Source organism: Rhinolophus hipposideros (genome assembly GCF_964194185.1).
Source record: "Rhinolophus hipposideros genome assembly, chromosome: 8".
In the NCBI taxonomy this organism is placed as follows: Eukaryota; Metazoa; Chordata; class Mammalia; order Chiroptera; family Rhinolophidae; genus Rhinolophus; species Rhinolophus hipposideros.
In genome coordinates this window covers 25,873,819-26,117,611 of record NC_138054.1, presented here as the reverse complement: position 1 = coordinate 26,117,611, position 243,793 = coordinate 25,873,819, and the positions used below count along the sequence as shown (strand labels likewise).

General features: G+C 35.2%; 2 protein-coding genes and 1 pseudogene across 5 annotated transcripts; 1 reads left to right on the top strand and 2 right to left on the bottom strand.

Moving 5' to 3' along the window:
* Window positions 1-3,723: 3,723 nt before the first annotated feature.
* Window positions 3,724-227,459, bottom strand: EVI5 (ecotropic viral integration site 5). Of its 3 annotated transcripts, XM_081056253.1 has the most exons (20): window positions 226,782-227,459; window positions 172,329-172,558; window positions 153,528-153,717; window positions 152,656-152,880; window positions 151,791-151,865; window positions 143,889-144,014; window positions 142,272-142,415; window positions 141,240-141,329; window positions 141,041-141,138; window positions 119,846-119,906; window positions 110,193-110,246; window positions 108,274-108,306; window positions 107,582-107,728; window positions 85,324-85,458; window positions 82,729-82,869; window positions 81,423-81,581; window positions 74,291-74,437; window positions 67,000-67,095; window positions 41,172-41,267; window positions 3,724-5,008 (listed from the first exon to the last, which is right to left on the bottom strand). In XM_081056253.1, the coding sequence occupies exons 2-20, from the start codon at window positions 172,475-172,477 to the stop codon at window positions 4,694-4,696; spliced, it is 2,481 nt and encodes an 826-aa protein (XP_080912379.1). In that variant the 5' UTR covers window positions 172,478-172,558; window positions 226,782-227,459; the 3' UTR covers window positions 3,724-4,693. The 3 variants fall into 3 exon arrangements, with proteins under 3 accessions (XP_080912379.1, XP_080912380.1, XP_080912381.1); XM_081056254.1 differs by lacking the exon at window positions 107,582-107,728; XM_081056255.1 differs by lacking the exons at window positions 107,582-107,728; window positions 108,274-108,306.
* Window positions 131,078-131,438, top strand: LOC308501067 (small ribosomal subunit protein uS10-like; annotated as a pseudogene). Its single transcript has one exon. The product of its transcript is annotated as a small ribosomal subunit protein uS10-like (transcript).
* On the bottom strand, window positions 160,968-166,529 carry LOC308500287 (lupus La protein homolog). Its single transcript, XM_081054661.1, is given in 2 exon segments — window positions 160,968-161,593; window positions 161,596-166,529. Coding segments are annotated over 2 exon segments (792 nt in total). The 5' UTR covers window positions 162,044-166,529; the 3' UTR covers window positions 160,968-161,249.
* Window positions 227,460-243,793: the final 16,334 nt, after the last annotated feature.

Here is a 243,793-nt window from a genome sequence, read left to right as displayed (position 1 = left end):
TTTTAGTTTTGGTCCTAGTGACTCTTTGTTTTTTGACCCACTTCTAAATTTACACCAGAGTCTCAACCAGCGGCGATTTTCATTCTCAGTCCCTCTTTACCAAGGACATTTGGCAATGACTGGAGGGAGACGTTTTGGGTTGTGCTCCTGCCATCGAGTGGCTAGAGGCCAGGGACGCTACGAGCATCCTACAATGCTCAGGACAGCCACCTGCAATACTTTGGCCCCAAATGTCAATAGTGCCAAGATAGAGAAACCTTTGATTATAACTATCTTGTCATATTTCATGTACCTTTCTAAAGTGCCTTCGATTCTTTTGGGAATAAAGCAGAACATGTAGTGAACTGCTCTGAACTAAATGAAATGAACATTGTGACAAAGTTGCAGAAGGCATAATTTTCTTTTTATAATAGCCTCTATATGTATATCCAGATTATATATATTCAAATATATCTATTGAATTAGTTACTAGTTAATTTAATAACCTAAAATACAATGTGAGATGAAAATACTGTCATTAGTATTTTCAAAAAATTAGCATGTTCCTAAGGGGAATAACAAATCTAGATGTGTGGCTTTTCATTAAGTTGAAAAATATCACGTGCCAGGCTCTCTGTCTGGCACTTATTATATGTGGGGGTAGATATGGTCTCTGTACCCACGAAACCTCACTAATGAATATCTGATGTTAGGCCAAGCATTTTTTACAGTGTTTTGGTGCATCTCCCCTTTAAAGTTGAATGTTTTAAGGAAACAAAAATTCTTATAAAATGGAAAATTTTAATTGTTTAAAGCAAAGGCACAAGTAAACATTTCAGATTATCATACAATGTTACAATAAGAAATTCCAACAGTAAAATGAAATACATTGTAATTTCGTATCTCTATAGCATGTCTAATGTATTAGTCTATCATCTCTTCTTTGGAGTGAAAGGAAGGGATAGGTAGCTCAATGGATGTGATGTAAAAAACTTGGATTATAAATAGCATCCACTCCACTTTTAATCAGAAATTTTAATTTCAGTAAATGAATTAAAATTAACTTAAAAAAACTTACTGTTTTGTGAATGATAGAGCAGCAGTAACTTTCTCGCTAAAGCTCATTATTTTAATAAAGTAAACCACTGATTTCTGAAAGGTTAGCTCTCGACGTGTGGTACTACAATTAAGCTGGCCATGAAAGGGCTTTACCAAAACACAATTCCTATATTTACTTTATTTTAAATCTGAAAATTACAGTGCATTATGTAAAAGATGAAAGAGAATGAGGAGCCAAATAATTTCTTATGATATCAGAAATATAATACTTAAAAAGGTCTAGACTTTGTTTTCAATCAAAGGCACTATCTGGAGGGTATGTTCAGAGCCAAGAAAGAGTTGGATTTTTTTCTTCCAAAATAGCCAGCTAGTTAGTTGGGACTTGGTGTTCAATTAGTCGTCAAACATTGAGTGCCTAATATTTATCAATAAAAAGGGTAGAAATTATGTAAGTTACATATTTGACTTCTTTTTCCAGGCAGATGAAAATTATCACTAACTTTTTAAAAGGCTATTGAAATATTTTCTTGATTTAAAGGTCTCTGTTTCATCACTACAATGCAATTTCCATTTTATTCAGGTCACTTGTAAGGCTCGATTCTCAGCATTTCAACCCATGATGGCAATAATGCCAGGAAGGTAACTATCCCAAGAGAGTAAGTTCTTTTTTTTTTATTGTGAATTAAAAAAAATTATTTCATTCACTTCTGTCCCACTCCTCAGTATTCCTCAATTCTGTTTATTCCTCAACTTTGTATTTTGTGAATGACACAAAATACCAGAGACTAATTAAAATCTATCAAGAAAATATTATCCAATGCCTCAAAGTCTTAATTTGAAGGTAATGGAATCAAATCAGAGCATAGTATCCAGGAAGGTTTTAAACCCTTCTAAGGAGTATTTGAATTAAAGATCTTGAATAAGAAGATTGTTTCTTGTTTTTCATTGTCCAAAAAAATTACAGGAGTATCAACGGATTAAGTTTTACTTACCATGATTCTTTTAACACCTAAGTCCTAACCAGAAACAGTACTTAGGAAATTCTCTAAGAATACCTTTCCAAGTTTAGAATTCAAACACAATTTAGAAAGATGTTCTGACTTGTAAAATCAAATTGTAACAATGACTCGATGAAGCATGCCCTAACAGTCAGCAATGCATAAACAACACTGATAGGATTCTGGAATTCTTTCTCCATTTCCGAAGATACATCTATCCTTCCAAATTTGTCCATGGTGTGTGAAAGAAGTCATGATATAAAGTAGCTTGCACACTTCCCATTTTAAACAGTTCTAAGATCCATTAGAAAATTTTAGGTTTATAAACCATTAGCTCAACAGCAAAAGCAAATAGTTCAATCTTCTATTAAGGCCAATTGAAGTAAACCTAGTTTTTAGAGTATCTAAATCAAGGGTCAGCAAACTTTTGCCTTAAAGAGCCCAATAGTAGATATTTTAGGCTACTCAACTCTGCCACTGTAGCACAAAAGCAGCCACAGACACTATGTAAACGGATAAACATGGGTATCCAATAAAATTTTATTTATCGACACTGACATTTGAATTTTATATGATTTCCATGTGATACCAAGTATTATTCTTTTGATTCTTTTCCATCAAGTATCTGAAAACATAAAAACCACTCTTATCTTGTGGGTCACATGAAGACGGGCAGCTGGCTGGAATTGGCTGACCCATGGTCTGGATCACTCAGATTTCTTGATGCGGAGGCGAAGCAATCATGTGGCCATGCATGAATCATCTCATTTCACTTGGGCATCAAAAGCCTCTGGGCTGACAGTAGTAGACCCCGGGAAAAAAGAGTATCCCAAAAGCAGCAGTCAGACAATTCTAGGAGTATCTAATTCATAAACTTTGTAGAGTTTATGAGTGTTGATAGTTATATATCTATACACAGATATAGATATATGTATCTTTATATATATAGGAAACACATTTAAATCAAATTTATTAAATCATATTCATTGTCCGCAAAGCAGGGATTTGAGAAATTCATTAGCTGAACCTTTTCAAATGCTTTGGTGTCAGAGAGATCTGAATTAAAATCTTGGCTCTGCTACTTACTAACTTGTGACCACAGGTTACTTAACCAGTAGAATTTAGCCTGGTGCTAGGGACACAGCAGGCATGTTTTCAATTTTGTTTCTCAAGCAAATAACTACAAAGGGCTTTCTGGAAAAGCCTCGTCCATGGTTTAACTCCTGGTTTTAGACGGTAAACTGTTTTTATCTCTTACACTCCATTCATTCATATCATTTTTTTCTGCATGCTATATATATTGTGCAAAATTGTATCTCCATATATACAGAATTCTACTTTCCCCTCTTGTCCTTGAAGGCTATTTTTTTCCATAGGCTGCTGATGAAAACGAGAGTGGGAAGCATCCAGTCAACGCATTCTTGCTGTTTTTCCCATAGTGCAAGTGTAATTTGAGTGTTTCCTCCAATTTATCAATGATAGGCATTCAGTTTTCTAAGAAAAATAGTCTAGATGATAAAAAAGGAAGAACTGGTAGGATAGAATTTTTATGGCTTTATCTATAAATTAGTTAATAGAGAATCTGAAGATAATGTTCATAGATTATTTGCACATACAACCGTTGTATATCTTGGACTTCAGTCCACTGCTTAAATTATACTAAGTAGAATATTAGCATTAAGTAATGTGTGCTATAACCTCTTTAATTATGGAAAACTTATTAGTTACATACACACGAAGTAAAAGATTTCACCAATAGTGTTTCTGAACAAGTATCATTTAAGTTATGAACTCGCTAGTGTTGAATGCTAATCAAAATACTAAAGCTATTAAAATATTAGTGTTTGTTTTTATTTTCAATTTTAACCTATATTTACAGAAGTCCTGTTAGAACTGCCAAAGGCAGTCATTTTGCAACACGTACAGTCTCCATATAAAATGATGTTCAATGTTGGGTGATGGAGATTTATAAATTATGTACAAAAAGACAACATATTTGCAGTTAACCTACTGTTCTGACTGGTAAGCAATATATTGGAAGTGTCATATGCACATAAAAATTAGAAATTCAAACAAAACTTAAAACTCTCAAGCTAGATAACCATTAATTTGTATTTATAAAAGTAAATGGAAAAAAGACACTGTGTTTGGGAACTTTCAGTGGCCCACTAATAAAGCAGTTATTTTAAATGAAAAAAAAAATCCCTAATTCAAAAACACAAGATAAATCAGATGTTTGATTTGGTCAAATGTCTGTAGACAGCTGCCCTGAAAACAAACTGATAAACATAAATATACAATTTGTTTACTGAGCATAAAATATTGCACAAGAGCAGTTTTGTCTGAAGACAATTCAATTTTCCATAGTGCTGAACTTCAAAATGGTTCCCATATATAGATATAATTGCATTTTCTAAACAAGAAACACTAACATTCAGTAATACTGTTAGAACCTTATTTTTCCCATTAACCATATTCCAGTATACTTTATGGCAATGGTAAGTCAGTGGTGAAGATTTGGCAAAGATAAAAAGGCAGATAAGATTGAAAAAAATATATATATGTACATATGAAACAGATATGTTCCAAAAACCCTTAATAATCATATGATAACTGATCCCTTAAAAAAAAATCCACAGTCTAGTTCACAGTGATGGTCAGACAGTGGTTGAGTATGACTCTTTCCTTCTTGGGTGCCGCTCCTTTTGAGCCACTCGATCGCTTTCTCTGGTCTCCAGCACACTGTCTTCTGTTTCGCTTTCACTACCATTTGCCACAGGGGGGTCCAAAGACATCGGGCCGGATTTTCTGTGCAAAGGAAAACCAACGCCACTCTCCTGCAGGGAATTATCTAGAAAGTCTTCATCAGAGGAATGGAATGATTCATCATCTCCTATTAAATGGTTGACAATGTGGATTCCATCAAAAGGGGGTTGGCCTGAGAAGCCCCTCTGGCCTTTTAGGCACCTGAGCTGTCAAAACAAAATCCAAGTTAATATACTCAACTGGGGAAACAATATACCTCCCCGCTGCAAGAAAGCAAACATTTCATGTTTAAGGAAGACAACACCCTAATGTTTTTCCATTTATAGATATAATAGTAGCTATCAGTTTTTGAGTGACTCCTGTGTATTATGTAATGGGCACATAACTTGTTATTTTAATTGAATCATCACAACAGTTTTATATGGGAGACTTTCTGATCTTCATTGCAGAGATCAGGAAATAGAGACTCAGGCAGAGGAACATTGCTGAGGACACGTAACTAACAGTAAAGTTCAGATTCAAACTGAACCTTCATTTTACTAGAGATAATATAATGAACGCCGGCGGGTATACTCACTGCCTAATTTCAACAACTAACACAGCAGGGATAAGAATGTTACATTATGTCTTTCCAGCTCCTGCATTATTTTGAGGTAAATCTCAGACATCCTGTCAGTGCACCTATAAACACGAGGTGTAATTAAACAATACGGTGAATGTTTAAATTAAAAAAAAATTATTACAGTAAAAGACACATTGCTATTAATCCCCCTCAAAATACTCCCCCTTGTTTTGAACACACTTATCCCAACATTCTTGCCGCTTTCTGAAGCAGTTCTGGAAGTCCTCTTTCGTGAGCATCTTTAGTTGCACTGTTGTGGCTGCCTTGGTGTCCTGAATTCATTCAAAGCATTTATCTTTCATGGTCATTTTGACTTTGGGGAAGAGCTACAAGTCTCACGGTGCCAGATCCGGTGAATAAGGTGGATGAGGACACACCGTGATGTTTTTATTTGACAGAAATTGCTGCACCAGAAGCGATATGTGACATGGAATGTTGTCATGATGTTGGATGAAATTGTTTGCCCATTTCATGTTAATGCATTGTTCGTGATCCATGATTTATGACACATTTTAAAACACACCTTCTCTCAATTGTAGCTCACACCCGACTGAAGGCACTGAAAAAGTTGAAACTTGTCACACACTGTTACTAAGGTTTGATATGTTTCTTCCCATATTGAAGATCCCTGCCTTTCTGTTGGATGGCATTCGGCAGCAGAATTCACCGTATTTGTTGATCATTACAAAAAGGCTCTGTGTCACACATCGCTTCTGGTACAATTTATGTCAAATAAAAACATAGTGTATACTCATCCACCTTACTCGCCACATCTGGCACCAAGAGACCTCTGGCTCTTCCCCAAAGTCAAAATGACCAAGAAAGGTCAACATTTTGAACCGATTCAGGATGTGAGGCAGCCATGACAGCACAACTAAACTCACAAAAGAGGACTTCCAGAACCGCTTCAGAAAGTGGTGAGAATGATGGGGTAAGTGTGTTTTAAGTGAGAGGAAGTATTTTGAGGAACATTAATGATAAAATGTCTTTTACTATAGTACATATTTTTTTATATAAACATTCACCATATTTTTTGATCACACCTCATATTTCAGTGTGCATCTCTGGAAGATACAGACTTCAAGACCATGCTCTGAATTACCACACACACTGTCTTGAGAGCATGTCTCCATAATTCAGTGAATGATTTACAAATCATTAAAATTTGCTGAGCCTGCATCCTTTTATAATATCCTAAAAACTACCACACCACTATAACTCAGGGAGGAATGCTTCCCACTAATGATATTTCCTTCTGCGTGGGCGAATGCCAGTATTGTGTAACACTTTTGCCTTCTCTCTCCCCTATTGCTCCCCAGGGAGAAGGAGCGACTTCTCTCACGATGGAGCAGGGGAGAGGAATGGCATGTATTGTTCAGCTCTTTTCCCTTTCCATCTTCAGGAACCAGGCTCTGTTTGTCTATTCCAGGAGTTTTACAAGGCCAGATCCTCATGTGGGAAGGGCTGTGGAGACCAAATGCTCCTATTACTGGGTGGGTAAGTCTGCCTAATTCTAGAGTTCAGTACTGAGAAACCCAGTGTTGTCACATATCTACACCACATTCTCCAAAATGATTTTGATCAGAATTTAAGGTGATTTCTTTATTATCTGTCACTTCTTCGCCTAAGTGCCTTCAAAATCCACCTGCATGGTGACAACTACTCCCACCAGCATGTAATTAAAACACCAGCCCTGTCCTCAAGAGTTTATGTTTTAAATATAAAAATTGATTTTGATATTGTCACTTGTTTCATTTCTCCAATACACGATGAATTTTATCTTAGAATAAAGCAGAAGAGTTTTTAAAAAAATCCAAAACCACAATAAAAAACAATTAATCTACCCAAATCTACCTTGACTATCAAGAATTTTGCTGAACTGTACTCCATATCTCCTAGTCTTATCGTTATTATCAACCTTCAATGTTGTGTCTCGGACAAATTCCTGGTCTCTGACTATCTTTCAAATCTTGATAAAGGCAATGTGAAATATTCAGGAAATATTACATGCACTTTCAAAACTAACGGTTTTGAGAGTAAAGATATTACAGCTTTGCCATACACCTCCTAGCTTTCCCTACAGACTTCCAGGAAGATGTGAAGAAACCTTAGGACTTCCCTGCTGGTATGTGACCACAGCAAATAAGAGGAATGCCGAGACCCAGTACAGTGATGTCTGCCTCCGGCAAACTTTCAACCATAAAGAAATTCCTGTGCCCCAGGCCAAGAGAAGCAGATTATAGGAAGGTACAATGAGTGAAATAACACCTTTCTCCTCAGCAGAGCAGAAGGGATACCAACTTGGAGTTGAACCTTTAGGGAAAGGGTGCCGAGCACCATACAGACCTCCCATGGTTGTGATACCCACTGCGCTACAACTGTCACATTCTGATGCAACATCCTAGCACCGCATTGCAACACATGATTTACAGCTCTGAGTGTTAAATTATGTCAGTTAATCTCTTCCTTTCTCTCTTTTCCCCAGACCCTTTTGAAGAAATAACATGGAACACGTGTCTTCCTCCTTCCTGGCTGTTATAAAGGAGGAGTACGGCAGAGGAACCACAACTTCCCAGTTTGGAAAGCTGTAGCTTTCCTCTGCTCTAACAACATTTATCGCAGTTAAAACATATCAGATGTTAATGAGTGACCTCAAATATATAAAACTAACTATATTTCCTCAATGTCAAAGGAGAAACAATTAACGCTTCTTTATTTGAGAACTGCTAATACAGAAGAAACAGTGAAGGGGCTGTTTGGTAAAACTGAAGCTATCCCTTGGTTCTCCCCTGGACCTAGGGGTGTGCACATGGTTCTGAGAGGGAGGAGGCCTGTCCAGGCCCCAAAAGTGGACACTGGGCAAGGAATCCAGGGTACTGAGTACCCAGAGTATGGTCCAAGAGGGGCTGGACTTCAGGTAGGGATGTCCTCTGGGACTCCAAGTCCTGAGAAGAGGGTTTTGGCTGGAAGACACTTTGCTCTCTAACGTGCAAAGTCTTGGTTACGTGGATCTAAGAGCTATACTGCTTATCCCTATGACTAGACTTTTAGCAGCTAATTATACTTAAAAAGTAACAAAAAGCAGAAAATCAACCTTCTCAACCTAACCCCCTCACAAAAACTCTCAAGGATATTATCAGTAGCAAACTTAGATTAGGGTATCTCAAAATATGGGCCACTAATCACCTACAGCTGGATAACAGAAGATGCCTATTAAAAGTATAGACTTGCTCCCCAGATCTAAGGAGTCAAAAAGAGTGAAACCCCAGAATCTACTTTTTTTTTTTACAAGGATTTCAGGAAATTTTGACATACTCAGTTTGATAATCACTGTGGTATATCCTGTGTTCCAACCAAATGGGGCTGAGTCAGAAAGGAGTTGATTTGCCTGAAATGGAACTCTTTAATTATTCAGGACAAAAGTGCTCCTGAACTATGAACATCTGCCTTTGTGTGTCTGGTACATACAAATGGATGCCATCTTTCAGCACTACAACCAAGCTGTCTGCGCCAACTCCACCATCCTATAAAGAGCAGTCGGTTTCAATGTCTTCTCCTGAAATTTTCTCCAGTAGGGTCTCTGTTTAACAAAGCTGAATCACTTTGATACAGACCCCTTGGAAAGGACCACTGCTCTGGGAAATGTTTTGTTTGTTTTTGACATCTCTTTTGGGTCAAGCGCAGGATCAGGAATCTGACAAAAGCTCCTAACTCTCTGTCTTGAAAGTATACACACATACCTCAGCATACATACCCTTTTGAGCCCCACTGTCTTTTCTAATTTTTGGCTAAAGACTATATGAATAATAGCGTCATGACACAACAAAAATTACTTTGTGAAATGAGTTATACATGCAGGTCATGGAAAAGGAAAAAAGAAAGTACTATTTTTCCAGGTGCAATCAGACACAGGTTTTAAAGTCACTGAATATGCCCGGAAGTGTTTTTGAGATTCACCAAGGAAACAAGAGGCACCAGGACTCTCTGGAATTGTAAGTAGAGGGATTCTTCTTTGGTGAATCTTGATGCCCCACAGAATGGTCTCAGTGAGGTCATCCTACAACGATGTCAGAGCGAACCTACCCAGCCAGTCAGAACTGTCACCTTTCTAAGCTCTCCAGTCTTAAAGTCTGATTAGAGTCAAATATTACCAGACATTTGAGGAAAGTTCTAAGAGAAGCCAGAAAAAAGGCAACTCGGGAGAAGAAACAAAAATTATTCTCTCTGAAGATACTGCATCCATGTAAAAAGAACAGGATACTCTAAAGAAAGATCTTAGATATAAAACTTTTTTTATCTGAAAGACATGAGCTTTGAGACTGAAAAAGCCTTTGAAGTATCCAGGACAATGCATTAAAAATAGACCTATACCATGGTATATCACAATGAAATTTTAGGACCCTGGGAACAAAGAAAAGAATAAAGCATCCAGCTCAAAACAAAAACGTGCTTTATATAAAACATTACGAATCAAAATGGCATCAGACTTCTCACCTTATAGAGCAATGCCATCACAATTCTGAGAAAAAATAATTTTTAACCTACATTTTTAAAAACTGTAATTATCTTAAAATGTTTTTATTCTCAAACAATCAATTAATTGTGAGGCTAAAATATGAGTTAAAAGCTTCAAAACAAAACAAAACAACCCTCTTTTGGGTCAATCACAGGAACTAAAATCAGATAAAACCTTTTCACAGTTTATCTCCCCTGAATCATTTTTCCTTTTTCTTTTTTCTTTCAGAAAGTGGTGTGTTCCACAAAACTGAAGTACTTGAAGAAAGAAAAAGACATCTTTTTGTTTTGGATACAGGAAAAAGGAAGTCCAATGCAAAAGTGAGGCAAAGGAATCCCTGAAATGATAAAAACAGTTCCTTGAGATAATAGCTGAGCTAGAGACTTAGAGGCATCCAGTCCTCAATGAAGAAGTGGAGCAGGTCATAGGAAAGGTTTCTTCAAGAAGGTGAAATTAATAGGTGAATAAATTGTTTGAACAGAACAGATTAACATGTAACAAGGGATTTACATGGAACTAGAGGAAAGTTACACAGAAGAAAACACACCTAAGAGAAAATGAAAAAACTAAGAATCATTTGAATAAGTGTATCAGGTAAAATAATCCTATTAAGACATTGTTCCTTACAACTGAATGCAACAGAAAGGAATGAAGTATTACTGACTGACACTGGATGAACCTCAGAAACATTAAGGTCAGTCACAGAAGCCGGATACAAACGATGACAATGTTGCATGATTCCATTTAGAGGAAATGTCCAGAATAGACCAGTCTATAGAGACAGAAAGTAGATTAGTGGCTGTATAGGACTGGGGGAGAAGGGAGGAAAAAAAGAGTGATTAAAAATGGACATGAGGTTTCTTGTTGGGGTGACAGAAATATTCCAAAAATTAGATTGTGGTTATGGTTGCACAACGCTGTAAATATACTAAAAGCCACTGAATTTTACACTTAAAATGGAAAAACTTTATGATATGTAAATTATATCTCAATAAAGGTGTTTAAAATAAACGACTCAGAAAAATAAATTACCCTTCCCCCCAAAAAAAACACTTCCCTGATGAGACCATCTTGGAAAGTTGTGAAAAACAAGACCTCGCAGGCCTGTCTTCGGTTTCCACTCCAGAGGAGAGGCCTGAGAAGTTGCGTACTTAAGAACCTGTATGCTTGATGTTGCACTGTGAATTTATAGAGACCTTATGATGGAAATGTAAACTAATGATGAGGATCCCCAATAGTAATATACCCAAAATCATTATAAAGGCATAATTCGTTTTATTGTGCTTTGCTTTGTTGCACTCCACAAATACTGCATGTTTTACAAATGGAAGCTTTGTGGCAACTGCACTGAGCAAGTCTTTTGGCACCATTTTTCCAACAGCATTTGCTCACTTGTGTCTTTCACATTTTGGTAATTCTTGCAATATTTCAAACTTTTTCATTACAGTCCTGTACTGTAGCGATAGACTGCATATGTTCCCGTAAGAGAATGGAGCTGAAAAATTCCTATCACCTAGTGGTATTATAGCCATTGTAACATAGTAGTGCAATGTATTACTCATGTATTTGTGGTAATGCTGGTGGTGTATAGTTTGTAAAGTCTACAACAGTGTGCAGTCATGTCCTAGCCTTCATATTCACTCACACCCACTCACTGACTCACTCCTCACTCCTGTCCTGTAAGCTCCATTTATGGTAAATGCCCTATATAGGTGTACCAATTTTTAACTTTTATGTTGTATCTTTACTGTAACTTTTGTTTAGATATACTTAGAGACACAGATACTTACCATTACGTTACAATTGCCTACAGTATTCAGTACAGTAACATGCTGTACAGCCGTGTGTAGCCTAGGAACAATACATTACACCATATCGCCTGGGTGTGCAGTAGGCTATACCATCTAGGTTTGTGTAAGCGCGCTCTATGATGTTCGCACAGTGACGAAACTGCCTAACGACACATTTCTCAGGAGGTTGTTAAGCGATGCATGACTATATTATTATATTCATTATGTGTGATCAGTGATCTTTGATGTTACTATTGTAATTGTTTGGGGGCACCATGAATCATGCTCATATAAGTCAGTGAACGTAACTGATAAGTGTTGTGTGTGTTCTGACGGTCCACCGACTGGTTGTCCCCGGCCCCCCTCCTTGGGCCTCCCTATTCCCTGAGACACAACAATATTGAACTTAGGCCAATTAATAACCCTACAATGGCCTCTAAGTATTCAAGTGAAAGGAAGAGCTGCATGGCTCTCACTTTAAATCAAAAGCTAGAAATGATTAAGCTTAGTGAGGAAGGTGTGTTGAAAGCTGACACAGGCCTAAAGCTAGGCCTCTTGTGACAAAGAGTTAGCCAAGCTGGGAATGCAAAGCAAATGTTCTTGAAGGAAATTAAAAGTGCTATACTCCAGTGAACACATGGATAAGAAAGCAAAACAGCCTTATTGCTGATATAGAGAAAGTTTTAGTGGTCTGGATAGAAGATCAAACCAGCCACAACATTTCCTTAAGCCAAAGCCTAATCCAGAGCAAGGCCCTAACTCTTCAATTCAATGAAGGCTGAGCGAGGTGAGGAAGCTACAGAAGAAAAGTTTGAAGCTATCAGAGGTTGGTTCCATCTCTATAACATGAAAGTGCAAGGTAAAGCTGCAAGTGCTGAAGGAGAAGCTGCAGCAAGTTATCCAGAAGATCTGGCTAAGATAATTAATGAAGGTGGCTACACTAAACAACGGTTTTCCATGTAGACAATACAGCCTTATGTTGGAAGAAGATGCCATGTAGGAAGGACTTTTATAGCCAGAGAGAGAAGCCAAAGTGTGGCTTCAAAGCTTCAAAGGACAGGCTGACTCTCTTGTTAGGGGATAATGCAGCTGGTGACTTTAAGTTGAAACCAGCGCTCATGTACCATTCTGAAAATCCTAGGGCATTTAAGTATTATGCTAAATCTACTCTGCCTGTGCTCAGGAAAAAAAATTCCTTTCAAAATATTCCTGCTCATTGACAGTACACCTAGTCACCCAAGAGCTCTGATGGAGATGTACAATGAGATTGCTGTTGTTTTCATGCCTGCTAACACAACATCCACATGCGGCCCCTGGATCAGGAGGAATTTTGACTTTCAAGTCTTATTGAAGAAATACATTTCATAAGGCTATGGCTATCACAAATAGTGATTCCTCTGATGGATCTGGGCAAAGTAAATTGAAAACCTTCTGGAAAGGATTCACCACTCTAGATGCCATTAAGAACATTCATGATTTATGGGAAGAGGTCAAAACATCAACATTAACAAGAGCTTGGAAGAGTTGATTCCAACCCTCATGGATGACTTTGAGGGGTTTAAGACTTCAGTGGAGGAAGTAACTGCAGATGTGGTGGAAATAGCAAGAGAACTAGAATTGAAAGTGGAGCCTGAAGATGTGCCCGAATTATTGCAATTTATCATAGAACTTCAGTGAACAAGGAGTTGCTTCTTATGGATGAGCAAAGAAAGTGGTTTGTTGAGCTAGAATATACTCCTGAAGATGCTGTGAAGATTAATGAAATGACAGCAAAGGATTTAGAATATTATATAAACTTACCGTGTTTCCCTGAAAATAAGACCTAGCTGGACAATCAGCTCTAATGCGTCTTTTGGAGCAAAAATTAATATAAGACCCGGTCTTATTTTACTATAAGTATAATATAATACTGGGTCTTATATTCATTTTTGCTCCAAATGATGCATTAGAGCTGACTGTCTGGCTATGCCTTATTTTTGGTTCATAAAGCAGTGGCAGGGTTTGAGAGGACTGATTCCAATTCTGCAAGAAGTTCTAGTGTGGGTAAAATGCTATCAGCATCGCATGCTACAGAGAGATCGTTCATGAAACGAAGAGTTAATTGATGTGGCAAACCTATTGTCTCATTTTAAGAAATTGTCATAGCCACTCCAACCTTTAGCAACCACCACCCTACCCTGCTCAGTCAGCAGCCATGAACATCAAGGGAAGACCCTCCACCAGCAAAAGGATTATGACTTGCTGAAGGCTCAGATGATGGTTAGCAATTTTTAGCACTCAAGCATTTTTAAATTAAGGTATGCACATTTTTTTAGACATAATGTTATTGCACACTCAGTAGACTACAGTATAGTGTAAACATAACTTTTATATACAGTGGGAAACAAAAAAGTCATGTGACGCGCTATATTGTGGTGGTCTGGAATCGAAGCAGCAATATGTCCAAGGTATGCCTATATTATATTAGTAGGATGGAGGGACAGAAAGTTTGTGTGTTCATGGTGAGGATGAGCAGAGTGAAAAAGAGAAAAATCATTCCCCATGTAAAGATGCCAATAGATTATGCCTAGAATGGAAAAATCAAGAATTAACAGTTAAAAGTTGAAAACAGATGCCTCCAAGAAACTGCAAAAGCCACGTCTAAGATAGGCTTTTTGCAAGACCCTTTTAACTACTCTTTGACTCTTCAAATTATGTGCATAACTAAAAACTTTTTAAAATTAAAAACACTTCAAAACAATGTTTCAACTAAAATTCAGTAATAAAAAAGGTATAAAGTTAAAAATGGGAAGTCCTTCCTTGCTTCCTCAGTTGCATTCCTTATAGGTAGCCAGTACTAAGAATTTACTATTACCAGCTCTAAATTTTAACTTAACTGTGTTAAGTCAAAGTTGTACGAACAAGCCAGTCTCCCAATTTCTTTTTGTTTTAGAAGCAGCCTGTCCAACTACGGAACAATATCAAAGACTGATGCAAAATCATAAACAAATATTGTCACAAAATTGTCAATGATTTCTTGTACTTCTTTTTGTATGGGTATTTTCACGGAGAACTTAAAGGCATAAAAAGCTACTATATGTCAAAAAATTGTCTTTAGTACAATTCTAGTTTTGTCATTTACTTATTATATATGCAACATGTGAAATACGGCAATTTAGAAAATAAATTCCACAATACTAGATAATTCAATTAATTTTAATATATCTTTCAAGATGATTTTTCTAATCTTTTATACTTTTCAAAAATGGGTTCGCCACTACACATATTGTTTTATATGCTGCTTTTTCATTTAACAATATCATACACTCTGTTTCCCCGAAAATAAGACCTCGCCAGACAATCAGCTCTAATGCATCTTTTGGAGCAAAAAGATTCATTAGAGCTGATTGTCTGGCGAGGTCTTATTTTCGGGGAAACATGGTTATTCTCGGTGTAATAATTCTTTAATGGCTACATGGTATGTCATTTAGAAATGTACTATAATCTGTTTAACCAATCCTCTTGTTGGGAAGTTTAGGTTTCCTTTGCCTTACTGTTATAAATAGCACTGCCACAAACATTTTTGAACGCACAGTTCTGCAGATTGGCCTGATTATTTCTTATAGCTGGGAGTACAAAAGATAGTGCAAAGTTTCAACATTCTTAAGAGCCTTGATATCTATATTTTAGATGTCCTCCAGAAAGGTGGTAGGAATTTACATCCTCAGAATACTGCCTGAAAAGTTTGGGTTTCTCTACACATTTCCCCCCCATTTTTGTTAATTGAAACTTTTTATTATGGAATATTTTTTAAAATACAGAGAATAATTCAGTAGATGCCTATGTTGTCATCACTCAGCTGTAAAAAAAATCAAATTATGGCCACTTTTGTTTCAACAGAGCACCCTGTCCCTCCAACCCTGGAACATTTGGAAGCAAATTAAAAAAGGATTATATTAGATTGGTGCAAAAGCACTGCGGTTTTTGCAGTTATTTTTAACCTTTTAAACCACAATTACTTTTGCACCAGCCTAATAAAATAACTTTGACCTGTTGAACTAGATCTTTTAGAAAAATATAATACATAATCTAATACTGTCCTTCAAATTATTTTATCCTCTGACAGGAATGTGTAATGAAGTAACAAACCTGTTGTGTTATAAAATCTTTCCTTCTAATGAATGTCTTCTAGTTTCTATAACATTTAAAAGTAACTTATTTTAAGTATTAATTAGATTTGGCACTTTCCAAACATCAGCTACAAGAGCTGTAACTACCAGAGAGATGATCTCCCTGGCTATTCCACTAAGTAATTGCTCTGAAGTCTGTACTTCTTTGAGAATGTTGGTGAGGGTAAGAGTACCCTTCTGATTTCCTAATTCTCTAGATTAATAACTAATAAATTTTGTTATGTGTTAGAATCACGCTGGGGTTACTATTTTCAAAAAATATATATTTCTGAACTCTACTCTTTGGATTCAGTAGGTGGGGCTCAGGAATCCGTATTTTAAACAAGTATCCTAGGTGATTCTGAAGAGGGTGATCAACAGATCTCATTTTGAGAAACACTCTCTAAATAGATCATATTTAGGATTCACTCCTTTAGGATCATGTTAAGAAAATCTGGCAAGGGCAAATAAATTTGGACTTAAGGATTTCTTGTTAATTTATCACTGCCATCCTCACACTGGCCATTATCACACTTTAAAAATACAATGGCCTAAACATGGACACACAAACCAACTAGGGAAAAAAAGAAAATCAAAGTGTAAAGAACCACATGAGGTTAGTAAACATTTTTAAATATGACCTTTTCTTTGGAGTTTACAGACACCTTCACTACCTAGTTTAATGTCCAGGTGCCACGCGGTGAGTGTTTTCAGGGGCTTCATCACTGAGGAACACCGTCCAATTTTAGACATCTCAACGTTTCGGTCTATGTCCAAGTGAAAGAACGTGTGTGTATAAAACGGAGCCAGAGCCTTCTCTTGTCTTCCTTTTATCAAATGTCAACCTTGAAGTTCAAACTTTATTCCGAGGATTAGCTTTATATCCAGGTGATAGATTAGTATCTTTTAAGAAATAACATGTCTACCCTTAGGGCTATAGTTCTGGCTTACCGGCCTTGATAGAAAAACTACTTAATACAACAACTCAACGTCATATGAGAGAAACACACATGGATGAGTGTGTGTGTTTGTGGGGGAGCGTGAGGAGGTTTTCTGTTACAGTAAGACACGATTCAATTTAGAATCAGTGCTGATGACAGTGAGATGCTGATAAAATGCCTCTAATATGTCTTGATGTTTCTTGTCTAGATTAGTAATTTTAGGCTGAATATTTGCTTATAAAATAAAATAATTTAATATTAAATTTAAAAATTTTATGTTTGGAATTTCAAGTATTAAAAATGATTAGATACCACTGCCAATATTTCAAAAGACACTCCCCATGATTAGCTCATCAGAGAGTGGTACTATTACAATCAGTCTACTGCCTCTGTCAGATTTAGGCTTTCTCAGTAGAAAAATTTAAAACAGTAGAAAAGTTTTACTGTAATTGTGCTCCAGTTTCAGACAGGTCTCAAAGACCATCTCTAGGGAAACTTAGGAGCTTTAAAACACACACACACACACACACACACACACACACACACACACACACACACACACCCCTAATGTACCTTTACTATACCTTTCCTAAGAGTGGAGCAAATGACTGAATCTGTATCAATTATTCCTTCTGGTTAGAAAGTATCACATGGTGTCACACATTTGAAAAACCCCATTAGAAATGAAGTGTGTGCTCAAAGAGAGCATAGGAGGTATGGGGAATTGTTAAGCAGTTTAATATTAGGTTGCTAAGGGGATTGGGGGTGGGAGTGGGAGTGATATGGAAGAATTTTAAATGCACATCACTAAGTCAAAGTAGTCAACCTGCAAAGGCTACATATTGCATGATTCCAACTATATGACATTTGGAAAAGGCAAAATTATGGAGACAATAAGTATACCAGTGGTTACCAGAGGTTCAAAGGGAGAGGAGGAATGAATAGATGGAACACGGGATTGTTAGGCAGTACAACTATTTTGTATGACACTGTAATAGTAGATACATGTCACTGTACATTTGTAAAAACCTACAGAATGTACAACACAAAGAGTGAAACCTAATGTCAATATGGACTTGTTAATATCAATATCGGCTCATTAGTTGTAACTTATGTACAACACTAACAGAAGATGCTAGTAACGGGGAACTGGGGGAAGGCACTGAGAATACGTATGTATCTCTGCACTTTCTGTTCAATTTTTCTGTAAACCTAAGGCTATTCCTCAAAATGAAGTCTATCAGTGAAGAAAAATGAGATGTTCTATGGTTTTTTTCTATGACCATAATGCTATAGTGTCAAAACTGCTTCAGACAATTTCAAGAGTATATCTGTTACAAGAAAATGTACAGGTTCATGTTTTTTAAAAAGACAAAACAAAGTAAAGCTCACAGATTAACAGGCTGATAAATGTTTACTTATGTATTTGCCACGTAACCACCACCTAGATGAAGATACAGAGTATTTCCACTCCCCAGAGGGCTCCCTTGTGTCTTCTCTTCTTCCAGTAATTACCTTACGTTCCCTCCATGGTAGCCACTCTTCTGATTCGCATCACCACAGAACAGTTGGTTTTTTTGCCTGTATTTGGACTTCATGGCATAAAAAACAATTTGATATGTATTCATTTGTCTTCTGTTCCTCAACATTACGTCTGTGACATTCACCCATGTTGACATGTATGGCAGTAGTTCACTCTTTTTTCTGTGTGGTGTAATATATCATTATGTGAATATATCATAATTCATCCATTCTACTGTTAATGGTCATTTGGGTTGTCTCTAGCCTACTATACATAATGCTGCTATGAACATTCTTAAATATGTTTTTTCTGTGTGTATGAATGTAAGTACTAATTTCTCTAGAGTAAATACTCAGGAGTGTAATTGTTAGGTCATAGAAAATGTGGGTGTTAAGCTCTAGCAGATATTACCAAAGTGTTATATTGTCAATTCCTTAATTTTTGCAAGAGAACTTTTGCCTTACCTTCTTCCAGGTTGGTTGTCAAAACAAATTAATAGTCCCTTAACTGACTGTACCGGATAACTTCATTCCAGGTTCTTATTAGAAAATACAACATTGAATTTTCAGCTATCCAATCATGTTAGTGAAGATGTGGAATAGTACACTGGTGGTAGGAGTGTAAACTGGTAAAAGCACTTTTGAAAATGGTTTGGGAGTTATTTACTAAAGTTGAACATCTACATACCCTATACCTAGTATAACCATACATAACAGTTTGCTTGGGACAGTCTGGCTTATACCAGTTATCACAGTGGTTTTTTTCAATTTTATTTTATTCTGTATATTCTTAATAGTGTCCTATTTTCATTCTCAAAAGTGTCCTAGTATGAACAATAAATTGTAATAATCACCTAGCAGTGCACTAAAAACATTTATAACAGGGTTTATAGCAATTTTATTCATAATAAACTCAAATGGAAATAACCCAAATGTTTATGAACAGTAGAATGAATAAACTAGTATATTCATGCAATGAGGTATTATACAGTGACAAAAGTGAATGTCTAGAATACTGCTACATGGAAAAACATGGACAAATCTCTCAGAGTTGCGCAAAAAAAGCCAAACACAAAATAATTCATTCTGTAGGATTTCATTAGTGTAAAGTTAAAAACCAGGAAGACCTAATTTGTGATGCTAGAACTCAGGACAGTGATGAGATGAGAGCAGATAGCAAGTGGGAGGAATGAAGAATAGACTTCTGAAAAGCTGGCAATGCTCTAGTTCTTGACCTGGGTGGTAGTTAAATAGACATGTTCATTTTTGTGATAATTAATCAAGCTGGACACTCACGATTTGTCTGTTAAATAAATAGCCTAAGAAATAATATCTATGGAAGTTGGCTGAAAAGACATGCAATTGACATTCATTATTCCACTAGTATTTCTAAATTTTACTTTTGGATCTAACCAGACAATCACTAAGTTATATATTTGGACTCCACTGTTTTAGTCCTTTATACAATTGCTCTTACAATTGCTATACAATGTTAGGCCATTAGCCTAACACTTTCCTGTTCAATATATTTTCTTGTTCCATATGTAGACCAATAAAATAAATTTATTTCAAAGTTAAGAAACAGGAAAAGAATAACTGGTTTGGTTTTGCCTCATTAGATATTAGATGTCATGAATCTTCAATATATTATACTACCTGCTTTGTGCGAGCTACCAAATATGTGGCCCACTTTGATACTATACACATTTTTGTGATAAAACTAACTCTGATTTTACTAAATTTTGCCTTAGAACTAATTTTTTTAACTGTTAGATTGAATTGTATGATAGTGCCATTTTTGTAAGTCAAAGTCAAGTATTAGCAATTTCATTTGGTGTAATTAACCTAATATTAAGTTATTTTTGCACTATATACATTCATGCAAAGTCCCTCACAATATATGGGGAACAAGGCAGGGTATAAATGTAAAAATATACATTTCCCACTGTGCATATTCAGTTTCATAGTTTCAGTTATTTGTTTAGCTGTATTCCAAGAATAAAGTCATCAATAAAATCTCTCAAATGTGCTTCCAAATTTATTTGCAGGTTGGCCATTTTGATAATAAAGTAGTTATCACCAGAACAAAATCTTCAAAAAATCCAATAACAACATAAAAATAAAAACAAATTAAAACTGCTTCCTTTACTTTTAAAAGCATTTTTTATTTTCTAGTATTATTTTGATATTTATAGTTTAAAATATTAGCATTTTAATAAACCTTTTAAATAATTTTTATAACATTTCAATAAATCAATAGGCATAAGTATCTTCATAAATACTTTAATATACATATTTTATTGATTGACACACACATATTTATATTTGAGTGTCTTATTTATATATAATGTAAGTTCTTTCCAAATTATATGATTTAACACTGGAATTAAATATTTAAAATCAACCCTTTCTGGAAAAACATGGACTGACTGGTTGCTGTACATATATGTACCTCTTCTGTTAGCCTCTGATGGTGGGGACTGGTCCTTAATCATTTTTGTATCCTAGAACTTAGCATTCTGACTTAACAAGATTTGGAACATAAAAAATGTTGATAAATTACACTGAAAAGATGGCAGGATTCTTGAAAAAAGCCCTTAGGTACTGATTATTCCATCCTTGCAAATACTGAATGAGAATATTAATAAGTAGACAGATGGGAGCACTAATATACATATATGTCATTATATATATAATTATAATTATGACTTATGAATATATTCTTGTACATATAAATATTTAGCCATTTGGTACTATTTTGAATTTTTCACTGTATATTTCTATTCAGCCATGGTAAAAGCAGTTAATCAATTTTGGGGGGGGAAAAAAGAAAAAACTTAGCATCTAAGAAAAGTTCCAAGAGAGAACAGTATATAAAATTAGTATTTTAGTAAAAGCTAGTAGAGCATACTTAATACGGATTCAGAATCAAAGAGGAATAAAGCACATCCTTTAAAATAATTTTTGAGGGGTAGAAAACAGATTTAGAGTATAATAGAACTGACCTTTAAAAGTTCCTCTGATGTAGGGCGATCTTGTATATATATATACACACACATATATATACATATATATATATATATGTATATATATATACATATATACACACACAAGATCCAAATAATGTACTGTTTCTTACCTGATGTGGACTGCTTCATCATGTTATGCATTAAGAGACAGAGTGAAAAAAGTAAAAACATGTAGAATGTATTTAAGTAATACTTAAGACATTCTGACATACTCATTACAACTTAAAAGTTAACAAAATCATAACCTCTCACTACCAACAGACGAGATTTTAGGATTTCTCTGCACATATTAAACAATGCTGACTTAAGAAAGCATTAAGTAATTAGAAAAGGAAAGTGATAAGCTAAGATATTATACAACTTTAAAGAATACAGCACAAAATGCAGTATAGTTAATAAGAAAACAGGAAACTGTCATGTTCATAGTCTGATGAACGTAGGTTTTGACAGGAAACAGCAGAGTTTCTAACTGCATTATAGTAAAAATTCAAACACTAAGAGAGAGTATTAAAAACTATTACAGCTATTTCACATAAAATTATCATCAAAATTTTAAAGTAGGGAGAGCCTGCAGGGATGAATATTCTAAAGCTCCGAAAGACTTCATAATCATTAAAGATACGTAAGTATTTAAATTTTTTTTGTTAGCTTAGCTAAACCACTAAAGGTTAAGATAGAATTTTCTTTTGTAAAACAAAGAAGTGTCATAGTTTTAGAGATTTATAGACTTTAAAATCTGACTTCTTAATAAATCATAGAGAAATCTGTGCTAAGAAAAGTTGGTCACCTGAGCAGTGTTCATGTGGACAGAGGCCCTGTGTTTGCTTCCTTTCAGCACATGAGAGAACAGTGCTGAAAAAGTTAGTGTGCTTGAAAAAGTTAGGGTTGATTTTTACAGCTGGTTTTAAAGAGACACAAGCTATTCTTCCTCACTTTTAACATGATGGGGTAACAGAATTAATAACAAACCCTTATATTTACGCGATGCTTTACAGTTAAAAGTACTTCCATGCATATTGTATCAAGTGAAAAATTTTTACCCCGTGTGTGATTGGAGGTTGAATTGTGCAGGCAACTACCACTTTCTGAGATTCAAAAGAGTAAGAAGACTGCATTGAGTATTATGAAAGACAATCAATCCACAACAAAGTGGAAAAAAATCATCCACATACCAAAAAAACCCCCTAACCAAATGAACTTTGATCACTACTAGACAGGGTTTAAACCATTGAAGTGAGTCATGTGATACCAAGTGAAGTGCAAAACAGTTGCAGTAAGTTTCCAAGACTGAGTCATATCAGATTATAAAAGCTCCTATTTGTACATGGGGGTTTGTATAATCAATCTGTAAAATATAGAGCTATATAGCTTTTAAAGCTAAATGTAACATTTCTGTAAGTGATGTACAACATGAAATTTTAAATAACTATACATTATACTTTATATGGGAAGATGTGCATCAAGTCCAATAATGGCATAGATTTGTATTTCTAAGTTCTAGAGGCTTTATTTCCGCCCCCTCCCCCACCAAAGTTTAATCAGTAATGTTATTGGCTTCCTATGAACAGTTTTCTCAGTTTTCAAATTTTAAAATAAATGTGAATAGGAAATGATATGGTAAATTTATTCTCACTTACAAGCTTCTTTAAAAACTGAATTGTGCACATGACAAAGATTAAAACTAACCCAACCCAAAAGATTTCCAGTGAATCAGAACAGGAAACCAATAAAAGTGATCAATTGGAGGTCATGACTTTTTGATCATTACATTACATATACAAGAGCCAAAATTTAGACCTACAGTACTTAAAAGACTATTTAAAAGTTTAAGAATAGACAATGCTGAAAATGTTTTTAGCTTTAAGCTAAGTAAATCATTTTTAAAAAAAAACATAAAACACTTGAAATTAAAAAAAATATAGATTCTATGTTAAATTAAAACTCACATTTTTACAAGCAAAGAAAAAATATGTACCCATATTGAAAAGTGAAGAAGGGGAAAGGAAAGTTATACTATGAAGAAATTTATACTATGCATTTGTTACCAGTGAAGGAGAGAGGGGGAAGAAATGAAAGTAATTTACAAAGAACTCTTAGTGTTTCTGTAGTGAATACTTAGATTTATCCAGTATACTGGGTCAAACAAAATGAAACTGCCATTGTCCTCTTCCTGGCAGCTGACACATCTCGGTAACATTGAAACCATTAACATTATTTAGAAGGTACTCTAATGTCAATGGTGATGAGGTTAGGAATAGGAGGTTCTATGTAAATTTATGACCAATTACAGGAAATAAATCACTTCATACTTGTTTCACTCTGAACTTTTAAAGCTACATCAAAGTGCCACATACATTTCATTTGATTTAACTTTTAGCTGAAGCCCTGAAAAAATTCAAACTTTCAGCAAAGTATCCTCATGAAAATGAAATACTTCTTTTCTATCTGGATTGAATTCTGGTAAGAGGAATTATTCTTCTTTAAAGCTAAAACATAGGTTTTATCAGTCCATCTAATCACTTAACCAAACTTTAAATCATTTACCTGATAAGGGACTTGTATCTAAAATACATAAAGAACACTTACAGCTCAATTATAAAAAGACAAATAACCCATTATGAAATGGGTAAAAGATTTGAATAGATATTTCTCTAAAGACCCAAGTAGCCAAAAAGCATGTGAAAAGATGCCCAATATCATTAGCCATCAGGAGAATACAAATCAAAACCAAAATGAGATCACATTCACACTTCCTAGGATAGCTAAATCAAAATGAGACATAACAACAAGTATTGGCTAGGATGTGGAGAAACTGGAAGCCTCATTCACTGCTGGTAGGAATGTACAATGATACAGCTGCTTCGGAAAACAATCTGGCAAGTCCTCAAATGGTTCAACACAGAGTTACCATACGACACAGCAATTCCACTACTAAGTATATATTCAAAAACAAATGAAAATGTGCGCTCACAAAGAAACCTGTACACCAATGCTTCCAGCAGCATTATTTATAACAGCCAAAACACAGAAACAACTCAAAAGTCCATCAACTGATGCATGGATAAATAAAATGTAGTATATCCATTCGATGGGATATTACTAGGCAATAAAAAGGAATGAAGTACTGATGCCCCGGTACATACTACAACATGGATGGGCTTTGAAAACATTATGCCAAGAAAGAAACCAATCACAGATGATGACATATCATATAATTTCATTTAAATGAAATGTCCAAACGAGGGAAATCTATATATAGAGAAAGTAGATTAGTTGCCTAGGGCTGGGGGTAAATGAGGAATGACTGCTAACGGAAACGGAATTAATTTTTATAGTGATAAAAACATTCAAAAATTGACTGTGATGACGATTGCACAACTCTGAATATACTAAAAACCACTGAATTGTACATTTTAAATGGGTGAATTGTGTTGTATGTGAACTGTATCTATCTATCTATCTATCTATCTATCTATCTATCTATCTATCTATCTATCTATCTATATCACATCACTATTTTTGTGGGTATGTTTCCAACAAAGATATTGTCAAATTGAAAATAAATAATTTTCTATTTAGGAAATGTAGAAATTTTAATTGAATTAAAAAAAACCCAAAACCCACCAACAAAGTGAATTTTCAACATCTAGTTTTTTCCTCAACAGAAAAAGAAATGGTGGCTACTGTTGACAGTTTCATTTTAAACAGGCAGAAAATACTTGCAATAAAAATTTTAATGCTTTAGATTGAAGTATTAACTAAAAGGAGATGAATGCATTTGTAGTATTCACTTTTTTCAGACACTAAAACTAATTCCTGATGAGAAAAATCATTTAAAAATACATAATATGCACATATAATCACACACCCACACTATTTTGTCACTGAACACAAAATCAGCTTTCAAACAGACAGGGTTAGGATCCCTCTCTTCCTCATTCCGAGTGTTCACAGGCTGCTACGTTAAGATTGGGCACTTGCAAACCACATGACCCAATGAATACTATCTTATCATATCACAGGTTCCTCAGACTGACCACAACAACTTAAATCAGACAGACAGCAAAGTAGCACTAAGTCTCTGACACGTATTACTGGTATGACATTTCAGCTGTCTAGCTTGTGGGGAGTAAAAATCTGATTATCTTATGTCCAACTGCATTTGTGAGATATGGTCCATAAAAAGCACATGATTTACTGCACTCCAGACTTCCAACCACTATGTAAAATTTTAGTATTTGTAAATTTGAGAGAGTTAGCTATTCGTCTTTAATCAATTCTCCTTTAATTCACACTTAGTAAATTTGTAGAGCACATTTTCAAATGTTCCTAGTTTAAATACTATGTTACTGTTTCTTAAAAACACTGGCATTTAAAATTGAATTACTTGGTTAAAAAAAGTTTTTTTCAAATGATTGAGTATATTTCAAAGCCCTGGCATAATTGAAGAAACTGGATTTCTATATTTAAGAATATATAGCACTAAAAAATAAATGTGAAGTATTGGATAGCTTGGTGGATAATAGCAAAAGAATACCTAAAATAAACTGAAAAGATTCAAATTGTCTCTGAGATGCATCATTTAGACCGAAGGCTTAAAAGGAATATAATTTAAAACATAATCAAGGAAGAAGATTGTATTTTATGTATTTCCTCTTGTTTAAGAAAGCTTTATTTTCAGCCATCAGATCAATCTCTATGAATGCTATTTTCATTACCATACACCAAAAAACAAACTGATCAGAGAAAATCTCTCTCTCTGGTTTCCGAAATGCTCCTCTCTGCTGATTTCTCTCTTACTTTTATAGCTGCTCCTTCTCAGTCTCCTTTGTGAGCTCTATACTTGCTGCCAAACTTTTGCATATGATGGCCTCTCTGCCCAAAATACCCTTCTAATCTCCTTTTCCTGGAGTAGAATATCTTTTCTACTCTTCCGAAACACACTAAAAGACTTTTTGTCACGTGTCTAGGCCGTGGCACAAGGTGGTTCTACCACAGCACTGCTCACACCGACTGCCTATCCCTACCAGCGGAATTCCTTAACAGCTGGGACTATGGATTTTATTTACCTAGCATAGGACTGGGATGGAAAGGACTTTAAAGATCATTTAGCGTAACTGTTTTAAGATACAGAAACTGAGGCAAAGCTTGAGTATGCCTGGGGGCTAAGAGATGCTCAAATGTTCACTGACTGAATGAATATGTGAAGTAAACTGGCATCCTAAGGTCACAGTTAATCAGCGGCAGAATTAGACCTCGAATCCAGGTCTCCTGACTCTGAGTCTTACTGTTCCAAAGATGGTAGTTTCTCAACCACCTGTAGAAAGATGGAGAACAAAAGACACAAAATCCAGAAACAAAACTAATCAAATAAAAATAATCATAACTGCTATTAAGAACCTGATAAGTTACATGGGTATCTATCTATTTTTTCCCCTCCTCCATTTTATGAATGTGTTTAGAAGTTCATACTGGCATGACAATGAAAGAAAAAAGTAAGAGTTAGATGCAGTAAGGGATAATCAGCTTTTGAGTAAATAAAATACATTTAAAAAATAAATACCCAAGTCTTGAAACCTGAGTACATGAGTAAGTTCAATGAATTTTAAAACTGTAGCTTATTTTGGTTGCCCATGTCAGGTTGAATGAAATCCTCAAGCACGTTCTGTTAGTACCATTCTAAATGTCGGCAAATATACCTATTTAGTACTGCAGTCAAGCTTATTGGTATTGTACATATTATTAAATGGTTTGAAGCACTGATAGCTTATTTTCCTCATGTCTAAGATCTAAGACTATGTTATTGGATGATTTATTCGCGGGAATGCTGAAAAGAAGAAAAAGCCTTTTCTACCCTTACTGAATTAAATCTGCTTAAGAACTTCTGTAAGAAACTATAAAACCTGTTGCTACAGGCTTCGTGGTTAGCTCCATTGCCTTTTTAAAATGCTTATTATCATCTGCCTTTATTTCTCATAATCCAAGTGGTATCTGACACCCAGTTTCCCTCGAAGTGGTTTCTTACGTCTTATGTTTCCAACCAACTGTCATAGAGTAATTACTGGGACAATTATTTTTTATTTTTTAATTATATTAGTTTCAGGTATACAAAACAACATAACGATTAGACATTTACAACCCTCACAAAGTGATAACCCTCCCCCGCCAAGTCAATGGCATTGTAACAACTATATATGATGTCAGAGGGGTAGTAGTAAACTTGGGGGCACCGTTTATTAGGTTGCTGCAAAAGTAACTGTGGTTTAAAAAAGGTTAAAAAAAGTAGCAAAAACCGCAATGACTTTTGCACCAACCTAATATTAAGCAATTTACAGATCAGTACTAAAATTGTTTCACTACTAGACATGTGAAAATCTAGCAATACTTATTTGATGTAAAGTACTATTTAAAAACTTGCCACCTATGTCAGAAAACACAAAAGTGCGCAAAGACTAATGGGGTTATAGAAAAAAACGTACTGGAGCTAGGTTGAAAGAGTTCCCACTGGTCAAATTCAGGACAATTTGAACATCAAGAGAACTGATTGAATCTGCGAGTTCACAGTACTGCATCAGGGCTTTTGAAAGACTCTAAGGAATATAAGGCTGAATAAGACACAATTTAGCTTGTTTGTGAGCATCAAGGAGAGTATAACAACTATTAATTAAATGAAATTAAGTGCTATGTTATATCCCATTTCTGAATTATTAAGGATTCACTATCAGTACCAACTATATACTCTTCATCAAATTAACTGTACACTTTCCCCCATTAGATTGTAAATTCCTTCTCCAGGTAGTAAGACTGTACTGTACTTCCAATAGTGTCTGGCACAATATTAGAAAAAAATCCCATCTTGTGCAGCTTACTATCCAAGCCTGACTTACAATTCTGACTAGTTCTGTTCCTTGGCCATTGTGAAGATATTATCTTTTGATAATTATTTGTTCCTTTAATTCTGAGTACCAGATCCAAATCCCTAGTCTCAGATTGATTCTTGTTGATTCAACTTTTCTAAGTTGGCATTTCTAAGTTGATTCAACTTTTCTCAGTTGGCTGCTCACTCAGATTTATCCTAGACATCCCTTAACAAACCTTCTCCTACCTTAGTCAATATTCCTAAGGGGCTTCTTTCCTTGGTATCTCATCTTTTTTAGGTTGTAATTCTATTCCTCACTTTTTTTTGTTTTTAATTTTTCTTTTCTAAGTGACTTCATTATCTCACCTTAACCTCTCCTACCAGACCTATCTTTTTTTGTCACACTCTCATCATGGTTTAACTCCAGTTCCATAATAAAACTGCCATCATTAATTAGAAACACATATTTTCATCAACAAATTTAAAAATCTTTTTTGTAACCTATAGAATGAATAGGATACACAGACGCATACAATGGGCAGAACACCCTCTTTTTATGAATATAACATAAAACAGAAAAGTGGTGTAAAAGTCTTGAATAAAAGTAACGTTATCCTGTGTGGGATTATTATGGTTTTTCTTTGAATGTGGTATGTTATACATGATTTTTGGAGGGAAAGAGTGAACAGAAAGATATACAGCCCTGGAGATTAAAAAAATTAATCTAGAAACAATTGGTGGAAGTTTGGTCACCAGTTAAATAACAAACTTTTGAAACAGAATGTATTGAATAGTTGAGCTTATTTATGTCATTGGGTAAAGTTGTATTTCTTAAATAACAGGTATATATGAAGCTGGGTTGACTATTTTTATCTAGTATTATGTTTCTAGACATGCCAAACTTGGCTAGAAAATCTCAGTTGCCTCTATATTCAGAATATCATCTAATATTTAAAAGCCAAGATTTTAGTAGCACCCAACGAAAACTGAAGCAGAATTTGAGGGACAAGTTAGAACAAATCCCCAGTCTCAGATGGAACAGAAGTCTAGAACCTGCTGCTGAAAGAAAAGTAAGGAATACTAGGTGAGAGGAGATGTCTACTAACTAGATATTGGGTTCTCATCTGAGAGAAGTAATCAATTTTAGTTCAATTAAACACTTAATGGAACTCCTACTATATTTAATATGTGACAGTTAACTGGGTTGGCAGGATTGTGGTAGGGCAGTGGAATGTAGCAGACCAGAAGTTAGAATGCCTGGGCAGTAGTTCCGTCTGCCACTAACTAGCTGCGTAATGCTGGGTAAGTCCCTTAACTCTTGGGCCCGCAGCTTCCTCATTTATTGAATGAAAAACTAGATAAACTTTAAGAACAGGTCTGGCTTAAAAAACATGTATGAATTTGAAATCTCAGCTTTCAGTCTTTTACATAGTGATACTATTCCAGATATAAAATATTATCCATTGAATAACTGTTATCTTACAACTTCAAATAAGATAACTGCTTATCCAAGATAAAATGAACATATAAGAGGAAGAGGAATAATAAAACCCATTTAAAGAAGTCATTAAGAATGAATTTTTTATCCATAAATGGAGGTTGTAAGATTAAAACATAGTGCTGAACATTTAATTCAAGGGCCATACAGCAATTTTCATAGTTGTACAAGTCTGATTCTCATTATCCACATGAGACCTTTTGGGCAGGAAAGCAAAACACTATTTTTGTACTGAGGCTTGTGTGAACTCCTGCAGAGTACTTCACATTTCTCTAACTAGAGAAAGAACAAATTTAAGGGATTAATTTCTTTTATTAAATAGAAACTGCCACACTGGGAAACCTAGCACTTTTTACTGTTGTAAAAACATACATGAAAACATAATTTCACATAGTGAAATTTTTCTTAAATAATGATTCTAAAATTAAAATTCAATTAGCAGCCATCAGTACAATTAGAAAACCCTGTTTCTGATTCTTATTTCAGCCTCCAGACATAGACTGTTGCTATTAATTCAGTTTGAGAGTAAAAATGTCAATCCTATTCTAGATTACCACTCTGTAAGCTAGGTAACATACTTGGAGTATTGCAAGATTTAAAAGAAAATAAAGATGAGGGTAAAGGGGATCAAATACATGGTGATGGAAATAGAATTGACTCTGGGTGGTGAACACGCAATGTGATATATAGATGATGTATTGAAGAATTGTACACCTGAAATCTATGTAACTACTAACAATTGTCACCCCAATAAACGTTAAAAAACAAAACAAAAACAAGACTGGTAAAAACAGTCAGTATAGAATAAATATCCAGTTAAAAAACAAAAACAAAAGCAGTATCACTCAGTTTGGAAATAGAAAAAATTAGCTGTCAATAACTATAGAGCTTTCTTTTCTATCTTTAACATCCTGGTTTTAATGCATAGATGAAGAACAGTGTTGAACGAGTCTTTTAAAACTTCCTTAAAAAAAAATTTCATGTTCAAATGATTTTATTATTACTTTTACACTGAAGAATATAAGGGCAAGCAGTACAAAAGGGTAGTCTGTCATTTGATAAAGTTCCTTATTTCAAAAATTCTCGTTTAATAACAAAATAAGAAAAAGAGTATACATATTAAACATAATAATGTTTAGGACAGTAAAAATACTTTTTTGGTAGATATTTAAATTCATAGCTCAGGTATAAACAGAGTTATCAGAATTTTAAAACTCAGAGTACATGTATAAACATTTTCTAAGCCAAACTTCAATATGGGCTTTGTTTAGATTTCCTTTTCATTACTCAAACTCCTAATTTCACACTTGGCTGGTAGAAATAAAAGAAGATTCTTGTAACATATGATGACTTAACTTAAAAAAAAAAAAAAAAAACAAAACACCTGCCTCCCCAACAAAGGAGAAAAGGATACAGAAGACCATCTGAGTACTGGAAACCAGCACAACAGCTATCCTTAGAAAGAAAGTGGGTTTCACCTACCTGGGTTGTATGTTGTATACAGCATCTTATAATAGGGTTTTTCGGTGTGTGTGTGTTTGTTTGCCAGCCTTGTTCTGAACTAGCTTACATTTCTGTAATTTCATCAGGAAGGGAGTCTCAGTAATTGTTCAGCAACAGACCATACCTCCTCTCAAGTTCTTTCACAAATCATCCATCATTCTATGATAAATGGTGAAAATGCTGAAGAAGTCTTTTTTAATAAATTCATTCTTCAGAAGGATCAGGGAAGTTTCAAGTCTAATTAAAATAAGTATGTTGAACACTGTGACCAAAGATTGAAGTTCTCCGTAATAGTCACTCACCAGTGCTATGCTTTCCTGAGGAGATACATAAGGTCAATGAATGATGATATGGGAAAGTAAATAAATGTCTCCCAAGTTTAAAACAATAAAAAATAAAAATGACTGTGTTGAAATGTTCCCTTCTTGCAAGTCTCCCTTCTGGGTGCTCCTGTGTCTCTACACTCACCGGTTTCCCTCCTATCCCACTGCTGAGTTTAATCTCCTTTGCTGGCTCTCTCGATCTTCAAGGTCAGAAGTGCCACAAACTTGTCCTGGACCCCCTTCTCTTTATCTATGAATGCCATCTGTATGCCAAAGACGACTAAACTTATTTTTAGCCCTGACCTCTTTTCAGGACCTTATACTCACTTATCCATTGCCTACCTGACCTTTTCATTTTACTGTTTAACTGGAATCTCAGCCTTAACATCAACAAAACACAGCTCTTGATCTTCTGCCCTTCCCCAACCTCAGTAAATGGCACCCACCATTCACTCAATTGTCAAGCCCCAAGTCTCTGGAGTCACTGACTGCTTTCTCTTATGTCCCTCAGACAATCCACCAGCAAGTTCTCTACCTAACACATACCTATAATACATCCACGTTGCTTACATTTTCACTTCTCTGATCCTTCTAAGCCACCTTGGCTCTTACCTGGACTATTTTAACAGCCTCCTAATGAATTTGTTTCCATTCTTGCTCTCCTACAATCAATTCACCATACAGCAGTCAGGGCAAATCAGATCACATCACTCTTTGCTTAAAACCATCCAAAGGCTTCCTACTCAAGCAAGAGTAAAACCCAAACAATCTACCCTGGCTTACAAAGCACTACAGAGAATTTGACCCCATCTTCCTCTCTGTTACCTCAGACCATTTTTTCCCCACCCTGTACTATGCTCCAGCCACATTAGTATGGTTTCTTCACAAGGTCACTTCATTTTCTTTGAGGTCTTTGTGCTAGTTGTTTCTTCTGCCTGAAATGTTCTTTCCACGGATTTTCATACTCCAGCAAGCTTCTCAGCATTTCTATCACAGCTTATATGCTACCTTATCAGGAAAGCCTTTCACAATTATTTACTCATTAAAAACATTTCCACGGAGTACCTACTACATGCCAACATTTTTCTAGATGCTGGGGGAAGGTACTCAATCTTGTTAGCAATCCAGGAAATATACATTAAGACCATAATGAAAAACTGCATCACAGCCAAAGAATAACCGAAATTTAGATAAGGAATGCCATTCCCACATGTCGGTGAGTATGGAGTAGGATAAGAACTGTCTACCGTGCTCACGAAAGTGTAAATTGGCATTAACTACTGGCAGCAATGTTCTTAACAGACCAAACTGGATATAATCCAAATATTCATCAACAGAATAAATAATAAATTGTGGTATATTTATACAAAGGAAAATTATACAGCAATGAGAATGAATAACCTACAGCTACATTTAAAAATAACATGGTTAAATCTCACACAAAAATTTGAGAAAAAGCAGTAAGCCACAAAAGAATAGATACGCATAAAAAAGAACATATACTATAAGAAGCCATTTATATAAAATTTATATAAAATTCAAAAACTTAAATTACTGTATTAGAAGTCAAGATCACAGTTATCTTTGAGGAGGAGGGAGTGAGTAGAGGTTGGGAGAGAGGATAAACGGGGTTCTGGGACCTATTTCATGGCTGTGATGATTTTGTGATAATTTACTGAGTTGTAAACTTGTCACCTGGGCTCTTTTCTGTATGTTATACTTCTATAGAAAAGTTTTTAAAAGCATTTCTGTTCTTTGGCTCCATATTATATTCCTATACTGTCCTTTTTCTCACAAAATAGTAGTTTGCTATTTTTACATTATTTGTAAACTTCCTTCATCCTATTTGGAACAAGGCAGGGTATTAAAGAATAAAAACGCTTTAAAAGTTTTTTCTCTTTTTTTCTTTTTAAAAATATATAGTTTGTTTTGGTTTTACTTCATTCTAGTTTAATGCATTGTAGTGTCACTGAAAGTCCTGATCCTGAATTCCAGCTTCTGCCACTTACGAGTTGTGTGACTTTGGACAAATTACTTAGCCTCTCTGAGCCTAAACTGAAAATAAGATTTTTCACAGCATTAATTGTGAATATTAAAATAATTATCCAAAACCTCTATACCTGATTTAGCACCTGCTGCATAAAAAGCTTAATAAAAGCTTAATAAAAACACACTGAGATATCACCTCACACCTGTTAGAATGGCTAGCATCAAAAAGACGAGACAACAAGTGCTGTGAGGCTATGTAGAAAAGATTGCACTGTTGGTAGGAATGTAAATTGGTGCAGACACTATAGAAAACAGTATGAAAGTTACTTAAAAAGTTAAAAATAGAACTTCTATATGATCCAGCAATTTCACTTCTGGGTATATATCCAAAGGAAATTAAATCATTATCTTGAAGAGATCTGCTCCCTCATATCCATTGCAGCATTATTTACAATGACCAATACATGGCAAGAAACTAAGTGTCCATCGATGGATGAATGAATAAAGAAATAGTTGTTTCTTCATTTGTTTGTCTTATTCTTTTGCTATGTACCAAGATGGTGCAGTAGGTAAATGCTGTGCTTACTTTTTCTCATAACCACTTCAAAATTACAACTAATTTACAAAACAACCATTATGGAGAATTGTCTACAATCAAACTGAACTGAAGCCTTTCAAATAAGGCTATGCAGAAGAAGCCACCTCCAGACTGGTAGGAAGGTCAGAGATGTGGTACGGGCTGGGCCCACATCCGCATGTGACCATTAAAGATCGGGAGGGCTATTTTGGCTGTGGGGGTCCCTCCCCATCCCCTAGAAGGGCGAGAAATAACAGCCCCACTCCAGCCCAGGGTTCAAGTGCGGGGCAGAGAAGTCCCCATAATTTCTGGTTGTGAAAACCAGCAGACATTGTGACTGCATGAGACTGAGTGCAGCTGCACTCACAGGCGCTCCTCTTAAAGAGATGGCTTGCAGACTTACCCATCAGTGGAATCACTTGCTCTGAGCTCCAGCGCTGGGGCAGCAGCAGCTGGAAAGGTGGCAGAGATATATGGTGGGGAACTGAATTGTCTGGCTTGGGAAAAGGACTGGAGAGGTGGCTTTCTCCTGGACGGGGAGCTGGTGGAGGTCACTGTTTCTTTGTTGAGCCCTCACCCTTCCCAGCATCCGAACACAGGCGGCCGCCATTTCTGAGTCTTCACTGTTCAGTCTCCCGGCCCTGGCGATTTGAAATTTCAGTGTTTTGTGTGTGTGTGTGTGTGTGTGTGTGTGTGTGTGTGTGTGTGTGTGTGTGTAGACTGCCTGCCTTGGCTCAAGGTGCATACTTTCCTAGACTTTCAAAGGTTTGTGGAACCCAGACAAGCAGTATCTGTCTTGAGCTTGTCTTGTGCCTCTGCCTGAGCAGCCCTACATCAGCACTAGTGGCAGCCAGCTTTGGTTCACGGCTTGGCCTCTCAAAGGCATTTCCAAGCACAGCACAGATGGCAGCCATCTGTGGATTTCTTTGTGGCTCCCACTGGGTGGCCCCGGGTGAGGCATGGGCTATGGCTGAAGTAGACCTACAGCAGATCCCCTCCAAGGTGGTCCTGGGGCTGGTGCCCCCAGTGGCCAGCCTCAAAATGAGCTGGAGCATCACCTGGCTGCCTCCAAGTACGACACACCCAAGGGGAGGATTGGGCAGGCACCAGAGTCCTGCTGAGGCAGATCCTGCTTTATAGGATCAGCCCCTGCACAGCAACCCTTCCACTGTAGTCAAGGCCAGTCCTCACAACCAGTGAGCCTAAGGGTCAGTCTCTCCCAATGATGTGCAATTATCAACCAAGGCTCAACTACAAGAGGAGGACACACACAACCCACACAAGGGACACACCTGGATTGTATGGCTCAGGTGACCAGGCAGACTGTGCCACTGAACCCCACAGCACACCTACTACATAAGCCACTCTCCTATGACCGGAAGACATAGCAGCACTACCCAATACATAGAAACAAACACAGGGAAGCAGCCAAAATGGGGAGACAAAGAAACATGTCCCAAATAAAAGAAAAGAACAAAGCTCCAGAAAAAGAACTAAGCAAAATGAGAGATAAACAATCTATCAGGCGCAGAATTTCAAACACTGATTATAAGAATGCTCAATGATCTCAGGGTGCACTTCAATAGAGAGATAGGTAGCATAAAAATGGAGACGAAAAATGTAGACAAAAAAAGAACGAGTCAGAAATAAAGGCTACAATAACAGAAATGAAGAATATATTACAGGGAATCAACAGTAGATTAGATGAAGCAAAGGATCCAACCAGCGATGTAGAAGATAAGGTAGTAGAAAACACCCAACCAAAACAGCAAAAAGAAAACAGAATCCAAGTTTGAGGAGAGTTTAAGGGGACTTCAGGACAATATCAAGCATACCAACATTCGCATCATAGGGGTACCAGGAGGAGAAGAGACAGAGCAAGGAACTGAAAACCTATTTGAAGAAATAATGACAGAAAATTTCCCTAACCTGGTGAAGGAAATGGACATTCAAGCCCAGGAAGCACATAAGAGTCCCAAACAAGAAGAACCCAAAGAGACCCACCACAAGGCACATCATAATTAAAATGCCAAAGGTTAAATACAAAGAGAGGATCTTAAAAATAAAAGCAGCAAGAGAAAAGCAGTTAGTTACCTACAAGGGAGCCCCCATAACATTGTCAGCTGATTTCTCAACAGAAACTTTGCAGGCAACAAGGGAGTGGCAGAAAATATTCCAAGTGATGAAAAGCAATGACATACAACCAAGATTGCTCTACCCAGCAAGTCTGTCATTTAAAATTGAAGGATAGATAAGGAGCTTTCCAGACATGAAATAGCTGAATGAGTTCATCACCACCAAACCAGTATTACAAGGAATCTTAGAGGGACCTCTTTAAGATAGGCAGGGGGTTAAGAGTGGGTGAAAGGGAAAGAGATTAAGAAGAGAGGGTGGGTTATCACTTGATGAGGGGTTTAAATGTCTATTACATTGCTTTGTTTACCTGAAACCAATAAAAAAAAATCTTCATGGAAATAAAAAAAAAAACTGGAAAAAATGCTCTATATAGAAAAGCTACTAAGCAAATAGAACTAGAATTACTTTTGTAAAATTTTAAGGATATAAAGCACATTAAACCCATTTTATTAAGACATCATAAAAATTCACCAAAGCTGCTCAATGGGAAAATATTTAATTTTTAATATACGTGAACTATCTTTTATCTGGAATAAATTTACTGATTCTTAGAATATCTAACAGAACATATCACCATCAAGCACAAGTGCAAACATACAATCTGTATTCCCCAAACATTTCCAAATCAGCTGATTAGTACGCATTTTCCCATGAAATAATACTGTAAGTGGTAGCAATGTTTCAAAGGACCCAGAGAAGCCTAGTCAACTGGTAATTTGGCTGAACTGTAGGATTACACTTCTCAATGTGCCTCACACCTGAGTCCTGAGTACATTTCCTTTGGCTTATAAATGAAAACAGCCTCTTTCTGTCTCCCTTTCCTGGCATTTAGAAAATAGCTTTTGTCTTTAGTGGTCAGCAGCTGTAAGGAGACAGACCTATGTTGCAAAAGTAGATGGCATATTCATTCCTGGTAATTACAATTTTGTTTTTTGTCTGTGACTTAAATGGTCCTGATGTCTAATCTGCCTGAAAATTTTCTTTTCGTTTTTCAAAACCCAGCCCAGATGCTGTTACCGTCCATGTATGTTTCAAAGAAGGCTATGCAGCATATGGTGCTTAAGTGAGTGGATGGGCTTGGAGTCACAGAGTCTGAACTATCATTCTAGCTCTGTCACTGACTGGTGTATGACCGTGGGGAGTTCTTTAATACCCAAGAACCTCACTTTTAGTATATGTAAAACATGAATAATAATGATGCTAATCCACCTCATAGGACTGTTGTGAAGATTAAAAGAAATAATGAAAGTATACCACTTAGTACAGTGTCTGGTACAGAGTGACTGTTAAATGAATGGTAGCTACTATAACGCTGTACTTTTCATATGTATTAGTTTGTTTATTTGTATGCCTATTGCCATTGTTAGACTGTGAGCCCCTTGAGGCTATGGATTGTGCTTCAATCTTCTTTATGTTCAGTTCTAATTCTGTGGCTAGTATACAGTGGGTGCTGTGGTAACAGATGGGTGGGAGGGTAGGATGTAGAAGATAGCATAAAGCCCTTGAATTGCGATCCAGGTTCTTTTCTATGTATTGCCGAGAACAGGAAGTAGGGACAGGGGAGGATTGAACCACAGCTCTTGCCAGGCCTGGGGCAGCAGGGGTTTCCACAGTGGCTTCTGTGAAGGTCTTGGCAAGATATAAGAGGCTCCAAATTAAAAAATTTCTACGGAAAGTAAAATGAGGAGCAAAATTAGTTAGGTGGTGAGGATAGGAACTTCAGGTTGGGGGTCAGAGAAGGCACTTGGATGAATCATAGGAAACTGCAACAAGTGAAGATAAATCTCCACTTGCAATGCGAACAGGGAGAGATAGGGGCTTTTGTGGCTAGTTCAACTGCAGAATTCACTTACTGGGTGTATGCAGATTGATGGGTCAAGGAGGAAAAACATGGTTAAAATATTGTCATTAATTGCCATTCTTAAGATTTTAAATATTGATGACATTTCCTAATCTAATGTCTCTGTAAGCAGCACAGAAAAGAATAGGCCAAACTGAATGCCACCCTGGTTCAGCCATTTACTACTTGTATAACCCTGGGCATGTTACTTGATCATTGTGAGTCTGTTTCCATAGTCATTCAAATGAAAATACCATTATCATGTGGGATTATTATGAGGATTAGTAAAAATAAAAATCAAGTGTTTGACATAAATTTGGCCGATAGGGCGTACTCAATAATTTAAACAGTAATTATTATTATTTTACAGATCAACATTACAGTCAGTCATAAAAAATAAGAAATAACCTGCTTAATCCTCTTTACTATTTCATACAGCTGACTATGCTAAGTGGTCACAGTTATTATAACATGTCCAACATTTCTGTATCTTTAGGAAGATGAATCTGTAAAGTTTGTCTCAACATTTCCTTCAAAATTTAGAGAAGAACAAAAATCAGCTAACAAAGTGACTATTAAGTCACATGCTCATTTTATTAATATTTGAAAGTTACATTTTATGTTGAAAGCCAAAGATTTCGGCAAATGGTAGCATACAGGCAAAATTAAGTTGGACATTTTAGGCTGATTTCGGTTATCTTTATCTTCACTGTGAAGTTCTATTTCACAAGAATGGAGTGATCACTTTGTAAGTTACATAAATGTCTAATCACTATATTGTACACCTGAAACTAGTATAATATTGCATGCCAACTGTAATTGAAAAGAGAATAAATGAAAAATCACTAGAGTAAAAAGTGACCTTATTTAATTAACCCTCTTAAGAAGCTGGTCCAACAAATAGTAATTTTCATAATAAGTCTACTTCGACTAGTACCTTAGTTTAAACTGTCACTTGTTTTTATTTATCCTTTCTTTAGTTCTAAAACTTTAAAACAGGTAAATGTATTAAAATCTACTCAGAAAACATAATGAAAAGGAATCTCCAACTGAAAACCTATAATGGTTTCATATTATTTAATAAATTGAATCTCTTCTAACTTTGAAGATTCACCATAAACTGGTTCTACTCAACCTACCCTTATTTCCCACAACTTAGTCATTTAATTTTTTTTTTTGCATTCTAATCCTGTTTATTCAACACAATCCTTTTACTCTACACAACAAAGTACAAACATAAATTATCTAAAATGCTACTGTTATAAAAAAACTCAAAACAGGAAATTTATAGTACTGACTGTACACTAAAAGCCAAAAAGCAATGTACAAGTTGTCAAGGTAACCTGAAAGACCACCATGGATAACAGCCACAGTGCCGTCCCGTCATGATCCTGGAGAGCTGGAGGCACGTTAATTCTTAATCAAATCTGGCCTCCTCTAAACTCCAATCCTCTGCACTTTTGTGGTCTCCAGCTATACTCTAATCACTCTCTTCTCTGCCATGTTTTCTGACTGGGAGGGTGTAAGCCCAGGACTCTGGCCTGCTCTAATCGCACTTAATACAGTGCTCTGATTGCACAATTAGCATCTCATCACAAACTGTTTTAACTTTTAATTTGCACAATCTAGCTCTTCATTTTAACAGCAGAAAATTCTACCCTGTTGATTAATTTTCTTTGCATAAGATAAAAGATTGCTTTCACAGGCCATACATAAAAAATTGACATTAGCGTTGAATCTCATCTTAACTATTTTTTGCCAGTCTTGATGAGGAGAAAATCATTATTTTTAGTTAAGGTATATAACAGGTAAAATTAATATTTGATGACTGATTTTTAGACTAGTCTTAGAAATAAAGTCAATCTACAAATGATTTTTTAAAATTCAGTAACATTAAAGCTTCCTTATTACTAGATGTCAAAATTATAAATGGGAGACTGTTTTAATTTAGTCATAATTTTCTTGAGAAAAACCTTTTGAACATGGGGAATAATTCCTAGGGTTCTCAAAACAATAAGAACTTCTAGGACCTGCTTATTTGCAAGTTGTTCTTTCATGTACGGCTATTAGATCAGAAGACATTACAATGCACACAAATAAGTAAAGATTATATGTTATCATGGCTGAAAATCACTATTTATAGGAATGACCCCCAAAATTTCAGGACAAATTAAATTAAATCACATCTAAGACTTATCATTTTCATTAATGTTTTGTTTCTTCATTCAGAATTTACCTACATTGACTATCTCCAGGAGGTATTACCTAAAACACTCAGTCTTTAACTGAAGATACCAGGAAAGTGTAATGTCCAAACTTTTTCCTTTGAGGTTTAAATTAATTTAGTTGCCAGTTTTTTCCTTAACAAATGACGTTTATATTACCCATTCAAATCCTATCGCTGTGAATAAACATTATTGTACAAATAATTCAAGATAAGAAACATGTTTTTCCATTCATGTCTAGCAAGATTAAGGAAATAAAGGACAAGGAAATTTACCTAGAGCCACATTAACAAAAAGTATCTCTCTAACAAAAACACATTAGTTTAAATAATTTAAATTACCTAATATAGTACCCTTAGTAGTTGTGAGTTGAATTTCCCAGATTCAAGGCAGTATTCAGTTTAAAAAGTGTTCAGATACTAAGAAATGTGTTAAATGACATTAGACAAATATCCTTTTTTTGCAATCTCAGTAATACCACCATGAAGGGAAAATGAAGACAAGAGTAAAAACACTTCCCTCTATCTACAACAGTAAATACCACAAATCTATTCTATAGGTATAAAGAAAATTTCAGTCTAACTGAAATAGCTTTGACACCTAAACCAACTAGCAAGGGTTTTTACTGATCATTTTAGATCATGATTAAAGAGGTTTAAGGGAAACAAATCCTCAATATTGGAACAGAACAATTCTTATTAAAAAAAAGACAATCTTCTAAAATATAATTATAATCAATCATTCACAGAAAACATTCATCATGAAAGAGTCAGTCATAACGGGTAATAAAGTGTTGCTACAATACAGAGGAACGAAGAAAGAAATATGTGAAGATCAAAATTTATCACTTACCTCATGATTCAGCTCTGCTATCTGATCTTTCAGTTCCCTAATATACTGGTTAGAATCAGACTTGTTAAGCTGTCCTTGAAGCTTTCCTTCTTCTTTCTGTTTTGTGACAATACAACAAAACAAAAACAAGAGACAATTTTTATAGCATGTACTCAAATATTTGAAACTATAGGACAGCATAAGGACATATCCTTTAATTGGCTAAATTCTGAACAAATATGTTCTCAAACTATCTCTGAAAAGTAATTCATAGTAAACTATAGAGAATATTTCTAAATAATGCTTAACGGAATTTGTTTACAATAAATACAACTTACAAAACGTACCTTTAGAGTCTCTTAGAAATCAACAGTTAAATGGATCTACTAGTGAAAAAAATTACTCTAGAACTTCAAAGCCATTATCTAGTATTTGGAGGGCAAATGATTCTTCTCCCCGTAAGACAGAGATGCAAAGCTTAGACAAGAAGGTAGTGAGACTCCTACAGCTTCACTGTGAATCTACTTTTGCTTGGGTAACAGAGACGAGGAGATAAAGAAGGTTCTCCAAGTCACTCTAAAGAGGGGAGGACAGCTCTGAATCTTCTGTTTAATTAGCTGAGGAATGTGTATTGAGAGTCCTAGATGTAGCTGATTAAAAGCGTTCCACTCCTAAGAGATAGTTCCAGAACCATATAGGGACCATTTTCCAGGGATATAGATTGGAAAACGGGAGGAGTTGTCTTTTTCTTATACCACCTGAAAACAAATGGGAACTTTTAAGATAAAGGGCTTACTAGAACGAGAAAACAGAATTGTTTTTGGTATCTGCAGATTACATATAATTAGGAAGCCACAGTGTGATGCTTAAAATGTTAAGAAGTTCTGATCCAGAGATATCTACTGAAACTACTGAGTAACTCCTGATACCAGAAAAGTACCGGGTTAATTTAATAGTCACCAGCCACTCAGTTTCCTTCCATAGAGTAAACCACTGTTAACAGTTTGTTAGTGTAGTCTTCCCGTGAGATTTTGTACATATGTAATCAAACACACATGTATACACACTTATTTTTACTTGTACTATGGATACAATACACACGCTTCTATATTTGCTATTATCTGTCAAGGATACAACTGGAAGATCATTCAGTATCAGTACCTCTAAAGCAGAAAGATAAACATTTTTATCTGTGAGAGCTTTGAAGGTCCTGTAAAAGTTATCTTTTTTTTTTTTTTAATTACTGCTAGCTGAATAGTTATAGGTTTTTTAAAAGTAGATTTTAAAATGTGCCTTAGGGGTGGCCAGTTAGCTCAGTTGGTTAGAGCATGGTGCTGGTAGCACCAAGGTTGCCAGTTCGATCCCCACATGGGCCACTGTGAGCTGCGCCCTCCTTAAAAAAAAAAAAAAATTGTGCCTTAGGCCCCATAAGAGCAATAGATTACAGTGAAGAACATTTTCCAGTGAGGAGAACCCTACTGCTATCTTTCCACTCACAGTAAGAATGGACTTAGGACATCACCTGGTTTTTTGGTCCTTTGACTGCAGCTAAGATAACCCTCTTCTTTCCTTCTCCACACTCTCCCCTAACATCCTTGGCAGAAAGAGGAACTGGAACTGCCCCAGTCACAGAACGGGGAGCTACTCTGCAGAGCCAGGGCAATTAAATCACCTCTGAAGCCTTCACTACCTGTTTTTTAAATTTATATGAACCAATAAATTCCCTTTATTATTTGAACCAGTTTGCATATGGGTTTCTGTCACTTGCAACCATAATAGCTAAAACGTTGTGGGCATTTATCAGACCTTCTTCATGGAGGTTCCCCAAAGGAATTAAGCCCTAATTCTTACAGATCATTTTATGTAATGACTTAATTTACCTCCTATGCATCTAAAACGGTACTACGTACCATCCTTAGGAGAAATGAGAAAAGAGGTACTTATCTTATTTTCTGTATGACTTAATTCTCTTGTGGAGCTCTGGTGGAGAAAAACGGGGGCTTACACTGTACCAGGAATTGTTCTAAACCCTTTACAGGTCATCATCACAACAACCCTTTGTCATAGATAACTTTTATTTCTACTTCACCGATAAGGAAAAATTTAAATGAAAGATGGAGTGACCTGGTTGCCTAAGAGTCACAGAAAGGTTGATACAGTTTTCGCCTTACAGCACTCTGAATATGATAAACAATGAAGCAGACAAAAATATATGAAGATTTAGGCAAAAGACCATGCAAATTAGCTTTCTTGAATTTGTTACAAAAATCTTATGTCTTTACTTGAATATTTATTTTAGTACTCTCTGATTTAAATGTGAATTGCAATATAAAAAGAATTAAAGATGAAATGCTACAGCTACTTGCATTTATGGCCTTAAACGAATAATCCATATTATCGATTTACAGTTGTCCTGTACCACTTACATGTACTTATACCTGCATCTTATTTTTAATCACTCTAGCTTTTTAAATATTTCACAGGCACAGAACAAGAACAAAAGAGTAATACAATAAAGACTAATGAACCCATTACCCAAATTCAGTCTGTTTCATTACTATCTGATCCTAAGATTTTCCTTGGTTATAGACTTACTTCATTTCAGTCCTGTAGATCCCAAAGTGGGAAAGGATGATGTGAAGGAGAAGGGAATAAGTAGTGAGTGAGTGAAGTGAGAAGGAAGAAGGTAGGAAAGAAAAAATATATGGCGGGAGAAAATATTCATTGATGTAAAATAAAAGAAGCCATTATTCTTATAGAATGTATTTTCCAAGTACTATATATGATATGAGAAATTGCAGCAGCAACTGAGTAAGTAGCTAATACTAGTATTTCCAAAGGGGACAAATTTGATGAGAATTACTCACTTGGATAGATGTGTTCAGCTGTCCTTTTTGATGGCTTTTAATTTTAGTATCACATTATATTGATTCCCTTGAAGTGGTTGATTAAATAGAAAGTGCAATCCACTAGTAGGAAGAAATCTTTCAGGATGAGATGTAAAACCTAGATATTAGTAATTTGGAATCAGACGTGAAGAAAGGTACATTTAAATCTGGTCCTCAGTGAAGGCAAAGTTCTCGAGGATTTTGGACATCCCATAACAATAATATAATGTGGGATACAATAAAAATTTCAGGGCACATGACAAAGCCCAAGGTAAGATCTAATGTAAGAAAGTTCAAGAATGCAGAAATACTTTATTTGCGGGCTGCAGAATGCCCGGTAACAATAATTAATACCAATTCTTTCCAATAGGGATATGTGTATAAAAAAACGTTTGTCAAGATAGGAATCATTAAATCTATTTTACAAAAAGTGACCAAGTGTACTCCAAAGAGCTGTTTCCTCCAAAGGTGGATCTTGGTAGAGTTTAGCTAAAATGTTTGTTATAGCACCTTTATTTCTTTGGAGGAAAGGCAGTATTTAATATTTAATAAACAATGGGGCAGTTAAAAAATTTTACAATAAAAAATGGAATGTTTTAACTTAAAAAAAAAATGACTCCTGAACGATACTTGTGGATTTCAAAGGAGCCCTCTTATATTTTATGACTAAAAAACCCCAGATGTTCCTTGAATTTCCATTAATTGTAGAGAAAAGGCAGCATTTCAGAGAAAAACTTTATATATTTGATTAAAACCAATTGCATATAGAATTCTTTTCAGATTTAAATATAACTTTATAAAGCTTAATATTAGGTTACTTCTGCAAAAGTTTTATATGCAAAAAGTCAGACAGACTATAATGCCCATTAAACCACTGTTTTCTTGGATACACACACACACACACACACACATTAAAAACTTGTAAGGCACACTGGCTAAACTGAGGCAAGAGGAAGAGCCCCAGGTTCTAGCAGTGATCTGATCCCAGGACAAGAGTCGCCATCCCAGCATACTTGTCACACATTAGCAGCACACCCTTGTGACAGACAGACACCAGTTGAAAAGCTCTGCATGGGGTTTTCAGATTCAACAGTCTGCTTTAAGGGAATATAGCTGATATTTCAAAAACAGAAGTGAAAAGTGTGAGATGTCCTAAATGCTATTTAATAAATTAAAATGTATAAATGATCTCTTATCTAAAAGTCTGGCATTTTGTTTGACAAATGGGCTCTCATTTAAATATATTAATTCAAAGGATCCTCTTTAAATGTAAAAACTGAATAACTATATATTTACAATACCCCCTAAAATCCAATTACCTATTATATTCTAAGAAGTGGATATCAATTTAATTTCACTTGTGAGATAGTTCATTCAATTATCTAATATTTAAAATTGTTTTGCAAGTATTTTTAAGCTTTCTATTTTCAACCAATGGCCACATGGTTCTTTCTGATAAGCAGGTGGGAAAATGTCAGCTACACTAATAAATTTAGCAGGAACCTGCATTTTCTTGAGGTTTTCTTTTGGTGTAGCTGATAACAACAGATTGCCAGTTAACTGGTTTCCTAAGCAAAACTAATTAGGTAAGCAGTAAACTTAAAGAGATCCAACACATCAATAATTTTGGTATTCTATAATTTCACTGAACAAACCTTAGATACATACCCTTTTGTCACATAATAAAAGAAACTTTATATTAAGAGGGCATAAAGTAACATTTGTAAAAGGTTTAAAAACTTTTGCTGGAAACTATGGGGTACATTTCACTCTTGGAACAATCTTTGAATAATTATTTTAGCAATTACCATTATATCTATAATAATCTAATTCATATTTAAGGCCTTAAACCATAAAGCTTTGCATACAAGTCTCTTAATCAAAAGGTTATCAGTAACTCTAGTTATGCATGTTAAATGACATGCACGTTTAACTATCTGAGAATGGGGCTTAAAAATCAGTGTATTTTGAAAGCTACACAAGTGGTGATTCTGATATAGCCAGTGTGTAAAGTATAACAACTTTAACTTTGAAATACATCGAAAAATAAGGCAGACTGGTGGATAGGTGAGTACCTCATAAAGCAATAGAACAAATATATCAAAATATTAATTTTATAATGGAGTTGGTGGGTTTATAGTATTTACCATACAATTCTTTCAACTTCTGTTATGTTTGAAATTTTTCATAAATACTGGGAGGAAAAAGTCTTCAATAAAAACAATTCATTGTCTCTTCCTCTTGTCTGCTAAAACGTAAGCACTTGGTCCACACTATACTTCATTTACATATGTGAAAAGAGATGTATCTTCCAAAGGTTACTTAGTGATTCTTCGTTTAAAATCTACCTTTTGTTCTAGGAATGGATACTACTTTCTTCATATTTTACTGGAAACTTAAGAAACTAAAAAGTAGTATGATTAAATCATAAATTAGTACTTCATTGAAATAGAATACAATTTTAGAGAGGGTTGAGTTACAGTTCATCTCTAACATTTTATAGTAGATTTTATGGTTCTTACCTCAAGATACATTCTCTCCCCCCCACTGTGTAGAGGTGGGATTGGAATTATCCCCTTCCTTTACTCCACTTTAGGCCCTGATTGGTAAGGTTGAAACCAAATAGGACAATCACATCTGTGACACACACAGTGATTGATACAGTGAGATTCTCAAAAACTTTTGCTGGAAATTAAGGGTATGGTTACTTATTATGACTATTATAATGTGGATATAAAGTTCACCTGTTAACCATTTTAACAATATGGAAAACCTGAGAATAAAAATGATAAGGGCAGAGCCTTGAGAATCATGGTTAAATGTAACAAGTTGGAGCCCAAATGAAACTTTTCCTGAAGCATGTCCTACTTCTGAACTTTTCAGGTAAGTGACCCTTCATTTTCAGCCATGTTATTTAAGCCATAAATAAATTCAGAATTGGGTTTTCTGTTATCTGCGATAAAAACATCCTACCTAATATTTTGAAAATATGGCTAAGTAAATAAATACAAAAGTACAAACAACATAATCTAGGAAATGCTTAAAATAGTGATTCCCAAAGATTATGAAGAAAAATCACTTTGGGAATTTTGTAAACATATAGATTAAAAGAACCCATTTCTGACCTACTGAGTCCTAAATATCTGAGAATGGGGCTTGAAAATCAGTGTATTTTGAAAGTGGTGATTCTGATGTAGCCAGTGTGTAGACAAATCTACACTTCAAACGCCCTGGTTTGAACCACCTCTGAAAGGAACTATTTCTTAACACAAATTCAAAATTCTATTTATGTGCCAATTATAAAATACTTTTAATTCTACTTCCTAAGGATCTCAAATATTTTATGAGTTTACATTCATTACAGAATTTACTTAGTATAATTTTACATATATAAGTGAGAAATGTTTCTTTCAACTACCACCACAATGGTAAATGTGGTAAATGACCAGGACTCATAAACATATTTACAAATAGGCTCTACATTTCCAGAGAGAATATATTTAAAACAAAAATAGAGGAAAACTGTCAAGGGTTCTTTAATTAATTTCTTTCAATTCTGCTATCAGTTTCACTTCACATTATTTCTATGTGAGTTTGAGCTGGTCAGTTCCCTGTCTACAGAGGTTGGTTCAATTTTGAACTCAAATCCCTTTCTTGGTTAACCTAGCTCTCAAGCAGAAAATATTACTTTACAGTTTAGTAATGTATGATGAGGAACTAAATAAAATGTTTAGGATCTGAGAAAATTCCACAAATATGACCCCTATGACTGAAAACTAAGATAACGGTTCTAAATAATAAAGAAAAACCAAATATTTGGAGACCAGCAAAATAATTCTTTAAAAACTAAAAAGCATTAGTATCTATGAGGAGATATGGCAATGAATAATGAATAAAGGAAATAATTCAGGAAATTCTCTAAACTTTTTATTAGGTAACAGGTTGATATAGTCAAAAGTTATGTTCTTTAATGCAACACATAAATGTATGGAGAGGAATATTTTACTAAGAACTATGATTCAGGTGTTCAGCTATCTAGACTGTTTATTGATGACTTTAAGCATACATGTTCACCTGTTCTATCCCTGCAACTATGGGAGCTGTAATCAGAGAAAGATGAGATAGAGATGAAATGAGCCCAGTGTGTGCCACATATTGTCACGGTTGACTGAAAAATCAATAAATGCTATAGTCATCAGGAAAAAAAACTGAATAGGTATTTGTGCAGTATATATATGGTCACAGCAGAAAGTGGACATTTTAATCTGAGCTATCTTCAACTACATCTACTGTACTCCAACATACTATTTAAAAAATTGAACAATTACATGTGGTGGTGTCCCAAGCTAGAAAATTGAAGAGAAAATGTGAAATGTTTCTCTATAGCTCTAAGCAGCATGTTTCTGCATGTTACATCGTAGCAACACTGAGAGGCATACCTAGTAAGTTGCTTTGAACAAGTGTTTGGGAGAAAAGTGGGGTGTAGTAGTGTATAATCTTAAAAAACATTGTGGAGGTGAGAGAAGAGGCAGAGGCCCAAGTTTGTCTACACTCACAAATTTGAGTCAGCCTCATTTTTTTAAAGAGAAGTTGTAATAGGCATGCCTAAGAATCCATTCTTGTTTGTTTCTGTATCTATGTTTTTAATGCTGGTTATAACTTACCCTATCTTGTCACAGGAAGGACACTTCCTTAGACAGGAAAATAGCAGATTTTAAAAGCTGCGTTACAAGCCATCATCTTTTTAATACTTTCCATGACCAGATAATTTGCTTAGAAGTTTTGGGTTCATTTTCAGAGAATTTAACCAGTTAACCCTTAGTCAATATAATAAGATTTGGGAGTACAAAGCTCCCTAAATCAGCAGGCAAATATAAAAGCATCTTGTCTAATATTTACGTCTTGCATAATTTTTCTCTAGCTTTTTACTTTTCAAAAATTTCAAACCTACAGAAGAGCTAAAATAATATAACAATACCCATATACCCGTCAGCTATACTCACCAATTACTATTTGCCACATTTGCTTTTGTTCTATTTATGTATATCTTCTGAACGATTTGAATGTAAATTACAGATAAGACATTTCACTACTCTATATTTCAGCATATTATCTCCTAAGAATAAGGAACTGTCTTACATAACCAAATGCCGTTGTAACACCTAAATGAATAATAAAGCCATAGTAACATTCCTTGAACACATGGTTCCTATTCAAATGTCCTTAAAAGGGTCCAAAATGTTTATTACTGTCCAGAATCAACAGTTCATGGTTACATTTGGTTATATCTCTTTAGCCTCTTGTAATCTACAATAATATCTCTGCCTTGTTTTTCATGACATTGTTAATATTTTTAAAGAGTCCAAGTCTGTAATTGAGTATTATCCAGTTGAAATAAAAAAATTTCCTATTCCAGCAAAACGCCAGGTAAAGCGCTATTTTTACTCCTTTTTTTCGAACTAAATAGGCAGTGGAGTAAAACTAATGATATGTATTTAATGGTTGGTTGGATTAAGGGAGTAAGTATAGAACACATCGGCAAAGAAACTTAACTATCTGAAGCCAAGACTCAGATAATTTATAGGAATAGCCTTAGAAGACAGCATTTTAAATATTATACTGGTAAATATTTATTTTATTATTTAGATATTCTTGGTAAAAGATAAGCATCATAAACATCAGTTGTGTTTAACTTTTCAATCCTATGAGGTCCAAAGAACTCTCCCATGTTTGATATCACTTTAAACACACAAAAGAAAGAGCCTTACAGCCTGTCATCTGTCTCTTTGCAAAAATATTCTATAAAGTAGGCATATGACGTCAAATTCTGGGAAAAGCACAGGGTTAGTCACAAAGAAATCTCTAAGAAAGAAAAGACGTGTCATAAAAGAAGGCATGAAACAGCCACGCATTAAGCTTCGTCTTGCTCACTGAGACAGTGCTCACGGAGGGAAACTGTAGTTGATAAAAATGTGATTCATCATCTGGATAACTGGACTTGACCTACTTTAATATCCTCATATTCCATGTCATGGGGGTTATCATCTCACTGAAAGAGTCATCTGCACTTTTGTTTCTTGGCTTTTTTTGTTTTTGATACCACAAAGTTAAAACTCCAAATAGGTGCCCTTGTGGAGCATAAAGGAGCTTTTGCCTCACTTTTTCCCTACACAAGGAAAGAATATATGGCAATATATTATTCCGTTTACTAATAATAAACACTGTCATGCTGGGCTGAGTTAAGAGCTTTCTGGAGTGCTGCCTTGGGAATACGTAGATTTTTGAAGAATTAGTTTCTAAAAGCCTTTCTAGGTTTACATAAACATAGCTTCATCTTTTTGTCATTTTACTACCTATCACTGTTATTTACCTTGTTTCCCCGAAAATAAGACCTAGCCGGACCATCAGCTCTAGTGTGTCTTTTGGAGGAAAAATTAATATAAGACCCGGTCTTCTTTTAATATAAGACTTGGTAATAATATAATATAACATAACATAACATAACGTGATTATGTGAATAATACAGTTATTATAACACCAGGTCTTATATAAGACTGGGTATAATATATAATATAATATAATATAATATAATATAATATAATATAATATAATACCAGGTATAATATAATACCAGGTATAATATAATATAATGTAACATAATACCCGGTCTTATATAAGTCCAGGTCTTATATTAATTTTTGCTCCAAAAGACGAATTATAGATGATGGTCCAGCTCGGTCTTATTTTCGGGGAAACACAGTATCTAGATCTTCTCCCAGCTTGATGACTATTATGGTCTAGACCTATTATTCCCATACTCTGGATTCTTATCACGACTTCTTTCTCTTAGCAAGATTTTCTCTAGATTGATAAACTAATAATAAGTCCTCTTTTTTGGCAAGGCCTCTTTATCTGTATATTGTCCTCATAGGTGCCTTGACCTAAGCACAGCCTGGCTCCAACAGCATTAGAAGATAAACAGACTCAGACGCTGGCTAACTTATCAGAGATCATCACATGGGCTAGCTAGGAAAAAGCCAGGGGTAGAAATCAGGTTTCACTCCTAGTCCCGTATTTGTGAGATAAATCACAGCAGGATAACGTGCTAGCATTGTTTTTCTAAACACTGGTTGCTTATTTTATGTTATTTATGTATCTTTTTCTAGACCCTCTGTAAAGAGTGATAGTAAGCCAAAGTTTGGGAATACAGTCATTAGCTGCCAAAGTTTCCCGTGTACCTTCCTTAGCATCAGATGACCAGATGGCTCTTATATATTCGTATCACTGATAAAACATGCTCTTCTCTTGACTGTTTAAAGGACCCATGTTTAACTGATTTTGTCAACAGGAATTTTTATCAACTTATTAGACTATTAGAGTATTAAAACTTGATAGGGAGCCAACCATTTGTATCTAAGTATAAAAGGTCGGTTTGAAAAACCAAATAATAATTACTTATAAATTCAGTAATCCTTTCCCATATGAAGCCAAGGGAGATCAACGTACAAAAAAAATAAAGCAAAAACAAATCAAAGAGAGCCTATATAAATATCAATAACATTTTATGTACTTCAGATTAATAATTCATACTATAAATTTCCTTTCTCAACAATTTCAATGAGATGGTTTGGCTAGGCTGTGAATAATACAGTTATTATAAGTCATATTTCTTCTGCATACGTTCTTCGATCAAATATTTATCACCTTTAGCTTATAACGTGGAGTTCACCTTTTTATAGAAGAATTTAAATGCTTGGGGAAAAATGTAGGAAAAAATTTTTAATTAAAAAATTACACAAAGAGAATAATATTTCTATTCATACTTCGTAGGATTAATCAATGCTACCATCTTTGAGTATGTGCAGCCAGCTTGTTTTGTTTTTAAGAAAAACAATTGTTTTTGTAAAATTATGTATGTTCATCTTAAACAATTTAGGCAAAGCAAAAAAATACAAAGCTGAAAATTAAATGTTAAATTTTAGCTAAAATTGATACAAATAAGAAAGTATAGTGAATGCAAAGTTTTCAATAGAAGAGACATAATTTCCTTAAAAAAAAAACTCCTAACTTTAAGAAAAGTGATTATGTAAAGCATTGATGTCAGTGTCCATTTTTTAATTATATGCTTTAAATTTGTGTGGTATTTGATTGACTATCTTGCTATAAAACATTCATACTTGCTTTCATCTCCCTCCCTCCACTCCCAGATTTTTGTTAGCTATTTTTACATTGTCATAGTTTGTAAGAAAAACATTCTAGCCTGTAACCATTATTCCCATATTTGTTTAGTATCAGTTCTGTATTTAAATTAATCCAGTATTCACCACCCATCTTTTTAAATAGTGCCCACATTTTCTAGTTTTTTATTTTGATTTGTTTTAAGCTGGATTTCACTATCCAGTAGTTTTATATTTTTAACCACATATTTCCTTTAAATTTTTATTGGGGAACATTGGGGAACAGTGTGTTTTTCCAGGACTCATCAGCTCCAAGTCAAGTAGTTGTTTCAATCCAGTTGTGGAGGGCGCAGTTCGCAGTGGCCCATGTGGGGATTGAATCGACAACCTTGCTGTTACGAGCACCGCACTCTAACCAACTGAGCTAACCAGCCAGCCCTGGTTGGGATTTTTTTGAATGGAATTTCTTTCTCTTTCTCTGCTCTAATAATATAAACCAAAATGCTGTGCTATTTTTTCTGATCATCATGCTTATGGATAGACTGTCCAGATATTCCAAATGCTTTAACGATATGGGTCACTTATATTAACTCCCTACCATACTGAAAACTACTTTCTTTACCCTCCAAACTTAAGTTTGTTTTCACTTTTCTACAACCTGAGGAATAGTACAGGGAAAGGCAGAACCTATCTAAACCAGGGCTCCACTTATCCTTCTGCGATTTTGTTAAATATCTTGTATAACAATATTAGTGGGACATATGTCAAAAACTAGGTTTTAGAATTTAGATCATTTCCCAAATTCAGTGTGTTGTCCTAGCACCTTCACTTTAGTTAAGATTCAGAAGTTCATTTTCTAATCTCTTTCTCTGGGTTGTTCCTTCCAGAAGTTTCTACAGCTCCTCAGTCAGGAAATTAACATACTTATTTTCCTTTCCCCATATTTAGGGTATGAATGAATCCTTGGGGGATTGTGCTGACTTACCCATATAGCCTTGTGAGTGGGACAGGAGAGGGATGACAGTTGAGATTAGCAGCCAACGCCTGCTACGCCTCTCTGCTGTAGAATAGTCTATTTCTTCCCTGAGCAGTCTCTTAAATTTTATTGCATTAGTTTATGATATTTTTTCCTTCAGGCTGCTTTTAGTGGGAAAGCACTGCCTTAAAAAAATTATTATTTACTATTTTGTTAGATGGTCAGGGTAGGAAATTAAGGGATCAGTGTCAATCTATCTCTGGGGCAACATTTATCTAAATAAATGAATCTTTACACATAAAGTACTTAGAACCTGCTACCTGCTCTTATGGCAGAGAATAGCAAGCTCTCTTATACATGGCTGTTTTCTGCCCCCTAAAATTCATTCCGCAATTATTTTTTGAGCAGCTGTATATGCCAAGGTAAAAGGCATAACACAGCAGTAAATAAGACAAAGTTCTAATATAGTATGTGTAGGTATGAATTAACTTTTAAAGTGAAGATAATTTCAGACACTGATCAGAGCCATTAATAATAAAAAACATGATGATGAAATAGAGTGACAGTGTGAGGGGACTTTACAAAAGGGATCAGGGATTAATATCTCTATGAGTTGGTGACTTTTAAGTTGAGATATAAATGATAAGAAGGAACCAGCCATGGGAAGACCAGAGAGCATAGTATCCCAAATGCAGGAAAGAGCAAGAGCAAAAGCCTTAAGGTAGGAATGAACAGGATGAATGATCCTGATTCCAGAAACAAAAGGAGGCTGGTGTTGTAAAAGCATTCACACGTCAGGGGGTGTGGTCTATGACGAAGGCAGAGAAGGGGGCAGAAGCCAGACAAGGCGGGTACTTTAAGGCCAGAGGAGTGTGTGGCGTTTTTGCTGGGTTGACCACGTTTTCTTCGTTGCTATTTTCTATATTTATTTTGAAGTTCTAGTTCTTATTTCCATTCCAGCAACAATTACTTTAAAAAAAATTAGAAAGGTAATCATGTAAAATCACATAGGATAAAAAGTGAAGTCCGACCCCTTAGTCTTTAGCACCAAGCCCTTTACTCTTCCCAGAAGGTATATTGTAAACAGTCTTGACGGGAATCACAACAGACATTCCAATGTATTTAAATACATACACACACACACACACACATATGTATATGTATATATATACATATATATACACACATATATGTGTGTGTATACACACACACATCTGTAGACACATAATCCGTACACATGCATACTTTTAAACACACAAATGGAATTATGATATACATCCTGTCTATAATTTGTTTTTCTTATTTAATATGTCCTACAGATCTTTCCTTATTCTTTATGAAAGATACAAACTATTCCTAGTATAGATTTACTATGATTTAAGCATTTTCCTACTGATGAGTAGTTACCAATGTTTTTAAATAATAAAAACAATGTGGGATTTATGTATCTATCTTCAGAAGTTACATAAAGAACACAAAATAAATCTAAAATAGAAAGAAGGAAATAATAAAAACAAGAACGGAAATAAAACAGAAAAAATGGTGGCTTATTGTTTAAATTTGCATTGTTTACTAGTATTGTACTGGCCAGTAGTATTAGAAGTATTGGCTACTGGAAGTACCGTTACTTTCTCCTTTCTTGAATGCTCTACAGATATCTAACATATCACCCAATTCTCAACTGAAACTTATAATTAGTTATTAAATTTTTATATAGTAAGTTTAGAATAGGAAATCAGTACTAAATATACTTTGACATTTTTTAAGCCTGACAAATTAAAACTTAAAACATGGTTTACAAATAGACATCACACCCTTAAAGGAAATAACAGAAACAATTAGTAATCTCTCTGTGCTCTCTTCATAGAGATTTCAAAATAAATCTAAGGTTATACATAGGATGTGGGTTTTTCACTGGGAGTAGTATTACAGAAGGTTTGTGGTATTAGAAGGGTCATGACACAATGCAGGTTGCTTAGTCTCAAATGCAAGTGTAAAGCTTACATTTAAAAACTATTTTAAATAATACCCAGAGATAAAAAATGTAACAAAAAGAGAGGTCATGCTACATAAAGATACATCCAAGCTCTCTCTCCTTTGTAAAAGTTAAACTATTTGAGGGACCATAAAAAGGCAATACCTTGACTGTTTTAAAGGTTAAATAATACTTTTTTCAAGGCTATATTATGAAACTATGTTCAACGGTCACATAGGCAACCATATTAACTTGCAGCAGGGGCTCAATTTCTAAATCCTAATTTGATATTTTCAATTCATATATTAATGCAAAATGTATTAGGCAAATTATAATTGCATATGAAATTATTTTAGAAGAAAACCTGATGATCTGAGTAAATCCGTGAAGTTGATAAGTAATCACCGTGATTAATCACCTTAACCTTACTGAAACATCAATAGCGACCTTCTAAGCTGTAGTAAGTAATTACTGATTTGTATTTTGCCCCAAGACAAATTAACCAGAATAGTAAATGTGGTAAATGATAGCCTCTCCATGACTTCAAGATGACTCATTTGACACATCTAAAGACAAATCATACTCATATCATGTACTATTGGTAAGTTTCTAAAACAGTTTCCTGTAATTTAAAGTCATGGACAAAAAGGTTTAAATATTCTTTTATTTTTTAGAAAACTAGATAAGATTAGTTTTCTAGTTTTAGTAATTAGAAAAACTAAAAGTATATATAAATATTTTTAAGAAAATAACAAGGTAAGTGGAAAAGTATGGAAAGGAGAAAATAAATCACATTGTTTTCTCAATGCTAAGACTGACTTAAATTCCTTTTCAGAAGACACACACACACACACACACACACACACACACACACACACATTTAAAGTGATGTTTCTTATAGGACCAGCTAAATGCACACATGAAAAATTTGTACAAGATCCAAAAGCTAGAAAATATTTTATAAATTATAGTTTAATTGGAAACAGATTAATTTTGTAACCAATACTTTAACTTCTATATAATTCCAGAAGGTTCCTAAAAACCATGGAATTACATAAACTATTTTTTAAAATAGTTTTTTTTTAAAGAACAGTTTTAGATTTACAGAAAAATTGAGAAGCTAGAGAATTTCCTTTTACCCCTGCACTGTCTCCCTATTGTTAACATCTCCATTACTACCGTTTTCCCCGAAAATAAGACCTAGTTAGACAATCAGCTCTAAGGCTGATTGCTGATTGGAACAAACATTAATATAAGACCCAGTTTTACTTTACTATACTGTAAGACCGGATCTTATATTAATGTTTGCTCCAAAAGACACGTTAGAGCTGATTGTCCGGCTAGGTCTTATTTTCAGGGAAACATGGTATTATCCATGTGTTACAGCTAAGCAACCAATACTGATACAGTTTTATCAACTGAATTCCATAGTATATTCAGATTTCCTTAGTTTTTTTTTAAACTTAATGTTCTTTTTCTGTTCTAGGAGCCTACGCAAGATACCACATTATATTTAATAGTTATGCTTCGTTAGGTTGCTCTTGGCTGTGATAATTTCTCAGACTGCCGTTTTTGATGACCTTGACAGCTTTTAGGAGTTCTTTGGCCAAGCAATTGGTGGGATGTCCCACTGTCAAAATTTGTCTGATATTTTCCTCTTGGTAAGATTGGAGTTCTGGGTTACTGGAAGACCACAAAGGTAAAGTGCCGGCTTTATCACATCATATCATGGGTACATACTCCTAATGTGATTTATTAACTGTTGATGTTGATCTTAATCACCTTAGTGATTAAGGTGATTAATTACCTTAGTGAGGTAATGTTTGTCAGCTTTCTCCACTGTAAAGCTACTCTTTTTTTCCTGCCTTTTCCATACTGTACCCTTTGGAGGGAAATCACTGTGCATAGCTCACACTTACAAAGTAGGATTTTATGCTTTCCCTCGTTGAGGGCAGAGTATTTGGAATACTGCATAGAGATTTCTCTCTTCTCCCCCATTTATTAATTTATTCAATCATTGTTTACATCCGTATGGACTCATGGATATTATTTTATACTTTGAGTTATAATCCACTACTACTTTAAAAATTGTTCCACCTTTGGCGATTGGGAGCTCTTTCAGATGGATCCTCTCTGTCCGTTTAACATACGTCTATTAAGGAAGAGTTTTGTTTTGTTTTTAGCATTTCTTTACTTTCTGGCATTACAAGATGCATCAGGCTCACCTTGTATGTTTCTTGTCCCAAGGAGACTTGGTTTCTCTTTTATTGGAAATGGTATTAGAAACCAATGTCTGCATGCTAGGTGTACAAAAACTAATTTTTAATAACACCAGGACAATCACTGATATTATGGTACTTCAGAGTCTAACCTACCTTCACTAATTCTTGAGATGCTACAATGAGCTGTTTTGGGGTATCTGAGAGATATACTTCATTTCCAGATACAGCAATATCTTAAAAACCACTGGATACTTAATCCCTTTATATTTAAATGCATACTAAAGTTGGATACCAAAGAATTATCTCTGAGCAGATTAGTTAAAAAAAACTTTAACTGAATTTTATAATACCAAATGACTAGATAGCAAGCTGAGTAAAATATTCTACATACCTAATAACTTCCTTTGTTGAGAATTAGTGTTAAGATTAGATAAGATTACAGGGCAGCTATCTTTCTAATTTAAAAATGCTTAACATTTTGAGAAAATTCTTAAAGAAAAATGAAAAATATTTTAATATTTAAGTAAGTTGTTCAAAACAGAAATGATTGTGCTTCACGGGGGGGCGGGGGGGGGGTGAGGGGGGCGGGAATCTTCCAAAAAGAAGTTTGTTAGCCAAGAGTTGCATATAAACTACCCCCTGTTGTGAAAGTGTTAACAAATTAGCTCAGGAAATTGGAAAGCACAAAATGATCACCGAGTTTTATGATAAACTTTATCTAATGTCATGGCAATGTAACATTATTAAAATATATAATATTTTAAAGTTCTATAGTAAAGATTTTATCACTTCCTCTCCATCTCTCTCAAAACTACATACTGATCTGGGCACACTGATTTAAACCTAACTCCCTCACTTTATGTCACAACAGAAGGTTGAGTGGGTGTTTTTAAGCCAAGAGTGGTTGGGGTATTGCCCATCTGAGGCATCCCTAGAGGTTATCGGCTGGGCAAACTAACAAAAGTGGGTAAATGTGACTGGGTACCAGGAAAAGAAGAAAACGTTGCATTTGAGTAGAACTAAACTGTTTTAAATGAAAAAACTTTCCATTTATAACAAAGCAGAATTAATTTTATAGATGTGCTTAGCCCACAGCAGCTTTTAATATGGTTATGATAAACTAATATACTTATCTTTATAATAACCAAAATAGAAACTCAATCCCAGGTTAAATATCAGAAGGCTTGGTTTCAATTCCCATCTATTTTCTTCAACTAACTGAGCAAAATTAACTTTTCTGTGTTTTGTTCCATCACCTGGAAACTGGAGAGTTCTATTTAGTATGAATGTAAAAGTAAAGTCCTCAACTACCAAATAACATTTGGATCTCTATAATAAAGGTGGAAAATTCCACTTAGAGAAGGAGGAAACAATTTTTAACCACCATTTCCTCGCATGTAAATACTATGAATTCTTACAAGCACTCTTTTCTGAATCAAACTCAATTAAATATTTTTTAATAGGGTAAATGTCATCTAACTGATCACTCATATGCTCAAAACCCTCCAATGATTTTTCATCTTACTCAGAGAAAGGTCTAAATTCGTAGGCCCTATATAATCTGCCCTATTTACCTTTCAGACTTCCTCATCTTCCCCTCTTACTCCACTAAGGCTCCTAGTCTTAGGCCTTTTGCCCTAACTATTCCCTTGCCAGGGAATTCTTCTCCCAAATCTTCATGCCTCACCTGCTTCAAATCTTTGTTTATATCCCCTTCTAATGAGCCCCTCCTGAACACATTATTTAAAATAGCAATAGTACCCTATCATCACCACCCCAAGCCTCTCCTTTTCCTACACCTTTTCCTCCATTGTATCCATCATGTTCTAAATTACACACTACATGGGTCATTTATTTTGTTCATCTGACTTTTTCCTCTACCATTAAGCTTGATGAGGAAAAGGATTTTGTGTATTTTGTTCACTAATTCTTCTCAAGTGTTTAGAATAGTAACTGGCACATAGTAGGTACTCCATAAATATTTGTTGAATTGAAAACAATACCCATTTAAATTCACAAGTTAATCTTCTTCACATCTGGGCTTCTAAATGAGAATGATTAAAATAGTGTGAGAGGGTGTAAGAGAGGTCTATGACAGAGGGTGTTAGAGGAGCAGAGACAACCAGGCTGGCTGAGGTGGCATCATCAGGGAAGGCTAATCACAGCAGATCAAACTTAGGATGACCTTGGAAATAAGGAAGATCAAAGGGGGAGAAAAGAAAACACAGGGTGAATCATATGACAGATTTGAAGGATTCTTAGCTAGTTTATTGTTGCTCAACTACAGGTGTATGCTGGGAAAAGTAGGAAATGAAGCTGGAAAGGGAGGCAAGAATCAGAGCAAGAAGGGTCTTGAGAGGAGAGTCAGAATTTGAATTTTGTCCTGAAAGCCACAGGAAGCTATTAAAAGATTTTAAGTGGTGAACAGAAACTAGTAGTAACTTTAACTATGTGAAAAGCAGAGTTATAGGAGGCAGTTGATCTGCTATGAAAAAAAAATCCATATAACTCCTATAACTCCTATAACAGAACTCCTATTAATATTTTTAATATTAAAGAAAAAGCATTTCATTTTAATCCTGGAAAGAATTTAAGTTACACTGTGCGTTCTCATACAAACAACAAAATCCCATTTTAAAATCCTTTCTATGCCTCAGTTTGCTGAACTACAATATGGGGATATTAACAATACTTATTATTATTATATATATGGTTGTTGAGAAGATTAAATAAATGAATAGACTTAAGTGGCATGTTTAAGTAATCAATGATGTTAGCTATTAATGCTCTTAACCTTGTTATTAGTATCCTGGAAGAATTAAACATACAATTAATTAATAAGGTCTTATATTATCCCAAATTGGAAAATACATAAAAAATAAATAGGGCTTACAGTGAACAGAAATAAGCAAACTCAAATACACATTTTAGAAAAAAACCAAAAAGCCAACACAATTCTTAATTTGATGCTATATAGGTATAATTCTGGCAAAGAGATAATAAACTCATCATCCGGGGTGAGTAAAAACTATCCTAAAAGACTCAAATACTTTCTGCACTTTCCAGTTTGGTTGTAATTTTTGGAATCCCCTGCAACGTTGACTGTATATAAGGTCATCTATGAGCTGTTTTTCTGGAGACTAGAATGCTTCACACATGCTTTCTCGTTTAATCCCAACAACTCTAAGGCTGATAACTTTAGGATTCTCAGTTTTAAATGAGTAAATAAAAAAAATAAGTTAACTTGTCAAAGAAACAGTTTTAATAAGTTTAATAGACTTCAAAATCTATACTGTTAACCAATACAAAATCTCTAGCAATTGTAAGAAAACAAAAAAGACAGAAAGCTGTGACCACAGAGTCATTCAGGATTCTAAAATCCTCTTGTTCCTCATAATAATTAAAATTTTTAAAGCTTTTTATTCTGATCAGAGTATGACATATTTATTTTTGCAAGCTACTTAAAGAAATTCCATTAGTCTGAGACATTCAACAAAATTAGCTTGTAAAACATATGTGCAGACAGCAAGCAAAAAATAAATTTCTCCTTTAAAACATAACTGCCACTATTTTACATGTAATTAAAGCCATTAACACTGACGGCAAATGTATTTGAAATTACAGAGATTTAAATTCTATCCAGTGACATTTCAAAGAAGGGACGCAGGCTCAGTCACTCATTCTATATAATGATAAATGCAGTAAGGCTGAGTCTGAATTAATTTTATCCTTCCTAACCAGTAGGGACCTATTGATAAAAGAATGTATGTGAATTGACACATGTGTGAATATAGTAATAACCTCTGAATTTTAAATATCCGAATACTCAAATTAAATACATTAAAATCATTTATTGTAGAAACAACAGCAAATGAGTGAATTATTATATTAATTTAATTTCTTCAAATGCAAATATTTGAGTGATGGTTATATACCAGGCATTATATAACCAAACACTGAGGAATACAGCAATTGAATAAACCAGCCAAAAATTCCTCTCTTGGGGTGGCCAGTTCACCCAGTGGTTAGAGAGCGGTGCTCTCAACCAGTTTGCCGGTTTGATCGCCACATGGGCCACTGTGAGCTGTGGTCTCCACAACTAGATTAAACAACTACTTGACTTGGAGCTAATAGGTCCTAGAAAAACACACTTAATAATAAATAAAAAATTTAAAAAAAATTCCTCTCTCATGGATCTTTCATTCTGGTAGGGAATGTGAACAGCAACAAAATAGGTAATTTATGGCAAGAAATAATTGTTTTGAAGAAATATAAAGTGGCATAAGAGTATAATGATTAATAGGAATATTATTTTAGATAGAAATTTGGCCAGAGGAGCTTTATTTAAGAAAATAATACAGACCTGAATGGAGAGGATTAAATAGTATTTAAAATCATAATAGTAACTCTGAATTGTCAAAAAATATCAAAATGATACACATGGTATCATAATTTTTTTATATTTAATGGAAACTTAGAGTTCAACCCCTTAATTTTACAGGTGTATAATCTGCTCCAAACAAGCATTACAGAATGGTGACTAAAATCTATCAGTAAGTGTCATTCTGTTTGTGAAGGAAGAAACATAGCTGATAACTTTTACAAACAGTTCTAGGAAAATGGCTAAAATTTGAAAGTTTTTACACTTAAAAAAGGTTAAATTCACTGTGAGACATTAATGTAAAATAGCTCCTCCACAGACAGGCGGAAAAAGCATTATAAGGAACATTAAGTATACTACAGATGCATATAGTTATCTCGGAAGAATAACATGGGGAGATTATGAATTTTCTATCATAAAAGTGTCAAGCAGACTAAAGAATCTTTGAAAACTTCAACCTCATAAGTGTATCTACCAGAGAATGCTGCAGTGTTATTAATGTGTTAAAAATGGGTTATTTCTTCATCTAATGTATTTCCGCAACTAAATATGACATTTACAAAAGTATAATCTTCATAAGTACATTAGAAAAGAAGTCTTTCATTACATTACATAATATAATGTATTAAATGAAGAGTTTGAAACATTTTATTCACAAGAGAGCAACAGCAATTGGAAGGGTTGGTCTGAAGAGATCTGAAGTATAAAAATGTTTGACTAAGTTCAGTTCTCCCCCTAGTGGAACCTAAAAGTGATCTAAGATATTTCCTTGTCTAAGAATAACCTAAAATATATTATTCTTAGAATTGAAAAAACAAATTTCAGGTTTTAGCAAAAGACCTATTTATGGGTCTTAATCTGCATGCAACAAGTAAATAAATAAGTAAAAGTTGAATCATTAAAATGTTTACTGAAAACACATTTACCAAATGTATTGATAGCAAGCTAGCAAAGGAGAACTCAGTAAGCAGAAATACCTCAAAAGCAGAGGAGTAGGGGGCACAGAAAAACACAGCAATTTATGAAGACATAGCAGTGTGCAGACTAGTACAGAACTTTGAAAAAAATGTAAAAATTTTGAAGAGAGTGTATGTGTGTGGAGGTGGGAAGGGAGGATGGGGAGGTAATGGTGAAAGATGAAGCTAGAAATGCAGGTTTGAGCAATAAGGTAAAGATAAACATTTTATACAAGGAGTGTTGATGTGATTTGGTAGGTAAAAGGCAGTCAATGAAAGTTTTTATGTTTTAGAAAGATAACTTTGGTAGCTTTGTCGAAGAGCTGAGGCTGGTGAAAAGGAAATTGGATAGGAAATTACTATGATAGTGGGGGGCGGGTGAGATGAATTAAGGGAGTGGCAGGGGGAATAAAAAGGTTAGGAAAAATTCAAAAAATGTTTCTGAAGTGATTAAAAGTACCTTTGATTTAGTTTTAAATTTATTGAGGACTTTTTAAAAAAGATTTTTATTAAAATATAGCTAACATACAATATTAGATTAGTTTCAAGTGTACATCACAGTTATTCAACCCTATAGTACCCACCTAGGACTATACAGAATTATCACCACATTATTGATTATATGCCCTATGCTAAAGAAGTGATCACCATGATAAGTCCTATTGAGGACTTAACTTTTGAAGGAATTGCAGAGTTGGACAAGACTCTTTAATTTGAATTACTAAGAATTATCTGAAAGCAAATCTACAAGAGTAGGTGAGCAGGTAAAATGCTGGTAGAAATGTCAACTAGCACAAGCACTTTGTAAAATAATTTGGTATTATCTAGTAAAGTTTAAAATTTGCACAGTCTATGTAACAGCCTTGGTATATATGATATATAGTATAGGATAAGAAAAGTACAAGTGAAGTTCCTACTAGGTTGAAAAATTCAGTAATAGATGATACCACTGATCAAGACTTGAGATACAAAAGAAGAAAAGAAATTTGGTTGGAATAGGAACACATTTGATTTTAAACATGTTAAACATGAAGTGTCTGTACAATTTCCAGGTGGAGCTGTCTACTACTGATTAAACCAATTCATCAAAAGACAATAAATTAACAAAAAACAAACCCAACAACAAAAGACAAGTTACAGAATGAGAGAAGACATTTGCAAAATATAACATCAATATATAAAGAACTACACATCCATAAGAAAAAGACAACCCAAACCGATAGAAAATATACACAAAAGATTTAACAGGCACTTTACAAAAGAGAAAATTCAAATGGCCAAACTCATTAGTAATCAGGTCAATGGAAATTAAAACCATGATGAAATATCATTACATACCGACCAGAATGGCACAAATTAAAACCTCTGACACCACCAAGTGATGGGGGAGGATGTGGAACAAGAACTGTCATATGCTGCTGTTGGGAGTTTAACCTGATGCAAACGCTTTGGAAAATAAAGTTGAAGATTTGCATGCTCTATGACCCAGCCATTCCACAGCTTGGTATTCATGTTAGAGAAACCATGTATACGTGTGATCGGAATAGTGCACAAGATTGCCCATAATCACAGCACTGTTCAGAGTAGTCCTAATCTGGAAATTCCCAAATGACGACCAATGTTAGAATGGACAAATACATTGTGATGTATTCATAAAATGGAACACATACAATGATAAAAATGACGACTCTACTAAAATAATGCTGAATAAAGAAAGAAGAGACAAAATTGAAAATACTCAACATAACTATACAAAATTCAGAAACAGGGAAAACCAAACTGTGTGGATGAGAGATGCATACAAAGATGACACAACAGTGAGGAGTTTTATAGTAATCATGATAAATTTTAGGACTACCATAAAAGTACCATAAAATTCAGAATAAGGGAGTAGGGTGTGATTGGGTAAACTTCTGGGGTACAAGCAATATTCTCTATAGTGGTCATATATATTATAATTTTGCTTTGTTTACGAACTTCTCTGTATATTTTCTTAATCATTTTTTTTAAAAAAGGTTTGACAATTATTGGTTAGGGGAAATGTGCTAGGGCTGGAGATACATATGTTAGGATTCGTTGTTGTAAAGATGGCTCCTGAAGCCATGTAAGCAAGAACCTTCATTTGAATAGTTTTTAAAAAACCAAAACTGTTTCTCAGAAGAATACAAACATTCAGAACTACGTAATGGAAAAGACTGAAAACAACAGTTAAACAAGAAGAGAGTCCAAGTGAGTGGTGTTAGGAAAGCCAAGGGAAGAGAGAATGCAAAAAGGATAAGTGGTCAATGACAAATGAGGTAAGCTCGAGCAGGACAAATACTGAAAAAGTACCAATGAATTTGGCAATTAGGATTCCAGTGATCACTTAACCAAGTGCCATTTAATGCTAACATACTGCTATCGATAGTAAAAATTTCATGCTTTTTTCTATTTTTCGAAAAAGATGCTATTTTATTTCAAACAAAACATGCATTTACCAAGTGCTTCATTTTAATGAATATTTCGGCATCAACAAAAAGATTTAAATTTTGCTAAGATATACAGAAATGTGACAAAATTTTATAATTTTCTTGATGTTAGAAAAGTACAGAATAAACTAGAATTGCATTTGATAGCATGATTTAAATAGCTGATTACAAATATATTACGTATGTTTGAAGTTTTTCTGAATTACATGCTACTTTATAGGGAATATTATCAACAGAACATAAATACTTTTTTATAAACTTACACAAATCGTAACATGTTGTAATTACTTTTGACTCAGATCAAGAGATGCAGTTATAAAATAATATTTAAGTCTCATAAATTAACTGAATTTTGAATTGAAATTTAAGGACAAAATGATTTTTTAGGTGGGAAAAAAATTCTAGATGTTGCAGAGAAAACTATATTTATGGCTTGGAATAGAACACAATAAAAAAACTGTGAAAGAAATAAGATTTTAAACATAATACTTTGCCCATATTGGAAATGTTATATTGTACAACAAGAAGTAGGAGATAAGAAGTGACAAAACACATTTATTTTTAAAGCTTTGAATTTTCTTCAATAGCCTTGACAATATAGAAATATGATAAACTCATTCAAAAATGGACTTGGAGCACAGGCAACTAACGAAAAAAATAGATAAGTTGGACTTCAAAAAAAATTAAAACTTTGGTGCACTGAAGGACAATAACAACAGAGCAAAAAGGCAACCCATGGAGTGGGAAAAAATATTTGTAAACCATATATCTGATTAAGGGATTGACACTGAAAATACTATAAGGAACTTCTAAAACTCAAGAACAACCTGACAAAAAAAAATGGGCAAAGGACTTGAATAGACATTTCTCTAAAGATATACAAAAGGCAAAGAAGCACATGGAAATGATGCTCACTCAACATCACTAAACATTAGGGAAACGCAAATCAATACCACAATGAGATGCCACTTCACACCCATCAGGATGACTATTATAAAAAAAGGAAATGGAAAATTAATAACTGTTGGTGAGGATGTGGAGAAATTGAGACCCTTGTGCACTGCTAGTGGGAATACAAAATGGTGCAGCTGCTGTGGAAAACAGTCTAACAATTCCTCAAAATTAAACATAGAATTACCACATGATCCCACTTATGGGTATATACCCCAAAGAAATGAATGAAAACAGAGACGCAAGCAGACATTTGTACACCATGGTCATAGCAGCATTATTCACAATAACCAAAAGGTGTTCACAACCCCAGTGTTCATCAATGGATGAATGGATAAAAATAACATGGCATAAACAAACAACGGAATATTATTCAGCCTCAAAAAGGAAGGAAATTCTGACATATGCTACAACATGGATGAACCTTACTGACATTACGCTAAGTGAAGTAAACCAGTCACAGAAAGACAAATACTGTACGATTTTAATTATATGAAGAACCTAAAGTAGTCAGAGACAGAAAGGAGAATGGTAGTTTCCAGGGGCTGCGGGGAGAGGGGATGGGGACTTGTTTAGTGGGTATAGAGTTTCAGTTTTGCAAGATAAAAAGAGTTCTGCAGCCTGCCTGCACAACAATGTGAATGTACTTAATGTCATAGAACAGCACACTTTAAAATGGTAAATTTCATGTTATGTGTACTTTACCACAATAAAAAGAATGGAATTGGAAATGAATATGTTTTGAAAATAGAATCATAGTTGTTAGGATGAAGATACAAGTCATTGTCCAGATGCAAAGGGAAGAGGAACCTACTGCATTATTTTCAAGTGTACTTTATTGTTTTCGTATGGTACCTGGATTTCAAGCTCTGCAATGTGCTGTTGTAGTTCAGCCACAGCAGCTATGCTGTCGGCTTCCCGGAGTCTCACTGCCATCACTTCCTCCTTGTTCTAGAGAGGCAAACAGAACAAACCAATAATAAACCATATGACAAACCAAACAATAAATAAATAATAAAACATAAACACTTGTAACCTGTCTCAAAATTTAGAAAATAACAAATAAATGCACGATTAAATGAGAAAGCCATTACCTCCTGAATTTGATATGAAATGAAGAACATAAGAATAGCATTCCATTTTTAAATATTAAGAAATTCCACTTTATATAAATATTGCTCACATTTTTTAAATAAAAAATTTATTAAAATTATTAGTGATGGTGAAAGCTGTTAATTTTTTATGCAAGCACAATTATTGAGAACTTTCAAACACTTAAGTAACTGGGACAACAGACTAACAGAGAACATGGATACTAACAGTATGTTAGCTAGATATTTAAACAATTATATTCTTTCTGAAGCAAAAATGTCAATGAATATTTACATTATACTACAAAGAATAAAAATGAGATTATATCACAATTCTGCATAATATTTACCTCTACCGCCATAAAATTTCACAAAGGAAAAACTCAAAAACCATATTCTATGTCATCCATGCTAAATAATACTGATGCAGAAATAACAAAATTCAAAGAAAATATGCTACAGAAAAATGGGGTATGCAAAAATATTTTGCTCCTCCACTTATTTTTGCCAAACTGTTACATCCATAGCCACCTAGGATTGAAACTGAGGAATAAGTGAAGTTTTGATGTGGACGCTGGTTAAGTATTTTTGTTTGACGCTGGTTAAGTATTTTTGTTTATGTTACAAGATGAAAGTGAAATGAAGAAGACATGTTAGAATTTCACTCATTTGTCAATGATGTGAGCAAGTTTTTTGCTGATTCTGATAATAGTAATTAAATACGAGAGGAAAATTTCCTTAATATTTTGTGCTATTCACAATGTAAAGGCTGAAGATACAACACACTTTTAAGCTTTAATCTGCATTATTAGTCTAGAGCAGGAGTCAAAAACTTTTCTTAAAGGGTTAGACAGTAAATGTTTTAGACCCAAGGGCCATACAGTCTATCAGAACTACTCTATCTGCCACTGGAGTGAAAGTGGCTGCAGACAGTATATAAATAAATAAATAAGGCTGTATTCCAATAAAGCTTTATATACAAAAACAGGCAGCCAGGCAAGATTTGGGCAATAGGCTATAGTTTGCTAACTTCTGGTCTAGATAATTGATAAAACAATAAATCAAGCCCTGATATGTAATTTGCTAATTTATGTGGTGCAAATACTTCTACCATGGCTCCTTTCAAGCTGCCAACATAACATGACTGCAACACAGAGTTGGGAAGAAATGTCAGTAGCACACTATTATATGGTATTTCTACCACACAGCTACAGCAGGTATAAAGAACCTCAAAAACACAGATATTGGTAAAATGCAAAGATAATTGGGAAATGGCAAAGTCTGAGTGTTTATTACCTTTGTTCTACCATAATTTGTTTTATTATGTTACATAACAGTTTTAATATGGCTGTTTAACAACCATGTCAATTCCTGAAAATTTAACAATTGGTTCTTGCAAGCCTTTACTAGTTGGCTCCAGCACACTACTGTCTATGTTTAATAAAATTCAAATCTCGTCTTGTCACTCCCTATTTTAAACACTTTAATGGCACTCCACAGATCTTGAGATAATGTTCCTGGTCCTTACACTGGTGCCTGAGACTCTATATTTGGCTGCTCGTGTACTGCTCTAGCTTCATATCTTACCAGTATTCCTCACCATGCTCCCCCTCCAGCTAGAACGAACTTCTTTTAGTTCAAGCAACGTGTTTTTCTTTTTCACTTTTGCTCTTCACACATGCTATTCCATTGGACTAGGGAAGTCTCTGTTGCCTTTCCTTGATTAACTCTTACATATCCGTAAGGTCTCAGCTGAATCATTCCTTATTGGCCTTCCTTGGACCATTACACTAACACTAAACTCCCATTAGTGTCCTATATGCCTCCTCAATCATAGTTTTATTTATACTGCATTGTAAGTGTGAATTTACTTGTGAGTTTACTTGTCTATATCCTTTACTTAGAGAAAGCCCCTTGAGGACAGCTAGTGATCTCTCCAACAGCCAGCTTTGCAATCATGTGAGTGAGCCACCTAAAAAAACCCTTACCTTCTAGCTTCAATTAAACCTTCAGATGGCTGCAGCCTCATGAGACTTAACCAGAACTACTTAGTTAAGCTGCTGCTAAATTTCTGACCCACAGAAACTCTGGGATATTCGTGCTTTTTCCCATTTCAAGCCCCTAAGTTTTAGAGGTAATTTGTTAAATGGAAATAACTAATACATTTATGCTCTACTAATTTTAGTTAACGTTGTATAAAAAATTATATCAAGTACAAAAACGAAATTTTAGGTATTGAATTTCTCCCTAATCTTCCCCCCTCCAATCTAATCACCAAGTCTTATTGTTCTCTAGAAAAATAGATCTTGAACTCATCTATTTTTCTTTAGTTTCACTGCTAACCCGAGGCCATGCTAGCACCTCTGTCCTTTACTATTACTACCTGATGATCTCACATCAAATCTCTCCAACCCCACCTCAAGTCCATTTCCACACACAGTGGCATGTGGTTCTTTTAAAAAATAATTACAGTATTTGTTAGAGCAACATCCCCTAATAAATGCTAAAATTAGTTGCTGAAACTAGAAGGATATTTGCATAACCTGAAAATAGTCCCCACAAAATATTTAATTATTGTGGTGGTTTTAAGATATGTCCACCGATTCTTTGATACTCTTTCCTTCAGGATTTGTAGCTTAACGTTCCTGCCCCATCTTGGACCATGGTCTGAACTTAATACCTTGCTTGTAATGAACAGAGTCTGAAAGAGCTTTGAAAGCTGGCAGACACCAATTTAATCAAATGACCAAGATTAACAGCACTAGAAGTAATACATATGAATACAGTATGCCCTCTGACATGATGTGCTGAGAACACACTTCATCTCTGTATGCTTTCCTAAAATACTTCAGTATAAGCATGAGAAAACGTCAGACAATTCCAAATTGAGAAATATTCTACAATATATCTGACCAGTAATTCTTCAATAGTCAATGTAACGAAAGACAAGAAAACACTGAGAAACTGTCACAGACCAGAGAAGACTGAGACATGATGGGAAAATCTTAATAAAGTCTGTAGTTCAGTAGTAACATTGTACCAACAATGTTCATTTCTTAGTATTGATAAATGTACTGTGGTTATATAAGATGTTAACATTAGGAAGAGCTGATTAAAGAGTATGGTATATGGGAATTCTCTGTCTTTGCCACTTTTCTTTAAATATAAAATTATTTCAAAATCAAAAGTAAAAAAATCTGAAACAAATATAGTAAAACAGAAAAAAAAACATATGTTGCCTTCCTACTTAAAACCTTTCATTGGCCATCCACAGTACTTACAAGTAAAACCCGAACTCATTACCATGAGCTATAAAAATCTACATGGTAAGAGGTGGAGTCCCAGCCTACCTCCCTGGCTTTACTTCATTAAGCTTTTCATTATATATGAGACTCAGCAACCAAGTTCTTCCCTGCTTTTGGGTCTTGACTTCTGTGACCCTTTTCATGCAGGGATATTCCCCTGGCTCTTCATAAGGCTGATTCTTTCTTACTCTTCAGGTCCCAGCTCTGATACCACCTTCTGCCACTCGATCTTAATTATCACTTCCCTTTAGCTCCCACTCTAAGTATATAATTAGTAATGATCTTATCTATTTTCTACTTATTGTCTCAGTAAACATTATGACCACCTTCTTCACTACTGTATCTCCAGTGACTACAAGAGTAACTGACAAAGAGAAGATGCTCAAATATCTGACAAATACATAAGTGGATGCCATTATTCTTTGACGCCTCATAATCTCACCTTCTCCCATCCCCATTTGAGAATCACCGTCCTAGAATTTATGAATTACATCTATTTAAAATGAAAAGATTTGCCTACACTTTGTAAGTAACATGATGAAGAAACAGGTACTGTCATGGCCTGCTGGTTAAAGTACAAAATGGTATAACCCTAAGGAGAGTAATTTGACAAAACCCATGAAGAGTACAAATGTATTTACCCATTGACTGAACAATAAAATTTACAGGAATTTACCCTATATGGATGTATAGATAGATTTCCATCAATCTGAAATTATTTATGTACAAGATTATTCACTACACTCTGTTTATAGCAGCAAAACACTGGGAACAACCCACGTGCCCAACAATAAAGGCCTAGTTAAGAGTTAAGTATACTATCGTACATCCATGCAACGAAAAACAATGTATCTTAGAAACTAATGAGAAGACTCTTCAAGCACTGATATGTACAGCTCTACATAACATGACAAAAAAAGCAAAAAGCAGAACATAGAGCGTGCTAATTTTCATGTAAAAAAGTGAGAAGAAAAATTATGGACTTTTACTTGCTACTACCTGCCTAAAAGAAACTCTAAAATGACAGTAAATAATTTCAGTAAATTTACTGAAATATATACTGAAAAATAATTTCAGTAAATTTACTGAAATAAATTTCAGCAAATAATAAAAGCGTTACCTGGGAAAAAAATAAAAGAAGGGGTATGTGATAGGGCCAGGAAGAGAATGAGATAGAAGGGAACAGATGTGTTATAATAGTACCGTGTTTCTCCGAAAATAAGACCTAGCCGGACAATCAGCTCTAATACATCTTTTGGAGCAAAAATTAATATAAGACCCGGGTCTTATTTTACTGTAATATAAGACCCAGGTCTTATGTAATATAATGTAATATAACATAATAATATAACATAATAAATATAACACGGGTCTTACATTAATTTTTGCCCCAAAAGATGCATTACAGCATCTTATTTTGGGGGAGACGGGAGTATTATAATCATAGTAAAATACCATGATTGACTTTCCTCACTTAACATTATTTATTACATAATTTTACAAGTTCGTATATCAATTAGCATACTTTTCCTCATGAATATATATGTCTGTATGTAGAACTAGAGAATATAAAGTCTTTCTTCAAATTTAGATTTATGTAGAAAAACCCACAATCTCATTACTGAAATGTTGGGGGTCAGGTGTGCTATGGAATTTCAGATTTTTTAGATTTTAGAAAAGCCATAAGGTGCATAAATCATATATTAGTCTTATCCAGTGGGATGTGAGGCAGCATCCATAATGAAACAGAAAGCTCAATGCTCAATACAATGAAGCAGTGAAGTATAAATACCCATACCAAGTGGGATACATAAAAATGATAAATGGCCATATATCAATTCAAATCAGGTTTTGCTTCCAAATGAATTTGTGTAATATTTATGAAAAGAAACCTTTGGGTTTCTTATGTTTGGGGTTTTCATAGTGGGAATCGAGACTTGTACTATCTCATTGTTAAGGGGGACATTCAAATTCAGATACAGAGGGAAAATAATGTTAATATTAAAAAAGTATCCTGATATTTTCCATAAATGAAAAATAAAACGAACTTTAATGATTACTTACCAACAAATCATAAGCTATAATCATACAAAACTAAATAAAAATGAACCAGATTTATATAATTGAAGGACTGGCTTTCTTGAAAGTTAGGTTTGTTCTTGAATTATTCCAATATAACAAGGTAAAACACATACTCTTAATCAGAATACACTAGGTGCTACAGTGACAATTAACACGTTGTTCATTCTTGAAATCTGCAAACAGCATTATAAAAGATTGAATAAATCAATATACAACTTAAACACAGGGGAGCCATCAGAGTCAACATCTGTAACGTACTTCACAGCAGTGTTAATGAACAATTCAAATTTTTTTAAAATCTCAAAACAGTTCTTAAAATTCTCTAAAATTCTGAATCTGAGCCCATTGCTTAAATTAAAAAAAATTATTTTCATCAGCAAACTCCCCAAATATTTATTTCCAAAGAACATTTTTACTTTAATGAAAAGGTGCTAAGGCATTTGAGGAGCAATAGTAAATCTAGTAACAGTGTGAAGTGAAAACTTACACCAATAATGAAAAAAAAACTAAATTTAGTTCTTTATTAAAAATAAGCCAGCACAGACAATACAGAACCATAAAAACTCAATCAGATATTAGTACAATAAATCAAATTGATATGACTTCATGCCACATCATTTTATTTCTAAATTAGTCTAGTCATATCCTTTAAGAGGGACTACTCTTAAGTTAGTACAAATTTCAGTACTGCCTACAGATTTCTGTCAGTGTAAATTGTAACAGCCATGCATATTTATTAGGATGTAATTTCATCTCTGGATTTCAGTGACACTGATAAACCACTCAAGCTTCACTCTTGGTTTTTAATGACACCAGAACAAGTTGATGGAATTACAGCTTTATATGTGCCATTGAAAGTCTTATTTCTTATCATAGAATAATAAGGCTGGAATCTTTAAAGGGCATCACTTCTACTATCTCACCATGGAAAGATGATGTCTAGTTTATTTTTTAAATCCCATAACTTGTCCTCAGCAATCCATTCTAATGTTCAGACCACAGTCATCTCTTTAGTTATTTCATACACACACACCCCTCTCCTTCCACCCCGCTTCCCATACCTTCTCTCTCTCACCACTTCTATACTTTACATTTATTTCAGGACAAAATGTACTTGCATTCAAATACTTTTTCATGCCTTATGAATGCAAACACTTCACACACAAAACTAGAAAAATTGATTAAAATAATGGGAAATGTACAAAAATTTCCCAACCCACTGGTACATACACACTTTTTTAGCTCTCTACTGTATCCCAAAAACATGTTCATATTGACCCCACTAACAACCAAAGCAGAGTTGCTCCAACCCTTCTAAATTACCTTTTTGGTTGAGATATTAAAAGCTTCGGTTTTAAGGGGCTACAGGTCAAAAGAAAATTTGTAAACCGGTACCAATATTTAACCACTAGATTAACTGAATTTCCCGCACTGACATTTAACCAACGTGGATGAAAATGAGGTTTCCTGCCTGAAATTCACCCCAGAGCAAGATAAGCTAACCTGGTATGAAAGCAACCACCAAACCAAGTTCAAATAAGTGGAAAATAAAACTAGCCTTTTTTGGCTTTATTTGGTTTTAAGATAATGTAATCAATGATGAGACAAAACAAAACAAAAAGACATTTTTATCTGGACAAAAACAAACCAGCTAGTTGCTATGGTTACCTTGCATTCAATCTCTGCTTGTTTGCGCTTTGCTTCACTTAATTGAGTAAGTAGTCCTTTGTTCTGCGCTGAAAGATACTGCACCTTCTCCTGTAGACTGATCACCTCTTGTTCTGCTCTTCGAAGATGGTTACTATTGATCTGGTTCTAATAATTAAAGTATAAATACTCAGATTATAGAAATAAAAGGCCTAAAAAATACACATTTCTATTTTTACCTATCCATTTCATGCCTATACAACATCATAAAAAATGTTATTATTAGTTATAGGTCAATTTTATTCAACAAATAGTTAACTAAATATACATATACCAGGGGTGCCAACAAAATGTATACAAGTAGACATTTTGGTCAACGTTGCTCAAGCAGTTATTCACCATAATCAGAAATCTGGACGCTGATGGTAACCACTTTGAGCACCTCTTGTCATTGCATAAGTCAAACATGACTTGTATTCATCTTTTGTTATCAACACATATTGAGTACTACAATTTTAATACAGTTTTCCTTTCTTAAAATGTGTATACATTTTTTGGCACCCTCTGTATATAAGGTCTATATTAGAAACTGTCATTATAGCTCAATTTACCGTTTATACAACACATATCTAAAAACTACAAGGATGCTTATACAGAACTTGAAGGTATTAATCTCTGAAATAGGCAATGTGTTACAAAGTGGGTACAGATACAGGCACATGATGAATTTAGTTCCTCTTTTCAACTCCGAAAAGAAAGCACAGTCTGACTGAAAGTACCATCAACATTTACTAGCCTGTAAACTCCTTGATGTCACTAATTATGTCATGTGCATGTCTACATTCCTCCAATGCACAGCGTAATCTATTTTTATGGAGCATGGAATGATTTTGAATTCTGGCTTGTTAGTTTGGTGACAAAGCAGACTAATTAATATCGCTGAGTCTCTATGTCTTCATTTGAAAAAAGTGTATAAAATACTATTTCTCATTTGGTTATCTTCGGAATTAAATAATACACGTAACAGACTCAATGCATAGTAAAACCTCAATAAATGTTAGCTTTATAGTTTATTTTAATTATAGGACATGCTGACAAAACCACATAGACCTTGAATTGGCTGACTTGAGGTAGTTTTTTCATTCAGGCTTGACCCTGAATTTTTAGCCTGAATTTTCTCAACCCCAAATTATTCTATCAGAGGCCTGAAAGAAACAGTAGGGATTTTCATAAAGAAAGACAAGTAAACTCTGGCTCCGCATTTAATAGTTCCTTAACCTTTAGGTTATCTAATCCCATCAAATTTCAGTACACTGGTATAAGCACAGTTATTACCACTTGTCTTTCAAGGCTGCATGTGAGAACTATATGATAAATGTTTATGAAAGGGGTCTCACACAATGCCTGAAATTTAACAGACACTTAATAAATGCTTAGTAGTTGCTATTATATCTATTCTTTCTCACTCTCTGAATACAACCCTGACTCCAGTTTTAAAAAATCTGGATCCTCTTAAGCTCCAAAATGTTTTACCACTTCTAAATTTCTTTATCTTTACTTTAACTCATGTTCCTGACTCACAGAAGAAATGCCTCGTTTTTAAGACCATCCTCTATATTACTCTCTTCTTTCTCATTTTCAATCAATGACTATTATCTACAAAATTAAGAGTGAACGTCTAAGCACTGTATTCAAAATGTTCCACAACCTCTTTCTACTGTCTTGCCTCCTACCATTAAAACAAATATCTACACTTCAGAGGGACATACCTTCAACGTAAGCTGCAAAGAATTCCCACAGATAAAACTCCTCCCTGCACCCCCGAATACAATTCCATAATCCAAATGTATAAAACACTCACACACAAACAAACCCAAGAACTATGAATGAGAAATAGTAGACAAAGAGAACAAGAACAGATTTGTAAGAACTCTAGATAACAAAATCAGAGACTTTATATAAAAGTTTATATTTAAAATTATTAGATATAAAAAGAGGAAGCAAAACATAAGTGAAGCACAAGTCACTATCAAAAAAATTCAGCAAATTTAAAAAATAACCAAATAAAATCTCTAAAATTAATATAGCCAGTGACATTAAAAATTTAAATAAAGGGTTAAATACAAGATTGCATACATTAAAGAAGAAGTCAAGAGATGTGGAAGAGAGAATAAGAAGATACAGAAAATACCTAACGGGTTGTAGGATAAAATGGAAAAAAAAAAGGAGGTGAGATATAATGGTCTAAAAGGTGATAATAGTTGAGAATTTTTTATAACTAAAAAAAACGAAAACCCATATATAAATCCACGGTTCAAGAAGCACAACTAGTCCCAATCAGGATAAATACAAATAAATCCTCACCAAGATACAATGTAACAAAACTCAGAATGCTAAAGAAATGAAGAGGAAAATTAAAGGAAAATCTGAATATCTGTGAAGGGGGAAAGTGAAATATCTGGCAGACATCTCAACAGGAAAAATTTGTAGTGCTTAAAAAAATAAATTTCATCCTATAATAGTACATTCAGGTAAACTATCATACAAGAGTGACAGAAAAATACATCTAAGAGAGACAGTTTACGACACGATTAAAACTGGAAACTGTTAAATAAAAGTTAGAGAGCAAAATATTGGCAAATCCAAATGAGCACTGACTCCATAAAACAATAACGTCTAGTAATTTGGAGGTATAAAAAAGTGTACAGTAACAGTAAGATGTAAGACAGGAAGATGGAAGAAGAGCACATGAAATTCTTCTAAGGCCCTGAAAGTTTGGAAGAAAGATGGAGATAACTTTGTTCAGTCAGGTAAGCATTTTCAATTTTTTTAAAGGTAATAAACACTAACAAAAAAGGAATTATAAAAGTCAAACTAGTAGAAAGAAAAAGAAAAAAACTAAGTCAACCCAATAAAAAGAAAGGGGGAAAAATAAAAAGAAAAATAGAAATTACAAAATAAAACAATTTCAAGTACATCATAACACTTTTTTGATTTCTTATTGGGGATGTGGAGAGTCAGGAAGAGTATTGCTCCTACCCTTTTAATTAAAAAAAAAAAGCCAGCCAAACTCTAAGTTCATGACTTTTAATGAACCCACAGAGGTGAGGTCAGAGGGCAACCAATTAGCCCAAAATCTAAGGGGAGACAAGGCAGATGCTAGCAAACATATTTCAGCTAGAATAAATATCAAACTGGTAGAGGCCAAGTGTGGGCTGGCTAGAGAGTGTGGAGCCCAAGGGGGCAGCACAGTTCACAGACTCTTGCACTTATTCCTCATGGACCCAACAGGTCCACACTAAGAAGACTGATGAGTTTTGAGAAAGAGGCCCATCGTACAGGCCTGTGGGAGAACAGTAGTCAATGTAGGAGGTGCACTAATCCTTGCTTGCCTCCTCTAGGGAATAAAAGGTTGAATCCGCTTGGAGCAGGGCAACAAATGCTGTTGCCCTTAGGCACTAGGGAAACCACTGTATCTGAGGAAGAGGAAGGACTGTACTTTGGGCCTAGGAATATAGCTGGGGGTAGGGCAAGAGCATTAGGAAGGCCAGATACCCCAGTCCCTGGGACAAACACAGCCTAAAACTGAGACTTGATCAGAACAATAGGGGAAAGGTGTTCTCTGCCCCTCCATCTTCCTAACAGGTAACAACAATGGAATACTGCTGGAAACTAACCCTCTGTGAAGTGCTATGCAAAGGGAAGACCTCAGACACTGAGAAAACTTTTGGCAAACCAAACCCCAATCTAAAACTAAGATACTGCTAGAGGAATTTGAAGCCTGTGGTGCAATGAGGGTAACCACAGAAACAACAAACCTCAACCCCTACCCAACTCCTGAATATATTAACTCAAATCCCCCACATTAACGGCCTAGCAGAAGAAAAGGTGTGCCCATTTCCAGGCATAAAAACTATTTGCCTTAGTCTATTGTCCTACACAAGATATCCAGTTTTCAACAAAAAATTACAAAGCATAGGAAAAGGTAAGAAAAAAACAAAACACTATACCAAGAGACAAAAAGCAATCAACAGAACCAGCCTCATATATGACACAGATATTGAAATTATCTAACGGAATTTTAAAAGCTGTGATTAATATGCTAAATGCTCTAAGGGAGAAATGAAAAACATGTAAGATGAGATAGGTAATACTATTACCAGAGAAATGAAAACTGTAAGAATCAAACAGAAGTGCTAGAAACGATACAGTCATAGATGTGAAAATGCCATTAATAGCTCATCAGACAACTCACAAAGTTGAGGAAAGAATCAGTGAACTTAATGATAGGTTAACAGAAATATTTCAGTCAATAGAAACTGAAATACAAAGAGAAAAAATAATGGGCGGGGGCGGGGAAGAACAGAGCAGCTAATAGTTTGTTGGACATCAAACAATCTAACACATGTGTAATTGAAATCCCAAAAGAAAACAGTATGAAATTTTTGAAGAAATAACGACCAAGAATTTTCCAAATTTCATGGCAGACACAAATCCACAGGTCCCTGAAACTCAGAAAAAACTCAAGCCATATTTTATTTCCCTAAAAAAACTGCCCATTTCATCCAACTTTTCACATTTCAAACTTATCATGAAAAGTTGTTCTGAGACTTTTCAAAAAGTATTTTCACTGGATTTATATTTATGTCCATTTTTTATTCCCGATAGTGTTGATGTGTGCCTTATTTATTTTCTTGAAGTCTTGCAGAAGTTTACCTCATTTTACCAAAGTAGACTCAAGAAGATACAGAAAACCTGAAAAGATCTGTAACTCTTCAACAACAGGGATCAATAATTACTATCCCTACAAAACACGACTGTTTAAAGAAACAAATTCCAGCATAAATTCAAGTAATGGGTAATTCTAATCTTATATAAAATTTGAGACTAGAAAAAGATAAAACACAACCTAACTTATTCACCAAGCTTATTATAACCTTGGTTCCAAAACCAAGTAAGAGTCTCCCAAGAAGGAAAATTACATAGTACAATCTGACTTAGGCACAAAAACACTCAACTATTAAAAACCTGAATCCAGCAATGGGAATGTGTTGTACATGTTTTTGTATATGTGTTCTGTATCACAAACTTGTTTGCTTTTTAGTACTTTAATAACTGTACCTCAGTATAGTTGGTTTGCTTTGCAATCCTATGTATTTTATTTTATGCATTAAAAAACATTATTTTGAGGTGTCATACACTTCAGACTGCCAAAAGGATTCTTGGCACAGAAAAAAAATAAAAATCCTCGTACTGAAGAAACTCTTTGATATACATACAAGGAAACATGTGCAAGAATGTTCAGAGCAGCACATTTGAAATAGCAAAAATTGGTACAAAGAGGAGTGTGGCTCAATAAACTTAGGTATACTCACTAAGTGGACTTTTCTAGAGTCATTAAAAATGAAGCAACTGGAGCTATGTATATCACTAAGTACACATCTCTTAACCTGGGTGCTGGATACATGGGTGTTTGATATAAAACTCTTTAGACGACTAAGATAGCATTACCATTACATCACACTGTTTCTATTTATTTTTCTCATTTTACAATGAGAAAACTTCATGAATCATCTCCATTTCAAGCACTGGCACTTACAAACCATTACGCTTCCAGCAAAATTCATCCAAAATCACATTCATTAGTCAGGCTTAATTCAAAATAGAAATGCCTTATGGAGCCATCCCTTAGACCACCTAGTTGGAATTAATTTTCCCCTCCTACCTATTCTCCATAGCAATTGCTATTTCTCTAATTACATTTCTAAATTATGTATTTTTCTAGTTTTATTGAGGTATAGTTGACATGCAGCACTGGGTAAGTCTAAAGTGTACAGCATAATGACATGGCTTACAGATATCATGAAATGATTACCACAATAAATTTAGTCAACATCCATCATCTTATACGATTACATTAAATATACTTTGTTAATGCCTGATTCCTCAAGTATAAGGTCTTTGAAGGCTGGACAGTACTTTGTATTCACAAATTCTCAAACCGTGTTTGTTGAATTTGATTCATTTACCTACACCCATTCTGAAATAAATCCTGAACATGGCTAAACACAAAAGCTGTGTTTTCATCTTTAACCTCAATACTGAGATAAAATTTGATTATAAAAATAAAACTTCCCATTATAAAAGCTAGATTTCTATTTTCCATAATTTTACTGTTATTTTTAATTACAATGAAAAATATAAGAAAATAACTTTGACCAACGTAAAATAAGATATATTTATTCTAAATGATTTACATATGCATCTTATCATGTTTAAGATGGAATGATCATTTTTTGCACATAGGTATACAGAACAATACGTGAGTGAACTATGCCCCCTACTGACTGAATAAGTACTTTGAAAACAGACTAACAGTACAGAGATTAGAGAGTATTACAGAATATGGTCCACAGAACCGTATCACATAAAAACCAAATGTACCAAACGTACTTTTATACTGCAAATGGATTTCATAAAAAGGACTTTTCAGACCTTTTTATGACCTTTTCAGCCAAGTATGTTTAAGACAGAGTTTATCAGAGACATGGGGACTTGAGAAGAAGTGTAATTTTGGAATTGACTGCTCAAGCCACCGCACTACACAACTTGAGGAAGCATCGTTCACATTGTATTCTACATCAGTGATTCTCAACCGGGGGCAATATTGCCCCCCACTCTCCCAGGGTCACATGGCAATGTGTGGAGACACCTTTGGTCATCACAGCGTGGGATGGGGGAAGCGGACACATGGTGCTACTGGCATCTAGAGGTTAGAGCCAGGGGTCCTGCTAAACATCCTAAAATGCTCAGGACAGTCCCCACAATAAAGACGCATCTGGTCCAAAATGTTAATAGTGTTGAGGTTGAGAAACTGCTCTACATGAATATTCCCTCTCAAGTTGTGCAACAAGGCAACAGAGTCAAATGGAGTTTCATGACTTGATTAAACTTTGTTGAATGGGTCGGAGACATTAAATCTCTGATATCAAAGAACACAATTTTTGCCCCTTTTGTCTGGGCTAGAAAATTCTAGACAGTATAGACAGGTTCACATGTCTACCTTTTAGCTCAATTTTAGGGAAGATACAATCTACACATAAACTTTTGTTCTGCTCGATATTTTTTAAAGCAATTGGGCTTTTCATCATACCTGTGTCTCCATTTCCATCATCCTTTGTTTTATTTCTCTTATTTCTGCCTGCGTTTCAGCTTCTTTAAGTCGAATGGTCATCAGTTCATCTTGTAACTCATTCACAGCATTTTTCTTAGGTGGGTCTTTCCATCTCCCGGTAGTACGAGCTAAGTGGCGCTGAAACACAAAAAATCATATTGCAACAAATATTCCCAGTATCAAAATAAGAGCTAACTTTACTGAGCAATCATTTCAGGCCTGGTATTATATTAAGCACTTTATATGCATTACTTTAATCCCTAGAAAATCTTAAAAGTTAGGCATTATTATCTTTATTATATAGGTTATGAAAATAGAAATTGTGATTAAATAATTTCAGAAAAGCCACACTGCAAATCTTTACTGTCAGTAAGTTTCAGACCTGGGATACAAACTCAGATATAGTACCATTTTTTTATATTGTAGATTAATTATTGTAAAGAACACAATTTTTACCCTAATTTTTTTATGAGAGGGTTTCACATTATTTTTAATGAAGTTCCACGAAAAGGAAAAAATGGGGCTATTCATTTATTAAATATTAGAAGTTAAGAGCAGTGTTCTCAAAATATCTGTGGTGAAGGTTCAGTTTTGTTGGTTTTTAATTTCGAGTTTATTGCGGCCTGATACTTTTGCAAAAAAAAAAAGCCATTGGCAATATCAAGGACTAATTTCAATTTTTGCTAGATGCATCACCCACCCCAAATTCAAATCAAGATCACTATTCTAATGCTGTGCAGTTTTTGTTTTCTTCCCTCTCTCCCTTCTGTTTTATAGATTCTGGTTTTTTTTCTCTGCCAACAGTTGCCCACACATGTGAACAAATTTGTGTGCATATAACTAGCTAAACGTCTAACTTATTTTGTGTGGTAATCAAGTATCAAAAAAAGTTAGAAATTTATAGACGAATTTATATTGGTATTAACTTTCTGATATTCCATACTGAAAAACGGATTTAATATTAACAGAAGAAATGTGTACTATATAAAGGATAATTTTTTATATAGATTTTTAGAAAAAGTTATATAAGTTACAATGGTATAACAACAAAAATATGACTTGATCTCTATTTTACCTTTTACTGAATTGTAAGAGTTCAAAAAAGGGAGAACCAGCTTAAGGTAATTGCAATTTATAAACACTGTCAGTTTTGCATATTAAACAAAGTTTTTCTTACTTTTAAACTCATATCCTAGTGTTGGTCACCAGCTACTTCAAACTCAAACAAATTGTGGATATTCAGGTTTTACTCTCCTTAGAAAGCACACAAAATATACTGATATACCTGCCAGTGCTCCTCTAAATCTCTGACTTGTTGTCTAAGTTCTTTCAAACCCATAATAGCTTCTGCTTCTCTCAGTTTCACAGCAATGAGTTCTTCCTGAAGTCTTGCAATGTTATTCTCATCAGGAAAGGAGTTGTTTCTCTAAAGAAAGAGAAAATTTAATTTGGGATTTTTAAATTTAAACAGTAAAATAAAATACAGCATATATAATAAGAGCTATTTTGTCCCATATGTAATTATACTTAATTTTATAGTTTTATTGAGATCTAATTCACAAACCATAAAACTTCTCTTTTTAATGTGGACTAGTCAGTGGTTTTTAAGAGTAATCAACGGTTTGTGCAACCATTGTCACAATCTAATTTTAGGACATTTTAATCAGCCAAAAAAGAAACCCTGTACCCATTCATTACCAGTCACTCCACATTTCCCCTTCCCCCAGCACCTGGCAACCACTACTCTGTCTGTATGGATTTGCCTATTCTAGACATTTCATATAAATGGAATCCTACAATACGTGGCCTTTTGTGGATAACTTCTTTCTCTTAGCATGTTTTCAAGGTTCACCCCTTTATACGGCCAAATAATATTCTGTTACATGGATACACCACATTTTATTTATCAATTCATCATTGACAGAAATTTGAGTTGTTTTCACTTTTTGGCTATAATGAATAATGCTATGGATGTTTGTGTAAAAGTTTTTGTGCAGACATATGTTTTTGTAAGGACATAATTCTCATGAGTATATACCAACAAGCAGAACTGCTAAAGCAAATGGCAATTCTACATTTAACTTTTAAGAAACTGTCAAAGTTTTCCAAAGCAGTTGCACTATTTTTCATTCCTACCAGAATGTGTGAGGGTTTAATTGTACTTAATTTTACGACTACAAAAAGTCGAACTCTGCTATTTAATGAAATAAGAATCGGTGTTACAGAGCAACAGGATTAAAAATGTTTTTCAACATAGCAATAAATTTACTAACCTCTAATTAGGACTCCAAATGAAGCATAAACATCATTTACACTTTAAAGATTTATGGAAAAGAATAGTCTAAAATCTGTTTTGTTGTATTTTCTCAGCATGTCGCTTTGGAAAGGAGTGTAAAATCTCAGTACATTAGTCATATTTATATTAATAGTCACAAAATTAATACTAAAGTTATCTAAATATTTGTTTCAAGGGTACAAAATTTAGATTATTCTCCTACCATACTGAAAGAATCACCTTAGGGTATAGGGTAGACCTGTATTAAACTGCTCTGGGGAGTGACCAAGAGATCCTGAATTATGCCCCAGTAAAAGCTCCTCAGGTAAACTGAGGTATTACAGAGATATTTAAATCCTGAATCCATCAAATTTTCTATCTCTAAAATATTTTATGGTGGACATGAAGATTTTACCCCCACAGATGATGGAATAAAGTTACTCTTGCCAACTGCACATTGTTATGATGGACTTTGAATATTTTCTCAATTGAAAACTAGAAATTTACTGTAGATGTATAAAAAGAGAATCTTGCATTAAGAAATTAACCACAGGGAGCATGAAACCTTCCAATTTCCTTTCTACCCTATACCATGAATACCAACAAAACTACTTAAGAAATCCAGTTTTAACTTGAACCCAAGGACATTTCTTTTTACCAAATATTCCAAATGGAGAGATCCAGATTCTTACCTAAATCATGGAGCCCAGAATACTCCTAAGTTAGAGACCAAATATTCTGTTAGGCATTTTTCACAGTATTCTTGTTGGTTTTTTCAACAAATAGGCAAATAAATTTTCCAAAACTATTAATCCAACTGATTATAGTTATACCCTGCTCTACTTCATTAAGAAATAGCTAAGGACAACTTGAGTTGTCATGTCGATTACTTATGAGCTTTTGATTCAATAGATAGATACTACCCAGGGATGAAAGGAACAAACTCAGCACACAGCCTAAGTCATCAACAATTTTATAGATGAGAAAACAGTTTCAGAGTTTGTCATCTAGAATACAGACTCTCAAGTCTGAGGGTTATAAGAAACCTAAAAGTGTTTCTATTTCCACTACTTATCTAATCCTTAAAGTTCTTTAACGACCCTGAAAAAGAGGTAAATTAGCTTCTGTAGCATACCTCAGGCTAAGAACTTCCTGTATATCCTGAGGTGGCTTATTGTAGCATGGAAAGTTGTAACAGTTATACTCAGATGAAATTTTCCCTGAAATGTTTATGTTATTAGTTATATCTGATCTCTTACAGATGAAGATATTACAATATTTGAGGACAACAGTTAATTTCTATCCCCTAAGTTTCTCTTTTCCAGCATTTAAATATTATTCATATCAAAATTATCCTGGTTGTTTTCCTCTAAAAGGGCTCTAACGTCCATTTTTACCCTTAAATATGGGGCTTTGAGTAATATGGCAACAACAAAAAAATAATTGGGAATCTTATTTTTTTCTGTTTCCGCTCTTAATAACTCATATGTAAGGTTTCTAGTGTGTAAAAAACAAACAAATCACCAAGTCCAGTTTAACTGCTCAATAAGTACTTAACAAATATCTATCATACATCTCCTCTAACTTGGAAATAGTTGTTCTCACCTTCTCTATATCCAGAACTTTATCCTGCATCTCCTTTAGCGCACACTGAGACTCGGCTTCGCTCAAACGGGCTTGGACCAATTCCTTCTCTAGCTGTAGCACAAAATCTTCATTGTAGCTGGAACTGCATTTATGCTACAAATTATAGACATATACTGAAATTTCAAGAAGTATGAACATGTATATACAATCAAAATAAATGCAATTACACAATGCAGTTAAGGGCAACCATATAGTGAAAGTTTCATTTACCCAATATTTTCAGCATCTCTCCTCCAATTAACTTTCCAATGAATAAAAAGGTCCAAGTTTCATATATATAAAGATGATCACATTATTAGGTGTTGGTAACTAGTTATTACACTAATCAAATCCAATTTATAGAAGATGAATATCTCTTTCTCTCTTTCTATCCATCAGATACTAAGAATTTGTCTGGCGCTATAAGCCTGCACTGTACAACAGTGGCTACCGAGCACTTGAAATGCAGCTAGGCCAAATTGAGAACGGTTATAAGTGCAAAATACAAACTGGATTTTGAAAATATAAAATGCAAAAGGCAAAATACCTCATTAACAATTTTATATTGATTGCCTGTTCAAAGAACATTTTGAATACACCAAATTAAACAAAAAATATTGTTGATTTTCTCTGTAATTATCTACTACTTTTAATATGGCATTTTAAAACGCATTTGTAGCTCACATTATATTGCTAGTAGACAGTACTACCGCAGACTACAGAAGACAAGTACACATTTACTGGAAATTCTATTTTAATCTAATAAAAATAAAAACAAGGGATCCACAATGATGTGAACCATCCAAAATCCTAGCAGAACAAAAATGTATTTTCTCTTAGAAATGTAGATCTCTTTAAAGATACGCATGAAAATGATTGCTGGAAGCAGAGGAAAATGCAGATGTTGCATGAAGAAATTAATCATGGAAGCATGAAACCTTTCCATTTCTTTTCCTATTCTATAATGTGAATACCAATGCAGCTACTTAAAAAATCCCCTTTTAAACCAGTTTCTATATAAAAATTGTTCTAAAAAAGCAAAAAGATATCTAATTCACCACTATAAAAGACTTCCTAAAATGAACTATGACTTCGCATTTAATTCATGTAGTAAAGAAAAAATACAACTCAAAACTCTAAAATAGTCACAGAGAACAATCCCCTACTGAACTAGCATTAGTAAAAAATGGTTCTTTTTACTCCTCAACACATTAGGAACAAAATAGATGTCAAACTAAAACTCTATTAAAAAACCATTAAGTACTTAGTTAAAATATATGGTACTCCCTTCCCCCAGGTATCCAAAAAGATGATGTGGGTTTTTAAACTAACAGTTCATTTATTAAGCAAATGAGGAATTTTTAATTCAGTGTATTACACATTACTTCTCATAGTAATTTTCTGATACTATTAAAATAACATTTCAATACAAGAAGTGCATCTGCAACACATAGCAAATACTTACCTTACCCAATAGGTAAAAGGTACTCTTTTGTTATGACCACATCCAAACTGCAGGTACCATATTTTTTTTAAAATGAGATCATATTTATTTTATGAGTAATACTAGGGGTTTTTTTTGTTGTTTGTTTGTTGCCCTTAATCTAAAGTCCTGATAAACGTAGTTCAGGTTTGTTTGCCAAGACTCTATATTGAGATCCCTAGGAATACATCAAACCCAAATGGCCCAAACCCAGATCAAAGAATGGACTCTTTGATCTGGTATAAACCAACTGATCCAACCAAGCACAAAAAAAATGTACTAATATTGGAAAATATTTTTTCAATAAAATGTATAAAACTTCTAATTGTCCTGTTGTTCGAGGGATACATTCTAAATTCCACAATTTACACGTTATTTCTCCTTTCGTACTTCCCATTTGTTGCTCAACCCACTGCAAACTAGCTTTAGTCCTCATTCCTTGATAAAACCTCTCTAATCAATAACAATATTATACCCAGTAACAACATAAAAGCTCAATAAAGTCCCTTTATTCAGCTCTTACCTTCCCTAGACAGTCAACTGACTACTCTTACTTAAAACTTTCTCCTCCCTTAGATTTTGGAATATAGGCAATCGTTTAGGGTGTCTCTTAGTATTATCATGCCCCATGTTTAAGATCAATGAAAAATTACAACAACCCAATCCAGGAAGGATTATTAAGGGCCCAGACCCTTCAGGAATGAAGGTTTGGGTCACCACAGCAGGTAAGAACCATGACCAGCTGAGGCACATGTTGAAGGCAAAATGAATACAGAGTGGGCAGTGGAAGAGAGTAGTCATAAATAATAGCTATGACCAAGTGATCTGTTACAGAAACGAGGGTGGTAACTGTCACAAGTAGTTCCTTTTAATTTTGCTATGACTCTGTTTGTGTGTGTATCTAAATCTATCTTCTTTCTTCTTTTATTCCCTTATGTAATATAAGATGCATTAACTTTATATCACAGGATATAATAAGCATTGTTAATGTTACATCATAGTATTTGCATTACACGATATCAAGAAAACACCACTCAAGGTCTTTACCTCCTCTTTTAGGGAAGGTGAGTAGGATAATTGTAGGATAATCTGTCTGACAGAATTATGACCTTGTTATTGCTCTTGTCTTTACATGGAGATTAAGTATGGTTTAAAACTGACAAGGGTTGGACTTGTGATGGTTAATTTTATGGGTCAACCTATGCCACAGGATGCCCAGATTAAACATTAACCTCAGGGTGTGTCTATGATGGTGTTTCCAGATGACTCAGTAGATTGCCCTACCCGGTGTGAGTGGGTTGAGGGCCCAAACAGAACAAAAAGCAGAAGAAGAAAGGACTCATTCCCTTTTCTGTCTGCTTGATCTGGGACATTGGGCTTCTCATACCCTTGGACTGGGATGTACACCATCAGCTTTCCTAGTTCTCAGGCTTTTGAGCTCAGACAGGAATTACACCACTGGCTTTCCTATGTCTTCAGATTGCAGATGGTGAATTAGGGAATTTCTCAGCCTTTATAATGGTATAAGCCAATTCCTTAAAATAAATCTGAGTGTGTGTGTGTGTGTGTGTGTGTGTGTGTGTGTGTGTGTACTATTTGTTCTGTTTCTCTGAAGAACCCTGATTAATATAGGGTAAATTTTACAAATAAAATTAAATTTATTGATTAGCGGTTTTATTGTTGTTTGTTTTTGGTCCATTTCAAATTTGACCCATTAGAGCTTTTGCAATTTAATCTTTTCTGGTAATTATTTGTACCATTTTCAATATTCCCTGTTGAAACTTTTGCAAATCTAAATTTTGTCAGGAAAGTGATATTTGTGATACTTCTGTCAATGTTTAGTCTATTAAAAACTTTACCATATCAATAGAGAGAACCCCAAAGATTCCCAAAAAAACCATTAGAACTGATAAATGAATTTAGTAAGTAGCAGGATCAAAATTATTCAGACATCAGTTACATTTGTATACACCGACAATGAACTAAGACAGAGAAATTAAGAAAACAATTCTATTTACAAGTGCATTAAGAAAATATATATACTTAGGAATAAATTTAACCAAGGAAGTAAAAGACTTGTACTCAGAAAAGTGTAAGACACTGAAGAGAGACATTAAAGAAGATACAAAGAGGGCAGCCGGATGGTTCAGTTGGTTAGAGCACGAGCTCTGAACAGGGTTGCCGGTTCTATTGCCGCATGGGATAGTAGGCTGTGCCCCGTGCAACAAAAGATTGAAAACAGTGACTGGACTTGGAGCTGAGCTGCTCCCTCAACTAGATTGAAGGACAACGACTTGGAGCTGATGGGCCCTGGAGAAACACAGTTCCCCAATATTCCCCATTAAAATAAAATTAAAAAGAATATACAAATAAATGGAAACATATACTATGCTCATGGACATAGTTAAAATGTCCATCTACAGATTTAACACAATATCAAAATACCAATGACACTTTTCACAGAACTAGAACAAATAATCCTAAAATTTATAGGGAACCATAAAAGACCCCAAATTGCCATGGCAACCCTGAGAAATAAGAACAAATAGGAGGTATCATGCTACCTGATATCAAATCATACTACAAGGCTATAGTAACCCAAACAACATGGCCCTGGGATAAAAACAGACACATAGATCATGGTACAGAATAAAGAGTCCAGAAATAAATCCATGCCTATATGGTCATTTAATCTACGACAAAGTAAGAAAGAATGTACTTTGGGTTAAGACAGTCTATTTAATAAATGGTGCTGGGAAAACAGATACATGCAAAAATATAAAACTGGACCACCTTCTTACGCCATATACAAGAATAAACTCAAAATGGATTAAAGACTTAAATGTAAGACACGAAACCATAAAACTCCTACAAGAAAATATAGGAAGTAAACCTCTGCACATTACCCTTAGTAATATTTTTACTGACATATCCCCTCGGGCAAGGGAAGCAAAAGAAAAAATAAACATATAGGACTATATCAAACTAAAAAGATTTTTGCCAATGATACATCTGATAAGGAGTTAATATCCAAAATCTATAAAAAAAACTCATACAAGTCAACACCAAAAAAACTAACAACCCAATTGATAAATGGGCAGAGATGAGATGAAGAGACATTTCCCTAAAAAGGACATATAGATGGCAAACAGACATATGAAAAGATGCTCAACATCACTAATCATTAGAGAAATGCAAATAAAAACCACAGTGAGATACCTCCTCACTCCAGTCAGAATGGTTATCATTAATAAATCAACAAACAAGGGCTGGCTCCAATGTGGAAAAAGGGAACCCTTATGCACTGTAGATGGGATTGCAAATTGGTACAGTCACTATGGAAAACATTATGGAGGTTCCTCAAAAAAATTAAAAATAGAACTACCTTATGACCTAGCAATTCCACTCCTGGGTTATTTACACAAAGAAACCCAAAATACTAATTTGAAAAAAATATATGCATCCTATGTTTATTGCAGCGCTATTCACAATAGCCAAGATATGGGAACAATTGAAATGTCCATCAATAGACAACTGGATAAAGAAATTGTGGTACATTTATACCATGGAGTATTATGCTGCTATCAAAAAGAATGAAATCTTTCCATTTGCAACAACATGAATGGACCTAGAAAACGTTATGCTAAGTAAAATGAGTCAGACTGAGGAAGATAAATACCATATGATCTCATTTATATGTGGAATCTATAAGAACAGAATAAATGAGCAAACAAAACAGAAACAGACTCAGAGATACAGAGAGAAAACTGATGGTTGCTAGATGGAAGGTGGAGTTGGGGGTAGGGGAAGAAGGTAAAGGGATTAGAAAGTACAAATTTGTAGTCACAAAATAGTCACAGGGATTTGAGATACAGTATGGTGAATAGAATCGATCATGTTGTAAAGATCATGTAGGGTGCCAGATGGGTACTGGACTTATCAGGGGGATCACTTCATATTGTGTAGATGACTGGCCACTGTGCTGTACACCTGAAGCTCAAGTAGAAGAATACTGAATGCCAACTATAATTAAATACGTGTGTATATACATGAGGTCTGACAATTAAGTTTGAGAACTCATCCTACATAAAGTGCTACATACCTCACTGCAGGATATCACTACGGTCACCTTCGAAGTACTCCCCTTGGGAAGCTATGCACCGATGCCAGAGTCTAGTTCACCCTTCAAAGCAATTTTGCAATTTTTTTTCTGGAATGGCCATCAGACCTGTCGTCGTATTACCCTTGATGTCCTGAATGTCACCAAAATATCTTACTTTCAATATTTCCTTTATCTTCGCATAAAGAAAGAAGTCATTGGGGGACAGATCAGGTGAGTAGGGATGGTGTTCCAATACAGTTATTTGTTTCCTGGCTAAAAACTCCCTCATAGACAGTGCCGTGTGAGCTGGTGCATTGTCGTGACGCAAGAGCCATGGTTGGCGAAAATTCAGGTCATCTAACTTTTTCACGCAGCCTTTGCAGCACTTCCAAATACTAAACTTGGTTAACTGTTTGTCCAGGTGGTACAAATTCATAATGAATAATCCCTCTCATACCAGAAACGGTTAGCAACATCGTTGCAGCAAGTTCGCAAACTTAATTGGCAGACTTTGTGTGTGTGTGTGTGTGTGTGTGTGTGTGTGTGTGTGTGTGTATCTGTATCTATAGTCACAGATGTAAAGTGTAGCATAGGAAATACAGTCAATGCTATTGTAACAGCTATAGCAATGTCAGACGGGTAGTAGACTTGGGGGAGGGAGCGGTTATCACTTTGTGAGGGGTGTAAACATCTAATCATTATGTTATTTTGTACACCTGAAACTAATATGAAATAATAAAAAGACACTTTACCATATCAAGTTTTCTCTTTGTTAAGTTTTGATTTTTATTACTAGCAGTCTATGCCATTGGCCAAGCAAGCTGGTAGAATCACAATAATGTTAATACTAATTCTTAATAATAGCTACCATTGATTGAGTACTCACTATGTGCCAGGCATTATTCTAGAGTACGACAACCCACTTAAGTCTTAACAACCCTCTCTTATACACAGGATAAACTGTAGCACAGAGAAGTTGAGAAACTTGCCCAAGGACACACAACCAGTGAGTGGTAGGATTGGCATCAAAGTGGTGATGTTAGAAGATGCTGCTGTGGTTTGTAAACTACCTGCTCCTTTGTCTTTTTTCCTGCAGGGGTAAAAATTGTTATTTATAAAACAGGTTTTAAAATTTATAATAAATATGACGGTGATGATAGCAGCTAATATCTATTGAGGGCTTATTATGTGCCAGACAAATGCTAAGTGCTTTGTATTCTCCTTTAACCTTTACCACCACTTCTTTTAACTTATTGTTTATTAAAGTATAGTTGGCATACAATATATATTAGCATCAGATGTAGATCATAGTGATTTTACATTTATATATCTTACAATGTGATCACCACAGTAACTCTAGTAACCACCTGTCACCATACAAAATTATTACAATATTATTGACTATTTTCCCTATGTTGTACATTACATCCCTGTGACTTTACTAACAAAGTAACTAAAAAGACTCAGCAAGGTCAGACAGCAACGAGTACTTCTGTAAACTGGGTGTATGAACTATGGAGCCCATGTTCTTAACCTGTAAGCCATATAAAGATTGAAATAATATTTTAAAGCGCCTAATATATTGTTTTTATAAGTACTGTTCTAAGAATTAATGATTTAATATTAAAAATCTAAACATATGAAAAATGTTAGACATTTCACATAATGTTCTTGTAATAAGAAATTCCTAGAAGAGTATATTTCATATTCAAATTAGTAACCTGGGCATGTATATAATTTGTTTTACCAAATAACAACTGCAACAATTATGATGGCTGGGTTATTTATTTATGTCTGTAAATAATGACTTCCCCACACTTAAGCCAAGTTCACTTTTGTCAATGAATCCTTAATGTTCCTGTAACACCAGCAATCCCAGTCCAATGAAATCGACAAAAAATTTTTTTTAGTAAGTGTAGTCCTACTCTTTAATCCCATGTGCTTTTCTGGTGTTGCAAAAGTTATAAAGGCAAAGATAAGCCAGAAAGTGCTTAGTAATCTTTCTTGCTGTGTCTTGAGTAAAACAAAAGAATGCTTTCTCACATTCAATGTTTGAAGGATAAAGGATATATAAGTGATACAATGAAAAGCAAATATTCGTATTTAGAAGTTTCTTGTATTATTAATTAAAGAAATCCAAATTGGAAAAAGAACTGTCTATACAAACATATCAAATAGTCTCTAAATTTAATTATACATTAAGCAACTATGTTTAAGTCCTGATAATTATATGTCCTTTTCAGGAACTCACACATTACACAGAACCTGTATTCTTCTTTTCTGTAGCATTTATCACAACTCTAATTAAATAATAACTGTGCAATTAATTTTTAAAATATCTCAATATATACTATATAAGCTATGCCAGGGTTAATTTGACTGATTTACCACTGTATTGTCAGAACTAAACTGTGCTTTTCATAGTAAGTAAGCAAATAACAGTTGCTGAACAAAAAGTCAACTCTTGGTTTAAAAAACAAAAAAAACCCTCTATTATATACTTTATATTAAACATGGGGACTGGGAATTGACTGTTGAAAAAATAACCTATAAAACCTTTGTTTCAAAAATGAAATTTATAATAATATAATAATATAATAATAATATATAATAATATATAATAATATAATAATTATATAATTATTATATTATATATATAATATATTATATATATTAATTATATAATTAATATAGTTAAAATGTCCATACTGCCTAAGGCAATATACATATTCAACGCAATTCCTATCAAACTACCAACGACGTTTTTCACAGAAATAGAACACATAATCCTAAAATTTATATGGGACCATAAAAGACCCCGGATAGCCTCAGCAATCCTGAGAAATAAGAACAAAGTGGGAGGTATAACGATACCTGATTTCAAACTATACTACAAGGCTACAGTAATCAAAACAGCATGGTACTGGCATAAAAATAGACACATAGATCAATGGAACAGAATAGAAAGTCCAGACGTAAATCCATGCCTATATGCCCATCTAATCTACGACAATGGAAGCAAGAATGTACGATGGGGTAAAGACAGTTTGTTCAATAAGTGGTGTTGGGAAACCTGGACGGACACATGCAAGAAAATGAAGCTGGACCACCTCCTTACACCATATACAAAAACAAATTCAAAATGGCTTAAAGACTTAAATGTAAGATCTGAAACCATAAAATATCTAGAAGAAAATATAGGAAGAAACCTCATGGACATTACCCGGAGTAAGATTTTCACTGACATATCCCCTCGCGCGAGGGAAGTAAGAGAAAAAATAAACATGTGGGATTACATCAAACTAAAAAGTTTTTTCACAGCAAAGGAAACCATCAATAAAACAAAAAGGGATCCTACTGTATGGGAAAAGATATTTACCAATGATATATCTGATAAGGGATTAATATCACAAATCTATAAAAAACTTACTCAACTCAACTCCAAAAAAACAAACAACCCAATTAAAAAATGGGCAGAGGACTTGGGGAGACATTTCTCTAAAAAGGACATACAGAAGGCAAGAAGACATATGAAGAAATGCTCAACCTCACTAACCATCAGAGAAATGGAAATAAAAACCACAATGAGATACCACCTCACTCCAGTCAAAATGGCTATTATCAATAAATCAACAAACAACAAATGCTGGCGCGGATGTGGAGAAAAGGGAACGCTAGTGCACTGTTGGTGGGACTGCAGATTAGTGCAGCCACTATGGAAAACAGTATGGAGGTATCTCAGGAATCTGAAAATGGAACTACCCTGTGATCCAGTAATTCCACTCCTAGGCATCTACCTGGAGAAATCCAAAACTCCAATTCAAAAATCTGTATGCACTCCTATGTTTATTGCAGCACTTTACACAATAGCCAAGATATGGAAACAACCGAAATGCCCATCGGTAGATGACTGGATTAAGAAGCTGTGGTACATTTATACAATGGAGTATTACGCAGCCATAAAGAAGAAAGAAATCTTATCATTTGCAGCAACATGGATGGATCTAGAGAACATTAAGTGAAATAAGTCAGAAAGAGAAAGACAAGTACCATATGATCTCACTTATATATGGAATCTAAAGAAAAGACTATGTGAATGAACTAATCAGAGACAGTTTTGGGGACGCAGAGAAAAAACCGAGAGTGGTTAGATGGGTGTGTGGGAGGGGGTTGGGGATAAGGGGAAAGGTGAAGGGATTTGGAAGCAGCTGGTAACCACAAGATGGCCTCAGGGTTTTTTTGAAAATTAATTTGGGGAAGGTATTCTATAATGTTGTAAAGATTTTGTTGGGTATCCGATGGACATGCGTCCTATTTGGGAGACCACCTCAGGGATACTGTGGATACCTGATCATGGCATTGTACACCAGAAGCTAAACATTAATGAATGCCAACTATAATTTTATATATATAATGTGATGGTTCAGTGTGAGGTCGGAGGGATAGTGGATGGGGGGAGGGGGGTTCACAGTATGAGGGATATAAATGATGAACGTCTAAGTATTACCTTGTTTTGTACACCTGAAACTAATAAATAAATAAATTAATTAAAAAATAATAATAATCACTGAAAAAAAATAAATAAATAATAATGTGGGAATATGGTATATTTCTACTGTCTCATCCAAAGCATTCGGAAAAAAGCTACTATCATACAAGGCAAGCAGTCCAGAAGAGGTTTCTATACCACAAGACAAAAGCACAGCAGAAAAACATTAAATGAAAAATTATATTTTGCTCTCCCTCTCAACATATGACCCCCAACGATGTTTTTAATCCTCCTTACCACATGCTCCAAATAGTCTTAAAAAGAAAATCCACACAATATGGATGCACTATTTAAAGATTTGCCATACTAAATTTTTTTCAAAAACTGGTATATCATCTTTAAAAGATTTCTTCCCAACACCTGAAAAATTACATTCATCCTTTAAGGTGTAAAGTTATCTCTGGTTACTTACATACTCTTAGCTGCAAGATTTTTTTTTAGTGCTGAAAAACATGTTCAAACAGTAAAGTTCCATTAAAGTGAACCCTCATTTATTATTTATGCTGAAAAGATGATTACATAAAACATTTATTGAATATAAAACATTGAATCTTAGACTAAGGTCAAAATAAGTTTTGGATTAAAAACTGTCCAGATTTGGCATGTTGATCAATAGCATAAGAGTTTCTCAAACTTTTAGATTGCAAAGTCATCGCTTTATTTTGGATTTTTAGAAAGACTTATATCAACTTACCAATAGTTAGAAATTAAATGGATTTTTTTTTGAAATGTCACTAAAGTACAGCTAAGCAGTATTTATAACACAGGAAGAGATGTTAAACATTAGCTTCCATATTCAAAAAGAAAAACAAAACCACTAGGTGAATCAGGTGTAGGATAATTCCTAAATGTGCTAAACAAACACATTTCTTAAAATAAATTATCTCGATTTCACAACTTCCACTAACAAACAGGTAGTTTTTAATTTATTAAGGTTTATTTATAAGTTTAATCTAAGTAAGATTAGTTTTTATTTCTCATATTGAATCCTTGGTTCTTAAAAGTATCACAAAATTCATATTTTCTTCTAGAATTATAGGAAAGAGAAGGAAGGTCAGAAGAAATCTTGTCTGATCTCTCCTTAAGTACCTCCTGGTACAAAGGTCCCAAGAACTTCAAAAGGCAGTTATTTCAGCATTCAGCAGCTTCAACTGTTACAATCCTTGTTTATGCTGATATAAACCAACAAACTGCTAAACAAAACTGCTTATTCAGGATACCTGCATAATAAGCAGTCACGTGTAGGGCAAAAAGCTTTTAAATAGATCAAGCAAGACTCTAAAATACTTGATCTCATCAGGAGAAATCATCCAACATAAACATATTTGTGCCCCACCACACTTAAAAGGGACAGTCAGGACAGGCAACTGTATGAAATATTATTGGATCATTTACTGAATCATTTCTACTTCTACAGGCTTCCTGAAAAAACTGACTTGGAACATGTAAAACAAATATTAAAGGGACAGTTTAATCATAATGCTTAGTTTAATATTTATTATTTAATTTAAAATCGAATATTTATTTAGCATTTAGTGTATATACTGTGTACTAAATACTAGTGTATGTATATTTAGTGTATGTATATATTTAGTGTATATATAATTTACTAAACACTAAATTCAATAAGAAATTAACTCAATGATTTTTGAAAACCAACAATATCAGATTCATACTATCAAAGGCCAGCATAAAAGAAAATCAGTGTAACTGTGTACTGCAGAAATACTTTTTAAATGACATCATACTCAAAATTAATTAAAAGTAAAATTTAAAGCAGTTTTAAAAACTGCTTTTCAAAAATTTGATACGTTATTGTAAAATAATTATGGCATATTGTATCAACAGCATTAAAACTATTAAAAATGATATAAAACATTAAACAAACAAAAAGTCCATGAATCTAGAGTGATACAAGAGTCCATAGTGAGTGAGTAAGAGATTAAAGGGGGTAAAAGAGAAAGGTCTCTTCACAGAGGAACATTACCTAATAAGTGAAGTAAAATGAGAAAATATTTTAAAATCACCATTTTGGAAACTCAATCAGCTGTTAAAATCATTACGTAAAAGGTGAAGATAGGTAAAAGAATAAGACATTTATTTGGTACAAAAGTATTTCCCAACAGATTAGTTACTGGTTGCAAAAAAGAAATCATACCTTTACAAAGGAAAGAGTCTGTAGCAAACAACTTAGCATTTAATCAAACTCAGCATCACTGATAGTAGGAACAACTTATGTGCTTCCTGATTTAAAACAAAACTAAGTTCACAACATCATTTATCATTCAAATGTTTAAAATGTTGAACTGAATCTAAATTACAGGGATACAACACTATGAGGAAGGAATTACATGAATTCAGTATATGAGACAACTTGGCTACATCTGTAAAAAGTCACTGTCAATCCTGACACTACCTGGTTATTATTTCTTCAGGTTTATCCACTTTATTGACCATTTCAAAGAACCAGCTTTTCATGAATTTTCTCTACTTTTGTTCTGTTTCAATTTCATTGATTTGTACTCTTTTTATTACTTCTTCTTTCTACTTGCTTTAGGTTGAATTTGCTCTTATATGTCTAGTTTCTTAAGCTTATTGATTTGAGACTTAAGTATTTTATTTCCTAATATAAGCACTCAATGCCATAAATTTTCCACTAAACACTGCTTTAAGTGGACCCCCACAAATATTAATAATGTTGTGTCTTCCTTTTCATTTAAAATGCATTCTAATTTCCTTTGAAATTTTCTCTTTAATAGTGGGTAAAAAAAATGCGTTGTTTAATTTTTAAATATTTGGGGATTTTCCAGATATCTATTATTAATTTCTAACTGAATGCTGTTAGAATCCAAGAAGACAGTCTGTATGATTTCAATTACTTTAAATTTGTTAGAGTTTATTTTATGGCCCATAAGATGTTCTATCTTTGTAAACGTCCCATGTGCACTTAAACAGAACATATTCTGCTGTTGTTGGGTAAAGTGTTCCATAAATATCAATCAGGTCAAGTTGATTGATAATGTTCTATAAGTCTTCTACCGCCATACTGACTTTCCACCTACTTGTTTCTTCAGTTACTGAGATGGGCATTGAAAACTCCAACTATAACTGAATTTGTTCACTTCACCTTTCAGCTCTATAAGTTCTGCTTCATGCTCCTCTACTGGGAGGAGCATATACATGCTAGAAGACATACATTCCTAAAAACATACAATCCTAAATAAGATTGTTATGTTTTTTTGGTGAACTGTCCCTATTACTATCATAAAATGTCCCTCTTTATTCCTGGAACTATTCCTTGTTCTGAAGTCTATCTGACATTATAATAATACAGACACTCCAGCTTTCTTTTGTTTAGTGTTTGCATCATATATCTTTTTCATTTTTTTACATTTTGCCTCCCAGTTGTAATTAGTATATTGTGTCCAACAGTAATAGGCAGACCATCTTGATCCTGCACTCCTGGAAAATGCACTGGGGGTGGAGTCACACTCATTAGCTATTATCCATATAACAATCTACTTGTCCTCTCTTACTCCTAACCTTTGTAATCTGAGACCACCTCAGATTAACTGAGATTCTATGAACAATCTTATTCCTAGGTAGAGGAACATGAAAGTCCCATGTCTACTCTACTCTGGCACATTAATGGAGCTGGCCTATCCAAACATCACATCCTCCCAAATCATGTTGAATTGTAGGTACAATAGCCCCGTATTTAACACTTGCCCATGCTGTTCTCCCGTTAGTCCACTAATCCCAATATTTCCAATTCTTGTCTCTTTTACGTCTAAATTCTCTTGCCTTTGGGCTATAGTTCCTATGGGCCACTGGTCTGACAACTTGTTTTAAGTCACTTCTCCAGTTGCCAGTCACTGACCTATGCTTTATTTCACACTGCATTCTTCCTTCAGTCTCAATGCAAACCACAGCTCTGGTTAAGACATGCCCAACCCCAGCCCTGAGGGATCTCCTAATCTTCTCAAGGTTCCTCATATAAGCTAGCTCAGTCTCTTCTGGTCCTACCCTGACCTTAACCAATGGGTTCCAGCACTGGGATGTTGTATGTTTTTCCTTATTTCCTCCTTCTACTACAATCATTCAAATTAAACGTATTGTTTCCCTGAGCCTTAAACCTTTATTTCTTTAGTCTTTTTTTCTTTAAACAACTTATTGAGGCAAAATTCAAGTAAGCATTTTAAAGTGAACAACAATTTAGCATAATCAGGATGTTGGCAAGCACCAATTCTATCTAGTTCTAAAACATTTCCATCAGTCCAAAGTAAAATACCTTATCCATTAAGCAGTTTCTTGCCTTTCTCCCACCTAACTTCTGGTAACCACCAATCTGCCTCTATGGATTTATCTATTCTGGATATTTCCTATAAATGCATATAATATGTGGTCTTTTGTGTCTGGCTTCTTTCACTTAACGTTTTGGAGATGCATCCACATTACAGCATATATCAGTACTTCGTTCCTTTTTATAGCTGAAAGATATTTCATTGTATGTATAAACAATTTGTTTATCCATTCTTCTACAGATGGACTTTTGTTCTGTGTTCACTTTTTTGTGAATAATGTTACTACAAACATGTATACACACCTTTGTTTGAATACCAGTTTTCCATTCTTTTGGGTGCACATCCAGGAGTTGCATTATGGGTCATGTGGTACTCTATGTGGATCGTATCGTAACTCTATGTTTAAAGTTGTGAGGAACCACCAAACTGTTTTCCACAGCAGCTGACCATTTTATATTTCAAACAATGTAGTAGTACAGGGTTCCAATTTCTCCATCAACTTGCCAACACTTGTTTCTTTTATTAGACCCATCCCAGTGAATGTGAATTGACATCTAATCATGGTTTTGATATGCAAGACTAAATATATTTAGTGTCTTTATATGCTTGTTGTCCATTTGTATATCTTTTTTGGAGAAAGGTCTATTCAAGTCCTTTGCTCATTTGAAAATTTGGTTGTTTGTCTTTCTGTTGAGTTGTAAGAATTTTTGTATATCCTGGCTGCTAAATCCTTATCTAATACTTGATTTGCGAATAATTTTCTACCATTCTGCAGATTATCCTTTCATTTTCTGGATAATGTCCTTTGATGTCCAAAAGATTTTAATTTTGATGAAGTACAATTTATGTTTTGTTTTTTTTTCTTTTGTTGCACAAGCTTTGGTTGTCAAAGAACCAACATCTAAGAATCTACTGACAACTCCAAGGTAATGAAGATTTATCCCTATCTGTTCTTCCAAGGGTTTCATAGTTTTAAAACCATAAAATCTCTGTTTAGATCATTATTCCACTTTGATTTAATTTTCGTATATAGTGTGTGAGAGGAGTACAAGTTCATTCTTTTGCATGAGGATATCTAGTCTTCCCAGCACAATTTGTTGAAGAAATTCTTTCCTCATCAAATTGTCTTGGCATCCTTGTCAAAAATCAATTGGCCACATATGTATATTTCTGGACTCTCAATTTCTATTCTATATGTCTTTTCTACTTTACATGTCTATTCTATTCTACATGTCTGAATAAATGAATCACATAGAAAACTAGCAAATTCTATGTCTATTCTCATGCTAGTACCACAGTTTTGATTACTCTAGCTTTGTAGTAAGTTTCAAATCAGGAAGTTTGAGTCCTCCATCTGCTTTTTTTTATTTAAGACTTTCTGTATTTAGGGCTCCTTGAAATTCCATGTTTCAATTACAATTTCAGGATCAGCTTTCCCATTTCTGCAAAAGACCACTGAATTTTGATAGGGTTGAAAGAACTGAATCTGTAGATCATATTGCATAGCTGACATGTTAACAATATTAAGTCTTCTTGAACATGGGATATCTTTCCATTTATTCATGTCTTCTTTAATTTCTTTCATCAACAGATTAATGGATAAACAATGATTCATAGTTTTCAGTGTACAAATCTTTCACCTTAGTTAAATGTATTCCTAGGAACTTCATTCTTTTGGATGTTACTGGAGTGAAATTGTTTTCTTAACTGCCTTTTCCAGTTGTTCATTGCAACTACATCCTTTGACTTTTTTAATCTACCAAGGTCTTTGCATATAAAGTGAATTTCTTAGCATAATAATCTCAAGATCCATCCATTTGTCGCAAATGGCACTATTTTGTTTTTTCTTATGCTAAGCGAAATAAGAAAAAGTCGAGAACCATGTGATTTCACTAATATGTGGGATATAAAACTGAAAGCAACAAAGGAACAAGACAAATAAAGAAACAAAAACTCATAGACACAGACAATAGTTCATTGGTTACCAGAAGGTAATGGGGGAGGGTGGTGGTAGATGAGGATAAATGGGGTCAAATATATGGTGATGGAAGGAGAATTGACTCTGGGTGGTGAATACACAGTGTGACACATAGATGATGTATTATAAAATTGTACACTTGAAACCTATGTAACTTTATTAACCATTGTCACCCCAATAAATTTTAATAAAAAAACAAAGTGAGTTTCATGTAGATATGTCTTGCTTTTATCCAACATTTTAATTGGTAGGTTTAGAACACTTGCATTTAATGTAATTATTGATATGGTTGAATTAAAACCTACAATCTTGCTAGCTTTCTATTTCATACATTTATTCATTGTTCCTTTTAAATTTTTCTGCCCCCCTCCCTTCTTCCACCTCCCCCCACCCACTCCAGTTCAAGCCATTGTTTCTCAGTCTAGTTGTGTAGGACACAGCTCCCTGGCCCTTGCTGGTATTATGAGCCTTGCGCTCCCCCTGGCTGGGGCAGTTGGTCGCCAGTCGTCAGTCGGTTGCTCACAGCAGCTCACAGCAGCTCTCGCCGGCTGCGGGCCACTCACACTGGCCACCAGCCGCTCCTGGCAGCACTCAGCAGCCCACGGCAGTTTACACCAACCTCCCGCGACTCACGGCAGCCCAGCTCGAGAGAGAGCTGTTGTTCACAATCTTGGCAGTAGAGGGCGCAGCTCACTGGCCCATGTGGGAATCGAACCGGTGACCTGTAAGCTGCCGCGGGCTGCTGAGTGCTGCCAGGAGCGGCTGGTGGCCAGTGTGAGTGGCCTGCAGCCGGCGAGAGCTGCTGTGAGCTGCTGTGAGCAACCGACTGACGACTGGCGACCAACTGCCCCAGCCAGGGGGAGCACAAGGCTCATAATACCAGCAAGGGCCAGGGAGCTGTGTCCTACACAACTAGACTGAGAAACAATGGCTTGAACTGGAGTGGGTGGGGCGAGGTGGAAGAAAGGGGAAAAAAAGAAAATTTAAAAAGGAACAATGAATAAATGTATGAAATAGAAAGCTAGCAAGATTGTAGGTTTTAATTCAACCATATCAATAATTACATTAAATGCAAGTGTTCTAAACCTACCAATTAAAATGTTGGATAAAAGCAAGACATATCTACATGAAACTCACTTTGTTTTTTTCATTAAAATTTATTGGGGTGACAATGGTTAATAAAGTTACATAGGTTTCAAGTGTACAATTTTATAATACATCATCTATGTGTCACACTGTGTGTTCACCACCCAGTCAGTTCTCCTTCCATCACCATATATTTGACCCCATTTACCCTCATCTACCACCGCATCTAACACAGGGTTCCAACCACGTGAACCACCGGGCTGGCCCCCTTTTTTAATTTTAGCCGGATTAAACGGTTATTTTTAAATGACTCCATTTTACCTCCGATTTTTGCTATTCATATATATATATATATATATATATATATATATATATATATATATGTATCTTTTCTTTTGAAAAAATGTATTCAGCTTCCCTAGGATTTATATATATCTTGCTGTTCCTTAAACACCTCAAAATTATTCCTTGATCAAAGCCTTTATACTAAGTGTATGTTTTGTCTGGAATGCTTCTCCGCAGATCTTCAAATGGTTTCCTTCTTCATATAATTCAGTCTTTGGTCAAACTTACTTACTTTCCTCAGGGAAGCTCTTCAGAACTGCCTTACCTAAAATAGCACCACACCTACCACCTCACTCCTGCTTTATTTTCCCTTACAGCCCTTTAACATCACCTAAAATTAATTTGTTTAATATTTCTCCTCAACTAGAACTCTAGTACACTTCACTAGTAGCAAAGCTAGTTTATTTTTTTATTTACTATTGTATTCTCAGAAAGCAGGACAATACTTGGCACAATACTTTTCTAATGAATGAATGAGTACACGGCTCCATTATAAGTGTCACATCAGTCATATAGGACTCAGCAAAATGTAAAGAGTTTACACAAACTGAAACTGATATTTTGACAATAAGTTATAGAATAATCAGATTGTTTTTCCTCATAACTGTAATTGGCTGCTACTTACATTAGGAGAAAAGGGGGAAGTGAAGTGCTATAAGAAAAATCTGAGTCAAAAAATAACACTTTAATATCCATTTGATATGGTCTTTGCATTGAAAGAATTTTAACTTTAAAGAAAAAAAAGACTTGGGAGTCACAGCTACCACTCAGGCATGATCATGAGGGAAAACAACTGATACTCAACAGTTTATTGTATGTTGCCAGGGTTTTTTAGATGTTGTATTCTGAGTATATTTAAGGTAGTCTAGACTAAGCTAGGATGTTCGGTAGGTTAGGTGTTTTAGACGCATTTTTGACCAACAATATTTTCAATCTATGATGGGTTTATGGGACATAACCCCACTGTTAAGTTGAGGAGCATATGCATTGGCAGTAGAGGGTGATGGTGGTGGATAATTATATTCATAATTCAATAATTCCTACGGGATTACAGATTTGAAACCCTTATTCTGAGAGTTTTGAAGAATTCATGAAGTTATACTGGAAAGCTATGATCAAAACTTTTAGCATTAGGGCTGGCTCGGTGGCTCAGTTAGAGCTCCAGGCTCCTAACTCCGAAGGCTACCGGTTCGATTCCCACATGGGCCAGTGGGCTCTCAACCACAAGGTTCCTGGTTCAACTCCTCGAGTCCCTCAAGGGATGGTGGGCAGCGCCCCCTGCAACTAAGATTGAACACGGCACCTTGAACTGAGCTGTCTCCTGGATGGCTCAGTTGGTTGGAGCGCGTCCTCTCATCCACAAGGTTGCCAGTTCGACTCCGGCAAGGGATGGTGGGCTGTGCCCCCTGCAACTAGAAACGGCAACTGGACCTGGAGCTGAGCTGCACCCTCCACAACTAAGATTGAAAGGACAATAACTTGACTTGGAAAAAAGTCCTGGAAGTACACACTGTTCTGCAATAAAGTCCTGTTCCCCTTCCCCAATAAAATCTTTTTAAAAAAAAACTTTTAGCATTAGACGTTCATTTTCTACCAGTAGTATGCTCACTACTTGCAAAACAACTACTTTATTTGTCAAAATTCCAACAAATAAGATTTTGTTTCCTTGGATCTTAAGCACAGTCTGCCCTCTGAAGCAGTATCAAAAAGGCTAACCAATTTTCCATAAGATTAAATCTCAAATATTTGAAAATGACCACATCTATGATGTTCTTACAAAACCTTCTTTAGTGCAGTCTAAAAATATACAGGCCTTCCACAGTCTTCTCTATACTGCCAGGATATAGCCTGTAAATATTTGACATGAGTTTTGGTATTCAAACTAGATACAACACTATAAATTTTCTGCAAGCTACTTAGAATTGAATTGGATCATTATACTTCTAGGAAGACTACACTTGAGATATTTTGGGGGGCGGGGGCGCAGCCATATTACATTATTGGCTAATTCCTGATTTCCTGCCAATTAAAATTTCTAGGTCTTCATCATATAAAGCGTCACTAAGATAAATTTTATAATTTTAAACTTCAGGGCAAGGCTATAGATTTATTTCTGTGAAATAATCTTTTATTTTCGTTTCTTATTCTGAATAGATTGTTTATTAAATATTTTAGAATCCTGATTCACCATCCAACATATTAGCTACATCTCTGAAATATGTCATTTATACAATTCTGACACATACCTCACATTTGAACATTTAAATAATATTAATAGATTAAAATACTTGAAGCATAAGTGTAGGAGGAAAGACCTATGATGTCTCTTCACTTCAACATGACTAGCCTCTTGATACAGTTAATCACCTATAAAATCACTTGTTTACTACTTTCATCTCTATTTCTCTACCTTGACTAGAAATACATCATGAGAACATACCAAATAACTTGTAAAACTGCACTTATGGCACGGTTTTTGTCTATTACAGAAACAAAGTTATTTTGTTAGGACTTGGGGTAAACATAGTAAGTTGGCTTTTAGTGAGTAAAAGTTATTTTTTTAATTGTACACAAACCAGATGTTCTAGGAATTTTTAATGAAGCATCAATGTCATTGATCCTCTTTTCAGATATTTATTACTAAATGTAAGCACAGTATTTGCCCACCCCAAAGCCTTTAGTATCTCATTTTCTAAAATTCTTTCAAGACAATAATATTTCTATGAGCATTCTGCCAATTATTTTAATATCTAGGAATATGCACTTTGCTTTGAAATTGGAAATTTAACCAAGGATCTGTGACTTTAATAAATTTTGTGCAGCTCTGCTTTATATATTTCTTTTATAGTTTATTCCAGTTAAGGAGAACGTTTGCTTAGTGAGGAAAAATTGGAAACAAAATTGAAGTAGAGATCTGCTTTCTCCTTGTTATATATCTTATTCCCACAACGTGGCTCTATCTTGTCCTTAGGAAAAAAGCACAAAGATTCTTTTTGTTACACTTAATTTTCAAAAGCTTCCATTCATTCTGGCCGTTTTTGCTTCCTCACTTAGCTTTTTCATTATAAACTAACATTTAACATTTTTTATACATATCTACCTAGGTCTCAATATTTTGAAAAGCCATGCAAAGAAACTAATAATTCATAATTCTAATGTATTATGACTATAGCTTATGCTAAACGTAAATATTAATATAATATTTATTATCTATACTTATAATAAAATCACATTGTACTGACAACTCAGTTCAGCTTAATTCCTACCATGATACCCCAATTCTCTTTTTCTATTTTTATGCTTTGATACTGACATTTCATACAAAGGCAGAACAAAATATCTGAATTCCTATCTTTTTAGTATTCATTACCATTCTCTTATTCATTTTTCTTAACCATCTTGAATACCATTATAGAAAAAAAATGATGTTATGTTTTTCAATTGCCAAATTTTCCTTTTTGCTTTTAGTTTTCTGATTTTTGAACCTAGATGATGATGCTGTTTCTTAATTTTATTGAATAAAAGTAATATCCAATTTAAAGTCATTCTATTTCCTTCCAGACCGTTACAGAGTTCTAGGTTTAACACAACTTTTTCTGCCTACGCTACTACAATCCAACTCTTTCTTGAAAACAGAAAACTGAAACAATAATATTCTCTCAAAAATAAACAGTTGAATTTTAACTCTCATATTCTTGATTGAGATCACAATAGTCTGACTCTGCCAATGGAAAATGCAGTCTAGATTGCAAAAGTTATCTGAGGATAGCTGTACAATCAGCAGCTGTTTAGTACCCTAAATTAGTTAACATCTTTTTATAAGTTCATTTTTTAATTTTGACAACTCTCCTTTTAAAATAATGTAAGCATATACCTTAACCCATAATTTAGTGTCTCGATGTAGGAAGCTAAGGCTATAGTATAGCATAAGACATAAATCACCAAATTATCAAAGCTTTAAATGAGTTAATTACATATATTCTATACTGGATAATATTTTGTTTGTACTATTAACAAAAATCAGCTGAAGTTAAAATTTAAAAATTACCAATGGCAAAATACCCATTATGAAACAGATTTTTAAAACCTGGAAAGCAGGTCTAGCATACATTACTTATTTACTATGACTCAGAACATAATATAAAGAAAAGAAAATATTCCCTATTTCTAACAAAACTATGGAGACAGAAAAAAAAATTAGAACGAGGAGTCTTTAGGCCATTGTAAGACCATGAAGTATTACAGAAATAAAATTGGTTAATTTAAGAATTTAATCAAAGTAGAAAACCAAATTATTTATAATAAGAGCACAGAGTGGTGCTTTGGGAAAAAAAAGGTCTAAAGGCAAGGGGATGAGAAAGGTGAGAAAAAGTACTACCTGACTCCTTACCCATTGTTGTTGGTGCTGGAGCTTCCTGATGGTATTTTCAGCCTGCTCCAGTTTAGCACTGGCCTCATCACTCTGCTGTTTGATGGTGGCCAGTTCCCGTTTTATGAGGTAGTTTTCCTCAGCCTCCTGGGCTCTTGTCACTTGTCCCTTAGGACATAATTTTTTTGTGTGTAAAGCAATTTAGGACAGAGTCAAGAAAGACTGCCTTTGTGAGGTTTAGTTATTTATTTTGACATATTTAAAAAAAAAATCACCTCAGAGAACAAACAGCCTAAATAATTAATAGCCAGCAGCTCATTATTGCTCCACCAAATTTTGGGAAGCTAAATAAAAAATGCACCTGACAATCCTGAGAACAATTCTTTCAGTCAATAAAAATTCAGTTCATGCAATATTATTGACTTGTACATGCAGCATTAAAATTTCAATGAACAGTAGTTAATTTCACAGAAGCCACTGATTGCCATTTTGTAATTAATACTTTAAAATAATGTTAGCTTTAGAACGTGCAAAGGGTGTTTAATAAACCAAGATAATATACTGTTTTAAAATAAGTTTATACCCACATATACCACCCAAAAAATTATTTCTAAGAAAATGCATGTAAAATTGCATGCATTAAAATATCAGTTTAGAACTTTCCTTAGAAGTTAGGGGAAATGCTAAAAAACAAAAAACAAAAAAAACTATACCTGTATCAATCTATCTGCCAATGAAGCACTTTCCTACAAAAGGAAAAATTCAGATAGAAATGTAAGAGAGAGGAATAAAATAAAAGTGATAAAATTAGGAATAAGAAGAAACAAAGCATACCCAAATTCCACCTACATTTCATGTAATCAAAATGGACATGTGGACTTTAAAACTATTTTTACTGAATGTATTTTTACTCTTAAACTTTAAGAAAAATATATCAAATTAAGGAGAGACTGAAGAAAATCATGTGCTTCCAGAAGAGACGAAACACAAATTCCAAGAGGTTTTTCATTATTTGGGACAAGCAAGTATCTTTTTCTTAAAACATACTTTTAAATCTTTATTTTTAGAGTCAGCCACTTATATGAAAGGGAGAAGGAACTTGAGTAAGCAATTCCACCTGTAAAGTGTGACAGCAATTTGTGCAATCCCAACTTCCAAAGACACAAAGCAAGAAAAATATATAAAATGAAAAGTATGACAAATGAAATTAACGAGCTCAGCGTAATAAACTCTAGCAATAACTGAATTTTTTGGTTACAGAATTTAACTGATACATACATATTTACAGAATTCTAAGTGCTAAAGGTCACATGTAAGCCATCTAAGCCAGTAAAAAACGGTGCTTAGTTTCCTAGAAGCAAAATCCAAACTTAATACTTTTCTACAGAATCTGTATCAACCTGAATGTTCCATGAAATAAAAATGCTTTCTCTGTGAAAATGTCTCACTCCAAAGATAAAAGACTAACTAAGAAGATGTATATTTTACTGTAAACTAAGTATTTATTGGGAAAAAGTATATAATTAAAACAACTTAAAAACAACTAAGGCTTATCATCCTTTTTGCGAGTCAACAAAAAACGTAGGATTATCATGAAAGGAACTCTAATAAGATGAAGGAAACACAGGAAAACTATTTTTGACTTAATATAATGTACCTGCAATTATTATACAACAAAAATAGACATGTAATAAGCATTGTGTCCCTGTGCAGAGCTATTTAATACGAAACCATCAATACTTTCAAACAAAAGACAAATATGCGAACTATTTTTCATTTATTGCTTTCTTAAATATCGATCTACAGATTTTCAGGGAAAATTTTAAGATACTTGGCAATATCATGAGGAGCACTTTTAAACCTACTTTCTCTCATCTTTAGTAAAAACAAAAAAAACCACATGCAAAAATCATCAAAAGTTTGCAAATTCAGATGTTTTTCTTATAATGTTTTCTTACACTATACTTTTATTACTCAATATACTCTTGTAGCATCAGAAACAAGACAACAAAAGACATTCTATCAAAAGCATAATATAAGAATGTGAAATTTCTACATTTGTCCAGTTATTTTATACGAAACAAAGAGGAAGAGGTGACAAGTGGTAACAAAATAATTCTACGAATCAAAAGTTTAATTCCCGTGTTGAAAATCATGGTGAATTTTATGTAAGAAATCATTTTGACTAAACTTAAAGCAGTCCTAGACCTTAAAGAAATCATTGCCACATTCAATATGTGACCAGAAAGTCAAGCAATATTTGAAACTCATCTTTAAAAGACTACACAGAATAGATTTTCAAATATTTTCTAATTTCAAATATTTTCTAATGAAAATACATTTTACCTATTATATGTATTAGGTTACCTCTAAAGAAAATACATTTTAGATATCGTATGTATTATATTACTATAATAATACCCTTAGTTAAAACTTTTTCAAGAACTTAGTAGTGATCAATTTTTATTAATGAAAAGGTATATAGCTAAGTAGTAGGTTAGGCAAGTTAAGCAGTCAATACCACAACTTTGGAGACATCTGTGCTAGATTTCATCAGCTTTTATGTGAAATAGACAGAAAAATAATATACTGTACATTTAACAGAAAATTGCATAAGTAGTAATTTACTTACTTTTTCTAATGTTTCGATGCGCTGTTTTAAAAGCCTATTTTCTGTGCGTAACCTCTGCAAAAAAAGAAAGAAAAGAGAAACATACAAACAAAAAAAGGTTTGCAAGCATTCCTGAGACGTAAAAATGATACCTAAATCATAGTCCTTAAAAATGTACCATGTTTTATAAATAAGAAAAGAGTCTAAGGAATGGGCAAATTTTCATTTGTCAAATTCTTAAAGGCTCAGAGTAAGAAATACATGGCAAAGAAAATGACCACATTTATCATTCCAGTTGTGATTGAATTTTAAATATAAGCTACAGTACATACAAAAATAACCTTCTTTCTGTACCTATTATAATGAATGACTCAATCAATACTATATTTTCTTATACTCCTACATGGTCTGACAATTAAGTTCGCAAACTTGTTGCAAGGATGTTGCTAACCTTTTTTGATATCAGAAGGATTATTCATTATGAATTTGTATCAACTGGACAGTTAACCAAGTTTACTGTTTGGAAGTTCTGAAAAGGCTGCATGAAAAAGTTAGACAACCTGAACTTTTCACCAACAATTCACGGTTCTTGCATCACAACAATGCACCAGCTCACACGGCACTGTCTGTGAGGGAGTTTTTAGCCAGTAAACAAATAAATGTATTGGAACACCGTCCCTACGCACCTGATCTGGCCCCCAATGATGTCTTTCTTTACCTGAAGATAAAGGAATCACTGAAAGGAAGACATTTAGATGACATTCAGGACATCAAGGGTAATATGATGACAGTTTTGATGGCCATTCCAGAAAAAGAGTTCCAAAATTGCTTTAAAGGGCGAACCAGGCACTGGCGTCGGTGCATAGTTGCCCACAAGGAGTACTTCGGCAGTGACCATAGTGATATTCAGCAATGAAGTATGTAGCACTTTTTCTAGTAGGATGAGTTCGCGAACTTAATTGTCTGACCTCGTATGTCTTAACATCTCCATTAAATAGAAAAGATTTTAACTCATTTATCTCCTATAAAGCCTATCTACATAAACAGTATTCAAATATCTATCACATAAACAAGAAATCTGAAAAATCTCTTGATTGCTGAAAAATCCTTGCATGCTCATAGGATAAATACCAAATTATCAGTTTAGAACTAAACCAGCTTCCATTTATAATGTGTTACATAATATGCCAAGTTGCAAAATTCCTTACATTCTGAAAATACAAAGTTTTCATCAAATGAATCGTTCATGAATTGTTCTAAACATAAGAAAATTAAAAGCTCCAATTTCTAGCATTTTCTCATAGTTCAAAAAGTAAAAATTAGATTGGAAAAAAAATCACCTAATTGTTCAATGCCCAATTCCCAAAACCCTGTCAAGTTACTGCTATTAAATATTAAAACTAAAACACACTACGTTAAAAAATATTTTTGCATATTTCACCAATATAATTTCATATTAATCTCATATATAAATTATCTTTTCATTTTAGAATCCACTAAATTTTGTCCCTTCATTTTGATATCGCTCTAATTTCAAAACCACTACCTTTTTGTACCAGTTTTCTTCACAGCTCAATTCAGCCTTATTCCATCCCTACCTTCCTCTAAATTCCTACTAAAAAATGTCTTCCTCAGGAAATTCTATCAATTCAGTCTAATATCTTGCAGTAAAGACTAAAATATAGTTTATATAACAATAAAGTCTCAGACAAAGGAAATAAAAGATTCTAAATTATTGTATCTTACTAAGTGGACCACAAATTAGAACAAACAAATCCTATGATTAGTAATTCTACTTTTTACAGAGTTATTACAAAGATATTCTGCAAATTAGATTTTGTTTTATTCACTAAAACATATTTAGATGATTGGAAATGTACGATCTCAGACTACAAAATAGCATGGTGGTCTATACAGATAAGCAATTATTAAATGCTGTTAAAGTCTAGAAAGCCAAAGAAACAAATGTGATTCTCAAATGTTCTTAACATACTTCCTCCAAAAAATTATAACATTTTATTCATCCTAAAAGATTTAGAAAGTTAAGTTCAACCAGACAATTAAGTGAATAGTTAATGTTACAACAGAAATAATGCTAATAAAATTTAGAAAACCACTCACCTGGATTTCCTTTCCCATCCCCCTTTAAATCTTCTGAAATTTTGTTATAAAAATCTAAATTGATTTTTCCTCAAATATCTATTCAAGTGTCTTAATACTACCGCTTTTAAAATAAGTCATCAATTCCTCATTTGTATGATAGCCACTTCATCATGAACTGATAACTATAAGACTTTTTCATTTAGTAAGGACTATTTCAGGGTTGGTTACCTATTAAATTTCAAGTGTTTCTGTCTTTTGGACTAGTATCATAGTATTTTGGTAAAACTTTGCAATGCCTTTTTACGTTTGGTAGAACTAATTTCTCCCATTGTTATATTGTTTTATTCTCCCCAAACTTTACCAGTGTATTAAATTAGTTAAGAGACTGGGTTTTGAAGTTAGGCAGGTTTAGGTTCAAATCTTCATTGTACAATTAACACCTGTGCATGTCATTCAATGTCTTAGAATCTCCATTTCCTCATCTGGAAAATTCGAGGAATAACACCTATAGTGATATCAGAAGAATTCAATGAGATAGCACAGCATTTAATATATACCAAACACTTGGTTATAGATCAGCATTGCTTATATTTTTAAAGTTAGGCAATATTATTTTATTGCTTTTGTCTATATATTTAATTATTGTTTAGATTTTTCACTTTTCTGGAATACTGCAGGGAATTAAATTTGACTGGATTTGTTAATGTGCATTTTGTGGGGAAATTCATATGTTTACACAACATGTGGTTATTTCGCTTTTACCTTTTATTCATCTTTTTAAAATAACTGTATGCAAAGTTTTTCAGTGTTTATTTTTTAGGTTCTATCCTACTATTCATTTAGGTTATTCTTAGGTATGCTTTTATTTTTATTTTAAATGAAACCTCTTCAAAGATACTTTTGTAATGTTTATTGCTGATAAATAGGAAAGATAATGACTAAAATCTATCACTTAACCAATTTCTCACTAATTTTTTAGTATCTTTCTCTTTAATCACATTAATCTGGAACTAATTAAAAGAGTGTTTTCTAAACTTTTAAGTGAAAACTACAAAGAGAAATACTAATAGATAAGTACACTTAAAAATAAACATAAGAATTTTTTTGACCTACCAAATTAGAAAAGAAAACAAAACAGAATGAGAGCAAGAAGGAAATACCTAATGTTGGCAAAGTATTAGTGAAATGGAATCTCTCTGCTAAGAATGATATACTCTGGAAATATTCTTCAGAAAATTTACTTAGTACGTATAAAAACCTTACAAATGCTGATATCCTATTATTCAGTAATTCTACTTTTTACAACTGGCTAAGAAAATTCAAGGTGCCAAAAAACTTTATATACAAGATGCTAACTATAAGCATATTTTTAATGGAAAAAGCAAGAAACAAGTATCCTAAAATAGGGAAATCTTGGTTTTAAACAACCATTCTTCAACTCTCATTTCCTATTATTTCCTACTTACTTATTTTATGACATAACCCAAGCTCAACAATCCTTCTCATAGGAACAATCCAGGTTGCCCATCAACTTTTCATTGTTCCTCACTCCTTGCTTCTCTCCTAACAAAGTTTAATTTCCAATCATTATACACTTTCCCTTGCTTTTATCCTCCCTCCCGCCTCTGTTTCTAAGTAGTTAGTATATACTTTCTAGTGAAACTACTACTCTGAGCCAATATACTGACAACTTTGTGTCTGTACCTATGTAAATATGACCAAAGAGAAATACAACCATGATTCTTATTTAAATTAATAATCACTAAATTCATGTGGACTCAATGCATCCTAGCAATAAACAGTATTTGCTTAGTCCATTCATTCTCCTCTCTTAGATTACTATTTCATAATTAATTCCTCTTCAAACCAGCAACCCTCTAATATGGTAATCTTGCTTACGATTTCACTGAAAAAAATTGAAGCAATCAGGAGAGAATTTCACACTCTTACAACCACATCTTACATCTTACCTCCTTTTTTGCTCATATATTTTGTTTTCTCTCCTGTTACTGTGAATTAACTCCTTATGTTAAACCAAGTTAAGTCTCCTACTCATGCACTAAATCCCATACCCTCCTGACTCCAGCAATTATCTGGTCATTCATACATCATTAGTTTTTCCTACTTAATTACCATAAAAACATGTTTTTACATACTTGTACTTCTACCTTAAAAAAAGAAAAACAAAACTCCACATAAATCACCTTTCACTCTTTTCTCTTGGCTTCTAGGACACTATTCTTCTCTGGTATTCTCGTGCTCTGTTGCTTTATCCTCATCTTCCCAACCTTTATCTTTATTTTCACTTTTTTATCTTTATTCAATTTGTTGGGGTAACATTGGTTAGTAAAATCACACAGGTTTCAAGTGTACATTTCTGTAATACATCATCTACATATTGTATTGTGTGTTCACCACCCAGTCAGTTCTCCTTCCAGCATCATCTATTTGACCCCCTTTATCCCCTCGTAACCACTGAACTGTTGTGTTTACTGATTTTTTTGTTTGTCTTGTTCGTTTCTTGCTGTCAGTTTTATATGCCACATATGAGTGAAGTCATATGGCTCTCAGTTTTTTCTGCCTGACTTATTAAATGTTGGTTTACACGCAGGCTCAATTCCTGAACTCTCTTCTCTACTTTATCTACACTCATTCTCCAGGTAATCTCATCCACTCTCATGGCTTTAATATTATCATTGTGTCAAGTGTTGCCAAATTTATATTTATACTGGGCCTGCCCTCTTTTAACTCCAATTCCAAATATTCAAGGGGCTACTTAAACATCTCCTAGGAATCTCATACTTAAAACATGCAAAATTAGGCTCCTCGTATTCCTCCCCAAACAAGATGCTCCGAGGTCTTCCCCATCTCGGAATGGGAACTCCGTTTTGCTCTGGCCGAAAGGCTTGATTCCTGTCTCCCTCGTAACTACACATTCAGTCAGCTTTACTGTTAAAATCTCTACAGAATCCAATCCCTTATTCCTACCCCAGTCCAAGCAACCATCAGCTCTTGCCTATATTACTTCATTAGCCTTGTTCGTAGTCTCCCTGCTTCTCTAGTTTTTGCCTCCAGCAATCTACTCTCACACAGGAGCCAGAAGGATCCACTAAAAACTTAGGTCAGATCTTGTGCTCCTATACTAAAACCTCCGATTGCTAATCAGAGTTAAAGCCAAAGTCTTCATTCACATGGTCAACAACACCCTAAATTATCTGCAATGTGCAACACCCTTTTTTTTTTACTTCCACTGAATTTTCACACACAAAGAATTTGTTCCACCATGATAAAAATTTGTCTCAAAACTAATGTTGGACTCTGAGTTTCCAGAATCCTTCCATTCCATTCTCTGAACTTCCTCCTGCTGACAAAAGTAGAACTGAGTTGTTCTACCCAGGAGACTATATAGAACAGAGCAGAAAACTTTGAGCATTATGCATTCAACAAACATATTTAAGTGCTGGAACACGAGACTTAGTTTTAAGAGACGAAAAGATAGGACACAGGTGCCACCTCAGGGCGCTCATAGTCTAGCCAGGCAGGATAGACTTGAAAACAAATAGGTATAATCAATTGAAATAAGCTGAGTGTAAAAGTAAAATGGTCAATTTTATCGGAATGGGGTAGCCAGCTTAGGCTTTACACAGAAGGTGAAGCTTCAGCTGATTCCTGAAAGAAACTGGTTGATATATGCAGAATAACAAGGAGAGGTTAGGAAAGAGAATCCCAGGAAAGAAGTGGGGTAAGTAAGGGAGCATGGTGAGATTGGGAAACTGCAAATAATTTGGAGTGGAGAGTGTTCCTGAGTACAACATGGGCAACATCTTACCTCCTATCACTTTCCTGGTCACTCATGCTGTCCCATCCATAATGGCCTCCTAACTATCCCTCATCAGGCACACTCCCAACCAGATCCTGCTCCCCTTCCAGATCCCTGTACATCTAGCTCTCTCACTTCCTTCAGGTCTTCATTCAAAAGTAACCTGGTCAACTTCCCTACATTTTCAATCCAAACAATACCATTTTGTTTTCCCTTCCTTACGGTATTTTGTTCTCCTGTTTAACCCTTATCATCGCTTAAATACTCTACATTTTACTTTTCTGTTTATTGTCTGACTTCCGTACTAGAATGTAAACTCCATGAAAGCAGGAATTAGTTTGTTTTCATAAACACATCTCAAGTGCTTAGAATAGTCCTTGGACATGTAAGTAGGCACTATAAATACCTGTTAAATGAATGAATGACTTATGAAATAAATTATGCTACTGCATGCAACCCCTCTGGATATTATTATGCAGCCATTAATTTTTTAATGAAAAGCTCAGAATGCCACAGTGAAATGGGCATCCAAATCCTTCTCACATTACCAATATATTAGTCTCTCTTAGAACGCTGCACAGTGTATACAACGAACATATGTGGGCCTTAAAATAACACACACAAATCTGAGTTCAAATCCTTGACTTTCACTGTTTTCTAGCAATGCGATCATCAGCATATTATTTGAGCTCTCTGAAGCTTAGTTTCTTCATGAAAAGATGAGGATAAGAAACCTTTCATAATACTATTGTATGGATAAAAGGAGAAAATAATATATGATGGTCCTTCATATATTAAGTGTTGAAAAAATGTGAGTGTCAATACTAATACCTCACACTGATTGCTAAAAATAATTAGTGGATGATTTAGATAATATTTGTCATGATTTCTTTGTTTTAGGCCAAGCAGTGGATGTACAAGTGCTTTTATATTCTCTGTTTTTTAGCATATCTGAAATATTTCGTAATTTTTGAAATAAGAAAAAATAATTAATTCCTGACTAAAAACCAGTTAGAATTTCTAACACCTACCATTTTCAGGGCTTTAGATCTCTATGCCCCAAAGCATAAATTTAAATATAAATACTAGATTATCAGTTCTTATGTTCATCTTAAATAGAGTGGGGGATAAAGGTTTTTCTTTTTTAAAGATTTGTGGATTACCCTAACATAAGCTAAAATTTTAATATTTCTTACCTCCTCCCCCTCAGGTGTAATATCAATAGATTGGAAGAAGATACTGATAAAGATGTTTCGATTAACAAAAAATTTCATAACAGTAAAATGTAAGATTCTCCATATGAAAGAATTATTATTAAAATCTTCCTATAACACTTTCAGAGAAGGGGTGGAAAACACTAAAAAGTCACGTCTTGGTCAGGGAGCTGACCAATAGATACAATTCTTAGAATAAAAGGTCACCAACCCAAAGGTCTTAGAATTTTAATTAAAGTGACAACAATGGAAATCATAAATACATTGTATAACATCAAAGGCTGATTTTTTTTCACTTCTGTATTAAAACATCAAATAATTGATGATCATACTATGTGCTTATATAAAGAATAGTACAACACTGTGTGCCTGAAAGCTTTTGAGAACTAAGGAGAGAAAGTACTAGTTTAACAGAACTCACTCCATTGTAAAAGGGACCTTGGTTGGTAAGGGAAGAGAGTGAATAAGGAAGTGGCATATCAAATAATACATGGTTAATTGCTTGTAAACAAGGTGTTCATTTGATCATGACTGATCCTGTAAACAAGGTAGTCATCTGATTATAACTGACATGAGTTGCTAGGTCCAAGTGAAAAACCAGACATACCCAAACTTAAAGAAAAAAAAAAGTGCAGTCACACGAATTGTTTTGGCTTTGTGTTTGGAGCAGGCAGAAGGGTTGAAGAGATAAAAAGGTACAAGAGTAAGACAGAACTATGTGGAAATAAGATGTTATAAAAGGAACACACTACCTTTGAGATTAGCATACTTTATTTACCTGGTATGTCCCACTAGTATTTTTATCTTTCTTTTTTCTCCAGATTCTTCTCTATAAATAACTTTACGTCATCTGTTTTTACCTACAACGCATGGAGCTGGCACACAAAAGTATTTTGTAAAGTAAGTGAACATAACTTTCCACAAAAAACAAAATTTGGAAAAAACTGCAAATAAAGACTAAAATCTGCTAAAGATCTTTTTGAAAATGCCTTTTGCTATTCCTACATTCATGTGACTTAATTTTAGCAGAAACTTCTTCAAGAGCAAGAATTGTTCATAGACTTGAGTTTTGTTTTGTTTTTTTCCCCCCAATAACTTTGCATGGAGAATTGAGCAGGATGGCTTCCCCATCCTCAGAATCTTGATTTGCAGTTCCGAATATTCCTGGTATGCGATAACCCATACTCTCTCCCCACTCATCAGGATGACGTACTTTTTACTTTCAGTAGGTTGAAGTAGAGGGCATGATTTAATATTACCCTTACTCATGGTACCTAAAAGAAAAGCAAATGGTAGAGCAGCAGTTGGGTGACAGAAATTTTAAAAAGGAAGGAAAAACATCCACAGGGATCTTTTCTTTCTGTCTGTCTGCCTCTTTTTCTTTCTCTTAAAAATGTAGAAGTATTTATTTCCAATTAATAGGAATAGGTGACAGATGGAAATAAACATCTAGAGAAGGGAGATAGAGTTGATGAGAGAGAGGTCAGTCACATAGAAAAATAGTCTCCCAGGAGGCTTCTGAGGAGACCGCGGCAAGGAGAACGAACAGAACCCATTCCCTTATAAAAAGGACCTGTAGGGTGTGAGTAATGTAGTGGTATTTTGTAGCAAGGCTGAACTAATACATGGCTAATTAATTGTGAATAAGGTGATCATCTAATGTCTTGCCAGGTCCAAATCAAAATTCAGACAGATACACTCAAACAAAGAGTTAAAAAAAATGGAGTCACTCAATAACAATTGTTTTATTTTTGTTTCTTTTTTTTTTGGCGGGGGGAGACGGGGGAATTAAGAAATAAGGAATTGGATCAGCCAGAGTTCCCTCACTAACTCATGCTCCTACTCATCATCCCTGTCCTGAAACAACAGCATAGAAGCCAATACAACTTTCCTTAACTAAGCTCAAACAATACCAAAAATCCCCAACTTAAGAATTTCTGGCCTTACAGGCAGAACGAATAAGAATTTTAAGGTACACATAGGAATTTATATGTCCTTTAAGTTTAAAATCTACCCGTTTCTCTGGAGAGTAGTCCAAAAGTACAACCTTTACTTAGTGATGAAAAATTGAATTAGCCCAAGCTTCCTGCATCCCCAAGACAGCCATAGTGAGTTCTAGTGCAATGATTTGCTGTTTGGTCTACCTTAGACTCTACTGCTGTTAGTCTCAGCACACTGTAATTATCTTCTCTGCAACTTTTAAAAATATGCTTAAATGGAATGATAATTATGTTTCCCGTGGAAGTATTTTCTTCTGATAACCTACCAACATATCTAGAAAAAGGGAAGAGCTACACTCTTTTACAGCAGAATGAAACCACTCTATAGTCACATTGTTCTGGTTTTTGAAATACCTGTTTTTAACTATAATTTGTGGGATGGCAAATAAATGTATCAATAAATAAGTACAAACATCACTGCTAAATGTACGACAGGTAAGTAACAAAAAATATATTAACATAACCTAACATCTACGGCCAAATAACTGACTTCAATCAATTTATGTTCAGCACTTTGAAAAGTCCTGAGAAGCTTACTTTAAGTTCAACTTGCTCTTCCATTTCTTTAGTTTTTATTGTAGTGTATTCTTTTTCAAGCCTAAAAAGGGAAAAAAAAAGTATGTTTTCATTCCAAAGTAGTTATTAAATTATAAAATTTAAAGCTATACATTAACCCAAAATATACTTTCATTAGGTTCCCCTAACTTATAACTTGAGATATTTGATATGAGAAAAAATCATCTAATCACATGAATTCTTACAAAAAATTACTTCACAAACAACAAAAATAAGAACCATACAAAAGTGAACTTTATGAAGTAAAATATATAAGGCACCAAACAGAGAATTGAGTTTACAGATTCTATTTAGTATTCAGCCTTAAATTTACAAATTTACCCATTGTCCCCCCTCAAATTAAAATACATCAGTAGAGTTCAACTGAATGTTAACAAAAAAAAAAAAAAGAAAGAAAAAAGCTTAACCACAGGGAGAAAAAAAAGCTTAACCACAGGGAAAAAAAAAGTTTAACCACTGCATTCTGAGAAATGCATCGTTAGGCAATTTCATCATTGTTCTAAAGCTTAGGGACCATGATGGAAAAAACAATACAAGATTAAATCAAGCACAAGAAAAAAATGATGCAATCAAGAGATGCAGTAAACACAAGATATATGAGGCTGGGGCTAGGGTAACATGGCATACTGTTGTGTTTTTTTTTTTAAGTAGAACGCATACATTCTAAAATAATGATTAAAAGAATAGTAACATAAACTAGTAACACAGTTGGTTATTATCATTACTTAGTATTATGTACTGTATATACTTGTATGTGCCATACTTTATACAACTGGAAACGCAGTAGGTTTGTTTATACCAGCAGCATCACCATAAACATGTGAGTGATGCATTGCACTATGACATTTCCATGGCTACAACATTACTAGGTGACAGGAATTTTTCAGCCCCATTATAATCTTATGGGACCACCTTTGGATATTCCGTCCATTGTTGACCCAAAACATCCACATTATATGACGCATGACTGTACTAAAATTGACTAACAAATTTATAACTGGGGAAAGGGACAACTATTCCTACCAAATGAAACACAATTAATAAATGTAGAAAAAATGAGGCAAGTATAAAAATCACCATTAGAAATCCACAATAGTAACTGCCAAAGGGAAGAAAAATCAATGGATGCTAAACTCAGTGGGTAAAAGTTTAAGCATAGTCTCAAAGAATTTCTCCTAAAATAGTTAACAATTACAAAGGGAAAAAAAATAAATTTATAGTACAAAATCCTAGCAGACAACATCTGAGCCAACTGATCATGGTTAACATCGCCAGTATTACATTCTGACATCATGTACCCCTTGTTAGGATATACCGAGAAGGGCACCTTACTTCTGCGGTATCCTTCCCAGTAATGCATACTCTCAATATAATCAAGAGAAATCATCAAACAAACCCAAATTGAAGGACATTGTACAAAATAACTAATCAGCTCACTTCAGAAGGTCATGAAAGACAAGAAAAGACTGAAGCACTGTCACAACTGTAGAAAATAAGAAATGAAAAACAAATATGATATACTATTAATGTTAATATTAAGTTTCACAACTCCAAATATTAACAAGGCCAGGCCCCAAATATCTCTTATAGCTGCTTTTAAAAATGAAATTCTCCCTCAAAAACCAAAAACCTATTATGTAGTATAAATATAAAATCTCATTTAGCTCACTGTAATTTTTTATTGGGGTAAAATACATACAACATAAAATTTACCATCTTAACTATTTTTTTTTTCATCTTAACTATTTTTTAATGTATAGTTCAATAGTACTAAATACATTTAGAATGTGCAGCCATCACTACAGTATGTCTAGAGCTCTTTTCATCTTATAAAACTGAAAATCTACCCATGAAATAACACCCCATTCTCCTCTTTCCCTAGACCCTGACAACCATTTTGTGTTCTCTATAACAATACTAAGTGTCTCATATAAGTGAAATCATACAGTACTTGTCCTACTGTGCTTGGCTTATCTCTGTTAGCATACGTGTTCCCAAGGTTCATCCATATTATACCCATGTCAGAATTACCTTTCTTTTTAAGGCTTAATTGTCTTGTATTATAAATATAATGAATTTCATCGTATTTATACTCCACATTTTGCTTATCCATTCATCCATGGATGGACATTTCAGTTGCTTCCGTGTTTCAGCTAAAATGAATAATGCTACTATGAACATGGGTGTACAAATATCTTTTAGAAACTTTATTTCATTTTTTTGGAATACATACCCAGAAATGTAAATGCTAGATTATATGGTAAATCTGTTATTAATTTTCTGAGGAATGGCCACACTGTTTTCCGTAGCAGCTGCACCATTTTACAATCCCACCAACAGTGCACGATTCCTATTCCTCCACATTCTCACCAACACTTGTTATTTTGTTTTTGTGATAGAAGCCATCCTAATAGATGTGGGGTGCTATCTCCCTGTGGTTTTAATTTACATTTCCATAATGACCAGTGATGTTGAGCATCTTTTTATTTGCTTATTTTATTGGCTATTTGTATATTTTCTTTGGAGAAATTTCTACTCAAGTCCTTTGCCCATTTTTTAATCCAGTTGTTTTTTGTTGCTATTGAGTTTTATTTCTCTGTACATTCTAGATATTAATCGCTTATCAGATATATGATTTGTAAATATTGATATTTTTCTCCCATTCTCTGGTTTTATTTATTTCGCAAAAAATTTTTAAAATTTCATTAAGTCCAATTTGTCTATTTTTTCTTTTGTTGCCTGTGCTTTTGGTGTTATACCCAAGAAGTCACTGCCAAATCCAACATGAGGAAGCTTTTGCCTTATGTTTTCATCTAAGAGTTCTATAGTTTTAATTCTTATATTTAGATCTTTGCTCCATTTTGACTTAAATTTTTACATATGGTGTTAGGTAAGGATCCAATTTTTTTCTTTTGGATGTGAATATCCAGTTTTCCCAACACCATTTGTTGAAAAGACAACCCTTTCCCTATTAAATGGTCTTAGCACTCATCAAAAATCATTTGACCATGTATGTGAGGGCTTATTTCTGGACTCTGTACTCTATTCCATTTGTCTACATGTCTGTCTTTATTCCAGTACACAACGTTTTGGTTACTGTAGCTTTGTAGCAAATTTTGAAATCAGTTAGAATGAGTCCTCCAGCTTTGATGTTCTTTTTCAAGATTGTTTGGCTCCTTGGGGTTCTTTGAGATTCTATACGAATTTTAGGATAGGGTTTTTTATTTTGGCCCCAAAAAAATGTGATTGGAATTTTGATAGGGATTGTATTCCATCTGTGGTTTGCTTGGGCAATTTCATCATTGTTCAATATTAAGTCTTCCAATCAATGAACATAGAATGTGCTTCAATTTATTCATGTCTTCTTTAATTTCTTTCAGAAATGTTTTATAGTTTTCATTATATAAGTATTTCGCCTTATATAAGTATTATATAGTTAATTCCTAAGTATTATAGGAATTATACTATAGTATTAGGAATTATTATAGTACTATAATAGTACTATAATAATTCCTATAGTATATAGGAATTATTATAGTATTATTTAGTTAATTCCTAAGTATCTTACTCATTTTGATGTTATTATAAATGGAATACCCTTCTTGGATTGATTGCTCATTGTTAGTGTACAGAAATGCAATTCATATTTGTGTGTTGACTTTGTATCCTGCTACTTGGCTGAATTCATTTATTAGCTATAACAGATTCTTGTTTTTTGTTTTTTGTTTTTTACAACTTTGGGTTTTTCTACAACTTTGGGTTTTTCTACATGCCAACAGAGATATTTTTACTTTCCAATTAGGATGCCTTTATTTATCTTCCTCTCCTAATTGACCTGGCTAGAAATTCCAGTACTATATTGACTAGACGTGGCAAAAGTGGAAATCCTTGCATTTTTGTCTGATCTTAAGATGAAAAGCTCTGTCTTTTTACCACTGAGTATGACATTAGCTGTGGTTTTTTCATATGTGGGTTTCATTATGTTCAGGTAGTTGCATTCTGTTCCGAGTTTGTTGAGTATTTTTATCATGAAAGAGTACTGAATTTTGTCAAATACTTGTTCTGCATCAATTGAGAGGATTATGTGGTTTTTTAGCTCCTTCGTTCACTTACTGTGGTGTATTGATTGATTTTCATATGTTGAAATATCCTGGCATTCCAGAAATAAATCCTATTTGGTAGTGGTGTATAATCCTTTCAATATGCTGCTGAATTTGGTTTGCTAGTATTTTGTTGAGGATTTTTGCATCAACATTTATAAGGCATACTGATCTTTTAGTTTCCTTTTCTTGTATTATCTTTATCTGACTTTGGTATCAGTGTAATGTGGGCCTCATAGAATGAGTTAGGAAGTATTACCTTGTCTTTCGATTTTTGGAAAAGTTTGAGAAGTGGTATTAGTTCTTTAAACATTTGGAAGGATTCACCAGTGAAGTCAACAGGTAAAGGGCTTTTCTTGTCAGAAGACGTTTGATTACTGTTTCAATATCCTTATCAGTTATAGGTCTATTCAGATTTTAGTTTTCTTTGAGATTTAGTCTTGATCAGTTTTGTGTTTCTAAAAAATTTTCCCATTTCATCTAGGTTATCCAAGTTGTTGGCACACAATTATTCATAGTACTCTTATACTCCTTTTTATTTGTGTTAAATTAGGAGTAATGTCCATTTTTATCTCTGATTTTATTAATTGGAGTCTTTTCCTCAGTCCATTTAGCTGAAGGTTTGTCAATTTTGATGATCTTTTCAAAGAATCAACTTTTAGTTTTATTTATTTTCTCTATTGTTTTTCTATTCTCTATTTTATCTCTGCTCTAATCGTTACTTCCTTCCTCTGCTAGCTTTGGGTTTAGTTTGTTCCTCTTTTTCTCATTTCCTAAGTTATAAATTGTTGACTAGAGATCTTTCTTGTTTTTCAGTGAAAACATTTATAGCTTTAAATTTCTCCCTTTGCACTGCTTTCACTATGTTGCAAAGGTTTTCGAATGTTGTTTTTGCTTTCATTCATCCCTATTTTCTAATTTCCCTTATGATTTCTTTTTTGATCCACTGGTTATTTAAGAGTGTGTGTTTATTTCCAAAAAATGGCAGAATTTCCTTTACTTTTGTTATTTATTTCTAAGTTCATCTTATAGCTGAAGAAGACACTTTGTATAATACATCTTTGTTAACCTATTGAGACTTAATTTGTGATCTAATGCATGGTCTCTTGGGAAATGTCCCATGCGTCCTTGAGAAGACAAACAAGCATCATATACCTAGCGTATGGCGAACTGAGAAGATACAAAATCATTGGTGTACCTGCCCAAAATGCACACCGCAAATCATGAGGAACATTTTTATAAAACCCAAACTGTGGTATTTTCTATAAAATAACTGTTCTGTACTCTTCAAACATATCAAGGTCAAGAAACACAAAAAAAGGTTAGGGAGTGTTTCAGATTAAAGAAAACTGAACTGGCATAACAACTAAATGCAATACATGATCCTGGAGTGCCTGGATTTGGATCCAAGACTTGAGTGAAGGGGTGGGGAGTGGGTAAAGGTGGGAGTTGGGGGTGGGTCGGAGGGAGAAACAGCTATAGAAAAACATCGGGACAAGTGATAAAATTTGAACATGTACTGTGGATTATATAATAGAATTCTATCTACAATCACTTCCCTGATTTTGATTAACTACAGGATCATGTAAAAAAAAAAAAAAGTCCTTCTTAGGAAGTACATATTCATGTATCTAAGGATAAAGGGCACGGTATCTCACTCTCAAATTGATCCCCAACCCCCCCCCCAAATGTATGCACACACACAATTACTTTTATACATATGGGGGAAATGAGGATAATAAAGCAATGGGACAAAATGTAAACTGGTAAATTTAGATTAGTGGTATATGGGAGTTCCTGGTACCATATTTGTAACTTTTTTAAAAGTTTAAAAGTAGACCAAAATATAAATTACCAAAAAAAATAGGCTAAGACTGATCACTTACAACTTTCATATCTTAAAGGTACCCTTGAGCCTCTGTATGTATTACTTCTACCTAAAATGCCCTTCTCTTCACCTGGCCAACTTACACTTATACTTCTAAACAGCAAAAAAAGTGACTTTTAAAACCAGATGATGTCACTGTTCTCAAAATTTCGAATGGTTTCCCTTCAGACTTAGAATGTAAATCTGGCGCCACAGAAGCCAAACAATGCCCAACAGAGCTTTTGAAAATGTTCCATATTTGTGCTGTCCAATACAGTAGATATTAGTCACATGTAAGTGACTAATGAGCTTTTGAAACGTGGCTAATATGACTTATGGAGTAAATCTGTGATTGTATTTAATTTAAATACCCACATGTAGGCAGTGGCTACCATATAGGACAGCACAGCTTTAAAGATTCCTCTAGCCCCACCACGTTTCAGACTTCACTGCCCACCACACTCCTATGCCACAGTCACACATTCTGGCCTCAGTCATGATATTTACTGTTCCCCCAAATAATCACATGGCTTTCTCTCTTTCACTTTCCTCAGGTGTCTACTCAAATGGCATCTTATCAATCTGTGTGCCCTATCCTTAAGTGCTCTATCTAAAACAGTATCCAAACACTCTATATCTTTCATCCTGCCTTATTTTCCCCTCGTGGCACTTTCACTGATGGACATCATATGGTATATTTGTTCTGTGTCAGTTTTTTGCACTTCTGTAAGTTTCACATGGAGGGAATTCCTGTTGTAGTCATCACTTAAACCCCAGCAATTAGAAACCTAAGTTCTTTAAAAGGTACTCTGGTGCCATCTCCTTCAGAAAAGAACCTGAAGCTTTAGCCTCTGCCATCCGCTTAGCTGATCACGTCTGTCAGTGGTCTTCCAATATTTTTCCTCACGTACCCACTAAAAAAAGTTTCCCCTTAAACATTTTAAAGACTTCTAAAACTTTTTACTTGAAGTATACAGTTGCAAACAATGTAATTTGTATGTGTTTTAAAATTTTTCCACTAAAACTTTAAATGAGATTGAATCTCAGTTAATTTATGCATAATGTGTATTCTGTAAACTAAGTAGCAAAGGCAGTCATTGTTATTGAACTAGTGAGTCTAATTATATTTATTTTGTCATTACAGTCTACCTTCTTTTTTCAACTCAAATAAAAAACATGTTAATACTTTCCCCCATGAGCACTATTCTACTTTCAATTCTAATTGCAAGGCATTCTAACATTGTCCCTTTTATTTGATACCTCAGTGATTTGTACATCCCAAAGTAGCATACCCCCCTAATATTTAGAATGTGACAGGTGTGCCTTTCTTTTACAAAGTGGTAGAAGGCAGACTGCGAAAGGGGATGTGAAGAGGAAAACCAAGATACCTGTACCATAGAAATGTTATCAAGCAGGTAAATGTGAGGAAAGAATAAAGATGGAAATTGAAAATCTAGTTAGCATGTTCTGAACATTTTACTGACCCCTCAACAAACTGTATGTTTAAACTGTATGTAGTTTAAAGAAATTTAGTTTAAGCATCTCTGACATGTTATATGAAGAGTGGCATCTCCTATAGCGGCATCTCTCAGACCATAATTGTAACAGGCTATTTACTTTTCTGTCTGCCACTCTCCAACCTACCTGAAGTTAGAACCTTCTTCAGAGCTCAATCCAAGTCTAACTTTGTTATAGTCAAAGGTGGAACTTACTAGAAATGGTTGAGACTCACCTTTTAATACCAATAAAAGATTACTAACCAGACTACATATAAACAACTAATCACTAAGAAGTAGTCAATGTAGTAAGAAGTAAACATTGCAATACAAAAGGGAAGGGAAAACAGAAGAAAAACATGAGGCCAATTAACTTATGAAAAGACACTGACTTTCATTAATATTAATTATTAGGGAAATACAAATTTAGTCTAAAATGAGATACTAAATTTTATACTCAACAGTTTGGCAAAAATTAGGAACAATCAAGCATTGCTGATGACGAAGTAGAACAATGAGAATTTTTATAAATTGCTGGATTAGATTATACTATAGTAGCACTTTGGCAAATTCGTAATACCCTGCAGTATAGCAATTCCATTCCTAAATAGCTACCATAAAAAAAAAAAATCTCACACAAATATTCATAATATTTTAAAACATAACAGCAAACAAACAGAATTCTGGAATATCTGAAATGTCCATCAGGAAAATCAATAAATTATGGCAGATTTGCCCAATGGAATATTATACAGCAGTGAAAATTAATAAGCTAGAGCAACACAAAAAAATCTAATAAATTGAACCATCATAATGTTAATCAATGCACACAAATCATAGATGACTATATACAGCATGATACAATTTTCATAACACTCAAAAACAAGCATTAACTATTTATATTATGAAGTGAGACTATTTTTTAAAAAGCAAGGACCTCAATGATGAATCCAAAATTCAGAACAGTGATTACCTCTTGCAGCAGGGCACTTAGGCTATGTGATGGGTTCATAAGCATTTATTTTATCCTTGTTTCGTAAGTTAAAAACATATATATGTATATATATATTAACATATATTCTTTTGTGTTTATCAAACATGTTATAAATATTCTTTTGTGTGTATATGATAAAAGTTTTTTTTAAATGGGGCCTTAAATGACACATTAAACCAAATGGACATAACATTGACAGACCTTTCTATTCCCAAATAACAGAATATACATTCTTCTCAAGTGCTCATGAACACTCTCAAGGACAGACCGTATGTTGGGGGCACAACACTAGTCTCAATTAATTTAAAAAGACTGAAATCATACCAAGCATATTTTCTGACCACAACAATATCAAACTCGAAATTAACCATAAGAATAAAACTGGGAAAACCATAAATATGTGGAGATTAAACAAAATACTACTGAACTATTGAGTCAAAGAAGAAATAAAAGATCAAAAGATATATAGACAAATTAAAATGACAAATCAAAAAATTTTGGATGCAGCAAAAGCGGTACTAAAAGGGAAGATTATAGCATTACAGACCTATCTCAAGAAACAAGAAAAAATCAAATAAACAATCTAAACTTCACCTCAAAGAACTAGAAAAAGAAATGAATCCCAAAGTAAGTAGAAGAAAATAAAAAAAATTAGAGCAAAATTAAACAAAATAGAGAATAAAAAAGACAATAGAAAATTAATGAAACAAAGACCTGGTTCTTTGAAAAGATAAATAAAATTGACAAACCTCTAGCTAGAATCACTAAGGAAAAAAGACAAAAAGACTCAAATAAATAAAATCAGGAATGAAAGAGAAGTTACAAAAGCTACCACAGAAATACAAAGTATTATACAAGAATACTACAGAACGTTATATACCACCAAATTCGATAAACTAGAAGAAATGGAAAAGTTCTTAGAAATGTATAACCTTCTTAGACTAAACCATGAAGAACTGGAAAACCTAAATAGACTAATTAACAGTTAAGGATTGAAAAAGTCACCCAAAACCACCAAAAAACAAAAGTCCAAGCCAGATGGCTTCATTTGTGAATTCTACTAAATATTCAAAGAAGATTTAATACTTATCCTTCTAAAACTGCTCCAAAAAAATTTAAAGAACAAGCAGTACTTCCTGACTCATTTTACAAGGCTAACATTCTGATACCAAAACCAGGCAAGGACAACAGAACAAGAAAATTATAGGCAAATACTTCTGATGAACATAGATGTAAAAGTCGTAAACAAAATACTAGCAAATCAAATAGAACAATACATTAAAAAGATAATACATCACGATCAAGTGGGGTTCATTTCAGGGATGCAAGAATCATTCAATATATGCAGATCAATCAATATGATACACCTCATTAACAAAAGATGAAAATCATATGATCACATCAATAGATGCAAAAAAAGCATTTGACAAGACAAAACATCCATTTATCATTCAAACACTCAATAAAATGGGCATAGAAGGAAAGTACTGCAATATAATAAAGGCCGTATATGACAAACCCTCAGCTAATATCATAATCGATGAAAAACTGAAAGCTTTTCCTCTATGATCAAGAATAAGACAAGGATGCCCACTCTTGCCACTGATACCCAACATAGTACTGGGAGTCCTCGCCAGAGCCATCAGGCAAAAAAAAGAAATAAAACGCATCCAAATTGGGAATGAAGAAATAACAATGTCACTATTTGCAAATGATGTGATTCCATATGTAGAAAACCCTAAAGATTCCACCAAAAGACTATTAAGAACAATAAACAAATACAGAAAAACTGCAGGATTCAAAATCAATGTACAAAAATCTACTGCATATAAAAACCACAATGAGATATCACCTCACCCCAGTCAGAATGGCTATCATCAACAAGACAAATAGCAACAAGTGTTGGAGAAGTTGTGGAGAAAAAGGAACCCTCATACACTGTTGGTGGGAATGCAGACTGGTGCAGCCGTTATGGAAGGCAGTGTGGAGGTTCCTCAAGAAATTACGAATAGAATTACCATATGACCCAGCAATCCCTCTCCTGGGTATCTACCCAAAGAATTTGAAATCATTTATACATAAAGACACATGTGCTCCAATGTTCATTGCAGCTTTGTTTACGGTGGCCAAAACATGGAAACAACCAAAATGTCCTTCGATAGATGAATGGATAAAGAAGTTGTGGTATATATACACAATGGAATACTATTCGGCGTTAAGGAAAGATGATATAGGAACATTTGTGACAACATGGATGGATCTTGAGAGTATAATGCTAAGCGAAATAAGTCAGACAGAAAAAGCAGAGAACCCTATGATTTCACTGATATGTGGTATATAAACCAAAAACAAGACAAACAAATGAGAAACAAAAACTCATAGACACAGACAATAGTTTAGTGGTTACCAGAGGGTAAGGGGGTGGGGGGAGGGAGGGAGATGAGGGTAAGGGGGATCAAATATATGGTGATGGAAGGAGAACCGACTATGGGTGGTGAACACACAATGGGATTTATAGATGATGTAATACAGAATTGTACACCTGAAATTATGTAATTTCATTAACACTTGTCACCCCAATAAATAAATTAAAAAAAAAATCTATTGCATTCCTGTCTCTTTGAGGAAGACACGGTCACAGCTGCAGCGGAGCTTCATTCCGCCCACTCCTGCTCCTGACTCACCACTGTTCGGTCTCTCTGAGGAACAATTTGGTCAGGAAGCCACGCCGCAACCATGGCTTTGAAAGATACTGGAAAGATACCCGTGGAAGCAGAGGTGGCGATTCACCAAATTAGATTCACTCTAACCACCCACAGTGTAAAATCCTTGGAGAAGATGTGTGCTGACTTGATCAGAGGCGCGAAGGAAGAAAATCTCAAAGTGAAAGGGACTAGTTCAGGTGTCTCCCAAGACTCTGAGAATCACTACAAGGAAAACTCCCTGTGGGGACGATTCTAAGACTTGGGATCGTTTTCAAATGAGGATCCATAAGTGACTCAATGACGTGCACAGTCCTTCTGAGATTGTCAAACAGATTACGTTCATCAGTATTGAGCCAGGAGTTAAGGTTGACGTCACCATTGCAGATGCTTAAGTCAACCTTTTTAATAAAATTGACTATCATTTGTTTAAAAAAAAAAAATCTATTGCATTCCTGTATACTAACGATGAAATATCAGAAAAAGAAATGAAGGAAACAAACCCATTTGCAATTGCAACAAAAAAAATAAAATACCTAGGAATAAACTTAACAAAGGAAGTGAAGGGCATATACACTGAAAACTACAAGACACTGTTGAAAGAAACACAAAGAGATGAAAAGATGTATTCATCGACTGGAAGAATCAACAGAGTTAAAATGGCCACATTACTGAAAGTAATAGATTTAATGCAATCCCATCAAAATCCCAATAGCATTTTTCAAAGAAATAGAACAAAAATCATCAAATTTGTATGGAATCACAAAAGACTGAGTAGCCAAAGCAATCTGAGAAAAGAACAAAGCCAGAGCGATCACACTCCCTGACTTCAAATTATACTACAAAACTACAATAATCAAAAAAGTATGCTACTGGCAGAAAAAGACACACAGACCACTGGAATATAACTGAGAGCCCAAAACCCATACATTTATCGGTAAATAATTTTAGACAAAGGAGCCAAAACATACAATAGAGAAAGGAAATCTTCTTCAATAAATGGTGTTGAGAAAATTGAAAAGCCACACGTAAAGAATGAAACTGTATTGCTATCTGACACCATGTACAAAAATTAACACAAAATGGATTAAAGACTGGAATAAAAGACCTGAAATAATAAAACACACAGAAGAAAACAGAGGTACTAAATTTATGGACTTTGGTCTCACAGGGGTTTTTGTGAACCAGACCCCAAAATCAAAGGAAATAAAAGCAAAAATAAATGAATAGGACTACATCAAACTGAAATGTTTCTGCACAGCAAAAGAAACCATCAGCAAAACAAAAAGGCAACCAACTGAATGGAAGAAGATATTTGCAAACAATACCTCTGATATGGAGCCAAGATCCAAAATATATGAAGAACCGCATACAATTCAACAAAAAAAACCAATTTATTTAAAAAATGGGCATCGGACTTGAACAGACACTTTTCTCAAGAAGACATACAGATGGCTAACAGATGTATGAAAAGATGCTCAACTTTACTAGCTATGAGGGAAATACAAATCAAAACTACAATGAGATACAACTTACACCTGTTAACATGGCTATTATTAAAAAGACAAGAAATAACAAGTGTTGGACAGGATTTGGAGAAACTACTGATGGGAAAATAAATTGGTGCAGCCTCCATGAAAAACAGTATGAGGTTCCTCGAAAAATTAAGAATAGCATGACCATATGAGCCAGTAATTCCTCTTCCAGGTATCTACTTGTAAACTTTAAAAACACTTAATTCGTAAAGATGTATATATCCCTACATTCATTGCAGCATTATTCACAATAACCAAGACATGGAAAAACCTAGTGTCCTTCAACAAACAATTGGATAAAGAAGATATGGTACATTAATACAATGAAATACTATCGTGTTTCCCTGAAAATAAGACCTAGCTGGACAATCAGCTCTAATGAGTCTTTCTGAGCAAAAATTAATTTAAGACCTGATATTATATTATATTATATTATATTATATTATATTATTATATTATACCCAGTCTTATGTAAGACCCGTTTTTATATTACATTACATTACATTACATTACACCTGGTCTTATACTAAAATGAGACTGGGTCTTATATTAATTTTTGCTCCAAAAAATGCATTAGAGCTGATTGTCTGGCTAGATCTTATTTTCAGGGAAACACAGTCAGTATTCAGCCATAAAAAAAGATGTAATATTGCTATTTGTGACAACATGGATGTATCTTGAGCGTATCATGTTAAGTGAAATATGTCAGACAGAAAAGGTCAAGAATCATGTGATTTCACTCATATGTGGGATATAAAACAGAAAGCAACAAATGAACAAATAAAACAAACTCATAGACATACACAACAGTATGGTGGTTACCAGAAGGGAGTGGGGGGGAGGATGAAGAGGGTAAAGGGGGTCAAATATATGGTGACAGAAGACTAGATTTTGGGTGGAGAACACACAATACAATATACAGATAATGTCTTATAAAACTGTACACCTGAAACTTATATAATGTTATTAACCAATGGTACCCCAATAAAATTAATTAAAAATTAAAAATTAAAAAAAAATAAAGAGGAAGTGATCACTCATATCCAAAGTTAGTATGTCAAATGTGATTAGGAATAAAAACCATCTGTTTGATTTGCAACTGGGAAATGCAAATGAGATGTTATTTCTTAACATCTCAACTACTACCACTCTAATCAAAGTTTCCATTATTCTCTAGTCTGGATTATTTCAATAGGTTACTAACTCCTCTCCATGAATCCACCCTGACCCTACCTCCTCCAATGTCTATTCTCCACACAGCAGCCAATGTGGTTTTGTTAAAATGGAAGTCCTTCCTCGGCTCTTACTCAAAATAAAAAAAAAGTCTAGCCCAAGCTCTACAAAACCCCATTACCTCTCCATCCCGTCTTCCTACCTCTCCTCTTGGGCCAGTCTGCTCCCACTCTGGTCACAATGGTGTTTGTCAAATATGCCAAGCACACTTCTGCTCTAGGCCTTTGCACTGCTTGGCCTCTATGTCTGAAAAGCTCTTTGAGTCATCTGCATGGCTTGCTTTTACTCCTACTAGGTCTCTGTTTAAATGCCACCTTTTAAGAAAGGCCTATGCCCACCACCCTACTCAAAAAAATAGGTTACTCTCTAGTCTCCTTACACAGATTGTCTTTTTTCATAGCACTTATCACCACCTGACATACAATTTTGATTAATTTCTTCCTCCCTCTGCCCACACACGAGAATATAAGTTTCACGAGAACAGGGATTTTATCTATTTGGTTCAGCATTTCATTTTCAGCATCTAGAGCAATGTCAGCATATACAAAGTGTATACAAAATATTTCCTGAATAAATGAATACAAAGAAAGATTTCAAAAGGAGTGGTTTTAGTGGAAGAGTAAGGGCAGGTATCCAATTACAAAAGGTTAAGAAATATGAAGTTATATTTGTTTCTCAATATATATTTTCTACCTCTGTCCACGGAAAGATCCTTAAAGCTATGACACCCTAACAATAGTGAGGACCCCTCACACCTGATTTTGTTCTGTAAATACTACTCCTCACTAAAAGTAACCAATATACATAATGAGGTTGGGACATCTTTTGTTCCTAAAACAAGAAAGTGTTTAGAGACTAACAGAGTCATGCTTAACAAGATATAGGAGCCACCTTAAAAGGGCATCTGAAGCCAAAATTGAAACTATGTGAACAACAAAAATAATAACTATGTTAGGTGAAAGCATACTGAATATAATTCTGTAAGTCCTTAATAATGCCCCTGCTGGAAAAAAAAAAAGAGAATAATTTAAAAGAGGATCATTTCCATTAACTCCCTTCTCTAGATATTGGTAATTAAAGGGAAATGATGAAGTATTTATTTCTGTTTCCAGTAGGGTGAAGTTAGTTCCAGTCAATGAAGAATCTATTAATGAAGAAAGTCAACTAATAAATGTGTTAGAAAATCACAGTTTTTTTTATCCCAAGTAGAATATTTTAAGAAATTTGTTTTTAATTAGATTTATTTACCTTTCTATGTGTTCCATTTTAATTTATATGTTGGCTTTTTTCACTGAATCTCTTTGAAGGTTTTTGGAGATTGCTTTTGGGGTTATAAAATACATACCTAACTTTTCATAGTCTACTTAGTATTTTACAACTTAAATGTGGGAACTTTACAACCATAGAGGTCCCTTATCCTCCCCATTTTATGTTGTAGTCACATGTACAAGGTCTGGCAATTAAGTTCACGAACTCATCTTAGAAAAAGTGCTACATACCTCATTGCTGAATATCACTACAGTCACCTTCAAAGTACTTCCCTTGGGAAGCCAAGCACCGATGCCAGCGCCTAGTCCACCTTTCAAAGCAATTTTGAAACTCTTTTTCTGGAATGGAGCTGTCGTATTACCCTTGATGTCCTGAATGTCATCAAAATGTCTTTCTTTCAATGTTTCCTTTGTCTTTGGATAAAGAAAGAAGTCGCTGGGGGCCAGATCAGGTGAGTAGGGAGGGTGTTCCAATACAGTGATTTGTTTCCTGGCTAAAAACTCCCTCACAGACAGTGCTGTGTGAGCTGGTGCATTGTCGTAATGCAAGAGCCATGAATTGTTGGCAAAAAGTTCAGGTCATTTTCACCTAACTTTTCACGCAATCTTTTCAGCGCCTCCAAATAGTAAACTTGGTTAACTGTTTGTCTAGTCGGTACAAATTCATAATGAATAATCCTGCTGATATGAAAAAGTTTAGCAACATCGTTTTGGCTCTTGATTTGGATGGAACTTTTTTGGTCATGGAGAATTGGCTGACTTCCAATGTGCACTTTGACTCTTTGTTTCAGAGTCATGTTGGTACACCCATGTTTCATCACCAGTGATAACACAGCCCAAAACAATGTCCTGCCTCTCCAAAAGGTCTTGGAAAACTTTGACTCTCCTTTGCTTTTGTTCATCAGTGAGCTCCTTCAGGACCATTTCTGCAAACACCTTTCTCATGCCAAGATTTTCAGTTAAGATTTTCCTGTTTCTCTATCAATGTTTACTTGGTCTGCTATGCTTCTCACAGTCAGCCGATGATTTTGACTCACAATTCAATGAATTTTTGCAATTTTTTCACCAGATCTGCCTGTTACTGGCAGCCCTGAAATCTCTCCATCAGTGACACGTTCTCTTCCCGTCAGAAAAACATTTAATCCATTTGTACACTGTCATTTTCTTCATGGCATTATCCCCATAAACTTGGACTAACCTGTCCCTGATTTCACTTCCATTCTTGCCAAGTTTAATAACAAATTTAATGTTTGTTCATTACTCTAATTCAAGCTCAGACATTCTCGTAACGGCACACAAAAACATGCAACAATAATGAATGTCACTCAGCAAGACACTGCCACACATTGACCGGAACACAGCTGTGAGACACTGATACACCAAGGTTATGAAACCTTACCAAGCTGTACAGTGCTGCCAATGTAAGTGCACGGTGGCAAGTTCGCGAACTATCAGACCTCGTATTATATATACATATATTAAAAGCCCTATCAGATAATGTCACAATTTTTGCTTTCAACAATCACTCCTATTTTTAAAACCCTAAGAGGATAAAAACTAGTCTATTATATTTACTCAGTATTGACCATCTCTTCTGCTCTTTCTTCATTCATGAAGTTCCCAATTTCCCTCTGATATCATTTTTGTTCAACCTAAAGAACTTGTTTTAGCATTTCTTTTAAAGTAGATCTAGTAGTAAAGAATTCTCTTAGTTTCTTTTTTCATTTGAGAATGTCTTTATTTTATCTTCATGCCTGCAGGATACGTTTGCTGGGTACAGAATTCTAGTTGGACAGTTTTTTTGTTTCAGTGTTTTTAAAATGTTGCACTGTCTACTGAAGAGAGATCTAGTCATTTAAATTGTTCCCATTTGTTTAATATGTAGTTTTCTCTGGTATTTTCAAGATTTTATCTTTGGTTTTCAGCAGTTTGATTATGACATATATGGGTATGGTTTTCTCTTAAGTTTATCTTGCTTGGTGGGGTTTACTGAGCTTCTCGAATCTATAAACTTATTTCTGTCACCAAATTTAGGAAGTTTTCAGGGATTATTTCTTCACATATATTTTCTGCACCAATCTTTCTTTTTTGGGGACTCCAATGACGTGAATGTTAGGCCTTTTGGTATCATTCCATAAGCTCCTGAGGCTCTGTCCATATTATTTTCCCCAATATTTCTATTTTCTGTTCATCAGATTAAATTATTTCTGTTGATCCATTTTCAAGTCCATTGACTCTCCTCTGTCATTGCCATTCAACTATTGAGCGCTTTCAATGAAATTTTTGTTACTGTATTATTTAGTTCTAAAATTTTCATTTGGTTATTTTTTATTTTTTTAAATTAATTTTCAACTACAGTTGATATTCAATATTATTTTATATTAGTTTCAGGTGTATAGCATAGTTGTTAGACATTTATATAATTTTTGAAGTGATCCCCACAATTAGTCTAGTAGCCATGTGGTACTATATATAATTATTGCAATATTATTGATTATATTCCCTATGTTGTACTTTATGTTCTCTTGACTATTTCGTAACTATCAATTTATACCTATGCTAATCTTCCTGCATCATTGCAATTTTAGTACATGTGCTGCCAAAGCAAGCACCCAAATGAAATAATTTCAACATGAAAAGTATCATTACCAAATGAATGCTAAAGCTATTAGGTGGAAGGTCAAGATGAACTAGATATTCTCACAGTGCTCAAGTATCAAATATGGATTACTCAATGCTTGTAAAGGGGAACCCATTATAATAAAACAAAATCTGACTGTCATTACTTCAATCCAGTCATCAGTCGTGACATCACTAATCATAGTGGGACAGATAAATATTATGTATTTCTTTAGGTTAATATGAAGTACACAATATCACCTATTAAATATTCTTGCCAATATGGTTGTGCTTCATCAAATAAGCCTTTCAATTTAGTTCCTAGTTTAGAAAACACAAGGGATACAAAAGTTAAATGACATCATGTGGATGACCGGACAAATCCTTAAATTGGATATTCTCCATACAACTAACTTGCTCTCTTCTACATGTCAGCATATTAAAAAGAGGAATGGCATGGGCAGTACTGATCTAAATTGAAAGAAATATAAGAGAATACCTGAATAAAATGCAATTAATGGTAAAAGACATTTTTGGCAAAGTGGCGAAATGGGAACATAGACTGGGTATTAGACACTATCACGGAATTATTGTTAAGTGGTAAAAGCAATGTGGTAAGGGAGACAAATGCCTTTATATTATAAAGATGAATTACTAAAGTATGAAAGAGTGAAATGTCATGATTTCTGTAATTTACTTTGAAATACCTAAAAAACAAAATACAAGGAGGAAATATAACAAAATATTAACTGTTAAATCTAGACAAACATATGGATATTTCTTTATTATTCTAATCTCTATTTTTCTGTATGTTTGAAAAAATGTCACAATTGAAAAAAGGCAGATGAAATATGATCTGGAGCTAATGAGTATAAACTACTGTTTCCTTCACAATTAAGCTTCATACAAGGAGAATGGAATGCTAGATCGAGGAAGGTTCTGTTTTTGTTGCTTGTAAGTCAGAACTCCAAAATGCCTTTATATGTTGAATAAAATGAACATTAGAAAGAGGGGTTGAAGAAAAAACAAACAAACAAACAAACAAAAAACAGAACGAACAATTAATGGAGCAAGGACCTGGAAGAGATGAGAATGAAAAACATCTAGTATTCTGATTTATTATTATAAAGAACATAAATACTGAAAAGGGAAGAAAAAAAATTATGGCTAAGTCTGTATAAGCTGGAAGTTACAGGAAAAAAGTTCAGAAAGTTTAAAAATGATGGCTAATGAATTAAGAAGTAAGGTAATCTGCTGAAGAGTTAGATACGGCAAAATGGGGATGGGATCTTGAGAAGAATGGTAAGGTTTGAAATAACCACTGTGGGGAATGAGAGAATTAATCAAGGTCAAAAAAATATACATGGGATGGCACTGGAGACACAATTTACTGCCAGCAACCTCACTAACTCTGCAGTTTTCTCTAACACTCGGCTACGTGAATACAAAACATCAGAGGAGATATACTTTTTCAGACCAGAAGAAGGCTATTGGACATCAGGCTAGGCATCCTGATAAAGCAGAACAGAGATAATATGAGTAAGGGAGTGAAAGAACTAGGGAGTCAGAAGTTTGATAAGTAGGGTAACTGAAATTTCAGAAACAGGATTATACTGCTGATAAATAAGATCTAGAAGGAGAATCGTGTTCTCTATTAGTCTTTTCTCCCCTCTTTTTCCTCCCCCACCCACTCCGGTTCAAGCAGCTGTTTCTCAGTCTAGTTGTGTAGGACACAGCTCCCTGGCCCAGGCTGGTGTTATGAGCCTTGCGCTCCCCCGGCTGAGACAGTCAGTCGTGGTATCAGTCAGCTCAAGGCAGCTCTGGCCAGCTGCCGGCCACTCAGGCTGGCCACTGGCCGCTCATGGTACACGGTAGCCCATGGCAGCACACAGCATCCCACAGCAGCTCAAACTAACCTCTGGCTGTTTACTGCAGCCCACCTCCAGTGAGAACCATTGTTCATCATCTTAACTGTAGAGGGTGCGGCTCACTGGCCCATGTGGGCATTGAACCGGCGATCGGCATTAGGAGGACGGCGCTCCAACCACCTGAGTCATGGGGCCGGCCCTCTCAATTAGTCTTTATAAAAGTAAAATAAATTCACTTTCTGGCTAGTGTGATTTAAACATGGTTTTACCAAGAGGCAGAAATTGAGATGGCTCCGTAAGGTTTTTATCAGTTACAGCAAAGATCAGCTTTTTGGTCTCAACATGACGGTGTAATATGCTTGGTTATTAGAAATTTCACAAGTAATTTATTAACAATAATAGTTGAAGTTCATAAATTGACTTGCTTCTGCAACTAATTTTAATAACATAATTCTCACTCACATGCTAATGTACTTTCTGGAGTAGGAATGTCCATAGGAGTATGTCCTATGTGTTAATGTAATTTCGTGTTGCAGCAGCAAAGATATTGAGAACTTCCCACCTATAGCACTGTTATCATTTTAAAGCATCTTATAACCATAGAAACTAGTGTCAGAAATGCTAACTATGATGACCTCAAGCTACGATTTATTTAAGTACTAAAAGCTAGAAGAGTAAGAGCTGTCATTCTTAATTAACACTTTTACCATATTTCAAAAATTAATATTTATGAACTGAGACTGCTTATCTTGAACTTTAATGAAATATATACCAAGAAAAGTTTCATTACAAAGTAATACACAATAAATAAAAACTTAAGTTCTTAATCCATACTTCAAGTCTTTCTTGCTGGTTATGCTAATCTTGAATTTAAGTGACAGTCTGGGGTCAACTGAGAAGAAAAGAATGTCAGTGAATTGGACCACACCATAAAAGTAGTTTTTAAAATAACAGTACCCTCATAGATAGGGGGTGCCAAAAAAACATTTACACATTTTAAGAAAGGAAAACTGTATTCAAATTGTAATATTCAATATATACGGATAACAAAAGATGAACACAAGTCACATTTGACTTCTGCAATTACAAGAGATGCTCAAAGTGGTTGCCATCAGCGTCCAGACACTTCTGATTATAGCAAACTACTGCTTGAGCAACATTGACCAAAGTGTCCACTAGTATACATTTTTTTGGCATCCCCGGTGTACTTACCAGGTTTCTAATCCTAATCAATGTGGAATGGGAAGGTAAAATAAAGGTAATCCACAATGGTCCCATGCACTGCTATTAAGAGCAGTATGAAATTCCAACATTAAATTTGTTACATTGAAACCATTGCCACCAAATAAAATACTACTGTTATATAAATTGAGGAAGAAAACTGCACTTATTAGAATGTTTCACAACTCCTACTTAATTTCCTATAGGCTTCAACAAACGCTTACAACTAAAAATCAAAATATAAAACACTTACTTTTTCATTTTTTTTGAGTTATACTTGACTTGGTAAGCTGCCTGGATTAATTTGTCTGGACCACCATCAAACTGATGTGGGATGACCTTCTGAAAGTGCTAAGAAACAAGAAAAAAAACGTAAGAACTACTTAGTGCTGTTTATTAACTAATTAATAGTAAAATCTAAAGACATTCTAAAAAATCATGCACTGACTTACCTGTAACATTCCTTCCATGTCAAGTTGCATCAGTTCTGCCTGATTCATTTGAAGAAGTGCTAATCCTACTCGAAACACTATTTCTAAACCCTGAGAAAACAAATTACATAAAGCCAAATTTGTCTTACTCTTCCATCAACAAAAACTAATCATTCAAAAGAACAAGGTAAACAGATATCTAAACTACAGGTTGGCAGATATTTTCTGTAAAGAGTTGGATAGAAAATACTTTAGGCTTTGTGAGCCTTATGGTCACACTCACAAATAGTCAATTCCACCATGGTAGCCCCAAAACAAACAAAGGTAACACATAAATGGGCATGACCGTGTTCCAAGGAAGCTTTATTTAAAAAAACAAGAGGAAGGACAAATTTGGCATGTGAACCAGTATTCGAATCATAGTTTGCTGGCTCTAGGCTAACCTAATTTAGTTAGGTAATACAAATTAATCTTCCCAAGATGCAATTAATAACAATTAACATTGGGTTTAATTAAGATGTAATTAATAAGAATTAATAATATTTTCAGGTCACCTATCCTGACCTTCCTACCTTCTCATCCAAAATACAGAAGACAAAAGATCATTATATGTCAATGACAATTAAAAGGACTACCTGCAATGTGTTCTTGGAATACAAGAAAATTATACTAATTACGTCTTGCTCTTTGGATAATATATGCATTACAACATGTTAATTATAAGGCAAATTTTATCTCTCACTAATTCTCACTAAATCAATCAGGAGTACGGAAGTTTGAGAGTGTAGGCTCCAGATTTTGACTGCCTGGATTTGGATCCTATACCACTATGTGCTGTACCCATAGACAAGCTAGCTATTTAACATTTCTCTAAATCACAGCTTCCTCATCTATCAAATGGGGAAACAAATAGTGCCTGCTAGAGTTATTACAGGTTTAAATGAGATTATCCATGTAAGCAGTTTAGCATGGGTCATTGATCTCCTTTATTGTTCTCATTGCCCTGCTCTAATTAACATAATGACTCCTTGTTCAGTCTGCCCATTAGCTTACCTCAGACATAAAGATATCAAATATCCTTGTTGCAATTGGTAGTGGAAAAGTCGTAAGAAAGATAGTCAGAAACCAGGATGATGCATACATTGAGGTATGAAAACTCTGAGACTGAAAATGTACAAAGAGCTCCGGAAGATGCTCCTAAAGAGAAGGAAAGAATCAATTAAAACATAGTAAAACTGATTATTTTAAACCAGATCATTGTATATACACTAACTTAGCCTATGCCAAATACAAAGATAAGGTCAGGCACCAAATGGAAAAGTTAAGATGTAGAAATTGATACATTCAGAATAGTGGTTACTATGTAGGAAGGGAAGAAGAGGGAAAGAATGTGGAGTTAAGACTTTCCCTGTATGTATAACATTTGATTTATTAATAAAAAAAATAAAGTAAGTAAAACTTTTAAATTTGTTTCATTCTACTAGTGGGTAGATGGATGCCTGATATTTTTTAAACTATAATATTTCAAAAACATTTTTTTAAAAGGAAAGAAATGCTATGTTGAAATACCTTCAGATGCTATCTACCATTGACCACCTATCCTTACCTTCCTATCATCTCACTGTAAATACAGATACTTCAGCAACTCTAGTAATTCAAAACATAAATGACACATTAACCAAAAACAAGCCAAGAGAGTTTAAAGGTTGATAAAAACAAGCTTAATACTTCAGAAAAAAAATTTAAGAATCATCTCAAGACCTACTTTGCATTTTTCTTTAAAATGTAAAAACATTTTACAAATTGCCTTCCTCCCACCATATAGAAAAGACAGAGGATTTAAAAATTCCTGTGGGTAAAGCTGCCAGGAAAAAAGAGACTAGCAAAAATGGATCTCAAGCCACCTGAATCATTAACCTGTATTCTTAAATTTTGCTTATCTAATTGACATTTAAGTAAATAAGAATATTTACACCATTATTTTACAGGACAATATAGTAAACTTATTTACAAAATATAAAAATTAAATCGAGAAAGGTAAAATATTTCAAAGGTATTTTTCACTTAATTTTGATTCTTCTTTTCACCCTCATGCAGTCACTAGACTCTGAGTCTTAAACTAGCAACATAAAAGGATTGAAACATTTTTTTAAAAAAAGAGATTACAGGCTAGCAAAATATAAGATAAAAAGAAAAAGGAAAGGAAGAGGATTAAAAGAGAAGAAACAATCTCAAAGGAAATGAACTTAATATTAGTGTCATAATATCATGGGCTCCTGAAAGACAGTCTACATAACAATAATCTATATAACTTTATGTAGTCTACATAAAGATAGTCTACATAACAATAATAGGATAGAACGGCAATAATAAAAACTCTTGCATTTAGGCAATGAGGTTATGATACATTTGGCACCTATGCTTAAGGTTTAAATATAAAAACCGCAGTCAAGTTGCAGACTGTGATAGTGCAGATATCTGCAGACAATGCCTAAATGGAAAGTAGGTCTAAATTGTGTATTAATTGACCACAAAATAATCATGTGTTTAAAACACTAATTTTTTTCAATTGCTTTACCACTTTTAACATTAAAGTTGCTTAGCCGTCACTCAAACCGATGACAAAAAATATAAAGGCAATATGCCTTTTTGTTAACACTACACTTTTACCTGTATCATGCATTCAAACTGGTACATACAAAGGCCCAGTTCTGCCATACTTGGTTTAAAAAGTTCACGAAGTCTGTAATCTTGCATTAATTTAACAAATACACAGAAAGCTTCTTCTTCTGGCATCTACATTAGGAGAAAAAAAGCAAAGTAGGATTAATGTTCTGTGATATAGAAATAAGGTAAACTATATTTAAACAAAGTACCCATCCAACTATAAACATTGTTTTGAATGGCAGTATAATACAGTGTTAAGAGCAAGGACTAGAAATCGGAAGGTTCTAACCTCCCATTCTATCACTGAGAAAGAGAAATTAGATAAATTTAACAGTCTCTGAGACTAACTTACTCACTTGCCTAATTCATTAATTCAACCAACAACGACTCTTTAGAGCTAGAGACTTCTCTCTCTCTCTGGGTCTATACCAGTGAACAAAATAAACACAATCTCTACCTTCGAGGAATCTGAACTTTCTAGTGGGTGGAGATAGACAATACATGGAATAAATCAATTAATATATGTCAGATAGTGATGAGTGCTATGGAAATAAAACCAAGTAGGAATGTTGGGGAAATACACTGCTATTTACATAGGTAGGTCAGGGAAAGTCCCTTGATAAGGAAACATTTGAGCAGAATATTGAAGAAAGTAAGGGAGCAACTGAGGAAAGAGTCTTGAAATGGAATCAAGATTGGCATGCTCAAGAAACAGCAAATAAGGGACTACTAAATTATGGAGAAGAAATAAAAGGGAACCAAATGTTAGGTTATGGAGAAGAAATAAAAATGTTAGGAAATGTTAGGAGAACCAAATTACATAGGGCTTTAGAGGCGACTGTAAGGATTTGAACTTTTACCTTAAGTGACATGGGAAGCCTTTAGAAAGTTCTGAGCAAAAGTGATATGGTGTAAGTGTTAAAAAAAAGGTTGTAAAATATGTTTTCAAAAGAATCTGTAATTGGGGCTTAAAGGTACTAATTTCACATTTTATATGTAACTTACTAGCAAATTATATCAAATAAGAAAATGAATGTAAAAGCTCTATAAAGAGATTCACAGATATTCATAACATTTAAGCAAATAACATTCATCTAAATTATTAATTCATCTGTCTCAAAATGATAAAATTTTCTAATGCTCATTCATATTATACCAGTATGTTTCAAAAGAGAAAACGTAAAAGGATCTCTGTGCATTCCTGTTTTTTTTTTAAATTAAAATTCATTGGGGTGACGATAGTAAAATTACATAGATTTCAGGTGTACAATTCTGTATTACATCATCTATAAATCCCATTGTGTGTTCACCACCCAGAGTCAGTTTTCCTTCCATCACCATATATTTGATCCCCTTTACCCTCATCTACTACCCTCCTCCCTCCTTACCCTCTGGTAACTACTAAACTATTGTCTGTGTCTGAGTTTTCGTTTATTTGTCTTTTTCCTTTGTTGTTTTCAGTTTTATATACCACATATCAATGAAATCATATGGTTCTTGACTTTTTCTGTGACTTATTTCGCTTAACAAAATAATCTCAAGATACATCCATGTTATCGCAAATGGCACTATTTCATCTTTTCTTATGGCAGAGTAGTATTCCATTGTGTATACCGTGTTTCCCTGAAAATAAGACCTAGCCGGACAATCAGCTCTAATGCGTCTTTTGGAGCAAAAATATAAAACCCGGTCTTATTTTACTATAAGACCAGGTGTGATGTGATGTGATGTGATATAATACCATGTCTTGTATTAATTTTTGCTCCAAAAGACACATTAGAGCTGATTGTCTGGCTAGGTCTTATTTTCAGGGAAACACGGTATATACATTCTTCTTCCTGAAGACTGCTTCCAATAACAATACATTTTTCCTGGCCCTGACACAGTCATGACAGGAGCCAAGAGTTACTCTTGTGTAATGACGAGCGAGGAACAGAAGGAGGAGGGACACACACTAGAATGGGGCTAATTAATTTATTTATTTAATATCTAATCAATTTATTTAGCAATATGCAATAGCAAACAATAAAGGCAATTAATAGAATATGCTAATGTCAGAAAGTAAAGGTGGTTAAAACTAAACTATATACATTGATAACAATGTCATGTCAAAGGAGTACACATACTAATAAGTTTAAGAGATCCCAACATATGTTTACTATTGATCAAAAATCACTTGGCTAAATACACAAATAATATCAGTAAGGAGTATTCAAAAGCCGTAATAAGCTCTATAGGATAGTAACTATTACAGTAGATGTCAAAAGCTCACCATACTGGGGGAGAACAACACTGGAAAAGTCATAAATCAAGACCTTGTCACGTCTGTAACTGAGAGAAACTCAGGTGTCTCCCACACCGCTGCTTGTTAGTTCCCCAGAATGCTGCTCCTATTGTCTTTGTTGTTGTTAGAAGTCTTCTGATGCTATAAGCTACAAGCTGCATATAAGTTTTCGAGGTGTTAACAATCTGAAGAATGTTGCTGCTGTTGTCATTGTTGTTGTTAGAAGTTAAGACGTCTTCTGATGCTGTAAGCTGCAAGCTGCATACAAGTTTTTTAGATGCTAACAAGTTCTCAAGAAGGCTAACCATGGGGAACAACACTGGAGAGGCCGGGAATCAGCCAGACCTCACCAGGTTCACAGATGGAAGTCAGGACATACCCTGGTGTTGTAAGATGCATGTTGTTGGAAGTCTTCAAAATGTTAGAATGATGAAAAATCACCAATGACAAATGACCAAATGACGAAACTGAGATCGGTCTTATATGTTTTCTCAGATGTACCTTAGAGCCAAGTTTCTTGTTCCTGCCTCCCCCTCCGGGAATAGCCAGTTCCAGGAGGGTCCGGTAGTTACTGATATGAATGGGGTCCATCCAGCCGAAGGGGCAATTCATCCGGATAAGCAACAAGTCCTGGCAATGTGCCTGTAACGTCATCCTGACATAACTTAGCTACTTCTTTACTTCATCTGCTGATGTGGGTGAAACAGACAGAACAAAGAGGGAATTCTCTCAAACCCTGATCAAGAATTTCTTTAACCCTAAGCTAACTATCACCTCACAGTACAGACAGAACAATAGCTTCATCTCACATATCCCCTACTCAAGAGAATGAGACCAAACAGAAAAGCAACCTCATCTCATCTCCCCTGCTCGGGAGAATGAGACCAAAGGGGGAATTTACTCAACCCCTGATCACAGCACAGAAATCACCTCACGTACAGGAACAGATAAAAGCTAATAGACAAAAATCTCACATCAACCAAAGAAGGCAAATTTTCCTCAACATCTACTCTACATGTCAGCAAAACTTTCACTTCCTTCCTTCCTCCATACACGGCCATAATTCTTCTTAATCCTATCACGCCCTACAGCCCCATTGATTTAAGTCAGTCACTACAAGCAGCCCACCATCCCATAACTCTCAACCTATGTGGTTCTATTTCTCCCCTAATCTAGCCCCACTTCCAACCTTCCCAACACCTTTTTCACGGCACTTTCTGGAACTCATAATCTGCCATCAACAAAATATCCTAACTATATCCTCAATCTCTTCATTGAACGTTCTTTCACCTTCTTCCTTCCTCTAACTGAAATCTGACTTTCCCCTAAAAATAGTTCAATACTGAAACCTTGCTCTTCCCTGAGGTGGCTGTTTCTCTCCCACAGCACTGGAAGAAGCCAGGGGGTAGAGAGGTATATGTCCCTCCTTGAACCTCACTGTCACTTCCACAGCATTAACTTCTGGAATTCTCTGAACTACATGGCAGCAAACATTACCCATTACTCAGCTTTTTTTGCAGTATCTACCAACCTCTGGGACACCCCCACAATCTCCACTCATTTTCACATGGATTAATTCCTTCGCCTACCACATCTCTGGCTTGCTTTGCTTCAATGATCCTGGCAGGCAGTTAGTAGTTCAGGCTCTAGAGCCATACCACCTAAGGTTGCAACGCCAGTAATAGCTAGTATGTGACCTTCAGCAAATTATTCAACCTCTCTGTTGCTCAGTTTTACCATCTATCAAATGGGTAAAATAATAGTACTTATTTCACTGGGATGCGATGAAAATTCATACACATAAAGTATTTACAATGATCTGATCTTGCAGTCCTATCATATACAAACACTACCTTTTCTCTGTTCTCAACTCTCCTACGCTCACTTTGCTGTTATATGTATCCACTCGCTAAAATCCACAATTACTTCTCTCTCTCTGTTATAATTTCAACTGCAAAATTCCACCCTTGGATAAATCTAACTCTACAACTACATTTAGGCAGCAGTAAATGGCTGTGTAAAAACAAAGACACTTAACCATGCTGGCTGGTCTCATGTTGAATTCAAGACCACTAATCTCAGCGGATCTTTAACGCTGTCTATTAATACTTTATTACCCTAATTCAGTCACCCCCATTCTCCTAGACCATTTCAAACTTTCTTATCTGTCCTCAAGCTTCCAGCACCTCCTCCCCACCTTGCTTGCTATTTCAATCTTTTTAAAAGAGAAGCAATTAAGAAAGATTCTTCCCACTCTCACACTACCACATCTACCATGCTACCTGCATCTGTACCCATTTTTATAGCCTCTAGTCTCTCTCTTCTACCTATCAGCCTGGACTTTTCCCTCAATTCCTATTTCATATTTCCAACTGCCCACTTACCATCTCCACTTGCATGTCCAACAGACATCTCAAACCACCCTCCTAATTTCCTACCCTGCCATTCCTTGCCTCAAACTTCTGCACAAAAACCTATGACTCAATACTGACTTCTTCCTCTTTTACTCTACATCCAACCTATCAGTACATCCTATTGGCTCTATATTCAAAATATTTCAAGAATCAACCACTTCTCACCCCAATACCTCATCCATAGCATCATCATGAAAGTAGTCCATTGTCTGGACAACTGCAAGAGCTTCCTCTCTGGTAACTCACTCTGCTGCCTTCCTTGTACTTCTTTCCCAACAGTCTATTCTCCATACTACATGGAGCTGCCAGAGCGATCCTTTCAAATGATTTAGAGCATTTCACTCCACTGCTCAAAACAAAAAGCCACTCTAGTGGCATCCCATATCCTCAATAAAAGCCAAAATCCTTACAAGATCCTACATGATGTGACCCCTTACTACTTTTCCAACCTCATCTCCCACCTCTACCTGTCCCTTTCCACATCTTCCCTCCACCCCTCACTCCAGTAACAGGGGTAATGAATCAATTACTCTCCCCCTTTTTTTTGTCTTACAAGGACTTCTCTTCTGATCATATCAAAAAAGTTTCATCCTTTTCTGAGACAGGTTAGTTAGTATGACATCAGGCAGTCAGGAATTCCCTGGTTGACTGGGCAAAAATGAAACACCGACCAAAAACAAAATACTGGCTTTTTGTTTTTAAAGACAGACAGGCTTTTCTTTTTTCTTTTCTTTTTTTTTTTTTAAGATTTTATTGGGGAAGGGAAACAGGGCTTTATTGGGGAACACTGTGTACTTCCAGAATTTTTTCCAAGTCAAGTTGTTGTCCCCCCAATCGTGTAGCCATGGAAGGCGCAGCCCAGCTCCAGGTCCAGTTGCCCCTGTTAGTTGCGGAGTGCCGTTGTTAATTGCAGGGTGCACAGCCCACCATACCTTGCAGGAGTCAAGGAGTCGAACCGGCAACCCTGTGGTCGAGACACGGTGCTCCAACCAAATGAGCCATCCAGCCACCCAGGAGCTGAGCGGCAGCTCATTGACCTTACTCCAGCTGTGGAGGGCGCAGCCTGTTGGCCCATGCGGCAACTGAACCGGCAGCCCCGTAGCCCAGAGCCCGCGCCCCAACCAACAGAGCCATTCCATCCGCCCCATGGCCATTGTTTTTTTTTAGTTTTCAAAATAACACACTCTTCACAAAACAGAAACATCAATCATGTCCCAAGGCAGCAAAGACATTTAGTTGGAAAAGCCTCCCCCAGGCTAAACAACAGAACGAATTTAATAAACACCTTACCAATAAGCACCAACACACCAGCATTCCAATATTCCTTTCCCGGGTAGAAAAGAAATATAAAAGTAAAAGCCTTTTGCCTTAGCTAGTGGGCTTCCCAGTTTCGGGTAACCCCTCCCGCTCGGGAACTGTATCCTTTCTCCTGCTTTTAATAAACTACCTTCCTTTACAACTCTTTGCCTCTCCCTGGTCCGTGTGTTCATTCTTCAGCTTCATGAGACATGACCCCGGCTCACACCCAGAAACTGCCAGCAAATCCTACATTGCTTCCTCTCTGCAATAGCATTGATATGGGAACTGGAGGAGGTTTAAAATATGGTGCTATTTTAAAAAATAAGTTGAAATGATTGAATATAAGGGCCAAAAGAAGATATAAAAAATATTATCACTGGGTCCTTCTCAATAACATTCAAAAAATGGTCACAAAGTGAAAAAGTGTAACACCAAGTAAAATATAAATATGAAGAACAATCAATCATCCAGTTGTTTTACAGTCATTCCTTTTTATTAGAAAGAGATCTGAATACTTGAGTCTTAAGAGTACCTGCCCCGTGGCTCAGGTAGTTGGAGCGCCATGCTCCTAAAGCCAAGGTCGCAGATTTGATTCCCACATGGGCCAATGAGCTGCGCCCTCTACAGCTAAGATTGTGAACAAACAGCTCTCCCTGGAGCTGGGCTGCCGTGAACAGCCGGTTAGTGTGAGCTGCTGTGGGCTAGTGTGTGCCGCCGTGAGCGGCAGCCAGCATGAGTGGCCGGCAACCATTGTGAGCTACCATGGGCTGCTGTGTGCTGCCGTGAGTGGCTGGCAGCCAACCACGACCAAATGATTGCTCATAATTACTCACAAAGTAAAAATCAGTCATTTTATTATAAAACAGTGTTTTTGACATGAGGGTTTTGCCACTCAGAAGAGAAGTGTATATATATTCCTGACAGTTACAGAGCTTTAAAACTCGGTGAAACTGTTAGGAAATTGAAGCAAAGCATCGGGGAAACACAGTTTGCTTTTATCTACCATGATAGGTGATCTTGGGCAAGTCACTGAACTTTTACTGAAGTCTACTTTATTGCCAAAAACCATGTTAGGCTTTTACATATATTATCTCATATAACCCTCTCCATGAAGCTGGAAGTATTACCTAATTAAGGCCCATAAAGAGAGGTTAAATAATCTAACCCAAGTTCATAGAACTCAGTGCAGAACTAAGATGCAAAAACCAGCCCATATGATTCAAATCAAGTTATCTTCAAGGTTTCTTTTCAGATCTTATTTTAGCTTGAGACTAAATATAGAGGACGATGGACTTCGAAAACAAATTTTAACAAGGCTGAAGAGATAACACTATATGCCATTTCCCTTCAAAGCTACGATTGTCCTGTCTCTGACATCTGAAAACATCCCATCCAAACCCACTCAAAAATAAGTCACTGCGAATGGACGTATATATTATATCCCTGGGACAGTAAAAGTCACTGAGTACCACTATTTTAGAGCCTAAAACAAGCCCTCAGTTTGTCACCATGACAAACAAAATTCTTATATAAATTCCAAAGACATTATACAACATGAAAAAGATTTCATACCAACACTAATCATGTCCTCCTTGGTTGGGAAACAATAAGTCTTCATTAAATATTGACATATAAGTTAAGGTTTAAAAGTAGATACAGGCTTTAGAAAACATCATGGTCCAAATGTAGACACCAAGAAGTTGAAATTTCATGTAGCAGTAGTATATTATTAGATGTTATTTTCAACACTTTTAATCTTTTAAAATGCAAACTAAATATTTCTATTTAAATTTTGCCTAGACAAAAATATTCAATATCTACTTATACTTAATAAAAACAAGGACGCTTTTTAAATTCTCCAGTCCAACTTTAATAAAGAAGTTAATTGGATATTTAATACTAACTTACCTGCATAAGCAACAGTCCAACTATGAAAGCACTTCCTTGACAGTAACCAACCTCACGATCCACTAAAGAATATGCCTAAAAAGTAAAAAGATATTGTTCAAAATACTTTAACACAATATATTAAAAATCTAAAAATACGGAATCAGGTAAATTATAAAGACAATTTATTTTTTATAAAAGTTCTTCTTAGTTTGTTGTAGATTTTATCTTACAAATATTTAAAAAGCAAATGATTACATAAAATATTCTTTTCGCAATTTCCTAATTAGAAACTGATGGCTTCTAAGGATGAGAAAGGAAAGGAATTTGTACTCAGGAATGTAACAGCTTAAAAATCATTTAAAATGTATACCTGATAAAGACAAAAGCAGAGTTAAGGTAAAGCACTGGTTAAGGTAAAGAACTGGCAAAACTGAAATAGTTTAACAAGAAATCAATATTTCACAGAGGTAGCTGGAAGGGAAAGGAACTATAGAAATGGAAAAGAAAAATTTACAATGGTATACACTTCCAAGGACTAAGAGCTCTTAACAACACTGACCATACATAGCAAGTAGAAAACTTTGCTCCCAGAATGTGAAACTCACAGAAGGCGAATTATTCATTTTCATAGAAGATCTTTCAATGTATAGTGATTTATAGGTTATTTGATTTTGGCCAACTAATACTAAACAATATGTTCTCCAAACAATAATTCTCCAAACTAGACAGTAATGTAGCATCAGAATTAAAGCAAAAATTATGCTAAAGCCCAATTTATTGCCAAAGCAACTGATTATTGGGCTGAGAGTTCATGCTTCATTGTAGAAAATATAATTTCAACCTTCTGAGAATTCATTTCAAAAAATGAGTAAATAGAACTTACCTTCATTACATTAAATAAAACCTCCTGTCCAAGGCTATCTTTTTCCTTAAAAAAATTATGTTCAGGGTAAGTTCTAGCAATGTCCCTTCGGATCAATTTTTCACAAGGCGAAGTCATTTTCAGGAGTTCTGAATACTGATCCTTAATTGGCATACTTTGTGCACTGCATAAAAGTTGCCAAACTATTGCTCTAAAGTGGTGGGGTATCCCTTTACGAACAAGTTCCTAAAAATAAAAATGAAAGTAAAATTAAAAAAATGATTATTTAAGTCTCCTATTTTGGAAGCCAAGAAGACTTATTGAGGGTTGGAGTGAAGTGAAAGACTTTATCAAATTTATAATTCCCAAAGGTACTTTTATAATAAGACTAGGGAACTTTATCATTAAAGGGCTAAGATTTGGCCCTTGGGTGTATCCTGTTCTGGTGAAGCTACAATGTTACGTATAAATTCTTGTCATCTCACTCAGAATATGGCCTCCAAAGATACTAAGGACTTGATAATCTGCAGAGCTATCAATGGTAATAACCATCATCTTACAAAGGGCTGTTATAGGCAAAAAAAAAAATAACAAAAAAAAACACTAAAATACTGATAATTCAAGGATGTAAAATGTCACTTCATTTCTGAATCTATAAAATGACAGAATTTAATTTCTAAAATAATTTCCAGCTATATTTCCAATTAGGAAACCTCTATAATAACTAATATCTACAAACAAAACAATGGGTAAAAATAAATGAAAGTATATAAAGGAGACCTCTTTATTATAGTACCTGGAAAGTAATAGAATCTGATTTATTTTAATCCTGTTAATCCATGCTGAATTCCCTTTGGGATAACAGGAAGAACAACAACAAAGAATATGAATACCTTAACTTGCTTTTCCTTTTTTTTGCGCACATCTTCCCATTCGTTAACTATTCTTCCCCAAAGTATCCAAGCGTCTTCTTCAAGGTGGCTGAGATTGCTCGAGGCTGATGAACTTGATACAAGGGAGGAACCACTGTTTCTTCTTGACCCATTTACAGATCTTAAAGACTTACTGTCCGTCTCTAACAATCTAAAACATAATTAAAAATTGCTCAAGACCTAATCTCACAGTGATACTAGATGAAGTAATGATACTTACCAGAGCTTCACTACAGCAATTTAGCCATAGTTGTACAATATGCATTTCAATAATACCTGGTTGACATCTAAAAAATTACTGCTGCATTTTTTTCATCTAAGCATAACAATTTCAAAATTTGAAACAGTAAATTATGTTGAACGTTTTAGTGCTATTAGTCCTGTCATAATTTTCCTTCATCTTCACTAAAAATTCAAATTAGGAGAAATCTGGTGAGAAAAGTGGTTAGGAAGGCTTCAGGAAAAAGGAAACTGTACTTGGAAGAAGTATAACAAATTCTATGGAAGAACAAATCCTATCACGTTTGCAATGTGTCCAGGACTAAAAAAAGTAAGTCAGGGCCACTCAGATTAACCAAATCCCTTCTCTTTTTTCATTTTGCTTCATTCATGCATATCTAATTTGTCCCACACAAAAAGTGTTTTGTTTGGTCCATGCAGTATTTGTGTAAAAAAACTGAATTACTAATATTAAAATTGGAAGCTTTAATTTATTTGTTTATATATGCATACATTTATATTTATTTACAATTCTGGATTCTCTTGAAAAACAAAAAGATAGGGCAAAACCAGGCCCGTATTCCTGCACAGGAACAACAGGGTGTAGCTACAGTAGTTATTTAATCCATTCAATCTCCATAATCTCTACTATCTCCCCAAAACTCAGGCCAACTACCGTGTTTTCCTGAAAATAAGACCTAGCCGGACAATCAGCTCTAATGTGTCTTTTGGAGCAAAAATTGATATAAGACCCGGTCTTATGTTAGGTAAGACCGGGTTTATAGTAAAATAAGACCAGGCCTTATATCAATTTTTGCTCCAAAAGACGCCTTAGAGCTGATTGTCTAGCTAGGTCTTATTTTTGGGGAAACATGGTAACAGCTGTTAGCCATTAGTGGGCTTGCACTGTTAAATGGAGACTTCTGCACTCATAAGGTCCTGTTGGCCTTGAGTTTGCAACCCTGTTTTAGGCCTCTACCTTATCTGCAGGGAAGATGGGTTAAGATAATTTTAGAGACCCGTTCTAAGACTCACCATGACATCAAATCTATTATTTTTTTCCTATACACAAGGCTAGAAAGATTGGAAAATGTGATTCTATCATTATAAAGATGTAAATTATGTCATTCAAGTAAGGGTCCTAAAACATCTATTTGTGTATTTAACATGGCTACTACTTATTTCCAGTAACTCCTTCAAAAAGTGAAGTGTTTAGGGTGTTTAGAGTACAAGAAATGCTCCCAACACTAATTTATGATATATTAAACACTAATAAAGAAAAAGAAAAAATACTTGGGTCAAACCCTACTTAGCAGATTACAGAAAGAAATACCCTTTGTGAGCCATCTTTTTAACCCTAAAAGCATTTAGCTCAGAGCAAAAAACACTAAATATTGACTGAATTGAAATAAGATCAGAACTCCCATAATAAATAACTTTCAAATCCCAAATATGTTATATTCAATAACAAAATAATAGATATTGAACAATTGCTATCCTTATTCATGGGATAATTTAATACATTTTCATGGCAGAAATCATTTAAATAAAATGTCCCAAATATTGCTAGAAACAAAAATTTACAAAGCAGCCAAATTAAGGGTGAATTATTGCCATAAATATTGTTTATTAAAAAAGTATAATTAATGATGATGTTTTACTTTAAGTGCTTTTTCCATAGATATATTTCAGTAAATCCATAATGTATCTCATAGAAAAATTAGTGTACATATATAAGTAATTTTATGTATGATTCTAAACCCTAAGAATTCTAAATGGAATAGAGAAACAAACTTTACTAAAACACTTGAACCTAAGTTCTTCATTCCACTTAATTATTCATTGAACGCTTGCTATATACCAAATAATTAAATTGCATCATACCATCAACAGAGAGACATGCAGTTTAATAGAATATGGTATTTCCTAAGCTAAACATAGTATGAGATACAATGGATGTACAGATGAAAAAGTGCCTAAACAGAAGGCTTTTAGAGCATCAGAAAGGTCTGATTGTCAAATTGTAACTTTCAGAATAATCATGAAATGCCAAGTGAATTCATGGATGGGTTAGAGAAAAGGATGCACCTTCAGAGGAAATTGAAATAACATATACAAACATACAAAACTGTGAGAAATAAGTTACAAATGAAACAGTCCAAGTAAACACATCACATTATTTAAAGATATTGTCCCTGTAGCAAGAAAGCAAAAACCAACAATAAAAAAGTTATTGTCTCTGCCTTAACTCATATAGTATATAAAAATGACTCAAAAATGGTAAAGATATATGTATTCCAATGTTCATTGCAGCTTTATTTACGGTGGCCAAGACATGGAAACAACCAAAGTGTCCTTCATAGATGATTGGATAAAGAAGGTGTGGTGTACATACACAATAGAATATTACTCAGCCATAAGAAAAGATGAAATACCCCCTTTTCCCACAACATGGGTGGATCTTGAGATTAAGCTAAGCGAAATAAGTCAGACAGAAAAAGCTGAGAACCACATGACTTCACTCATATGTGGGATAAAAACTGAAAGCAACAAAGGAACAAACCAAACAAAGAAACAAAAACTCATAGACACAAAGAACAGTTTAGTGGTTGCCAGAGGGTAAGGGAAGAGGGTGGTGGTACAAGAGGGTAAAGGGGGTCAAACATATGGTGATGGAAGGAGAACAGACTCTGGAAAGTGAGCACACAATGCAATATATACATGATGTATTATAAAATTGTACACTTGAAACCTATGTAATTTTACTAACCATTTGTGGGGACAGAGCCCCAGAAAGAAGTTTCCAGGCTCTCGGCCTCACATAGAAAGGTACTGGCTCGGGTAGTAAATGGCCATCAACTGTGATCAGATGGCCATCAGCTGTCGCCAGTTGGCCGTCAGCTGTAACCCGTAAGCCATTGGCCACTAATATAACTGCTGTGGCTATGCTAGGAGAAAGAATGGGGGCTAGCAAGAGCGGATTGCAGAGAGGTGGATGCCGCCGGTGAGAAAATAGTGATATGACTCCCCTACTTATGGCTCCGTGGGTGTTCCTTTTTGGCCTCACCATGTCCTGCGTTCTTATGTGGGGAGCGGGAGCAGAGACCCCGCCTGCCGCCCCGCACGACACCATTGTCACCCCAATAAATTTAATTTAAAGAATGACTCAAAATGGACAATAGGGCTGAATATAAAAGCTAAAACTATAAAAGCTCTTGAAGAAAACAGGAAAAAGTTTTCACAATCATGGAGTAGGCAAGATTTGTTAACGGGACAAAAAGAAATACTAACCATAAAAGAAAAAATGTTATTAAAAAATTGGACTTTAAACTTAAAATGCTGTTCTTCAAAAAATACCATTAAGAGAATAAAAAGGTAAGCCATAGACAGAAAAAAAAATATTGTCAACATATATATCCGACAAAAGATTAGTATCCAGAATGTATGAAGAAGTCTTAAAATCAGTAAGTAAGAAGTCAAACTACACATTTTTAAATGAATACGAGACTTAAACTGACAATTTCGAAAACAAGATAATCAAGTGGCCAACATCTTTAGTCATCAAGAAATGCAAGTTAAAACCACACTATGGACACATTCGAATGGCTGCAATTCTAAAGGCTGACCACACCAAGCGCTGTCCAGGATGGGAGCAACTGTAACTCAGATATTGATGGCAGGATAATGTTTCAACTACTTTGAAAAATTGTTCGGCAATTCTTTATAAAGTTAAATAAATTTTCTATGACTCAGCAAGAGAAATGAAAACATACCACAAAAAGACGTGCAGTTGAAAGTCATATAAGTTTTTTTTTTTTTTTAAATTTTATTGGGGAAGGGGAACAGGACTTTATTGAGGAACAGTGTGTGTTTCCAGGACTTTTTTTTTTTTCCAAGTCAAGTTGTCCTTTCAATCTTTGTTGTGGATGGTACCGTTCAGCTTCAAGTTGTTGTCCTTTCAGTCTTCGTTGTGGAGGGCGCAGCTCAGCTCCAGGTCCAGTTGCCGTTGCTAGTTGCAATGGGCAGAGCCCACCATCCCTTGCGGGAGTCAAACCGGCAACCTTGTGGTTGAGAGGACACGCTCCAACCAACTGAGCCATCTGGGAGCTCAGTGGCAGCTCAGCTTAAGGTGCCATGTTCAATTTTAGTTGCAGGGGACGCTGCCCACCATCCCTTGAGGGACTCGAAGAGTTGAACAGGCATCCTTGTGGTTGAGAGCCCACTGGCCCATGTGGGAATCGAACTGGCAGCCTTCGTAGTTAGGAGCACGGAGCTCCGACCACCTGAGCAACCGGGCCGGCCCCAAAAATCATATAAGTTTTATTCATAATAGCCAAACTCAGAAACAACCCAAATATCAAAAAAAATAAATGATTAAATTGTGATGTATTAATTCACTGCAATACTACTCAGCAAGAAAAAGAAACTGCTGATACATATGTACATTAACAGTGATGAATCCTACGAACATTAGACTGAGTGAAAGAAGCCAGATGCAAAGAGTACATACTACATGATTCCACTGACGTAAGTTCAAGAACAAACATATTACAGCAGAAAATACAGGAGTAAATCCTCATGACTTTGGGTTGGGTTAAGCCTTCTTATTACACCAAAAGCACACATGACGAAATAAAAAGATACATAAACTGGACCTCAGAACTAAAAATGTTTTGTACCTCTCTGGATGCCATCAAGAAAGTGAAAAGGAAACCCACAAAACAGGAAAAAATATTAGCAACCCGAGACTTGTATGAAGAACTCTTACAACTCAATAATAAAAAGACAACAACCTAATTATTAAAAAATGAGCAAAGAATCAGAATAGACATGTCTCTAAAAAAGATATACAAATGGCAATAATCACATAAGATGTTCAACACCATTAGTCATTAGGGAAATGCAAATCAAAATTTTAATAAGACAACTTTTCACAACCACTGGGATGGCTATAATCAAAAAGACCAATAATAACTGGCAGCCTTCGTAGTTAGGAAGATATGAAGTGTACTGGTGAAGAAATGAAAAGGAACCATGTACTGGTGAAGATATGAAGAAGGAACCCTCAGACACTGCTGATGGAAATGTTAAATGGTAAAACCACTTCAGAAACAGTCTGGCAACTCCTCAAATGATTAAATATAGAATTACCATATGAACCAGCAATTCCATTCCTAAGTATACTGTGTTTTCCCGAAAATAAGCCCTAGCAAGACAATTAGTTCTAATGCGTCTTTGGAGCAAAAATTAATGTAAGACCGGGTTTTATATAACATAATATGATATGATTATATAATGTGATATTATATTATATATATGATATAAGACCGGTCTTATATTTTAGTAAAATAAGACTGGGCCTTAAATTAATTTTTGCTCCAAAAGACACATTAGAGCTGATTGTCCGGCTAGGTCTTATTTTCGGGGAAAATGGTATATCCAAGAGAAATGAAAATCTATGTCCACACAAAACTTATACAACAAATGTTTATGGCAGCATTATTTATAATAGCCAAAAAAGTGGAAACTACTCAAATGTCTATCAACTATTGAATGGACTAAAAAACACTAGTACATCCATAAAATGGAATAGTATTCAGTCATGAAAAGGAATTAAATACTGATACACGCTACAGCATGGCTGAACCTTGAAAACATTATGGTAAGTGAAAGAAGCCAGTCACAAAAGGAAACATATTAATATGATTCCATTTATATAACATATCTAGAATACAGAAAACAGATTAGTTGTTGCTGAAAACTGCAGTGGGAGTGAAGGGAGAAGGATGTTTGGGAAACGACTGCTAATAGAAACTCAGTTTCTCTTAGAGGTGATGAAAATGTTCTAAAATTAACTGTGATGATGGTTGCACAACTCTATGAATACATGAAGAACTACTGAACTGTACATTTTAAATGGGTGAATTGTATGGCATATGAATTATAACTCAATAAAGGTGTTACGTAAAAAGAGCAAGCAAAATACATCTATGGCAATAAAAATTAAAAAAGAGGTTTCGGGGGGTAAGATTACTAGAAAGGGCATAAGAATTTTCTGGGATAATGGAAATGTTCTAAGATAACAGAAATGTTAATTGGCATGTGGATTCTACACAGGTGTATATATTTATCAAAACTCAAACTGTACACTTAAGAACTGTACATTGATCAAAAATTATACATCAACTTTATAAAAATTTATAATATTGCTTCTGGCTAATGACACTAGGGGTAGTAAGAATTAGGTGAGAAACTACTGCTTTTTATTAGTGGAAGCCCTCCAGAACTTTTTTTAAAACCACGACTATTACTTTTTAAAGGACTATTTTTCATATATTAAGTGTATCTATTTTGTAAAGAAAGGAAGGTATGAAAATTACTTCCTTTTCAAATCTGTTGGTCATTCTAGCAAATTTTAGAATTTTCCAAAGAAAAATTTCGGATTTTTTAAAATTAAATTTATTGGGGTAACATTGGTTAGTAAAATTATACAGGTTTCAAGTGTGCAATTCTGTAACACATCATCTACATACTACACTGTGTGTTCACCATCCAGTCATTTCTCTTTCTATTAGCATATATTTGACCCCTTTTATCCTCCTCTACCATCCGCCCCTTACCCTCTAGTAACCACTAAACTGTTATTTGTGTCTGAGTTTTTGTTTATATTGTTCCTCTGTTGCTTTCATTTCCCACATACAAGTGAAGTCGAATGGTTTTCGATTTTTTCTGCATGATTTATTTCGCTTAGGCACAATCATCTCAGGATCCATCTATGTTGTCACAAATGGCAGTATTTCATCTTTTCTTATGGCAGAATAATATTCCATTGCATATATATACCACATCTTCTTTACCCAATCATTTATCGAAGGACACTTTGGTTGTGTCCATGTCTTAGCCAGCATGAATAACACTGCTGGTGGGAATGTAAATTGATACAGCCACCATGGAAAACAGTATGAAGGTTCCTCAAAAAAGTAAGAATAGAACTACGACCTAGCAATTCTTTTTCTGGGTATCTACCCCAAAAATCTGAAAACATTTATCCATAAAGTTTATGTACCCCCATGTTCACTGGAATTGTTTTCAATGCCATAAGTATAATAAAGTCTTGTGTGAAAGAGCTAGAACATTTTCCAGAAAACGTAATACTTTTTTTTTTCTTTTTATATAGTATATATTTTATTAGTTTGTACTAATACATTCTCATATTACAAAGGCAATTTAGTACAAGAATCTTTCTTTTCATTTTGAATCATCTGAAATAACACATACAGAACTATACATTTTTTTAAAAAATGCTCATTTGGATAACAAAAAAAGACAAGGTAAACAACAAAAATGTTCCTTTCTTACAGGTGGACATCGAAGTAGACCTAATTCGGTTTTCTTTTTAAAAGCTTCCAAAGACAAAAGCAGCTGAAAACCTAATTAAAATGAATAAAAAATGTGTTTGCTACACTACTGGTCTCCGGCACCATTTTCTGTTTTCTGCTGTTTTGATGCAGGTTCTTCTTTGTCTGTTTCTTCTCTTGCTCTTTTTACTGCTCCAGATGCACCATTTTCATCATGTTCATCATCACTATCAAATTTAGTTTTCTTGCCCTGAAATGCTACTTTTCCTTTAGCAGACCCAGGCTGGGCAGCTTTATTTCCCTTTCCTTTTCCTTTAAATCTGCGACCTTTTGACTTCCATTTGTTTAGAGATTCCTGTTGATCCTCTATGATTTTTTTCAATGCTTCTTTTTCCGTATTTCCATCTAGTACTTCCCATGTCACTTCTTTGTTTCTTAATTGTAAGTTACGTTATTTGCATCTTTGGCTTTATCCAGTGCTTCTTTAGCTTTTTCTTTAAATAGAATTATTCCCTCTTTTGCGCCTCTAACAAAGTCTATCCATTTTATTTCACCATGATTAGAGAAAAGGATGTGCAAATCTTCTCTACAGGTCTGATCATCTAAGTCCCCCGAAAATTTCAGCAAGCAGCCAATCTTTTCTTCTAGAGACTTCATTTCAGCATTTTCTGCCAACTTTTGTTTTTCTTCTTGCTCTTGTTTAGCTCGTAATTTAGCTTCTACTTTATTTTGCTTTCTTTCTTCATTTTTTTTTGCAAAGTAATCTTCCTTGAAAAGTATTAGTAGATCTGTGTCTTTGTACTTCTGGCCAGGGGTCTCAACAAACTTCTTAGCAGATTCAATGCTATCAAACACAGCAAATATTGATCCCTTAAATGCTTTGTGCAACGTTCTTCTCATCTGAATGCAGAAAACGTAATACTTTAATTGATACAACAAATCTCTCCCCACTGAACTACTTAGTTATGGTATGCAGGAAAAGAATTGACATGTTCATTAAAAATATGTACAGTTTATAGAATGCATAGTTAGAATCATATAGTTTTATTCCTTATTGCTAAAAGTTGTGGTGAAACAACTTAGAAAGATTCCTAAACATATTGCCACCTAGTTTCAATATAATTAAAATACTCTCACTGGTAGTGGAAGGAGCACACTGCCTGGAAATGTCAACAATATCCAAAGACCTGAGCCTGGCAACAGGGAAAATGGTTAATACAGCATTACTCATAGGTGCACAGGCTACTGAGAAGTCTATTCAAGATTTGCTCACTTATTTTCTTTCTCCCCAGAGCATGTGGATTCACTGACTTGTATGGATTTAATGCAAAAGAAAGGCAACTACCTTCCTGCCCTACCATAATTTCCTTATGGCTAATACAAGAAGAACTTTATCAGATTAAAGGAAAAAAGTACTGGCCTAACAGGAATATTGTATTCTATAATCAAAGGCATTTCCTATAGGTTTGTGTGGCCTCCTGGCCATTTCTTATCTGCCCCTACTACACATTAATTCATAAACCCAAATTTATTAATCCTCTCAGAATACTGCCAGACGAAGACATCAGAGGTTGGACCTCCATTAACTAGGGAATACACAATGTTCTGTCTCCTAACTACTCAGTAACTCCAAGTGCCAATGGCAGCATCCGAATGGCTACAGCCCCACATTATCTGAGGTAAGGGTGCTAAAGCCAATTATCACTTGGGCTTCAAAAAATATGAAGTGTAGTGTAGGATTGGAAAAAGTGTAGGACTGGTTACTTCCAGAAGCTTACAAGATTTGGCAAACAGAAAGCATTTCCAATTCCCTAATGAATAGGACTAGGGACTAAATTGACAACGAGGGAATATACTAACACAGACAGTAACTTGGGTTACCTTCACCATATATATATTTTTTTTTTTTTGGTTGAGGAAAGTCGGCTGATGCTTTATTGCTTTGGGGGGTGCTCAGGAGCCCTGGGAGGGCCGAGCCCACTTCCTCTTCAGCGTCATGGGCTCCTGGCTACACAGGATGGTGCTGGCTCTGCAGGAGGCAGCCATGCGCAGGTCCACGCGGCACTTGTTCTTAGGGATCATGTTTAGGAAGCTGCTGACGGGTCCAGGGCGTTCGTGTTGATGGTGGTCCGCACGTAGGAGGTGGACGGCTTTGGCTGTCCAGATTTGTACATCATGACGACCACACCTTTGCAGTCGGCCTCTGGCACCACGGCCACCGTCTTGCGGTGAATCAGCCTGTTGTAGCAGAAGGAGTTGTGGGCCTTCAGATTATTGGGGTCGGTGCTGTACATCCACTTGTTCCTTTTGATCAGAACGCTGGAGCAGTTGCACCCAGCCATCCATTGCAATAGCACGGTCACGGCAATAGCACCTCTCGCCGAGGTGGCTGGAGACGGAAAGAGGACCTTCACCATATCTTTGCTACTGAGAATTGAACCGTGTCCTCACCAATGGGATGTCTATCTAAGAAAAATAGCAGAGTGTGCAATTCATGATGGGCATAAAGCCTGTGGTAACACATATTTGATAAACATCAAAGAAAAAGCGTCTCTTTTGACAATACTATGATTGAAAAAATACAAAGGAGAAGGGAAAAAAGAATGAGTTCTCTATTGGGAATTTGAAGTGCTTGAGGGGCATCCATGTATATAAGAAGCACAGCAGTAGAAAAGACAAATTTGAAGCTCAGAAGAGAAGTGAAGTCTACAAACAGAGATTTGACAATTATTTGTGAACAGTTGATAGTAAACTTTGTAAATATCCTATCCTACTCAGCATAATGCTTTCCTATGGAAGCCAGATCTAAGAGATAAGGATAAACAGTAACAGATCAACATGCCTTTTGGTAACATGTAAACTGCTAAGATAATTTATAAAGAGCTAAGGAAGAATCTAAGAAAGCCAAGGAAGAAAACTGTTATATGAGAAAAACACTTGGAAAGCTAAATACACTGGCACTTAGTACAGAGGGAGTAACTTTTCAAACATGAAACATCTCTTGTAATGTTACACCAAAGAAACAGGATATGAATGTGCTGGGAGAAAGCAACTTGCTAGCTAAAAGAAAGGCAAATCAGTAGCAACAAAATGTATGCCTGACTCACACAGTCACACCCTTTCACATCAACATGATCAAGCACAAATTCATGTCTCAGAGCAACAGAAAACAAGGAAAGGAGAATTAAGAAAAAGCACAAAGAATTAGCACTGGAAGCAATTTAGAGAAAACTCAGAAGAGAGGTGCTTAAATGACAGGGATCTCTCCAGTCCTGAATGCACAGAGTTTTGCTTTTGCTTTTGTTTCTTTATGATGAGATATTAGAGAAGGCGAATACATGAGTCTCACAGCCCCCTCCCAAGAATCCTGATCAGAAACTGATCGTTTGAAGATTACTTTATACAGACATTCCAGACAGACAAGTATAGCAGACTTAACTTCTTGGTCTCCTTAATTTAAAATGAGATCATCCAAAGCTAAGCTGGTTGTAACAGAAAGAGTAGTATAATAAATTTTTATTAATTATATCATCAAATCCCTCAGGCAATCAGTAAATTGATGAAAATTTTAAATCCTCAATGAAAAGAAAAAGAATAAAGGTTTCAAGTGAAGATCTAACGGTCTCTCCTATGAGTAAAAATACATGAATTTTTAACACAGAGATTTGAAAATATTTTTTATTTCCTTAATGTTCGTGGCTGTGGTATGAGAGCATATCCTCAGGAAAACTGAGGTAATGCTGTGGTGGTAAAATTGTAAACATAATATGAAAGTTACATCATCTAAATCAGCATTGTCCAACAGAAATATAATACAAGCCCCTTAGATAATTTTAAATGTTCTAGTAGCGACATTTAAAGTAAAAAGAGGTGAAATTAATTTTAATTTATTTTATCAAATATAGTCAAAATATTTTAATATGTAACCAATTTTTTTTAATTAATGAGATATTCTTTTTTTTAAATCAAATCTTCAAAATCTGGTGTACATTTTATTCTTAGAGCATATCACAATTTAGATCAGCCAAATTTCAGGTGTTCATTTGCCACATATGGCTAGTGACTATCATAATGGATAATACAGATTTAGATGTTGGTAAGATTCAAAGACATATAAAGTTTCAAACATTCCTGATTACCATATTAAAAAAATACATTTAGAGTTTAAAAGAACCTATTATGTTTCCTCATTTTCATATTTCATCTCCAAAATCTGCTAAAAAACAAAATCGGATTCCAAATAACAGAATGTAAAAGGAAACAAACATGGCAGCAATACGAAATTTTTAAATTTCGCAAATAATGGCCCACTCAAAATTTAAATTAGCAACATTCACCTCCTTAATTAAAATGCATTGCTATTACGCTTGAACCATACTTTCTTAAATTTATCTCTGCCAAAGCTGAGAATACAAATTCCTTGTATTTTTTAAGATGAAAAAGAAAAGTACATTTAACACAAAAAGAAACCTGTTCCATTTAAACTTTAAGGCTATGAATTATTAACTTCCACCAAACAGATCTTTGACATTGTATTGAACCATTTCTTCACATCTTTCTGACATTGCCACATGTACTTATTTCGTTTCACATGTACTTATTTTTAAAAAGCGATAACTGCAATAAAATTATGGGGGGAAAAGTTCATAGAATTTGATATTTTCATGTCTATTAAGTTTAAATTTTCTAAAATACTGCTATTTTTATACTTTCTGAATCAAAGAGAGTTAAGTAACATAACCAGAGACTCATCACTCTTGGGGAAGAGAAGAGAAAAACGAAATAAAAGCATCTCTGCTCCTACAAGTAATAGTTGTACCTCATAATTTTTACTTTACGGTATATAACTTGCATAGCTACATTACAAACCATAGAAGTGGTTAGAGAAATCTTACGTTATCATTCCTACAATTTTCCCTTGGACTTAATATATGTTTGCGGAGTAGTAGGGCAGAACCGGGGGAGGAGAGCTAGACCTTAGTATTTGTCATTTTATTTTTTACTTGAGTCAGAGAGATGTGTTTTTCCAACAGGATTATTTTCCTAAGGCAAAACAAGATGTGCCTACATTCACCCATTCTCTACACAAAAGTCCTTCCCATGGATTCTGGGTTTCAATAACAGAGAAAAGAGAAGAGGGGAGAGAGGTAAAGCAAGAGGGGAAGAGGAAGAATGTGAACTCAAAAGAGTACAAATTTTTGACTAATTCCATACAAGAACAAAGGGTAACAGCTTCCTGCTCCTTTTATGTCTTTAAAGTCTTACTTGTCAAAAATCTTTCTGAACATCTTTAAATAACTCTAGTAATTATTATTTGTTAACATATACACCAAGCACATCTGATATTAAGGAGTAAATTGTGAATTATCCATAACTCACAATAGTTTTAAATACAATGCTTTGTATATTTTAGTTGTATAGTAATCATTGATCATATCGTGAAAATAAATTCAATGTTGATCACTTACAAGTTCAGCATGAAAAGTTATCTTTTATGCAAAATATTTTCCACATAAGCAGCAATTCAAAACTTAGTTCTGCCCTAGCTTCATATCCCACTAAGTTTTCCAGGTAATATCTCCTTTTCTTCTTAATGGTCCCTGTCACTTTCTTTTCTCTGAGGATCTATTTGTTTGTAACTGCCTTCACACAACCTAACACTCCACTTTGCTCTTTCACAACCCGCTTCCAAATTCATCTTATCCAAGAAACTTTGCCAATATACATATTATGTTAGAAGACTGTCTCCTCCCAAAACCTCAACCAGAAGCTCGTGCTCAAAATTTTTCAAACATAGTAAGCAAAGGGGCAAAAACTTAAAACCAATAAATAACTACATGCATATATTAAACCCTAACCCTAACAACAAGGACATCTGCTCACCACTTATATTCAAATTTGTGCTAGAGGTACTAGCCAGTTACAATAAGGAAAAGAAAAAAAGATAAAAGTCATCCAAATTGGAAAGGAAAAAGTACCAGCGCTTTTACTCACTTGTACTCACAGACAACATACCCATTTATATAGAAAATCTAACAGAATCTAAAAAACGAAAAAAACAAGATCTACCAAAACAAGTAAATTTAACAAGATTGCAGGCTATATAATCAATAAAATTAAAACAATTTTATCTCTATCTGCCCGCAATGAACAATCAAAAATCAAATTTACAAAAACTATACCAGACACAAGTAATAAGTAAATGAGAACATATTGTGTTCATAGGTGGAAGGCAATATTGTTAGGGATTCAATGCAATTCCAATCAAAACCTCAGAAAGTAGAAATTAACAACTTCATGTAAAATTCATATGGAATGCTAAGAACCAAAAACAGTCAAACAAAAGAATAAAGAGGGAGGATTAACACTATCAGATTTCAAGCTTTACTATAAAGCTACAATAATCAAGATAGTATCATATTGGCATTAAGATAGACAAACAGATCAATGAAACAGAATAGAGTCGAGAAAAAGGCCTGTACATATATGAGGTGTGATCAAAACATACAGTGAATGTTTAGATAAAAAAAATTTATTACAGTAAAAGACACATTGCCATTAATCTTCCTCAGAATACTCCCCCTCACTTCAAACATACTTATCCCATCATTCCTGCCACATTCTGAAGCAGCTCTGGAAGTCCTCTTTTGTGAGAGTCTTTAATTGCACTGTTGTGGCTGCCTCAATGTCCTGAATCGATTCAAAATGTTTTCCTGTCATGGTCATGTTGACTTTGGGGAAGAGCCAGAGGTCGCACAGTTGGTACTGTGCGACAGTTGGCACTATGCAGTGAATAAGGCGGATGAGGACACACCGTAATGTTTTTATTTGACAGAAATTGCCACACCAGAAGCGATGTTTGACACAGAGGGAGCCTTTCCATGTGATCACAAAATACGGTGAATGCTGCTGCTGAGTGCCATCCAACGAAAAGGCAGGGATCTTCAATACTGAGGCAGCGTGCCGAACCTTAGTAACAGTGTGTGACAAGTTTCAACTTGTTCCGTGCAGTCAGTCGGGTGTGAGCTAAGGTTGAGAGAAGGTGTGTTTTAAAGTGTATCGTAAATTATCCTCCATCGCAACAATGCTCTGTGTCACATATCATTTCTGGTATATGGCAATTTCTGTCAAATAAAAACATTATGATGTGTCCTCATCCACTTTATTCACCAGATCTGGCACCATGTGACTTCTGGCTCTTCCCCAGTCAAAATGATTCAGGATATCGAGGCAACCACCACAGTGCAACTAAAGAAACACAAAAAAGAACTTCCAGAACTGTTTCAGAAAGTGGCAAGAATGACGGGATAAGTGTGTTCAAAGTGAGGGGGAGTATTTTGAGGGGGATTAATGGCAATGTGTCTTTTACTGTAATAAATTTTTTTTTATTTAAACATTCACCGTATTGTTTGATCACACCTCGGACAACTGATTATTGACGAAAGTACAAAAGTCATAAGGGGAGAAAGGATAGCTTTTCCCAAATGGTACAGAAACAATTAAATATGCACACTCAAAAAATGTACTTTGATATATATTTTGCTCCATATACAAAATTAACTCAAAATGGATCATAGACCTAAATGTAAAACTTAAAACTATTAAATTTCTAAATATAATATACGAGTCAATCTGTGCAACCTTGAGTCATCCAAAGCACAATCCATAAAAGAACAATTTCAAACTGGACTTCAAATCTAAAATTTTTGCTCTTCAAAAGATGATGTTAAGAGAATGAAAATTCAGAGATTGGGGAAAAAAAATACTTGAAAAGCATACATCTGATAAAAGACTTATATCTGAAATATATAAAGAACTCTAAAAACAAAATAAGAAAGCAAAAAAACAAAATAAATAAAAAGAAAAAAGCAAACAATTACTTTAAACGGGCAAAAATTTCAAACAGACATTTTGTGAAAGAATGGCAAATAAGCACATAAAAAGATGCTCAACACTATTAGGAAATGCAGATTAAAACCACAAGACACCACCCCAGCCTATATGGTCAACTAATGTCTGACAAAGGAGGCAAGAATATACAATGGAGTAAAGGCAGTCTTCAATAAATGGTGTTGGGAAAACTGGACAGATACATGCATATAAATGAAATTAGACCTCTTTTTTACACTATATACAAAATAAATTCAAAATGGATTAAATACTTAAAATGTAACACCTGAAGCAAAAAAAAAAAAAATCCTACTAGAAAATATGGGCAGTAAACTCTTTGACATCACTCTCTTAGCAATATCTTTTGGGGTATGTCTCCCCAGACAAGGGAAATAAAGGAAAAAATAAACAGGATTACATCAAACTAAAAAGTTTTGCACAGCAAAAGAAATCATCAACAAGACAAAAAAACAACCTACTGAACGGGAGAAGATATTCACCAACAATACATAAAATAAGGGGTTAATACCCAAAACATATTAGGAACTCATACAAGTTAACACCAAAAAAACAAACAATCCAATTTAAAAATGGGCAGAGGACCTGACAGACATTTCTCCAAAGAGAACACTCAGATGGCCAATAGACAGGAAAAGATGCTCAATATCACTAATCATCAGAGAAATGCAAATTAAAATCAAAACAAGATATCACCTCACACCTGTCAGAATGGATATCATCAATAAATCAACAAACAAGTGTTGGCAAAGATGTAGAGAAAAGGGAACCCTCATGCACTGTTGATGGGATTGCAAACTGATGCAGCTACTATGGAAAACGGTATGGTTTCCTCAAAAACTAAAATAAAAAAATAGAACTACCATATGACCCAGCAATCCCAATTCTGGATATTTATGCGGAGAAATCCAAAACACAAACTTTAAAACATATATGCCCCTATGTTCATTGCAGCATTATTTACAATAGCCAAGATGAAAGCAACCTAAGTGTCCAAAGATAGACAACTGGATAAAGAAGATGTGGTATATTTATACAATGGAATGTTACTCAGACATAAGAAAAAGAATGAAATCTTACCATTTGCAACAATGGATGGACCTAGAGGGTATTAGTATGTTAAGTGAAATAAGTCAGACAAAGAAAGACAAATATCAAATGATTTTACTTACATCTGGAATCTACAACACAAAATAAACAAAAAAAACAGAAACAAACTCCTAGATATAGAGAACAAATTTATGGTGGCCAGATGGAGTGGGGTTGGGGAGATGAGTAAAAAAGGTGAAAGGAATTAAGAAGTACAAATTGCCAGTTATAAAAATAGTCATGGGGAAGTAAAGTACAGTATAGGGAATTTGGTCAACAATATTATAATAATTATGTATGGGGTCAGATGAGTATTACTTATTGGGGTGATTACTTCGTGAAATCTATAAATGTCTAATCACTACGTTGTACACCTGAAATTAATGTAATAGTGTATGTCAAGTATAATTGAAAATTTTTTAAAAACCCAAAAGATACCAAGACCTATTAGAATAGCTAAAATTAAAAAAGATTGACTATACCAAGTGTTAGTAGGGATATACAGAAAATGTTATTTTTTGGTTTTTGTTTTTTTGTTTTTAGGAAATGTTTATACACTGATGGTGGGAATGTGAAAAGTATAGAACCTTTAGAAAACCATTTGACAGTTAAATGTACACCTACCATATAAACCAGCCATCCCATCCCTAGGTATTTGCCCAGGAGAAATGAAAGCATCCATAGATACAAAAGTTTATATACAAATGTGTATAGCATTTCCTAACAACAGGTGAGCAGGTAAACTGTGGTACACCCATACAATGGAATGCTACTAAACAATAAAAGAAATGAACTATTCATATAGTTCAACATGCTACAACATGGATGAATCTCAAAATAATTATGCTGAGTGAAACAATCCATAAAAAATGAGTACATACTGGATGATGCCATTTCTATAAAATTCTAGAAAATGCAAACTAATTTACTGTCCCATCAGCACAACAAGAGCAGTGGGAAGCGAGAAGGGCAGCGCAGGGTTAAGAAATACAGTAGCTACGAGTAGAGTGCAAGTGGGGCCAAGGGACTCAAGCCTCAAGGACTGAACCCTGAATCGGGCCAACACATGGCTTTTGTTAGTAATTATACAAGGAAGTAAAGTTTGATTTTTCCATGGTCCATGAGTCACATGCCTGACTGGCTGTTCTTCCCGAAAGTCCCCATTGTGCTCCAATGTGTCCTGTGCCTTCACACACACGCATAACCCCAGGGGATGGAATCACTGTACTGAAACCATCAGATAAGACAGCCTGACAGATATTATTCCATTGGTTCCCAGCTTTCCGGGACACTCCCCCAAGGAAGCTTTACCGACATTATTCCATCAGGTCTCAGCTTTCCGAGACACTTCCTTGTGATGTCATGGGGAAGGCGCAGGGAACAGACGATTCAGCAGCTATAAGGCAACAATCTACAGTAACTGAAAGCAGATCAATGGCTGCCCGGGAATAAGAAGGGGAATATGAATATGTTCATTTTCTTGATTTTGGTGATAATTTAACATAAGTCAAATTTATCAAATTATTAAGTATGTGAACTTTTCTATTATGTCAATTATATGTCAAAAAGGCTGTTAGAAATTATCTCTGTTATTACCGTTAAAGCCAGCGGTGTTATAGATCTTGACAGAATACAAAAGGTTGCTCCTCAATAATTCTTTTGTAGCTGATGCCCTCGAGAGCTTCTGATAATATAAAGGGGCACACAGAGTCCAGAGTACACATTCCTGGCAGAATAAACTATTCTATTTCATACCCATTGACAGAAAAGGATACTTTGCCATCCATGAATAAATTTATGAAGAGATTTCCCACTCTAAATTACAAACTAGATATCCGTCCAAAATTAAATTATTTTACATTAACAAAAGGGGACTATTTAGAGAGTTTAAAACAAAAATGGTACTTCCATTTATGTTTTTAAATTTTTTCTAAAATTCAGGAAGAATTTAGGAAATACTCTATATTAAGAGAATATCTAAAGCTATCTGAGTCAGCAGACAATTTTAGCCTAACTCCTCCAAAAAAGACTTGAATACTTTTGTTAAGCAACGTTGATGAACAAGGAGCCAAAACTAGAAAATAAACATTCTTAATATGAGTAAATATTTAAAATTTTGACTATGGAAGACATAGAAATAGTTGAGTCCTCATAACCGGAGAGAGAAAAGCCAAGCAACTTCACTCACCTGTTCTGTTCCTCCAGTTTAGCCAGGAGTTCTACCTCGTCTGGACTCAGCTGTGACGGGGAAGAGGGTGAGAGGGCTGGCGTTGACAGCGTCGTAGATGACGAAGTAGTATGTAATGAAGCAGATGGACTTGCCACCTGACTGGCCATCTGACTGACTGTGTGTGATACCGTGTTCTTCACCCATGAGAGAGTAGAACTCAGCTTTTCTGCAACCTTGTCTGTCGCCACCTAAGGAGAAAAATAAGAGTTGCATGTGTTGTAGTTTTATGGTATTTGTTACCAAGAACTTGATAATCCTGTTAAGTTTTACTGAAAAACCACCATCAGAATATTCTCTTTGAGGTGATCAAGGTAAAATCTGTTTTAGCAATAATTATCCTAACATCCAGCTTTTGAAAACTGTTTCAATTCTGCCACATGATTAAAAACTAGATCAGTGTTTTACAAATTATTGGTTGAAATCCATCAGAGAGTGATAAAATCAATTTAATAGGTAACACTAGCATTTTTTAATAATGAAAAAGAATGGAAAATGTCAGTGTAAAAATATACTGTCTTATGAAATTTTTGTTTCAGTTACATATATGTATTAAAGCTATGTACTTACATGTATGTATATATATGGGTGTAGTAAGTTGAGATATAAAATGTATTTTTTATTGGGGTTGTAGTCAAAAACATTTGAAAACCAAGGAATTCAAACATGTCCATTAGGTGATGAGCATAAGGAAATTCTGTAACATGACTAACAACAATTCAACAAAAACTGGGTTTGCTTGACATAAACAAGATGTACTTAGATCCATGATATCTGTCTTCAAATCACTAAAGGGTGTTTTTATAGACGAGGTTCTAGTTCTAGAGGAGCAAAATAATGATAAACGGGTGAGCTAACACAGTGAGACAGATTGAAGGTACAATTTTCAAATAGAACTGTTCAAGGGAGAATGGGATACTTAAAAAGGGTAGGCATTCCCTATCAATAGTTACAATAAAGCAGCTATTAGAGCCGTATGTCAAGAGTTGGATGAAGGTGTGTTTCTGTTTTAAGTCGGCAACCAGAACTAGAAAAACCTTTAAGATCACTCCTATCTCTAACATTCAATGAATTGTACATAAATCTATATATTTGTCATAAATCATACCAACCTTCTAAACAGATATGGATACACTAAATTAAGCTGACATACTATATATAAATAATATTCAAACAAGGCATTATCACTTCGGGAATGAAAAATAATGTAAACAATAACCATATTTGATTATATAAAACTAAACATTCCTAATGATGAGTTAATAAAGAAGGTATAATAGATTTTTAACAGATTGTACTTTTAAAAACTGTCATAGAAAGAGCTTGATTGTGAAGTCAGACATATAAAAGCTGAAAACTACGAAATACTTTTATGTGCTTTAAGAAGTTAAATTTTATGCAATAGGTAAATAGTTAAAGCATGATAAATTATTTTCTGAATCAGCATATTCTCAGCCAACCTTGGTTATAAAAAGCAATTCATACACACACAAATTAAATCCCAACATATACATAAATTAAAATCCCACCCAGACTATTTTAGCAGATAGTATTCTCCTCATGGGTTGCCCAAGGCTTTCCTCCTCACCTGAACACACACACATGACCCTCTTTCTCTCTCTATCCCTCTCCCTGCCCCCTTCCTCCACCTAAACCCAGCAGAAGATTCAATATAGGTAAAGGATAACATGCAGTACTCATTCTTTAAAGTGTAAGTAACTGCATGCTCTATCTCACTTTTCTCTCCATTTCTTTGGTAATTTTCATCTATATTAAATAATGTTACATTCATTAATAAAGATAACAGTTAATATTTACTGAGCACTCACACTCAAATACTTGATATCATCACCTAATGTAACCTCTACAACCCTATGGTGTATGTCATATTATCCTTATATTGTTACAGCACTAACTACTTAGATGTACTACCTCTTAGTTACTTAAGAAGTAAAAACATTTTTTCATATATATTCATATTGTAACCCAAAAATAGTATAATAGGTAAAAGATACTACTCTTTTCTTAAATCTTGATGATTTAAGAACAACACTATGTAAACAGTAGGCACTCGATTAATATTCCCTTATAACTTTTAATTAATTTTGATTGTTAAACAGCATATTTCGATGAATGTAACTCCTATTCCAACTTTCTTTTGCAGCTATATACACTAATAATTTTTAATGTTTTGTACTCAGTCACCAAAAAATGTTAACATTTATATTAGGCTGATGGCTATTAAAACAGCCCCTCCTGGTAAGTTTCTGTTGGCAATAAAAAAGTACAGATGAGAAAAATAGATATCAATACCAGATACAAATGGAGAAGAGAAAAAGCTATAGAATAATTTTTACATCACATCTGTAGCAGAGTGTATTTTCCAAAGATAGCCTATATTAGCTTCCTAGAACTTCTGTAACAAAGCATCACATATTGGTTGGCTTAATACAGCAGAACTGTATTGTCTCAGTTCTGGAGGCTAGAAGTCCAAAGTCAAAGCATCAGCATGATCATTCCCCCTCTAAAATCTGTAGGAAGCTTCCTTCCTCGCCTCTTCCTAGCTTCTGGTGGTCTGCCAGCAATCCTATCATTTCTTGGCTCGCAGCTGCAGCACTTCAAGCACTTCTCTCCACCTCCATTGTCACATGGCATTCATACCTCAGGTGTCTGTGTCTTCTCCTCTAATTACCTTTGCAACAATCCTATTTCCAACTAAAGTCATATTGTGAGGTACTGGGGGTTAAGATTTCAACATATCTTTTGGGGAGGGACACAATTCAACCCATACATGGCCACACTGCCTATCCCGCATCTTCCCATTGAGTAGTGGATTCTGTGTCCCCTCCTCTTGAACCTGATCAGAGCTTTTTGACTGTCTCAACCAACAGTGTACATCACAAGTGGTTACCGTGGCTCATTCCTGGAACCCAGCCACCATGCTGTTAAGAAGCTTAAACTAGCCCACACAGAAACCGCATGGAGAGGCCAAATAGAGGTATTCTGGCTAAGAACCCAGCTGAAGTCCCAGCGTCAACATCAGACATGAATGCGAATACACCACCAAATGATTCCAGGCGCCACATAAAGCCAGTGGCAGGCACCGAGTCCTCCCAGGCATTACGAAGCACAGACCAGCCGTCCTCACAACGCTCTGCCCAAATGCCTGACCCACAGAATCCATGCACATGCTAAAATGATTGTTTCAAGCTACTAAGTTTTATGGTGGTTTGTGACACAGCTATAATAAACGGAACAGTATATTACTTCACAAAACAATATTAAAATATTTAACAATGCTTAAAATAAAGCCAGGAAACTAAAAGCATAGAATATCAGTAAAGACATCATACTGAACTTGTTTTGTTTTTTAAGGAGATGGAGGACTCATGGAGTTGAGAAAATACTTTTAATATACCTTTAGTGTACTATGGGTAGGCAGAAGATACCAAGAAAATATAAGTAAATATTAGAACCAGAAAATTACATTAATGCCCCGGAGGCCTGAGAGACAGCATTTAATTAAGCTAGGAAAATTTATCATTGATTTGTGGCTCAGAGTCAAATACATTTAAATCATGTAATAACTTTTCACTGCTAATAAAATGACATTTTGATTAGTATGCTAAAGTAATGCCAAAAAATAAAATATTCAAGGAAGCCTTTGGTTTAATAACTAGGCTATTTTCTTGAAATAATAATCTTGTTTTATGAGTAATACAGGGTATCATTAAGTTGACAACTTTATTAAAAATATATTTTCACTAAGACAAGTGACTAAAATAAAGTAGGAACATTACAATAAGATATCCAAAAGAGCTTAGTTCAATGGTGTAAGCAGTTTGCAATTAAATTTGTATTTAAAAAAATTAAGTCACAGCTCTAAAAAGGAATGAAGTACTGCTACATTCTATAACATGGGTTCATTTTGAAAACATTATGCTAAATAAAGGAAGTCAGTCACAAAATACCACATATATTCCACTTACACGAAATGTCCAGAATATGCATTATCTATAGACAGAAAGTTGATCAGTGATTGCTTAGGGCTGGGAAGGATGGAGGGGCAGGAAGCGATAGCTAAAGGGTACAAGGTTTCTTTTTGAAGTGATGAAAATATTCTAAAATTGACAATGATGATGAAAATACTCAAAACCATTGAGTTATACACTTTAAATGGGTAAATTGTACAGTATGTAAATTATGTCAAGAAAACTGTTTGTAAAAATGTAGGTCAGAGGGGCCGGCCCGGTGGCTCAGGCGGTTAGAGCTCCATGCTCCTAACGCCGAAGGCTGCCGGTTTGATTCCCACATGGGCCAGTGGGCTCTCAACCACAAGGTTGGCGATTCGACTCCCACAAGGGATGGTGGGCTGCACCCCCTGCAACTAGCAACGGCAACTGGACCTGGAGCTGGGCTGCGCCCTCCACGACTAAGATTGAAAGGACAACAACTTGACTTGAAAAAACAAAAGTCCTAGAAGTACACATTGTTCCCCAATAAAGTCCTGTTCCCCTTCCCCAATAAAACCTTTAAAAAATATATAGGTCAGAACAAATTTCTCCATGAAATAAAAAGAGCAGATTATGCTACAGGCGATGCTTGACAACCTTCTTCATCTCCAATCACTATTAATGCCTTCTAATATATTTCTCTATTCATGCCTTTCTTCAACTTTCTTCACCATGCATTTCTTTGCACAGTCCCAATCAAACAGCCTCACCTTAATGAAGCACGAAAGATCTAAATTTAAATTCATTGTTTACGTCTCCATTCACTTCGAAACCTCTTTGTCTCTTACCTCCCTCAGAATAAGGTACTACCCCGTTTTACTTGTCAATATACCCTATAATTTTTAACTTTTTAGAAGGCAACCATCATATAATGAGAATAAGAATGAAGGCTGAGCATTCAGAAGTTCTCACTAAGGCTTTTCTCAGTTTTGTCTATTACTTGTCTTCCCCACAAGAAGAGACTGTGTCTTGAACATCACTATATCCCTAGTGTCAAAGCAAATAATGTCAGTGGGATAAAAGAAGAGTAAGTTCTATATATGAAATAAGCAGAAGAGTACTAACTAGTAAATAAATATTAATTTTAATTAGCCAAGTCATGCTGACTTCAGATTCCTAGGGGAAAACTCTCTCCCTATTCAGAGCACATGAAAGCATTTGTAAATAGTTTGCCAAGCATTCAAATGGTAACTAATATGTAGATTCAAACTTTTCATACACAGTCTACATCCTGCTAAAATTGGGCTCACAACCTCAGATTTCCAAATATCCATACTAATTCAGGTTCACATAGCTGTTCTTGAAGCCCTTTTACTTAAAATGCACAATCAAGCCACCAATTTTGACACAGATGGAAATGAGCTCACAATTCAAAAATTTAATGCACACACGGAAACAAAACTCAAAAAATGACAACTGAAACAAACAGAATTAATACTGACAGACACTTCGACTACTGAAATTATCAAATACAGAATATAAACTAAGAGCTCCTAAAATGCTTAAAGATATAAGAGAATTTTTTTTTAATGAGCAAGGAATAGGAGACTGACACAGATCACATAGATTCTTAAAGTATGGAACTTCTGGAAATAAAATATGTCATAAATGATATGGGGGAAAAACATTAGAAGAGAGGATGGAAGGATGGGGATTAAACAGGTTATCAGCAACACATAAAGAGAAAATTGGTGAACTAAAAGAACTGAAGACATTAACTCAAAAAGCAACACAAAGATAAAAAGCAATACTTTGGCAATTTATTTTGATAAATGACCAAAAATCAAATAGTATGTAGTTTCCCAGACAGTCATTTTTCATATAAAATGGTGAAATAATAAATGAAGAAAAAAATGAATCAAGACTCAACACCAAAACAACCACATCTTATGAGAATGTTGAAAACACCACCGTCACCATACCACTTTACACCCTCTCCTGTGAAGGCAGAAATCTGGCCATTTTAGGGATCACAAATCCCTATGAAAACTTCGTACACATGTAAACAAAATTTTATAAATAGTTTTTGAAGGTTCACATCATCCACAGACCCTGTACTAATACCTGCCTTCCTTTAGCTAATATCTATTTCACCACCTTTTTCCCCCTTAGTTATAAACTTTTATCAGTTACATGAGGCCTATGACCAAAAAGAATTAAGTACTTACTTTATCTGTTGACCTCCCACAATGAAAAAGGACAATTCAGTTCTCTTTTCCCATCACCCATGTCATCTGCCCCTTGCCCACCATTACATATATATATTTCTTACATCTATTATCTCTATATAATTAAAACGTACTTTTGATTGAATCAAGATTCAGTGTATACATTAACAGAGCTATGTAACTTTAGTAATAGCTATTCTATGAAGTGTGCTGTGATTACTTTTACTTTCTTGGCCCAACTTTTTACATTCCCTTGAGTTAATGTTTTTATTTTGTTTGCTTAGCGGTATATGTACTTATTAACTCATGCCCAAATGTTCCCCAATTCATCCACTTTTATAAATCTCCTCAAGTCATTTATCACATTTGCCATCAATTTTATATCTTTGAAGATGTATGTCCATTCTGAAACCTCCTGACTTGTTCCGTTCTGGACTGGTTGTTCTCACACCTGGTGCACAACTGTCATCCAGGCATCTCCCTTCTCTGTTATCCAGGCAGTTCTTTCACCTCTCTCCTGGGCTGAATAACTTGTGTCCTAACATCAAGTCTTCCTTTTTCTTGGTATATTCTTTCATTTTGGTGGGGTATCTCCTCGAATAGCTTCTTGAGCGGGATTGCATGAGAAGTAAATTTGAGATACTGCATATGTGAAAAAAATCTTTAGTCTACTGTCACACTTGAAAATTTGGCTGCATTATAAACTAGATTGGAAATAATTTTCCCTCACATTTTTGAAGATATTGCGTTCAGTTGTTTTTTACCTCCCAGTATTCTTGAAGAATCTGAAACCACTCTAATAATTTTAATTAGCCCTTTCTCCCTTTACCTCTAGGAACTTCTTCCCTTAGTTGTGAAAGTTTGCAATAAAATGCCTCAACATTTTTTTTTTTTTTAAATCCATTGTGCTTAGCACTCTGTTGGGTCCTATTACTTTAGAAACTCGTGTCCTTCAGTTTTGGGAAGTTTTCTTGATTTACTTCTTTGACGATATCTTTCTTAAATGTATATTATTCAGCTATTATACTTCTTGGGCTGGCTTTCTAATTTTACCTTCCCTCCCAATTTAATCACTACTTTCCATAATTCCTCATCTCACATAACTTCACTTGATATTGTTGCAAAGCAGGATCACTTAGAGGTTGAGTACCTCAGCTTTGACATTAAAGACCTGGGTTCAACCCCAGCTCCTCAACTCACTACTGACATCAAGTCTCAGCTTCTAACTTACAAAATAGGGATAATAAATAAAATGTACACAAAGCACTCAGAATATGCTTAGCACTCAATAAATGCAACTATTTTCATTCTAACAATCCTTTTTTCTTCTCTTACTCTCCTCCCATAGCTTTTACAACAACATATCCTTGGGGTTTTCCTTCTACTTCTCAGGAATCTTATTTGTTGAATCCTTTCTGTGCTTTATCAGATGCCGCCCTCCACAGGTCCATCTTAAAATATACTGTTATAGCTATAGCATGGTATACATAAACCTTAGGTAACCACAAACCAAAAACCTATAAAAGATATACAAAGAATAAAGAGAAAGGAATCCAAACAAAACACCAAAGAAAATGAGCAAACCACAAGGGAAGAGATCAAGAGAAGAAAGGAAGAGATCTACCATGTTTCCCCAAAAATCAGACCTAACTGGAAAATAAGCCCTAGCATGATTTTTCAGGGTGCTCGTAATGTAAAATGAGCCCGACCATAATTCCCCGAAAATAAGACTGGTCTTTTATTAATTTTTGCTTTAAAAAAATGCATTAGGGCTTATTTTATATTATGAGCATCCTGAAAAATCATGCTAGTGCTTATTTTCTGTTTAGGTCTTACTTTTGGGGAAACACGGTATAAAAATAAGCAAAAATCAATTAACATAATGGCAATAAGTGTACTTATCAATAATTAATTGAAATGTAAATGAATTAAAAGCTCCAATAAAAAGACAGAGTAGCTAAATGGATTTAAAAACATGACTCATCTATATGCTGCTTACAAGAGACAAACTTCAAACAGAAAGACTCATACAGACTGAAAGTGAAGGGATGGAAAAAGATATTCCATGCAAATAGAAAAAAGAAAGTTGGAGTAGCAATACTCATATCAGACAAAATAGACTTTAAAACAAAACAAAACAAAAAAAGAAAACAAGAAAAAGAAGAACATTACATAATATAAAGGGGTCAATCCGTGAAGAGGATATAACAATTGAAAATATCTATGCACCTAATATAGGAACATGTAAATATAAAAAGCAATTATTAATGGACATAAAGGGAGAAATCCAAACACATAATAATAGGGAATTTTAAAACCCCACTAACATCAATGAATAGATGACCAAGACAGAAAATTAATAAGGAAATAATGGCATTAAAGGTCACATTAGACCAGATTGATTTAATAGGCACTTATAGAACATTTCATCCAAACACTGAAGAATATACATTTTTTTTCACATACACATGGAACATTCTCCAGGATAGATCACATATTAAGCTACAAAACAAACCTCATTAAATTCAAGAAGATTGAAATCATATAAAGCTTCTTTTCTGACCACAATGGCATGAAACTTGGAATCAACTACAGGAAGAAAGCTGGAAAAGAAACAAATATGTAGCAACTAAACAACATGCTACTAAACAACCAAAGGATCAAAGAGGAAACCAAACAGGAAATAAAAACATACCTAGAAACAAATGAAAACACAACTCTTCAAAATTTATGGGATGCAGCAAAAGCAGTTCTAAGAGGGAAGTTCATAGCTATATAGGCTTACCTCAAAAAACAAGAAAAATAAGTAATTCTATAAATAAACAATCTAACTCTACGTCAATGGGAACTAGCAAAAGAAAAACAAACCCAAAAGTAAACAGAGGGAAGGAAATCGTTAAGATCAGAGCAAAATAATTGTACACCTGAAATCTATGAAACTTTACTAACAATTGTCACCCCAATAAACTTTAATTTAAAAAAATAAGAATAAGAAAAGAAAAATTTTGTATATTAAAAAAAACATCAGAGCAAAAATAAATGAAATAGAAATTTAAAAAATATGAAAGATCAATAAAACTAAGAGCTAGTTCTTTGAGAACATAAACAAAATTAACAAACCTTTAACCAAATTCATTAATAAGAGAGCCCAAATAAACAAAATCATACACGAAAGAGAAGTTACAACCTACACCACAGAAATACAAAGATCATTAAAGAATACTATAAACAATTATATGCCAACAAATTCAACAATCTAGAAGAAATGGATACATTTCTAAAAGTACATAACCTTCCAAAAATGAACCAGGAAGAAATGTGAAATCTAAACAGATCAATTTCTAGCAATGAAATTGAAGCAGTAATCAAAAAAAATCCCAACAAATGAAAGTCCAGGACTAGATGGCTTCACAGGTGAATTCTACCAAACATTTAAAGAAGAACTAATACCTACCCTTTTTAAACTATTACAAAACCTGAAGAGGAAGGAATGCTTCCAAACTCATTCTATGACACCAGCATTACCTTGATACCAAAACCAGATAAAGGCATTGGAAAAAAAGAAAATTACAGGCCAATATCCTTAATGAACACAGATGCAAAAATTCTTAACAGAGTATCAGCAAACCATATTCAACAATAGATTAAAAAGATTATACGCCATGACCAAGTGAGATTCATCCCAGGGATGCAAGGATAGTTCAACATCTGTAAAACAATCAATGTGATACATCACATAACCAAGTAAATGATAAAAATTATGATTATCTCAAAAGCAGAAAATCATTTGACAAAATTCAAAATCCTTTTGTGATAAAAACTCTCAACAAAGTGGTCATAGAAGGAACATTTCTCAACATAAAGGCTATATATCACAAAACCACAGTTAATACCATATTTAATGGTGGAAAGCTGAAACTTTTCCTTTAAGATCAGGAACAAAACAACAATGGCCACTAATACCACTTCCATTTGACATAGTATCAGAAAACCTAGCCTCAGCAATCAGACAAGAAAAAGAAATAAAAGGCATCTGAATCAGAAAAGAAGTAAAACTCTCATTGTTTGCCAATGACGTGATACATATACGTAAAACTCGAAAGCCTCCACTAAAAAACTATTAGAACTAATAAATGAATTGAGTCAAGTTGCAGGATACAGAATCAATATACAGAAATCTGTTGCATTTCTATACACCAATCACAAAAATCAGGAGAACTTAAGAAAACAATCCTATTTACAACTGCATCAAAAAGCATACAATATACATTTAACCAAAGCAGTAAAAGACCTGTACTCTGAAAACTATATGATATTCAAGAAATTGAAGAAGATACAAATAAATGGAAGGATATACCTTGTTCATGGATTAAAAGGACTAATGTTATTAAAATGTCCTTACTAACTAAAGCAATATACAGATTCAATGCAATCCCTATTAAAATACCAATGGCATTCTTCTCAGAATTAGAACTAATCTTAAAATTTATATAAAACCACAAAAGACCCTAAACAGCCAAAGAAATGCTAAAAAAGAACAAAGTGGGAGGTATCATGCCACCTCATAATCAAACTATACTATAAAGCTACGATAATCAGAACAGCATGGTACTGGATATATAGATCAAAGGACTAAAATAGAGTGCCCAGAAATAAATCTTTGCTTATACAAAAAACAAACAAACAAAAAAAACTGATTAAAAAATGGGCAGAGGACCTGAATAGAAATTTCTCCAAAGAGGATATACAGATGGCCAACAGACATATGAAATGATGGGTATCACTAATCATCAGGAAAATGCAAATTAAAACCACAATGAGATATTACTTCACACCTGTCAGAATGGCTATTATCAATATATCAACAAATAACAAGAGATGGTAAAAATGTGGAGAAAAGGGAACTCTTATACATTGTTGGTGGGGTTGTAAATTATTGCAGCCACTATGGAAAACAGTATGGAGTTCCCTCCAAAAATTAAAAAATACAGCTGTCATACAATTCAGCAATTCCACTTTTGGGTATTTATCTAAAGAAACAAAACATTAATTTGAAAAGATATACGCATATACACCCATGTGTTCACTGCAGTGTTAGTTAGCCAAGATATGGGAGCAACCTAGATGCCCACCAATAGATGAGTGAATAATGAAGATGTAGGATATGTGAACACAATGGAATGTTAGTCAGCAATAAAAAAGCATGAAATCTCACCATTTGTGAAAACATGGATGGACCTACAGGGTATTATGCTAAGTGAAATAAGTCAGATAAAGACAAATACTGTATGATTTCACTTACATGTGGAATTATTTGTAAAACATAAAAGCTGCCAAAAGCTCCAGATCACACAATACATGTAATATTATGTCAAACTATCTGATGCAAAGTTTGAAGAACACACTAAAACACAGGCTAAATTCACAGACTATGCTTCATCCAATTGAATCTTAATTTCCCAGGAGGCACATGACCAATTTCTTCAGTTTCGTTACATATAAATAACATTGGTACAGCCCTTTATAGTTTATAAAATATTTTCACATATTTGATCCTGACCACAGACCTCAGAAGTCGGTGTTTCAGTATTACTCATTTGACAAGCATTTATTTAGAACCTACTCTGTAAGAGCACTTTACTGGGTGCTGAATATTTATGAACATATAGCCATAAACTATACACGAAGCATATGTTCTTTCCCCTCACGGATCTAGTTAAGTCAGACAAACAGTGAACAAACAAATGCAGCAAAGGACAGATGACATGAGATCAACAAATAACTTAATTTTACAGGATAGTTAAGGGCTGCCTTCCTAAGGACGCAACATTCAAGTTAAGATCCTAGAAGACGAGCAAGAAGATGGCAGCTGTGCAAAGAGTAAGGCAAAAAAAGGGAACAACATGCGCAAAGGCCCTGAAGAATTTCGAAACTTGATAGATTAGAAAAGGGCTGTCTAATAGAAATACAAGGTAACCTGCAAATGTAAGCCATATTAATTATCTTTAAATTTCTAGTAGCTGTACTTTAAAAAGTAAAAGCAAGTGAAATTATATCTTTTATTTAACCTGATATATCCAAAACATGATTTTACATCCTTTAATACTAAGTCTGAAAGTCAGTGTGTGTTGCATACTTACACACATCTCAGTTCCCACTAGCCACACAGTACAAGTCTCAGAAGCTGGTGTGGCGAGTAGCCTCCACATGGAACAGCACAGGTTGAAAAAACGAAGACCATCATGACTGACGCATGGTAGTTTAAGGTGAAGAACGAAAAGATAAAACAAGAAAAGGGACCCAAACATTAAAAGTTTTATCAGAAAGGAATTTGCAATCTATTTGGAATAAAACTGGAAGTCACGTAGGGTTTTAAACATATGAATAATAATATGATTTGTTTTATAAAGAGTACTCTCCTATGTAAACAAGAGATTATAGTGGAAGAAGAGCAGAATTAGGGAGACTAGTAGGAGACTTACAGAAATCTAGGTGATTTGTAAATAATTAAGGTTAAGGCTACTGTGGATGGGAGCAGCAGAGACAAAGAAATTAGATGTATGCATGACAACATTATGGAGGTGGAAACAAAATGACTTTCTGATGAAGTAGACATAGAGAATGAGGGTGAAAGAAGAATCAAGAGTGCAGTGTTATCCTGACTTGAAAAACCAGCTGGTGCCATTTACTTAGACTGGAAAAACTAGTATTTTGTTGTTATTTGGCAGGCGGTGATGGAGTTCATGGAAATGAATCAAGAATTTTTCCAAATAAGAAAACAGGTTCAGAAAGGTTCACATTTACAAATAAATACCAAAAGTGAGACTCAAACCCAGAATTCTAAAATCAGGTATACTATCTTCTGCAGTAACACATTGTCTCTCCATAATCTAGAAATAAAAATAATCCATTAGAATGTAGCTAAGTACTGCCTCCTGCAACATACAACAGCGAAACCCTCAATTGAAAGGCCTTTAGGACTTTTATTATTCTTCCATATTTTGAAAAAATTAAAAGAAACAAATTAGCTTCAATTCATATGCCCAGAAGAAGTATGAAATTAAAATCTACTGAAAACATTTTTTCCTAACCCAAGTCCCAGAGAACCATAGCAAAGTAGAAGCCAAATGCTATGACTTCAAAATCAGTGCCAAACTCCCACAGCCAAGTAGCATTAGTAGTTCAGAAGCTTACAATATTATTCAGAAGAAACAGGGTGATTCAAAAATCTCAACTTCAGAAATTTAATATTTCTTCCACGTTCATCACCTCCCTGAGAGCCTTATCAATTTCACTCAAAAAATACTAAGCACAAGGATAAAGCTAGGCAGGCATTGAGTGGGAAAATAAAACATATGGTTCCTGTCTTGTCCTGTCCTCAAGTAGAACGACTAACAAAGTATAAGGAGACAAACATGGACACAATTACAATGTGACAAGTGCCACAGAAAAGTACATACAAGATAATATGGCAACACATAAGAGGGACAACTAATTCTGCATCTTTGGGTGAAGTAAAGGGTTTAAAGGTAATTGTGAAATAGCTTTGGTCACACTGACAAAAGATTGTAGCCGATCCGTGTTCCTCCCACTCCATCATTCCCATGCTTGTCATTCCATTGTTGACCTTATCAGCTAATGTTTTCCATACTTACAAATATCTAATTGTGTAATAACTTTAATCAATTATCTTAATTCTTCCATTTATTAATCCCCTTTTATTTTTACACATTCAAGTAAGGGCAGGATAATCCTCCAAAAAATTGAGGGAAGGAGGGTTTAAGGATATAGCATTATACACACTTCACGATGCAGGCACTACTATTGTCATTGTTTCTGGCCACCCAACACCCAAATCCCCACTAGTGTTTTGGGATTTCCCCATCTGATAATCTGAAAAATACCAGTGACTCACTTTCCTGGTCTCCCTTGAAAATAATTCATAAGCATAGGGTGAAAAATACACAACCAAGGCTCCCATATCTACCTATTTATTATAAATATCGACCTCTTTCATCTATGATCTTCAAATCTAGTAGCTTAATATATCAAACATTTATATCTCACAGTTTCGGGAAGTCAGGGATTAAAGTACACTTTCACTGGGTGATTCTGGCTCAGGATCTTTAAAAAAGTCGCAGACAAGATCTTGGCCAGTGTTACTGTCATATGAAAGTGTGGGGCTGGAAGATGTGCTTCAAGATGGCTCCTTGACATGGTATTAGCAGAAGGCTTCAGTCATTACCACGAGGACCTTTCCATAAGAGTGCTGAGTAACATCACAACGCAGCAGCTGGCTTCCCACAGAATTGAACAAAACAGAAAATGCAGTACCTTATATGACCTAGCATTTTAAGTCACACTCTTCGATCTGCAATATCCTATTGGTTGCACAAGTCAGCCCTATTCAATACGGGAAGAAAGTAGGGTATACATATCAGGAGGTGGGGGCCTTTGGGAACGATGTCGGAGGCTAACTACCGTATGAAACATATATGGCTGCATGTTATATTATTTATGAATACATACACATTCATAACTGTAATGTTATGTTTGGAAGGAGAGGGAGCAGAGCACTATGACTACAAGTGAATTAGCAATGTTTTATGTTTTACGGTGAATGACAGGAACATAGGCACTTATACTTTTCTTTTTACCTTTTGAATCTGAAGTGTTTCATTTATAAAACATTGATACTTTGCATAAAGTGAGCATTTTCAAATACATAATTATAGCTACGTTGAAGGACTATTTTGGAATTACATATAAAAATTTCACATGTGCACAGGCTGACTCAGGAATCTGTCCAAAAGAATTATTTACCCAAGTAAGCATGGATATATGTCCTAAACTTAATCACAGGATTACTTTTAATAGGAAAAAAATGGTGTTAACCACAATACCTATCAATCAAACTATGAGCAAATAAATTATGACGCCACCATACAACAGGATGCAATGCAGCCATTAAAAAGAATGTAATTCCCCAATATGATGGAACAAAACAGTTTTAGCATAGAATAGAATGTGCAGTATATTTTCATTTTTTGATAAGCTATATATAAAACTATTAACTACCTCAAGACACTGAGAATTTAGCAAGGAAAATAAAGGCTGAAAACTTCCTTTTCTACTTTAGAGACTTCCATACTTTCAAATGTTTCATTACCCTCTACTTTTGTAATTTTTGTGGTTGTTTTGGTTTTGTGTTAAGTAGACTTTATTTTTTAGAATAGTTTTAGGTTCACAGAAAAATTGAGAAGGAACAGGGATTTCCCATATACTCCTTGCACTCACACATACATAGCCTCCGTTATCAATATCCCCCATCAGACAGAATATTTGCTACAATTGGTGAACCGACTGGCTCACTATTATCACTAAGAGTCCATAGCTTACACCAGAGTTCACTCTTGGTGCTATACACCTTTATGGGTTTGGACAAATGTACAATGACCACTATTCACCATCATGCTACTATATGAAGTAGGTGCAATGCCCTAAAAATCCTCTATTGCTCTGTCTCATCAGCCCTCTCCTATCATGCACCCTTGGGAACCACTGATTGTTTTATTGTCTCCATAGTTTTGCCTTTTCCAGAATGTCATATAGTTGGAATCACACTGTGTGCAGCCTTTTCAGACTGACTTCTTTCACTTAGTAATAAGCATTTAAGGTTTCTCCATGTCTTTTCATGCCACGCTAGCTCATTTCTTTTAAGCACTGAAATTAATGTGCTAGTATTCCATTGTCTTGATGTACCACAGTTTATTCATTAACTATTGAAGAACATCTTGGTTGCTTCCAAGTTTTAGCAATTATGAATAACGCTGCTATAAACATCCATGTGAAGATTTTTGTGTGGACATAATTTTTCAAATCCTTTGAGTAAACACCAAGGAGCATGACTTCTGGATTGTGTGGTAAGAATATGTTTACTTTTGTAAGAAATAGCCAGATTGTATTCCAAAGTGGCTGTATCATTTTGCATTTCCAGAAACAATGAATGAACGTTTCTGTTGCTCCACATCCTTGTCAGCACTTGGTATTGTCTGTGTTCTAGATTTTGGCCATTCCAATAAGAGTATAATGGTATCTCATTTTTTTAACTTGCACTTCCCCAATGACATATGATGTAGAGCATCTTTTCATATACTTACCTGCCATCTTTATATTTTCTTCGGTGAGGTGTCTGTTAAGGTCTTTGGTCCATTTTTTTAAATAGTGTTGTGTTCTTATTGTTGAATGTTAAGAATTCTCTGAATATTTTGGATAAAATACATTATCAGATATGTCTTTTGAAAATATTTTCTCCTAGTCTGTGGCTTGCCTCTTCATTCTCTTCACACTGTCTTTCACACAGCAGAAATTTTTAATTTTAATGAAGTCCAGGTATCAATTCTCTCTCATGGATCATGCCTTTGGTGTTGCATCTAAAACGTCATCATCAAACCCAAGGTTACCTAGATTTGCTACTATGTAATCTTCTAGGAGGTTTACAGTTTTGCCTTTTACATTTAGGTCTGTGATCCATTCTGAACTAATTTTTGAGAAGAGTGTAAGTTCTATACCTAGATTGATTTTTTTGGATATGGATGACTAGTTGTTCCAGCACCATTTGTTAAAAAGACTATCATTTCTCCAGTGTATTGCCTTTGCTCCTTTGTGAAAAATCCGTTTACTATATTTATGTTGGTCTACCTCTGGGCTCTCCATCCTGTCCCATTCATCTCTCTGTTCTTTCACCAGTATTATACTGTCTTGATTACTGTCACTTTGCAGTGTATCTTGAAGTCAAGTCATGTCAATCTTCCAACTTTCTTCTACTTCAATACTGTGTTGGCTATTTTGGGTCTTTTGCCCTTCCATATAAACTTTAAAATCAGTCTGTTGATATCCACAAAATAATTTGCTGGAATTTTGATTGGGATTGCATTAAATCTATAGATTGAGGTGGAAAGAACTGACAATTTTACAATATTAAGTGTTATAATTTATGAACATGGAATATCTCTCCATTTAATAGTTTGATTTCATTCACCAGTTTTGTAGTTTTCCTCATATAGACCTTGTATATGTTTTGTTAGATTTATATCTAAGTATTTCATTTTTTGAGGCCTTACTATATGTATTATGTTTTCAATTTCAAATTCCACTTGTTCATTGCTGGTATACAGGAAATCGACTGACTTTATGTATTAACCTTTTTTCCTGTAATCCTGCTATAACTGCTTACTAGCTCCAGAAGGGTTTTAATCTTTCGTATTTTATTCTTTTTTTAGTTAAAGTTTATTGGGGTGACAATGGTAAGTAAAGTTACACAGGTTTCAAGTGTACAATTCTGTAATACATTATCTATATATCATATTGTGTGTTCATCACCCAGAGTCAGTTCTCCTTCCATCACCGTATGTTTGATCCCCTTTAGCCTCATCTACCACCCTCCTCCCCCCTTACCCTCTGGTAACCACTAAACTATCAACACTGCTTTTCAAAATATTCCCCATGGATAAGGGAGGACTCCTGTACATCCTCTTTTACTTTTAATAGTTGCCTTAGATTTTGCAATATACAATTACAGCTAACTCAATTCCGCTTTCTTTTTCTTTTTTTAAGTTTTATTGGGGAATATTGGGGAACAGTGTGTTTCTCCAGGGCCCATCAGCTCCAAGTCATTGTCCTTCAATCTAGTTGTGGAGGGTATAGCTCAGCTCCAAGTCCAGTTGCCGTTTTCAATCTTAGTTGCAGGGGGCACAGCCCACCATCTCATGCGGGAATTGAACTGGCAACCTTGTTGTTGAGAGCTCGTGCTCTAACCAACTGAGTCATCCAGCTGCCCCTCCAGGAGCTCAGGGGCAGCTCGTTGTCTTCAGTTTAGTTGTGGAGGGTGCAGCTCACTGGCCCATGTGGGAATCGAACTGGCAACCCTGTTATACAGAGCTCACGCTCTAACCAACTGAGCCATCCAGCTGCCTCTCCACTTTCAAATAACACTATACTACTTTATGGGTAGTATGAGTAACTTATAACAAAATAATCATAAATCCTTACCCTAATCATCCATTGTATCATTGCTGTCATTCATTTCACTTATACATAAGTACCCTGTTTATTATACTATATTATGTTATATTATACCAGGTCTCATATTTATATAATATATAATACATTTATATAATATATAATACCAGATCTTATATTAATTTTTGCTCCAAAAGACACATTAGAGCTGATGGTCCGGGGGAAATCATTTTGGGGGAAACATGGTATACATAATAATCATCAAATATACTACTGATATTATTTTGAACAAACTGCTATCTATTACATCCATTAAAAAAACAAAAGGTTTTATTTACCTTCACTTATTCCTTTTTCATCACTCTTACTTTATATAAATCTGAGTTTCTGACCTATATTAGAGTGGTACCTCGGTTTTTGAACATCTCCGTTGACGAACATTTTGGTTTATGAATGCCGTAAATTTTATGGATCTATGGTATCATTAGATAGTAAAATTCATGCTAAATTTGCAGTGTTAGGGATTGATTTTAAAGGTCTGGAATGGATTAATCCATTTTGCATTACTTTCTATGGGGAAACCATGTCTTGGTTTTCAAACGTTTCAGAACTCAAACGGTCTTCCGGAACAGATTATGTTCGAAAACCGAGGTACCACTGTATTTTCTCTCACTAAGAAACTTCTTTAAATGTTTCTTGCAAGGCAGGTATACTGGCAACAAATTCCTTCAATTCTTATTTGTCTGAGAAAGTCTATTTCTCCTTCACTTTTAAAGGACAATATTGCAAGGTACAGAATTCTAGGGTGGTGGGTTTTTCTTCTCTTAACACTAAATATTTTATTCCACTCTCTCCTTGCTCCCATGGTTTCTGAGAAATTGAATGTAATTCTTATTGTTGTTTCTCTATAAGTATGGTGTTTTTTTCCTCTTGCTTCTTTCAGGATTTTTTTAAGTTTACCTTTAATTTTGTGTAGTTTGAGAATGATATGCCTAGGTGTAGTTTTTTGGTACTTATCCTGCTTGTTCTCTGAGCTTCCTGGATCTGTGATTTGGTATGTAACATTAATTTAGACAATTCTCAGTCATTTATTGTTTCAAAGTTTTCTTTTTTTCTTTTCTCTCTTCTTATAGAAGTCCCATCATGCATAGGTTACACCTATCGTAGTTGTTCAATAGTTTTGGATATTCTGTTCTGGATTGGTTGTTTCTTTGGGTATTTTTTTTTTCAGTCTCTTTATCTTTGCTATTCAATTTTGGAAGTTTTTACTAACATATCCTCAAGCTCAGCCATGTTTCCTCAACCATGTCCAGTCTGCTAATAAGCACACTAAAAGCATCCTTCATTTTTGTTACAATGTTTTTGATCTCTAGCATTTTTTTTGATTCTTTCCTAGAATTTCTATCTTCTACTAACATTGCTCATCTGTTCTTGAACGCTATCTACTTTATCCATGAGAGCCCTAAGCATCTTAATCATACCTGTTTTAAAGTCTTTCTTTGAGTGATATCTGAGTCTGGTTTTGATGCTTTCTCTATCTCTTCTGTAACAGAATCATCTGTAAATGAAATCAACAATGTCAAGGATCCCTAAATTGGAGTCAGAAGGCCATTAGGGAAGTCAGCCTCACACACATCTACACCTGGATTAGGTTTGGACTTTTGTACTTTCATGCTTGCCATAGAAGCAAATCCTGGAACCTGCCTCCGTTTCCATGCCACCACTTGCCTCAGAGTCTCACTGCCTGGACATTACCAATCCTTTGTGAATGACTGTTTCCTCAAAAATAAGACCTAGCTAGACAATCAACTCTAATGCGTCTTTTGGAGCAAAAATTAATATAAGACCTGGTATTATATTATCCAGTTATATCATATCATATCATATCATATTATAAAGACCCAGTCTTATAGTAAAATAAGACCGGGTTTTATATTAATTTTTGCTTCAAAAGATGAATTAGAGCTGATTTTCCAGCTAGGTCTTATTTTCGGGGAAACACAGTAGTCATCACACCACGTTAGACAGCAGAATGGAAAAGTTTCTTTTGTTACAATTTGTGGATTTTTCTTTTATAAGCTTTGGCTTTCTTTGTCTTTCCAGGAACACGTTTCAGGTCTTCCCCTGAATCTGGATCTCCCAGATTCAAATCCTTTAAGGCCCCAAATAAACTTTTGCTTTACTTTGTAGCCTCAGTTCTTCCTTTTTCATTATTACACGGTGCCAGAAATGAAATCCAAAGTGACTTGCCTCTTCGTCCCATACCACCACGGATTTGAGTAAGGTAACTGCAAGAGTACACAGAGCTCTGTCGTCTCCTTGGTGATCCCAGATCATCTTGGTAAATCTCAGACTGAACCTCCTGCCTCGGTCTAGGTTCAGGTTTATTTTGAGTGTCCTCTATTGCCAGCTTTTGTCTGTGGGATTCAATGTGTCCATCTGGTGAGTAATTACTCTTTTGTCCCTCTGTCAAATACTCTTTTGTAAAATGGGGAATTCATGTTTTAAGGGAATGACTACTAAGAGCCATCTTCTAGAATTCCCACTGAGCTTATGTGAAAAAATTATGGGCCCGTAACCTGCAAATTTCTTTCTTACTGGACTATGTTTACCCAGGATGAAGTACAGCTAAATTGGCTGTACTTCAGATTCTTCAAGATTCCCATGTGCAGTCAATTAGAAGACCCTGGCTCTAAAATAAAACAAACTGAACTATATGCCTATTTTAATTGGTATCGTGAGGTTTTCAAACATATTCAAGACTCTAAATTAGTCGAGAACAAATAATCGAAACAAGAATGGCTTCGGAGGCCTCTTTTTTCCCTCCCCCATCTTCTTGGCCTCCAAACATGTAGTAGCTATCTTGTGCTCAAGCTCCACATCTAGCACAATCTTTCTGCCCGCACCTCTGGAAAACCTGCCCCTTTAAATTCAGACCTTCTGAGGATTCAAATGCTAAATCCTAATTTTTACTGCTAAGCTAACTGAAGCAAATAAACAACTAGGTGGAAAAATTTTAATAGCAATTGGCCTAGACTTAAGGTAAAAGATAAATACACTCCAAAATTCCCAGGAGAAAACGTGCTTTCTATTCCTGTCTTCCTGTTTGCTGAAGCTTCTTGGTAAGTCACCAATCCTGGTCAAAAGGGGAGGAAACTCATGATTCCCAGTGTGTTGTAACAGCTGTTGGAATATAGGGCCCCTCATAGTTAAGACATTTTAGAGAATCCAAAGACAATGTAGGTTGCACCTGGCTTATGGGATAGGATCTTGCGCCTTTTTGGAAATGGGTGAACTTTTGGATAATTTGGAATTGTGATAGACATTCTGGAAAATTTTCCTTGAAATACGTCCACCTTAAGGCATACCCACAAAGGAGAGGATCTCAAACCTCTCACTGTCATTGTAATGCATTCTTTGATTGAAACTTCTAAAAAACAAAGTGATTTTTAAAATAGATTTGAAAGGATCCTTATAGCATGCAAATTAAAAAAAACAATCTTTAATAAAAAAGCTCTGGCCAGATGGCCTGCAAATAACCTCACCATAGTCTGCCAGAAATACAATTTGGATTCAGTTATTTTTTGACTTTCATATTGTTGTACCTGAGACATAGCTAAATTTTAAAATGAAAACTTGAGATCTCTGTCTGTGGCTGTCTGTATATTTATGTCTGTGTACGTATGTATACTATAGATATGATATTTTTCTACCTCTGGACAGTACTGTCAAAATTAATTTGTAAACTGAAAAGTAATTTGTAAAAGAGCTCTATTTAACTGGCTTAAAAACAAACAAACACTTATATGAATTACAGAAATGTAAAAGAATTATAAAAGAAACTAACTCAAATGCTTTTAAAGTTCACATGATCTAAGATTAATCTTTAGTAAACAAAAGCTTAAGGTCTTTGGTTTAATTAAAACAGGCATGTCTTTAAGTTACCAACACTGAAAAATAATGCAACATATATCTTTCATTTTACCTGGGTTTATTAGTCAAATAAGCTCATTTTATCTCTGTTACAAAATTTGTCAGCAAGAAAAATAACTGATATACAGATTTAATGCAATCCCCATTAAAGTCCCAATGGCATTTTTTAAAGAAATAGAACAAAAAATCATCAGATTTGTTTGGAACCACAAAAGACCCCGAATAGCCAAAGCAATATTAAAAAAAAAAGAACAATACTGGAGGTATCACACTCCCTGATTTTTCCTTGTACTACAGGGCTACAATAATCAAAACAGCTTGGTATTGGCGGAAAAACAGACACATAGACCAATGGAATAGAATTGAGAACCCAGAAATAAAACCACATAAATATGGACAGATAATTTTTGACAAAGAAGCTAAAAACATACAATGGAGGAAAGACAGCCTCTTCAATAAATGGTGCTGGCAGAATTGGATAGCTACGTGCAAAAGAATGAAACTGGACTGCTATCTGTCACCATGTACCAAAATTAATTCAAAATGGATCAAAGACTTAAGCATAAGACCTGACACAATAAACTGCATTGAAGAAAACATAGGTACTAAACTTATGGACCTTGGGTTCAAAGAGCATTTTATGAATTTGACTCCAAAGGCAATGGAAGTAAAAACTAAAATAAACAAATGGGATTATATGAAACTGAAAAGCTTCTGCACAGCAAAAGAAACTATTGACAAAATAATGAGGCAACCAACTGAATGGGAGAAGATTTTCGCAAACAGTTCCTCTGATAAGGGGCTAATATCCAAAATATACAAGGAACTCATGAAACTCAACAACAAAAAAACAAACAACCCAATTGAAAAATGGACAGAGGACCTGAAGAGACATTTCTCCAAAGAGGATATACAAATGGCAAATAGACATATGAAAAAATGCTCAACATCGCTAATCATCAGAGAAATGCAAATGAAAACCACAATGAGATATCACCTCACCCCAGTCAGAATGGCTTTTATCAACAAAACAAATAGTAACAAGTGTTGGAGAGGCTGTGGAGAAAAAGGAACTCTCATACACTGTTGGTGGGAATGCAGACTGGTGCAGCCGCTATGGAAGACAGTGTGGAGGTTCCTCAAGAAATTACGAATAGAATTACCATATGACCCAGCAATCGCTCTCCTGGGTATCTACCCCAAAAATATAAAAGCATTTCTCTATAGAGACACGTGTACGCCAATGTTCATTGCAGCTTTGTTTACGGTGGCCAAGACATGGAAACAACCAAAATGTCCTTCGATAGATGAATGGATAAAGAAGTTGTGGTACATATACACAATGGAATACTATTCGGCGTTAAGGAAAGATGATATAGGAGCATTTGTGACAACATGGATGGATCTCGAGAGAATAATGCTAAGTGAAATAAGTCAGACAGAAAAAGCAGAGAACCCTATGATTTCACTGATATGTGGTATATAAACCAAAAAGAACAAGACAAACAAATGAGAAACAAAAACTCATAGACACAGACAATAATTTAGTGGTTACCAGAGGGTAAGGGGGTGGGGGGTGGGTGATGAGGGTAAAGGGGATCAAATATATGGTGATGGAAGGAGAACTGACTCTGGGTGGTGAACACACAATGGGATTTATAGACGATGTAATACAGAATTGTACACCTGAAATCTATGTAAATTTACTAACAATTGTCACCCCAATAAAATTAATTAAGAAAAAAAAAAAAGAAAAAAAAGAAAAATAACTGAAGGTGATGGCTAACTACTCTAAAGTCTCATGAAATCTTTAGGAGATTGTTTTAAAAAAAACCCAAAAGCATTGATTGTTAAAAACAAATAGTTTAACAATAGCCAAGACATGGAAACAACCGAAATGCCCATCGGTAGATGACTGGATTAAGAAACTGTGGTACATTTATACAATGGAGTATTACGCAGCCATAAAGAAGAGAGAAATCTTACCATTTGCAACAACATGGATGGATCTAGAGAACATTATGTTAAGCGAAATAAGCCAGAAAGAGAAACACAAGTACCATATGATCTCACTTATATGCGGAATCTAAAGAAAAGAATAAGTGAATGAACTAATCAGAAACAGTTCTAGGGACAAAGAGGAAAAACTGAGGGTTGTTAGATGGGCAGGGGCGGGGTGGGGATAAGGGGAAAGGTGAGGGGATTAGAAAACAGTCGGTAACCACAAAATGGCCTCAGGATTTTTGAAAAATAATTTCGGGAACATAATCAATAATGTTGTAAAGATTTTGTAGGGTATCTGATGGACACAGGTCCCATTTGGGAGACCACCTCAGGGAAGATGTAGATGCTTGATCAATGTACTGTACACCTGAAGCTGAACAATAATGAATGCCAACTACAATTTTATATATATAATGTGATGGCTTGGTGCAATGTCAGAGGGATAGTGGAAGGGGGGATGGGGGAGGGGGGGTTCACAGTGTGAGGGATATAAATGATGAACGTCTAAGTATTACCTTGTCTTCTGCACCTGAAACTAATAATAATAAAAAAATAAATAAATAAAAAACAAATGGTTTAACTAGATATAAACAGGGTAAGTTTCTACGTGAACTTCTCATCAAATAGTTTTCCAAAATCCTTTGGTTCCTCAAATCCTTAAAGTTTGCTAAGTGATGAATTAAATCACACTTTAAAGAAAAGCTGAGATTAGAAAAGGACATGTGGTTGTCTGCTACTCTGCAAGGTGGGAAAGCAGGACAATACAACTAGACACCTTAGTGTGCCATTCTTCAAAACTGGGCGGGCACAAGATGCTGCAGATTAAGACCCAGGAATTTGTAACAAAGTTTGATTAGGATACTAAGAGCTAGAATCTCTAGGAAACTCATGAGAATGAGGAGAATATTGGTGATTGAAAATGACTGTATATGGAAAGTAAGATGTGTGTATTCTGTAAGAGGAGGTATGAGGAATAGAAAAATATTTTGTTGAAGGAAAAGAAAGTAAGTTTGTCCTAAAGTGAGGCTGATTTTCAGAAAAGAAATGAGGAAAAACAGGACAAAATTTGAGTGTATAAAAAGAAAGTTGTAAAAGGTTAAGGAAAAGTAATCTTGAAAAGGAAATTTTATGTGTGGTCAAGTTAAATAAAATGGGAACAGATTTATTTAACTTTCTTTTAATATCAAAAGTACACTGATACAGAATTAGAATTTGATGTTCTCTCTCTGTTAAAAGGACAGTTTTCCTGTATCACTGGTATGTTCTTAATAAGAGATTGTAAAGGGAGAGTGAAGATTTTGTTTTATTAAAATTATTTCTTGTGTTCTACATCCTCAGGTCTTTGATGACTTAGGTAAACCAAATCTTAATTTTAAAACAGCTAAATTTTGCTTTCAACCATTTAACTTTCTGCAAATGCCTTGATGATTAAATAAACAAGTATTGTTTCATAATAACCTATGATCTTATTTAACCACGTATTTGAAGACTTTGGTATGTTTGACAAACTTCCTGAAATTCAAAAATTAGTTTTTGACTTTTCGATAGGAATGGTGGCAGCGATGTGGTCTTCTTGAGTTCTACTCTGGTTCTACTTACCACAAATTGAACATCTATAACCCATCAAAGGACTCTCTGCTCATCACACAGAACAGCTGAGAGACTTGTACTAGGATTTCTCTCAAAGGTGGGCAAACCGAGGGAGCAGGGGAAGAGGGAAGGGAGCAGTGTGAAGACCCAGGGGGCCCCAGGCCAGAACAGAGATCACAAGAGCCAGGAGGTGGGCTCTTTCCCTGCCTCCCACAGCTGATCTCTCCTGCTGAGACATCAATTTATCCAGCTTATCCAGCGTTTGAGTCAGTAACCTCAGCTGAGATCTCCAGCTGGGCCCTAGGTCAGACAAAGAAGTAAACACCATACCTGGGCCCCTCCCCCCACTCTCCCACAGCAATCCTAACCCTACCCTTCCAGAGACTCAATCTGGCCCCTGAATTGAGGAGTATTGTCAGATTAGAGAAGCCATAGGGCTCAGGATCTGGGAAGACCCGGTTTGCAGCTGTGACTTAGGGGAGAGGCTGGGAAGAGTGTGACACGGCTGTGCTTGGAGAGAGAAGACTCCTCCATCCCCAGCCCCCACCTTTTCTGGCCTGCCTAGGGCAGGGCAATTACAACTGCAGAGACACACCCAGGGGTCAGCAGCGGGTGGCAGAGGCAGCTCTGGGCGCCTTCCACACACACACCATCCCCCCACCCCCCATGGAAAAAGTGCCCTAAGACTCAGGAGACCTGGGCACAGGGCTGGCTGTGGTACTCTCACTGCGCGTATGTGGAGGCAAAAGCAGAAAATGCAATGACTTTGCAAAAACTACCATCCACACCCCATAGTCCCACTCATCTAGAACTGCAGTCCCAGGGTCAGTCTAGGTGTCAGGTGGACGTCTGCCTGCACAAGACGCAGAGGACTCTTTGTACAGCAGAGGGCAACCTGGAGATTGCTTGGTGGGCTTAAACCAAGACTGGCGCTGCTTTTTATTTTTGTATTTTTGATACTTTTGCCTGTGTTGAGTGTGGGTTATCGGTTGTTTTCATATATGAGTGTATTTGTTTTTTACTTTGTTGTTGTTGCTGTTGTGCTTGGTGATTTGCTTTGTTCTGAAATTGCCCTACACCAGGGCCCAGCCCAAGAGGCACAAGATTCAACACACCCAGAGGCCAACTCCAGACCAAACCAGAGTACTACCGGGTTTGACCTACAAGTGACAACACACCCACAGGATATTCTCTACAGGCACAAGAGCCCATAGGGGCCAAGCCTCATTTGAGCAGTCAACCTTCACATAGCAGAACATCCACTGTGGGCAGAGCCAAGTCTCACAGCTAGTCAACCTAGGAGTCAATCCCACTTACTAACAAGCCAAAAGCAATTAAAGCTCAACTTTAACAGGACAATATACACAACACAAAGGTCACCTTTGGAGCACACGCACAGGAGAATAGGGAAGTGGTATAAGTCAAATATAAAGCACATACACTACATAAGGCTACCCAGCAAAGACCAAGAACCCTAGAGGATCTACCTAACACATCGAAGCAAACACAGAGATTCAGCCAGAATGGGGAAACAAAGAAACATGTCCCAAATAAAAGAACTGAAGAAACCTCCAGAATTGGAACCAAATGAAATAGAGGTAACCAACCTATCAGAGTTCAGAACACTGATAATAAGAATGTTTAAGGAGCTTAGTGATGACATAAAGGATAGAGAAATCATAATGAACAAGTTAGAACTAAAGAATACAATAACTGAAATAAAGAACACACTTGAAGGAATTAACAGCAGGTTAAATGAGGCAGAGGATCGAATCAGTGCCTTAGAATACAAGTTAGCAGAGATCACCCAAGCGGAACAACATACAGAAAAAAGAATAAAAAACAATGAAAATGGTTTAAGAGACCTCTGGGATAACATCAAGCGCAACACCATGCACATCATAGGAATACCAGAAGGCGAAGAGAGGGAGTAAGGGATCGAGAACATATTTGAAGTAATAATGATCGAAAACTTCCCTAACCTGGTGAAGGAAACTGACATACAAGCCCAGGAAGTGCAGAGAGTTCAAACCAGGATGAACCCAAACAGGTCCACACCAGACACATTATAGTTAAAATGGCAAAGGATAAAGACAAAGAGAGAATCCTAAAAGCAGCAAGAGAAAGACAGCAGGATACGTACAAGGGAACTCCTATAAGACTATCAAATGACTTTTCTACAGAAAATTTGTAGGCCAGAAGGGAGTTGCAGGAGATACTCAAAGTGATGGAAAACAAAGGCCTAAAACCTGGATTGTTTTACCCAGCAAGGCCATCATTTAAAATTGAAGAGAGATAAAGAACTTCACAGAAAAGAATAAGCTAAAGGAATTCATTACCACCAAGCCAGCACTGCAGGAAATATTAAAAGGGATTCTGTAAACAGAAGAAAGATGAAAATAATCTAACTACAAATAACAAAATGGCAATAACTATGTTCCTATCAATAATCACTTTACACGTAAATGGATTAAATGCTCCAATCAAAAGACATAGGGTGGGCCGGCCCGGTGGCTCAGGTGGTTAGAGCTCCTTCTCCTAACTCTGAAGGCTGCCGGTTCGATTCCCACATGGGCCAGTGGGCTCTCAACCACAAGGTTGCCAGTTCAATTCCTGAAGTCCCGCAAGGGATGGTGGGCAGCGCCCCTGCAACTAAGATTGAACAAGGCACCTTGAGCAGAGCTGCCGCTGAGCTCCCAAATGGCTCAGTTGGTTGGAGCACATCCTCTCAACCACAAGGTTGCCGGTTTGACTCCCGCAAGGAATAGTGGGCTGCGTCCCCTGCAACTAGCAACGGCAACTGGACCTGGAGCTGAGCTGCACCCTCCACAATTAAGACCGAAATGACAACAACTTGAAGCTGAACGGCACCCTCCACAACTAAGATTGAAAGGACAACAACTTGACTTGGAACAAAAGTCCTGGAAGTACACACTGTTCCCCAATAAAGTCCTGTTCCCCTTCCCCAATAAAATCTTTAAAAAAAAAAAAATGACACAGGGTGGCTGAATGGATAAGAAAACAAGACCCTTATATATGCTGTATACAAGAGACTCACCTCAGATCAAAAGACACACTCAGGCTGAAAGTGAAGGATTGAAGTAAGATATTTCATGCAAATGGAAATGAGAAAAAAATCTGGAGTAGCAATACTTATATCTGACAAAAAAGAGTTTAAAATGAAGATACATCAAAAGACAAATATAGGCATTATCTAATAATAAAGGGATCGATCCGACAAGAGGACATAACCCTCGTAAACATCTATGCAACAACAAAGGAGCACCTCAATATATAAAACAGATATTGACTGACATAAAGACAGAGATCAACAGTAACATTATCATAGTGGAGGACTTCTACACACCTCTGACAACAAGGGACAGGCCTTCCAGATGGAAAATAAATATGGGAACAGCAGCCTTAAATGATACATTGGACCAGTTAGATTTAATCATTATTTTCAGAGCATTTCACCCCAAAGCTGCAGAATACACGTTCTTCTCATGCGCACATGGAACATTTTCCAAGATAGACCACATGTTAGGCCACAAAACAAGTCTTGATAAATTTAAGAAAATTGAAATCATACCAATTGTCTTCTTTGATCACACTGCTATGAAATTAGAAATGAACTACAAGGAAAAATAACTGGAAGAATACATTGAGGCTGAATAACATGTTATTAAATAATGAATGGGTCAACCATGAGATCAAGGAAGAAATCAAAACATATCTCAAGACAAACGAAAATGAAAACACCCAAAATCTATGGGATGTAGTGAAAGCAGTCCTGAGAGGAAATTGATAGCAATGCAGGCCTACCTAAAGAAACAAGAAAAATCACAAATCAACAGCTTATCCTTACACTTAAGGGACCTGGAAAAAGAACAGCAAAATAAGCCCAAAAGTAGTACAAGGATAGAGATAACAAAGATCAGAGTGGAAATAAATGAAATAGAGACCAAAAAGCAATACAAAAGATCTATGAATCCAAGAGCTGGTTTTTCGAGAAGATAAACAAAATCGACAAATCTTCAGCCACATTCACCAAAAAAAAGAGACAGAGGACCCAAATTAATAAAATCAGAAATGAAAGAGAAGTGACAACAGACACCACAGAAATATAAAAAATTTTAAGAAATTACTATGAGCAACTATATACCAACAAATTAGACAATCTGGAAGAAATGGACAATTTTCTAGAAGCATACAACCTTCCAAGGCTAACTCAAGAAGAAACGGAAAACCTGAATAGACTGATTACTACCAGGGAAATTGAATCAGTAATCAACAAGATCCCAACAAACAAAAGCCCTAGACCAAATGGCATTACAGATGAATTTTACAAAACATTCAAAAAAGAATTATCAGCTATTCTCTTCAAACTATTCCAAAAAATCGAGAAGGAGGAAAGGCTCTCAAGCACTTTCTACTCGGCCACTAAGACCCTGATCCCAAAATCATACAAAGACATTACAAAAAAAGAAAACTATAGGCCAATATCCCTAATGAACATAGATGCAAAAATCCTCAACAAAATATTAGTAAACAGAATTAAACAATACATTAAAAAGATCAAACGGGTTCATTCCTGGTATGCAAGGTTGGTCAACTCCACATATCAATTAATGTGATACACCACATTAACAAAATGAAAAATAAAAATCATATGATCATATCAATAGATGCAGAAAAAGCATCTGACAAAATTCAGCAGCCATTTATGATAAAAACTCTTAAGAAAGTGGGAACAGAGGGACCACATCTCAACATAATAAAGGCAATATATGATAAACCCACAGCTAACATCATACTCAATGGGGAAAAGCTAAAACCATTCCCCTTAAGATCAGGACCAAGGCAAGGTTGCCCACTTTCTCAACTTCTATTCAACGTAGTTCTGGAAGTTCTAGCCACAGCAAACAGACAAGAAAAAGAAATAAAAGGCATCCAAATTGGTAAGGAGAAGGAAAACTGTCATTATATGCAGATAACATGATACTATTAGAGAGAACCCTAAAGCCTCCACCAAAAACTATTAGAACTGGTAAATGAATTTAGTAAAGCAGCAGGATACAAGTATTCAGAAATCAGTTGCATTTGTAAACACCAATAATAAAATATCAGAAGGAGAAATTAAGAAACAGTCCCATTTGAATTGCTTCAAAGACTATAAAATACCTAGGAATAAATTTAACCAAAAAAGTAAAATACCTGTACTCAAAAAATTATAAGACACTGAAGAGAGAAATTAATGATAATACAAATGGATGGAAACACATACCATGCTCATGGATAGGAAGAACTAATATCGTTAAAATGTCCATACTGCCTAAGGCAATATACAGATTCAACACAATTCCTATCAAACTACCAAGGACATTTTTCACAGAAATAGAACATATAATCCTAAAATTTATATGGAACCATAAAAGACCCCGGAGAGCCTCGGCAATCTTGAGACGTAAGAACAAAGTAGGAGGTATCACAATACATGACATCAAATTATGCTACAAGGCTAGTAATCAAAATAGCATGGTACTGGCATAAAAACAGACACATAGATCAATGGAACAGACTAGAGAGCCCAGAAATAAATCCATGCCTATATGGTCATTTAACCTACGACAATAGAAGCAAGAATTTATGGTGGGGTAAAGACAGTCTATTCAATAAATGGTGCTGGGAAACCTGGACAGACACATGCAAAAAATGAAGCAAGACCACCTCCTTAAAGACTTAAATGTAAGATCTGAAACCATAAAACTCCTAGAGAAAATACAAGAAGAAAGTTTACAGACATTACCCGGAGTAAGATTTTTACTGATATATCCCCTTGGGCAAGGGAAGTAAGAGAAAAAATAAACATATGGAATTACATCAAACTAAAAAGTTTTTTCACAGCAAAGGAAACCAATCAATAAAACCAAATCAATAAAAGAAAAAGGGATCCTACTGAATGGGAAAAGATATTTGTCAGTGATAATAAGGGTTTAATACCCAAAATTTATAAAAAAAGAAAAAACTCACTGAACTCCAAAAAAACAAACAACCCAATTAAAAAATGGAGGAGGACATGAAGAGACATTTTTCTAAAGAGGACATATAGATGGCAAACAGACATGAAAAAATGCTCAACTTCACTAATATTAGAGAAATGCAAATAAAAACCACAATGAGATACCACCTCACCCCAGTCAAAATGGCTATCACCAATAAATCAACAAAGAAGTGCTGGTGAAGATGTGGAGAAAAGGGAACCCTTATGCACTGATCGCAGATTGGTGCAGCCACTATAGAAATCAGTATGGAGGTATCTCAAAAAACTGAAAATGGAACTACCTTATGACCCAGCAATTCCACTCCTAGGTATCTATCCGGAGAAATCCAAAACTCTAATTTGAAAAAATTTATGCATTCCTATGTTTACTGCAGCACTACACACAATAGCCAAGACATGGAAACAACTGAAATGCCCATCGGTAGATGACTGGATTAAGAAACTGTGGTGCATTTATACAATGGAGTATTGCGCAGCCATAAAGAAGAATGAAATCTTACTCTTTGCAAAGATATGGATGGACCTAGACAACATTATGCTATGTGAAATAAGTCAAACAAAGACAAATACCATATGATCTCACTTATATGTGGAATCTAAAGAAAACAAACAAACGAACTAATTAGAAACAGTCTCAGAGATACAGATACAGAAATACAGAGATACAGAAAAACTGAGGGTTGCCAGATGGGGGGGTAAGGTGGGGATGAGGGAGAAGGTGATGGGATTAGAAAACACAATCGGTAACCACAAGATGGCCACGGGGATACGAAAGTCAGTTTGGGGAATATAATCAATAATGTTGTAAAGATTTTTTTAGGGCATCTGATGGACACTTGTCTTATTAGGAAGACCACTTCAGGGACAGTGTAGATACCTGATCATTGCACAGTACACCTGAAGCTGAAGCTGAATAATAATGAATGTCAACTATAATTTAATATATGTATATATAGTTACAAGAAGTGGAGTACAGCATTAGGAATAGAGACAGTGGAAATGTAACAGCTGTATGCGATGTCAGGAGGTAGTACATTGGGGGAAGTGAGTTATCAGTTTGTGAGGGGTATAAATGATAAATGTCTAACTATTACATTGTTTTGTACAACTGAAACTAATAAAAATAAAATTAGGTCTTTTTAAATATGAAAATAACTTTGGCATTTTTCAGAAGGATCCCTGACATTTCAAAGGGAATCGCTCTCTTTAAAAAGGGGGTTGGAGGTAGAATTAAACTAATTAGGCTTATGATATGCTAAAATTTTGAGGTTTGGCAAATGGATTTTATCCAATTGCCACCTTCTCAAGGATATAAATATGTAATTATGATGATTTCCATGCATTCTCATTGGGTAGAAGCGTTCCCATGTCGAAGGGTACAGCCACAGCAGTCACTGAAGTACTTCTAGAAAGGATTTTCCAACTTGGGGAATCCCCACTAACCTCCACAGCAACTATGGAACCTACAAACTTTACTAAACAATTCTACAACAGAAATGTGAGATTTGGCCGATATTACACAATTTTCATGGCCAGTCCTTCTGGCCTGGTAGAATGAATGAATGGGGTAATTAAAACTCCAGTGGCAAAACTCACTGAATCTTTTAATCTGCTTTGGCCTAAAGCCCTTCCCTTTGTATTACTTAACCTAAGATCTACTCCCTTTGGCAAACATCAATTGTCTCCTTTTGAAATCATCACTGGATTAAATGGCCTTATTAAAAGGAAAACTTCCTTGGGGCCGGCCCCGGTGGCACAGGCGGTTAGAGCTCCATGCTCCTAACTCCGAAGGCTGCGGGTTCGATTCCCACATGGGCCAGTGGGCTCTCAACAAAAAACAAAAAATAAATAAATAAATAAATAAATAAATAAATAAATAAATAAATAATAATAAATTTAAAAAAAAATAAAAGGAAAACTTCCAACATATTGTAAAGAACTTGTCACAGCCCCTGAAAATAATTTGCAGCATACTCCTGGGAGATGATTTTCAACATCAAAATCTCCAACGTGGAGGTTTTGTCTACTGGAACCTCACCTTCAAAGGATGCCCTCCAACCTTGTTGGAAAGGACCATATGAGGTATTATCGACTAACCCTTGTGCTGTTGAACTCAAAGGTATTGACTCTTGAATTTACGTCTCTCATTTTAGAAAGACACTCTCACCTACACCTGATTTATCCAACTGAACATCCCAGCCTCTTGGAAATCTCAAATTAAAAATACACAGATCAACCCCAAACCAACATGGATGAAAAGCAGACAATATCCAGCACAGACAGCTTTCCCAAAATTTAGGACCAGGCCAGTAAAAGCAACTCCTGCCATGCATATGTTTATTTCATGCTGTTTATTTCATAATTGTTATAGTGCCCTGTTTCCTGGAAAATAAGATCTAGCCGAACAATCAGCTCTAATGCGTCTTTTGGAGCAAAAATTAATATAAGACCCGGTCTTATGTAAGACCGGGTCTTATAGTAAAATAAGACCAGGTTTTATATTAATTTTTGCTCCAAAAGACGCACTACAGTTCATTGTCTGGCTAGGTCTTATTTTTAGGGAAACACGATAGTTATATTCTTGGGAACATTTCTGCTTTTAATGCTCTTAGGACAACCTGGTCACCTTCCCTGTATTTTGGATTGCTTACTCTAATCAATCTACATTAGCCTATGTTCATAAAATGTTTTGACTGACATTCACCATACTAGCTATTGTAGCTTTGTTCCTGATTTTATTTGTGCCTTCAAACTTTCATTACTTAAGTGTGTTCCACTGGCTTTAATCATGTGATTTCTTCTTCGTTTTTAATGTCTTCGATATACAGGAATAGACAGAAAATGGTTGTGTTCAATTTTCTCAGTCCTTAGCAAATGCTAAAAACCTATCTGACTGTTGGATTTACCATCACTTGCCTCCTACTACTTTTTCCAACAACAATGATCCCATCGTATTTCCGTAACTTCTCATCTGTACCTAAGTTTACTGTTGGAAACAAAAGATGTTCCATAAATGTGACCTACCGAGTTCAACTATTCCTCAGAACCAGCTCAACGTGTTTTTTTCCTTACACCCCCTATCAATGATGGTGTCATGCTCCCTGGAGACAAATGTTATACCTCTGAAGCTTATAACCAAAAAAATCAAAACTTAAGCAATGGACAAACATGTAACACCTGCCTTTTGAATAGAACTCACTTTTCTGACCCTAACTCCTGGGTTTTCCTACAAACTATCTGTAATAACAAGACAGAACCTCAGTATCATACACCCTTATGCCAGACTCGCAGAAATCATGCACTCTATCTTTAGTGTTCCTACTCCTCTTTCTATTTGTCAAACCAACTTTTCCTGGAAACTCTGGACCAAAGCACATACTGATCACTGGTTCAATGATATCGCAAAGCTGCCCAATAATAAATTTCTGGAACCTGTCCAGACTTTTACAGGCACCCTCTGGATATATTTTTGTTTGTGGCTATATGAGCGCCCATGGCCTGTGAAACACTTGGGTTCCTGGAGGATGAGTGGACAATGCATCCTAGGGCAAATAACCACTCCTTTTATCATCCTAAAGCTAATGCCAGCTCTGATACCTTCACACAGATAAAAAAAGGCACTTCTGAATAAGAAGAAAGCAGCTGTGGATATTCACAAGGATGTAACCTCCCACCTAGCACCAATTTAACTGCCTTCGTAGGATTTGGGGTACTTGGTTTAGAATACTGAGAGCTGATTATGACGTTACGCTGTGCAACTTAACTAGAACAGTTAACAGAATTGCCCCATCACCCACATGGGCTATTAGAGTTCAATAAAACTCTGGATTCCTCAGCCCGTGCAGTATTTAATAACTGCATTTCGCTTGACTATTTACATGCAGCACAAGGTGGCATTTGGGCTATTGTCAACACCTCCTGCTGTGGCTGCATAAATACCTCTTCCCAGGTAGAATTAGAAACCACCAAGCTTCTTAAACCCTCAAAGTGCCTTAAAGGGCACTCAAGTCACCACTGGCATCCCTACAGGCTGGAAATTAAATTTTCCATCATTTTCAGCTGGCTCCCATTTTAAGATATGGTTTACAAACTGTTATAATTATCATTGTTCTGAATTGCTCAGTGTTCCTCATTGTGAAATTGTTGATGTGCTGTATGACCAAACACTCTAACTCCACCGTAAAAACTCAGATAATGGTTGCTCAAAGACTACAGATGATTAACTGAGGTTTCACCCTGAAGAGTAACTCACCTTGACTGAGATCCTCATTGAAGACAACTCTGGATGAAGATCATGCCTAAGACTCACCTCCCTGGGCCTCCTTGTTGTTCAAATGTGGCCATTGCGCTATGACTGTGATTTCCACTCCAGTAACACCGCATCCCCCTCCCCTTTACATAAGACATGACCAAATATTCCTGACAACTCCATACCAAAATGGATGATCATCGATGCTTTCCAAGGAGAGATCTCAATAAAAATGGGGAAATGTAAACAGAATCATCTGAAAATGGAACCAACAATGTTGAGGGTCCCTAAATTGGAGTCAGGCCTTTGGGAAAGCCAGGCTTATGAACATCCACAGCCAGATGAGGTTTGCACTTTGGACTTTCATGCTTGTCGCAGAAGCACATCCTGGAACATGCTTTCCTGTTTCCATGTCACACTTACCTCAGATTCCGTCTCCCAGTCCTTACCAATCCTTTTGAACCAGTCGTCACATGTTAGACAGCCATCTGGAAAAGTTCCTTTTGTTATAATTTGTGGGGTTTTGCCTGTATAAGCACTGGCTTTCTGTGTCTTCCCTAGAGTGCGTCTTCCCCTGAACCTGGAACTCCAAGATTTGAATCCTTTAAGACCCCCAAATAAACTTGTGTTTTACTTTGTAGCTTCAGTTCTTCCTTGTTCAACACTGTGCTTTTTATCTTTTAGTATGTCTTGTAATTTTTCTTGATAGTTGGACATGATGCACTGGGTAAAAGAACTGCTGTACATAGGCCTTTAATAACGTGGCAGAAAGGTGTGGGGGTAAGGGAAACACGTCATAGCCCTATGAGTAGAGCTCAGTGAGGCTGTATCTCTGGACTGTGAATGTCACATGTACTTCTCAGTCCTCCCGCCCCGCCGACCCCTCACCTCACTCCCTTTTGTGGGAAAGCATGGCTAGAATGGGCAGGAATTGGTTACTTTCCTTCCCCCAGATCAGTTGGGCTCCGGATAAAACCCCAGCAGATGAGGTACTGGTTAAATAGTTTCTCCTAAGGGCAAGTCTTATTAAGAACAGAATGTTCTGGAATATTTCAAAATAATTCCTTTTCCCCTCCCCCAGAAGGAAGTAGGAGGGGATTTTTCTCCAATATTCACTCTGAGAACTTGGTCAAGTCCCTGGAGGTAAAATTAACAGAAGTGTGGGGGCCCCCAATCACTGAGTCCCCCTGGAGTTTTATCTCTCAGACTTGTCCACACTGAACCTCCAGCATTCATCAATTATACTTCACGTTTCCCTTCCCTACTACTGGTTCCCACAAAGGTTTCAACCTGTGGGTTTCTCTCTAGTAAGTTGTAATTCTCTGTATCTGCTTGTGGGTCTTTCCAATTTAGGGGGCAGTGGTTTGTCTTGTAACCTCATTTCTCTGATGGATCTAAGAAGATCTACTGATTTTTCAGTTTGCTCTGCTTTTTACTTGACAAATTGACAAGGTGGCAACTTCTATGCTAGACCACTGGAAATTGTAACGTTGTTTTAAAAAGATAGTTAGAAAGACAGTGACCCAGACCACATGCAGAATGCTAATGCAAAAAGTGAAAAAAATGCAAGAACTCAAATTGCATATGTATTCTCATTAGAACAAGGATACAAGCAAGAAGAGAATAGAAAAAAATGCATCAAAATTAACAAAGGTTATGTTATAGTTGTGAATTTGGGGGTCCCTTGTTTTTTCAATTATCTCAAATTTGGTTATATAAAATGTATATAAATAAGGAATGAGATACATATACTAAAAAAATGAAAGATGATCAAGGAGAGATAAAGGATAAGAGAAAGAAAATAATACTAAAGAGTAAGCTAAAAGAGATAAAATATATTCTGATTTTAGTTTGTTTTTTAAAGAATTCTTATTTATGGATTTTTTCATACATGATTCATATTTATGGCAAAAAAGACAAAAGAAAATCAAGAAGAAAAATTAATTATCCATAAACTCATTACTCAATCAGACTGTTTTTCAAAAGTGACATATCATGAACAGGGGAAGCATGAATGAACAAGAAAGACGTCAGCCTCACTTAGAAGTAAAACTATGAACTAGCCACAAACCCTTAAGCGTTCCAAACATACTTTGTTTACTAATTGTGGTAAAATATATATAACGTAAATTTTGCCACTGTGACCATTTTTAAATTTGCAAATCATTAGAATTAACTACATTCACAATCTCATACAACCATCACAACTGACTATTTCCAGAACTTTTCCATCACCCAAAGCAGAAACTCTGTATCTATTCTTCCTTCTCCTCAGCCTCAAGTAATCTCTAACTACTACTTTCTGACTCTGAATTTACCTGTTCTAGATGTATGAGTAGACTCACACACACAATATTTGTCCTTTTGTATCTGGCATATTTCATTTAGCATGTTTTCAAGATTCGTCCACAATGTAGCATGTATCTGAACTTCAATCCTTTTTATGGCTGAAAAATATTCCATTTTATATATAAATATATATATAAATTTATATATATAATTTATTATATATAATATATAAATTTATAAATTTATATGTTAATATATAAATATATATATTTATGTATATATAAAATGGAATATTTTTCAGCCATAAAAAGGATTGAAGTTCAGATACATGCTACATTCAGATACATGCTACATATATGTTTACATATAAACATATATATTCATATATATAAGTATATATATATACTTCTCTCATTCTTCAAGGTGTTAGAAACTCTGAGCTCATGAAGAACTTGATATATTTAAGGTTGGAATATATATATACATATACATATATACATATATGTGTGTGTGTGTATATATATACATACATATATATATTTCCACTCATCTGTCTATCCATTCATCTGTTGATGGACATTTGGGTTGTTTCCAAACTTTTGGCTATTGTGAATAATGCTGCTATAAACACTGGCATATAAGTGCCAAACAGACTTTTAATAGTTTGCTCTGGCTGGAAAGCCAGCAGGACTATAAAGGAAAACACCAACAGAAGTTGCCAACAGCAATTACCACAGACTGAATAGAGTATAAGACATTAACTTTATGGTTTTAATATTATTTATATTATTATTTTTCCAAATTTTCTTGAACAAATATGTATTATTTGCATAAGTGAGGGGAAATCTTTGTAGAGTCCTTTGTCATGAGAGGAGATATATATATATATATATAATTTTTTCAGGTTAGAACACATATATGTATATATATGTATGTATGTGTGTACATATATGTGTGTGCATGTGTACATATACAGACAATGCCCAAAAAAATATATACACATTTTAAGAAAAGAAAAAGATATTAAAATCATAATACTCAACGTATACCGATAACAAAAGATGAATACAAGGCACGTTTGACTTCTGCAATTACAAGAGGTGCTCAAAGTGGTTACCATCAGCGTCCAGACACTTCTGATGATGGCGAACTACTGCTTGCGTAACGTTGACCAAAGTGTCCACTTGTATACATTTTTTTTGACACCCCCGGTATATATATATATATATATCTATATATAGATATATATATATATATATATATATATATATATATATCTATATATATAGTGTGTGTGTGTGTGTGTGTGTGTGTATTCTAATCTGAAAAACATACAACAAGGAAATAAAAGGGAGAAAGCAACACAATGATGATACAAGATATTAAGAGATCATTATTTAGGTCAGGATTGTAGGTTAGGAGCACTGCTGAGAAAGGAACAGAGCTGGAGCCTGAAAGCATCTTGCTTTTCTGTTCTGACCAAAGAGAAGGTAGTACTTTGCCTTCAATAACAACTAACATAGTACATACCTGGTATATATCAGAAATTCAACAACAAAAGCTGGCTGAGAGAATAGAGGGATAATTCTATAGATATCTAAGCTCTTCCACCTGTATCATATTTTTTAAATTATTTATACTCTTAGTCTGAAGTAGACTATTATAAGCATCTCAAATTTCAAAGTAAGTTTTATAGGAACCCATAAATTTAGGGAGAAATTGGCAGGTAGGTGAATGATAGGAAATTGCATTTTGGAGATCATTATTTAAACTACAACCCTGACTTCTTACACAAAAATACAAACCTCAGAGCTCACCAACTTATACACCATACTTTTTTAGTGGGTATCTAAGTGTTTGCAATGCCAAATAAATCCAGAGGTTTTTCCTATTTGCTTCCAAAATAAACAGCAGTGTATCAAATTTAGCAGCACATTCTAAAATGTTTGCTCATATTACAAAATGTCCAAAATTTCAAAATGTAAATATATAAAAAATCACTAACTTATACCTGTTAACACCATTACTTCTCTTCATTCTTCAAGGTGTTAAAAATTCTGAGCCCATTAAAAAACTTGATATACAACCGAATAAACAAAAAAAGCAAAAAAAAATTGTAAAAATCAAAAAAAAAATGTAAAAAGCAAAAAAAAATTTATTTATACTTAATCTTGTTCCAGTAGGATTTAAGGTTGGTACAAATGTAATATTTATCTTCAATCTTGTAAGTAGGTTGTAAGAAAATATTGCTCCAACTCTGTAAACACAGCAATAAACAACATTATTATATCAATAGCAATTTCCTGCATATTTTAAGGATTATCAATAAATATGGAGTGTAGCTTTTAACACATAGCCTGTAAATATCCACAAAGAAGAATCAATTATAAACTGTGTCTCTCACTGAAGTTAATAACTGTCAGAGATGGAAGAAGGGAAGATAAAGAGCACTGGCAACAGAAATTTAAAAAATAGAAGAACAGGAATTGCAGTGAAAGGGAAAAAAACAGGAAATAAGCACAACACTGCTGAGAAGTCTCCTTCCTTTAGATGTCCATATGACAAATTTCTCTGAATTAATTTATTTTCTGTAGGCATACCGCATATTTCCATCTCTCTCTGATCCTTCCCACCTCTAAAGCTAAATTTCAGAAAGTCAAAACTTGTATACAATGATTGATATGCTATTGTTGTTGCTACAATCATCATCTACTATATGTTTTACTATGTACCAGGCATTGTGAAAAGATTTACATTCATTCTTATTTAATTCGCACAATAATCCTGAGATATATTTTACTGAAGTTTAGAGAGGTTAAACAACTTGCCCAAGATCCATTAGCTAATAAATGAGGCAGCCAGGACATTAAACATTCGGTCCTAAAACAAAAACGTCCTGACAAGTGTAAATCACTGAAAGAAAGGTGAGCTAAAACTAACTGTATAACATAAAAGCAAAAACACAGCAAGCACATCAGAACATGTCATGACCCTGAAGATTTGATTTGACAGACCAACAGGGCCTGCCCATAACCAATCTGATTACCTATTTAAGAAATTCAATTAACTAAAATATTGAGATGGAAATTATATTTGAAAATAAAACTGTCAACATATCACATGGAAATTCCTACCTCCTTTGAAAACAGCCTATTACAGACTGTACTTAATCTTTTCTTAATCCATTTATAACAGTAGTATTAAAAAAAGTCTCAAGAATATCAACAAAAACCTCATAATTTTTATATAAAATGTAAACAGATCTGTATAACAGTTCTGGAGAAACATTTCACATTTCCCTGACTTTATATATAAATATACATTTAAATATAAAATACCAGTTTTGTTGCTAATTTTTTATATTAATGCTCCAATAGTATGAGTTTAGGGTTTAATAATTGGAAATCTGTATTTATATTTACTTCAAGAACTTTACTAAAGGGTATCACATGCATTGCTCTCTAGCTAACTAAATTCCCTTAATTCTACTGGACTGCCACAGTTCAGAAATACCTTAAACTACATACACAGTTATCACACATACACACGTACATAATTTTCCAACCCTTTCAAAACATCTGAGTATTACTGATATTTACATGATATCTGACTGAAACATTTCATGTAAATGCGGTACTATTCAGCTTTATCATTTTACATGTTTGAGATATCCAACACTGTACTAGATACAGCACACAATTACCTTGAGAAAGTAGCATTCATTTGGCTTTTGATCCCTAAGAGCTGTACAAGTTCAATTTTATTGAAAATTGGCCATTTCATTTACTTCCCAGTATTGAAAGATTTTTCATGTTAATACATTCAGTATATTCATTGCTAGGTTACACTTATTTCTTAAGAAGAAATAGTGACCCTTTAAACCACCTTGATCAAGTAACAAAAATTACCATGAACTATGAATCTGAATTAAGGTTTGTTCATGCTAAAAAGTGATGTCTTATTTAATACTATACACTTCACAAAACACAATGCATAAAAAAAATTATACAAACCTACAATCTCTCCTGCTACTTGGCCAACCTAAGCCATCCAAAGAATATAATCAGTATCTTTAAGCACATACAATGCATCAAACAGCAACTTTATGAGGTAGACCATATAATTCCTCATACATACATTTTTCTGATAAAGAAACAGACCCAGGAAAGTTAAATAACAAGGAATAGGACCAAGCAAAATGCCAGTGTTTTTTTTCTGGCCATCAGTTCTTACCATAATCAAATTATTTGCAATACAGAATTTTACTAGATTCTCAACAAAAACCAAAGTCGTTTTCCTTTATAAAAGGGGCAATTGTTATCATGTGAAATATTTTATTATATTACCAAGTTATTGATGTAATTTCCCCACAAATACCTTTGTATTAAAACTGAGAGGAGAAAATATTATCTAAAATACAATAAATAAGAGCACTCAATAACTAAAATTTCATCATTTGAGCTGTACCTAAAATTGCTATAGCTAAGGTGTTCAAGTTCATGGGTAAGGAGCTAAGCCTGTTCCCTGACCTCAACCTTCCATTGTTACAAACAAACACAAAATTGTTTTTTTTTAAAAAAGGCATATCTGCAGTCACAATTTTTCCTGTCAGCAGCAAGTGTACTATAAAATACCTGTTTCCCTAAGTCTCAATCTAATCTGAAAAAAAGCACAAATTCAGAACAAGTACCTCTGAAAATATGTCACATATTACATGAATTTTTTATTTAGCATGCACAATATATCAAACACTGCGTCAAGAAGCGTAAAGGAGTTTCACTCCATACACAATATGAAATAAAAATGAATTACCACTGTTTTGTAAAATTCTAAAATGGCAATAAGAATCTTTAACATAATTCTCCAAATGAGTAAATAGTGCACACATCATGGCAAAAGCCTAAAAATTCAATTTTAATGCTAGTCATTTCAATTAACTTAATCACACTGACACTGGCAAAGAAGAATGATGAAATTATGAGGGGGAAATATCTGTTAATCAAAATTGGATAGAAGGATATATGAAAAATCAGGAAATCTTGGCAAATATAGCATCAGTGAAATAATAATTTTTAAAAAGGTCCTCAGCATCTTAGCAAGGTAAAAGTACCATGTTCTACTAAGATGTGTAGGGCTTTCACTAGTTATTTAAATCATTTAAACCTTGGTTTCCTTGTCAGAAACTTGAAAAAAGCCTGGAGTAAATGACATCTCTAATGCTTTCCTGTTCTAATATTCTAGAGTAAAAAGAAAATTAATACAAACTTATATCAGATTTTTTTAAATAAACAGTTTCAATGACAGGGAAAAAAAATCCCCTAAATGTTGTATTAGAAAACTTAATTCCCTGAACCTCATATACTAGGCTACAGAAACAATCAGAAGTTTCTGGGACAAATCAATACAATGAGAATATATTAGCATGACTAAATTTACAAAATTATACAATAACTTTAGACTTTCAGGAAATGCCAAAGAATCATTTAAGATTACAAGAGGTTTTTTTTAATCCAATAATATCAAAGAAAGCTTAAATGTTATAAGCTTAACTACTACCCATATCCACACACTCTCTAGCTCTCACCTGCCACAGGCAAATGGGTCTTCTGTCTAAAGTCAGAAAATCCCAAGCCCCAGGCTCTTTGAATTAAACCTGGAACTCAGGCTATTTCTTTCTTCCCAGTGTCTGCACTCAAAAATGCTGCTCTGCCATATTTATAAATCTCACTGGATCTGACACCCTCCCCACGCCCCTATCCCCCGTCCCCCCCCCCCACAGCATCCTGCCACTCCCATAGCTAAGCAACTGGAAAGATGTTTAGCGTCCACTCTTCCCTTCCTCACTTCCCACTTTTTCACTGCAATCAATCATACCATTTTATTGAAACTACCCAAAGTCGTTCACTAAGACTCTCTTCGTTGGTAAATCCAGGGAATACCTTACAGTCCCTTATCTTACTTGATCTCTCTGCAATGTGGGACCCAGAACAATACTCTATTTATTTTGTTTTTCTGATTAGAAATACATTTTCAGAATTGAAATATCTCAAAAAAAAGTGGAAAGTGTAAAGTACTCTGTAATCCCACTCTCAAAGACAGCCACTGTTAGTTAGCACAGTATGTATATAGTCAACAAGATTTCTTTGCTATACATATACTAACATATGGATATATATATACATTTTTTAACAAATATTAGATCATATATACATATTTCTTTGAGAATTTTTTAACTTAATGACCCTTGATCTTCTGTCCTTGTTAGGATTATGTGGTAGCCTGATTAATGGCCTCTAAGAGCTTCTCATAGTACAGGGAACCTGTGAATGTTACCTTAAATGACAAAAGGGATTTGGCAGGTGCGATTAAGTTAAGGATCTTGTAATGAGGAGGTCATCCTGAATTACCTGGGTTGGGCCCATCTGCAGATGCTACGCAGGCAGTTGGCCTTGAAGAAGGCAGTTGGCCTTGAAGACCGTAGAAGGTGCCAAGGAATGCAATAGGAGGAATACAATGCAAGGAACACAAGAAATGCAAGTCTAACAGCTGGAAAAGGCAAGGAAACAGATTCTATCCGAGGAACTAGCCCTGCCAATGCTTTGGCTTTAGTTCAATGAAAACATTTTGGACTTCTGGCCTCCGTAACTATAAGAGACTAAATTTGTGTTTTAAGCCACAAAGTGTGTGTTAATTTGTTATAGCAGCTGTGGGAAACTAATACTGTGTGTGTGTGTGTGTGTGTGTGTGTGTGCGTGCGTGTGTGAGATATTCCATTAGCTGCATAGCCTTCTATCATGAGTGCACCATTTTACCCAGACGATCCTTTACTGATGTATACTTGGGTTGTTTTCAATTTTTTACTATTATATACTACAAACACCTCTAAACACATCTTTCCACACGTGTTTCTCTAGGAGTTATTCCATAAAGTGGAACTGCTGGGTCCAATAAGATATTTTAACAGATATTTTTAAAAATTAACCTCCAAAAATACTGTACTTACTTTTACTCACATTACCATTTAAATCCATCCCTTCTTCAAAGTTCCCTTCTTTCAGCTCCTATTAAATCACCTGGTTTTCCTTCTGTAGAGGTTACTTGTTCTGTTCCTTTGCAGACTACTCTTCAACAGCTCATTCCTTAAACGTCAATGGCCCCTAAAGTTTTAATTCCAGCTTGAGCTGTCTCCTCACTACACACACTTCCCGAGTTATCTCACTTAATTCCTTTTACCCCAATTACTACTTACAAACAAAACAGAATTATTACTTTCTTCCCCTCTAAAATTTACCTTTCCACTGTGTTCCCTCTATTAATGATTGACACACCAATATCCAGCAGCCCATGGCAGATATACCGGGGTCAACTGACCTCCTCCCTTATCCTCGCCCCACATACCACAGCTCTAGAATCCAAAAGATTCTCTCCCTCCCTATCAATTCCCATCAATTAGAACAGGAATCTATCAATTTTCAACTGTGTTACTTTTCTGTGTTGTGTGCTTTCCCCATTTCAAGTCTTGTATCCACTGCACCGGAATAATCTTTCTGAAAGTCAATTCTGATTTGTCAATCAAGTAGACCTTTCATATACTGCTGGTTGGAATGTAAAATGATATAACCACTTGGCAATACTGTTTTGCAGTGTTTCCTAAAGTTACATACACATCTGCCCTATGACGCAGTAATTCCACCCCTAGTTATTTATACAAGAGAAAACAAAAACGTCTGTCTATGTAAAGACTAGTAGCCAATTGTTCCTAACAGCTTTTTGGTAGTAACCAAGCAGGAGAATGGATAAATAGTGTAGGTTATACAATGCATTACTACTCATCAATTTAAAAAACTACTGATATGAGAGACAAAGATGGGCCGGCCCGGTAGCTCAGGCGGTTAGAGCTCCATGCTCCTAACTCCGAAGGCTGCCGGTTCGATTCCCACATAGGCCACTGGGCTCTCAACAAAAAAAAAAAAAAAAAGATGAATTTCAAAAATGTTACATTAAACAAAAGAAGCCAGACAGAAAAGAATACGTACTGTATTATTCTATTTATGTGAAGTGCAAGAGCAAGAAAAACTAATCTGTGGTAAAAGATACCAGAACAATAGGGATTGACTAAAGGTACCATGAGGGATTATTGAGAGAGAAAGGGAGAAATTCACACAGCTTTATACATGTATCAGAATTATTTCAGGGGGTGGCAGGTTAGCTCAGTTAGAACACGATGCTAATAACACCAAGGTTGGCGGTTCAATCCCGGCATGGGCCACTGTGAGCAGCGCCCTCCTTTTTTAAAAACCTCAATTGTATAGTTAAATTCTGTGCATTTCACTATGTGTAAATTTCACGTCAAAAAATTTTAGGGCAAATATTAAGATTTAAAACTTTTACTTCACTCAGCATTCTCCCTTAGTAGTTATAAAAAGCATCAAGTGTTAAGAAATTCATCACTAAATTACTTTTTTAAAAAATTATCACCTCACTCAGAAACAGGAATATATCAATTGTGTCTTCCCCTGGTTTGTATTTTGTGAGAGCAAGGATTTGGTCTACGTAGAATAGATCACCATTATCTTCCCAACACCATCATTATGCTTGACACACAGAAGATGCTAAATATGTTATCTTTTATGGTTCTTAATGACTTATTGACAATGTTTATAACTTCATTAAATTTCTAGATCACTTACTGACTCATTTTTCTGATCTGTATGTTAAATGTAAATACAGATCATGCTTGATCACCTTTATAACTTTGTTCTTCTGGCAGTAGAAAAGAAGCTTCTCCACATTTTCAAAAATGCAGTCGAGGCTTTAACTTTGTGCTCATGTATTTCAAATAAACATTCAAAGGCATTACATTTTTCATGGCCTTATTCCCTAAAACTCATTCTCAATTTACTTCACAGTCTATCTTCTCACCATCAAATTCTGACTCAGTCTTCTCAACTATCCTGATTTCTGGAATACCAAAAGATATTAAATTTTTCTTCTATCTTTCTCTTATGTATCTCATTAAAATATATTATACAATTGTTCATTAAAACTATACTTTTATCCAGTATCTGGATAAAACACTGTTCTAACAAACTTAATTACATAATTTATAAGAATACGAGATTCATTTTTGGCATAGCAAAAGAGCTGTGCCAGGCCAAAGAAGACAGCACCTAATCATTTAAGCACCAACTCAAAGATAAGATAATATCCCCATCTTCACTTCTGTGTCAGTGCTTACACTTTCCTGTAAAAAACAAAAAGAGCAATGATCCATAATAAAGCCAGGAGTTAGCAGTTCCCTAAAGAGAGAGCCCTAATCATGAACTGAAGACACTGAATAGCAAAACCAACAATGATGACACAGATAATAATAGTCAGTTTAGCCAGCTTTAGGGAACACGTTTCAGAGCACAACTGTGAGGAGCGGATCAATAAAAAGAGCAATTAACAAGCACTAAAACCACATTGTCTAAGGCCACTTAAAGGATAAACTGCAAATAGCACAGGCAGGGACAGCTCTTTTGAAGAACAGGATACAGTAATAAACAGCTAGAAATAAAGAGATACACACACCAAGCAACCTGCAATAATGAGACATGGGATGAGCCTTTCTAAACAAGCATAGGGGGCCACAGTCAACACGTTCTAGCCGCAAAACACAATTAACTCCATGTTTCATGAGGAAGGACTACCCTACCACCAAGATAGATAGTAATAAATACCAGTTATTTTTGATTGATATTTTGAATTTTATCTGCAAACATAAAAGTAAAATAATTAATTGGTGGAGGAGCAATAAGGCTAGTGAGAACAGTGTGCGGTGATAAGTTTGTATTTTATAAAACTTGTCAAAAATTAACTTGAAGAGCAACACAGAGATATAACAGTTTCCTATTTTGCCAAGTAAGGACATTATAGAAAATAAACAAAGAAGACCAACCTAGCATTACACATTTCATATGAAAAAGGAAATTTTTAACCCAGAAAAGGACATAATTTAATGGTAAACACATTAAATTTTATAAATTTTATAAAGATTATATTAAGAATATTTCATTTCATTATGAACTTTATGGTAAAAACTGTCTCAAAGTGCATTTGGAAACCTAGTGTTTTAAAGAAAATAAAGAGTGAAAAGCAGTTAACAAACCAATTATAGGAGCTTAACATAGACGCTTTAGTGGGTGGTTCTAACGAATTGTTTTATGGTAACTACAAACTAAGAGCTCGACAACTTTATCTTTAACAATAGTTTTCAATTTTTCCTGGTACAGAATCTTTTTTCAAAATAAAAAATTCTGAGTATATCTCCTCCTATGACCATAGTTGGATTTAAGTATTATTGATTGAAATGACAAAACCACATGACCTTTTAATAATTTTTATGTTACAAATATGCAAATCTACTATTTATTCATTCAATATTAAATGTTTAATGCACATAGGGATTTCCAGACCCCCTGCAGTGATCCACAGCCCAATCAGTTTCTCTAGTCACACATCTCTTTACGATGCGTTTCTCACTACAGAAAGTATCAAATAGCTCAATAGGCTGGTTTATCTTTAAAATAATGTCCAATTCTGAGATTGTAAGATTCTAAGACAATGAGTACTTCTCAAAAGAATTTTGAGACTTCTAGAGAAATGACAGTTTGATCCAATATTTAGTGCTCTCCCTCCTAACACTCTATTTAGATAACAGTAAAGAAATTTAAAAGCTATAACCCACCAAGGAGGAGACAACAGTAGAGGTCAAATGGCAACACATTTTTGAATAATGGAAAGCAGATGATGGACTTCCAGGCTAAGATATCAGATTGACACACTCATCTAACTGTGCTCCCTCCTAAAACTCTAAAACAAGCATAAAGAAAAACGTTTTGTGTTGTTTTGTTCTGTTTTTAGAACAAACCATAAGTACAGAGAGAATGGAAAAAGAGACAACAGCAACACAATTTTGGAAGCTGGATGAGTGGTAACTTACGGACGTAGTGAAAGACAGGCAATTTACAAGTCAGCAGTGCTGACCAGGAAGAACAAACCCTATTTACACTGCAGAATCCTCAAAAGGCTCAGGAACTGTCAGAACAGCAGATGGTAGGAGGGAACTAAAGTAAGAAACGATCAGGTGAAAACTTAGAAACCTAGACCCCATTTTTCCTCCAAGTTGCTGGGTGGCCCAGCAATCCTCAATGCAGCAGCTGATTGGGGATTTATTCTCTCAAGAGGGTAAACCATAAATGATGGAACAGACACGGGTATCCTAACAAAAAGAGGAAAATTATGTGATCCTATATACCAAATGCTCTATGGCTCATTACACAACCCTCTATTCCTGAGTTCCCGGATCACTGGTAACCAGAACCCTGCTCTCTAAGCAAAAACCTAGAAGATATGCTCTGAGAAATCTGACCAGGACAAAAGGAAAGACTTTGAAATAATCTCCAACAGTCCATCCAAATCAATGGTTGCAATCTTAGCCATGCACTGGGCAGCTTTAGAAATTACTGATGCTAATATGTATGGCAATAGAAATCAGAATATAGTAGTTGCCTCTGGGCTGGGAGTGGGAATATAGAAGGGATACAAAGGAATTTTCTAGGGTTTTCACAATGCTTTGTATCTTGTGTTACTTACACAGGTGTCTACATGGCAAAATCAAACTATATACTTAAAATCTGTATTTTACTGTATGCAATTACACCTAATTTTTTTTTTTTAATTATTGCTATCTAGGTCCTACCCCCAGAGATTTTAATGTATTTGGTCTAGTAGTGTGTGTGTGTGTGTGTGTGCGCACACTTTAAAGCTCCATGTGATTTTAATGTGCAGCCAAAGTTGAGAACCACTGTTTTAGATTCTAGATTACAGAGTAAAACTGTAAATCAATAAGCCCCACCTATAAACTCAGGGCTTCCAATCAGCTTTTAGTCACCGACTCTCAATCATGAGGAAACAACCGAGAATTACCAGATGTTGAGGAAGTCTTCTGCTGAGACAATGCCAAACAGGCGGGGGAAAAAAAGTAACTTTGGAGGAAACAAACTACATAAGGAAAAGAAGGCTTAAAGAAACTACCTTTAACATTCTCAGACAGATAAGAAGATATGGCCTCCATGAAACAAGACAAGAAATGCAGGAATATGTAACTAAATAGAGGAGGGAAGCTAAATCTACAGGCCTGCAAAAGGAAACATGGTAAGGGATTTGCCTCACGGACAGAACCCCAGTAAAACTCAGCACTTGGGATATTCCAGGTATATGGTCAGTGGGGGAGCGGAAGGGGACTGACAAACACGTTAGTGGTTTCAAGTCTGTACAGAGTCTGTATACAGACCCTCCAGTTTCCCCACCATTCACATTCTCTCATAAATTTAATTTCTGGAAACGCTGACTTAGAGCAACTCCAGACTCAAGAAGAGAAGAGTGGAGTAATGTTTAAGGCTGAAAGCCAAGGGATTAAGCAGAAGTACAGTAGTCCCTCCTTATCCACTTTTACAGTTTCAGTCACCTGCAATCAACTGCGGTCTGAAAATATTAAATGGAAAATTCCAGAAATATATAATTCATAAGTTTTAAATTGCACACCATTCTGAGTCGCATGATGAAATACTGCACCATCCTACTCTGTCAATTCCATCCTGCCCGGGATACGCATCATCCCTTTCTCTAGCTTATCCAAGCTATATGTATATGTGTATGTATACATGCTCCCCGACCATTAGTCACTTAGGGGCCATCTCACTTATCAGATCAACTGAGGGTGTATCACAGTGCTAGTGTCCAAGTAACCCTCGTTGCATTTACTAGTGACCCCACAGTGCGAGAGTAGTGATGCTGGCGATTCAGACATGCCAAAGAGAAGCTGTAAAGTGTTTCCTTTAAGTGAGAAGGTATGTGTGTATGGGAAAAAACATGGCATGTACTATACAGGATTTGGTACTATCTGTGGTTTCAGGCATCCACTGGGGGGTCTTGGAAGGTATCCAATGGGGGGACTATTCACAATACATACAGTAGTCCCCCCATTTATTTAGGTCTTTGAAATAGGTAAAAGACCTAAATAAATGGGGGGACTACTGTATGTATCGTGAATAGTTGCCTCCACCCACAGACCACTTCCTCTGCCCAGCTCTCAGAACACTGGGAGTCGGGTGTGTTACCTACCGCCGGTTTGATTTAAATGCCCCCTTTGCATGCAGCCATACCAATTTTCATCATAGCATTTTTCTTAGTGGAGGAAAAAGGTCTTTTCTTGAATTTCTACCACCCTTCCCTTTAAGTTCCTTAAGGGAAGGGGCAGCATCTTAATCACCATTGTATCCCTAGAGCCTCACACAGTGACTGTCAATATACTAAACACTCTCTAAATCTTGAATTGGTCCTAGACACTGGTGATACCATAAAAAAATTAATAATAAAAATAAAATTAAAAAAAAACCACCTTGGGAGACTAGAACATACAAGACGTATTTGGACTAGGCTCTAAATGAAGATTAAAGATTTAAGATTTATTGATGAAATGACTGGGATTTGTTTTAAAATAATCCCAGAGCCCTCACCCCCAAAAAATTAGTTGTAGCTCTATATACCGGTCACAAATGTTTTAAAATATCATTTATAATAACATCAAACAATATCAAACACCTAACAAATAACACAAAGTATGCAAGACTTTTACACAGAAAACTACAAAACATTACTGAGAAAATTTTTCAAAGATTTAAATAAATGGAGGAATATACCATGTTCACAATTGGAAAACTCAACAGTGCTGTCAACTCTTTCCAAATTGATATATGGATTCAATTCCATTTCCAAAATTTGTGGAAATGAACAAAGAGATTCTGAAATTTACATAGAAATGCTAAGAGCCAAAAACTAACCAATCTTAAGAGCAACGTTAAAGGCCTTATATTACCACATAATCAAGGCTTATTTTAAAGTTACATTAATTAATACAGTGATATTGGTGCAAGAATAACAAATAGGCCAATGAAACAGACTAGAGAATCCAGAAACAGGTCCACAGTTATACAGTCACCTGAAAAAGTGCCACATGCTGCAGAGGGGCAAGGATGGTATTTTCAACAAATGTTGCTGGGTCAAATAGATATTCATTTGGTAAACAGTAAATCTTGACCCCTACAATCCATCAGGAATTTACCGTACATTGGACACCTTAAATGTGAAAAGTGAAACAAAATAAATCTTCTGTAAGGCAACACAGGAAAATAGCTTCACATTCTTAGGCAAGGCATAAATTTCTTAAATAGGGCACAAAAAGCAGTAATCATAAAGAAAAAGATTAAGTATATTTCATTAAAATTAAAAATTTCCACTCATCAAAAAACTATGTTTAGTGCCAGGTGGGTACTAAACTAACTGGGTGATCACTTCGTAAATCATATAAACGTCTAACCACTATGCTGTTCACCCGAAACAAATGTAAAATCATATTGAATGTCAGTTGTAATTGATAAATAAATAAATAAATTTTTAAAGGTCATTAAAAGAGTAGAGGCAAGATACAGAGTGGAAAAGATTGTATATATATATGTATATATATATGTATATATATATGCATATATGTATATGTGTATATATATATATATACACACACACACACATATATATCTATATCAGAAATACTCATATCCAGAATAAAGAATTACAATTAAAAAAAGACTTAACAGGCACTTCACACACACAAAAAGACATAAATGGCCAATAAAAGATACTCAACCGCAATCCTCAGGAAAATGCAAAATAAAACTACAATGATACATTACTGCACCTCTATTAGAAGAGTAAAAGTTTTAAAAACTGACAAGCATCAGCAAGCATGTGGGGTAACTGTAATTGGTTACAACCACTTAGGGAAAATATTCAACAGTACCTAATACCAAAGTTTCATCATTCACATGAATCACAAAGCAACAATTCCACCCCTGGGTATAAACCCCAACTTAGTAATGCTCAGTTTCTTGATCTGTGATGGTACACTTAGTAAAAACTCATTACCTGCATACTTAGGATGGTGTACTTTTTCTGTCTATCATACTTCAGTAAGTTTTCTAAAATTCCTTTGACACAAAGTTCTCAGGGACCTTAAAGCTAGTATTTTAGAACAGAAAAGGAGTGTCTGGTAAACTGCAGAAAGTTTACTAACAAAGTAAAAACACAGAAATAGCGACTAACACGTGTCAGCCCAGAACAGAGGTAAAAACTACAGACAGATAATTGTTCTGGATCTTCATAAAGCACTGGATTTCTTCCTTTCCGCAAAGAAAGGAGTTTATTATTCAACCCTGTAACCCAAAGACAAGATATCTTTGCAAGAAAACACTGCTTTTCAAAACCACATCTAACAGCAATGGATGAGAGCAAAGCGAAGGAACCATCCCAAAAGTTTTGGTTAACTCTTCGATGCAAGGATGTCAGCTGAGTTGATCTACGACGCCCAAAAGACAGACAAACACGAAGAAATCACAGCAACTCTAAAGCGAACACCAACACCACAATCTAACCCATCGGAAATTTGCGGTTAATTTGAGGCTTGCCCCGCTAGTCAGAAGGTGATTCAGTGACGGGTACAACCGCTCCCCAAATTCATCCCCGGGCGTCCTGTAGCCACACCTGGCTTGCCCATCACCTGCCTGGAGACGCGATCTGACGCAGAATCCCGGAGGCCAAATAAAGACACTAACTTTGCAAGGGGGGGCAGGCGGTCTCGCCCCGCCAGGTCACCCGGCGGGAACAGACTTCGGGCCCCGAGGGCAGGGGTGAAAGGCCAGGATGCCCCCAGAGGATTTACGAGGAAGGCTCCCCGAAGCTGCCCGGCCCCTCCGCCTCCCTGGGACTCCACTGAAAGACCGGCTCGCGCGTTTCGTCCCCAGCGCCCAAGGGAGGGGGTCCCGGGCCGCGGCGGCTGCAGGGAACTTAGGCCCCAGCGGGGCCGGACGCGCCCGCCCAGCCCGCGCCTCAAGTTTGCTGGCAGCGCCCCCTCGCAGCGACTCGGCCCCGCGTGCACCCGCCGAACCCGGGCTCGCGGCCTGCCCGGCCTGGCGCGGCGCCTCTCACCTTGGAAACGTTGGGTGGACTCCGCTGTAAACATCAACTTCCCATCCAGCCGGCAGCCGCGCCGCCGCGTCTCTACGCCTCGGCCCCGCTGCAGGCTCCGCGGGCCGCCCTCCGCGTCCTCTCCCCAGCGCCACGCTCACTCAGCCGCTCAGGGCAGCCTCCGATCCGCACCCACGCCTCCCGGCGCCGCCACTGTCTCGACCACTACGCGACCCCGAGTGTGCCCGCCCGCGGGTGCCTCCGGGGTCCGGCCGGGCCGCGTCAGGAAAGCCCAAAGCGCAGGCGCGGCAGGGCCTTAAAGCGACCCGGCCGCCTCCGCAGCATAATGGGTTCGAGCAGGTTAGGGGCCGGGCTGGCCGGCCAAGAAAAGGAGAAGCCGAAGCGATTGGACCGTGCGGAACGGAGGCGGGGAAATCCCGCTCCCTCCTCCGCCACTTTCAAAGCTCCAGCCCTCGGCCCTACAAATTGCTGACTTCCTCAGTCTCGTGAACCGCCCCATACGTGTCACAGCTGCACAGCACACATGCCCTCAGGGGCCCGAAGCGACCCCGAGCTTAGGGATGCGGGCCTCGGGCTGCCGCGCCGCCCACGCGCTGGTCTCCCGGGCCGCGGGCGTGCGATGCAGACGCGCAGGCTTCAAAAGGCTGCCTGAGCTCCCCGAGAGGTGACCTAGGTCTCTCTCAAAAACAATAATCAATGCGTAAATGGCACTTGTGATTGCAAAATACTCTCAGTCCTCTCGACATACTGGGTTTGTGCAGAGTCCGGCAGGGGATAGAACATGGATAGAAATATGTGAGGTCCAGCCGGGCAGCCATCCAATATCAACGAAGAAAATCTTAGAAGGAAAGTACTTAGTTTGATACAGAAGCAACCTAATTCCGGTCTCATCCCAGGAAAAACAGACAAGAAAAATAATGAAGGCAATATAAATTACTTTCATTGTACATTTAGAAGTGACAAAATGATAGTAATTATCAGCACAAAAACACCAAAATTACTTGCCTAGAAATCATTTAGCCCTGGTTATTTTCTAATTTAAATTTATAATCTCCAGAAGGGGTTTCACTGTAATAAGCATTTAAGAAAAAGAAAAACTCTCCATTTGTTCTAACATGATTGGGAAATACCAAAAAATAGGAAGTAGAGCCATGCCCTCTATCCAGCTAAAAACTTTGAAACCTTGACATTTTATCTGAGGCAAAATTTTGCATAACTTTAAATCATGCCATTATTTGAAGTCGACTTCAATTAACAACTTCATTGCAACTGAATCCATCTTGATAATCTACCTTTCCCTCCTATGTTTCAACTATCAGCAAATCCTGTTGATTTTACCCCCCAAATTTTCCTTGAATCTGTCCTCTTTTTATCTCTTCCATCACCACCCTAACCTCTGGGAGTGAGGGGTGACTAACCTAGTCTTCTAATTGGTGTATCCAATGTGTGCTCCAGCCCTTCTCTAATCTCTTCTCCACACAAAAGGCTACCTAAGCCTATGTGACCCTGTCACTTCCCAACGTAAACCACATCAATAGCTTCCCAGTCTCTAAGACAAAACCCCTTAACAAACCAACCCCTGCATAATCAGGCGCCTTGCCCACCTCTTCACCTCTTCCCACTGCTCAGACCACATTCCATCCTGCTCTCTCTGTTCCAGCCACATGGCCTCTTCCAATCCCTCGAAGCTTCCTCCCTCCATAGAGCTTTTGCATGTGCTTTGCTGTGCACCTAGAGCGGTGTTCAACCCTCAACCTTCTGACCTCAGCTCTAGTCTCTACCTCTGAGAAGCACCTTCACACATCCCAACAGTGGTCCTTTCCTATCACACTGCACTGAACCTGTAATTGTATGATTATTTTGGTGAATTTTTGTTTCCCCCACTCGACTATTTTTTACCTCCATAAAGCCAGAAGCTTAGTTTTCTTTAGTTCATGGTTGTATTTTCATATTGTTCAATACATATTTGTTTCATCAATGAGTGAGACTCATAGAATGGCTAGAATTTGAACTAGATGTGGCTTAAAGGTTACCATGCCACAGAGGGTAAAATGTCACAATTTGACATTTAGAATCAGAGTCTAAAAAGAACTCCAGTTATTTTAAAACTGATTTTATATTGTTTTAGCTGGGCTGTCATAAGATTCTTTGGGTAACCTTTAAAACTGAGTTCTCAAAGCACTTTGTATAAACCCGTGAATTAATATTAATGATAGCTATGGAATGGGCCCACATGAAACTAATTACATTGGTTGCTTTAAGGGAGGAAGGCTGGGTGACTAGAGAACAGGACTGGGAAGGCGACTTTTGACTTTTGCACCTTTTCAATTTCAAACCATGTGAATATATTACCTATTCGAAAATAAGTAATAGACACAAAGAGTGTACGCTGTATGATTCTACTTACTTGAAATTCGAAGGCAAAAGTGATCTGTGATTTTTAAAAAGTCATAACTGGTTGCTTCTGGTTGGGAATTGACTGGGAAAGAGCATGAGAGAACTTTCTGGGTGATAAAAACAGTCTATATCTTGATAGGGGTGTGAGTGACATAGGTGTATTCATTTTGTTAAAAAAATGTACAGTTAACATTTCAATTAATGTATATTTTACCTAAAAACTATATAAATATAAATGAAATTTATTATTTTAAAATAATAAATGGTTGAGTACCAGAAAGTACATGGTTGAGTACTCTCTGTATGAGTATTGGCTAAGGGCTGTACATACAGTATTTCTTTTAATCTTCATACTATCCCCATGAGGCAGGTATTATTATAACCCTCTTACATATGAGAAAACTAAAAGACTTAGTGAATACCAAGTAACTTATCCCTCTTTATACAACTGGAAAATGGTGAAGCAGGGCTTTGAACCCAGGCAATCTAATGCCAGAGTGGTTTATGTATATTAATCACCCATTAGATCAAGAGCTTCACAATGATTGAAATCATATTTTATCAGGCTTCTCAGTAGCCCCAGCACTTTGCATAGTAGTTGTTCAGTGTATTTTGAATGAATAATAAATAACAAGCTTGGTATTGATTTTATTGGTGCAAATTATATATTTTTTAATTGGTTGCATGTGTATGTGCATGTGTGTGTGCATATTCTGAATAAATAATCAACATCACTGTGCTAAGTGCCTAGATGTACTGTCTCAAATAATGTCATTGGCCTGAGGAGATAAGCTTATACCATTAGCTCTGAGCTTCCAGCACTCTCCCTCATCTATTCCTTTCCTTCATTCACTCTGAGCTCATCAGTTTATTTGAAGAAACAGCTTACACTTTACCTTTTCACTGAAATAGCTAACTCTTACCAGACAAATAGCTACTTCTCATCTCTCACGAGTGCTTGAGCACTTGCGTAACTGAAATTCCACTGTGTGAATTCCACACCAACACCACCTCTGCTTCAGCTCTCTGCCACTCTGCTGTTCACACTCTGGAACTTTGAACCAGAGTAGAAGATAGAGGAAGGATGGGTGTAGAGGGTGCAGTTTCACCCTCTGCAAACAAGTTCATTTAAGGTAAATTCAGTTAGCAATTCAAAGTTTTCTGTTCTAATGCTGCACACAGCAATGATTTATGTCACTGTCACAAAAGGAAGGTCTGAGCTCTATCCTGTCTAACCCTGGCAAAGGTTAAATCTCAGAACACCACATTCTCGATTGTCAAAGGTTTTTTATCAGTCAGCCATCTGAGCCTCATTGCTCACAGAAAGGAAAAGCCACCGAGGCATTCCCCTGAGCGGCAAAAACCACCCAGGGCACAGAACAGGAACTCACCCATGGAGTCAGACTCACTGATGAGCAATACCCACCCACACCCTGAGCAGCTAGCATTTGAGGCTCCCCTGGAGAACCAGGACATCTCAGTTACATTCTAGGATTGCGCTGTCCAGTACAGCAGCCACTAGCCAGCCAATGTGACTATTTACACTTCAACTTAAACTAATTTAAATTAAAATTTCAGTTTCTCAGTTGCGCTTACACATTTCAAATCAAGTGCTCGATAATAGCCACATGTGGTTACCGGGTACTATCTTGTACAGCCCCAGTATAGAACAATTCCATCCATCGGAAGGTTCTCTTGGTAGTGCTATTCTAGAAAGAGGAGAAACAACACTCCATTGCGACGCCCAGCTGATGTTCAAATTTTTTTGCTTTGGAAAAATGAAGGCTCACAGTAAAATAGTGAGAACCTATTTCACTAGGCTTGTTGCTTTCCACAACACAAATTCAAAAGGTAGTCAAGCACAAACACAAAAGCTGTGGCCTCTCCATGTGTTGAGATTATAAGAACAGCTTTAATCTCACTACTTTACCTCCACCACATTCCATTGTTTGCAAGACCCAGTATTTTAGGAAAGAACATTAAGAGGCACACAATTCTGTTGCCATCTCTTGGCACTAGTGCACAGCTAGAGACTAGACCTGCCACAGTTGTGGAAAAGAACCAGCTCTCTGGTGCTAGAATACGGACATGAATTCTGTATTAAGACATTCACACTACCAACCCAACAACAGCTTTTGAAATTGCCTCACCAAAATGAGACACCCCACCCACCACATACACACACACACACACACACACACAAAAAAAAAAAAAAAAAAAAACCCAATTCCCACCCCACCCACCAAAAGAAGAAGTCCACTCTTTTTTTGACTTTGTGAAATGTCTGTTTTAAAACAAGATAAAATTTAGTGCAACTAGAGTAGTAGTAATTCTATTTAAACTATCCAATTATCAGGGAGCTAATACTCTCTATGTTAAGATAAGATTAATATAGATTAGATGACTAGATTATGACCTAAAATTTCAACTGTGCTTGCCAAAAATGTGCTTAACCTCTTTGAGCTCCAATCTTCTCATCCATAAACTAGAGATAGTACTAATAATATCTATGTAAGCACTAAAGTAACAATAAAATAGAATAACATATGCTAGGTGCATGATAAGCATTCAACAAATGGTAGCTATAGTAATTGCTATTATCCAAAGCCGCAATGCACTAACGTGCCAAAACAAAAAGATAGACTCTGAAGTACAAAAATACTGACTCTACCACCTGCTAATTATGTTGCCTTTAACCTCTATAAGTTTCAGTTTCTTAATCAGGCAAAGAAGGACAACAGTTGCCAATAATAGATGTGTGGTGAGATGTGTTATTTCATGTGTAAATGGTCTAATAATGGTAAAGTCAAGCATAAACTTTGGCTAATTTTAATTAGCATTCTGTCCCACTTTCATCAAAAAAGATGAGGACACTAAGTTAGGAAGGTGTTGCTTTATGGTAAAATTAATTTAGCGTTTATTATGAACTGCTCTCCTAAAACCAACTGGGAAGTAACCACTGCGGAAGGCATCACTGAAAGGCCACAAAACTATTAACATTCTTACCAAATGGAATTTGAGAACCAGTACAATGGTAACTAGTGATTTTTCCTCAGCTAATCTTTTTCTCCGCATGAGAAATCTGAAGCCCATACAGAGACATTAGGTCTCCTCTGAAAATGTACATTCAGAAAAGATAGCCAGCAACCAATTAGAGCAAAGAGAGAAATGGTATTGAATTACAAAAACGTCAGTTACTGAAATACCTTCCTGACAGGTGTGGAATTAAACCTAAGACTTCATAAATTCTTGTTCATCACTTGAATGGCTACAACACAATGAGATAATATTCTTAAAATAAAACTGAAGAAATGTTAACAAGCTGTTTCTGTTTTGAAGATTGAACAAAGTATACTGAAACCCTAACTCAATAACAAAATATTTCCTGTTGCAGTAATTACATTTTTATAAGTTTTCATATAAAATCAAACGTTGTTTTAGACATTTACCTGTTTTCTTTTAGAGTTTGTAAAGGCAGCAGTCATTGTGGTGGTAACCATGATAAGCAGAGAAGACAGGGAGACTGGGAATTTGCATTGAATTTATAGCTGACTCATAGGGAGTGTTTACAACGACAATGTTGGGATCCACCCTTTGAACACCCTTTCATTTCCATCCCATATGTTTGTTAGGTAGTACCTTTAGGGGAAGCTGGGAATGTGGAAGACCAGGAATGCAGGAACCAAAGCTGTTTGGTCGTATAAGTGCTAATTAACTTCGTTTTTCCTTCAACCTTTCCTTCCTTTTTCCTTCCCTCCATTCTTTTTTGTCTGTCTTTTTCCTTCCTTCAATAACCTGATTTGTTTCAGAATGACAATTGTATATTAACTGTATATTAACAGTTGTGTTCAAGGTGCTGACTCTAAGGCATTGGCTAGAGGTTTCTGCTTATCAACTCTTGGAATTTGACCCTAGACAAAATTATTAATTTGGTAGGACTTGCCATTTGTGTTGTTTTTTTCTCTCTTTAGCTGAGGTTTTGGAATACTATAGGTATTTTGTAGCACCTGTGTTCAGACTCTAAGGTAAGAATGTATAGTCTGTTATAAAAGACAGACATGTGAACAAATAAATCATAATGATATGTACTATTATATGGAGATATAACATGGTAGGAATATACAGAATGGGGAGTACCTAACCTGGCTCCGGGAGTTGTACTATTTTTATCTGTCCATACCCCCTTCCATCTCATTTTATTAACAGGTGTAGGCGCCTGACTTAAGTTAAACCAATTGCATTGCCTTAACTCCCTGTCCACACTGACTGAGTCAAGGAGATAAGCCTGGAAGAATCCTGCTCCAGGATTTTTCAAACCAGAGCTGGAAAAGTAAAGGGCCTTTGTCCTCTCATTATGAAGCTCTAAGGATGTGAATCCAGAGGTCCTGGCTGACTCTGAGAAGCAAAAATGGGATGGAGGGTATCCTTAAGATATTAAAATCCCTGATTCCAGTCAATCCTGCCTTTCTTAATCTTCTGTTATTCTAATCTTTCTTAAATGCTGTGACTCACCAATAATCTTCACGTGACTCATTCATTCATCAAACTTTTTTGAATATATATATATATTCGTGCCTACATGAGATACTGACTATACCAGATTATTACACCAGGCACTGTTCTAGACACTGGGGTTAGATACATGCTGTTGTCATCCTCTAATTTGGCCCCCAGTGATCCTTGCTGCCTGCTTTTCATGCCCTTGTATAGTCCCTCTCCCACTGAATAAGGGCTGGTCTGTGTGACCAACAAAATATGGCAAAAATGACAGAGTCTAACCTCTGAGACTGGGTCATTCGGAAACTGTCGTTTTTGCCTTGTTCTCTTCTATTGCATGCTTTGAGGGAAGCCAGCCACCACGTGTGAGGAGCTCTACGAATAAAACAAATTCTAAGGCCTCCCATCAGGATCCAGAACCAACTTGACAGCCATGTCAATGAGCACCTTGAAGTGGATCTTTCAGCCCCAGTAAAGTCTTCAAATGACTTCCGTCCTAACCCACATCTGACTGAATCTCATGAGAAATCCCAGGCCAGTTAGCAAGCTGCTCCCAAACGCCTGACACACAGAAACTGTAAGAGTTTATAAAGGTTTTTGTTGTTTCGAGGCCCTAAATCTGTTTTTTTTTAAACCAGAAATAGCAATAGATAATTAATACAATATATCAGTAACAAAAACAGACATAAATCCTGCCTGATGGAGTTCAAATTCTAGTGGGAGAAAACAGACAATAAACAGATATGTACAAGTAAAAAATAGGATAACTGAATATCCACATGTGAAAGAATGAAGTTGGACCCTTACCTTATACCACATACAGAAATGAATTCAAAATGGATCAAAAACTTAAACTTAAGAGCAGAAATTATAAAACTCATTTTAAAAATGGGGGAAGACATTTTTCTTTTATTTATTTTTTGTGTGTGTGGCTTAAAATAACATTTATTTTCTCACAGTGTCTTGTTGCTCCGGAACCTGGTTGTGGTTTAGCTGGGTTCTCCAGCTCTGGGGTTCTCATGTGGCTATGGGTATCTCAGGGCTCATCTGTGAAGGATGCTTCTCTCCAGCTCACTCTGGTGGTTGTCGGCAAAATCCGTTTTCTTGCAGGTTGTTGGACTGAGGCTTTATTTCCTCATGAACCCTTAGCCATCGGCTTCAAAAAATAGGGGAAAATACTTATGACATTGACTTTTGTAACAATTTCTTAAATATGACACCAAAAACACAGGCAACAAACAAAAAATACATAAATTGGACTTCATGAAAATTAAAAATGTTTGTGTACCAAAGGACACTACAGAAGACTTAAAGAATAACTCATGGAATGGGAGAAAATACTTTCAAATCATATATCTGATAAGATATTTATATAAAGGATTGCTACAACTCAACAACAAAAAAACAAATAAACCAATTAAAAAATTGGCAAAGGACTTGATCAAACATTTCTCCAAAGAAGATATACAATAGTATATGAAAGGATGCAGGATATTATTAGTCATTAGGAAAATGCAAATCAAAACCACAATGAAATATCACTTCACACCCACTATGATGGCCATTATAAAAAAAGAAAAAGAAAATTACAAATGTTGGTAGGTGGAGAAATTGGAACCCTTGTACATTGTCAGAATATAAACTGATGCAGCCACTGTGGAAAATAGTTGGCAGTTAAAAGAAGTTAAAAACAGAATTACTATATTACCCTGCAATTAATACTCCATGCCACTTAAAGGAATTCAAACAGATACACCAATGTTCATATAAGCACTATTTACAATAGCCAAAAGGAGAAACAACCCAAGTGTCTAAAATATGGTAAATCCATATAATGGAATATTATTCAATCATAGAAGGGAATAAAGTTCTGATAATGCTACAACATGGATGAACCTTGGAAATATAATGCTAAGTGAAATAAGCCAGACACAAAAGAACAAATATTGTATGATTCTGCTTATATAAGGTATTTAGAGTAGTCATATTCTAAAGATAAAAGCAGAATAGAGGTTACTAGGGCCCATGGGTGGAGGTACAGTGTTTCTAGTTGGAGTGATGAAAAGGTTTGGAACTAGATAGTGGTGATGGTTATGCAATATTGTGAATGTACATAATGCCATTAAACTATACACCTAAAAGTGGTTAAAATGGTAAACTTGTTATGTATATGTTTCCACAATTTAAAAAAAAAAAAAGCCTCCTGGGAATTTAGATCATCTTGGAAGAGAAAAATAAATAGAGAATGAGGAGAGAGAAAATCTTGATCTGACTTAGTCGACATGATAAATTGGACACATAAATCACTATATATATATATATATATATATATATATATATATATGTATGTATATGTATATATATGTATATATATATGTATATGAGATGGTGTAAGTGTATGGATAAAACTGAAACAGGAAAGGGGAAAGGAGTAGAGAGAAGGGTTCTTACAATTTTAAATAGGATAGTCAGGGAAGACCTCACAAACAAGGTGGTAAGAGAGCAAGCCATCTTGCAAAGAGCATTCCAGGCACAGAAAAAAACAAGTACAAAGGCTTCAAGGCAGGAACGTACCTGAGCTATCCAAGGAACAGCAAGGAGGCTAGTGGCATGGTTAGAATGGCATGAACAAGATGGAAAATACTAGGATATGAAATTGGAGTAAAAAACAGAACCAGATGACAGAGAGAGCCCCACAGGCCATCTTTAGGATGTTAACTTTTACTGTAAGTGGGATGGATAAGCAGAGTGACATGATCTGACTCATGTTTTCTGTTTAAAAGCATCAGCTGGCTGCTGTGCAGTAAATGGACTATAAGGAAGCGTAGAAAGGCGGAGGTCAGTCAGAAGCTCTTGAGAGGAGATGATGACTGCTTGGACTAGAGTGGGAAGTGACCATGTATTTTTCCGCCAACATGATTTGTCTTCAATTGGCTATGGGATAAAAGAGGGAGAAATCAAAGATGACTCTGAAATTTGAGGGTTAGGCAACTAGGAAAATGGAGTTGCCATTTACTAAGACAGGAAAGACTGAGGGTGGAGCAGCTTGAGAGGTGGTGGGGAACGAGTCTGGTTTCTGTCATATGCAATCAAGACTGATATTGGGGTAAGCAGAGAAGATTTCACAAAGTACGTGATATTTAAGGCATACCTTAGTGAATAAGAATTTCATTCTTTCTGTTAGGGAATGAAGAGTGGGTAGATATACTTGATCACTGCTTATTGAACTCACTTTCTTTGGAATCTCATCTGTTGGGCTATCTCTCGTATGTGTATATCATTGTACTGCATGTTATTTTATATGCTGTATCATTGGGCTTCTGCTAGGTTATGCTGCAGTAGCCAAAGACCCAAAATCTTGACACCTTATGCCAACAAATAATTATTTTTCACTTACATTTCCTTCCAAGGCAGGTTGATTGTGGCTCTGCTCCACACCAGCTTCATTTTATCTTTTAGATGGTGATGTGTAATACTTGGAGAATTGTTGAGTATGGTATCATTGTGTTCATTCATTCATTCAACAAATATTTATTCAACACCTGTTTCATGCCAGGCAAGGTTAAGTACTGGAAATACGATAGTGAACAAAATAGATAAAATCCTTGATTTCCTGGAGCATAGATATATTTAAAATGAAAGAATAGCAATTAGATGGACAGCAAATTTAAGAGTAAATAAAGCAACTTAGAAGGCAGTGAAATAAGGTTGTTAAAAATGCAAAGAGAAAATAATTATTAATATAGAATGGAAGGGTGCACCCATTTGAGAAGAATGGTGAAATGGAGATCTTTTTAGAGAAATAGTAACTGAGAGTGTTGACCACAAGATTCCTGCACAAAAGGAATTTCTACAGGGAATACTTTGGGGCAGTGCTTCTCAAACTTTAATATGTATACCAATCGCACAGAGATTTTATTAAAATCCAAATACTGATTCAGTAGAACTAGAGGGGAAACAGAAGGTCTGCGTTTCTCATAATTGCCCAGGTGATGCCAATGCTGCTGTTCTCAGATCAGAAGTGGGAAAAGAGAAGAAAAATACTCCTAGCTGGAAGGTGAGGGATGAGCTCATGAGCAAAGATCTAAGTAAGCATGTAGTTAAATCTAAACAAATATCTGCATAACAATAAATACTGCTAATTTAGAGAATTAAGAAAAGGATAAAACTGAAAAACTGGAAATAATAGCATTTAGATTGGGATGACCATTGTTAAAGAGTTCAAAGGTCCTTACATTGTTTGGGAGGGAAAAGATTAACTGTGGGTATTAAGAATGCTTCAAGACACTTATCTGCATCCTAGATGTAAATTGCCTAGAAGCAAATGAGACAGACCCCTGATCTCCAGTGGTTTACAGTTGAATACTCGAGACAGGCAGACAGACAAACATGGGTGGGCGTCATTGGCATAGTGCCAACCTGAAATTAATCCACGTTCATCACAGAATACAGAGAATCATAGAAAGAACATAGTTTTTTTCTTTTTTTTAAATTTGACTGACCTTGGTTTGAATCCTGGCTACTTCCCAATTTTGTGAGCTGGTACAAATTATTTAACCTCTCTGAGCTTCTATTCCCTCATCTGTCAGATGGAAGAGCACTGTCCAAAGTCACAGGTTAGTTACAAATGTTAAATGATAAACTCTAGCATGCTACCTGGAACTTTCTGGGAGCCCAATAAATAACTGTCGGGACTCTTAAAAAGGCGAGGGAGGGGGAATTAATAAAAGAACAAAAATAGAATATGCAATTTTTAAGCTAATAAAGAGGAAAAGATGGAATATGGAACATATTAATTATGGAACATACAAGATGATGACAAAACTTTAATATGTATATAAAAAAAATAAGTCAATAAAGAAGAAAACCGAAAAAAAGAAAAAAAAAGAAAGTAGAAACAAATAGAAATGAGAATATTTTAATAAATGTAAATGGTTTGAACTAACTAATCATTAAAAATAGATTGGATTAAAAGAAACAGAAATAAAATCCAAGTAGAAACTATTTATGAGACATAGCTAAAACATAAAACATAAAAGGTTTAAAGTAAAGTGATTGAAAAAAACACAAAATATCAATGTCAAAAACCTGGTTGCAATGTACCATAGTTTTGCAAAATGTTAACATTGGGAGAAACTGGGTAAAATGTACAAGAAATTTCTCTGTATTATGTCTTATAACTGTATGTGAATGTATAATTTATAAAATTTCAACTAGAAAGTGATAAATTAGGCCAATATCAACTAAAAAAATAATTGCATTTAAAGCCTTAAACTTTACTATGCAGCAGAATCACCTGGAAAGCGTGTTAAATTACAAATTGCTGGGTCCCAACTCCCAGAGTTTCTGATTCAGTAGGTGACAAGGGTGGGTCCCAAGGATTTGCATTTCTAGCAAGTTCCTAGGTAATGTTGATGTTGCTGATTGTAAGACCCCACTTTGAGAAACCCTGGTATGATGTTATGGACTCTTAGTATTATCACTCATTTTGGCAATCTTGGTTAAGATATCTCCATTTTTTTCTGAGGGAGTAAGAGGCACTGGAGTATTTTAAAGCAAATTCTGACAGGAAATCATTTTGCCTGTAAGTATATTTTTTAAAAGATTTAAGCAAAGTAATTAATAACCTTGATTTATTTTATAAAGATAGAAACTTGTACCCCATAATTTAAGCACATGTGAAACATTTATAAAAATTGACATGGAACATTTCTAAATATTGACCACTTTTCAGACAATAAAGCATGTCTTAACAAACTTCAAACAATTGGTATTAAATAGAATATTTTCAATGACCAAAATGCAATTTATTTAGAAATCAAGAACAAAAATTTTATCTATTTATGTTTCTATCTTAAATATAAGTAGATAGAAAAATCACATTTAGTCCCCAGAGGTCTCAATATTTACAAATAAACTACAGAATAACTTCCCATTTCCAGCAATAACTTTACATTGTGAAAGTGTATGAACAGTTGGCCATCTATACCATATAGGTGTACTGAATTGCAGAATTAAATGCACTTACTTGAATCATATTGAAAAAAGCATGAAGGCATTGGCCTAGAACAACTCTTACATGTGTGTATTAATAGACAGGTTCAAGAAAGTTCATAGCAGCATTGTTATTAATACAAAAAATTGAAAACAAACCAAATATCCAGAGATAGGTGAATGTATATGGTATATTATATGGTATATTATATAGCAGTGAAAATGATAAACTACAACTCCACACAACAGGGATGAACCTTAGAAACATAATATTGAGTTGCAGAAGCAACTTGCAGAAGACATCATAAGATATGATACTACTTTTTGGAAGTTCTAAAAAGAACTAAATAATACAATGTTTAAGAAAAATACATATGAAACAAACTTATTAAAATAGATATGAAAATGATAATATTCAGGTTAGTGGGTTTTTTTTTCCTTCCCGGGGGAGGGAAGCTGGGAAATAGGGTAAAAAAGGACTGGCACAGATCTGTGCAAAGGTATTAGTAAAGATTAGTGACCAGGTAATGTTCTAGGTTCAAGGCTGTCTATTTTAATTGTTGCATTTCATTACACACAGAGATGTTCTTTTTTTTGAGCAAATATTATTTTAAAACTTGAAAAAGAAAAACTCTGATTTACTAAAAATGAAATAATACTATTAAAATTCCAATTTTAGGGAACAAAAATATTCAGTGAATTTTCATTATACTTCAAAGAAGACCCAAGAGCATAAAGACTCAAGGACCAGGATCCTCGAGCCTTTGGACTTTGCCATTGTACTTCCCAGAAGAGTATCTCTGACTCTCAGTCACCCAGAGCCTGGGAAATATAAATTGGACCCATCTCGGATAATGCAAGCAAGTTAGCATAGTTTTTTTCATTAAGGCTTCTTCTCTCCCCCCCCTAAAGAACTACTTCAAATCTGCATGTCTCTCATTTCCAAAGTGTTCCGATATTTAGGATGGGAAACGAATGTTTTAAAGTTTATTGGGTAAGGATGCCTCCCTCCAGCCGTGCATTTTTCTTTCTCTTTTTTCATCTGATTACAGAAACATTACACATTGATTGTATAAAATGTGATTACAGAAAAGAACAGAAATTAAAATCGCTTGTAATGCCATCACCAAATAATTGCCATTGATTTTGGGGGGGTTTATTTCCTTTCTGTCTCATTTCTGAGTATATGAATACACACCTATGGTTTGTTTATTTATAAAAATGGGGTCAGACTTACTGATATATTTAAAACCATGAAATGGAACTAATGGAGTAAGTATAGATGAAAAAGAAAAGAGGCTCAAAGACTCAGTCTTCACTAGGGCACAGAGAATGCGGAGAAGAACTAACAAAAGAGACAGAGGAACAGCCAATGAAGTGGAAGGGAAACCAGGAGAGTGTAGTATCTGGGAAGCCAAGAGGAAAAAAAGTATTTCAGGAATACTAAGTCAATTGCTATTAATGGGTCAAGAGAAATGACCCCTGGAGATTTAGCAACATGAAAATCATTGGTAACCACGTGCTGTTTCCATGGAACAGGGTAGTCAAAAGCCTGACTGGAGTGGGTCCGAGAAAAAAATAAGAAAAAAGAAAGTGGAATCAGAGAAACAGACAAATCTTTGAAAGGGTTTTGCTATAAAGGAAAGGTAAAAAATGGAGGACTAGTTGAAGAAAAGGTTTTTTGTTTTCAAAGTGAGATTAATAACACCATATTTGGATGTTGTTGGAAAAGATCTATCAGAGAGGGGAAATTGAGGGTGCAGTAGAGAAGGGGGAGAATTACTGGAGCAACATCACAGAATAGGTAGGAAGGGACCTCACGCCAGAGTGGAAGAGTTAGCTACAGGTGGCAACATGGATGATTTATCCATTGTTACAAGAGAGAAGGCAAGGTATGTGTACACAAAAGCGTGTAGCTGGGTAGATATGCTGGGAATGTGTGGACATTCTTTTCAGAATGTGCTTGTATTTTCTTAGTGAAATAAAAATAACTGTTATCAGCTGAGAATGAAGGTAGAGAAAATACTGGCGGTTTAAGGAGCCAAGAGAAGGTATGAAATAGTTGTCTATGAGAGTGAAACAATAAATTCACTAGAGAAATCTAGTATGATTACCAGGCATCATCAATGACCCAGTTGAAGTTCACTGTCACAAATTAAAAATGAGAACCATCAGCATGCTTATGTGTTTTACTCCAGACACTCTGAGCCACTTGGGTATAGACACAGAGTAGGTAGAGATACAAATGAGATCAAAACTCAGGTTTTGGTCAAATGAACAACATTTTTCCTATGATTGTAAAATCATAGCTGCATTCTTCCTCAGATTATTTCTTTCATGGCCAATCAGATGAAACATATTCCTACCAATGGAAAATTTTACCAATGTGCTCAGGATTTGCCCCCTTGTAGTCTTTCAGTTTCATGGTCATCAGTTTCACTGTATACCCAATTCATCTTGACCCCTCAATTTGATTCCTGAATCAATCCTCCAAGCTTTTATCAACAGTTTTCACTCATTGCTGCATTTCTCCTTCCTTATCATCATCTTTTTGGCTTATTTTGGCTTGGTAAAATTCTTGGGTACCCTAAGGACCACACCTTTCCCTACTTAATCCTGTCCAAAGACCTTGTCTCCCTACTCTTGAGTAGGATCTGGGAAACATATGAACCCCTGATGGGATATAATTAGTTCCTTACGCAGATCAAACTCTTTCAGAAGCAATTTGTCCAAATAATGACATAATTTTCAATAAATATCCACTGAAATTATAATGATCCAAGCTTCATCTTTAGAAACACTTTTTACATGGGAAGAAAAGTTTGATTGAATTTTAATTAGAAATATAGATACCACTGTTTTATGCACTTGGATTTAAATCAGGGTAAGCTCATTATTAATCATAATCTGATAAAACTGGAGTTCAGGAAAGTGAAGCTTAGTGTAAATATATGGAGAAAATTCTGATGATAGTTTAGAAAGTTACTCAAGGTGCAAGAAATTTAAGTGTGATAAAAGAACGTGTTTAATTGGCTATACTTAATCAGCTAGGCATTTGATGTTTATAATAGTAAAGAAAAAAAATGTTTCTCAGTGGGACACTCCACACTGGTACTATGCTTGTTAGGTTTTCCTAGGTTTGTTCAGATGGTCTTCAAAGCATAGTAATGCCTTGATTTTTAAGTAATTTTAAGCACAGTGTGAAATGAGTGGTGTTTGAGTCATTTGAAAAGTTGAATTTTTAATTTCTGAATTATTAATATGAGTAATGTTTAAACAAATTCTGCTCCCAATCATATCTATATCTATAGCATTATATATTATATCTATAGTAGTTTTGGAAACACATATGTAACAGCCAGTACATGACATAAACCAGGAAAGAGTTCATCCTTGAAATCCTTAGGTATTGAAGATTTATGTTCCCATGCATTTTGTTTCCATTTACGTTTTGCCCAGAGCCAGTAAGGAAAAGGAGGCAAGGAAGGCCAATCCTCCTGTAGTGATTCGGGTACAGCACCATTCTGTCTTCAGTCTATCAAGTCCCCGAGCCATGAGGAAAGAGGCACCTGTGACAGCTAATCTCAGTGAATCCCAGATGGCCACAGAGGAAGGGAGCGTGGCAGAGCAAGCGACGCACAGTGGAAGATCCTCAGCAACAGTGAAGTGAAAGTTCTGCGGAGGGACCAGACCCACCCAGCTTTGTGTAGACGCAGGTGGGACACTAGTTGAAGGACTCCCACTTCCTGTGGAAATTCTAATTGGGTCTAGTCCACTGTTTAGAGGATCCTATTTTTCACAGAACCTCTCTTGCCCTGTTTCCCCCTCTTCTTCCACTGTCTCTATTGGATTTTCTAAAACACTTATGTTGATCTATGCCAAAAGTATACCCATATAGCAGTCAGGGTTCTCCAGAGAAACAGAACCAATAGGACACACACACACACACACACACACTCATTTATTTTAAGGAATTGGCTCATGTGATTTGGGGGATTGACTAGTCATTAATCTGTAGCGCAGACTGTCAGGATGGAAACTCAGGTAGGAGATGAGGTTGCAGTCTTAAGCCCAAAATTTGTAGGGCAGGTTGGCAGACTAAAAACTCAAGCAGGATTTTATGC

Coding starts and splice junctions, on each gene's coding strand:
- EVI5 (XM_081056253.1), bottom strand. CDS start 172,477: ATGGCCAGTCAGGTGGCAAGTCCATCTGCTTCATTACATACTACTTCG. Junction 151,866..152,655: donor TTTTATTTAATGTAATGAAG/GTAAGTTCTATT, acceptor TTTACTTTTTAG/GCATATTCTTTAGTGGATCG. Junction 119,907..141,040: donor AACTCAAAAAAAATGAAAAA/GTAAGTGTTTTA, acceptor TTCCCTTTTTAG/GCTTGAAAAAGAATACACTA.